The sequence below is a fragment of the Furipterus horrens genome, unplaced genomic scaffold (genome assembly GCF_987537825.1).
Source record: "Furipterus horrens unplaced genomic scaffold, mFurHor1.1.pri manual_scaffold_9, whole genome shotgun sequence".
NCBI classification, from domain to species: domain Eukaryota; kingdom Metazoa; phylum Chordata; class Mammalia; order Chiroptera; family Furipteridae; genus Furipterus; species Furipterus horrens.
This window is the reverse complement of record NW_028327179.1, coordinates 32,372,263-32,660,620: the sequence shown is the minus strand read 5'-3', so window position 1 is coordinate 32,660,620 and position 288,358 is coordinate 32,372,263. Positions and strand designations below refer to the sequence as shown.

At 38.5% G+C, this 288,358-nt stretch overlaps 2 protein-coding genes and 1 pseudogene across 6 annotated transcripts in view; all 3 read right to left on the bottom strand.

The window, feature by feature from the left end:
- FAM133B (family with sequence similarity 133 member B) overlaps positions 1–40,987 on the bottom strand; it is a 42,298-nt gene extending 1,311 nt beyond the window's left edge. Inside the window, exons 1-11 of one of the 2 annotated variants that reach the window (XM_090287234.1) lie at positions 40,880–40,987; positions 34,037–34,134; positions 32,236–32,314; positions 28,771–28,845; positions 28,620–28,652; positions 28,114–28,176; positions 27,577–27,669; positions 24,451–24,501; positions 5,590–5,682; positions 4,022–4,069; positions 1–883 (exon numbers count right to left, since the gene is read on the bottom strand). The exon at positions 1–883 is cut by the window's left edge and continues 1,311 nt beyond it. In XM_090287234.1, coding sequence (XP_090143360.1) covers positions 797–883; positions 4,022–4,069; positions 5,590–5,682; positions 24,451–24,501; positions 27,577–27,669; positions 28,114–28,176; positions 28,620–28,652; positions 28,771–28,845; positions 32,236–32,314; positions 34,037–34,134; positions 40,880–40,903 — 744 coding nt within the window. In that variant the 5' untranslated portion in view covers positions 40,904–40,987 and the 3' untranslated portion in view covers positions 1–796. Of the gene's footprint in view, positions 884–4,017; positions 4,070–5,589; positions 5,683–24,450; positions 24,502–27,576; positions 27,670–28,113; positions 28,177–28,619; positions 28,653–28,770; positions 28,846–32,235; positions 32,315–34,036; positions 34,135–40,879 lie in introns of both variants that reach the window. The other variant, XM_090287235.1, reaches the window with a different exon arrangement.
- Positions 40,988–54,552: 13,565 nt separating this feature from the next.
- CDK6 (cyclin dependent kinase 6) lies at positions 54,553–282,967 on the bottom strand. 4 transcript variants are annotated; one of them, XM_090287226.1, is made up of 8 exons: positions 282,855–282,967; positions 279,348–279,953; positions 217,616–217,751; positions 170,725–170,892; positions 125,213–125,322; positions 70,202–70,252; positions 65,627–65,762; positions 54,553–59,875 (listed from the first exon to the last, which is right to left on the bottom strand). In XM_090287226.1, the coding sequence occupies exons 2-8, from the start codon at positions 279,578–279,580 to the stop codon at positions 59,729–59,731; spliced, it is 981 nt and encodes a 326-aa protein (XP_090143352.1). In that variant the 5' UTR covers positions 279,581–279,953; positions 282,855–282,967; the 3' UTR covers positions 54,553–59,728. The 4 variants fall into 4 exon arrangements, with proteins under 4 accessions (XP_090143352.1, XP_090143353.1, XP_090143354.1 ...); XM_090287227.1 differs by lacking the exon at positions 282,855–282,967 and adding an exon at positions 280,066–280,228; XM_090287228.1 differs by lacking the exon at positions 282,855–282,967 and adding an exon at positions 280,136–280,228.
- Positions 89,522–90,100, bottom strand: LOC150001541 (rRNA-processing protein FCF1 homolog pseudogene; annotated as a pseudogene).
- Positions 282,968–288,358: the final 5,391 nt, after the last annotated feature.

Below are 288,358 nucleotides of genomic sequence, written 5' to 3'. Positions count from 1 at the left end.
TCAAAAAGTACCAGTGTCTATTTGAAATGACTCCTCTTCAAAGCCAAAGTGTAGTCAAGATTAATTCAAATGTTATAACACATTCTAATACTAAAAATCCTTCAGTATTATTATCAAAGTGGAGGTAAATTCCAGAGCTTCTAGGCTTTCTTGTGCTGCAAAAGGCTTTCTCTGGTTCACTCAAAGCAGCACATGGCAGCCCAAGGATGTTACTAACCTCAGTAAAGCGCAAGGCTGCCGTACCCAGCTCAGACCTCCCAATGAAGCATGGCTACTGTGTCCGCAAAAATAGTATGTATGAGGACAAAAGGCACACTATTCTGCTAAAGAAAATAGCAAACCACCCCCACCCCTGAAAGCTCCTTCCCCGGGTAAATAATAAAAGTATACAAGGGGAGAAAATTAAAATACATTTATCTACAGAGTAAGGATATTGAAATATCAATGCAATCCCTACTTCAAGAACGTTAACTAGAGTCATCTGGTCATTTCTGTTGATTTATCGTTAGATATGTTTAGTCAAAAATATTAACTTTATTTCCAAATAACAACCACTAGTATGACTGCAGTATATTATCTCCCAAAGTTATTAAGCTATGGAAGAGAAAAAGACAGATGTTCAGGCAGCAGGCAACTATTACAGCCCTTCCACACAGTGGCATCTGAGTGGCTACTGATCAGTCCAGGAATAATTCTAGAAACGACAATATTCATGCATTTTAGTAAATATGTCATTATTTCACAGTTGAGATCTCCTCAGACATTGCACTGGATAAGGGAATCCTGATTTTTCATGTCATGGTGAGTCAGGACTCGAACTAGCAGCCTTCTTTTTCTTTTTCTTACTGTGTTTCTTATGTTTCTTTTTCTTTTTTGTTTTTTCCTGTAAAGATAGTTTCGTGTTAGACACTCTACATGGAAATATGCAAATTAAAAACAAGCAGTTTACTACAGTACTTCTGAGCTACTGCACAGTAATTTCAAACAATCCACACAACCAAGTAAGCTACTCAAAAGATTTCTTGAAAAGTCTCAATAATCCATATTATGAGGATGAATAGTGCTTGCCAATCTTCAAAATGATAAGGAAAAGCTCTTAAAAGTCATTAGCACATTAATGTAGCTTTTAACAAATTCTGCGTAGAAAATAAATTCAACTGAATCATGGTATCAATTGCTATATTTCATTTATTTAATTTCTAAAGGTAAAATTATTGTAGTTACTGCAGAGGAATCCCTATACCACAGCAAAACAATGACTTTTGCAACGTGATAGTTTTCAGAGGACAGATATTAAATCTGCTATATTCAAGCGAACAGAAACACAAATATTATGGACTGCTTAGACTGGGAGCACTTGATTAAGTTAACTAACTGGTACAAAATATTGATGTGTAGTTGGAAAGTCTTAGTTAGCTTAGTAAGGCAAATATTTGACTGTTAAAAGAAAAATGCCACTGAAGCCTAGTAAAAGTAGTCCAATTGTCTGTCACTGGATAAAGGGAGCTAGAATTTTGCTCATCTCTGAATCTCGTGACTGTTTCAGACACAGAAGAGAAGACAGAACTCTTAGAAATAGGTACTTGGAAACGTGGTATCAAACGATATACTAGTTGTTGATATTCAGAAGAAAATAAAAGGCAAGAAAAAAGACATTTAAGGGTAGTAAAAGCAAAAGTTTCCTATCCATTCCTTTTTTTATTAGAATTTTCTATAGTTCTCCCTCCTCTCTCAAAGGTCTCTTGCATTTTGTGGCTCTACACTAACTGTCAGCATTCTTTTCATTAAAAGCCCATCTTGTATTTGGGTTTTTATTTTTTTCAAAGACTTTATTTATTTATTTTTAAAGAGAGTGGAAGGGAAAGAAAAAGAGAAGGACAGAAGCATCAAATGCGTGTCTCTCACACGCCCCCAACTGGGGACCTGGCCTGCAACCCAGGCATGTGCCCTGACTGGGAATTGAACTCGCAACCCTTTGGTTTACAGGCCAGTGCTCAATCCACTGTGCCACACCAGCCAGGGCTGGGCTTTAAAAAATGTTTTGGATCTAGATTACTTTTTCATCAAAGGACAGTTGACCATTTTCTCCTTAAAATCCTTTTCTTCTTGACTTCCATGGTAACCTCACTCCACTGCTTTTCTTCTATCACCAAGAGCTCTTCATTTCCTTTGCTGGTTCTTCCTCTGCTCAACTTTGCAGAGCCTCCTTCCCTTCTCTTGCACATACTCTCCTAGTCACATACTTTCAATGCCACTTACATACCAAATCTTTATATCCAGCCCATCACTCTGAACACAAGACTGCAAATGCCTCATTAACATCTCCACCTGGCTATCTAATAGGCATATCTAAAATTACTCTAGAAATGTTTAATTTTTCTCTCCAAGTCCTCTTACCCATCTTATTAGTAAATAGCATCACTAATTTGTCATTTTACTTTAGCCAAAGAATCTAAACTTTCTTTGGCTCTATTCTTTGCTTTAACTCTATTCTTCACATCCAGAGCACCAAGTAAGCCCCACCACTTAAGTCCAGAACACATCTCAAATTCATCATGCCAGTCCCTCTCCATGATTACCACTGCAGAACAAACACACCCCTCACCTCTATCCATTCAGCTCCTATGCCACAGCATTTTTAAAAAAGTAAAGTTGATTCAGGTCACCTCTTTGCTCAAAACCCTCAGAACAGCATCCTATATCATTCCAATTAAAACCCAAACCTTTGGTTATGGGATATGAGCTCTGTGCTTACTTCCCAACCTCACTATATACTACTTCTCTTTGTCTACTGGGTAAAAGCCAAGCTTAACTTCTTTTCAGGTCCTCAATCTCATTCCCACGCAGGTCCTTTGCCTTTCTCTCTGCTTAAGATATTTTTCCTTTGATCTTCGCATGGTTGACTCTTTCTTGTAAATAAGATTTCAGTTTTACTTCCTCAGAGAGGCTTTCCCTCCCTAAAGTGACTCTCTCACATACCACCCTCTTTTCTTGTCCTCTATTATAACAGCTCTATCAAGACCCGGAACAGTGCCTGCATACAGCTTGATAAATACAGGCTAACTAAATGCATGAAACAGTGAAGTATGAAAATACAAATCAGTATTATCCAAAATAAGTTAATCTTATATCTTAATTAATTAATCTGAGTCAAAGACCCAAGCAATCTTCACCCAAATTATTTTTTCCATTCAAAAATCTTTTAAATGTCACTTTGGACTTCAAGGCATATAAAATGTTAATTCTGAATCAAATCATACTTTACCAAGTGAACCTTCTTATTAGAGAAGGACCTTCATTTTAAGAGCCAAGGAAATTATGGGAATTACCCTGAAATCTACAAATGACATGGTTTGCATTTTAATTTTTCCTCTCCCTAAGAAAATGCCTTTAAAGGCCAAAGTCTACATATATAATGAGTGCTCCTAAGTTACTTTGCTGTTATGGTCCACATTACTTTTTGATAATCTGTATTCACTTTCTCTAGGTTGGTCTGTTTCTCATTTAAATACCACTTCCATTTTCCTTTTGCTCTTCTTTCTTCTTTCTCCTTTTCTACTTCTCAATCTTCATAGAGCTGGCTTTAGAAATGATCAAAAGAATTTATGTTGTTACATTATGGCTTATTATTCATTGCAGCTTGTGGTTAGAGAGGGTTTTTCTATTATGACCAAGTCTGGCTGATCTGGAAGTAACTACTGTTGAAGATAAGAGGGAATCACCGTACATTAATAATCGCATTTCGTATTACACCTTAAGAAAATCAAATGAAAGTTTGAGCTTACATTTCTAACAGTAAAATGCTAAAAATGGAAAGAGAATATGTTTGCTGCCAGGGTATTCTTCTTTTTTCCTGAGCCAATTAAATTTTCTCCAACCAATTAAGTGAAGCTGTCAAACAGCATAATAGATATTTATTTGGTCCTAGTAAATGCAATCATGCTTTCGTGACCCATGACTCATTTTATATTAAATAAAAACAGCTATACTGTTGTCATATAAAAATGTAAGTGATACTTGCTGTTGCTTTTTCTCTGTCTTCACTGCTTTTCTTCTTTTTTGCTCGTACCTAAAAAGTTTAAGTTTTTGTGAAGAAGACAATTATGTAGCTTGTATTTATGGAACTTCTTTTTCATTCCCTAATATACTTTCCATCTTTAAAATTTCTATGTAAGAACATTCTGACAACCCAGAAACACTTTAACTGCCTTGTTTACCTTAAACCTCTGTTACATCACAATGAGAATTAAATTTAAAAAAAAATTTAAAGAGGGGCAATTAATATTTTACATCTCTAAAGGGCTTCTCTTATATTCCCTTTCAGCACCTAAGAAAAGCAGCTAGGTACAATGGATAAAAAACATGAGCTCTGAAACAAACAAACCAAGCTGTGAATCCTACCTCTGCTATGTATTACCCTCAGTTTCATCATCTGTAACATGGCAGGGAAAGTGCCTGGAATAAAGTGGGTATTTCTCTACTCTGCGGTGTTCAACAAATAATAGCTATACATATAGTCTACTCAGTATAAACCAACTGATTGAATTCAAAGTTGTGAAAGATCACGTGTATTTAATGTTGACTACAAATGTAACATATTTTATATTAAAACAAGTGATCTAGAGAGCACTTAGGAAATTATTATTTTTCTTGTCATAACAATGACTGGAGCAGTAGCTGTGTGGCATTCACACTTAACCAGGCCAAGACAAAAGATGCTGCCATGCAATGTCCAGGACAGCCCTGACATGATATTCATACCTATTTATAATACATTAGTTAAATTTACTATATTATGAACACAAAGTGTTTGTACAGGGTTTTAAAATACTCAAGAATTTATATACTGGAACATAATTTAATAAAAATTATGATTATTTTGATTTTTTCTATTTCTGTTAAGGGCTAATAATATAAAAATGTATAATTATATATATATAAATATGTATTTATATAAAAGCTACAAATTTCTTTTTAGGGGATATTACAAAATACTACAAAATGAGAGCAACAGGCCCTATTTTAAAAACAAGAAAACCACTTCCAAGAAATACTTTAAAAATGATAACTTACAGATCTAAAACTAATTCCAAGAGAGTACAAAATCTAAGACAGAGATACCAGAGCTGAAAAGGACTGTATAGATGTTCTCATGCTTATCCTTCATTTTCTAGACAGAAAAACTGAGATCATGCCAACCTCTTCACCCCCCTACTCCCTAAATAGCAGTTGTTCCAAACAAAAATAAGGAAATGCTGGGTTTCAATACACTATACATCATACAGCATCTTTCATGTAGTCAAAATGATCATATAATAAAAAGAAAATATTAGAAGGGTAAAAATAATATAGATATCTCAGACTGCAAAGGTATGTAAGAATATGGCTAATTACCAAAATAATAGTAATATAATTATCTTATGAAAAATACAAAACTGCTGAAAAAGAACTTCTTTTTCTTCTTCATATTACATCATACTAGATAAGTAAACCAAATACTTATGAAGTAGCTCTTGTTCAATTAATATTTATTAAATCAAATAACTAAACATTTTAAAGTGAAGAAAATAGATTTGATCATATACTTACCTCCTCAATATAATCTGTTTCTGATAAGGACTCAGATGATAAAGGTTTATCTTCAGGATAAATCTTTCTCTTTTTGCCGAGTCCTTTAATGTCCTTTTTAAAAAAATACAGGGAAAAGAAATTGGAACAACTGTAACAGCATAATCAATAAAACATATTAAAAAAAAACCATGTATCGACTCAATAAGATATAGTACTATGCCATGCAAATTGTTTCCACGTTCTATCAACAATTCTTTTTTCAAAAAATTTATTTGTTTATTTTTAGAGAGAGGGGAAGGGAGAAAGAGGAAGAGAAACAACAATGTGCAGTTGCCTCTCACACGCCCCCAACCAGGGACCTGGACTGCAACTCAGGCATGTGCCCTGACTGGGAATTGAATGAGCGACCTGCCCAACCCACTGAACCACACCAGTCAGGGCTCTATTAACATTCTTAAAAATTATCGTAAAAACTATCCATTTTCATTTTAGAGATGTTTAATTTTGGTGTCATTCACCAGGATTCAGTCTTTAATTTCAATAAAGTAATGCTTTTATTAAATAACCTGAAAAGAAAGAGCAACATATCCGTTTTTGATATACTATCATCCCTATACATGATAGTTACACATGATAGAATTTTAAAGTCAAAAAGAACGATATAGAAGGTATTAAGATTTGGGTCCCTTGTATTCTAATTCTTTTGTTTCTACCCAATATTGGATCAGACAGGCCTAGTGCTGCAGAGAAGAAAAATCAAAGGGTATTATTTGCAATGACCTAAAAGGATCTGTACACAGTTATTCCTTTACTGCATTAAATGTTAGATTCATATTAAAAAATCTTCTTAAGTATTTTTCATGATGAAAAAATGCATAAATGAAGGGAGGGTCTCAGAGTGAGACTGGCAGAGTACTTAGGGACTTACATTTTAAGAAATGAAAAATGTTAGAAATTATTAAACTTCATAGTGGACATGCTGGTTATCATTTTAATATTTTCCATATACTTCTCCTGTATGTCTCAAGCAGTTTATAAAACAAACAAAAAACAGAACCACGCAATGGAAAATGCTCACCACTTAATCTTACACAGAATAAAAATGACATAATACTATACAGCAAGAACCCAATTTTGAAGATATAAACAAAATAAATCATGTAGAAAATAAAGTGATGATATGTGTTAGATTATAAATGATTAATAACTTTATTATTTTGGTAGAAATTATAAATGCTCACTGTAAGAAAATTCACCTAAATCCAACAAAGAGGGATTAAATAAACTTCAAGATTTTTGGAAACATCCTTCTACATATATATGTATTTACAATTTTACATAAATACTTGCTGTTTAGAACCCACTCTTCTTACCTAATAGTATTTTTCCACGCCACTACATTGTCATTTATGGCAGCCTTTGATATTCATTGAAAGTATATGCCACAATTTAGTTAACCCATCTCCTTCTGGAGGGCAGGCATATGGGTTGTTTGCTATTAAAAACAAAGCTGAACACCTGGCTCCGGAGATCCTTCCTTGTAAGGCACCGACAACTCCCTTGCCCACCGTGCTGTCTCCCAGATGAGCAGACTGAGACTCTGGGACTTGGGTTCCTTATTCTACATTGATTGCTGTGTGTGTGTTATATTACTCTTAGATTGTTAAGAGTGTGAGTAGGATATTAATCTATGTGCATTGAATAAAAGCCAAGTGACTAGCATAAGAAAAAAAAAGCTGAAATACACTGAAGGGTATTTAAGCGAAAAATCTTAATCTAATAATAATGACTAAGTCATATGATTTTTCTCCATCTCCCACAATTCTTTATTATTTCACTATTTTATTAGTCATACTTTACCACAAAGCCTCTTTTATTGGGCTCTTTAATCATTAATCTCAGATTATTAGATTATAGTTCATATTTACTTTTAGTATTACAAAACACATATTCTACCAATTTTCCTGTATGTGAGTTCTCCTTTCTTAATGTTGACGATCACTAAGTTTTTGGATTATGTATTCCTAGTTTTTCTTAAGTCTATACATTATATTTAAACTTTGTTCATGATTTACTTTTTTTGTGATTTTTTACTTAAAATTAGAATTATGTGGTCACAAGTTTCTGAGTTTTGAGGCCCTTTCCCACTTTAACATCATTATATTCATCTATGTCCTTCTTTAGTTATATTTTCATAATTTAAAACTTTGACTTATCTGAAACTTATTTGGCCTTGTATTTTCCAAATGGCTAGTAATTTTGTCCCAAGAAAAGCCACCTTTATGATATATTAAAGTCCACAACACTTTTTTTGAACCTGGACTGTATACTGTTCCATTGTACCCCCCCAACACACCCCCCATTCTGGTGCCATACTACATTGTTTTAATCAAAGTATTAGAAAAATGTTTTAACATCTAGTAGAGAAAGTCATACCCAGGAACATTTATTAAATTTTCATATGCACCTCTGAATAGATTTATAGTTTACTTCAAGTAAGTCCTGCTCAATTCTTTAAAATTTTCTGCCTTGGCAAGTTAGCTCAGTTTGTTACAGCAATGCCTAACATGCGAAGGTTGAGGATTTGATCCCCCATCAGGGCACATACAAGAATCAATGACTGAATGCGTAAATAAGTGAAACAACAAATCAATGTTCCTCTCTCTCTCTAAAATCAATAAAAAAAAATTAAAACTTTCTCCCTATATATTCTTTGTTACCATTATAATTGAGATATTATCTTCCATTATGTTTTCTAATTGGATATCACATTGCGCTTTCACAATAGTTTAAAATAAAAATGGGGCTAAAAGCAATGATTAATATATATGACTTAAAATTACAATCTTTCCCTTACATGATTACAAAAAACATCCTAGGCAAGATTAAAAGATGCTACAGACCAAAACAAAAGATGTTAATCATGTGTATAAAAGAGGAGTAATATCCAAAGTAAGTAATGCTTAGGAATTGGAAAGATCAAAAACAATCCAACAGAAAACTGGGCAAGGACTAAACAGGCAACTCACAATTCACACAAAATGAAATCTGAATGGCTCATAAGCAAATGAAAAGGCTCAACCATCTCTAACAGCAATTTTCAACCTTTCAATATCATGGCACAAATAAACTAATTACTAAAATTCTGCAGCACACCAAAAATACATTTTTTGCTGATCCAACAACAACAAAAACACAGGTATAATTTTGATCAATTCACACCAGACAGCTATTATTGTGTTGCCTGTTATCATTTTTAAATCTGACATTTTAAGGAAAAGAGGTCAGTGCCCTGACGAAATAATCAGGCACTGCATGTTATAAAAATTCTTGCGGTACATTAGGTGAAAATCACTGATATATACACATTAACGAAAATAAAAGCCTCCCAATGTTGACAACTATTTATATGGAACAAGAATACTGTCATGCTACTAGCAGGAATGCAAAATAATAATAAGCACTCTGATGACCAAGAGGTAAACTAGTTAAACGTTATGAATGAGGTTGGTCAAAAAGTCCATTTAGTTTTGTCTGTAAAATAAGACACATTTTTCAATTTCACTGGTAGCTTTACTGACTTGGATATTATGAGCTTGTTGGCTATCTCCCACGTGGTATAACATTGATGGTTATCAATTAAAGTCATGATTTGATCACTATCAAATTCAATTGGTCTACTGGACTGTGGAACATTGCAAAGTGAGAAATCTCCAGCAGGAAACTTCACAAACTGCTTTTAACACACTTGGTCAGGCACAGCACCTTCCCCATACACTGTACAAGTCTGTCTGCGTCTTTTCAGTTGCATTTTTACCTTTCTTGAAATAATAAGGCATACTATGCTGAAAATATTGCATATTTCCTTCCATCTTCAATATTAAAATGGCTACACAAAAATTTAATGAATTGCTTTTAAAATTCCCCCCCCAAAGTTTCTGTTGTTCTATTATTGTCCCATCTGTCCCCCCATTGCTCTCCCCTACCCCCACAGACCTTCCCTCTCTCCCACAGTCAATCTCCACCTTGTTGTCCATGTCCATGGGTCATTTACATGAGTTCTGCGACTAGACCTTTCTCCTTCCCCCCCTCCCCCAATTACCCCCACCCACAAGCCCTCTGGTCACTGGGAGTCTGTTCCTTGTTTACGTCTGTGGTTCTATTTTGCACGTTTGTTTATTTTGTTCATTAGATTCCTGTATTAGGTGAGATCACATGGTATTTTTATTTCGCTGCCTGGCTTATTTCACTAAACATAATACTCTCCAGTTCCACTCATGTTGTCGCAAAAGGTAGGAACCCCTTCTTTCTGCTGCATAGTATCCCATCATGTAAATGAACCATAGTTTTTTGATCCCCTCCTACTGATGGGCACTTAGGCTGTTTCCAGCACTTGGTTACTGTAAATAGCGCTGCTATGAAGACAGGGGTGCATAGTGTCTTCTGAATTGGTGTTTCAGGATTTCTTGGGTATAATCCCAGCAATGGAATTGCAGGATCAAAAGGCAGTTCTATTTTTAGTTTTTTGAGGAAATTCCATACTGTTTTCCACAGTGGCTCCACCAGTCTCATTCCCACCAACATTACACAAGGGTTCCCTTTTCTCCACATCCTCACCAGCACTTGATGTTTGTTGATTTGTTAATGATGGCCATTCTGACAGATGTGAGATGGTATCCCACTGTGGTTTTTATTTGCATCTAATGATGTGATATTTAGAATTCTTTCATATGTCTATGGGCCCTCTGTGTGTCCTCCTTGGAGAAGTGTCTGTTCAGTTACTTTGCCTAATTTTTAATTGGACTGTCTCTCTTATTGATGTTGAGTCAGATAAGTTCTTTATATATTTTGGAGATCAAACCCATGTCTGAGCTATCATTGGCAAATATGTTTTCCCACATGGCTGGTTGCCTTTTTATCTTGCTGATGTTTTCTTTTGCTGAGCAGAAACTCTTTATGTAGTCCCATTTATTTATTTCCTTTATTTCTCTTGCCTTAGGAGATATATCGGTAAAAATACTGCTACGTGGGATATCGGAAATTTTCCTGCCTATGTTTTCCTCTAGGACTTCTATGGTGTCATGGCTTACATTTAAGTTTTTGATCCATCTTGAGTTGATTCTTATGTATCGTGTGTAAGTTGGTGGACTAATTTCATTTTTTTTCCATGTCTCTGACCATTTCTCCCAGCACCATTTGTTGAAGAGGCTCTTTTAACTCCATTTTATGCTCCTGCCCCCTTTATCAAATACTGACCATAGAGACCTGGGTTTATTTCTGAGCTCCTTATTCTGTTCTACTGACCTATAGGTCTCTTCTTATACCAGTACCAGGCTGTTTTGGTTACACTGGCCTTGTATAGTTTGATATTAGGTATTGTGATTCCTCCTCCTGTGTTCTTCTTCCTCAAGATTGCTGTGGCTATTTGGGGTCATTTTTGGTTCCATATAAATTCTTTAAGTATTTGTTCTAGGTCTGTGAAATGTGTTGCTGGTATTTTAATAGGAATTGCATTGAATCTATAAATTGCTTTGGGTAGTATGGACATTTTAATGATGTTGATTCTTCCTAACCATGAACATGGTATATGCTTCCATTTATTTGTATCTTCCTTAATTTCTTTCTTCAGTTTTATGTAGTTTTCCGAGTACAGGTCTTTTATTTCTTTGGTTAAGTTTATTCCTAGGTACTATATGTTCTTGTTGCTACTGTAAATGGGTTTTTTCTAGCTTCCATCTCTGATATTTTATTGTTGGTATACAGAAATGCCTTCGATTTCGCAATACAGTAGTCCCTTGCTTTATCATGGGATTTAAAAAAATATTATATTTAATTATTTATCACGGATTTTTCGCTATATTGAAGGATTTTGCGGTACTGTTACGTATGTTGTTAGTTACATTGGTTTAAGAGTGTAGAATAAATGTAAGGTTCTTATTTCATGGGGTGTGTGGGTGGGTCTAGAACATAATACCTGCAATAAGTGAGGGAATACTGTATTGACTTTGTAACTGCTATTTTGCCAAATTCACTTACTATGTCAAGTAGTTCTTTTTCCTGGAATCCACAGGGTTTTCTGTGTACACTATCATGTCATCTGCAAATAATGACAGCTTTACTTTCTCTTTTCTAATTTGGATGCCTTTTATTTCTTTTTCTTGTCTGTTTGCTGTGGCTAGAACTTCCAAGACTATGTTGAATAGGAGTGGAGAGAGTGGACATCCTTGTCTTGTTCCTGATCTTAGGGGGAATGCTTTCAGTTTTTGCCCATTGAGTATCATGTTGGCTTTCTCATATATGGCCTTTATTATGTTGAGGTATGCTCCCTCTGTCCCCATTTTGTTGAGTGTTTTCATCATAAATGAGTGTTGTACTTTATCAAGTGCTTTTTCAGCATCTGTTGATAAGATCATGTGATTGTTTTCTTTTGTTTTGTTTATGTGGTGTATTACATTTATTGATTTGTGAACATTAAACTACCCTGGCATCCCTGGGATAAATCCCACTTGATCGTGGTGTATGACCTCTTTGATGTGTTGCTGGATCTAGTTTGCCAATATTTTGCTGAGGATTTTAGCATCTATGTTCATCAGCGATATCGCCCTGTAGTTTTCTTTCTTTGTTGTGTCTTGACCTGGTTTGGGAAATAGGTTGATACTGGCTTCATAGAAAGAGTTTGGGAGTCTTCTCTCTTTTTGGATTTTTTGGAATAGTTTGAGAAAGATACAAGTTAGTTCTTCCCTAAATGATTTGTAAAATTCACCTGTGAAGCCATCCGGTCCAGGGCTTTTTTATGCCAGGAGTTTTTTGATTACTGCTTCAATATCACTAGTTGTTATCAGTCTGTTCAGACTTTCTGCTGCTGCTTGATTCAGTTTTGGGAAATTGTATGTTTCCAGAAATTTGTCCATTCCATCTAGGTTGTCAAATTTCTTGCCGCATAGCTGTTTGTAGTAATTTCTTACAATCCTTTGTATTTCTGTGGTATTGGTTGTGACTTCTCTTTCTTTTCTGATTTTTTTTATTTGGGTCCTCGCTCTTTTTCTTGATGAGCCTGATTACAGGCTTGTCGATTTTGTTTATCTTTTCAAAGAATCAGTTCCTGGTTTCATTGATCTTTTGAATTGTTTGTTTAGTCTCTATGTCATTTAATTCTGCTCTGATCTTGATGATTAACTTCCTTCTACTGCTCTGGGCTTTGTTGTTGTTCCTCTAGTCCTTGTAGCTGTCAGGTTAGATTTTTTATGAGATTCTTCTGAACTTTCCTCTCAGGACTGCTTTCGCTTGTCCATAGGTTTTGGGCTATTGTGTGTTATCATTTCTTTCCAGAGACTTTGATTTCTTCCTTGACGTCATTCCTTGATGTCATTGTTAACCCATTCATTATTTAATAGCATGTTATTCATTCCCCATGAGTTTGAATGTTTTTGAGTTTTTTTCTTGAGGTTGATTTCCAGTTTCAAGCCATTGTGATCTGAGAAGATGCTTGATATAATTTCAATTTTCTTGAACTTGTTGAGCCTTGATTTATGTCCTGCTATGTGGTCTATCTTTGAAAATGTTCCATGTGCATTTGAAAAAGAATGCATATTTTGCTTCCTTGTGGTGAAAGGTTCTGTATATATCAATTAAGACCATTTGATCTAGAGTGTTGTTCAGTGCCACAATATCCCTTGATGTTTCTTTGCTTCGAAGATCTGTCCATTGTTGACAATGAAATGTTAAAGACCCCTACTATGAGTGTGTTGCTACCAATATTCTTCCTGAAGTCCTCCAAGATTTTCCTTATATATTTGGGTGCTTCTATGTTGGGTGCATATGAATTTACAAGGGTTATATTTTCTTGATGACTTGTTCCCTTAAGTATTATGAAATGTCCTTCTTTGTCTCTTTTTATGACCTTTGTTGGGAAATCTATTTTGTCTGATATATGTATTGCTAACCCCACATTTTTCATGTCTTTTTGCTTGAAATACTATTTTTCCATCCCTTCACTTTCATTGTGTGTAAATCTTTTGTTCCTGGTTGGTCTCTTGTAGACAGTATATATGTGGGTCATGTTTTCTAATCCATTCAGATACCCTATGTCTTTTGATTGGTGCATTTAATCCATTTACATTTAAGGTTATTAATGATAGGTACTTATTCATTATCATTTTTCCCTTTTGTACCTGTGTTCCTCTATGTCTCTCTGTTTCTTCATCTTATTAAAGCAGAGCCTTTAGCATTTCCTGCAATGCTTGTTTGGTAGAGATGTATTCCTTTAGTCTTATTTTGTCTGGGAAACTCCTTATTTCACCTTCGATTTTGAATGAGAGCCTTGCTGGGTAGAGTAGTCTTGGTTGTAGGCCTTCGTTTTTCAATGCCTGCAAAATTTTTTCCTTTCTCTTCTGGCTTGTTGCAGCTCCATTATATGTTACTAGCTGTTACTCTCTTGCTGCTTTTAGGGTTCTCTCTTTGTCTTTGATTTTTGCCATTTTAATTATGATGTGTCTTGGAGTGAGCCTGTTTGGGTTCATCTTCATTGGAACCCTCTGTGCTTCCTGAACTTGCATGACTTTCTCTCTCATCAAGTTAGGGAAGTTTTCTGTCATTATTTTGAAACAGGTTTTCTATCCCTTACTCCTTCTTCTTCTTCTGGTATTTATATGATAAGGGTATATTACATTTCATGTTGTCCTGCAGCTCTCTTGAAACCTCTTCATTCTTTTTGTCTTTTTTGGTTTTGTTGCACTGTCTGGGAGTTTTTTTCTATGTTGTCCTCCGGCTCACTGATCTAATCTTCTGCTTCATCTAGCTTGTTTTTTATTCCCTCTATTGTGTTCTTCAATTCAGAAATTGTATTCTTCATTTCCTCTTGGCTCTTATTATTTCTATGTCCTTTTTAATGCTGATGTAGTTTTCAGTAAGCTCCTAGTAGCTTCCCTGGAGTTCTCTGTAGTTCCCCTGGAGTTCTTTGTAGTTTTCTTTGAGCTCGCTGAGCTCACTGAGCTTGCCTATAATCATTATTTTGAATTCCATCTGTGATAGTTTGCTTACCTCTATTTCATTTAGCACTCTTTCTGGGGATTCCTTCTTTCCATTCAATGATGGATTGTTTCTTTGTCTCCCCATTTTTTGTGACTCTTCTTGTTTGTATCTGCATCGTAGATAGATCTGCTTTGCCTTCCTGCCTTCGTGTCGTGACCTTCAGTGGTAGGAGGCCTGTGGGATTCAGTCCACCTATTTTGGTAATTTTTTTTTAAATGCACGCTGATATGACAGCTGTCACAATACGGTCTAACAAAATTGTTTCAAATGAAGTTAAAGACAACTAAGAGCTACTAGAGCCATCTTATGCTAAAAACAAAAACAAACAAACAAAAAAAAAAGTGAACCTTTTAGCCCAATACATCCTAGGACTCGGAACTTACAGTCCCAGGTTTATCTCACAAAATTAACAGTAACTTTTGGCAAAGAAAAAATGGATTAAAAATAGTCACTGAAGCACTGTCTGAATTACTGAAAAATGAAAACTATCTAGATGTCCACAAACAGGAATGATGAGAAAAGAACTGTGGCAAATTAAGATAATGAAATGCTGAAGCAAAAAAACGAACAAATAAACATGAAGAATCCGGTCAAGGTGACAGCATAGGCAGACATGGCTCACCTCTTTGAACAACCACCTCAAAATTAAAACTAAAATATAGAATAACCATCAACCAGAACTGTCAATAATGAGTTGAATGAAGTCTGACAATTATAGAATGAAAGAAACCACATCCATCAAGACAGGTAAGAGGGATACAGACACAAAACAGGCAGGTCTCTGGGGAATATCCCAGGAGCAAGGAGTCCCAGCACCCGAGTCGAGTTCCAGTGCCAGGAAGATAAGTTCTCACAACTTCTGGCTGCAAAAACCAGTGGGGATTGAGTCACTGGAAGAAACTGCTGGAGCTCCAAGCAGTTCCTCTTAAAGAACTCACCTACACAGACTCACTCCCTGTGCTTCAGCACCGGGGTAGCAGCTTAAAAGGCACCAGTAGCAAAGAGGGAGAAACAAGCAAAGTGTCTGGCATCAAGGCCAGGAGAGGCCATTGTCTCTTTTCTAAACCCTCCTCTCAGAGATCTGGAAAGGTGGTGCCATATCTGAGACTCCATCAATCTAGCTAACACTGTTCGACCTGCCTTGGAGATACCCAGAATATCTGCCCCACCCAACTTATGGGCCTACCCAAGATGCTTTTCCATACAAATGGCTCAAGCTTCACAACCCCCTAAATCCAATCATAGAAACAACAGCTGGCCTCAGAGCTCCAGGCCCAGCACTAGCCACAGCCAGCTTGGGAAATGCCAAACCTAGCACAAATAACAGTTATCTCAGATCACTTTATAGCTCAGGCATGGTACTCTGGGCAAACAGGTGGCAGCTGAACTTGGCCTGCACCAGCTGGGAAACCCCAGGGCCAGCGTAACTAGTGGACAGCTACACACCATGTAGGCGCACCACCACCCTGCCCCTGCACAGCTGATCCTCTACAGGGGGTGGAGGTTGGTGGTCAATGGTCACAAACAGTCCTTGCAGCTGACCGGCCTAGGATAAATCCCTCCCATTGATCTGCCAACAGCAACCAAGGTTCAATTAAAAGAGAAGGGGGTACTCAGCCCACATGAAGAGTGCACCTTGAGCCCCCAGCTTGGTGATAGGGGAGGCTGTGCCACTGGACCCTACAGGACACCTACTATATTAGGCCATACTACCAAAACACAAAGTCAAAGCAGCTCTACTCAAAACACAGAAACAAACACAGGGAGGCTGCCAAAGTGAGGAAACAAAGAAATATGGCCCAAGTGAAAGAACAGAAAACAACCCCAGAAAGACCTAAACAAATCAGAGGTAGCCAACCTATGGGATGCAGAGTTCCAAACACTGGTGAAAATAATGCTCAGAGAAATGAATGAGTATGGCCACAAAATAAAGGAAGAAGTGAAATAAAGAAAAGTATACAGGGAACCAACAGTGACGGAAGGAAGCAAGGAATCAAATCAATGATTTGGAACAAAAGGACGAAATAAACATTCACCTGGGACAAAAAGAAGAAACAAGAATTGAAAAAAAACAAAAGATTAGAAAACTCTGGGACAAATGTAAACATGCCAACATCCAAGTCACAGGGATGCCAGAAAGAGAAGAGGAGCAAGACATTGAAAACTTATTTGAAAAAATAATGGAGAACTTCCCTAATTTCGTGAAGGAAATACACATACAAGTCCAGAAAGCACAGAGTCCCAAACAAGCTAGACTCAAAGAGGACCACACCAAGACACATCATTACTAAAATGCCAAAGGTTAAAGACAGAGAATGTTAAAAGCAGCAAAAAACCAGAGTTATCTACAGGGGAATTCCCATAAGATTGTCAGCTGATTTCTCAAAAGAAAATTTGCAGGCAAGAAGGGACTGAAAAGAAGTATTCAAAGTGATGAAAAGCAAGGATCTACAACCAAGATTACTCTACCCAGCAAAGCCATTATTTAGAATGGAAGGGTAGATAAAGTGCTTCTTAGACAAGGTAAAGGTAAAAGAGTTCATCATCAGTAAGTCATTATTATATGAAATGTTAAGACTTATTTAAGAAAAAGATTAAAACAGAATATTGAAATGACAACAAACTCAACTATCAGCAACTGACTCTAGAAAACAAAAACAAACAAGAACAGAATCATAAATACGGAGATGATTTGGAGGGTCATCAGCAAAGAGGATGAAGGGAGAGAAAGGGGGAAAACGGTGCAGGGATCAAAAAGCATAATTTGTAGGAACAAAATAGACAGGGGGATGTTAAGAAAAGTATAGGAAAGGGTGAAGTCAAAGAACTTACGTGCACAACCCACGCACATGAACTAAGAAGGGGGATTGCTCGTGGGAAGGGAGCAAAGGGAAAAAATTGGGACAACTCTAACAAGCATAATAAATAAAATATACCTAAAAAAAAACCCTGAGAGTATTAACAAGGATAAATGTCAACAGCAATATTGAGTGAAAAAAGTAAGTTTCATTAGGAAACACAATACCATTTTGAAAATAGGAAATAGTCTAGGCTATTTATAAATATATGTAACCTACGTGTATAAATGTAAAAGGAAGAATGCACAGTAATTTCAGAAATGGCTGTCTCTAAGGAAGATGTGTTTGGTACTTAAAAAATAAAATAAAAACGACTTGAAGCAAATATGACAAAATGTAAATCATTTGTTAATTCTAGCTGATATGTGTATGGATCTTTGTTTACTATATTTATTATATATATACTACTCTATACCTTATTTTGAAGTACTTCAAAATCACAATGCAATTGTTCTAGTATTTCATGTTTGTATATCACCAAGTTTTAGTTATACATACACGCACACACACATTTCTTTAATGTTCACCTGAGGATATGTTTACTGATTTTAGAGTGGAAGGGGGTGATGAGAGAGAAAAACATTGATGTGAGAGACATCAATTAGCTGTCTCCTCTATGCATCCTGATCAGGAACCGAACCCACATCCTTCTGGTGGATAGGATGATGCTTGAACAAACTGAGCCACCTGGCCAAACTCATACAAATATGTTTTTAAAATTAAATTTATTGGCTATTAGTTAATAACATTATATAAACTTCAGGTTTACAGCTGTATAATACAATATCACTATACTCCATTGTGTGCTCATCAAAGTTCAGTCTCTCTCCATCACCATATATTTGCCCCCTTTTCCCTACCCTTCCTCCACTTTCCTCTGGTAACCATCTGTTGTCTGTACCTATGCATTTGTTTGGTTGGTTTGTTGCTTTTTGTTTTATATCCCACACATGATAAATTAAAAAAAACAACAACAACATGAAAGTCACTTAATTCCTATTAAAATAATCATATGGTTTCACTTGGCCAGTTAACACTTAAAATTATACATTAGTATATTATCTTTGAATTCTTGGAATTAACACAACTTGATTGTGATGTTTTCTTTTTTAGTGTCCTAGTAAATTTTTATTTGCATATTGATGAAAAGCACTCCTAGCTATAAACCTAAGACAAGTAAAACGATAGGCCTGCAAAAAAACTTGCACAAGTATGTTCACAGCAGCATTATAAATCTTAGTCAAAAGGTAAACAGAATTCAAATGTCTACCAATAAATGAATCGATAAACAAACTGTGGTATATACATATAATGGAATGTTATTCAGCCATAAAAAGGAACAAAGAACTGATATATGAGGGGGGACCCCCAAAAACCCGGAATTATCTTCTGGACCGTGGGCCCCTTGTAGTATAAGCTTCACCTGCTAGGTGAGTGTTCTAGGAACCCATCTGTATCAGTGTACCAGCTGGCATTGTTGTGAAAGGCTGCGTTCAGCTTCAATAAATTTTTTTGGAAGACTCTTTCAATACCTTTGCCCATTTCATGATGGGCGATTTACAAGCACAACTGCCAACACTTTGATGAGTGTTCAGCAGTTTTGGACCAAAAACAGCAGGATTCCTAGGCCCCACCATCCCTATTCATCTGATCTCACCCTGAGCGACTTTTTTTTTCACTGGATGAAAGAAGTCCTCAAAGAGAAATGTTTTTCCGATGTGAAAGAGGTGAAACAAACAAAAAAAAGCCATCAAAATCGACAAGTTCACAAACCATTTGAGCAGTGGAAACAAAAACGTCTTGATAGGTGTATTGCATCAAATGGAGAGTACTTTGAAGGTGACTGAAATTTAAACATGTGAGAATAAATACATAATTTTTTATAAATTCCAGGTTTTTTAGGTCCCCGCCCCCATACACAGCACAACTTGGATGAACCTTGAAAACATTACACTAAATGTAAAAAAGGCAGGAGCATCCAAATATGTAAGGAAAATCTTGAAAGACTTCAAGAAGGATATTGACAGCAACACACTCATAGTAGGGGACTTTAACATCCCACTGTCAACAATGGACAGATCTTCAAAGCAAAGAAATACCAAGGATATTGAGGCATTGCACAACACTCTAGATCAAAGGGACTGAATTGATATATATTGAACCTTTCATCCCCAAGAAGCAAAATATACATTCTTTTCAAATGCACATGGAGCATTTTCAAAGATAGACCACATGGTAGACACAAGTCTCAACAAATCCAAGAAAACTGAAATTATATCAAGCATCTTCTCAGATTACAATGGCTTGAAACTGGAAATTAACCTCAAGGAAAAAACTCAAAACATTCAAACTCATGGGGAATGAATAACATGTTATTAAATAATGAATGGGTTAACAATGACATCAAGGAATGACGTCAAGGAAGAAATCAAAGTCTCTGGAAAGAAATGATAAGGAACAAACAATAGGGAGAGCAGTCCTGAGAGGAAAGTTGATAGCATTACAAGCCTACCTAAAAAGCACAGAAGAATCTCAAATAAAAAATCTAAGCCTATAGCTACAAGAACTAAAGGAAGAACAACAAAGAAAGCCCAGAGTGAGTCGAAGGAAGGAAATCATCAAGATCAGAGCAGAATTAAATGACATAGAGACTAAATAAGCAATTAAAAAGATCTACAAAAGTAGGAGCCGGTTTTTGAAAAGATAAACAAAGTCGACAAGCCTGTAATCAGGCTCATCAAGAAAAAGAGCGAGGACCCAAATAAAAAAAATCAGAAAAGAAAGAGAAGTCACAACCAATACCACAGAAATACAAAGGATTGTAAGAAATTACTACAAACAGCTATGCGGCAAGAAATTTGACAACCTAGATGGAATGGACAAATTTCTGGAAACATACAATTTCCCAAAACTGAATCAAGCAGCAGCAGAAAGTCTGAACAGACTGATAACAACTAGTGATATTGAAGCAGTAATCAAAAAACTCCTGGCATAAAAAAGCCCTGGACCGGATGGCTTCACAGGTGAATTTTACAAATCATTTAGGGAAGAACTAACTTGTATCTTTCTCAAACTATTCCAAAAAATCCAAAAAGAGAGAAGACTCCCAAACTCTTTCTATGAAGCCAGTATCAACCTAATTCCCAAACCAGGTCAAGACACAACAAAGAAAGAAAACTACAGGGCGATATCGCTGAAGAACATAAGATGCTAAAATCCTCAGCAAAATATTGGCAAACTAGATCCAGCAACACATCAAAGAGGTCATACACCACGATCAAGTGGGATTCATCCCAGGGATGCCAGGGTAGTTTAATGTTCGCAAATCAATAAATGTAATACACCACATAAACAAAACAAAAGAAAACAATCACATGATCTTATCAACAGATGCTGAAAAAGCACTTGATAAAGTCGTCGTCGGCAGCCGTCCGTCTCGAGAGAGACGATGGTGTAGCTTCTTAAGAGTCTATCTGCACCGCCGAGAATGGCTGTGCAGTCCGACTCGGGAGTGACACGGTATCTGTCTCCTCCCGTGTTAAATCGACATCTTGCGAAGACGCTGGAGTGTCCTCTCCAGTGAAGCTGAAGCTACAGAGCCTGGGCAGGGTGATATGGAGGGTCTGCTGTTGCCCATGCAGCAGACCCCCCCTCTCTTCGCAGCTGAAGGGTCCAAGGGAAAGACGGAGTCAATACAGCTTGGCTTCAGGTGCGCCGCAGGAGTTGCCGGTGTTGACTACAACGTCAAACCGCCTTAGGGACTCTGGCTCCGGATTTTCTGTCGGGGTTTACTCCCTTAGCCTTTCCCCTGAAGAGGTATGCTGCAAGGCAGCAGAGGTTTTTTGAAGTCAGAGTTTTCCTTCTCTGATGTGCCCTGACTGGAAGATCGAACCAGCGACACTTAGCTCGCAGGCTGACGCTCAATCCACTGAGCCAAACCAGCCAGGGACTTGATAAAGTACAACACTCAACAAAATGGAATAGAGGGAGCATACCTCAACATAATAAAGGCCATATATGAGAAAGCCAACATGATACTCAATGGGCAAAAACTGAAAGCATTCCCCCTAAGATCAGGAACAAGACAAGGATGTCCACTCTCTCCACTCCTATTCAACATAGTCTTGTAAGTTCTAGCCACAGCAAACAGACAAGAAAAAGAAATAAAAGGCATCCAAATTAGAAAAGAGAAAGTAAAGCTGTCATTATTTGCAGATGACATGATAGTGTACACATAAAACCCTACAGACTCTAGGAAAATACTACTTGACATCATACGTGAATTTGGCAAAATACAAAGTCAGTATTCAGAAATTGAAGGCATTTCTGTACACCAACAACAGAATATCAGATAGAAACTGGGAAATAAAAAAACAAAACCATTTACTATAGCAAGAAGAAAATAATATACCTAGGAATAAACTTAACCAAAGAAATAAAAGACCTGTACTCGGAAAACTACATAACACTGAAGAAAGAAATTAAGGAAGACACAAATAAATGGAAGCATATACCATGTTCATGGATGGGAAGAACCAACATCATTAAAATGTCCATACTACCCAAAGCAATTTATAGATTCAATGCAATTCCTATTAAAATACCAACAACACATTTCACAGACCTAGAACAAATACTTAAAGAATTTATATGGAACCAAAAATGACCCCAAATAGCCACAGCAATCTTGAGGAAGAAGAACACAGTAGGAGGAATCACAATACCTAATATCAAACTATACAAGGCCAGTGTAATCAAAACAGTCTGGTACTGGTATAAGAAGAGACATATAAATCAATGGAACAGAATAGACAGTCCAAAAATAAAGCCAGGCCTATGTGGTCAATTAATATTTGACAAAGGGGGAAGGAACATAAAATGGAGTGAAAAGAGCCTCTTCAATAAATGGTGCTGGGAGAACTGAAGAGGGATGTGCAAAGAAATGAAATTGGACCACCAACCTACACCACACACCAGAATAAACCCAAAATGGATCAAAGACTTAAATGTAAGCTGTGGCACCATAAAACTCCTAGAGGAAAACATAGGCGGGAAAATTTCCGATATCCCACGTAGTAATATTTTCACTGATATATCTCCTAAGGCAAAGTAAATAAAGGAAATAAACAAATGGGACTACATCAAACTAAAGAGTTTCTGCTCAGCAAAAGAAAACATCAGCAAGATGAAAAGGCAACTAGCCATGTGGGAAAACATATTTGCCAATGATACTTCAGACAAGATATTGATCTCCAAAATCTATAAAGAACTTACACGACTGAACACTAAGAAGACAGACAACCCAATTTTAAAATGGGCAAAGGACCTAACAAAAACTTCTCCAAAGAGGACATACAGAGGGTCCACAGACATATGAAAGAATGCTCAACACCACTAGCCATAGGAGAAATGCAAATAAAAACCACAATGAGATACCATTTTACACCAGTCAGAATCACCATCATCAACAAATCATGAAACAACAAGTGCTGGCGAGGATGTGGAGAAACGGGAACCCTACTGCACTGTTGGTGGGAATGCAGTCTGGTGCGGCCACTGTGGAAAGCAGAATGGAATTTCCTTAAAAAACTAAAAATGGAACTGCCTTTTGATCCCGCAATTCCACTGCTGGGACATACCCGAGGAATCCTGAAACACCAATTCAAAAGAACCTATGCAGCGCTATTTAATATCCAAGTGCTGGAACAACCCAAACGCCCATCTGTAGATGAGTGGATCAAAAAACTGAGGTACATTTACATAATGGAATACTATGCAGCAGAAAGAAAAAAGGAACTTCTACCATTTGCAACAACCTGGATGCAACTAGAGAGAATTGTGCTTAGTGAAACAAGCCAGGCAATTGAAGAAAAATACCATATGATATCACCTAATACAGGGAACTAATGAACAACACAAACAAATGAGCAAAACTGAACCAGAGGCATGTAAACAAGGAGCAGACTAACAGTGACAAGTGGGGAGGGGAGAGGGAAAAAAGAGGGTAAGAATGGGAAGGGTCTAGTCACAGAACACATATAAATACTCATGGACATGGACAACAGGGTGGGGACTGACTGTGGGAGAAGGGGTTGGTGGGGTGGAAGCAATGTGGGAGAAAGTGGGACAACTGTAACAGAAAGACAATAAAAATAAAAATAAATATATAAATGGGAAAAAGTCAGACACAAATGGTGACATACTGTAGGACTGCTTTTATACGATATATCCAGAATATGCAAATCCGAAGAGATAGAAAGCATATTAGAGGGTACCTGGGGATGGGAGGAAGGGAGAATGGGAAATGATTACTTAATAGGTTCTTTTTAAAATGATCATGAAAAAGTTTTGGAACTAAAGTGAGGTGGTTGTTGCACAACATTGTACATACATTAAATACCATCAAATCATAATTTTAAGATGGTTAATAGATTATGTGAATTTCACCTCGATTTTAAAAAATGATATAAAGAGATAGTAAAATACAGTGATACTGGTTTGTAGTTTTAATTAGTAATTGCTTCATTTTTAATAATGAGAATAAGATTTTAAAATGAGAATCAGAAACATGGGTAGAGACAAATTTGGCATTAATTAGTTAAATTAGAAGATAAAATACTTAGAGCAGCAAAAGTTATTTTTTTCAAAACTTATCTACGGTACACACAATTTGAACCAGAAGACCATGTTCTTTAATTAAAAGTGCCTCCTTTATATGACTTGAGGAAACAAAAGAAATGTTTAATTTCCATTATTCTGAATTTTTAATCTGAAATAATCCATTAAACTATAGAAATTCAAACTTTCTGCAGGAATGTTCTTTTTACCTTTTACCTTCAATAATGAATCCAATAAATAATCTTTAAATCAACACAAAATATCATAAAAGCAAATAAATAAATCTCAAGTTAAAAAAGGTAACACATTAGTTATTTCTTGAAGTGAATGAAGTAAGACAAACTAACTTAAGGCAATATAAAATTATAATTACCTTTTCTTTCTCAGTTGCATCCTTTGACTTCTTTTTCTTTTTCAAACTATCCTAAACAAATATATATATACACATATGTATCAATTTTAAATGTAAAAGATACAGTTTAATAGTATAAAGACAAAAATACCAAAAAGGTGATTTGCTCTATGACTAAAAAAGTTTAGTTTAACACCAGAATTTTAAAAATACATAAGAAATATTTTAGAGGACTTCCGGCCAAGATGGAGGCTTAGACGGACACGCTAGGTCTCCCTCTACAACTAGAGAGGAATACAACTACTTCAAAACAAAGGATAACTAGAAATTCCAGAAAATAAAACTACACGGAAGCCCAACATATGAAGTTATAAAGCAGCGGTGCCATTTGGGCAGGTAAGAGTTAAAGAGGGCAGTGCTGTTTGCGGTCGCACCTGAGACAGCGGCGGGGCGGCGAAAAATCCCGGCGGCAGTCAAGCCCCTGGCAGTGCGCGACCCCAACGCTGGGGAAAGCAGCCACCGCATCGCCTTGAACAGTGAGGCCCAGGGGGGCGGGAGGACGGATCCCGGTCTCCTAGCTGAATAACTGTGTGAATCCATCTTGGACCCCTGCCCCCAAAGAAAGCACCACAGGGCTGCGAAATAGGTCGCAGACAGGTGCCGGTCGCTGATTTGTGACGCGTACGCAGGCACTGCCCCCTATAGCCAGCCCAAGAAAACAAAACGCATCTGTCAAAATGAGGCAGACAACTATAGAAATCCCGGTGACACAACTCACCAGGCAACAGATAGAGAACCTGACAGATGAACAGATAAGAAACCTGTCAGAGGCTCAGTTCTGGGCCATTGTTATCAGGTGGCTTACAGAATTCACAAAAGAGCAGGAAAAAGATAAGAAAGAAGCGAAAAACATTCATAACGAAAGGAACAAAACCACATACGAGACAGATGGTGAGGAAAAAAAATCCAGAGTTCATTTCAACAAACTGGAATATGGAGAAGGAACAAGCAGTCAACCAATGCAGCGAGAGGAAATGGGAAGCAACAATGAGAGGATCAGAAACCTCTGGGACAGCTATAAAAGGCCCAACATAAGAATCGTTGGTTTGCCAGAGAGTGAGGAAGATGAACTAGAACTTGAAAAATTGAGTGAAAATATAATAAAGGAGAACTTCCCAGACTTGGGGAAGGGAATAGACTTGCAGGTCCAGGAAGCAAGGAGAGTTCCCAAGAGACTGGACCCAGGGAGAACCACTCCAAGACACATTATAATCAAAATGTCAAAAATTAAAGATAAAGAGAGAATCTTAAAAGCAGCAAGAGAGAAGAAAAGAATTATGTACAAAGGGGTCCCAATTAGACTATCAGCTGACTTCTCAAGGGAGACCCTACAAGCAAGAAGGGACTGGCAAGAAATATTCAAAGTAATGAAAATCCAAAACCTACAACCACGAATACTCTATCCAGCGAAATTGTCATTCAGAATAGAAGGACAGAGAAAGTGTTTCCAGGACAAAATAAAACTGAAAGAGTTCATTAGATCCAAACCACTGTTATATGAGATGTTAAAGGGACTGGTTTAAAAAACAGAAGCTAGGGAGATGAAACAGAGGCAAACTAAACAGGCAACGAGAGTGGAAAAGGAACTGTGGGTACGGGAAGCATATTGGGGGGAGGTCAACAGGGAGGGGGAGTGGGGAGAGGGAGGGAGATGATATAGGAATTGGGGATCATGGTAGGAGGGAATGGAATAGACGGAGAGAGGTTGAGAGGAACTATATGCACAACTAATGGACATAATCTAAAAGGGGGGGACAACTGGAGGGAGGGGGGCCACCGGGTGGAGGGGAGCAGAGGGAAGGGAAATTGGCACAAATGTAATATTTTAATCAATAAAACACATTAAATCTGAAAAAAAAAATAAAAAATAAAAAATAAAAAGTACATTTTATTGAAAAAAAAAAAAAGAAATATTTTATATACATATGTACTTGTAAGAAAATGAGACCTCTTAATTTATCTGACTGTATATCAAATCTATGTGCACCTAAAATGACATTTTGTGTATGATAACCACATGATTTATTTTAATGTAAGACTTTATGTAACTGCCTATTTTTGTTTGTGGTGGTTGTAAGCACTGGAGTCCCTAAGCACTGGAGTTCCAATTCCCTCTGGACTCAGACATCTACCAATCTGATTTCCCAACTCTCCCTTTTAGAAGAGAGGTGAGCATTTTTGCTTTTGTCTCCCTCAGTTCTAGCTATTAACATCCCTAAGCCCTTCACATTCATGAAGTGGGGTAACAAATACCTACTTCATAGGGTTGTTGAGAGAACTGAGTTAATATGTCAAGTGCTTAGAGCTGTGCATATAACATGTAGTAGGCATTCAATAAATGTTAGCTATCAGTATCATTACACTGGCTCTTTTCCTTTAAAAAACAATGGAAAACCCAATATTTACTGAGTACTTTCTAGACACCAGGCATTTTGTCTGAAGAAATCTCACTAGGGGAGTAGATTATCTGCTCCTGAACAAGGCAGACGCTTTGTTCTTCTGGGACCCTAGGACATTTCTTTGTTCAATTGTGGTCCATGGATACCCCTGTGTCAGAATCACTGAGGACATCTGTTAAGAATATAGACATGTTGAGCCTAATTACCTACTAAATCAGAACCTTCATTTTATTGCAACCTGCATGAATTCCTTATGAGCACTAATTTTTGAGAGTAAACTGTGTCAGACAATTCTGGGTAGTACAGAACAGACTTAGGTCTAGTAGAAAAGACAGTGGACCAGCTAGCAAAAGACAGATTCAACTTCAAATTCTAGTACTGGCTGTATAAATTTAAGATGTTTTTCTCTGATCTAAGACTTCTTTATGAAACAGAGAAAAAAAAAAAAAGCCTGCCAGACTTATCATAAAGCTGTCATGGAGATGCCGAGGTAGAGATATATGTATGAAAGTATTTAGAGAAAACTTAAATGCCACATGTAAGGAATTAAGTGTCACAAAACCACACAGTATATAAATAAGAGTATCTCGTTTTTAAACTGACAGCAATTTAAGATAGGAAAAACTAATGGAATAACCTAATCATAAGCTTTTGGTATCCAAAATGTTGCTAATTAAAAATTTTTTACCTTACTATCTGACTCAGTCTCTGACATGGAGCTTTCGGAAGATTTATGTGAACGGTTCTTCTTTTTCTTTTTCCTTTTTCCTTGTTTCTTATCCTACATAAAACATTTTTAGAAACATTCGCTTTCTGTTTCAAAAATATAACTGCTTTATTTTTATTTATATCAAATCTTTAGCAATGAACAAAAGTTAACAAAAGGACCAGCTTATAAACATGTTTCACTCAATTAATATTTAAAATGTAACATCTCACCTTTCTGGTTTATTTTTAAAAAGTGATTTGTGTCATATATAATTCCTAGCATCTAGTCAAATAACATTTTAGATTTTTCAAATCCATTTATTCTACTGATATTTTAAAATGAACAAGACAAATTCAGAAATCTAAAAATTATGTACCAATATTTAATGATCTACATATTTATTTACATCAGTGCTCAGTTATAGATAAGTAATAAAACCATGGAAGTAAACATTGTTAACTGGTATTTCATAAGGAAATTACAGGTATTTCATGAAACATGATAGCCAAACCTTACCTCATCTTCAGAATCTGAAGAACTGCTGGAAGAATCAGAGCTTGATGAAGAAGAGGAGGAATACTTGACCAAGCACAAAAAAATTAAAGTCTGTGAGATGCAGGAATTTTTTTTCTTTTACCATCTCTCAAATACTTAACAAAATTGATCTAATGTCTGAGGACCAGGTGCCAGCTTCATAAGACTTAAATATTAAAATGCCAACGGTTACATTTCCTCACTGCCCACCCCAAAAAAGGAAAAAAGAAAAAAGAAAAAAAAAGTCTCAACAAAGTAATGGTAGTCAATTTTCCCTCTCTAATAAGCAATACAGCAGTTACTAGGTTATAAGGAAATTGGTACCTGTCTTGTATATCAGAAACAGATCACACCCACCCAATAACTACCAAAGGACCTCCAGGCTCTTTGACTCACCTAGAGTTAGCATACAAGCAATATAAATTATTCTTACTCTTCTGGTAGGCTCTCAATTGTAACATTTAGAAAAGTGGAAAAGTTTTACTCACCCTACCAGATTTCTTTTTTTCTTTTTTCTTTCTCTAAAAGCAAACAAAATCTAAGTAAGCTGACATGAATTCTGAAATACATAGCAAAGAGAAGTATTATGATAACTCAAATGTGAAATAAAGGGTAACAATAAAGTAAAAATAGTACTACCTGTCTTTTTTTGGATGAGCTCTCACTTCCACATAATAATTTCTCCCTGTGTTTTTCTAGTTCTTTCTTCCAGTTCTGCAAAAACGTTATAAACACTATCAGAGGACATCTATCCCCTTCCAATATACCCCATATACGAGTACAAAACAGTCACAGTTTCTTTTCTTTCATTCTCTCACCCATCTCAGCCTCTAATTACAAAAGATATTCCAAGCGACAGAATCCTCCACTCTATCACCAAGGAAACCTCTACCAGCTCTTTACAAAGAAGTTAATAAGGGATGGGAATTCTCCACTGTATATTCTGTATGTTGAGAATAGGTATTCTCATCAAAATTACATCTAAAGTATAGAACAACTATCTTTCAGAACCATCAGAAATCTAGTTGAATGGAAATTAGAAGAAACCAGACTGGTAGAGGGGGCGCAGACACAGAACGGGCTGGTCCCACACCCATGTGTAGTGGATAAAAATTCGGGAGGGATATCTTAGGAGCGAGGAGTCCCAGCCCCTACACCAAGTCCCCCAGTCCAGGGTTCCAGTACCAGAAAGATAAGTCCCCGCAACATCTGGCTGCAAAAACCAGTGGGGATTGAGTCAATGGAAGAAACTGCTGGAGTTCCAAGCAGTTCCTTTTAAAGAAACCACACATGACTTACACAGACTCACTCCCAGAGCTTCAGGCCCAGGGTAGCAGTTTGAAAGGCACCAGTGGCATACAGGGAGGAACTGAAGTGTCTGGCATCAAGACAGGTGCTGGGGGAGTTTTCTTCCAGACAGAAAAACAGGCAGAGGCCACTGTCCCTTTTCTGAACCCTTCCCCTAAAGAACAACAGCGCCAGTAGGCAGGTGCCATATCTAAGACTCCATCATCTTGGCCCACCCTGGAGACCCCCTGTGACTCCATCCCATAAAACTTACGGGCCCAACCAAGATATGAATGGTTGGTCTTGGCTTATGCTTCCTAAATCCTATCAAACAAACAATAGCAGGCCTCAGTAGCCCTCAGCCCTATAACTCTTGCAAAATGGCCTCCAGCCTGGCACTAGAAGCAGCCAGTGTAGATTCACAGTTTGGCTTCACCTGAGAATCTCCAAGCCCAGCACAAGTAGCAGACATCTCTGATAGCTTTAGAGCTCATGCAGTGTGGTCCCAGGCAGAACACAGGTGGGGACTGACCTTGACTTTGCACCACCTGGGAAACCCAGAGCCTGTGCACCCAGTGGACAGCTACAGACCACATTGGAGCACCACCACCCTGCCACTACACAGCTGATCCTCCACGGAGGGCAGAGGTTGGTGGCTGGTGATCACAGACAGTCCTTGCCGCTGACTGGCCTTGGTAAATCACTTCCACTGACTTGCCAATAGCAATCAAGGCTCAACTACAAGGGTGCGCTCATGAGGGCGCAGCTTGAGTACCCAGCTTAGGTGATAGGGGAGGCGGTGCCACCGGACCCTACAGGACATGTACTATATTAGACCACATTACTAAGACATGGAGTCATAGCAGCTCTACCTAATACATAGAAACAAACACAGGGGGGCTACCAAAATGAAGAGACAAAGAAACATGGCCCAAATAAAAGAACAGATCAAAACTCCAGAAAAAGAGTTAAACAAAATGGAGATAAGCAATCTATCAGATGCAGAGTTCAAAACACTGGTTATAAGGATGCTCCAGGAACTGAGTGAGGGCCTCAACAGCATAAAAAGGATCCAGTCAGAAACAAAGGAAACACTATTTGAAATAAAGAATAATTTACAGGGAAACAACCATAAAGTGGATGAAGCCAAGAATCAATGAACGATTTGGAACATAAGAAACAAAAAGAGAACGCATCAGAATAATAATAAGAAAAAAGAATCCAAAAAAACGAGGATAGCATAAGCAGCATCTGGAACAACTTCAAGAAGTCCAACATTCACATCACAGGGGTGCCAGAGGAAAGAAAGAGCAAAAAATTAGAAAACTATTTGAAAAATAATGAAAGAAAACTTCTCTAATTTGGTGAAGGAAATAGACATACAAGTCCAGGGTGCACAGATAGTACCAAACAAGATGGATGTAAAGAGGCCCACTCCAAGACACATCATAATTAAAATGCCAAAGGTTAAAGATAAAGAGAGGATCTTAAAAGCAGCAAGGAAAAAGCAGAGAGTTACCTACAAAGGGGTGCCTATAAGACTCTCAGCTGATTTCTCAAAAGACACTTTGCAGGCAAGAAGGGACTGGCAACAAGTACTCAATGTGATGAAAAGCAGGGACCTATAGCCAAGATTGCTCTACCCAGCAAAGCTATCATTTAGAATCAAAGGGCAGATAAAGAGCTTCCCAGACAAGGAAAAAAGTAAAGAAGTTCATTATCTTCAAACCATTATTATATGAAACGTTAAAGTGACTTAATTAAGAAAAAGAAGATCAAAACTATGAGCATTAAGATGGCAATAAATACGTATGTATCAACAATTGAATCTAAAAAACAAACTAAGCAAACAAGAAGAACAAAGACAGAATCATGGATACAGAGAGTGCTTACATGGTTTTCAGATGGGAGAGGGGTATAGCGGAATGTGTGAAGAGGTGAGGGGATTAGGAAGTACAAACAGGTAGTTATAGAATAGCCATGGGGATGTAAAGTTCAGTATAGGGAATGGAGTAGCCAAAGAACTTAATACACATGACCCATGGACATGAACAATGGTGTGGGGATTGCCTGAGGAAGAGCTGGGTGCTGGGTGTAGGAGGGCACAGGGGAAAAACTGGGACCACTGTAATAATATAAACAATAAAATATAATTAAAAAAGAGAGTGCCTGTTTGTACTGAGGCTGAGGAATTTTTTCTTTTTAACAAAGATGGTTAGATTCTTTTTCAAATAGTTAAGTTAAATTAATCTATACTGTGGCTGACTAGTACATTTATGCCTATAATAAAAAATAAGTAAATATCACAATAGAAATCTCAGGGTAAAATGGGAACATGGGGATGGGGGAGAGAAGGTAAAGAACCTAATGTTTAGAAAACTTCCAGATGTTCTTTTTTTTAAAATAATTTATTTGCTTGTTTATTTTTTTATTTTTAGAGAGAGGAAAGGAGAAAGAGAGGGAGAGAAACATCACTGTGTGGTTGCCTCTCACTCACGCCCCCAACTGGGGACCTGATGTGCAACCTAGTCATGTGCCCTGACTAGGAATCGAACCAGCGACACTTGGCTTGCAGGCCGATGCTCTATCCACTGAGCCACCCAGATGTTTCTAATTATTGTAAGATGACTTTCCTCTATTTAAAAAAAAAATCAGGTATTTACATACAAACCTGTACTCAAAATAACAAAAACACCTATAAAATACAGAGCCCCTTTAACCTAAAGAGCTAGGCCCAAACCCTGGCTTATTAAAAAATTATTTCATCCTTCTTATAATAATTATTAGTCTATTTTTTTAAAGGTATTATTTACAAACCTCATTCATTTTTTCTTCAAATTCAGCCAATGCCTTGGAGCCTTTCTTTTTCTTTTCCAGTTGTTCTTTCACTTCTTCCCTTAAAAAGCAAAATGTAAAAAACATGTTTTCAAGCAATTCAAACTAAAGATAGATGTTTACAAACAATACAACAAAATTTCATAAACAAATTTTTAATATTCTAGTAAAAGTCCATTCTAATGTTGATACATTTCAAATCTGTGTTCACATCCTTGTAAGTCAATTATCATAAATAAAGCCTACCAGATAACACTAACCATTCTTTCTCTAAGCAGGGATATAAGAGCTAGTACAGGAAACATTTGAGCAGTTAAAATGCTATAGGCACTGTTCTAAATACATTTCCCTTTAACCTTTATCACACCTCTGTGAGAAAAAGTAGTATTATTTTACAGATAAAAGTTGTAGGTTGGGGAAAGTAAGAAATCTACCTAACGTCACAAAGCTTTAGTAACACAAGTGTATTTGACTGAACTACTACATTCTATTATTAAATCACCCATCTTATAATGTATCTCACACATGTGCAGAAGAGAACACAGCACACCTGACTGCTTATTCCTAGAAAGGCCCTGGCTGTTTCTAGGAGCTCGATTTTAGGAGACCCCTTACCATTCCCTGATAAGAGTTGTTTACTGTGCCTGTTTGTACAAACACTAGAGTTTAGGCTGGACATCTGCAATCCTCCTGCGACTCTGGAATTTTGGCACCTACTAGGCAGTGGCTGGCTAGTCCCCAGTAAAAACCCTGGACACAGACTCTATGAACTCCCCTGCTTGGCAACATCTCACATGTGTTATCACAACTCAGGCTAAGGGAGCTTAATGCTCCTGTTGACTGTACAGGAGAGGAAGCCTTGGAAGCCTGCTCCCAGTCTCCCTGAGACCTCCCGCATGCACATTTTCCCTCTGTTGATGGTGGCTGGTATCCTTTCACTGTAATAAATCTTACCCATAAGCACAACTATATGTGAGACCAGCCAATTACTTAACCTGAGAGTTTCTTGGGGACAGCTAACACATGTGTAAAACACTTACTTCAGTACATCCCCTTTAAAGATCATTCCTTCTCCCCAATTTTAAAGACAAAATGTACTTTGGGGATGACTTTATTTTCTGGTATGCTGCAACACTGAACAATAGCACTCATGAACACTGTTAAGAGGTGGATATGCTTACTTCCTATCTAAGTCAACCATAGTTGCCCTGCTCTCAGAGGCACTTAGAAGGGGTCCGAAACTCACAACTCTGAAGCTTGTCATATGTTACGTTCAGGAGTATATTTAATAAGAGTAAGGCCAGTGCTATGAGCTTTATTTATAAAAGATCAGCACCACTCAACAAGGGCAAAAAACATCAGTTTAAAGCAAAAAGCTTACAATGGGAAATTCTAACTCATTGAAAGGCCAGCAGATAAAACTAGAAACAAGGCCTAACATTAGACTTCCTAACACCTAGTTACACCTCAACAAAGGATGTGATTACTCGAACCACCATTTTTAAACAGAACACTGCAAGGTTAAGTTCATTGTTAGGGGACAGAGAAGAGATTGGTATGGAAAGGTTATCTGGTAGGGTGTTGGCTATTTTGGATGTTGGGTTCTTAAACGTTTGCTTTAACACTCATGCATGTGTTTCATACATTCAAAAAAAAGCACATATCAAATATTACTTCAAAAATGACGTATTTGGCAATTGCTTGGCAATCAATAAACGTTCCAATAGCAACTTTTTAAAAATTTATCAAAACTTTATAAATAGGTAAGTAATTTCACAAATACCAGGTAGGCCTTGGTCGATTCAGATAATCTTGGATCGTTGGCCCTGAAGACTGGACCGGACCCCTTGATCTGGCCATTGCTATTGGGTTCATATAGGCCTTGAGGAAAGAACAAAATTGTACTCCATTAAAGTACTCATTAAAAATGCAAAAGCTCACTTTCTCACCAAACAACTTTTATTAAATAAGCTCTTACTACGTATGAGTAAGCATGACCAATCTGGCTAACCAACTTTCATTACAAAAAATTAATTTAACACTCATTATGAAGATTCACAAAATGTGTTTTTACCAGAGATTTGATGAAAATAATAATGATACCTCTTTCTTACTTTAAGATGGCTTTATAGTGCCACCTAAATTGCAATAACCCTGTGAGAGTGATAACACTGCTCTCTGGCAAATGAAACTCAGTTCCAAAGAAGGTAAAGAAGATATAACTTTAAATTCACTGTTTATTCTACTGTATTTTCTATGTCAGAAAGTACTGTGCCATACAAAATATTTTATTCACAAACTGTTAACATCAAAAAATTAGGCACAGGAAGCAAAAGAAAATATAGATACATAGGACTTCTTTAAAACTGATGCACCCATCAATGGGCACTATCAAAGAAGTGAAAACACAGTCCACAGAATGGGAGAAAATATTTGCAAGTCATATACCTGATAAGGGATTAATAAATGAATAAAGAAATCTTACAACTCAGTAACAAAAGCCCAAAACGACTCGATTCAAAAACACATAAAGGACTTGAACAGACATTTCTCCAAAGAAATACAAATGTCCAGTAAGTACATGAAAAGATGGTTCAACATCACTAGTCATTAAGGAAATTACAATATGTTACCTCACACCCATTAGGATGGCTAATATCAAAAACAAAGAAAATAACAAGTGTTGTCAAGGATGTAGAGAAAAGGGAACGCTTTCAAATTGCTGGTGGGAATATAAAATGGTGCAGTTGTTGTGGAAGTTTGGTGGTTCCTCAGAAAGTTAAACACAGAATTACCATATAACCCAGCAATTTCACCTCTAAATGAAACTGAAAAAAATTGAAAGGGCTCAAACATACTTGTATACCATGTTCATGGCAGCATTATACACAATAGCCAAAAGGTAGAACCAACCCAAATGTCCATCTACAGAAGAATGGATAAATAAAATGTGGTATAATATACGAGAGTGCATACAATGGAATATTATCTAGCCTTAGAAAAGGAATGTTAATTGCTACATGCTACAACACAGATAAACCCTGGCAACATGCTAAGTGAAATAAGGCATATACAGAAGAACAAATATTGAATGATTCCACTCATATGAAGGACCTAGAATAAGCAAATCCATAGAGACAGAAAGTAAATACAGGTTACTAGGAGCTGGGGCACGGAAGTAACTGGAAGTTATTGTTTAAAAGGTACAAAGCTTCCTGCTTGGAATGATGAAAAAGTTCTGGAAATGGCCCTGGTTGGGTGGCTCAGTTGGTTGGAGCATCATTCCACACACTAAAAGGGTGTGGATCTGTTTCCCAGTCTAGGGACATGACTAGGTTGAGGGTTCAATCCTCAGTTGGGGTGGGTATGGGAGGCAACAAAGCAATGTTTTTCTCTCTCTCAAGTCAATAAACATACCCTTGGGTGAGGATTAAAAAAAAAGTTCTAGAAATGGATAGGTGTACAACACTGTGAAAGTACTTAATACTGCTGAATTATATACCTAAGAATGTTTAAAACAGTGAACTTTATATTTTAGCACAATAAAAAATTACAAAAAATTAAATTATGCTCTGTGTACTGCACTTACTCTCAGGACACATTTTTAGATGTGTTTTTCAAAGACATATTGAGACAGAATAAAGCAGGTTTGTCAATTACAGTGTTTAGCAAAAAGATGTTGTTTTATTAAAATTGACTTTGCTCTAGATATAAAATCTGTTATTAATTTAGTCTCAATCTCTTGGTCCTTATATTCAGTTTTCCAAATTTAATTCAAGTCATTAAAAATCCATAGAAACTTCTGTTTTTAAATAAAAAGAATTTTGTTTTTTGAATGACTATTTTCAGGGTTGATTTTAAGGCCTTAAACCTAATACTTAACATTCCAAAAGAAATGAGACAACGAATTTGTTGCGTTTACTTAACAAAATCTGTAAAAATGACCAACACTTTCACTTTCATAACAAATATTAGTTATATATTTCTGGATTTCTCTCTCAGAGTAAACGGTATAAAACCTCTATAAAAAACACATACTGAGAATTGTTTCCATTTGATTGGACACAGCCTGATTACTTGGGATGAAAAAAGTTAAAATCTTCAACATAATGTCCTTATAGGCAGAAATGAATGCTTCCATTGTCGGAGATGTTGGAGAGTAAGGGCTAATTGTGGATATCAAATTAACATTAAAGACAGAGGCCTATAATATTTTTGATATCAACTGTTATGCCCTTGAATATTTCATTCAACTGCCTTTGCTGAGAATTTCAGTTCATGTAGAAATATGGCAACTAACAGAGGCCGCAACAGAGGAATTGATGGCCCTGCTAATGGCACTGACAACCCAACCAGAAGCAAGTACAATATGTAAGCTAAGTTCATCGTTTTAAAACAGGAGTATTATGTCATAATATTAGCAGTACCTGATCATAAAGTATTTTAAGTTAAAAATAGTAATAAGTGTTTATTTCCAAAGAATGCAAATATACACAAGGATGTTCAAAACTAAATTACTAAATTAGGGAAAAATGAAAATACCCAACTAGCTACCAAAATGAGATTCATTAAGTATACTGAAGTACACCCCAAAATAAAATACTATGTAGCTATTAAAAAGAATGAGATATATCTATAGTAACCTGTATGGAAAGCTGTCCAAGATTTCTCAAGTGAAAAGCAAAAGCAAGTTGCCCAAAAAATAAGATACTATATTACTAAATAGCTATCAAATTCTTAAAACCTACATGCATATGCACCAAAATGTAAAGGGAGATGTCCACTTTTCATCATTTCATACACTGGATAAATTAAAAAAAAAAAAAAAATCTCATGGCCTTTACAAAAGATAAACAAATCCAAACAATGTACACACAAACACTATCATAATATTAATGTGAAAAATTCAATCACAATACTGCCACTGCAATTTAGAGCTGAATTGTCTTTAAGTAAAAATTCACCAATACTGTGATGGTAATTTTTCATTCTAATTTTAACAAATCGTAACGCAGCATTTACCATGTTTTTACAGTCTTAAAAGTACATTAGCATTTTTATGTCTTAATATCTACTGTGAAATTGATTTGCCAAGGTACATACCAACTTATCTTGCTGTTTATTTTTCAGATGGAAATAAAATAGTAGTGTATTCACATGCTAGGACTATTACTTATAAACAATTTATAGTAAAATCACATCAGATTATCATTGAGTATGCAATAAATTTAACTTTCAAGCTTCTGACCATAAACACTATCCTAGGTGTGCTTAAGTATACTTCAAATATCTCCATTATTTATCTGTTGTTTATTAAGTGCATCTTAAGTGCTGAACACTTGCAAAACACTTGATAGTTTGTCCTCATAATTTTTAAGCAACAATGCTTTTACTATGTACAACAGGAAGTTAAAAAAATACCTATCTTACAAAGGTAAAGCTTTTTACACTTACTATGCTTCAGTGTGAAAAATAATACTCCTAACATTAAGGGAGTGAGTGGTTAGGCATCAGTTAAATCGTGCAATTTCTTTAAACATCTCACTATCACTCAATCACTTTAAATATGGTCAAATGCTCACTCACATATAACTAGAATTGTCTGTGGCTTCAAACTGCTGCAGGAGTTCGGGTAACAAAACAATTTGTTTTTGAAACTCAGGATAGCAAACGGGGCTCAAAGGAATGTAAATGGGCAGGCTGAAAAGAACAATGCAGTAAAACTGCAAAGGACAAAATGTGCAGAACTACTTGTTACTTTGATTACCTATTTTTATCGAGAGTATACATCTATTTAGGTCCTTGGCTGGTTTGGCTCAGTGGATTGAGCGTCGGCCTGCGAGCTAAGTGTCGCTGGTTCGATCTTCCAGTCAGGGCACATCAGAGAAGGAAAACTCTGACTCCAAAAAACCTCCGCTGCCTTGCGGCATACCTCTTCAGGGGAAAGGCTAAGGGAGTAAACCCCGACAGAAAATCAGGAGCCGGAGTCCCTAAGGCGGTTTGACGTTGTAGTCAACACCGGCAACTCCTGCAGCGCACCTGAAGCCAAGCTGTATTGACTCCGTCTTTCCCTTGGACCCTTCAGCTGCGAAGAGAGGGGGGGTCTGCTGCATGGGCAACAGCAGACCCTCCATATCACCCTGCCCAGGCTCTGTAGCTTCAGCTTCACTGGAGAGGACACTCCAGCGTCATGACAAGATGTCGATTCAACACGGGAGGAGACAGATACCGTGTCACTCCCGAGTCGGACTGCACAGCCATTCTCGGCGGTGCAGATAGACTCTTAAGAAGCTACACCATCGTCTCTCGAGACGGACGGCTGCCGACATCTATTTAGAGATCACAAAGTAACAGAAAAAATACAGGAAGGAAGCTTTTGGAAAACAATGGGCACATAGGGTAACCATCATGAATTCATGAGCGCTTTACAAATCTCAAGAATTAAAATGTTCAATTAAAAGCAAATAAACAAACCTGTTCACGATGCTCAATACCAAAGTGAACCCTAATGAAACTATGGACTTCAGGTGACAATGGTATGTCAACGTGGGTTCATCAGTTGCAACAAATGTACCACTCTGCAGCAGGAGGTTGATGATGGGGAGGCTGTGTACACTTGGAGGGAAGGAGTACATAGGAATTCTACTTTTTGCTCAGTCCTGCTGTGAACCTAAAACTGCTCTGAAATAGACTATTAAAAAAAACAAAAACATTTCAACCTGAAATTTAATGGTTTTTTTACAAAGCAATTCTGTCATCTTTAAAACTATAATTTTATCAATGTAAGAAAAGTCAACATTTTCATTTTGTTATTTATAATCAAGAATTATGATGTACTGAACTAAGTACAGATAACCCAAACCTGGGTCCCAGTTTTAACAGTTCCATCTCCTCCTGCATGCAATGGGGAAACTGAATTTGACAATCTGTGTCTTCTGCCTCTTAATTTCATGTTTTCATTCCCACAACCTTTTTAGTGCAAACAAAATGTCACCAGAACACTCTGTGCAAAGACACCATAGCAAGTAGTAAGTAGAGCCCACAGTTATCAAAATGCTCTGGGGTAAATGAAGCTCACTTGAAAAGTTTTTCAAATGCTTTAAATCAACACTTGTCCCCAATAAAACAAAACATCTTAGGTCTCTGTATGAAACTCCACCCAAGGCCTGGTCATTTCTAAACATCCAAGGCCCAATGACGTTAAAGAGCCCAAACACTCTTAACACTTCAAGCCTAGGACTGTCCCAAGAGAACACCACTGCAACTCTGAGAATCGGGATACCCCAAAAGCTCTGACCCACAGCCAGGGAAGCAGGAGAAAGAACATTCCTTAACCTTGTAATCAATGCTCACTACAGGTGTTCCTAGACATCTCTGATTTATGAAGACTTATATAACATTAAAACAAATGTTTTGAAGATGGAAAATGTCATCATTTCATAAAAGCAAAGATCACTTGGCACTCCCCCACCCCCAAAAAATGAGCAAAGGAGATAATAGTTAAGAATAAGCCAGTTCCTTCAACGGCATTTATTTTTTCTTTGTGCTGCTCAGTGGTCAAAACTCATGGGCAAGCCCAGGAACTGAGAGCTCCACCTAAGTTTATAGCTAATCTTTTAAGTTTGTGGCCCATCCAATATGATGCATAACCTGGGTTTTCCAAACCCAACAACCGAGTAGCCATCTAGGATACCTTCTTCCATCTCCACCTGTCAAAAGTACCTTCTCTTTCGAATGCCCTCAGAACCTCAAATCTCTATCAGATATCATTTCTTACTTCATTATTTATGTATCTCCTTTATCTCATTTACTAGAATAGTAACAATTTTCATGCCAAGCACTCTCCTAGACATCCTCCTTTCTGTGGTCTCAACTAGGTTGAGGATAAACACCGATCTTTTGCAGAAGAAACTGAGGCTCAAGGAAAAGCAACTTGTCCTAAGTCACCCACCTCCCGAGGGACCAAAATTGGCATCCCAACATTTAGAGTCCAAGTTGACTCTAAAGTCAACTACTTTTACGCCATTCATTCCTTCACGGGGCCTACTCAGTGCCAGGCAGTACTGGGCGCTGCGGACACCAAACCAAATGCCTCGCTCCTGGTCTGTCTGCGCTTGATCTGTGAGCGCAGCAGGTCTCCGAGTGCGGGGGGGGGAGGGGGCGGCGCGTTGGCCACCTTCACCCCAAGCAGGTGAGCACGAGAAGGGCGGAGAGGTGGGCTGCGTGACCCCAAGGAGGGGGCGAGTCCTGGCGCCTCCACGGGCCTTAAGACTTTCGAGTAATATACTGGAGTGGACAGGTCTCTCTGAGCTCCTGCAGTTCTTTAAAAAGAAAAAAAATGTTACTGCTGACCCCATACGGCAGGGAAGGGAGCCGTACCAAAAGGTGCGGCGAGGTTGGGGGTGGTAGGAGAAATAGGGGGACAAGAAGGAGCTAAGAGTATGGGGGCCCATCAAAGGCGCCAACAGCGTGCGCGGCGCATGCGCGTTTGGAGCCGGCGTTAGGGTGGAGGGCGAGCTGGAACTCGAGGCTCCAGGTGCCCCAGGCGCGCAACCGACCCTCAGGCCCCTCGCTCTTCTAACGCGGACCCCGCGTCGCCCCATTGTTTTCCCCGCCGAGTACTCACCACTCGATTGTCCCTCTTCCCCATGATGCTGGGCTGCGCGCACGGTCAGACGCCAAAGGAGACCAGGCCAGTGGAGCGGCCGAAGCGGGACCGCACAAGTCAGTCCGTCGACTCCTCGGCCCCTCCCAGAGAGCGGCGCCGCGCGGAGTGAGCGGCCGCGTCTGGCCACAGCGCCACCTATCGCCGCGGAGGAGAGGCCAGCGTCGGCGATCACGCGCGATTCCCAGGAGTCGCACAGGGGATTTCAGTTCTTTGCCACCCACCGGGGGCAAGCGGACACTGCTCTTTTGTACAGCAGCCCTCACACTAAGAAGCTCACCTCCGTCTGGCTCTCTTCCATTTCTGATGTACTGAAATACTCATTCTTGGGGATTCAAAATTTTTTCCAACCCTTATTGTGTGCTAACAAAGCGCAAGCGCTGGGGATCAAGTGATGAGCAGGACAGACGGGGTCCTTCCCGGGGTCCATCAGGTGTTGAGGGAGAAGACAGCCAGTGCCGTAGATGTTGCTAACGAAATCGCCCTTTAAGTTCAGTTGCATTCATCCATCACCCACATATTCATTTCACACTAATTTTTGAACTTAGCGCAAGTCACTAACTAGATGACTGGAAGCTGGATCCGAGGCAGGACGCAAAGATGACTAAGACACAATCCCTGCCTTCTGAGGTCTGTATATAAACTGGTAGGGAAGATAAGCCTACACAGGGCCAACTCTACTGTGTGGCCTGTCGTATGTCAGTACAGAACTAAAACTTCAAGGGAGGTGGTGGGGGCTCCAGAGGAGTTATATTTATTAAGTAATTACAGACCTGGGTAAAGCTAGGGCCTTCTGTGCCCATCTTAGCACACTGTCATTAGAAAGTAATTGAAAATTAATATGGATATTTTCTGGACTCATGGAAAATTACAAAATGTGCCCATGCTCATTACATACAAGAAAAATTCTTAAATTCGTCTTTCCCAGTTTGTCTCCCCCTCTCCCTTTCTCAAGCTGTATTACACAACAGATGCTCCCAACTCCCATTTCCTCTTTCAAAAATTTCCCAAACTCTCTCCAATGCAGCTGTTAGTGGTTCTACTCCCCACTAAGCATTCATTCTCCTGAGTAACCCATTTTGCTTTTTACTGTGAATTAGATCTCCCCAGTTCTTCATTTCTCCTCCTCTTTCATGGCTTAAGCTGGGGAACTCTGGCCAAATACAGGCTTCTCTGTATGCATGAGAAGAAGAAGAGAATTTGTGAATAAGTATTTTTCCCTCATGGCTCAGTTAGTTTTCTTTTTAATATTCCAGGCACTTTACAAATATTATTTCCAACACTTCAACATAAGCTTGATAATACCTGTGGGAGAATATAGTGTTTTCCTCTTGAGCTCTTCACTTTTCACTTCCTTTGGCTGATAATACAGAGTACAGAGATTTTTAAAAGTAAACTAATGCTATAAGTGTACAGAGGGTTTGTATTTTCCATAGACGTCACCCCCTCTGGCAACGCACACATCCTCCCACATGGAGCATGGGTCCAGGCAAGGGCAAAGAAACAGGAAAATAACAGAGGAGCATGCAGAAATAATGAAGAATGCTAAAGCTATTGGGAGCTCATCTGAGTGGACTTCATAAGGACTGAATCAGTTCTAGCCTTCTCAAGATAGAACTCACAGTGACTCAATGAGAAGAATAAAGAAATGCTTTATATATGCTCTACACATGTGTGAACAGGACAGGACGTACACGTCCTCCCAAATGTCCTAGGCATAACCAAATGATTACATTCCATTTTTCAGATAAGAAGAACAGAGGCTAAGAGAAACCAAGTAATTTGCCCTGGTTCCCATAGCTAGAAAATGGAAAAGCGGGGAATTCACACACATGTGTGATGAACTCGAAAGCATGATTTTCTTTACAACATCACCTAGGCTTTGGAGGGGTGAGGGAGAATTGAGAAGTGGCATTACAGGTGAACTATGAAGGTGGGCAGAATCCCCACAGAGGAGCTGAGAGGGAAGGACATTCCAAACAGAGGGAACAGCTTGAGTAAAAGGAAAGGTGATGGGGTGAGATGTGGCAGCATAGACTTTGAATGTCAAGGGAAGAAGTTTTCATTTATTCTGCAGGCAAAGCTTTTTGAACAAGGGAATAACATGAGCATTGATAAGAAGCAAAGTTTAAAAAGTGACAGAAATAATAATAATTGCCTGGGGGAGGGATTTACAACTTGAAGAGCATTCAAGGGTTTTAACTCAGCTGGCATCTTTAACATTAAAGATGAACTTAGGTCTGTCTCCAAATTTAATAATATAGTTGACTGAATCTCACATAGTTTTCATTGTTGTTGTGTGGGTACTTAAAATTTTTAACAGGAGAGAGAGATACAGAAACTCAATCCACAAATCCAAGAGTCCCTAAACTGGAGATGGAAGCATAGCGCTTTCATGTTTGGACAATAGCCATTTTCATCATCCAACTACATTAACCAAGAGAACAAAAGACAGGAGACAAGTTCAATATCTATCACAAGGGAACTGGTTAAATAAAGTATGATACAACCATGCAATGACAAACTCTCCAGGCATTTAGAAAGTGATGTATGCGTTGATATGGAAAAATGGCTATTTTACATTATTAAGAGAGGATTATAAAACACTATATAGGGTATGAGAACATGTGCATTAACAATAGGATATATGGTTGAACTATAAGAAATTGTTGATATTCAACAATCTCTAACCTGTAAGAATGGCAATTTCATGTGATTCAAATTATTACATATATATGCTTGAATATGTCCATAAATTTTTCTGGAAAGTTTACATAATAAACCCTTAGTGCTGGTTACTTCATCATAGTACTAGTGGGTTCAGGGGGTTGGGCAGAGGAATTTTTATTTTTCACTGTATCATCTTCTTTTCTGACTTAGTTTATTTTGTGAAAGATTGCGCAGCTAATCAACTGCCCCTTCTCTGATTCCACACTCAACATGTATCTTCTGGATGTGATGTTGCCTACAAAGAGAGAAAAAAATGACCAGTAAACATGATTATCTTATGCTCTTGACAGATGTATGTTTCACTGTAGAAGACATAATGAGGGTTTGTTAAAAACAGAATTTGTATTATGAAAACCAAGTAGCAATTCACTTTAATAAACACCTGGTTCAGTACTATTAATGGACGAAGGCAGTGGAAGTTACCAAGTAAAATGACTCAGAAAGGAAAATTCCTGATATTCACGAGAGCTTCAACTGAATCAACGTGTAATAGTTTCCTGTAATTCTCCCCTTGTTCTGTCTCCACTCAGGGGACTCACAAGCTATAAAAGTTTTTTTGCCAATTATTTTAGGTTGGCGTTTGTTAGCATTTAAAGAATGGCTTTAATTAAAACAAAACAAAACAAACAACAACAAAAAAAAAACCCCACAGGTCCGCCGAAGTATAGTTTACATATCATAAAATTTACCAGTTTAAAATGTATAGTTTGATGCATTTTGACAAATGTATATAATCATGTAACCATCACTACACTCAAGATACAGAACATTTTCATTTTTCTTCCTTGTGTTCTAGTCCCTGGAAACTACTGATCTGTTTTTTGTCACTGTGGCTTTTATTTTTCTAGAATTTCATATAAATGGACTTAAATAGAAGGTAGCCTTTTGTGTCTGACTTCTTTCACTTACAGTGCTTTTGAGGTTCACCCCTGTTGTGTATACCAACAGTTGTTCCCTTTTATTGCTAAGTGTATTCTATTGCATTTATAAATCACAGCTTGCTTATTCATTGACATTTTGATGGATGGTTGTTTCCAGCTTTTTGCTTATTATGAATAAAACTACTATGAATATTCATGTATGTGTTCCTATGTACATGTTACAATTTCTTTCAAGTTAATTACCTAGAATATATTTACATTGAATTTTTAATACATTAAATTATAGATATATTGAATTTAATTCTAAGTATATATTTAACTCCTCACTTGTCTGCAAAGTGGCTGTATCATTTTGCATTACTGAGATCAATGGTGAGAGTTTCAGTTTCACGTATTCTCCAATACTTAGTGTTGTCAATTTTAAAATTTTAGTCGTTCTGGTAGGTGTGTAGTGCTATCTCATTGTGGTTTCGATTTGCTTTTTTCTAATGACTAATGCAATTGCATCCTTTCAGGTTCTTGTTTTCTTTTATTTATCTTTGGTGAAGTGTCATTTCAAATCTTTATCCCATTTAAAAAATGCACTGAGTATTTGTCTGAATACCAATCTTTTGCCAGAATATGTTTTGCAATCTTTTTCTCCCTATCTGTGGTTTGCCTTTTGATTGCCTTAAGAATGTCTTTCAAAGAGCCAAAATTTTAGATTTTGATGAAGTACCATTTATCAATACTTTCTTTTTTAAATTTATTCATTTTTTATTGTTGTTCTATTACAGAGCAATACTTTCTATTTGGGTCTTCTCTAAGAAATTTTTGCCTAACTTGAAGTCACAAAGATTTCCTCTTAGTTTTCTTCTTATGATGTGAGAGAAGGATCAAGGTTCATTTCTTCCCTCATTGATATCCAGTTTCTCCAGAACAATTTGTTGGAAAGATTGTCTTTTCCCCATTGAATTACTGTATTATTTTGCTAGAGCTGCCAAAACAAAGTGCCACACACTGGGTGGCCCAAGCAACAGAAATTTGTTTTCTCACAGTTTGGGAGGCTAGAAGTCCAAGATCAAGGTGTCAGCAGGACCAGGATCCCCATGAAGGCTCTAGGAAAGAATCTCTCCACGTTTCTTTTGGCTTTCTGTGGCCCCAGGCATTCTTTACTTTGTAGTTTAAAGAGCAATTTTCCAGTGACTGGATGATTTCAGTCAAACTGCTGACACATACAAACAGATGCATGCACAGTACTGCTCTTGGAAGCACTGTTTCATATAGTGAAAACTGGGAGTAGGGGGGGGAGAAACACCTACTCATAGAGAACTGGCTATGTGAATTATAGTACATTTATACAATGGCCCTCTATACAGCCATAACAGATGGTTAAATAGATTTGTATGCACCGAAATGACAAATTATCCAAAATACTATGTAAAGTAACAAACAATCCTCAAAACACAACTTACTGAATAGGGTGTACAGCCCATCTCCAAGGGTAAAATTATATTCACATATCTTGCATGTATCTGTGTAAAGCTAGGTGTTAAAACATATCAAAATGTTAGCACTGATTTTTAACTACATGGTAGAATTTCAATTAATAATTCTTTTCGTTGTAGTTTTTGTATTCTTTAAGTGCTTCATGCTGAGCATGTAATCATTTTATATTGACAATTAAATATAAATTCCTCACTGGAAACTCATTCATTCATTCAGTCAACACAAGTTGAACTTTTACTCCGCTTCAGGCATCTCTAGACCCTAGATCAGGGGTCCCAGACCTTTTTGGGACCGGGGACCGGTTTTGTGGAATACGGGGGTGGTTGGGGTGACACAGGAGGCGGAGCTCAGGTGAATCTCACCGGCTGTGGATGGCGGGGGTCGGGGGGTCGACAGGAGGCGGGGCAGAGCTCAGGTGAGCTTCACTGGCTTCCCCGCTGTGAAGGGGCGGGGAGGAGACAGGAGGCGGAGCTCAGGACAGCTCTAGCGCGTGGCCTGGTTCCTAGCAAACCGCAGACGGGTACCGGCTCGCTGACCAGGGGCTGGGGATCCCAGCCCTAGAGCATGCAATTGTATTTCTTTCTGACATACAATCTTACCCCAGAATTGTTTGGAGCTGATGCTACCATTTACTTCTCACCTGGAGATAATAAGAGTGACTTGATGAAATAAGATATAATTTGTATGGAATGTTCTAGAATGCCTGGCACTTGGAGGTTCACTGAAGGTTAATTGCCTCCCTTCTCCTGAGAGTGCCAGGTTTTTTTTGTCACTCACAGTTAAATAACGGTATCACAATTAAATCCAACGAAGATCTACTACCATCAACCATCACTGTTGAAGCAATGCCTCTTGACACTTCTATCAGATGCTCTTTGAGAGTTGAGGCCAATAGTAGGTGCTCAGTGAAGATGAGTAAATTGACTCTCCTTAGCAGCTTCCTGAGTATGCTATCAGGACAGATGTCATTTTCCAACGAGGAATCCCGGAGACCACAGGAGGTACAGTGTTCAGAACAATGGGCTCTATTCCAAGTGCTGATGTCTCCTCTTGGCTGATGGAGTGCTTCTCAAAATTTTCCACAGGAGAGTAAATTGTATCAAGGGTCATCTGGTACTATAGTTCCATGCAGTTACTAAAGTCATAAAATGTCTTTGAAGTCAGCTATATTATTTAAAAAATTTGAATTTTGCATTCTATTCCACATCTCTTTATGTATTTTAAAAATAGCATCTTTCTTTAATAAGAAACATTTTTCTCTTTTAAGTAAAATTGACGCTTGAGGAAGGTACCTTGTTTATTTATCTAGCTTTGTATTCCCCCTGTATACCCAAAGTTTCTGGGAACCTCAGTTTGAAAAGTGCAGGCTCTGCTATTTTTCTTCTTATCTACACTTAAATCTATATTTACCTACACAGTTCTCTGGCTTATTTAATTATTTAAACTTAAGATTTCATTTACTTTTAGAAAGAGGAGAAGGCAGGGAGAAAGCAAGGGAGAAACAAGCGATGACACTGGCCACAACCCAGGCATTTGCCCTGACTGGGAGTTGAACCTGTGACCTTTTGGTTTGCAGGAGGATGCCCAACCCACTGAACCACATCAGTCAGGGCTCTGACTTAGCTTTTCACTATTTTGAAGTTACAGTGCAGAGCAGGGGCCCTAAGCTGCTGTGCTGATAAGAGAGGAGGAGGCAGCTGTAGTAAGATTTTCGTTGCAATCAACAGAAATTTACTTGAGCTACATAAGTTGAAAAAAACAAAGAACAAAAGACAAAAAACAAGCTGGAAGCAGACTTCATTGTAAGGACATGGGGAGTTTCAGAGCCCAGGCAACAGGAACCAGAAGGTTGCCTGGATCCAATCTCTGCGCATTTCCTTCACTCCACAGATTGGCTCCCCATGATCCTCTGTACACGAGGAGAAATGTGGCCACCTTTAGACCAGAATTTACAAGTAGTAGTTCCAGATGTGTAAGAGGTTGATATAGTTTCTTGGTACCACATCCTGTAGAATGCTCTGGTTGCTCCATCTGCTGTGCATAGGACTGTGGCGTGTGCAGAACAAATATGGCCTCCCGGGGCCCATCCCCCGTGAGGAGTTCTTCCCTAGAGAACAACGAAGGGTAAATTGGGCTGACATGGCAAAGGGTTAAAATCAGCAGCAGAGATAGTTAATGGAATGAGGTTCTATGTAAGTAGAGCAGAGATAACTGGAGATAACTAACTGGAAGATCTTTTTGTATACTGCTTGGAAAAAAATGGTCCAGTCAAATCTGGTTGCAGATGCCTATGGCTTGTAAATATGTATAACTATGACTGACTTCTTAATAAATAACAAACTTTAAATTTCATAATAAAGATCAAATTCTTGCCCTGGCTAGGTAGTTCAGTTGGTTAGTGTCCTCCCAATATGCCAAGGTTGTGGGTTTGATCCCTTGCCAGCAAGCATGCAAGAATCAACCAATAAATGAACAAGTTAGTGGAACAACAAGTGGATATCTCTCTTTCATCTTTCTCTTTAAAAAAGTCAATAATAAAAAAGAACAAAATATTGACTCCATGCATTGTCTCTCCTGGATATTTCCTGTAGTTTTTACATTTTAGATACAACTTAGGGCCTGTTAAAAATAATTGAGGCAAGTCTTAATGAGAGAATTCCCAGGGACTTCTGGAGGACTAATTAAAAAATATCTGATATTGTACACAAAGAGAGGAACATATGTATCAGACAGCAACTATGGCCCCCACTTTTTGTTTGTTGTACAGTATCTCAGGAATTGTTGGGTCTGTCACTCTGCATCTAGTATATAAGTGGCCAAACAAAAACGGGCCAACATTAACAGAAATGATCTCGGTCTTAAAATCCTTCAGTGGTTCCAAACTTGTTTATGTGGCATATTGAACCTCTTGTGACATCCCTTCATGAATCCTTCAATCCCTCCCCCCATCTCCTTGATTAATTATTTTCAAACATTAAGTCATGGCCTGAAATCAGTTTGGTGGGTTGCCACCAGTATTTTCAGAGTGGAGGATAATGATATAGAAAAGAGAACATGTGTGGGACACATAGATCATTTTGTGAAATGTAAGTTTCTGATCTATGTACCTGTGTCCACATCTGTATATGTACCAGATCACGCTGTTAAGATTTTTTTCCCTATAGGTTATGACCTAGATGTCTGAAAGCTACTGCTCCAGGTGCAGCCTCTTAAATCCTCTTGCCCGATCTTTTAGAACTGCATGCCTCTGCACACACAATGCATTTTTCCTTGTATAACTGGCAAACATTGACTTCTGCTTTTGAGCATCACTTCTGATGGGAACTCCTTGCTCATTTCCGGGTTACACGAACTTTTTTTCACACACTCAGTCTGTAAGCTTCAAAAAGGACTGCCTATGCCTTACCTGTTTTGGGGTCTTCAGTGTTTAGTAGTCAACTCAGAAAAGCCTGTTAAATATGTTACTGAAGCTCTAAACTCAATGAGCTGCTGTTTGCTTTTTAGAAACATCTGAAACCTGAAAAGGAGTCTCTTAAAAGTTTAAAACATATTCTTCTAAAACTTATTTTATTATATGTTGCTTTACTCACAGCAATTATATTCATTTAACATTACAGTAAAAAGAAAAATAGCTAGGATAGTAATTAATCTCCAAGAAAGTAGTAAGTGCTGTTTTTATTGTTTTTATTTGCTACCAATATTCTTATTGTATGAGATACAAAAAGACAAATATACAAACCATTATTTCTTTTTGCTTCGGTTTAGCTTGTGTATATGTGAAGACAATAACTGGACAGTGACATTTTAACACCAATTCTTAAAAAACAATAAATTTCCATTATATGACAATAAATACCTAAATTTGCATTCTAGCACCCAGTAAGACATCCAGTTTCCAAAGGATTATTGATGTTACCCTCTGAATTTTCTGACATGTTACCTCTGTCACTGCAGCGGTCACTATTGGCAGCTCCCTTTTTCCAAGTACATCTTAGAGTAACGGCAGCCTCTGACCTCAGAAACCTGGGGTCATAAAGCATCCTTTACTTGAGCTCCTTTTAAAAACAGATTGCTAGTGATGGGGCATTTAATGTATGTTTTTGTCGTCATTGGCTTACATATTTCATACTACACAAACACCTACTTTATTTTCTTTTTCGGGTGGGAAGAGTATAGATTAACTGACCTTTATTTTCATCTACCTATAGGGGAGGAAGCAAGATCATTCAGCTCAGGGTGCTATGAAGAGTATAACTATACAGATATGCTTTTTTTTTCCTTCTTTGCCTCGGGAGGGTTTTCTGTACGGAATGGAGGGAGGGTGACTAGAGAGAGATATCCTCTCCATTCTGCTCTTGTCTACACCTGAGGCCATTTTTCTTTGAGGGCTAAATGATCCGGATACATAGGCAGATTCCCTGCTTTGAGAGAGCTGTGCTGCACCCCCACTTTGGGAGAGCACAGGGTTTGTTTATGCACCTGTGAGGAAGGATACCCAGGTGAACCTGCCAAGCCAGTGTGGTAACTCAGTCTTGTGTACAGAGGAGAGCAAAAGTCATATCTTACATCAAACCATCTGCCAACATTCTTGTAAGACTGTTCCAGGCAGTAAATTTTCACACTGCTTCTTTGACCTGTTGAACCCAAAGCACCAAAACAGAGCATCTGGAGCAATATGAGCAAACGGAATGAGAGTAATTTTGCACCTTTAAGGAACATGCACCCTTTATAAATCTGTACCCTGATATTAAAATAGCGGAATGAGTTTCAAGTATGAAGAAATACAGTAAAAGTATAGCCTGTAAATAGATAGAAAACAGCAGCCTGAAATGTGGTTTGCATTCTTGGTTAGTTTTTCTCTTTGTACCACAACCCAAACTGAATGCTCTGTAGAATGACTTGGTTTAAAAATCAAGCTATATACAAAGATGCTAGAGGGCATTTATGATTGGTGTTGTAAGCACACTGTGCCTAGCACCAGGAACCTTCTCTCGATGACTGTGGCCAGCCCAAGGTCAAGTATAGATGGTGGCCAAGCCTGAGCACACTTGTGAGGCCAAAAGACCCTCTCATCATGTCCCTGATGCCCAAAGAGCAGCAGAGGATGGACAGCACCACATGGACTGGCCCAGATGGGGGCAGGGAGCACCTCAGAGGGAGGGAGGCAGAGATGCGGGGGATGGGCGAGTATTGGTTATCCTGGGCTGGTTCACACAGTCTAGATTAGTATCTGATGTGCACATGCACAACCTCTGCATCTCCAGAACTGTGACTTCAAATACAGAAACCAACAAACCAAATGTCTAAGTCCAGATATTTCCCCGACTTTTACAACATTTTCTATTATAAATCAAAAAAGAAAAGCTCACTTGGTGTGACATCCTTGCTGAAACCTGGAAGAAAGCTTTAACTAGGCCCTACAGGAATGCAGAAGCACCAATACATTTTATACACCTCAGAAAGGATAATCCTACAAGACCCTCTAATTCTAATCTGCACTCTACGGGAACCAATATTGTGCTTTTCTTAACACATACTGCTCTTCTAGACCAAACACTTGCCATTTAACCTTCAGATCAAAACCTAAAATACCAGAAATACAACAAACTTTTGATGTTGTTGGAAACTGCTAGTTGTTAAAATTCCACTGTTGACTATTGTACACGCAGTCCTTCTTTTTATTCCCAGACTGGATTGCTTCTGTACAAAACCAAGTTGCGCAAAGCACAGAGATTTGGACTTCTCCATCTAACACGTTCTGGAAGCTTCAAGGCACAAGCTGACAGTTCTGCTTCTGCAGAAAACTCTTACACTACTCTCCTTTTAACAGTACTACCTGTTCCCACTACCGCACACACACCACCTATGAGGGCTCTAGATTGCATGAGGGAAGCTTCTTCTCAAGGCCAGACAAGGGCACTGCCCAGGCATCTACTGTCTCTGCCTCCATGTACTCTGGTGGCCATCTGGCAGAGTAACTAAATTAAGGCAGTATCTGATGCTTTTCTATCTGTAGTTTTTATTTCGCTCTATTTTCACACTATATTATATGCATATTTGACAAAAGAACTACAAAGTCCTTTGCTTTAATTCCTTTACATAATGATAATTAAAACACCTAGACACAAAAATCCTATATCTATAGACTTAAGTTCTACTATCATATTAAAATGCATGCAGCTTATTTGGGGGTTTAGTCTAATTTTTATTTCCTTAACTCTGTCAAGACTGTGTTAATGAATGTTAAATGCATTATCCTATGCAGTCTGCCTCAGTTGCACTTTCACAGGACTAGTGTGACACAGAAATAAATAATACAAATGAATAATAGAAATAATTTATGTAAATGTAGAAAAACTTGAAATAGATATTCCCCACCTTGTTAAGTGCTGATCCTAGGGGTAGTTGATGCTATTCATTCTATGTACTAATGTATTACTATTCAAAATAAATGAATGCAAAGTAAATGAGGAACTATAATAGTTGTGTATAAATTGTTGCAAACACAGGACCAAAATGAGAAGATATATAATGTATTTGGGAAGGTTCAAGAAATGTATTATTGCTGGAATCTATTTTCATTATTCAGAGACTTCAAGGTCAAATACAGAGTTGCTGGTGAGCACAGAACTATTGCTAGCTAATACACATATTGCATTTCATAAAACTTAAAATTAGAAACTTTCAAGTGAGGGTATTAAGGGTATCTTCAAGGCTGTAACCTAAGCACATGAACAGGTTTTGGCTAGAAACCACAGAGTTAGAAATTAAATAACTATGTGGCTCTATACTTGCTGATTAGTGCTACCGTCATAGTACTTGGTAGTAATATGTAGTTATGTGCGCCTTAAAAAAAAAAAAAACAAAAACCTACATTTGACAATCCAAACTCCTAAAATAGAGAAGGCTTGATTATTTGCTTAATGAAAAAATTCACAAAAAAATTCTTTTAGACAGGAAAATCCTCTACTACACAAGATAATTTGCTTACATACATTTAATTACTTGACAAAGAAAAATTAGGAACAAAAGAGTTATTAGGAGCTTTTGCCAACTGAGGATGAAGCAGGAAATAAACAAATTTTCAAAACATAACTTTTCCAGGCATATCTTCTGCCATCACATATGTAGAATGATAGAAAATAAAAAAATAAAAAAAATCTTTCCTGTAATTATACATATCTTAAAACAAACAAACAAACAAACAAAAAAAAACAACTGAGCTTAGAGCTTGAGAGATGCGTGATAGCTTCAAAGAGCAGCATCTCTTAATTACCTGAACTTTCGAATTGTGTTGTACTTATTTACGCACAGAAGACACCTGTTTGCTTCTAAGGACATTTTACGTCCTGAGATTGCTGAACAGATACATCTGAGACAGCAGCAGGGCACGTGGACCTCGGAGCTTCCCGCCGGGTCCAAACACATTTCAGCACTAACAGGTGAGCGGCGGGCGGGTCCCAGCCAGCCCCGCCCACTGACACTCTACTGCCAAAGGGGCGGGGCGGGGCGAGGGCGAGGGCGAGGGCGGTGCAGCGCACCCAGAAGGTTTTCGGGCAGCAGTGAAGTTTTGAATAGGAGAAAATGGAATTCAAAGACTGGCCCAACTGATAACAAACTCGTGGTTTGAATTCAGCCTTAAACTGGAACCTACTTCAGTGGGATTTTAAGCAGAGGGACGAGGATGATTTCTACAGGTTTTTGAGAGCCCCTAGTTTGCATGGTATTTTGTGATCCAGTATGAATTACTGAGCCTTGCTTGCTGGTACGCTTTAGAAAATTTAAGCAGGCACCGCTGAGTTTGTCACTCATTGAGAATAAACTGCCTTTTGTTATGCTGTGCTAAGGAAACTGAAAAATACCGTAAAATTTCCTTCTTCCTAAATTTTAGTGACACTGCTGAGGAAAGTGATGTCTTAAATTAACTAAAATCTGGGGGTTAATGGGTCTCTGAGCAGACCTGTGAATGAAAACATAAGTACATGGATACCTATATCTACAACAAAGTTTACAAGAACATCACGAATGGAGAAATTAAAGACTGGTGTAGATATACTTCTGAATTATGCTCCTATGTTTATAGACAAAAATGTTTAAAATTATAATTTGTGATTTTACACTTCCGATTATACAAATATAAAAATTACCAGGTCTTTTAGTATTTCAGGGCTGTGTTTCAGCACAGCCAATTCTTTGGGAAAAATAGTTTTGCTATTTAATAATGGCCGTGTTACATATTTTGTTCATCTAAACTTTTAGGATTAAAAATGTCATCAATGTTGAAAGGCCACCGTGGTTCGGAATGTAGGGATGTGAAAACAGCAGGCAGGGGTTTGGTACTTGGGTGGGGGGCACTGGAGTTTTATACCCCTAACAAAACTGAGTGTTGCCTTTTTAGTAATAAACCTGTCTATCTTTGAAACGTCTGAACCTAGAACAGCGAAGTACTTAGGAACCTCAAAAAATGTTTCTTAAATAAATCAATGCCTAGGCTTTCTCTACATACTGAAATAATCACAATGAGTGTATTAACTGTCTTCAAGAACGATTTAATTGCAGACAGTCCTTCAGAATCTAGCTAACAACTGAAATATCTCAAGTTACAGAATAGTATGAAGACTATTAACCATCCTAAAAAAAACAAGTGCTAGGCAAGAGTTAAGTATGTGCAGAGGAAAAAAGTCAGAAAGAAGTGTTCATAAATACCTCTTTAGCAAGCCACCCCCATGAAAGAGCCACCTTGTGGAATATACTGGAATAAAACCAGAAAGTTCATTTCGGACAGTGTGAATTTTAAAAGTCTTTCGCACCTCTTTTTCCTACTTCATTAGCTTCCAATTGTTGTAATAGAATTTAAATAGATACTTGAAAAAAGTTTATTTTCAGGTGACTTGTTTTCCTCTTGAAGGACAGAGCACCAGTATCAAGGAAACAAGTATGTTGATGGAAGTCCATTCATTTATCTAAATTAATTCCCTGGGCCTGCTGAGAAATAGAAATCATTTTGAAGAGCCCATTTGTACTTCATTAAAGAAAAAAAGGCCAAACCACTAATTGAGGAGATAGATTTAAAATCAGAACTCTCCTTATTTTGTTGTTTACAAAGGTCAGAAAATAGAAAAGGCCAAAATAATATTTTTGTTTTATTTTCTGAAAAAGTACTGTTAGAAATGCTTGAGATATAGGTATGTAACAAAACTAGATTGAAAGCTGCATTGATAAGTTATTTTCTCATGCTTTTGAGGGAAACACCATTACTAACTGAGGACTTCCACAGTTTGACAGGTTTTTGGTGGCCTCAAGTAGCTTCTCCACTGTGGAGAAGTAATATGTAGCTGTCTTCCTAATCATATATCGGAATGCACTGAAAGCACATGCACATGATAAATGGTTTGGATTTCACAATTTTTCAAAAAACCTGGTTGCAGAGGAAACACACACTTTTATAAAATTTACTTTAAAAAAAGCGAACATTTAAAAACTTGCATAACAAGTGTAGCTTCACATGGCTACTTCTTTCTGTGGAGTGAGAAAGGAAGGTTCAGTTTGCTCAGCTCAAATTTTGAAGTGGTAACTGCTTGTAATAGCTTCTCCATAAAAATTTATTTTTGAACATATCAAGTTCATAGTTGTCAGATGACTTCAATAAATTCTTATGTTTGTTAGTAAAATATATATTCTTCAAGATATATTTAACTTTGAAATATCCGTCTTTGAATAACTTCATTTCCTCTAGAATTTCCTCTATTGATTGCCTGCTGTTTTATGATTTTCAGATTTAGAAATCATATAACATCTTCATTTTTATCAGATGTATTATTTTTATGTGTCACAATGTGAAACATACATTCTTTTGAATTCTGTCAATATTTAAGATTTATAGTATTTCGATATTTTCTTCCCAAAGTAAATATTCCATAGTCTCTATACTAACACAATTAAGTAATTATAAGGGCTTCTTAACTTTTAACATTATACTTTCTTAGATCCAAGTATGCAACAAAAGCCTGCTTTTGGAAAATGTGGGATACTCTTATGTGTTTATCATAAAAAATAGTCAAGTTTGTCATTTAAATAAAAGAAGAAATTCTTTGGAGAGAAGAATTTTAATGTTTATGATATTAGGAAGCTTACATGATTTATTTTCAGGATGGAATGAGAATTGCCATTACTGACATTTTCAGACACTACTTTTAGGAGAATCAGCTATAGTTAGTTAAAAGCTCAATTTAAATACATAATCTAAGATCCAAAATGTTTGGTACAATTTAAGTTTTTTCTCATCATTATGGATAGTACCATACCTATGAGTCAAACTATAGTTTCTCTATTAAAAGGCATACATTTTAAGATATTAACATCCTATACATTCTGAAATTTTCACTTTTACTTAAACTAAAATGCCAAGATTCTATTCTTAGGTGAATATTTTGAACTATTTTTAGTAAGTCACCTGGGGCTAAATGAAAAGTCTGCCATTCACAGTGTGTGTTTCCTGAGAAAAAATAATGAGAATACAGGGAGCTGAAATGGCCAGGAGCTTTCTTCCAAAACAGGTTCTTTGCTCCTTGAGTTCACATCCACGTCAAAAGAGGGATTACAGTGGGTAGCTCCAACGCTCTGGATTCGGACAAGCTCTTAAGAGTTTATTTTTAAGGTTGTAAGGTTAGGTCTTTATTACCCTTTGCCACGCAAGAGCTACAATGCCTACATGGGCAGGTTTCTCCTTTACTTTTTTTAAATGTAGGTTTTTACAACTTCACCCTGCACAATGGTTCCCACAATGCCTGGGCTTCCAGGAAGGAATATCATATAGAAACTATCATGCACATTCTGGGACCAGTCCTACAAAGAAATTGAAATGTGATTTCCAATCTGTCACTGTATTTTTACTGCTATAAGCTGCTTCAGTGTAAGTCTGGGGCAGTCTGACCTTTTCAGCTAACCACTGCCTAGCTATTGGCAAAGATGTTTGAAAACATGTATCACAGAAGAATAAGCTGTGTCCAGTAAGTTTGCATTCTGCTATATGCTTCAAAGAGCCCTAATAGCAAGTGTGCTTGTGTGGGATCTGGATTTCAGAAGCGGTGAGCCTGATGTAAATGACAAAACAAGAGAGGAATCACTCAAGTGTCACAAGCTACAACCATGGAAGAGCTGGGGACAGACTCTTGGCAAGTTCAGAGAGGCTGAGATGCCCACTTGTTCTGCCTCCCAGGGGATAATTTGCCAAGTGTCTAATACCAAAATGTTTGTGCTTTAAGTTTTCTTTATAAACACTACTAAAAAATGAACCCAAAGCATATACTAGAAATAAAAGTTGAGCTCTTATTTGTTTAAAATTCTAAAGAATGCTGAAAAAAATTCCAGTTTAGAAACAGTTGCATTTTTCTCGAGCAAGCTTAGGAAAACTTTTGCAAAAGCAAAAACTCAAGTTAGGCTCACTCTAACCATGGATACTAATTGAAAAGCTCATGATAAATCAGTGCAGTGTTTTAAAATTAAATTTCTAGGGGTCAGCAACAATGTCTTTGTATTTTGCTCCCAATCAAAGGAAAGACAGAACTCACGTCTCTAGGGCAGACTGCAAGTATACCTTGCCCTAAATGCTCTGGATTCATTATATCTCAAGCATTTACAGTGATGACAAAACATAATGTTGTCACAATAAAGAAAGTGTAAAAGATTCTTATGGCCCGTCTTCTTATTGGTATTTTGCTTTACAAGATTTTTCCTGCTCTTCAAGTTACTGAATTAGAACAATGTTAAACAATATATGTACTAAAAAATGAAGGGTTCCTAATCCAAAAAGCTCTCAAGGAGAAAACTCTCCCTAATTTTTCTCTTGTTCAAGATAGTCGTATACAATATTAAGCTGTGAAGAATTCAGTAAGGTTTGTCTATGCATAAACATCAGCTAGAACATTTTCTTCTGAGTGAAGCAATGTCCATTCTTTGAAAACCCTAACCCTAAACACCATCTATCGCATGAACTCAAAATATGAGTCAAAAGACAAAAGTAGCTAAAATTCCCTAAATGTACTAAATCTCTGTGTTTTCTGGTAATTAGAGGCACTAATGACACATAAGGCAGAGATGGTATGGGATATAAAGTACTAGAGAGAACATGGCAAGAGAAAAAGTAAAGCTGTTCACAATGCCCAAGTCAGGCTGGCTCTGCAAGGAGCAGGAGTGTGCGTGAGGCACTGGACACGAGCATAGCCTGGGGGATGGAGAAGAGATTGTTTGATAGAGTAATTATGTACTCCTAAAAAGTAGTTAAAGATATTCCCTCAGACACTACACTGACAATATATTCAATAAAAGCTTAAAAGCACAAGTTAACAGTTTAAAGCAATCTATGTGCTGGTGATAGAGAAGAACCAGTCTTCTATATTCATTGCCTAAGTAATGACAGTGAATGCCAGGCAGGAACATCGCAGAAGAGCAAGAACACGGGATCCTGTTAGGATTGAGGAACTGGAGTTTTAAGCCATAATCTGAAGCTATTTACGAAAGGTTCCCTGAAGGAGACAAAGGAAGAAAGAAAGAGCATGCAAAGAGCTTAAGCAATCTGTTAGTAGCTACGTAATGATAGTAATACATATTAGAGGCACCGGGGGATCGACAAGACAGATACTTGGCAAACAAGGCAGTGCATTGTAGAAAAAGTACAGTGTAACAGGTGGGGAAAACTTAAATGGCATTCCTATCTCTAGTCGGAGAACTGCTCTCCAAACCAAACCAGGAAACAGTTTCTGACAAATTGCTAAAACAAAAAACAACACAACAACAACAAAAGGAAAATACATTTCAAACCAGGAAATAAAGGCTTTCTCTATTTTTTTTTTTTTGGACAATTTTATCTACTTGAGGTATACTCCCTAAGTCTATAGCAAGGAAGAAAGAGCTTATAGGATATTTTTTTCAAAAGAAACAATAAGGTATAAGATACAGGTTAAAATTTACTTAGTTGAGTAAATTCCGCTTTTTGAAGAGTAAATAGGATGTGTGCTTTAAAAAGTAGGTCTCTTAAAAGATACTACAATTTTTTTTCTCTTTGCTGTGTGTATAATACTTCATCTAGACAGTGAAACTTTTACTAACAAATTTACTGCTTTTGGCCAAGAAATTCTGAGGACATGGGATCAACTTTCTAATTTGAGAAGCCAATTCTGGTGAATTAGCTTCAGTCAACAGATGTCTGTTATTTATGGGTCACTGTGAGTCTCTAAAATTCAATTATTCTTGCTGTTTACAGAAAGTAACACTTTTAAGAGATCAAGAATCACACACACACTCACTCGCACATGCTCACTCAAAAGTACCAAATCAGGCTCTGGCAGCTGCAGAGAGAAGACGTCATAACTCAGCTGTGCCTGGATTGCTCACTTTACATTGGCAGCATTCAAGATTAGAAAAATGAAATGGCAGCACAATTGATCAGCAGCTTCTCTTCTGGAAAATTTCCAGGTTTTTGAAACACACAAACACACAAACAAACAAATGAACATAAAGCTGCAATCGCTCTTGCATTGATTTCAAACAGTAAACAGGTGGTTTCCATGGAGAAGCAGAGCCCGTCCAGAAGACGGCAGCTGGCAGGTCTCCAGCCAGTGATCTTCAGCAGCTCTGCAAGGCTTACTCAGGGGGACCCATCAGCCACCAACGGTGTTCTCCAGGTGAACAGCTCAAGGCAGTGGCTGGGAACTCAGGCTGTATTCATCTCCGAGCTGTTCTGGCTGGGCGGCAGGTGGGAATCCAGGTTCTCCTTGCGCCTCTCCAGGTCGTGGAAGTATGGGTGAGACAAGGCACCGTAGGCAGATATTCTTTTGGCTGGATTAAATGTCAAGCACTTCTGTGATAAAGAAAAAAAAAAAGCACTGATTGATATAAAACATGTCCATTTATAAAATGTGCTCATACAGTCAAGAACAACATCTTCACTGCCATGAATTACATGTGTCTATAATGAGAATGAGTATCTATTTCAAGGGACATTAAAGAAACTGTAGACAGTACTAATCTTACGTATGTCTTTTATGTATAAAATGCCCCTCAGGAAAAGGCGACCCCTTTTGGGTTGCCTGTGGACTGTTACTGCAACCCACCCCAGGTCCTTTAAAACAGGGGTCCCCAACATCCGGGCTGCAGACTGGTACTAGTCTGGGCCTGTTAGGAACCGGGCTGCAGAGGAAGAGGTGAGCTTGAATGTAATGTGCTTGAACCATCCCGAAACCATCCCCCCATCCCCAGTCTGTGGAAAAATTGTCTTCCATGAAACTGATCCCTGGTGCCAAAGAGGTTGGGGACCGCTGCTTTAAAAGATATTATTATTATTATCATTATTGTAGTATGCATATAACCTTATTTAGGTAGTGATTTTTCTAATGCTAGCAAACTTAGCTACAGTCAGAGACTGCACCCTAACTTTTAACTCTTGGCCCCAAGGTTTGTCAATGAGCAGGGAATGGCAGGGTGCTGACTGAATGACTCTCCAAAACAAAACAGCAAACAGTTTCTGATAAATTCTTAAAATCAAAACCAAGCAGGATAACCACAAAAAACAAATACATTTCAAGCCAGGAAACAAGACTTTCTCTATCAAGGAAGGGGCAAGTAAGGGCTACAACCTAGATCCTAATGAGCCAATCTAGTTGCAAGCCATGGACCCTGCCCCAGGGCCGCACCACCAGAGGAGGGATGCCTTCCTTCTAATTCACATCCAGGTGCCAAATGGGCTAGCAGTGTTCCTATAGAGAATCCATTAGCTTCAATTCAAGTCATTCAACTCTATTCCAAGCTGTCAACTCAAGTGCAGGTACAAGGTGGAAGGACGAAAAGGTGAACCTGTGGAGCAGCAAACTGTCCATTCATAATCAATTAGAAAGCTTCCTTAATCTCAGCTCCATTTCCAATCCAAACCCAGGTAATCTTGTTCTTCAAATCCCCCTCTTCTCCGTCCTCCAACACCTCCGGAGTGCCTAGCAGGTGGCAAGCATTAATTAACGAGGTGTAACACCCATCCATTGTCCCAGGAGTTGACTAGTAGCAGAAAAGTTATACCAGCTTTTCCTTCGTGAGATACAGGGTCTACTGAAACATCTATGAATGAGTCTTTTATGTAATCTAAGGATTTAACATTAGCATGACTATGCAGACCACTTCCCTTTAATCTGGGATTCTGCTCTTAAGGAGCTCTGCTGAATGCTATTGACCTAGAAAAAACATGTCCAAATAGAAAACTCTACATTGAATTTCAGGAGAACTTTTTTTTCTTCTATTTTTTTTAAAACAATTTTATTTATTATTTATTTGTTTGTTTATTTTTTTTAGAGAGAAGGGAAAGGAGAAAGAGAGGGAGAGAAACATCACTGTGTGGTTGCCTCTCACACCACCACCCCCCAACTGGGGACCTGACGTGCATCCTAGTAATGTGCCCTGACTGGGAATCGAACCAACGACACTTGGTTCGCAGGCCGACGCTCAATCCATTGAGCCACAGCAGCCAGGGCTCAGGAGAACTTTTTGGTCCCTTGAAATCTTATATATTCCTGAGCTCCCCTTCAGTCCATGGACACTAGCCTCCTCACAGTGCCTTCTGAAATCAAAGAGCAAAGGACGAGCAGAGGAAGGAGATTGTTCGTTGAATGGTTCCACTGTCTCTAAGAGCAATAAACATCTTGAGAAAAGCTTTACAAGGAGGGTGGAATTCCCAAAGGACAGGAAAGCAGGGGCAAAATTCTTGAGCCTGAGTTCTCTCTTCTCAGAGTCTAAGAAGGAGAAAATTAGGTAGTGGCATTAGGAAAGGAAGCAGCCAATTTAATCCCCAGAACATAGGAAAGAAAAATAAAAAAGTTGTGGGAATATGTTCAAGATACAGACACATTTCCCTAGAGGATTATCTGGAAGAAAGCCCTGTCTCCACAACTATACTGATAGCTTAAACCTGGACAGAAGGTAGAGAGGAGAGATCCTTAGCCAAACGTGGGTGTGTGTGAGAATCTCAAGTTGGAAGTCTTAATATATTACGTCCTATAGAAATATCGTTAGAAAAGGTGGCTAAGTTCTATTTTTACTCTACTCCAATAGAGAAACTAGTTGGCTTGAGAATTAAAAAATCTTGTGTAATAATTGTTTCTGCAAGGAAATTTCATTTGTTTCCCCAAATTACTGACATAAAATGGCTTTTGGAACTACAGCTTACTCAAGACTTAAATACTACAGTGGATCTGAATAGTATTCAGCATATATTCCCTTTCTTCTCTTTGCTCCCTCCATGGTGGGAATATTCTCTCCTCTAAAGTTGGCCTTGGCCACTTAACTTGCTTTGACCAGTGGACTGTAGACAGAAGTAGCAGGCTAGCTCTTCCAAGCCTAGGCCTTCATGGCAGCATGTGTTCTGCTTGCCCTTCTGGGAGCATCCTCATTCTACCATGAAAAAAACATGCTCAAGGGAGTGAGGCCTCTCTGGCCTGGGCCCCAAGATAAGACCCATGGCAAAGACCTGTACTTGACCTGGGGGCTAGGGGAGAACTATCTCTGCCAGTCTGCAGACCCATGTATAAGAAAAAAAAACCTTACTGTTACATGCTAGTGAGATGTTTTTCTGGTTATTTGTTATGCAGCAAAAACAGACTAAATACAAGGAACAACAAAAAAAGTACCTTAGGCTCTGAAAGCAGTTAGATAGCAGGAACTCTAAAACCTTTTTATTTCCCCAGCAAGAGCATCATATTTATTATTCAGCCTCCCAAATTAATTATGACCAAGAGGATAAAACTCACAAAGATGTGTAGGTTTAAATTGTTAAAAATAATTCTTCCCCTGAACTGTTTTATTACTTACAGAGTATGTAAGAGCATTTATAAATGTGGACGTATATATATCAATACATATATGAAGAAGACATTATACAGTCAACTTTTCTTTTTTCAGATAAAAATGAAGTTAACTCTTTTTTTTTAAAAAGGTTTCTTTTTTTTATAATTTATTTGTTTGTTTACTTATTTTATTATTTTAGAGAGAGGGGAAAGGAGAAAGAGAGGGAGAGAAACATCACTGTGTGGTTGCCTCTCACTCACGCCCCCAACTGGGAACCTGACGTGCAACCTAGTCATGTGCCCTGACTGGGAATCGAACCAGCGACACTTGACTCGCAGGCCGACGCTCAATCCACTGAGCCACAGCAGCCAGGGCGAAGAGTTAACTCTTAATGTGTGAAATTTTCAACTGTTAATTGTTTCTTAAGTGACACAAACTTCCTAAAACAGTCTTCTCTCTTCTTCCTTAGTAAATAATTTTCAGTAGAGACAACAGGTACTATTGGGGGCCCAGCTGTCTCTCTTGCACCAAACGGCCCATCCTCTTCTGCTTTACAGTTCTAGCTTGTGTCCCTCCAGCAGCTTCAGAGGGTTCTGGGCTGTGAGGTTCCAGGCTGTCCTCTCTCTGAATGCCTGTGGATATTATGCTTTATGCTTACACTTCTCATAGCGCCGATGTCACGGGCTCTGCTTCTTATTCCTCAACTTGATTCTTTCTTCTCTCTCTGGGCTGTTTCTTTGCTCTTTTTTCTTCTTTGACTGTCTCCTGCTACTTTTCCAGTCTAGCACTAGTGTGTTATCTGACTCTGAAAGCCACCACTGCTAGTGTGGCCACCCTAACTGAGCATGGGACACTGTCTGTTATCTTTATATTTTAAGTTCTTCTTGGGGATTCCCACTGATGTTTGAACTAGGAGATATTTTGGGTGGTCTCTGGACAATCTGGTAGGTGAAGGAGTTAAATACTTTATTGCTAAAGTTCATCACTGTGACTGTCTGTCCAGAATCCTTTTCTAAGAGGAACATTTCACTCAAAGTTCCTGCTGAAAAGGAAGCCTATGGTGTCTGTAATTTATGTCACATGATCCCGCCCCCTTCCCAGCACAGCTGACTGGACCAGTAGCTTGGCAAAACAGTAATGTGTGCCAGCTGGATTCTTCCTTTTAGGGATCGGATGTAGGAAATACCAACGGGGCAAAAGTTAGCAGTGGGGATTGGAGCTGAAAGAATCCATGAGTTAGTTGAAGTTTTGACAGTCAAGGGACCAGTTAGAGTTAAGGGAAGCAGACAGTACAACTGAAAAGCGACGAGGTGAAGAAAAGGCACTCAGGGCAGAGTTGCTAAGAGCAGGTGATGCACAGGCCAGATAGAGCATTTATACTCTGAAAGGCTTTCCATTTCCAGGCCACAGGAAACATACCATTAAACTCCCTTTTCTTTTCTTTTTTTTTTTTCATTTAAATTTTCATTTACTGACTTTGAGAGAGAGAGGAGAGAGAGAGGGAGAGATTCATTTTGATGTTCTACTTTATTTATGCATTTGTATCAGGACAATGCTGTAACCAACTGAGGTCCTGGGCCAGGGCTCAAACTCCCTTTCCTTAAGGTAATGCAAGTACAGGTCTGTTATTTGAAACCGAGAAAAAAATTTCCTAAATAGCAGGTGAGCCAGCATGTGTTCTATATTGTGAGCCTTTGTCTAGGTAAATATTCTCACTTCTAATTAATTTATTTCAAAGGATGTAGGCCTTAGTGAGTATCTTAGAAAGAAACAGTTGGGAGGAAATACAGCTGTCCTTATCCATAACTTGGCAGTGGAGGGAACCGTTGTGTAAGCATCAGAAAATGAGCCACCATCAGGTGAAGATGGGGTTTAGTTCCATTGGGCCCTGACAGGTGTGGCTCAGTTGGTTGGGTGTTCTGCAAAGCAAAAGGTAGCTGGTTCGATTCCCGGTCAGGGCACATGCCTAGGTTGTGTGCTCAGTCCCAGTCTTGGTGTGTGCAAGAGGCAACCAACTGACGTTTCGCTCTAGCATCAAGATTTCTCTCCCTCCCTTTCTTTTTCCTTTCCCCCTTTCTGAAAATAAATAAAATATTTATCAGTTTTATTGGAAAAATCCACAGCTCTACTAACATGCCAATCACTGGCTATGTTCACAGAGAGCTGAGGAATAACATTTCTATCAAGATCTATAGACTCTTAGGTCTATATTTGAAATTCAGGATACAATGACAGAATGGGAGCACTGATTCCTCCCAGTCTAGGAGCACTTTCTTGGCCAGATATCAAAGGTTGTTTCAGTGGTAAATGATATACTCATTCCTCACTGGGTTCCGAACACCAAGGGTAGTATAGTATGTACACTCTCCTACCTGGTGTTGTGGCAGCTGAGTGCAGGGAATTATGTAAAAGGCCAAATTCTACGATTTGAGTCTCAAACCGGAACCCAAAGTCCTTATTTTCAGTGGGGTATTTCATATGTGCATGACACATTCAATACTTATTAGAAACATATGTCTGTGTGAATGGAGAGGTCTTCAAAAGCTACATTCAAATGAATGTTCAAAGTTAAAGAATCAAAAAGTATGTGTATCAGCCTCTCTTTCGATAGGAACTGAAGACATTCCAGAATCAAAAGTCACCAGCTGCTACTGGTGCGGAAATAAGAGCTGCAGAGGGATTGTGGCCTGGGCCTCGTGAGGCTGTGGTCCCTACCACCCACAATGGACAGGGCAAGTCTCTCATCAGCACAGTACAGATCAACTCTGCATCACCTAGAACTTACCAGAAGTAGGTCTTTGCCTTGTTCATCAATATCTGTTACAAAATTCTCAATAGGTTGAGGAGATTTTGAGTGAAAAGCCTGCCTGGGTAGGGCAACATCTCTAGGCCAGTCCTCTTCTCCTGGGAGTCCAATTACGCTGCAAAAGAACCACACGTGAACATAAGCATTAGCTCCTATGCAGAAGCTATTTTCCCACCAAATTTTAGATGACGGTGAGGTCTAAGGTGCAGGCATGGGGAATGCAGATCCCCAGGAGCCCCTCACTTGTATGACTGGCAGAATTCTCATTTCTGTCTGTCCGGCTGCAATATAGTGATCACGGGGTAGAGGGTAATCTCATAGGAGAATCGCACAATTCACTGGGAAGAGATGAGAGATTACTCTGGAAGTAGATAGTAAATGTAAGAGATAATGAAGAAAGGAAAATTATTTTATTACCAATAAGTCCAGACATACTGACAAAGTAGAACGTATATATTCCAAGTAGACACACAGGGGCGTGTAATAGTTTACTTTATGCCTATGAGTGCTTTTTGTGTTCTGATCAAATACTTCAGTATTGACATGCTCTTATGGTGCTCCTATACCATGATTTATTAAGACATAAATTTGGTATACTCTAGGTTAAAGAATAATTCCCCAAATAGAAATTATATCCATTAGGATCAGACAAAAAAAGAAAAGAAAAAAAAAAAGAGGCTAAAGGTATGTTAGTACTGTGTTATGCAAACACTATAATTTAATATCAAACTTAATTTATATCTTTTTATTGTAGAACTACTTTAGGGTATTCCAAAGTGAGCAAATTAATAAAAATCATTCTGGAATCAGAAATGTGGATAGAGCATCAAAAAATATAAAAACAGCACAGGCTTTGGAAATAGGCAGCGCTGAGTTTAAATTCTGCACCTGCCACTTAAGGGTAGGTAAGGAGAAATTACTTAACTTCTTTGAGCTTCACTGTCTTTTTTATACAACAATGGAAATAATTTACAGTTGTTATGATGATCAGCAATAATTTATATAAAGTATGCAGCACAGTGCCTGGCGCACAGGACTTGTCAATATTAATACATTACCCATTATTATTATCCTAGGAGGAAAATAATATTATTAATCTAAAGTGTGTAGGTAGTGCATTACTACCACACTAGAATATGAACTGCTTGAGTTCTATTAATGTATAACTTAAGGTTCTTTAGAAATATTAATAGGTCAATGGCCTTACACAGCATAATATAAATTATGTAGATATTATTTATAGCTTATGTACAGGTGCTAAGTAGGTTTGAACTAAGGAAATCAGGGGATTCAAGAAATTATGTCTCACATAGACTAATCCTGAACTAAAATTATAGTTTAGTGAACAGAGTTTATGGCTATTCAAATACTGACCAAACCATTTAAAGTACAGTAGTAATTTGGGTCTTCTTTGCCTGCACTTGCTGTGACTGAGGCCCAAATCTCCTGACTGGGTTTCCAGCTTTCAGGAAGATGTAGTGGTAAATGTAACAGGATCTCTAAGGGCTTTGTTCCCATTCCCTTACTTGAACAGAGCCCAGGTTCTAGACCTCACCTGGAAAGAGCATACTCCCATGTCATAACTGCACCCACCTGTGGGTGTCTGGGGAAAGACAATCCTACCTCTGTAGGATGTGTTGGGAGAGCCATGTTATTGAGGCAGATAAAGACAAACTCAGGAACATATTAATAAGGACAAATGAATGGAAATGGCAACTTGACCAATATGTAAATTTGTTAAACAGCAAGACCTAGATAGAATAAGAGTAAAAAAAAGGAAAAATCCTCACTATGAATTATTAAAGAAGATAAATGTGTATGTGTCTGAATAGAATGAGACTAGCAGAGGAAAAAAGAATGCTTATTAATAAACTTTAACATTTTTCTTTCATTCCTTTTATTAGTTTTTAGCCGTTTTTACTATCAATGTATTTGCATATCATCATCAGTTACCTAGAAATTGGTTACAGTGACTCTTAGTAATCATTTAGAATCTTCTTATTTGCTGCTTTCAATATAATTATATTGAGTTAAATCTGGCAATACAGGCAGCTGAATGCCAAAAGCTCTGTGAAAAACAGTGTCTCTGTATCAATACGTGTGTGAGGTGTATAATTATATACATGTTTCAATATAATATAATAAATATAATATAATATTTCTATTCTATTCTATTCTATTCTTATATAAATAACTTAAAAGTGTTTGTAAATCTATCACCGCCCCTGTTACCCATAACAACCTCCTGCGACATGCAAGTAAGGTCTTATGATTTGTTTTATAGATGGGGAAACTGAGTTAGAGGAATGAAATGAGCTGCGAAAGTCACACACAGCAAGTTCAGCCACAGAGCCTGGAGTGAACCCAGTTCTCCTTATTCCAAATCCAATATTTTATTTCTATTTAACTATGACTCTGCTCCTAAATATGCTCTAAAATGCCACAGGCTAAAAGCATTCAGTTTCACTTTCAAAGTCCTTTCTGTTCTTTGAAAGTATAAATCTTCCTAAACACAAACATTTTTTTCTTTTCCTAAAGAGAATGTGAATATAACTTTCTTTTAAAAAGTTCACTTTAATACAGCATGGACTTTTATGGCCCATATGTGAGTGTGGTGAAATTCTGATAGGTCCATTAAAAAGTGCTTGCATCAAATTTCAGTATTTGGACAGCTGAATGTAAGCCTCAAAAGCTGACATTTGTACTGGAAAGAATGACAGAACACAAAACCTATAAATGGCAATGATGGTGGGCACCGAAATCATTTTTCAAGTTCTGTAGAAGTGACACTAGGGTGCAGCATTGTCCCTTTTCTCTACACAAAGTAATTGCACTCAGAGGAAACAGACATAATTTCAATGAAACAGTGCCAGAAACCAAGAAGTAAAATCTAAAGGCACAAAAGACGCAGAACTTTGTGGCTTCTTTCTGCTGGCAACCTAGGCTCTTGGGCCTTTGCCAAAGGTGGACATGGCTTTCGCTTGGCAGTAGGTCAAACATTCTCATCAGAAGTTCCTTCTGGTTCATCTCACAGGCTTCATATACTCAGGGGCACCAACAATGTTCACAAGATTGTAGGTGCCAGGGCTGGAGGTGGACCAGATGCCCAGGTGGTGTCAGTGGGGAAAAGCAGGTGAAGGACTTCAACGCTGGGCAAGCAGAGGGTCACTGGTGTATGTCCGACTTTCCCAGTTCACTCTCCACAGTAATGGGGAAGAGTAGATGGGAGTTCATCACTGAACTGGACATCCAGAAGCAAGTTCTGTCCCAAATCCACCCATCTTACAGAGTGGTCAGTGGAAGCAGCAGTTGTAGCAGTTGCCCTGGACCCCAATATCTCCCAGACAGGAAAATGGGCAAATGTTTTTCAGACCTTAAAGCCACCCGGCTCTGATTCAACTGAGGCACTGGTACTAACAGATGTCTATTGGAGCTGCTTCCAGTCACCAAAAAACAAAGTCAGGTTCCAGTTGTATTCCAACTGTTTTTAAGCAGTCACACTTGAGCAGATAGGGTTAAAATAGAATTCAGATTGCAAATATCATAAAAATCACTGGGATTCCTATAAAATGGTCACAGACCCATGATCAGGGCTATTTCTGGTTCCACAGCTCCTAGCTTCTTCCTACTCCACCCCAATTCTGATGGGACTTGGCAAATTTACAAATCCCAAAAGGAAGCCATATTGCCTGCTTTGTGAGAAGAAAAGCCCCCTTTTACATTCTAGAAACATGAAAGCGTACATACCCTCACATGCACACATGCAGACATGAATGGAACTCTGCAAATCATCAAGAAGCTAAGTAACAGACAACTGGAACCAAAGAATTTGAGCACAGAAAGGAACTTAGAGAATTTAAGCCCTAAGTTTCATTTCTCAGGTAAAGAAGTTGAGGAACAAAATGGTTAAACAATTAATAACGAATTATAACAATAGCTAACATTTTAAAAGCATTTACTATGTACCAGACACGATGTAAACTCTTTTTAGGGTATGTTAAATGACTTACTCAAAATTGCATAGTTCTTTAGCCATGGACATAGAATCTAGAATTCTCATGTCCTGTTTCAGTGCTCCAAAGAACAATGGATTATGTAGCATAGCATTCTTCGTCCAGGAAAACAATGCAAAACCAACCTGGATGAGTGAAGGATACTCAATGGGGACAGAAGCCCAGTGGGCAAGGATGGGTTACCAGGCCATGGAGTGTGGCACCTCCGATGGTGGATGCATCTGAAATGACCCCAGGCAGACAACACATCCGAACTCAAAAACAGGAGCTCAGCCAAGCAAACGAACAAGGAGGAGCAGCACAAAGACCCACATGAAGAACATACAAGCAGAGCGGTGAGGCCACATGTCATGATGGGCTCTGTGTAAAACAGCATCTCTGCCATGTCCCCACTCACCACACAAATAGAAACATTGTCTGCAGCAGCAGCTTGGGGTAGGAAAGATAAGAGATAAACGTATTATGTGAACGTCAGAGGAAAGTCACTGTCAATGTTTTAATGCTACAGAAACTGATGTAAAATTACAGGAAAATTACTTACTCCAAGATTTTCCCTAGTTGGTCCACATCTGAACTTCCACGAAAAAGAGGCCTAAAAGAATAAAGATACATATTAAACAACGAGTATTTTCAGGTTACATTTCAATCATATTTGTCATTACCATTGTTTAACAGGAAGCAAAATATTCTTTATGTATGTGGAAGAGAAGTAAGGAATAGAGACATCGTCCCTTTTTCTTTAAAAAAAAAAGTTTAAGAAATATGTTTACTGATTTGAGAGAGAGAGAGAGAGAAAGAGAGAGAACGATTCCCTCCCATACATACCGGGGATTGAACCCACAACATTTTGATGTACAGGATGATGCTCCAACCAACTGAGCTACACTAGGCAGGATTGAAAGCTTTTCTTAAATGTCACTCATGGTAAGGATCTCTCACGAATATCTGGTGGCACCTGATGCCTGTGTTTTATAATCATGGCTATCTTATTCATGGTCATTGTAAAAGTAGTGCCACCGTTCACATACAGGTTCTGGCTTCAAAGTTCTACTTTACTTTGTTACAGGTGGAACACATCACTGCCCTAGTCTCAAACCAGGGGAATGCAGTATTCTTGGAAACTGTTTTTGGTCAGACTCCCAAATCCCCCTTTCCTTACCACTAGGCAATCATAGTACCTCCTCATGAGTCTCTTCTTCCACTTGTCCTGAATGCTGCAGTGAGTTACCTCTGAGTCTATTTTTCTGATTATACCACTTCCCTTTCTTCCTATATTATAGTAGGTAAGCATTACAAGTTCCAAATCCTAACTCTGGACTTCAGAGGCAATTGTAAACACACAGCCCCCATTTAGGATTTAACTGGCAATTAAATCAGCTCATTCTTCTGGCATCCACCCCCTCCCCCCACCCGCCCCGAGTAAATCAATACCCCTTGAGAGCAGGGACTTCTCTAGGTTTGCCTCTAACCTTTAGCCTGGTGTGTTACCTGAACAGGTGCTGGGTTAATAAATATTGTATTTGATTTTATATACACGTACGGTACACATGCAAATGTTCCCTAACTCCTTGCTCAAGGAATGACAAGTATTTTTCAACAATAATATGTTTAAAATATTTGTAGCCTATAAACAGAGATCTAATTTTATAAATATTATATTTTAATTTATAAATCTTTAAACTTGACGCCTTAAATATTTCCTATGCACAGTAAATAAACTCGCTATATATAAAGAATCCTGCAAAGTCAAAGCATTGCAGCATTAGAAGACACCTTCAAATTCTTCAACCATACTTTCTACTTATTATTATTAGTAAAATAGTTATTTTCAAATGCAGTGGAAAATAATTTATTTGTGGCAGTTATAGGCTGAATTGTGCCCCCACCATTCATGAGTTGAAGCTCATACCCTAGTATCTCAGAATGCGACTGTATTTAAAGATAGGGCCTTTAAAGAATTAAAATGAGGCTGTTAGGGTGGACTCTAATCCACTCTCGTCTCCTCCTAAGAAGAGGAAATTTGGACGCACAAGGAGACACCAGGAGCATGTGTGCACACAAAGAAATAACCACGCGAAGACAAAGCAGGAAAGAAAGCAAACCTGCTGACACCTTGATCTTGAACTTCCAGCCTCTAAAGTTATGAGAAAATATACTTCTGTTGTTGAAGCTACCTGGCCTGCAGTGGTTTGTCATGGCAGCCCTTAGTAAACTCATATAGGCAACAAGCACATCCCTAAGGTAGCCACGTTCATAAAGAATTACGAAACTGGGTTCCACAAGACATTCAGACATGTTTTAAAGATATCAAGGTGAGAAGATGAAGTTTTAGAAAAGCCACACAATGGAATCTTGACAGCCATTATTTAGAGAGCACTAATGTATGTGGGGCATAGTGCCACCTGCTTGCCAAACATTGTCTCATTTAGTTCTCACACTAACTCCAGGAGCATGGTGGTATTATTATCATCCTTATTTCCAGGTGAGGAAACAGAGGTTTCAAGACTTCTCCTAGGGACAACTAACAAATTGCAGCCTTAAATTTCAAACCAGGTCTGCCTAGCCCCAAAGTCTGAAGATTCACAACTATATTGTAGTACTTTTATTTTGATTACTAATGTCCTCTGCATTACATACAGTCAAGGCAGCTAAGCCTTGGGGTGAAATAGTACAGGGGTGCATGAGAAGCACTTTATAGAGAACTTGGTGTCTCACAAGCTGGTGCCTGTGGGATTCTGTACTCAGACTGTTTGCATGTGTCCACGTGTCTTTAAATTCTTGCTCTATTTTAACAAGGAACAAACAAAGCAATTCACCAGATTGACTGAAGCTTTATCCTCTCTATAAACTTGCTGACTGACGACTCTCCTAGATTTTAAAATTCTTCCCCGAGCCCAATCGTCTACACTTCCCTGTTTTGCTCCCATCTTAACTGATACACCATTTTTCATTCTTTCCAAATCACAGAACCTGGGTTGCATAAAAACAATTCTCTTTCTTTTCATACTCCTCTGTTTCCTTAATAGTTAAAAGTATGAAATTACAAAACTAAGTATAACCAGTGTTAGGAGGTTTGGGAACAAACACAAATGACCCCTCTACATGAAGCATATATTTCAAATGGCTGGAGGGATGGCTGTGTGTGCCAGGTCAGCAAGCGCAGAGAGAACGGGGAGCATCAGTTTAACGTGATGAGCTGGTGGAGCGGCTATGTCAGTAGGCCAAACCCCTCCACTCTTCCTGAAGACTGGAATCCACAGAGACATGGGTGAAAAGACCTTTGCGCATCATGAGCAGTTTAAGATAAATGTTGGCCATGGCTATTGGGAAGCAAACGGGGCAGAGGAACTTTAATGGATGTCATTCCCAGGTAAAGGCCTAAGACAGTCTCTGTCCTGGGTGGGCACTGACACCTAGCCCGAAGCTCCACAGTGGCAGTGGTTCATACTCTTACTGTTTTGATTTTCAGCTCCCTTTTGGTTTTTGTCCCTTGGCAATATTTCTAACTTATTTTGCTGGTTCCATTAGGCATGTAAGCACGTGCGATCCATTTTCTTTTACATTTGCTGGACGCTTTAGCAGAGGACTTTCAACTCACGGAGTCCTCCCTACAGCAAGAGCCAGACAGAGGTGTTTGCCCATCAGTTTGGCCTCCTTTGATAGAGTGCAGCAAGTAAAGGTCTGAGTCATAGTCATTCTTCTATGAATATTGCTAAGGGACAAAACCTGCTTTGGGAATATAAGAAACTTGGAGTAACAATTCAGTGAACAGACCAGAATGACTGCCACCTTAGGAAGGCCTGCAGTGCGACTCTGGGATCTACTAACTCGGCTTTGTAGTAGTCGTGGATTGGTTTGAATTAATACAAAATCACTAAACTCTGTATGCAATTAACTCCTAAAAAATGGATCTTTGCATGTAAATACATAGTCACAAGACAATGGAAATGGGGCATATAAAGAAGGGAAGAGGCCCAATTGGAATCAGTACTCTCAGCTGACCAAGAGGTTGGACTCAGATATGATCAAACTCTAAGAACCATCTATTGACTTTCCGGCTGAAAATTCTGAATATTTTGTATGAGCTAGTTTTATGACAGAGGATCAGGAGCATGGAAAAGTATAATGGGCTCAGTGGAAGAATAACACCTTTCAACACGATGGACTCTTCGGTGTGCTCTGGTGGAGTACAAAGATGTAAGAATAAGACTGCTCCAGGGAACTTGTGTGGCAGAATGTGTTTTGAAATAAGGCTCTATGGAAAAAAAGCTATGGCCGTAACACATCTCTGAGCTGTGTGCACCATGTAATGGAGAAACACACAGGACTGTACTTTCATTGAGATTATTTTGAATATTTCTTCCTTCCTCAGATAAGCTGAGTTCAATATCCTTTAATTCATATAATTTATGGTATATCTCAGGTGGACAAATATAAACATGATCTTTGATTATATTCTTTGGGTTAGTGGTGAGGGACAGTTTAATTCTCCTGCCTTGAGTAATTTTATAATTGTACAAATGATTCAGCTAAAACTCAGACATGCATGACTCGGCCTTGGCTGGTTCTTTATTACCATGACATAGAGCTGAGCTGGAAGGAAGTAGAGGGTTGAAGGAGCAAAGTAGGGGGAATAAAAGATACTTAAAGACAGAGGGAGAGAGATGGCTAGATACAGAGACAGGCTGAGGAGGTCCAAAATAACTTTGAATTGTTTCTTTCCACTGCCTAAAAATGTAGCCCTCCTGGAAATCTTTAGAGAGGCCCCGCGTGAAGACGGAAGACGAGAGAGGAATGCTCAATTATATACCACGAGACACAGGCTCATAAAAGTTAAAAGCTGTGCATTTTTTCCAAACCATTGCAGGGAGAGAATCCACTAAACTATCCCATCTTGTCTGTTTTTAGACATAAGCCCTGTCACAGGTGACATGCTTACTAATTCTTTTTAATTAATTATTTAAAGATAAAATTAGCAATAGAGATATTCTACCAAGAGTAGTAAATCTGAACCCTATTTTTATAGTTTTAAAAATACTTCTTCCTTATATAGACACTTTTTTTGGGGGGGGGAGAGGGATTAAATTAATAAAATGAAAAGATTGCACCTACCAAAAACATTCCCAAATAAAGTCTGTGCAATTGCTTTGACTGGAGAAACACATTAAAAAATCTTCTTATTATACAGAATAATACTTAGTCAGTAATGTTTGTGCTTTGCACTATATCAAAAACTACAATTACTTACTGTAGATGACCTCCTACCGGTTTAGCCAAGTGCTTTGGTAACGGTACGCAAACATTATTTTCTTAAGACCTTTGCTGAATCTAAATTACATTTCTTTTCTCTTCACCTTGCTTATGATCATCCTTTCTCTTTTTCTTTAAAATACTTTATTTATTTATTCTCAGAGAGAGTAGAAGGGAGGGAGAAGGAGAGGGAGAGAAACACCAATATGAGAAAAAAGTTGCCTGTCGCCCGTGCCCTGACCAGAGACAAAACCTGCAACCCAGGCATGCGCGCTGACTAGGAATCAAACTGTCGACCTTTTGCCTTGGAGGACGACGCCAAACTAACCGAGCCACACATTTCTTTTCTTTTCTTTTTTTTTTAATTATTTGTTTGTTTGTTTATTTATTTTTAGAGAGAGGGGAAAGCAGAGAGAGAGAGAAACATCACTATGTGGTTGCCTCTCACTTGTGCACCCAACTGGGGACCTGACGTGCAACCTAGTCATGTGCCCTGACTGGGAATTGAACCAGCGACACTTGGCTCACAGGCCAACACTCAATCCACTGAGCCACAGCAGCCAGGGTTGCCACACATTTCTTTAGAAGATTTTGTCCACACTCACTTCTTGAGACTATTGCATTCTATTGCATAAACCCTTTTTCTGTCTTTCCTGGCCTTCGGCCTTTTTCTATTTGGAATTCTCAGATGAACTACAAAGGAGCCTACTGGAAGGCTTCTGCCATGCTACTCTTTGAAAGCACTTTATCTGACAAGATAAACAATATCTGGGGAAAATTATCTGCAATTGAACATTGCCATGAGTTTTTGTGAAAGAGAATTTTAGGTTATTTCCAAATATTTCCTTCAAATATCTTCTTTCACCAGTATACTTGGTAATTGTTAATGCTGACAAGATACATTCTTTATGAAAGAAATACATTTTTCATTTGTATGTATTTTTTTCTAAAAGGAGATTATTGCAAAACATAATGGCAAAATTGCATTAATTTCAAACCACAGCCAAGTTGATTCTCTTCTTGTATCACCTTAGGTATAGCCATGCCAAGACAAGTATGGTTCTTGGGGGTTTTTAGCAAGGATTTTCCCCAAGGCATTTTTGAATTTGTGAGAATTTAAGCCTTAATGTTTTCTCTGCCTCTAACATGTTGATTTATCAGGGTATTTGTTGACTTGGGAAAGGACATAGACTTTGGTGAAGGACTGTCCTGTGTGTGAATCCCCTACCAGATGTTTCTCCCTGAATGAGATTAGGAAAGTCACATAGCCTCTCTGAACCTTATCTGCCCCATCTGCAAATGTCCAGTTTATAGTAGACCTACATAAGTGGCAACCACATACCCATACACTTTCTCATACTCATACATGGTAGATACATGGTAGACATCTTCCTGGCCATTGTTATACACAGATGATAATGAAGTAATTTCACATGGTTAACAAGAAAGGAAGGGGACATTAGTTACCATGTGGTGGGTGTACAAGTCACATTTAATCCTAATAGTCCTTCCTCTGAAGTCATTATATATTCTCTACACCTGTTACAACTCTTTTTATCATGAATAAAATAAATAATAAATGTCAAATTTTCCAATAAGGATTAATTAATTTTGAATTGGCTATCTAATTTCTTCTTCTGTATGTAGTTTTAGTTAAAAATTCTTCTCTCAGTGAAGAGAATTTTCTTGGGTTAAATTTCAGATTACATGCCTTTTTAAACAAACAACTAAAAGAACATAAATATCATTCACAATCTCAATGAAGAGTGGAAAACAACATTAAGAAATAAGGTATGTTTTCTAGCAGAGGAGAAATGAACACTGATGTGTCTGTTATAGAAAGGAAATAATTCATGCAGAATGGAAGATGAAAGATTTCGTTTAGTTAACAATACTTTCATTGTACTAAAAGGAGGAGGAAGTCATGGATCACCCTACAGAACACCTTGGTAACACGCATTTCACCTGCATCTATGCTCTAGCTGTTAGCTTTCTTGACTAGAAGAGGAATTTTCCATGTTCATAAAACAATTTTTAAAAATATCACCCAGAGAATGTCTACTATTTTATACTTGTTCCCACATTCAGTTTTAGAGCTGTTATCTGTTAAGTTAAAAATGTCTATCACCTTACAATTACCACCTACTCAAATAACAAGATTAAGCAGAAAATCAATTAACTAATTTTTTTTTTTTTTGTAAACACTAAGTGAGTGAGCTCTCATTAAGCACAAAGGGCTGCATTAGGTGCTGGGGAATAACCCCTCACCAAAAACAAATATTAAATAATACATGACCTTACTATATAATATACATATATTTAAATTATATTCTACATTTTAATACAAATATATTAAAATAAAATTTATAAATACCTACAAATAAATATACATATATAGAATACTACCTACTACCATAATAATCCTTGCCCCCGTGGGAAACAAGATATACAAACATAGGACCATGAAATAAAGAGAATTTCATCTCATTTTGCTGGTGGGAGACAAAAGCCCAGTGCAATCATTTAATTATTACTAGGATGTTGGGAGGTGGTTTGATTAACTTTTGTTTTAAACAGGTGAGAAGTAAAGTAACTTATCCAAAGAAACACAGCTCAGTAAGTAGCTAAGCTGGTATGACTCCAATAAGCAGCAAACAGCAATATTTTAGAAAGATTAATATGGCAGAGCTTTACTGACTCAACCGGAGGGGATAAAGATGGAGCCAGGGAGGCCAAGGGGGAGAGGTCAGTGGACGAGTAAGATGACAAGAACCCAAAGTAGGCAGACAAGAAAATGGGGAAGGACGCAAAGACATTAAAGGAAGGTGATCTGAACTTGGTGAAAGGCTCAACATGACATGGGAGAAGAAGCATGACTTTATGTTTGTATTATTAGTAAAGCCAGGCAAAATGAGAAAGGCGGGGAGAGGGTGGTGGCGGGTGAAGAAGACTGGAAAATAATTAACTTAGTTTTAAACCTGTTTTCTTCTGTAGTAACAAATTATGTGTAAAGTGATACCTATGAAATTTTAGAATGAAAAACATGCAAAAACGGCAGTTAATCATACGTAAGAATATTGAAAATATGTCCACACAAAATCCTGTACATGAGTGTACACAGCAGAAGCATTCATAACACCCAAAGAGTGGAAAAGGCCCAAACGTCCACCAACTAATGAAGCGATAACCAGAATGGAGCAGAGCTACGCAATGTGGTGTCTGTCACTCAGTCATAAATAGGAATGAAGCACTGATAAATGCTGTAAATGGATGACCCTTAAAGACGTTTCACTAAATAAAAGAAGCCAGTCACAATAGAGCATGTGTTTATGGTATGATTCCATTTATAAGTGTAGGAGAGGCAAATCTATGGAGTCAGAAAGTAGATTAGTGGTTGCCTAGGATGGCGGTATTGGACTGCTGATGGGCATGAGGTTTCTTTTTGGGCTGGGGAGATGGTTGCAAAACTCTGGGGATACACTAAATGAAAAAGCATTGGATTGTACAATTTACACTGGTGAATCGTGTGGTATGCAAATTATATGTTAATAAAGCTATTTAAAAATAGTAGTTAAGAAACTATATTTCCAAGCAAACATGAGATTCAGAAGGACAGTAAAAAACTGCTAAGAAAACTGCTTTAGATCTAAACATGTGAAAGGCTTAAGTACATGTACATAGTTTGAAGTATAGTGACAAACATTTATTTTACCATATATTCAATGAGGTACCCATGTGAAGACATGTTCTGAAAGTTCCGAATAACTTATTAATATGACCTGAATTTCCCCAAACACCTGATTCATCAGGTCAGCTTGAAATAACAAGTCAAAATGGTCTATGTATAAAGAGGGCATTCTTATAAAGCTACTGTTTTATGCTTTCCTCTGGATGATGAGATTATGGGGAATTTGTTTTCTGCATTTTTCTATTACTCTGTCCTTAGCATTTTATGAGTACTAATTACTTTGAAAATCAGAAGAAAACAGATCCCAACATGGCTACTTGCCATACATTGCATGTATGTAACCTGTTCACCTCACCTCTTCTCTACTGTGCTAACCCACTTCTACTATACGTTTACCGGTTGGTCTCTATGGACAGACTGCAAGCTCTCTGAGGACATACCCAACCCCTACTTGCTTCTGTAGTCAGGGCACATAATTTACTGCCCACTCTGCCTATAACTGGCACTCATTTAATACATAATAAATCTCTTGTCCTCCTACCAAGAAGACTTTCCTTTCTTTCCATCAACTTCAATCCTTGCTGTCTCAAGATATGCCTGCTTGGTTCATTTCAGTGTCATTCAAGTGTGAGCATGTGTATTTGCACAGATATGTACATAGAGCAGATGTATACACACTTAGAGCCAAACTGGATTTGATTTATATTGTTGTATCCATTTATGCTTTCACTGGTCTGTGGCACTAGACAATATGTGCCTGCAGATAATGGGTATTTAAAAACCGGGGCTAGCTGACAATTAGACCCCTAAATCTAAGATCTTGTCAAAATCATTAAAGAAGCAACAAGAAGTATGTAGGATGGGAATTTTGCCCTTGGGTGCTGACTTCACGCAGGTATGCAGGACAGGGATGGGCTCCTTGGAAGACAAAGAAAGACAAGTGTGGAGAAAAAGTGTAGCAAAGGCAAATCAGAGAGGAGGGATTAAATAGGGCAGGGAGGGGAAAGAGGCTCTTAGGGAAATGTGTCCAGAAAGGAAGAGGGGCTGGTGGGGAAGAGCATGGTGAAAAAATGTAAAAGCCCAAGTAATACAAGGGAAGGACTGGGGCAAAAAGAAGAATCTGAGATGAAGTTCTCTCGGTGAGACAGACCCCAAGAGGGAAATTCCTCACTCCTCTCCCAGGGAAAGGCAGTGTTCTGCCCAGTTAAGACCAGATGAACAGAAGTTAGAGAGTGTGCAGCCATGTCTGTCCATAACAGGGGACTCTGAGTCTGGTAATTTCCTTTAAAATAAATAGCTGAATTAACTTTTCCTTGTTACCAGATGTAACTAATTTATTTCTCCACAGAGGGCTCATATTTACTGGATTATGAGTAATGAGAGAGAGGGCGGGGGAAAGTGAGGGAAAGAGAGAGAGACACCCCACTGTTTTCCAGTTCAAGATGGAGAATTAAAATTAAACCAGAACTCACCAAACCACTTGAGATTTCTGAAACACTGCAGAACTTACACATTAATATATTAAGTGACTTAATTCCATCTATGACTAAAGAAGTGAGATTATTAAGATTTATAAAGATATCACTTCAACAATTATTATCTCCTATTGGCCAGAAATAAACATTTTTCTTAAATATTAATACTTAAAGAACTGCCTTTTCTTCCAGTGCCATCTCCTGTCTTAGTTAGCTTGAAGTGCCCTAACGAAACACCGCAGACTGGGTGACTAAAACAACAGAAGTCTATTTCCCACAGCTCTGGAGGCTGAGAAGGGGGCTCTCCTCTGGCCCGCAGACCTGCTTGCTGTGTACTCACCTGGCTGGAAGAGCAAGCTCTCTGGTGGGCCTTAATCCCATGTTGTGGGACCCACCTTCATGACCTTATCTAACCCTAAGTATGTCCCAAAGCTCCCATCTCCAACTAGTATGAAATTGGAGTTAGGGCTTCAACATCTGAATTTTTGGGAGGTGCACAAACATTCAGTCCATATCACTTCCTTCCTCGTGTTACTAAATACAGTACCTTTCATACCTTTAAAATTAGAAACCTAGGCTGGCACAATCTTGTCCAACAGGAATAATAACCATGATTTGTCTCATTCTGCGTCTGGGATCCACACATTCATTATATATACTTTCTGGTAAGTTTTCTTGCCAAATTACTCATTCATTACTCCCCGCAGCGCCTCCTTTATCTCTTGCTCTCTGATCACACTGCTTAGGGAACAAGTTCTTAGGGCAGGAAAGAAATGATCGTGTACAGCTAGTTACAGAGGCAGATTAAGGTCGGTTGAGGCCTCAGGCACAGAAGAAAATATTGGGCCCCCTAAAAAAAGAGAGAGACAGGGAAAATAAAAATACATGTTAACCATATTTTATGGAGCGTAGTAATGAAACCAAACTTGGTGTCATTAGAAAAAAGTATAAAGTTGGGGTTTTGCGGGGCCCTTCAGAAGTCGTGGGCCCAGGGCGTGTGCCTGGTGCGCCCACCATTAAATCTGCCTCTGCCTAAGCACTTTCTAAAGTCTGCGTTCCTAAATACGCTATTACATTTTCATTCTCATACGCTATTACATTTTCATTCTCATTCTGACCCTAAAGTCAGACCATTGGCAAGTACTTAGTAACTTTGCATTTGAAAGAAAGTTTTGAAAACAGGAAAAGAAATCTGAGTCAAACTAAAGAAGCAATCTTGCACGGATAAAGCATTTATATCAGTATTACTAATTACTAGGAAAGTAGAGCCACAGTCCAGGGTCTGTGACCACCATGGAATCACCTATCTCACCACGGGCAATAAGCTTCTAGAACTGTCAGACATCTCAGGCTGAATGCCCAGGGGAATGCTGTGTTCTGTCTCTTCAAACAACCACAGAGCTTGGATGACAACAGCCTTCTCCCTTATGGAAATTCCAGTTGTAATACTCACTGTATTTTAAGTTGGGCTTGGTATTGAAAAACTTTAATGACAAAAGGTTGGAAGAGCATTTGGGGCTAGCATGATGGTGGTGTGTGAAGGCAACAGATAATCAGTTTACCAGGGATGCCTGGCAGATCAGTGCCATAGATTAATTAGTCAGGCTTTAATTATTAACTGGGCTCAGGGCTTATCAACTACCTTCACTCTAGAGAAGAAATGTGAACTAAAGACATCACTTAGCCAAACAAGAACCTCACCATACACCATAAAAAAATCATCCTGTCTCACAGCTCCTAGCCTTTCTTCATACTGTGCCTTTAACAGGGAGGTGGTCCATGAGTGAGAAACTTAGAACTCATGTTCCTCAATACCTGGCCATTTGGGGGTAGGGCACCCAGGAATAAGGTGACTGACCAATCCAGTCTGCCCAGGGTGGTTCCAGACACTGCAAATCCTGTACCTTGGGAAGCCTCTGTCCCAGGCAAACTGGGATTGCTGGTCACTCTATCCAGGATACCCAGAACAAGAGGTTATAGAAAAGAAAAAAAAATCATAAAAAATAATCTTTGTTATTTCAAAGGACTGTTTTGAAAAATCGGATGAGCACCTCTCAAAACATTAAGAACAAAAGGTGGTCCAGACAGACAGGTTTCGTTCTCTTTTTTTCCCTAATAACTCACTGCTACTGTGTAATATAAGGGATTAGACCATTGGTGGTGCCCTCCTCATACCATAATTCAAGATGTTATTTATTACTCTCTTTTAGGATAAGACCTTGTAAAACTATCCATCTTGCCCAGGGAAAGAGCACTGCCTATGACTTGGTGCACACAGTTCAAGTAACAGCCTGAGGGATGTGCATGATCATAAGGGGTGGCCACCTACCTATATATCCAGAATGGGGTGGAGTTATCTACATATCTAGAATGACAAGGAGATTCATTTGTCCAATCTGATTGATAGGCAGTAAGTAATAGGCTGCGAGCTAGGATGAGAACGATTCTGAAGTGCTATCTAGGTATAGTAGGAAAATGCTGAGATTAATTAGCAGCATATATCACAGAAAACAAACTAGCTACATGAATCAAGGTGATCCAAGTGACTGAAGTTTTCTCTCTCTGATAGACTTACACCAAAAGCAATACACAAAAATTAAAAGTTAGAAAATGTAAAAGCCTATTTAATGGCAACAGACTCCTAAGAGCTAATACATTATACAGGAACAACAACGTGGCATTCAAAGCCACTTCTTTTAATCTAGGAGCCCATTAGTCTTGTCTTTTGACACAATATTTGTGCCAAAGGGAGTCTTATGGGCTCTACTGTGGGTGTGTCTCTGAGTATATAATTATGATCACCTCTATGCTCATATGGCATTTGCTTTCTTGCAAACACTCCAATATTGACAAGAGCCATATGTCAGCAAAATGACATAATCCAAGGCTGAAGGTTTTAATGTTGATATGGGGGGAAAATAATCACTAGAAATTTTCTGAAATAGAACTGTCTGTTGGTTGGAGTGGCTTATTTTTAAAAAAGCAGCTCTGCTCAAAAAGGGAGCCAAAGCTTCACTCATAAAGAATTAAAAAGGATCCAAAAATATCCTCAAATTGGATTCAATCATTGGTTAAAAATACTCCAAACAGTAGAAGACTGATTATCTCATTTTTTCCTTTAAAAAACAATCTGCTTAGCCCTGGCCAGGGTGGCTCAGTTGGTTGGAGCATCATCTCATGGACCAAAAGGTTGTGGGTTCAATTCCTGGTCACGACACATACTCAGGTTGCGGGTTCAAACCCTGATCAGGGCAGCCAATCAATGTCTCTGTCTCTCTCTCCCTATCTCTCTCTGTGTCGGCAATGAAAAAAATGTCTTTGGATGAGGATTAAAAAGATAATAATAAAAACAATCTTCTTAGCATATAAATATGGGTGCTGGCCCCTGAATATCAGTGATGTTATCTACTTATGACTCTAGTATTGAGATTAGTGCAGTGATCAATCAACCAAAGTTACCATTTTTTTCTTAGGATAAAATTTTACTTATCTAAGAGCCAGTTGAATTTTTTAAACAGGCTTATTTATTACATTTATATTTTTAGCCATTGGTGGCTATTCTGAAAAATAAATTATTTTGCTGATTATTAAATATATATGCACATAGAAAAAATTCAAAATAGAGAAAAGTAAATAGCATACAGAAGAAATCACACAACATCAATTCTTTTCTCTCTTTTATATATGAATGGGTAAGAAGATATATCTAAAGATGTCTTTCAAACTAAGGATGGCATCATATCCCAGAGCAGAATCTGAATCCTAGCCATATAGTCCTTGGCTGAACAAGAACAAGAAACAAGAAAGTGGTTAGCAGTCACGACAAAGCTGAGACTGAATATGACTCAAGCCTCTATAAGGAATCAAGGGCATAGAGGGGTAAGCAAAAGTAGGTTTACAGTTATGTGTAAGTGAAACAGAGTTTATTATTACTTATTAATTACTGTATTATTTTCCACATAACTGTAAACCTACTTTTGCCCCACCCTGTATTTTAAATTATTTGCACACACACATTTCCATTTACCCTCTGAGAGAGTTTTTATACCTTATGACAAGGAGCAATAGTAACTTTTTCCTTATTTCCCTTTCTGAATGGTAAAGACAACTGCATGAATATAATATTCCTATCCAGCACATTTTGGGTGAAATCCAATAATGTGTGATAACTCAACAATTTAGCACAGGAAGCAAAGCCCACAACATTCCTTAGAAATTTCACAGACTATCTAGACAGAACAGACCCAACTGAATAGGATTTTTTTCAGCGATGTTTGAAGAATGTAGTTTTTCATGGTGGACACATTGGGTTTGTGACAGATGCAAATTCAGATATGAAAAAAAAACACAATTAAGTGATTCAGACTTGCAGTTTATCTCTGCCAGGGTCAAACAAAGGAAAGTTGGTGTTTGACAACTGTGGATGACTCATCAGAGGAAGTTCTTACCATATGGATATGCTTGTTGAAATAAAGCTGGTTAACAAAGCCGGCCTTTTTTTCTCCCTGTGGGCCAATGAGGGTTTCATTTTAGGAAATGGAAGTGTCAATGTGGACAAACTGTCCTGAAGTATTTATAGCTTAATGTGTACTTTCCCTAAACTGTCTTTGAACAAAGAATGTGAATGGAAAATAAGATCTGCATTTATTTCACTCTCTTGTGCCCTCTGAACTGTGTTCTCCTTCTAAACCCATTCAGCACTGTGATGTATACATAATGTGATAGGAAAGTGGTAATACTACACTGGGGTAGTTTCCAATTAATTTTAAGAGCTTTTTATTCATTAAGGATATTACACTTTTGTTATATTCATTGCAAACATTTTCCCCAAGATTACTACCTGCTTTTAAAATTTGCAGTATTTTTATTTTTTGATGAACAAGTTTTCAATTTTTATATAGTCAAATACATTAATATTTTTCTTTGTGACTTTTTAATGCTTTGAAAGTCTATCTCCATTCTTGGGCCATCAGTATGTTCCATAATTTCTTTAGCCCTTTATGGTTTCATTTTTAATATTTAACTTTTAGGCCATTTGTTATTTTCTCTGTTGTAAGAAATAGAGAAAAACATATCAAATTGCTATTTTTTTTTCCTCCAAGTTGACCTGTTACCCTATCTCATTTGTGGAAAAAGCCATTCTGTCCTCCAGGATTTGTGATTTACTATAAAGTACATCACTTCCTAAGCTGAGGTCTTTTTATGGGCTCTCTATTCTGTTTCATTAATGTCTGTCATTTCTTCTGCTGGAACCAATTTGTTTTTATTCTTGTAGCTTCATAATGCATTTTAGTGCTTGGTGGTGGGAGTTTCCCTTCATAACATTCACTCACTCATTCATTTTAGAGAGATAGGAAGAGGGGGAGAGAGAGATTGAGAGACAGAGAGAGAGAGAGAAAGACAGAGACAGGCAGACAGAAACATCGCTTTGTTGTTCCACTTATTTATGCATTCATTGGTTGCTTCTCATATGTGCCCTGACTGGGAATCAAAACTGCAACCTTGTTGTATCAGGAGGATGCTCTAACCAACTGAGCTAGCTGGCCAGAGCAACTTCAAAAAAAAAAAAAAAAAAAAAAAAAAAAAATTCCTGGCACTTTTCACCAATTTAACTCTTCCCAAATGCATTTTAGAAAATTCTACTGTGATTCTGATTGGAGTTGCATAAACCTATAAATTAATTTGCGAAGATCTTATTTCAATATTCGATTTCTCATTCAGGAAAATGTAATATCTTTCAAATATTCTCTACATCTATGTAAGTCTTTTATATCTCTGAATAAAGCTTTATAGTTTTCTTAATAGTATAGATCTCACACATTTGTTTATGTTACTCTACGCTTTATATTTTTACTGGGAATGAGGTGGATCTGCTACCAATTGGAGAAGCTGTCACTCTTGCTATGGTCATAATCCTGACTGTTTTCTTAAATCATGGGCTATCCTAGATTTGAAAAGTAAAAGCAGAAGAAAAAAAGGGACATAGGGGAATGGTTTATACTCACAGTGTGAGGCCTGTGAACCTCCCAGAAAAACATGTACCAAAAGCACCAGGGTTAGTAAAAAAGAAATAATGCTAATAATAGTGCTAATAAGTACTTAGAATGATGACTCATTGCATTGGATCATCCTTGGGAAACTACCTGCTAAGCAGAATTTAGCTGTTAAGGTGTTATTTTTGGTACAAGATCTATTGCTACTTCCTCTTAGGAAAAAAAATGATTAAACTCTAGCTTCCTAAAAAACACATGAAAATGGTCATCCTGGCAGGCCAACCCATCAGGTAACAATGCTATTTCTAGAACAGGAGATGGCCGTGTCCCCTGAAGATACTTCTTTATAACAAGACAGAAGCACTTAGCCACGTGTAATGGAAAGAAGACAGGAGACCCAGCTCCTAATGACAGCTCTGTAACTGATTAACAAATTACTGGCTGCAGGCAGGCAGGCCTTATAGCCTCTGCTCGTCTGTTAAAGGACAGATACTACAGCTGCTGTCCCACAGATGTGCTTCAAATATAATGAACTATGTGGATGAAGCAGAACTGCTAGAACTGCTGAGAAGTAAAATTAGTTGCTCAGTAAATGTAATGTCGTCAATCAATAGCAAATATAATGAACTTGCACTCATTCCAAAGTAATTCATTCTTTGCTTAATGCTGTATTACCTTCTCTCCCTCCCTGCTTCCCTTGATTTCTTTTCCTTGGAAGTTAAGCTAATTGGAGCATCCCTCTCCCCATTCTACTGAACTTGAATATGGTCTTTTACTTATATTGATGAAGAAACTGAGATCCTGAGAGATTAAATGACTTGCTCAAAGCCTGATATGTATTTTGTTTATTCACTCACTCCATCAGAGAATATTTCCTGTGTCTATGCTGTTCTGGATGTCAGGAATATTGTAGTAAATGAAATACACTTCTTTCTAAATACATTAATAAATTGTTGTTAGAATGTATATTTCCCCGATTCTTGGTGTGTATGAACTCTATTATTCTCATGCTTATTTACTATTGGTAATAATTCCATGAATTTCTACTTCTCAGTTTCCAATACAGCCAGATACTTTTACTTAATGAAATGGGATAAGAACTATAGATAAGACATATTTTTCTAATCCTTACAAACAACCCTGAAACACAGGCATTAATTACTCTCCTCATTTTACAGATGAGGAAGCTGGGGCTTAGGAGAGTTGTGAAACTTAAACAGACACAGTTATGTATGTGGTAAGTGTAGGACCTGGAATCAATATTGTTAATCATGATTTCTTATTGATACTATTTTATATACTATATATATTTATGCATGCAATCTGCCATGAATTTAAATGTGACCTCTCATATATTTAAGTGTAAACTACCACAGCAAATTGAAAAATGCATGTTACAAAATAAACATTAAAGTCAATCTTTGGCCTCAGTACAAAGTACCTAATTTATTTATGAAACAAATGAATTTATGAGGAGGAGGCTGTGGGCATATGATTCTGCCTACCATCTGTTCGTATTACACATGCTCTAGAGAGGCACAATTCTATCTGCCATGTGTTCGGCTTTACACAGAGAAGAGAAGGACATCAAGGGCAAAAGGTTTTGTCAGTCATACCAGCAAAACATCCGGTAAAAAAAATGTACAGTAATAATTACATTTGGTAAAAAATATATTAAAAAGACCTGAAATACATATTAAATATGTTTATATAATACAAAATATTACTATATAAAAATATATATCAAAAAGACTAGAAAAAAGGATACGAAGAAAATGGTAAGATATGTGTTATTTATCTATAGGTTATAGGTAATTTTCATCCTCCCTTTTTTTGCTTTTCTAAAGTTTTCTAAATCAAACTTTCTAAAATTTTGCTAACATATGGCTTTTAATATGAAAAGTGCAATAAAATTTGTTAAAAATGAAAATAAAAATCCAGTTATATGTTGCCATCTCTTATTAATTTGTGGTATTAGAAAAAGATAAATATGGACACAGCATTAAAAAAAAAGCTTTGTGTGGTATTTCTTATATACTTAACACACTATTAACTGGAACTGTATACAAAAGCTATCCCATATCACCGGCTTTTTTTTTTCATAGTTGAATATAAAAATGAAACAATTTACAAAATATTTTTACAAAATCCTATATTATTCTCAGTCTTAAGACTATGTGGCTGCAGGGGGCTGTTAGGTTATATGAGGTTTCACATACTTAGCTAAATTGAAGATTTAAATGTCAACTGAACAGTGTACTCAAAAATGGCTTCTGGACTCAGAAAATACAAAATACCCTAGCCATATTTTATTTACTTTTTAATTGTGTATTTATTGATTTTTACAGAGAGAGAGAGAGAGAGAGAGACGTATTTGTTATTCCACTTATCAAAGCATGCATTGGTTGCTTCTTGTATGTGCCCTGACCAGAGACTGAACCTGTGCCCTTGGCTTATTGGGACTACTCTGGTCATGTTTTAGATATTAATTAAATAACTGTTTACTTTCTAATAAAAAGGATAATTACTTCCTGACCATCTATACCTCAGATCATCACTAGCCAGCTTGGTATTGTAAATGAGGGACACATTTTCCTTGAAAATGAAATTTAGATTCTTTTAACCTAGAAAAGAACTTCTGACCACTTTTGGCTAGATTATAAATCTGAAAGAAAGTTTAAGGGAATATGTAAGAAACCTTACCATTAAAGTCATTATTTTTATGAAATTATGTAGATAAAAAACCAGTGTAACCAAAAAATGTTGAGTAGGTAACTTTTCTTCAACATCTTCAGCTATTATGATAACAGATGCAATTTACCAAACATCTCTTACAGGATAGGGGCTACTTTATTCTACATGAATCATCTCATGTAATTCTAACAACACTCTGCTAAGTAAGTATCATTTTCTTCATTTTAAAAGCAGGAACTGAGGCATAGAGAGGTTAAGGTCAAATGTCAAATTGTAACTAATATATACTGAAGGTGATGGGTGATAATCCTATTTTGGAAAAGTAGACAAAAAGGGGTTCAAATAAATTAAAAAATTTGAATGTTTGTACTATGTTCATCTCAGTTAATTAATTAAATCCCTTTAGAGCTTACAAAGCATTATGAGTGAAAGTATTTAATATATTTCAAGTAATATATTGATATAATTTGGAAATAACACAACTGTATGCTTCGCTGATAAAATGCACTTTCAGATTTTTGTAGCTTAAGCACATAACTTATATGTACTTTATTTATTCTGTGAGCAGATGTAACAAATATTAAAATGATACAAAATATTTTCAAAACGACACCAAAAAGTGAGTGTATTTAACCACACTCAGCTTATAACAGAGCAAACGGCTGAGTGGAGCAATAATAACTCATTCTGTAGCATGTTTAATAAACTGGCAACAGAGAAAGTTGGTTGAAGGAAAGCAGAGGAACTCTGTCTTTTAAGTATTAGAACCAAGGGTCTCCATAATCATCTGGCATCTGCACAATGTTGTACCTATGGTTAGAAATGTACTCCATGGATCTTCCTAATTCTTCTTTTAAGGTCCCCGTCAACTGTGGCCACAATGCAACACTTGTGTTGAGTTACTCTCTGTACTAAGCAGCCAGTCATCTGCATAGGTTCTTTTGAGTGCGCATGGTAATCATTCAAATCTTGGCTCCTTGGCGATCCTTAGAGCCTCTCATACTTCTGCCCCAGTTTCCCACTTTCAGCCATTTCACAGTCAGTTACACGAGGGATATGCTTGGCATATAGACAGCCCATCACTGACTGCACTAAGTCCAGTTTAGTCTTAATGGAAAACTTGATAAAGTTGGTACCAACCAGGATGTGGTAAAGTTGGCCCAGCTGTGTATTATACGGAAGAATATGCAGGAAGGGCATCGGGAGACATCTGTTTTCTTGAGTGCGCTGGGATCTTTCTGTTTAGGTTTTGATCTGTCCTTTTCTTTAATCCTCTTATCTCTGAGACTAAGCATTCGCTCCATGGTTCCATACTTCCTCGTTCTCTTTTGCTTCCCCATGTTCATGTTGCAGTCGTGTTTCTTTCAGAATTATTACAGATGTGGCACTTTTGCCAACTTATATGTATTTTAGATTACTTTGGTTAAGCATACTAAGTCTGAAGACATTTAAATTTAAATTTGATATGGTGACTGAACTGTTCTTTATTAATTTACCAAAAAAAAAAAAATAGTATATCGTTGGTGTTATTTTATTAGCATCATACTATTTAAAAAAAAAGATTTATTTCAAAAGATAATCCTGGCAGCTGAAGTAGGAAGGACTTGAGGGGAGGGAAGAGTCTGCAGGCTGAGCCTGGAGCAGCTGAGCAACACAGCCATGCCAATCCCATGGCCCATCACAGAACAACATTTCACTGTCTCATATTTAACTGATCCACTCATTTGAGGCTGAGCTTTCCTGGTACCTTTCCCCACTTATTTGGGAGTTCTGCCAATGCCCAGATCGAAGGACGCTTCAGAGCAAATGTGGGGTTTGTCTCACTGAGTCCTGCTTTGTAAGGCCCTGACAGGCAGCAGGACAACACACCCTGTGTGGACCTCCAGGCTGGGCACGGACCCCAGTCCTGCTCTGCCATTGATCAGTAGTGACCCGTGAGGGCTTTGATAACTGAGACTCAGTTTCTTTAGTCTATTCCTTGCATGCCCCAAGGAATATGATCTACACACTAAATTATAATAAAAGTGTCCACAGAGTAAATACGTTTTCTCCGCCAGTGCTTGAAAATGTCTTATGACCCCTATACCTAATCAGCTATTGAAAACCAATGATATGCAGAAAACAATTAACTTTTGCTTTTTAACCCAGAACCTTGTATCTCACACAATCTAAGATGCTACCACAATCAACTGCAATTTACATACTAATTCTAGAAATAATCTAAGATGAAATAAAGTATATCTTAGAAACACTGAAATATGGCAGAATACCTGTAAAAATAGCTCCTTTCTTATTGGGAGATGGTGAAATGCTTCAGGTGTACTGTGCTCAGACTCTCCTAGATGTTACTCTGGAGCTTATATCTTTTTTCCTTTATAGATACATTTAATTTTTCAGTTCACTGAATATAGATTAACTTCAAGTTTTCTTTCTTTGCAGGTATAAAACAAATACCTTGGAGCTTTGGTGAACACACATGGAGAGCTGCCAGTCTCAAGTTCTTGAGATAAAGACAGCAAATTGGACTTCCAGCCAAGATGGAGGTGTAGGTTAACATGGCTCACCTCCTTGCACAACCACAGCAAAAGTTACAACTAGACTACAAAACAAACATCACCCAGAATCATCAGAAAATCAAGCTACATGGCAGTCCAACAATCAAGGAATTAAAGAAGCCACATTCATCCAGAATGGTAGGAGGAGGGAGGGGACACGTGCAGAATGGGTGGTCCTACAACTATGTGTGGTGGATAAAAATTGGGAGGGACACCTCGGGAGCAAGGGATCCCAGCCCCACACCAGAACCCCCAGCCCAGGGTTCCAGCACCAGGAAGATAAGTCCCCATAACTTCTAGCTATGAAAACCAGTGAGGGTTGGGGCAGTGGAAGAAACTGTGAGATTCTCAGGGGTCTCCTCTTAAGGGCCTGCAACGGACTTAGGAGTTACACAGACTCACTCTCTCTGGGCTTTAGCACTGGGGCAGCAGCTGGAAGAGCACCAGTGGCATATGGGGAGAAACTGAAGTGTCTGGCATCAGGGTGAGTGCTAGAGTCCTCTTGGAGAAAATTCCAAAGGCTAGGAAGAGGCATTGTTCCCTTTCTGAGACTTCTCCCACAGAGTGCCACAGAGTGGTGACACCATATCTGAGACTTCATCAATCTGGTTCACATTGGTTGCCCTGCCCTGGGAATTAGTAACCCAAGGCTTTTCCCCATTCAACTTACCAGTGTGCTTCTCTACAATAGGCCACACTACTAAGACAGGGACTCAAAGCAGCTCTACTTAATATATAGAAACAAACACAGGCAGGCTGCCAAAATGAGGAGACAAAGAAATATGGCCCAAATCAAAGGACAGAACAAAACCCCAGAAAGAGAACTAAACAAAATGGAGATGAACAATCTATCAGATGCAGAGTTCAAAACAATGGTTATTAGGATGCTCAAGGAATTCACTGGGTACTTCAACAGCATAAAAAAGACCCAGGCAGAAATGAAGTTTACCCCTGAGTGAAACAAAGAAAAATTTATAGGGAACCAACAGCAGAGTGGATGAAGCCAAGAATCAAACCAATGATTTGGAACATAAGGAAGCAAGAAACAACCAATCAGAACAACCAGAAAAAAAGAATCCAAAAAAAAAAAAAAATGAGGATAGGCTATGGAGCCTCTGGGACAACTTCAAACGTACCAACATTTGAATCATAGGGGTGCCAGAAGGAGAAAATAATGAAAGAAAACTTCCCTAATTTGGTGAAGGAAATAAACATACAAACCCAGGAAGCACAGAGTTCCAAACAAGATGGACACAAAGAGGACCACACCAAGACACATCATAATTAAAATGCCAAAGGTTAAAGGTAAAGAGAGAATCTTAAAAGCAGCAAGAAAAAGCAGAGAGTTACAAAGGAGTTCCCATAAGACTGTCAGCTGACTTCTGAAAAGAAATGTTGTGGGCTAGAAGGGACAGGAAAGTATTCAAAGTGATGAAAAGCAAGGACCTACAACCAAGATTACTCTATCCAGCAAAGCTAACATTTAGAATGGAAGGGCAGATAATGTGCTTCCCAGACAAGGTAAAGCTAAGGGAGTTCATCATCACCAAGCCATTATTATATGAAATGTTAAAGGGACTTACTTAAGAAAAAGAAGATCAAAACTATGAACCTTAAAATGGCAATAAGTTCACCACTCTCCACAACTGAATCTAAAAAGTAAACTAAGCAAGCAAACAGAACAGATAGAGAATTATAGATATGGAAAACATTTCAAGGCTTGTTAGTTGGGAGGGTGAAGGGAGAGAATGAGTGAAGAGGTGCAGGGATGAAGTACAAATTGGTAGGTACAGAATAGACAGGGGGTTGTTAAGAATAGTATAGGAAACAGAGAAGCCAAAAAACTTACATGTATGACTCACAGATATGAACTAAGTGGGGGATTGCCAGAGGGAATGGGTGGTACCAGGTAAAGGGGGAAAAGTTGGGACAACTATAATAGCATAAGCAATAAACTATATTTAAAAAAAGACATTGAGAACACTATTGAAGAACTACCTTTCACAAAGATTTCAAGCTAAAACAAAACAAACAAAACAACAACAACAACAAAAAACACTCAGCAAATCGGACACCTTGATTGCTAAGCACACCTCAGTTATAATACGCACTTCTTGATAACTGATGAACGGTGGCAACATTATTAAACATTTGTTCTGGAAAATTCAGTAAAGAGGATTATGGGGTAAACTCTTTTGACATAATCTTGTGACTGGACCTCCAGCTTCCTTTGTGTAAGTAATGGTCTGAGAAGCATGCTAGGAAACTGAAACAAAACAAAACAAAACAAAACACAAAATACCAAAAGAACAAAAAACAAAAAACAAAAAAAACCCAACCAAATTCAGCTTCAGTTCAACTCCAGTCATTTTCTTCACCCAAGAAAAGCTTTCTTGCTCAGCAGTATTACTGGAGAGCTCAGGTTTGGTACTTAACGCCTTCCTGTTCTCACTGGAAAATTGGAGTCAATGGCTGAGGCACCACCACACCAGCCTCATCTCTAACGATCACATCAGACTGTGCAGGCTGCACCGCCTTGTACAATTTCCTTCATCTCCCCCTCCCTTTCTGCAATTTTTTTTGTTGTCCCGTTGTTATGGGTAGTGACAGTTTCTGGTTTCTTTCGTTTATCAACGGTTTCCTTTACCACAGCCTCTATTCCTCCCGCTGGAAGCCTGGCACGATTGGAAGTTGGAAGAAAAACCACAACTGAATAGCCTGGCACTTACTTTAACAGTCATTTCCAACCACAGATTAATACTATTACTGGATTTGACTAACGGCTCTCAATCAGCCCAACTGTCATCACTTGAGAACATATGAGGCAGTGAAAGCCAAAGGGGAAAATATAAGCAAATCCAAATCATGGTATAATTTTCTCATTTCTCATCTTTTGAGTGCAAAGGTACCTCATTGAATCCCCTCTTCTTGGTTTTCCTTAATAATCTTATAACGTACAGATCAGGAGATAATATCCCCCTGCTTCAACTGGCTGCAGGCTTAAATCAGCCGGTATGGGTTGCCCTGGGCACCAGTCAGTGTTAAGAGGGCAAACTGCTCAGCTGCCCATGGAGCATGTATGTGTCCTGTATCTTGCCCTGTCCCCCTTTGGAAACTGCCTTGGGTGCTGGTGTTGAAGCATGCTAAGATGCAGCACCAACGTCCAAATGAAGGAGGCCCTCTTGGAGGTTCTGTGTTGATGACAGTGGTGCTCAGTGTCAGCCTATTTCAATCAGGAACCAGGTTTTCCTCTTCATCATTTATGTTGATGTAGCAGACTCCAGGCCTAGGGCAAGTGATAGGGTTTTCACTCAGTATCAACAGATACTGAAGAGTACGATATATGATACGATATATGACTGGCTCAACTAAAACTAGATTCTATCCCAATTTGGAGCTTTCTGCATTGATAAAACGTTCCATTTTATAAGACTGAGGCTTTTGGAAAACTGGTGGTGATCGCCATATTTTGGTCTTGACAGAAGCTAACCTACACACAGAGAAAAGAGGACTTGAATGACTATTATTTTTCTGATTGACGACGGTGGGGTCCTTCTCTGGGTGTTTTACAGACATTAATCTCAATCTTCCTCCTTAAAACTGTAGTGAAAGGCATTTGTTTAATACATCACTGGTGGGAAAATACAGTAGAAAAATCTTTCTGGAGGGCAATTTAGTTCTATCAAAGGCCTTAGGGTTTTGAATGTTCTTTACCTCATTATTCCACTTTCAGGAACTAGTCCTAAGGAAATAGTTGTGGGAATGAAGAAATTTGTTACAGGAATATGCATCACAATCTTGCTTTAAAAATCCTTGCAAATTTCATTCATTCAATAAATATTTACTATGCCTATTACATGCTGGAAAATATTTAAGTACAAATAAATAAGAGCATGATATACCTTTTATATGAGAAAAGCAGGTTACGAAAAAGCATGAGCTCATTTTTATATGAGCTTATGGTTTATTTCCCTTTCTTCTTTTTTCTTTCCTTTAAAAAAATATAGTTATTCTGAGAGTATATAAATCTCCTGATCTGTACCAAATATTCACACGAAGTTTTAGCACCCATTGATGATATTTTAACATTATCCTTCAGCTTATATTTATTATTGGCATTCTACTGTAAGAAAGAGCTTTCTCTTCTCTCCTATTTATCTGTTTAAATCAGTATGGACTCATGGGTTTTTATTTTATCAAATAGATTATAATTATTTACTATAATTATGTATTTTGATACTCTGATTGTCTCAGATTTGTCCAGTGGCCTCTTCAAACTGCATTCGGTGCCCTTTTGATATGTTCCCATTATTATATATTTAAAACATTTTCTTATTTGCTCTAGGCTTATACTCTTTACTCATATTTAAAAAATGTTCTACAATAATCATGTATTACTTTTGTTAAGTGAAAGAACAATATATACTATTTTATTTTTAAAAATTTTATTTATTTAGTTTTAGAGAGATGGGAAGGGAGGGAGAAAGAGAAGGAGAGAAATATCAATTAGTTATCTCTCGTATGTACCCTGTCGGGGAACGGAACCCACAACCCAGGCATGTGCCCTGACTGGGACTCGAACCAACAACCTTTTGCTTTGCAGGATGATGCCCAATGTACTGAGCCACACTGGTCAGGGCTATATACTATTTTCAAGTGAGTCTTCTATAAAGTGTAAGATTTATTAATAAATTATAAAATGTAAAAAATCCAGATTGCTGACCCTGCTTGGTTCATAAATATTAAGACAAGTGGAGCTCCTCTTTGGGTTCCAACTGAGAGGAGAGAGGGGAGCATTTGCCTTACAAATCTGTATGAAAGGCAGTTATGTCCTGTAAGATCATTAAATGCACAAGTCATTGCTCTCTTCTTGATTGAAACCAGTGAGCCAACCACACAACCCCAGATATGAAAGGGAACAGTTAAAGTTCTGTTCAATTAATGTCTCATAGCCAAATACCTCCTGTTTTCCCCTCAGAAAACTGCATAGGAGAACGGTGAGACGAAATCATTCTCATCTGTGATGAGTTTCTTCCTGCTGACTGTTTGGAGTTTCCCTATGAGCTGGTATGAGGCACTTCTTCCTGTGGCTCAGAGCAAGACTCTGAGAGTCAACACACAGTGGGGACTGTACTCCTGATTCTGTGAGGAAAACACAGCAGGAGCCCTTAATTTGTCAGAGTCAGTAGACCCCTTGCCCCATAGTGCCCTGCCTGGTTTCTCTAATCTTATTAGATGACTTCACTGAAATTCACTGTACACTCTGCCTCTGGCCAGACTCGAGGATCAGTTCTAGCCTTTGTGGCGACTGTGGTGGGGTGGAGGGGAAGAGACATGAAGAGCCCTGTGACGATTAGTCATTACTTAAGTATTGAGTCATTTGGCCATACCGCCCAGTTGACTGTGACCTAAGTTCATAATTTGTGCTCTAGGCATAAGGTTCTGCCTAGAATCCCAGTACTCTGGGTCCTAGGCTTTTTGCCTCTGAATTCTCCTCATGTCTGCTATTACCACTGACGAAAAGCCTCCCCTAATCCTGTTCTAGGAAAATGATGCCCCAAGGCACTTTAACAATATGAGCAATAACAGTGGCTAAGTTTTACTAAGCCTGTGCAATGCAAATACAAAGCTTGGTGCTTTACATAGGCTGTTTTATTCGACTCAGATGAACACAAGGTGGGAGAGTTATATTCTCATTTTACAGTTCAGCAAACTGAAGTTGAGAGATGGTTAATAATACATCACCATTACCCAGCTAAGCAGTGAGGGAGCCAGAACTAGATGTCTCAGAGGCAGTTCTTGCAACCACTTCACTATATATGTCTTTCAGTTATGACTATAGAACTGTTAATGAACTTGACACTCTGACTGAACAAAAATTCCAGTTTTTTAAAAGAAAAATTAATGAATGGAAACCACCCTGGTAAGCTGGTGTTGAGAACAAGCAATGTTCTTTAGCTGAGTCTAAGAAAAGAAAGCTGATCCCAAGGAATTGCAAGTCTACCAGAACACAGAACAAGTTTGCTAGCTAGCACCTCAGTAGTTCACCCATTACTTCAGTGCACTTGGGGGTCTGTGATTTCTTCACTGTGCAGACTGCAGGGGATGCAGAAATGATAGGACTGATGAGGTCCCTGACCTTGTAGGGCTTACAGTTTTGGTGGAGAAAAAGAACAATTGCCAAATACGTGTGAGTGCTATACAGAAAATAAGATGCTCTGATGAATAATAATAGTGGAGCGGTCAGTAAAAGCCTCTCTAAGGAGGTAACATTTAAACTAAAGGAAGACACAGAGTTGGCAGAGCTGATGAGATCTATCAGTTCCTTTTCATCTTCGATAATAGCTGGAATTTGAGTCCTTTTTTTTTTTTTTTTAACCCTCATCTGAGGACATGCTTATTGATTTTAGTGAGAGAGGGAAGGAAGGGAGAGAAAGAAGGAAGAAACATCAATGAGAGAGAGAAACATCCATTGGTTGCCTCTCAGATGAGTTCCGACTGGGAACTGAACCTGCAACCTAGGTATGTGCCCTGACTGGGAATTAAACCGGTGACTTTTTGGTTTACAAGACGATGTTCCAACTGAGTCAACCAGTCAGGGCTGAATTTGAGTATTTTTCAAGGGTGCTTTACAACTTGGGTTCTGTTAAGCAGATCAACCACTACTTTACAATCCATGTGCCTTATCACTAACGCTTTCTCCACCCAGTTCAACATCAAGTATGACATGAAAGTGATTTTACTATTCAATCTAGGACTGACCTAATTAAAAACAAAACAAAACAAAACAAAACAGAAAATCATTTCAGAATTAGGGATAAGAGGAAAATGCTCTTTGTGTTCTGTAGAGGTCATCCAAGTGTACTATTCGTTTTTTTCTCCCGCAGGACAGCCCTATCAGCTTTAGTGAAGATGATGAAAGAAAAGAAATGGGCCAAGAGGGAGAGCAAAACTAGCTATTCACACGGGCCCTCAGAGGGAAAGTGAAAGGCAAAAGCAATGAACTGGGTCCAAATTTTTTTTTCTACGAATGCTGTCTGTTTAGTGGTCAGATGTGGCACTCAATAGCAAAAGGCACTCTGAACCAGCACTGGTGAGTCCTGACACACTTTCTTTATATTTCTGAAAATGATAATTTATTTACCTCACAAGTAGAGGTTTTGGAGTCTGCTGAAATCAACAGCACAGATGACCTATGGGCTTTCTTTACTGGGTTCTAACTGCAAGTTCTCTCAATGGCGAGCTCCCTAAGAACATGTGGGGTTGGGACTGGCGACCATTTATGGCTAAGAAGAGAATATTTTTGATGTGTAGAGAATTGAAATCATGATTATTTCCTTGTCTCTAAAGACTGTAATAAAATGGTAATGTACTCTCTTCATGGAGCAATTTGATGTTCTGAGACCCTCTAACACCCTGGCTTCCAGCAGTCTATTTTTTTCCATCGTATTTCCTCTAACTACTGAATAATTAAACTTAATGACTAATCTCATCTCACAGGAAAAAGGCTTGTGAAATCTGCTCCTAATGCATATAATAAGTGCAGAAGGACACATTAAGTAATGTGTACAGTCTGAGAAGGCCAAAAATCCTTTCCCAAGGCCCAGTCCACCCCGAAAAGGGAATCAAGCCAGTACTCTAACGAGCGAAGCAACCATTTTATTGTTCCACAAACCCTCTGGGCCCAGAGGTTTCTTCTTTGCACACAGAAGTGACAAGGAACAGCATGCTCTCCTGCTCTCCTTTGTCTGCCAGTGGAACTCCACACCAACTGACCGAAGCTGTCACCACCCAGGGCTCCCAATGTGGGCCTCCAGATTGTGCAGCCACAGGGTCAGATATGTGGCCTGATGCTGGGCTGTTACAGTGCTGCGTATCCAAAGAGGCCAGCAGCCAGGCAGAGCCCTCTCTGTAATAGCTTGGCCACCTGTCTGTGAGGGAAGACAAATCCCATTTCATGACTTTTGGCATGGTAAGCAGATTGTCCAACCCCGTATCCAGAGCATTTGAGTGGTAGAAGGAAAAGAGAAAAGTGCTGACCCCGAGTGTGGATGTAAAAGTGGATTTCTTTAGGGATGAACCTTCCGGTTAATTTGGTTGGATTCTTTGGTGTCTTTACCCAGCATTCATCAGTCAGAAGCTGTTTCTCAGGCTTTTAAGATAATTCTCTTAATGAAGTAATGCCATGCCAAAGCAATGGCATCACAGGGCTTTGCCCTTTCCTGCTTTTTAAAGGCCATCGAAACCATCATTCCCTAACATACTCATACAGGAAAAAAGATGAGGCTTATCTTGTTTTTAAGCTATTGTGTTACGAGCATTTCAACAGCACAAGAAAGATAAGTACATGCTTGCAAAATGAGGTCTGACCCAAGGCTCACTTGATAGTCAGTTTGTATCTTGCTGAGTGCACATGATAATAAGATTTCAGACTCCTTAGAAATCGTGGTTCAGTCCAGAAGTGTGCTTATACAACACAGGGAGAGCTCCTGATGACTGTGCAGTGAAGCCACCGTCACAAACAGGATTTCCTAGAGCAGTCTTAGGGCAAGGAAGCTCCGTTCTAACTTTGGCTCTGCCATCTGGGCAGCACTGCTGCTCCTCCCCTACTGTAAACAGGCAGCTGGAGGGGACCGGGGAACATTCCTTCCTATTGTTTCTCAGGCCTCTCACTTCCCTTTCATCTCTGGTAATAGCTGGAATTTATGGGAACATTGGATGAACTGCCGAGTCTTTTCTTCAGGGTTTATTTACTTTGTGGATACTCCTTAGAAGGGCTCCATCTTTTGGCCTCCCTCGTCCCAGCCATAATTGTCCAAAAGTGTGGCGCCATCACTCTATACTTAAACTGAATGGAAAAAAGTCATAGAGACTTGTGTGCAGCTCTTAATAGTCCAACAGAGATTGGGCAAAAAAGACTATTTCCCAATATATACCTTCCACTCCAGCCAGGTATTTCTGTGGCTTGTCTAATAAAGTTCTTGTTAAAGATCCAATCAAATATCTCCAAAATCCAGCTCAGCACTAACTTCATGATTTTCTGTTATTCTAGTCCAGTTTGGAGTAATACTGAATTTTTCTAATCTCTTGTGGTATTTAATTCTGTACATATAGCTTAGCACTTCCATATACACAGTGTAATGCTGCTCGCTATTTATTACCTGCTAACATACCATGTCCAGTTTTCTTCTTTGCTCATGTCAGTTATAACCTCCTGAGGTCCTGGCCACAGACCTTGGTGAGAAGTGAGAAGTGGTCTTTCAATTCTTTGCTATCTTGCCCAGTACCCAGAGTAATCTTAACCAACTGGTAGGCTTTTCAAAGAATACTTGAAAAACCATATGAGTTCAGTAAGTTTTGTTTCCTATGATGCAAGTGTGTTGAATATATATGTAAGTATAAACATTGAGTAATCTAAAGGAATAATGCTAGGATCAGTAGCTATTTAATATATTTATATCATTTAGATTAGTAAAATGATGTAACATCTCTAAATATAAAATTAAGTGCTTTTTGAGAATATATATATAAAAAAACTCAATGAAGAAAAACTTCTGAGATTGTGTCAATAGGCAGAAATATAGCAAAACTGTTTCGAGGAAGGCAAGGGCTAAGTAATGCATTTGGCCCACTTTATGCCCAAAGCTACTCAGGGTGATAGGCTCTGAGATACAGGCTGTAATGTGTTCATTCATTCATTACTTATTTACTCAGTGCCCCCTTATGCTATGCTCTGTTAGATATTAGGTATACAGTGGTGAGCAAAATAGAGATGGTCCATAGCTTCAGGAGTAATGGGACAAAAAGGTTTTAAAATAGAAAATACTATTGCAATAACTATGTAATTGCAAACTGTGGTTAAGTGCCATGAAGGAAAAGAACAAGGTGCTATTGCAGTGAATACCATGGGCTTCTGATTTTATTTTGTATTTCTTCTTTCAGGAAATACATTTAGGATGATATTTGAAGGATGAGATGGAGCAGCCAGGAAGTGAATTGGGGGGCGGGTGGGGAATGTTTCAGGCAGAGGACTCCAGGAATCACTGTGGGAAGTCTCTTGAAAGCACTGATGTAATTGCTGTGTCTGTAGGGCAAAGCCAATATACTTATGAATCCCAATAGAAAGGCCATAGGAAATTCCTTTGCTCATTCAACAAATATTTATTGAATGCAAACTATGTGCCAGATATGGTTCCATGCCCTTGGGATATCCAAGTGAACAAAGCAAATGCCTCTGCCTCTGTAAAGTTTTATGTTCTGTGACAAGACATAAAAAGTATTAAATTATCGTCGTCGGCAGCCGTCCGTCTCGAGAGACGATGGTGTAGCTTCTTAAGAGTCTTATCTGCACCGCCGAGAATGGCTGTGCAGTCCGACTCGGGAGTGACACGGTATCTGTCTCCTCCCGTGTTGAATCGACATCTTGCTATGACGCTGGAGTGTCCTCTCCAGTGAAGCTGAAGCTACAGAGCCTGGGCAGGGTGATATGGAGGGTCTGCTGTTGCCCATGCAGCAGACCCCCCCTCTCTTCACAGCTGAAGGATCCAAGGGAAAGACGGAGTCAATACAGCTTGGCTTCAGGTGCGCCGCAGGAGTTGCCGGTGTTGACAACAACGTCAAACCGCCTTAGGGACTCCGGCTCCGGATTTTCTGTCGGGGTTTACTCCCTTAGCCTTTCCCCTGAAGAGGTATGCCGCAAGGCAGCGGAGGTTTTTTGGAGTCAGAGTTTTCCTTCTCTGATGTGCCCTGACTGGAAGATCGAACCAGCGACACTTAGCTCGCAGGCCGACGCTCAATCCACTGAGCCAAACCAGCCAGGGTCAACTATTAAATTATACTCATCTAAATATTACAGATCTGGCCACAGACCTTTCTGTGTATATGATGAAGTTGGAGGAAGTAGTAGTGTGTAAAGGATGCAGGGACAGCTGATATAATTCTGCATGGGTACCTCGGGTTTTTGCACCTGTAGTGACTAGAGGCACTGATGGCTTTTAACTGGACTCGATTTTTGAGTGAACAGCTTTGCATGATAGAGACAGTGTCTCCCTCTAGAGACCCAGCATGTTTGCTTACTCTTCAACATCATATTGTCACCTGCTGGGGCAAAGATGAGGCCGACATACTGCTCATTATACAAGAGTCAGGTTCCCCAAGCTTGGGATTTTTTTTCTGTAACACACCTGTTGTGTGCAGAGGGGTCCCTTGGCCCTGTTCTCATTTCCCTGTTGGAACTGGGGATCTGGGAACTGGAGCACACGCTGACACTCTAGCTACTACTACTGCCGTGAGTCATAAATGATCTTTTGTCTCTAACCCAGGAGTCTTGTGTCTTCTCTCTGCATCTGTGAAACTCTGGTAGGCTAATTTGTTAGCTTGCAAGTAGGGTAAAATCTCAGATCCCTCACAGTTCTTGGAATCAGTCAACTGACATATGGAAGGATGGAAACTTTTTAGTTCAGAAAGACAAAACCCAAGACAGGGATAAGGCTGAAGTCTATAAAATCAATAATACAAAAGTTGGCTGTGTTCACCAATGTTGAATATCACATCAAGGGGACAATCCCTAACATTTAGGAGAGGTAAATTTAGGGGAAGAAAAAGGAATTTTTTCATATGGAGGATACTAATCTTATCCATCTCAATAAATGGTGCTGTGAACAGAAATTGTTTTTAGAAAGGTTTCACTGAATTTGTGGATGACAGACCTAGAATGCCCAATTCAATATGTATTTAATGAATGACTCAGTCTTTGCCAAGTTGGAGGATCATGTCCTCTACAACATGATGCTCAGTATCTCTGTCACAGGACAGTTGGGAAAGGTCATTAATCTGACCAGGGCAATTTTTAATCTATAAAATAAGTATTGGACTCTTCATTACTTTATCTAAGTCTAGTTTGTACACACATACATAGACACATGTATCTGGAACCTGTAACTAAAATTTCCTTTAGAACAAATAATTCAGAAAAATCTTTATTCATAAATGTGAAATAATCTTGGTAAAGTATGTTCATATTTTAGGGCAGTTTTCCCCCAAATTGGATGTGCAGAACACTTACAGAAAATTTTAATAGGCATATCTCAAAAATAAATGCCTGTGGTTAAATATGTTTGAAGGGAGTTATGCACTATATATCCTTGGAATTTCAAAATTAACATTAATAATAAGAGCTCTGATAAGTACTGAGTAAGGAAACCTTTGTTTGAGCCAGCATTTCCTGAATTATTTTAGTGTTATCCTACCATGTTAGAGCATGCTTATTATCTCATCTTATGAAACATTCTTCCATAAAATAGCAAATAGAGAAATGTTCTTTTAAGGTGGTACCATATACATCTGCATATAGATGGTAAAGTATATACTGGTATAATTGCAACTTATCTATAAAGACTCACTAATTTGAAGTGAAAAATAACAGTAGACAGGGACAGAAAGAATTTTCTGGCTTGCCTAGCTGGTAAAAGATGGGCTGGTCATCTCTACTTGGGGGATCCTTGGCATCATTTCCTGGGTCAAGAAAGTCAGAAAGCCCCAATTGCAGGATTATTTCTATTTTTCTAGGAAAGTTGAACAATCTTAACTAACATTTATTGCTGCCAATTGATGAGCTAGGTGCTATTTTGAGCGCTTAACATTAAATTCTCACAATAAACTAGGAAAGGGGTACTCATTATTTGTCTTTTACAGAGAAGGAAACTGAGGCACAGGAAGGTTAAATAACTAGTCTAAGGCTACAAGCCAGTAACTGAAAAAAGCTGGGATTTAAACCTAGGCAGTCTGGTTCCAAAGTGTCAATCCTCATTCTCTACTACCTTTGGAATTAACAGCATATACTAGCAAACTTCCATGTTATCAGTGTTATTTATATCACAATCTAACTTACTGTAGCTTCAAATGGTGTTGATATCTCATGTAAGTAGCCTCCAGAACTTAGGGGCATAAAATAAAACCCAGAACTTGTGCTAACATAGCTTGAAAAGTTGTCAAAGCTTTACAGTTGTACCAAAAGACATAAAATAGAAATGGGACAGCATGTACCCATTGTCAAAACAATCTCCCCTTTGCATAGTTTCTTCTTTGCACCACTTTGTTACAGTACACAACATGGACCTTTAAGTAAACAAAGAAGAAACTACGACCATACGCACCCTCTTTTAATCACAGCACTGCACGAGGCCACTTAATTAAAATGGTTCATCTCCAAAATACTTTTCTTACAAAAAGATGACATACATGTACAGACATATTTGTGTCCCCCCCCTCCCCCCAAACTCACTCCTTTGTAAATTCATACCGAGTGCAGGATGCCACTGGGCCCTTCAGGCCTTTGGAACTGGTGCTCCTCACAGTACAGACCCTCTCAGCCGGAGGGCACTTCAACAGCCATTCTGAATTGTGTTCTGCAGTGTTTACTGTTAATTCCTCTGTGTATTGTTGGTTTTTATTTTTTCTGTCATGTTGCTATTATTTGATATGTTGGGGTGTTAATTTTATATTGTTGTTGTAACAAATCACCATACATTCAGGGGCTCAAAACAACACCCAGGAGTCATCTCACAGTTCTGTGGATCAGAAGCCTAGGTATTGCTTGGCTCAGCTGCTTCTCTGTTTAGAGTCTTACAGCTGGAATCAAGGTGTTGGTAGGGCTGCAATTTATTCTGGAGGTTCTGGGGATAAAGAAGTTGCCATCTTACTCATATTGTTGGCCAACCATGTGGTTGTCATAATGAGGTCCCTATTTTTTTTTGCTGGCTATAAACTGGGAGCTACCCTTAGCTTCTAGAGGACTCTTCAGTTCTTAAGGTGGCCCCTGCATTTTGGAGGCAGCAAGAGAAGGCTGAATCCTTCCTACATGCAGGATCTCTCTGACTTCCCCACCTGTCCCATCTCTTCTGCCTCTAGCCTGAGAAAGTTCTCTTTTAAGGGGCTCATGTGATTAGATGAGGCCCAATCAGATAATCCAGCCTAATCTCCCTATTTTAAGGTTCATAACCTTAATTACACCTGCAAAATCCCTTTTGCCATTATAATGAAACCAATACATAGGGATTTGGGTGCAGACATATTCAGGGTCCATTCTAGGTACAACATTTGGTGAACATTTTCTGTGTCAAGATGGCTAACAGTGGTTAATAATAATGCTAATACTAACCCTGCCTCAAACAAGAACACAAATAAATAAATAAAATAAAAAGAATAAACATAACAAAGAAAGAGTTTCATAGCTTGATGTTAAGTTTCAAGTTTACCCTGTTTCTAGAAGTGTTTAGGTCCAGGAAATTTTGTAAAGATCAGCAGCCAGTTAAGGACTGGTGGAAGGTCTTTGCAATAAAAAGCATAATGAATTGCCCTAGGATCAGCAATTGTTCAAATTAGCTGGAAGAAATGACTGTCAGAAGCATAGGATGACTTCGTGGGACTTAAAAGGAATTAATGCACATATATATATTCTAGGACTGCATCTCTATAGCCTGAGATAATATTAAATTTTTTTTCCAACATGGAAGGGCAGGAGCAGAATTCGTGGTATGTCAGCTTATAACCCTTTACGTAAATCCCAAGGAGGCCTTGGAGATCTTGGGAGAGAGGCAGTGGCATCTAGGGAACTGAGGTTACCTCGGGCAGTTACTTTCTTACCAATGGGTATGGAAGTATGTCAACATTCAAACAATGGGTAAAGGGTGCAGTAGTCTGAGCAACACTGAGACATCCACTAGCAGGAACAATGAGAGTTAGCAGTCACTTCTAGGGAGGAATACTATGGTGCTCATATGTTCATAGTTCAGTAGTCATAAACTGTATCGATACATTGTTATTTATTAAGCAAGTCCACTAATGTTAAACATTTTAATCTCACTTTTGGTATTAATATAACCTTTAAAAAGAGAAATCCACTTCTGGTCACAATCGAGGCGTAGGTAGACAAGCTTTACCTCATTGCACAACCATAGAAAGAATTACAAACAGATCTCAAAACTAGTAACACCCAGAACCATTATAAAATTGCGCTGCATGGAAGTCTGACAACCAAGGATTTAAAGAAGACAGATTCATCCAGATGGGTAGGAGGGGCAGAGTTGCGGAGACGGATGGAGAGGCTGCGGTGGCAGCAGTGTTGGCAGCGGATGGATGGGAGGTATATGTTGGGAGGCAGCGATCCTAGCCCCAGGCCAGACTGCATAGCCCAAGGGTCTAGCACCAGGAAAATAGACCCCCGTTACCTCTGGATGTAAAAACCAGTAGGAGTTGGGGTGGTGGAAGAAATGGCTGGACTTTCATCACCTAAAGGGCCAGCATGGTCTTAGTCTTAGAATGTACAAAAACCCACCCACCCAGGATTTACCAGCAGGGCAGCAGCTGGAAGGGTGCCAGTTGTATATAGAAAGGGGGTGAAGTGACTGGAAAGGGGGCTAGCACCAGGCGAACCACCAGAAGTCAGGTGATGGCACTGTCCCAAGCCCCTGCCACACAGCCACAAAGCAGTGAAGTTGGTTGCCCCACCCTGGATATTGCCTAGGGCTCTGCCCCACACTATTTTCAGGTGCCTTTTCTACAATAGGCCACACTAATAAGATACAGAGTAAAAGCAGCTCTCCCTAATACACAGAAACAAACACAGGGAGGCTGCTAATTTAAGGAGACAAAGAAATATGGCCCAAATGAAAGAACAGAACAAAATCCCAGAAAAAGAACTAAGTGAAATAGAGATACGCAACCTAGCAGATGTAGGGTTCAAAACACTGGTCATCAGGATGCTCAGGGAAATCCTTGAGTACAGCAAAAAAGTAAAGGAAGAAATGAAGGTTAAACTAAGTGAAATAAAAAATAATCCACAGGAAACCAACAGAGAAGGGAAGGAAGCCAGGATTCAAACCAATGATTTGGAACATAAGGAAGAGATAAACATTCAACCAGAACAAAATGAAGAAACAAGAATTTAAAAAATTGAGGAGAGGCTTAGGAACCTCTGGAACATCTCCAAACATGCCAACATCAAAATCATAGGGATGCCAGAGGAGAAGAGGAAGAGCAAAAAATTGAAAATGTAGTTGAAAAAAATAATGGAAGAAAACTTCCCTAATCTGGTGATGGAAATAGACATACAAGTCCAGGAAGCACAGAGAGTCCCAAATGAGTTGGACCAAAAGAGGGCCACACCAAGACACATCATAATTAAAATGACAAAGAGAGAATCTTAAAAGCAGCAAGAGAAAATCAGAGTGTTACCTACAAGGCGTTCCCATAAGACTGTCAGCTGCTTTCTCAAAAGAAACTTTACAGGCAAGAAGGGACTTATTTAAGAAAAAGAAAATGGTGTGGGGATTAAGAAGCGTAATTGGCAGGAACAAAGTAGACAGGGGGAAGTTAAGAAGAGCATAGGAAATGGAGAAACCAAAGAACTTATATACATGACCCCTGGACATGAACTAAGGGATGGGGGATTGCTGGAAGGAAGGGGGGTACCAGGTAGAGCGGAGTAAGAAAGAAAAAATTGGGACAGCTATAATAGCATAATCAATAAAATATACTTAAAAAGAAAAGCGAGAAATTCAGTGTTAAAGAAATATGGGAAAGCACCAGAATGATCATATCTGAGAGAACAAATCAGCCCCCTGAAAGTTTAACCAAATCTGCTCTTTGCGTCACTTCCGCAGTTCTCCTGCCTGTCAGTTCTGCTCTTTGTGCCTCCTAAGGACTGTGATGTGGCCGCTCCATTTTATGCCTTTATAATGGTTTCTTATCCCAGTCCATTTAATCTTTTCCATTTCATCTTTACTTTTTCACTTTGACTTACTCTTCTCTTCCTAAGGTCTTTAGAGACCATTTCTTTCTAGCCCTAAGTGGGCTAAAATGAAGCACTATTTTTGTCATATTTAATTAAACTTTAATGGTACACTCTGCCTGAAGCTCTTTCAGGGGGATTTCTAAAGTCCAATTACAGGGCTATTCTCATAATAAGGACTATTAATTCATAATGAAATTATTTGCTTTAAGCTTCATCCAGATGCTGTTATGAAAACAAAACTAACCCAACTGCATTCCTATAGGGTCATTAGTATAGCCAGTACAAACAGGTGATGTCTGAAGTCACAGCTCTCTTTGGAATTTTGTGAGAAGTAGGGTGTTGGATATGTAGACAATCCCTCAGAGAATTCTACCAGTCCTTCCATACTATGGCCTACCACTCTTGATGTGCTAACTTTGATCTCCTTCTCAACAGGTTCAATTATGTCTAACTGGTATTTAACAAACAAACAAAATAATAACTGAATGCTTGCATATCTGAACCTTTCGGTTGCCTTCACACATTTAGGACAACTCACCTGAGAACAAAGTTCTTGGGTCATTGTATTTTGCTCCCAAAGCTACAGATATTTCTCCATTTTCATCTGACTTTAGTTAAATAAAAGAGAAGTCTGACGCCAGCCTGATTTTCCTTCCTTTTTGTATAGGTTTCAAATAAATTTATTTGGTCTATACAGTATAGGCTTTTTCTTTCTCCATGCAATTCAAACATGTGTTAGCATGTGCTCTGTGGCAGTCTTTGCAGTGGATTCCATGGGTTGCATCCCCAAAGTCTTCACCTTGTAATAGAGCCTGGTGTCCTTCAGATCACCACCTATCTGATCAACAAATTCTACTTCTCTGGTCTCACTCCCCGCTTCAACTGTAGGCATATGTCAATAAGCAGTCCTAAGGATGAATTCAGCACTCCCATTTGGACCCTGAGTACAGAGGAATGTATTCTTTGTCTAAGTGAGTGTTCTTGTCTGAGAACCCTTTGCCCTGGGGAAAGACCGTCTTTGAAGATGCCGAGATACAGAAAATGGAATCTTAGAGAAAGAGTTGCAGCGTCCGAATTCAGCCAAACCTGAAGCTCACCTATCTCTGGAATCACTCTTCATGTGAGCCAACAAATCGTTCTTTAGTCAATCCAAATTAAGTTTACTCTACCCACTACCCTGAACATCCCAAACACCAGTGTCTTTTTTTCAAAGATTTTTCTCCAAATATTGTGAGACCTTTTAATTCACATACTCAAGTCTTACCTCAGTTTAGGAACCTGTTTCTTTAATTATATTTTTGATTACTGCATTTTAAGACCATCAGTTGATTAGGCCAGATTTGTATTCTCTATCCTTCATAGTTGTCATTTTCTCACCATTTTATTCTTTCCCTTAGCATTCTGTGAGAACTCGATAGTGTGTTTTACATCAATGATTTCATTTCATACAGCATTAATTCTACTTTTTCCTCCCTCCTTTCTGATTTTATTTGTGCCACTATACTTGATTTCTTTATAATTCCACATCCCATTCATCTCCCTTTCCATCTCACTTGCTGTTTTTCCATTTCAGGATGTTCAATTCTTGTTGCCTTCTGTTTCTGTTTTAGAGAGTATGTCCTTTCCGCATTCTTTTGTGTTAGTCTACTGTTTTAAAAAATTTTTCTTCTGACTTTGCTAGTTAATCATTTTCAGAGTTTGTATCTTTTTTCAGGTTTCTGGAAAATGTTACTTGCCTTGTTGAGTCTTTGTTTTTTTTTCCCTCAAAAGTTACAATCTTCTTTTAATTTGCTTTCTCATTCTTCCAAGAGGGACAATCTACCTAGACAATTTGTAGTCAACACAATGCAGACATTACTTTGAACTAATTTTGTAATCACTTAATGATCTCTGAGTAGCTCTTAGATCAACTTTAATATCTAGCCATGTTTTAGCTAATATTGCTCTCATGTCTCTGTCTCTACCTTTTAGGTACCCCATTCTTCTCACCTCCCAAAGTCCTGATCCCTCTTTGCACACGTTTTTATGGAATTTGTACTTCTACCTGAGAGAGAAAGAGATAGAATTCTGATGGCAGAGGGGAATCAACAACACGGTGGAGACAGTGGTAAGAAAAGTGTTGGGAACAGCTGCCCAATTTTTGCATTGAAATCCATCTTGTGTTTCTGAAACAAGGGAATGAGGGAGGGGAAAGGTCTATTTAACTATTGCCAGGTGTACATAACAAACCTGAGTTACCAAAAGGATTTTAAATCTAATTCTGGCAAAAGGGGAATCCAAATAGTTTTGACATTTTTTATCAGGGCTCTATACCACTTAACTGAGAGCCTTTGAAATTAACTTTATTGCATGCATTGTGATACCTGGAGAATTCAATATGACTCTGACCAGCAAAAAAGACATAGCAATTGGCTTCCAAATTACTTCTGAATATATATTAGAATGTCAAATTATGATCAATTAAATGACTGGGCAACACAGTGCAAACACATTTGGCAGGCTTCTGATGCCTGACTTCCAAAGTTTTGCATCTTCTCCCAGGTTTTGGACCGAGAATGTCCAGCTAACTCTAACTATGTCAGTGATAGAAGAGGAGCTGGAATTATCCAATTCAGCTCATAGTAAAATCCAGTTTCCATCGGAAACTTGTCATTTGAATATTTCAATTTGCAGTATTTCGATATGCAAGTAAATACAGCCTACATGTCTGTAGTTGCCTGTCATACCTTTCTTTCTCATATTAAGACTTTGCAAAATGTTTGTAAGAAAACAAAAATAAAATTAAGAAATATGTTGACCATATTCCGGGCTTTATACAAGTGCCTGAGTGTGCATGCTCTCACACACACCCTCGGCAGCCAGCAACCCTTAGGCCCATCTCTAAGTGGATTCTAATACCTGTACATTTAACATAGCACCAGCAACACTGGGGCAGGAAGTCAGAAACCCAATGCTACCATGTATTATCAGGAAAGGTATATGTAAAAGGTCATGTAGAATGCTCTGTATTTCCCATGGTTAAACTGGCAGGAATGACAGAGGCAGAGTGGAGAGAAAGGATAAGAGGGACAACAAAGAACAGGAGAAGTTTGGAGGAAGGGAAGCAAAGTATAGGAGGTCAAGGGAGGGAAAGAAAGAAAACCGGGGAAATATCTTTTATTTTTATTTAAAAAAATGTCCAGTTTTTCTCAGTTTAGCTAAGTACTAGGGTTTATCACATACCAGCTCCTCCAGCCACCATGGGAGGCCAGATGGGAGGCAGAAACTCAGTGCAAAATAATGGATCGTGGGTATCAGACAGACACAGACCGCCCCACAGCAGCAGGGCACATGGAGTTACCAACAGATTGTCATGACTGCCTATCATTTTAGGACAAGATCAAGGAGAATCTTGTCACATTTTACCATTTGTTATAATTTAGTGCCTTAGGACCATTCTTTGGAAAATTATTTAGGTCTACAATAAAAGCTCATAAATTTACATTTACCTGAAATATCTTGCACTGCTCATTATATTTATTGTCTCATTGAGTAAATTTGCACAAATGTTGTAAAGCAACACATGTAACATCATGCTTTGAGGGCACTACCATGGCCAGGCTCAACTCACGTCTGAGGTCCCAGCTCTTGCTATAATTATTTTATATGGGCCTGATAGTTTTTCTTTTCTAGGGCTGGGAAGCACTTCTTGTCATGAGACGCAGGAGACAATGATTAGAAGTTTGCCACCAACGAACGACAAGACTGGTAGAAATGGCTTTCACTGTATAAAATATCTACTCTCTCTGTCAGTGTTTTGTAATAAAAAATGGTGGCTTCTTGCCTCAAACTCAATATTTTTTATTCAAATCAATGGTTGACAAATGGGACCAGAAAGACCTGAGACCTTAATGTAGAATTGAGATGATTAATCTGATTCTTTTCCTATTTAGAGAAATGTAAGGGGTTCCAGAGTTAGTCCAATGAATAGATCCAGAAGGGAAAATGCATGAGGTTTCGGGACGAAGAAGACTTAGAAGGAAGAAAGGGCCCATGCCCCATGTCCAGCCTGGAAGGAGGATTGGAACTAGACGGACATTATTCTCCAGGCCTTGGCATTCTGGGACTCTGCAGACTGATCTTCATGCTGTCCATGCACTGGAAAAAAACAGTCTGAAAAACTGCTTGGAACTTTATCTTAAGATAATTTTTTTTAACGGACAAAATGAGGTTGATTCTGTCCTTATTGCTACACAACTGATAAAAAAAAACAAAAAAGAAAAACCCACAGTAAGTTTTACAGTTGAAAGATGCTTCAAATCAAGCTTAACAACAGCTTTTATAAAATTACCATATTCATTTATATTTTCCTCTTGATATTATTTTTAAATAGGGGTTATGGGGTAGCCAAGGCTTACATAAGAGTCCTTCTCTTGTTTTACTCTTGACAATCTTTCTTAATCTTTGAGAATCTCAATCCTATCTCCTGCTTTAAGCTAAAAACAAAGTTTACTTGAAGCTTTTTGGAGGGCAATTTGGTTTAGCTAAGCAGAATTTTAAGTATGTGTGTTATCTGACCCTGTAATTTTGCTTCTGGAATTCACCATACAGAAATACTTGGACATACAGAAATACTTGGACAAATGTTCCACAAATAAGCACAAGAATTTTACTGTGACATTGATTGTAATAAGTCCACAAACAACCTCTAAATGTCCATCAACAGAAAACTAAATTATGAAATAAATGAACAATTATTTAGCAGTTTAAAAATAAATTAGAATGCTATGAACTGACATAATACATATAAAATATGATAAAATAAAGTGACTAAGACAATGTACAGAAGAGTATGGTGTAGCATGTAAACCCATCTCTGTGTGAGAAATTTACAGCTGTGTGCGTGCGCATATGTATACATGTATTTATAAAAACACACACTTGAATTTGCATTAAAAAGTTCTGGAAGTATATGGAGGGGGTAATTTTTGGGAAGTAGATTTTGGATGGGAGTAAAAACAATATTCACTTTTTATATTCCTGTACCATTTGACATTTTTGCAACCAGACTATTTTACTTTGTGGTAAAAAAAAAGAAAGAAAAGAAACAAACTGCCTGGCGGGGAGGCTAAGTTGGCTGGAGAGTCATCCTATACACCAAAAGGTTGGGGTTTCAGTGCCTGGTCTGGGCACATACCCAGGCTGCGGGTTCCATCCCCAGGCGGGGTGCATACGGAAGGCAACCAATTGATGGTGTTTCTCTTTTTTTCTCTCTCTTTCCCTTCCTCTCTCTCTATAATTAATAAGTATATTCTTGGGTGAGGATTTAAAAATAAAAAGTCAACTGGCATCTAGATCTCTTAACTTGTTCCTTCCTTCAGCAATTCTTGTTTCTGAAAGTGGCACATGGAGTGATCACAGACACTGGGAGGCTCCCAGGAGCAAGCATTTTTTAAAGAGGACAGACTGGGGGAGATCTGCCAGTGATGATAATAAACACACTTTCAGGTTGGCATCCAAAAGCTACTAAATCAGGGGATAAAGGTCAAGCACCTGATTCACCCTCAGCTCTCTTGGTTTTACATACTAGTACCACACCTGAACTAGAAAAGACGAAAACACAGGAGACAGAAAATTGAGAAATCAATGAGCCTACGGCAGAAAGGCACTGACTCATTTTCTCTCCCTGTCCCAATAAATGGCAAGTTGCGTGTTTCTTTGTTGATGGTGCTGATGTGTGCTGTCCAGCACACTGCATGTGGCTACTGAGCACTTGGAATATGGCTACTGTGAACCGAGATGGGCTGTGAGGATCAAACTCAAACTGAACTTTGAAGAGTTAGTACAGAAAAATGTAAAATATTTCACTCATTCATATTTTTATACTCACTGCATATTGAAATAATAATATTTTGGATATACTGTGTTAAATAAAATGCACTATTAAAACTGATTTTACTTTTTTTTTAAACCTTTTTATATGGCTACTAGAAAATTTAAAGTTACATGTCCAATATTTTCTATTGGACAGAGCTGGTTTATACCTTTATATATATCCCACATGGGATAGCTATATACTTAAACGTTTTTAAAAAGGATTAGCAGGGTGGAGAGGGAGTCATGTGCATGCACATGCACGCACAGTCACGCCAATTGTTGTATTGCTGTCCTCTATCTTTTAAAAACAATTTTATTGAATTTACTGGGGTAACGTAACATTGGTTAATAAAGTTATACAGGTTTCAGGTGTCCAATGCTATAACACATCATCTGTATACTGTACTATGTGTTTACCAGCCCAAGTCAAGGCTCATTCCGTCTCCATTTATCTCTCCTCTTCACCCACTTCTACCTTCCTCACCCCCTTCCCTGCTGGTAATCACCATACTATCGCCTGCATCTATGAGTTTTCTTTTGTAATCCCTTTACCTTTCCCACCCAGCACCTCACTCCCCCTCCCCTCTGAGAGCTGTCAGTCTGTTCTCTGTTTCTATTTTGTTCGTTTTAGTTTTGTTCATTAGACTTCACACGAGTAAGATCATGTGGTATTTGTCTTTCTCTGACTGGCTTATTTCACTTAGCTTAATGTTTCTCCAGGTCCATCCATGCTGTTATAAAATGTGAGATTTCCTTCTTTTTTATGGCCCAGTCATATTCCATTGTGTAAATGTACCATAGTCATTTTGTCCACTCATCTACTGATGGCTGCCCTCTATCTTTATGCCTAATGCCCCAGTTTTCCTTGTTACAGCTCAGTGTAACTTCTTAGGTCATACAACTCTGAGTTCCAGCTCTGCCAATGACCAGATGTAGGATCCTGGGAACAAGTTACTTGGGGTGGTGGTGTTTAAACTGAACAATGTATGTCAAGTGCTCAGGACTATACACAAGGTTATGTAATAAATTCTATCAACAAGTGTTAGCTGTGCTAGACATGGTAAGAGCTCCAGAAATGACTGAGAAGCAAAGAATACCATGTTAGCGTGAATCTTGGACATTATTCACTCCCATGTTTTAAAAGCTGTTTAAATCCTCGGTATATTAAAGATGAAATCAAGCTGCCAGAAATAAAGCTAAGTGAAGAGCATGAAGGGCTGGGAACTCCTGCCCTACACAGAGCAGGGAATCTGAGGGCTCTATGAAGCAGTCGAACACCTTGGGTGTGGTATCCTATCCTCTCCAGAGGTTGCTGGCTTGCCTTCTGTCCCACAGCTGGCCAAGGTAGGGCTGGGACACAGACTTAGGTGTCTGGTTCTTGAGAAAGAACACTGCCCTGTATCACGTCATGACTGCAGCAGCAGTGGACAAACCTGCACGCCTGGGAAGCCTGTGGCTGAGGCAAGTGCTGCGAGACACGTACGGAATGCCGGGGAGCCACTGAGGATGGAAGAGGGGGAGTGATACAGGCCTCCCTCTGAAGATGAGGTTTATAGGTTTAGGTGTGGAAGATGAAAGAGGGCAGGAGGGCATCCAGGATATAAGTGCATGGGTTCCAAGGAGGAAAACACTGAGGCATAATTTGGGGCTGAAAGGTAGGTCACGTTCACCAAGATCTTGGAGAGAAATATATGCTAAGGCAAGAAGAAAGCTGGGGCTTCTTGAGAAGGTCTTGAGGGCCAAGGGTCCTACATTAGTTTTCACAAGTTTTTGAAAACAAGTGACAATAGGAAGATTAATTGATCTTAAGTCCACGCATGGACAGGAAAGAGAACAAGAGGCTGTTAAGTTACTGCTCTAGTCTGGGTGACTGTAAAGAAAGCCCAAACTGTGGTGATGGAAGTCGGGACCTAAAGGAGCAAGATTTGAGAGTCCCTGTGGAGACAGAATCCATAGGAGTTGATATATGAGAAGGATGAGGAGGATTCCAAGGTGACTTCAAGGACCCAGCCAGGTCACTGGGGATGTGGGTTCCATGAACAGGAAAAGAGAAGGCATCAGGAAGAGCTGGTTTCAGCTCTGGTGAAGGGAAGGTGTCCGCAAGATTGGCTGTGAGATTGGAAGGAAGTCAGTCCACCAAGGAACTGAAATGGGCGTCTGGAACCCATCGGAGGGTTATCTGCATCTTATCTAGACAGAACTCTTTGGGAACATCTAGGTTTGGGAGAAGCGAGATGAAGAAAAGCTGGTAAAGGAATAGAGGCAGAGGCACTGTGGAATGAGTGGCCACAAGACTCAAATGCTGGAGACATCACGTGAAATGAGAAGGGGGAGATGGGCCCTATCAACCTGCAGGGCAGCAGCTTGAGTGCTAGGAGTTCTGTGTAGTTTGATAAACCTCCTTCTCCTCACTTATGGCTGTGCTACTCTGCATACTTAACCCCTTCAGACCTCAGTTTTCTTACCTGTAAAATGGGGGACAACAGTACCCTATAAAGTTGTTCTGAGATTTAAGTGAAACTGTATATTTTAAAGCACTGAATAGAGTGCTTAGCTCATAGCAAGTGCCCAATACATATTATACATTATTTGTGTCATTGGAAGGATTTAAGGAATGAACCAGTAGTGAAGAAGTGGAGGCCACATGTAGAGACACTATTCTTTCAAGCAGTTTAGCCATAAAGGAAGGAGAAAGACTGAGAGCACAGAAGGATGAGTGAGGTCTTTTCCGGGATGAAGAGATAAGAGCTACTACTCTACACAGAGATTCTGAAGAGGCAAATCAGGGGGAGATGGATGGGGGAGAGTCTAGAAGCAGGGCAGGATCCAGAACGCAGGTTGAGGGATTTGCCTGGGAAGGAGGAAGAAGGCATTCTTCTCCGAAACAGGAGAGAGGGAAGAAAGAGGGTGAAGATAAACAGTGATCTTTGAGTTGAACGGAATGTAGAGGAGCTCACTTTGGATAGCCTCGCTCATTCCAATTAACTGGAGAAAAGGCTAAATGTTGATTTGGGAGTGTGGGAATAGACTAGGGGTCAAGGACTGTGAGGATGGACGGGGAGGAAATCGTAGCATGGACCGGGTCCGGGACTGAGGGAAGGAGCCAGAGGGGAGGAGATGTGCCCACCAAGGGCCCAGATAGCAATGCTGAACAACCATGTGCGCTCTAGTTGCCCTTATTTCTGTCTGCAAGCACAGATTTCTTTTTTTAATGGTGGAGCATTTGGATGATAATGCTGTCCAAGATGCAGTGCCCCTGAGAAGTGAGCAGAGGTCATGAGTTCATCAGGTCATTGAATGCTTAAGCAGCAATTGGGGGACAGGGAGAGTTCAAACTGACTCAATCAGGACCCTCAAATTGCTGTCTCCTCCTACGTGCAAAGCACTTCCATCAGTAACATTTCTTCTAACCCTATAGTAGTTCTATACTTAAAAAAAAAATCACTGGGACAGGTGATAAATGAAGACTGGGGAGAGGGAGTATGGGAGGATGGCACAAAGAGCCTTTGGCAGAATGATGCCCCCAAGCAGCAGATGGCTTAGATGGGTTAGAATATCTCAATTCTCTTCTCAGGGGATGCAGCATTGAGGGAAAAATGCCTGGTTTTGGTTACCTTGAAGAAGGACACTGTGAGGAAAGTTCAGGGAAGGAGGACAAACTGTGCCAGAGAACAAGGATTCCAAGAGGCAGAGTAGAAGAGATTAAACTGAGAGCCAGAGAAGGGAGAAGAGGTTGCTCAGAGTCTAAGACCTTGGGAAGTAGTCATGGACCAGTAATTGTCAGTAGAAGGGAAGCAATGACTTGGGAAGTGGGAGGGAAGGACACAACGGAAGAATGGCAGGGAGAGGACTAAAAGATAAAATGCAGTTTACGGAAAAGACCACGCAAAAGGCAGACCCAGGGTGCCAGCCTGGAGAGGCACTGGGCTGGGAGCTGGAGGGTGCACCACTGGGGAAAAGCCTGGCCTGATGGTGGCTTCTCAGAATGAAAACGAATATATTGTTCAAATTCATGTTCAAGTAAGACACACATTAAGAGTAAGAGAAATCCTTGTTGATTACATGAAAAGGTATTTATTTGTTCTTACTAAGAACTATCCTGTATGCATTATTGAACCAAGATCAGTTCATTTCCTGGGTACCCTCTCTTTGGTATGTTCTTACTCCAGAAAACGGTTCTTTGGAGTTTTTCCCATTTGTTTGGGGGTGGGGGTGGGGAGAGAACAATATCCAAGAAGAGACAGGAAGCCTCGAGGCCCAGCTCAGTGCCCTGGTTTCCACACATTCGTTCTGACCTAGCCTGAGGTGATGAGTTTCTTCTCCCAGGACAGGCTCTTTCTGGCCCCTTGGTGCTCAGGTTGGCTGGTTAAGGACCCCATTTACTTTGTTCATGTCATTAAGAAGAGCACTCAGACATGGGGAAACAGCAGCACAGCAACCGATGGGAAAATTGGCAAGGCACTCAGTGACATTTTAAAGACATTTGCTCACAGACCATCAACCACAAAGGATAATTTTACTGTCAGTTTCTCAATTACTGGGTGTTTAATTCATAGAAACCAATGACGACAAGCCTAGACAGGCCACCATACATGGGGTGACATAGCCATGAAGCCTTGTTTGTTTCCTTCTCACAGTGACTGTATTTATTATATTCTTTCTGGTGGCATTTGGCATTTCTTAGCTCGGGACCAGCAGAGCTGGCAACTCAGAACTTCTAAGAATTACTATCTGTTCACCACAATCTCTGCATTCAAAGAATTAGTATCATGTTTTATTTTTTAAATGTGCATTTTCTTTTTATGACTTTGCTGTAACCTGGAAAACCCCATAGCTTTCAAACCACAAACAACAATTCTGACCAGGATCGCAAGGTAACTGATAGATACCTGCAGAGTTAACAACTGCAAATTTAATTTGCCATGAAGTTAAAAAAATCAATATATTTTACCCATCTGTTCATCTGTCCATTCCAGCCCAGCCCAGCCCAGCCTATCTCATCCCATCCCATCCCATCCCTCGAGCTGGCTAGCTGTCTACTGACCAAATTCATAGCAATGTTTTTTAGTATTAAAATATAACTCAATGTGGAGTAAAGTTGGATTACTCACGGACAAAGAATTAAAGGAGAAAGATAAAAATCCAGCTCTTCTCTATTTTGTAGAATGATACTGTGGGTCGGTGTGGGCAATTATTAAATCCAGATAATAGTGACAGATGGTATTTAAATTCTCTGGCTCTTTGTCAACCATCTGTCTTAAGGCTCTTTTGAGTTTGTATTTCCTAGGTATTCGATTTTAGAATAGAAGGCATTCATCCCTTGATATATCACAGAGAATTGGTCAATCTTTGCAATATAGGAGAGACTAGAAATCAAAGCTATTAAACGTATGGTTTACTTCTTGACCTCTGTAAAACATCTTTGCTACTACTACAGTGTAATAACATAGAAACATCCCAGAAGAAAAAATATGGCCTAGTAGGTAAAACAACAGCAAGGACAGAAACATGGCAGAGTGAAAAATATCAAAGGTCAGAGTCAGGCAGACTGGGTTCAAAAGTGGTTCAGACATTTAAGAGCTGTGTGCCCAGGAACATGCTGTTGATTCTCCTGAGGGAAGGCTCTAGTCTGTCATCTGGAAACTGGGTAGTAGTCCTCAGGGGTTGGGTCTTATGAGATAATGCAAGGGAAGGACCTGGCCCATGGTCGGTCACATGAAAGACTGATGTTAACTCCCTCAACTTCTTTATTTATTCCTAGGTTATGGAGAATGGTGAGCATTGCTAAAGTATAAGTGCTTATTCCTCAGAGATTTTATATAAAAACTAGGATGTGCCCTTGAAGGAAAGTTAATCCTGACTTACAGCCTTCCATTGAGAAGTCTTTTTCCTCTCTGGTCTTCTCACTATACCCATTTCATAAAATCTACACTTCTTCACAGCTCTTATCCCAGCTCTGCTTAATTAAATAGTCGTGTATGCAGCGCCTCTCTTCCCCACTAGAATTTAAGTTAATCCTCTAGAGAAGGGCCTTGCTTATAGTAGCTACTCAGTAAGGTATTTGTAAACTAAATGAAAAACACCTGTTACAGGGTTTCCAACATGTGACATGTACCATTGGGGATATGAAATGATTTCAGGGTTTGAACATGGATTAAATTTCCTAATAATTTTAATGGTTATATATACTATATATATTTTAGTGTGTATTAGATAAATAACTGGCTCATCAAATCTGTGATTTTAGGTATTTTTGCTTAGATGAGGCCAAATAAAAAATTAAATTGATTTAGGGTAATAAAAAATTAAGTATAGTTGTCATAAGAATATGGCAATAACCTGAAGGTGTTAAAAGGATGAAAAAATTAGGGACATCTGCTTTCAGAATCTATGGGTAAACATTGAACCAAGGGTCAAGTTGGAACCAGGTCAGGCTAATAGATGGACCCCAGGACACATCTGGCATAAGGAAGAAGCACGCACATTCAGATATCTAGGCGTCATCATAGGAAATGCCAATGTGAACTGAGCAGGAACAAGGGTCAGATCCCATGGCCATATTCAGGGTCACAGCCAAATTGGCAGGAACTATTTAGGAGACAAGGCATCCGCCCCAGGAAGGGTGTGTGGTAGGCCCTGATTCATTATCCTTCAGCTTTAAAGGCACACAGGTCTGGATTCTGATATTGCTTCCCACTAAAGCCAATTATTTCTCAGGTTGCTACCTCTGTGCAAGGCTCCAAGAGAGAAGGCACTTTCTGCTGTGCACATGTGAAGAGTCAATGTGTCTCCACTCAATATCTCAATTTCCCAGCAAACTGAACCAGACTGTTGCTGCTATCATCAAAGTAGTCTTCCTCTGAGCCTCCAACACTGAGTCCTCATTCCCAGACCCAATGCTGGGGTGAAGAGACAATCCTATCATTTTGAATTGGAACATACAATGAATTTTCCCATAGGAAAAAAATGCAATAAATAGAAAATAGGTATTTTTTAAATATGCTTTATTGATTATGCTGTTACAGTCATCCCAATTTCTTTTCCCTTTGTTCTCCTCCACCCAGTGACCTCCCTCCCTTCAGTTCTCATCCCCCTTAGTCCATGCCCATTGGTTGTGCATATAGCTCTTCTCAACATCTTCCTGTCTACTCCACTCCCTCCTACTATGCTTCTTAATTCCTGCATCATCTCCCTTCCTGTCTCCCCTTCCCCCTCCCTGTTGACCTCCCCCAAAATGTTCCCTATACCTATAATTCTTTTCCCACTCTCATTGCCTTCTTAGTTTGCCCTTGTTTTGGTTCCCTAGCTTCTGTTGTTGGTTGTTGTGATACAGTTTTCACTTTAATGTTCATAGTTTTGATCTTCTTTCTCCTAAACAAGTCCCTTTAACATTTCATATAACAATGGTTTGGATTTGATTAACTCCTTCAGTTTTACTTTGTCCTGGAAGCACTTTCTCTGCCCTTCTATTCTGAATGACAGCTTTGCTGGATAGAGTAATCGTGGTTGTAGGTTTTTGCTTTTCATTACTTTAAATATTTCTTGCCAGTCCCTTCTGGCCTGCAGAGTTTCTTTTGAAAAATCAGCTGATAGTCTTATTGGGACCCCTTTGTACGTAATTCTCTTCTTCTCTCTTGCTGCCTTTAAGATTCTCTCTTTATCCTTAATTTTTGATATTTTGATTATAGTGTGTCTTGGTGTGGTTCTTCCGGAGTCCAGCTTTTTTAAAACTCTGTGCTTTCTGGACCTGTAAGTCTATTTCCTTCCCCAAGTTAGGGGAGTTCTGCTTCATTATTTTTTCACATAATTTTTCAATTTCTAGTTCTTCTTCACCTTCTGGCAACCCTATGATTTGGATGTTGGCCCACTTATAGCTGTCCCATAGGTTTCTGAGCTTCTCCTCATTTTCCTCACTTCTCATTTTCTCTTTCTGCACTGGTTGATTGTTTGTTCCTTCCCTATGTTCCGATTTGTTGATTTGATCCCTGTTTTTCTTTCCCTCACCACTTGTTCCATATGTGTTTTCGTTCATTTCAGCATGACTAGCCTTCATTCCTTCCCTGTCTTGTTTAAGAACTGCTGTCAGGTCTGTAAGCATTCACATAACCAAAGTTCTGAACTGTGCATCAGAAAGATTCCCTATCTGCTGATCTGTTAGATCGATATTTGCTGCCTGGTCAGTGACTGGGATTTCTACCATGATCCCTGCCATCTTGACAGTTTTGTGTTTACCTTTGCTTCCTGGGTGGGGCTGTCACACCTCCTACGTTATTGGGGGTGGAGCCCCGTGCACTTGTCACTACTGGGCGACTTTTCTTACCATGCTGTGGCGTTTTGTGTGTGGGGGCGCAGGTCCAAGATGGATTCTTGCCGTTTACTCTCTGCTGAGAGACTGGGAGCTTATTCCTCCGTCCCCACCCTCTCCAGCCTTCACAGTCCAAGGCAATGGGGGTCTGCCTTCCCCGGCATTGGAATCACAAGCTGATGGGTCTCGTCTGCAGCCAGGGGTGCTCCCCAGGTGTTTCTCGCCCCTTTTTAAATACAGGTGTCAGTGCTTAATGCTGTCCCGCTGTCATTGCTGCAGCTGCCACCGCCAGCACAGCTTGACCTCTCTGCCCCGGCTTCGTCCCTCGTACCCATCCAGATGAGCACCACTTCTTTATAACTTCATATGTTGGACTTCCATGTAGCTTTATTTTCTGGAACTTCTGGTTATTTCTGGTTTTGTGGTAGATGTATTCCTTCTTAGTTGTGGAGGGAGATGGAGCTTGTCAGTCTAGGCCTCCATCTTGGCCGGAAGTTGAAAATGGGTTTTGATGAATTAGTACAAATTATGTTTCATGTATGGTCCAGGTTCTATAGGAGTCTGTAAGCTAGACTGGGGACCAGATTACCAATCATGCTACCACTTCATTGGGAAATGTTTTAATACTATAAAATAAAAATTTGGGTTGCAATTTTTCCATAGGGGTGACTACCTATTACAAATACAGCAAATTCCTCACTAGTGAATGTTTAACACTATATGAGTATATCTTAAATTTTATCTTTCTTTTCACATCTTTCAGAAAAATATTGGTTTCATTATCAATATGGGTGGTGTAACCAATCACACTCCTACCCCAGTAAAAGTAGGCCTCAATCTTTACAGTTGAGGACACTGTAGACATGTAAATGTAATTCCAATAGACATTTCTCTAATCAACTCCCAGCTACACCAAGTTATTCCTGGGACTGCCTGGAATGACAGTCCTTGCTCCCACCCTGAAATATTGACAGTAAATTATTCCTTGTTCTCTCCATAAGCCTTTAACCCAGTGTTTTCCACACTTGTCTGATGCAAGGAATTAGATGAAGTACTTTTAAAAACAACAAGGCCTGACATCACCTCAGCCAGTAATGAAACAGAAGTTCAAGGGGGAGTCTGAGAGCTGAGCATTTAAAGAATGCCCGCCCCTGGCAATCCTGTCATCCAACACAGTGGTTCTTACCATGGAGGGTGAACGAGGATCCTCGGGAAGACTCGCTAAAGCCCTAGCCCAAGAGCTTCTAATCCAGTCAGTCTGGGGTGGGGCCTGAGACTTTGTGTTTCCAACAAGGTCTCCAGTGATGCCGATGCTGCTTGTTCAAGGACCACACTTCCAAAACCACTTACTGGCACACCTCAGAGGTATTCTGGGTTCAATTCCAGACCACTTCAATAAACCAAGTATCGCAGTAAAGCGAGTTATAATCTTTCCGCTGGTGGGAGGGTCTTACCTTTGATTTGTAAACAAAAAGCAACACCTGCAAAATGCCATAAAAGGAGGTATGCCTATACTTAGCTTGTTTGGCAAACATTGCAGCTGAACTCAACACTACCTTTTTCTTCCCTCCTTCGGAGAAAAACAACATTGGATTAGAGCGCACATGAGTTGCACTAGAATCATAACTCTAATACTTTTTTTTTTAGCTGCTTGACATTAGACAAATAAATTTACCACAACACCTCACTTATCTCTTATTGTGAAAAGCCAAAAGGTAACATAAGGGAAGAGGTCTGGTCCTGTACTTGGCACACAGTAGGCCTGCATTAAACATCTGCGTACTTTGACATCCTTGCCATGATCCCCTCTTGTGAGCTACAGAAAAATCTGCTGAGTTCTAGAAATAGGTCTCAAAATTTATTATATGCACAAAACTTCATTTGGTACAAAAACAAAAAACAAAAAACACCAAACAATGGCTGACCACTTCTCCTTGTGAGTGACCATGTAGCTTTGTTTTGAACATAACATGTCCAATGGGAATACATTCAGCTTCCCAACTCACATTTTCCCATGGAAATAAAAATAGAAAACAGGGATTAGATTAAAATTAGGTTCCCTGTTTAATTTTGACCAGGCTGAATTTAGTACCCAGGTATGGATTATTTTCCTGGCAGATCTTCGATTGTATTGTTTGGCCTTTTCTTTGACCTGAAAAATCAAACAAATGAATCGGAGACTCTCAGAGTCAGTAGACTCCTGGAGGTCACCTACCCCACTCCCCTCACCCAGCAGCTCTACAAATGCTGCTGAAAACCCCCCAACGTGCGGTGGTCCAGTCTCTTCTTGGAACCCAATGCAAATGCACTATTTCCATGAACCCCAACCTCTTCTTCAGATAACTGTGTAATCATTAGGTTTTTCCATCTTCTGGGCAAAAATCTTTATTTCTGTAATTTTAATATCTTTGGCCCTAGTTCTGCTCACTCTACTGCCCAAATATGCCTAATCTCTCCCCACATGACAGCATTTGAAGTACTCTGAAATAGCACTGACTTCTTCATTGACTGTTCCTTTTCAGTCTAAACATTCTGTGTTTTTCCACTATTCTCACCACCAAAATTTCCATATACTTTATAGCTCTGGTCCTCCTCCTGTGGCTAAAGTTCACCTTGAGGATATTTCCTCCCTAAAAAGCACCACAACATGCTTCATGTTCACTGTGTCCTATTATCACAACAAAACCAAAATAAATTGTGAGAATAGTGGAGTATTCCTTTTCAAACAGAGTTCCTAACAGCTGGAAGTTACAGTCAGACAAAGCAACACTGTAAAGACTGAGAAGGTGGTTTCAGGGTGGGCCTTGACGTGGTCGCCTGAGCAGGTGGATCTGGACAATGTGACCCTCCTTGAAGCAGACATGCTATGCTGCCAGTTAAAATTACCCAAGACCGAGAAAGTTTCTTTCCAAGGAAGAGAGAGTGAAAAAAAGGTATTTCTTACTTTCTACGAAACATTTCTGCAAATATGCAGCCAACACTCCAGAGATCCACAGGGGTGGCGTAGCTGGACTGAAGCAAGACTTCCGGAGCTCTGTACCACAGTGTGACGACCTGCAACAGCAAATGGATATGAGTGTTACTGAGGGAGAAGGCTGTCTGCTAAGCACCTCATCTCAGGCGCTGTAATGCCAAGATTTGGTTCAGAAAGGTCATAGAAGGGCACTGAGGTAGAAGCAATAGGTACCTAGGACTCATCGCTAACAGGCCAGGAAATGACATCACCACCCCCTGGGTTCCTACCTCAGACTGCCTGTGTGTCTTATGAGGAGGGTAAAATAGCTGAGTTTCAGAGAGCAAAGACTTAAAAAATAAAGGCTTAAAATGACTCCTGTTTTTCTTAAGGGGCTTACAAAAATGTATTGGCAATGACTGCAGCTCAATTCCCAGGGGAGCATTGTTGGGAAATTAGATGATTCCAGTGACTCTGAAGTCTAAAGAGAGCACTAAGGACCAGTCAAAACTACTCGTATCATGAGACTGTGGGGAATTAAAATAAAGCCTCCTTCAATGCTGATCTTTTCAGAAAATGAATTAAAAAAAGAAGAACTTAAGGGACATGTGTAACCCGATTTGTTTATACTGTGTGCAAAAAAATCATTCAGAGGAAGAAATTCCAAAATGGGAAGAACCGTACTTACTATAGAACATTATATAATAACAGACAAAACACAACTGTAATTATTTCTGCCAGGTACAGAGGTGAGGAAAGCATATCATTAAGGCTTCAGATTTATAAGAGCACATAAGGGTTCAAGTGCTTCTTTTTTGGAGGGTGGAGTTTGGGCAGATATTTTATGGATGCCTGAAATGAAAGTGTATTCTTTATTGTCAGATAAGGAATTTAATACATAAAGCTATTACATAAGCTTTTTATATTATTCATATGATTCCTTTTATCCTCACATATTGTTTTGTCTACTTGTATTTTTGTTTATGTCTAAATTTCCTGATATTCTGCTTTATCTATTTCGATGGTAGAGGGCTTGGCACATGAAGATTGAAGTAAGTCTCCCAAACTGGCTGCCATCTGTCTCCTTCTCTCCTCGTATGCACGTGCTGCTCCTCCCTTCAGGGGATGAGGTCTAATTCACTTTCCAGTGAAGCTGAGCTGGCCTTAGATGACGGAAGTGACATCTGAGACTACCAAAGTGAGGCCACAAGAATTCCGGTAGCCTGAATCTTTCTGAATACTTCCTCTTGGAACCCAGCTGCCATGTAGTCACAAGCCCACAAAGATGTTCCAGCTGACACCTTCAACTGAGCTCTCAACTAAAAGCCATGTGAGTGGGTGACCTTGATATACAAGTCCAAATGACCCTTCAGGTGACTGTGGCCCCTGCCAACATACTTGGAGCAGAAGAACAACCCAGCTGAGTCCAGTTCAACCCACAGAATTGTGAGTGATAATAAAATGGTTGTTGTTTTAAGTTTTAGGGTGATAATATAGAATTATATAACAAGATTCTTAACCGGTTCATCCTCTTCATTTCATTTAGCATGTTTTACTTTGAATTCATACAAGACATCAAGTTTTGTTTAAGGAATAGTTGGTTGATATCTAATGGAGAGATGGTGGTGATGTAATAAAAGTTAAAAGAGAAAACAAACCCATGATACCAAATCAATGTTACTCAGGTTATCAGTTGGCTCCAACATATCTTCCCAGCACCATCTCTCACAGTGCTTCATATTCCTTACAGCCACGTCCCCTCTGAGACCCACCACTGGCTCCTAACCCTGAGTGCACATTGGAATCACCCGTGGGGCTTTTAGGAAAACATAGGTGTCTGGGCCTTATCTCACAATCACTGAATTAGGTTGGGGCCCTGGAGTTTTTCTTTTCTTAAAAAGAAACAAAAATCAGAACTCAGGTAACCCTAACCCTTGGCTAAGTTTGAGCACCATTCATTATACACACATGTCCTCCAGCTCTTGCCCCCATCCTTTCGTTGACACTGTTCTTCTCAGCTGGAAAGCTCTTCTTTCTCCTCTCCACATGTGGCAATTCTACTGAGCCTACAAAGCCCCGCTCTGATACCATTACTTCCCTGAGCGCACTGTCACCTGAGAATCACACCTTGTAACATAGTTCATAAAAAATATGGTTTGTTCTGGAGGATATGGATCCAATTTTAATCCACTGTTATGTCTGCAAAGGCCCATCACAATACCGTACACATTAAAATTGGGGTTTAACAAATACCAAATTAAGGCAATCATTCCTAAAAGATAAGTGGGCAAAATTAAATTACCAGTCATTCCCCCAAAACAAGGTACTTACTACTTCTGCTGAGTAGAGTGTTCAATTCTGAGTGCTAGTCTGCTTCATTAATGTTTTTAGCTGGAGGAACATATTTCTCTACTTCTCTGATATACTGTAAACAAAAGTGCAGGTGCAAACTGTCTCCATATAGTTCCACTTAAGTGGTTTATAGACATACACAAACACTGTGAGGTCACACCCTTATCTTCTCATCTCAACTTGAAATAAAGTCTAGCATCATATGAGATGAAAAATTTAATCTGGATACAGCATCATTTCAGGTTGTCTTAAAGAGGCAGTGATTTCTGATTGATTACCCAACCCAAATCACTTTACTAGAACTATCTTCATTTTCAGTACTTTAATCAGTGATACTTATTACAATCATCAAATAAATGTTTAGACAGATTAAGATAGGAAAAATATTCATATGTTTAAGAAGTTCCCTTCCACTCTTTTAAAAATTTTGTTAGCATTCAAAATGGATAATGAATCCAATGTTTAAAAAATGTTTATTAATAATGACAGTATGTCACTCATCTATTTTATTAATAACATATTAATTACATTACCAGAGTTCCTAATATTGTACCATCCTTGACTTCTTAGAATAAATCATTCCTAATTATGGCTTACTATTCTTTTAATAGACTGTTGGATTCTATTTGCTAATTTTTTTAGAATATTTACATATTCTTAAGTGAGAATGATCTATAGTTACCTTTTTGTTAATTTTTCATGGTTTGGTATTAGAGATATGCAAGCTTTCTATCCTTTTCTATATTCTGAAATATTAGAAACAACGTAAGAATAACCAGTCCTTTAAAGGGACTTACTTGTAAAACCATCTGGGTCTGGATCCTTCTTAGCAATGTGTCTTTAACAATCTTATGACTGTCTTCTTGCCAATTAGTCTATACAGGTTTCAACCTCTTTATGAGTCAATTCTGCTAATGGTAACAAATTTTCCTATGAAAATTCTTAATTTAGATTTAAAAATGTATTGGTTTAATTCTGTACATGGTTATTTCATAGTTATTTTAATATCGCCTGTTTCCTTGGAGTTTTGAGAAAATCTGAGTTTCTCTTTCTTAATGTTGTATATTTTTGTTTTTGCTTTGTATCAATCAGGTTTGTCAGTTTAGCTATATATATACTTTATTTAAAAAACTGAAATGAAGTTTTATTTCCATTTTGGGAGGATTGTTGTTTTATTTTATAATTTGTTGACTCCTATTTATCTCGTTTTTGTGAATCTTTAAGTTTTCCTAATTTTTGTTAATCTTTGAATAATATGTAATTTAAAAACTTTAAAAATCTTTAAATAATATGTAATTTTCTCTTAAAACAAGAGTAAACTAATTTGAAGAATAGATTATTTAGTAAAGTGTTTTACAATTTCTATGTGGTCATAAAATTTCCACAAAATTCTTTATTATTTATGGTTATCCTCTAGCTTCTGGATTTCTAATTTTATTCATCATGCACAGAGAATGTAACCTGTGTATAGTTCCCACTTGGTAGAATTTATTATTGTTTTCTTCATAACTATGCACATACTTGGTTTCTGTTCTGTAGGATATAAGGGGAGTATTCTCTTTTAAGTTCTTTATTAACAAGATTTTTATCTCAGACATATCCTTATATTTTTTGGTATTTTATTTGCCAAACCCTAAAAGAGAATCTGAGTTTTTGTTTTCCTTCTCCCAGAATCTCCTTGTGTTTCTTAGGGTTTCTGCCTTATACACATTGGCCTATGTTTTTGGTAAATAAAAGTTATAACAAGAAAAATATTATTATAAAGAAAATTTAGGCAATGGCAGACCTAAAATATAAAATAAATACATAAATCCTAGTAAGTCAGCTACAAAATATAATGGGAAAAAGATCTCATCCACAATAGTAACAAAAAATCTAAAACACTGGAGAATTAAAAAAAGGGCTTTTTATATAAATAAAATGATATATTATTGTTAAAGAACATAAAAAACAGTTAAAATAGGAAGACAGACCATGACTAAGATGGGGAAAAGATGTATTATAAAGATAATAGTCACTTCTATATTAACACAAAAAATTTAAGACAGTTCAATGCTTTTGTTGAGGAATGTAATTTTGAAAATAAGGTACCCCTGGCTGAATAAATGCTTAATAGTTTTAAGGGCATTTGCTCTGTTACCAAAATATTTTCTAAGGTACAGCAAATAAAAGGGTGGCTAACATTAAAAAAAAAAAAAAAGTAAATTCCAGAAGAGACTGACATATTAGTAAAGTTTAAAGTTCTTATAGGTGGCTGCATTTCCTCTTAGTAAGAGAGAAAATGTACTTCAGTAGGTGAAAGCAAGATAACTGGCCATTCATTTGGAAGAAAATAAGTTTGATCCCTACTTTATACATCTATATAAACCTATAAGAAGAAACTGTACATAAGATGACAGGCCTAAGAGCAGGCTAGAAAAATGTGTTGGGAGGAAACAGAAGAGGACCATGGCTATGGATGCCTATTTCAGCATGATGGAACATCCAGAAGCCTGAGGTGACAACATTAATAGATCCAGCTATTTGAAACTGAAACGCTCTTCAGGAAACACTCTAAATAAAGGCCAAAGATTAAATGACAAACTGGTAGAAAACATCTAAAACAAATGATGTCAATAAAATAATATAACAGAAAAACAGATGAAAATATGAAAGATAATTTACATGAAGAAAAAAAGCTATCAAATATATTCAATCTCATTAAAAGGAAGAAAGAAAGGAAGGAAGGAAGGAAGCCATGACAATAAAGTACCTGACTGGCAGAAACAAACAGAATGACACTATTCAGGAATAGCCATGGTATGGGAAAACTTTTAAATTGTGAATTGGCACAAATTTTTAGAGGACGAGCTATTATAAAATGTATAAAATCAATAGTTTCCATTGTCCTGGACCCAGTGTTCCACCTGTGAAAATTTATCCTACAGAAATATTCATACTAGTGCACAAAGAGGTATTCACAGGGTGTTTACTTCCACAATAATTTCCCACAGGGGATTATTATTCAGGCATCAATAAAGGTGAGCGAGTTTTTCATCCTGCTCATTCTTGCTCACCCTCAAAGATGTCCGTAACATACTGTTAAGTGAATAAATAAGTTTTGTAACTGTGTGAGATACATTCTAATTTTTATCACCAGGTCATGTGTGGGTGTACGTATCATAATCACACATGTATACAAAACCGTCTGCCAGGGCACACAGACACCACGCGTTAAATGGACAGTGGGCACAAAAACCTGAAAGTGCATGAGGTAGAAAGTTGCAAGACCAGTCAGTTGCTGTCAGTACTCACATTATATAGCTGAGAAAAAGGAATTTCAGAGAGGTTGAGTAATATGGCCAGTCACAGAGCCGAGACATGAAGGCGCTGGGGTTCTCACCAGGGCTGTCTGACTTTAACCCTGTGCTCCTCCCTCAGCATCCAGCATGGCACCTTTGTTCGGTGCTCCAAGTGTCCACAAATGAACAGGCAGACGTATAGGTTGTTATTAAATTTACTTTTAAGTAATAAATTAATGAATTTTTTTAGAGAAAGAGAGAGGGGAAGAGAGGGAGAAAGGGAGGGAGAGAAACATCAATGTGTGGTTTCCTCTCACATGCCCCCAACTGGGGACCTGGCCCGCAACCCTGGCATGCGCCCTGACTGGGAATCCAACCAGAAACCCTTTGGTTCACAGACCAGCCCTCAATCCATGGAGCCACACCAGCCAGGGCTACTTTGAAATACCTAACGTGAACTTTTAGGAGCTTGCAGATCTTAAAAACTTCAGCTACCCTTTGGGGATCACAAGATTTCCTTTAAAAAAGGGTTTAAAAAAATGGTTTCTATTACTCCAAAATTTAGTTCTGGTCCACATCAGTGCTCTGTTTGATATGACATCTATTCATCAAATTCTCATAATTTCAATGAAAGCTAAGATTTAAAAATCTCTTTGGTATTCTCAAGATGGTTGCTTGGTGTCTGTGTATGTAAACCACTGTCATAAAGAGAGGACGTAGATTCATTAATTAGGTTTATGTTTACACTATTAGAATTATCAGTATTTGTCTAATGAGGCAACTTTCTGGTTTAATCTTTGTGGAATTCAACATGCTTAAATACCAAATCAAAGTATGAATTGTTCAAGACTTACATTTCTGGTTAATTCTCTAAGAAGATAACCCCAACAATGCCCTAGGCCTACATTTATATAAGAAATTACTACCTTCTGCAATAGATATAAATCTAACAGTTTCCCCAGCTTTAATTTGCTAATTTATGTGGCCGCTCTATATTTTTTGACCCAGCCCCCTTTAATCCTCACTTTAAGGCACTGTAATTTAAAGCATCTCAAATGATGACCATTTCTGTAATTTCATGGGATTTAAAATATGTAAGTTTCAAGTTTTTGGAATAAATTGCAACAATTTTCCTTGACAGTAAAATGTAAAATGTTTGTTAGGAATTATTATACTTCTGTGCCTCTAAAAACTTCTGATAAAGACTGCCTAAGTTAAAACCAGTTTGAGTCACACATATGAAAACATATTAATTTTTGTTTGAAAGTTTTATAAAAAATGAGCAAAATCAATAAAAACATTTCAAGATTTTAGTGCATGAAATAAGGAAGTTCTCAACAATGTACTTAGCTTCTGCCTAAAAGTTCTCTACATTTTATAATTCTAAATATCCTTAAAAATAAAAATATAAGGGTAAATTTAAAAACACATTGAGGGAAAAAATGATTGCAATGTATAAAAGATCAACACTTAGAAATCTATGACAAAGGTGACTTCTAATGATAACAATGCAGTTATCTACTAAGCCAAGATAACAATAGGAACTAGGGACAGACTGGTGGTTGGAGCCAGCTGGAACCAAAGCAAATACAATGTTTATTACAATCATTACACGTATTAGCAGCCTCTAGAGGTGCTGAATGGATTTGGCAACCAGAGGGGGAGCGGAAGACTGGGTGGGTGGGGGGTGGCATTCAAGGATATTTACACAAGTGGATGTATCTGTTTAAAGTGCTTTGATCTCTGTTCACAATTTTTTTGAACCAAATCAATAACAGTATAAGATAAAGTAGAGCCAAGGCCAACTCTGACTCAAAATACATGTCAGAGGAAACCACTCCTCTTTAATATTAAATTTAACAGTTTTTAAAAAAAATTCATGTACCCTTTTAACCAAGAAGCTGAAAAACTTTGTAGATGTTTTCTGAATCTTCCTTATTATATGGCTACCTGCTTGAAGAGCAGAGAAGCATGTTATGAACACTGTGCTGGATATCTTCCTTTTGCTTCTCCAAATGGTCTCTGCCCTGGGGGGCGGGTCTGTGTCTATCATAGGCTTCCAGCTTCTTACTGGGTTTGGCCAATGGGAAGACTAGGCAGGAGTTCAGAGACGGGGAGAAGGGTGAAGCAGAGTCTTTAACACCTTGATTTCCTCCCAGCTGCCTGATCCGGTAACTGCTCCCCTTCTTCCCTTCAAGCCTAGGAATGGTAACAGCCTGGCTGCAACTAGGGCTAAAGTCACAGCACCATGTCCTGCACTTCTTCTAAACCCACTTCTTTGTAAACCTTGTCTCTGTGAACAAACCTCCCTTGAATTATCTTACTTTGAGTGTGCCACTGATCTCCTGTTGGGATACTAACTAATACATTCAGTTTGTAGAGGAAAGTTGTGTGAGTGGCAACTTCTCTAAGCCACTGTCAGTCTCTTCATCTGTAAGGGGACGTTTAGACGGGATGGTCTATAAGGTGACCTCTGTTAACATCCTAAGAATCCCTAAATGAGGTGGCAATGGCAATAAAGATTTAAAAAATTAAATGTATATACTGTACCTACCCAAGAACTCTCTCTTTGGACATCCTTGCCTGTCCTTTGGTTTAGTAATTATTCATGGAGTGTACAATGTGAGGATATTCTTCTGCTGGGGCCCCGGTCAACAAGTCTCAGATACAAACTTAAATAATGATTTCTGAGGAATATGGATGCAATCCTTGGAAGAGCTGAAAATCTTTATATTGCCAAAGTGAAGGCTTTCTATGGTGTGCTGGAACCAATCCTCGGTGGATACCAAGGGATGACTGTAATTATATATCTTTAAAAAAGGATCTGGACCCGCAATGGCACAGGGAAAATGAGCTCAAATGGGTATTCCCTCCAAGTATGGATGAACGGGAGCTTTGGGGAAGAGTCACGCAGTAGACAGGGCTTGTGTGCTGTGAGGGGATGATAACGACCCACTGAGGGATGAATGGAAGCGGAGTTCAGAGATCCAGGCTTCTAACCTTCAATGATACCAGTGGCACGACCACCTCTTCCTGAGCCTTCAACCTCTCTGTCATGTGGTTAGTTTCTAAGCAGATCTACCTAAAAAAGGATTTAACTCCAGACACCAAATCAAGCCTTTAAAGGTCCATATGAGCTTCAATTCAATTCATCATGTGAGTGCCCCAGCATGAGAGGTACCCTGTTAGTCCTGGAAAGGGTGGTTGCTAATTAAAAAAGAAGGCAAATGAGCTGGCTGAAGGACAACTGGGGGCAGAGGTGAGGGTGGGGTGTCTGTGTAGTGATTTAAGTGAAGAATGCTAGAGTCCCAAGCTAGTGTTCCTCCTACTTTCCCAGTAACTCCCTGGAGGTCTGTTCTCTCACCAGTCCCTTAAATTCTCTTCTCTAAGGCTAGACCCTCAGGTGGTTACTTTTCTCAAGTGATGCACAATCCCTGGGAAGCGTGATATGTGGATGCCACCCGAGTACATACTCTGCAGAGCATCTGACCCACATTTCCAGCTGTCTCCTGCACATCCCCACTTAGTACTCCCATAGGTACTTCAACTTCAGAATGGGTCAATTGTCTTTCCTCTGATGCTTACTTCTCTTAGATTCTCTCTCTGAAAGGAAAATCACCACCTACCCAGGCTCCCCATGCACCTCCATTATCAATGAAGTTGCCAGATCCTGACAATTTCATGGGAACCCTGTCCTCTCCTGATGGTCACAATAGCTTCATCTGGGGTCTTTTCCCACCAGTCTTTCTCCTTCCTCTCTATTGCACTTGAAGCTGTGCTCACCACACTCCTGTTTAAAATCCTTCATCCATTCTCCGGAGCTTTTAATATCAAGTTCAAGTTCAATATACTGACGATGCCCTCATGATATGGCTCCCTCCTTTTATTACCTGTTCTTCCTTCCCATGAAAGCTTTCCTCTACCTGCTCAGAGGCTTTATCGCTGTTCAACTATGTGTGTTGTCACGCCTCATGGCTTCCCACATGCTGAGCCCTTTCTCTGGAATGTCCTCTCACAACACCATTCTTAATTCTTGTGAACCTCGCCCTGCCTAGTCCTCCCCAATTACACATAATCACAGCACTTACACACTGTGTACTTACTGCCTACTAGACCCCAAGCCAGTCCTTTGAGGACAGAGACCACTCCTAAGTGGACTTTTCATCCCCAGCACCTCCCAGAGTGCTGTGTACAGCAGGCATAAAATAAATATATGTTCTGATAAATCTATGGGTAGCCAGCAGATAGCAGAATGGGTGGTGACAGGGCTGGGATGGATAAGCCAGGTCAGGATGCAAGGGTTTCTAGTAGAGTATAAATTTACAGCCCATCATGTCCTCAGACACCAACCATTCTGAGAGTCTGCCAACATTATCTTTAGTGAGCAGATGCCTTTTTATTTTATTATTTAAAAAATATTTTATTCATTTATTTTTAGAGAGAGTGGAAGGGAGAAAGAAAGGGAGAGAAATATCAATCAGCTGCCTCCCGTATGCACCCCGATTAGGGACCGGACCCACAACCCAGGTATGTGCCTCGAGAGAGATTGAACTGGTGACCTTTAAGCTTTATGGGACGATGCCCAACAAACTCAGCCACACCGGTCAGGGCAACAGATGACTTTTTAATAAAGTGTGATGACCATTTTATTTTTGTAACATGAAGTTTTAAAACGCCTGAAGGGCCCGTGTTTTCCTTCAGGCTGTATTGTTTAAATTTCATCTTGAACTCATGAAACTTAAAATAGTTACCACTTGCTAAATGACTATTATGTTTCAAGTAACAAATTCATTCTCTTTTTAGAAGTACAGTATAGTTTTGATTTTGACAATAAACAACCACACACTTGATCTCTCTCTGCCTTCACCATAGAAACCAAGCAAATATTTGTAGACATTCCTTCAGCCTTCGCAGATAAGTAGAAATGAAAATTATTTTGAATACAGGATATGGCAGGCTGTGGAGTTCATCGTTTCCTTTAAAAGTTGTTTTAACCCTTAAGAAATTCTATATGCTTTGGGAGGCCACAGAATCACTCAGGTTTGTAAGAGAATTTAAAACAAGCTTTTTATTATGAAAATAGTCAAACGTCCCTAAAGTCTGTACTTCTTTCTCCTTGGTTACCATGTTCACTTTTTACATATGCTGCATGTAAACCTGCCAAAGGAGCACTTGCAAGATACATGGTTAGTGCAAGGGATGAGTGAAATGGAAGCATGTTTTTAAAATCTAAGTTCAGGCTCAAACATTCTCCAACATCCTAAAATCCTGTGGAAAATGCACAGTCTGGGGACCCTGACTACTCCTACCTACCACTTTATAACACTATTCCAAAGTAAAAGAAAAATTCACATCATTGGACAAAAGAAACAGTCAGTTTTGAAGACTCAGTGCAACTGTCTAGATGTCAGACATCAATCTGGATTTTCCTATATGATTTCAAAGTTACTAAAAACAGGAGGTCTGATATAAAAAGTATCCTAGCTCTTTATTTTCTCCTTTCCTTTTATAAATTTGATTCTTTTATTTTAATTCTTCCTTTTATTTTTTTCTTCTTTTAAAAATGTCCCCATGTTTCTTTGCTAAAATGCTTTTCTATTCTTACAGATTTTTAAATATCTGTACATTCTATATGAGTGAAGGGGAAGGAAAGGATTACTAGAGGGAAAATAGTTCCATTAATTAAATAATAATTATAAAAAATATAAATTCATTTTTTCTTGATGAGCCACAATGCTTCTCTTAAAATTGTCTCAGTTTCTAAGAAGAACCACACTACTACCACGGAGCTGGCAGAGTATTTCTAAGTATATCCGCTATTAGGAGAGATACAAGGGTGAACAGAAAAACCAGCGGAAGGCTTCTCACCTAGGCTCAGGAGCTCCTGCACATGGGCTCAGGTCAGTGTGGTTGCTTCATGCAAACGCTACTTGAAAGGAAAAGTAACACTGACATTTAGGTAAAACTTTGCTTTTACCTCAGAACTGATTCAAAGAAAAACTACTTTTCCACTTATAAGCAGTTCAAAGAACGCTGCTGCTTTCTAGAAATCTGTGGCAGGTAGCTTCTTTCATCCTTGAAACTGCTAGGGCTTTAAAAAATGGTCTAAGAAGTGATTGCAATGATATGGAAGAAAACACCTAGGTCACACAAAATATTTAAAATATTTTTTAGTAATTGAGGGGTAGTCTTAAGTAGCTATTATAGATGCTTAATATAAAGTGGACCCTGATATATGGCAAAAATAGAAGCAGGACAGAGTGATGCCATCTGTGAAAGCCTTCCAGAACATTCTGAGAGTGGGAGTGTCTCCTTGCATTACATAGTACACTTCCCTTATAGCCCCATGCTCATGTGTGGAATCTGCTTCCATCCTACCACCCCTACAAAACCAAGTAGCAGGGGCTGGGTCTTGATAACTTTTGGGTATCCAGAGCCTGGCACACTGTCTGGCACACACCAGGCATTCAATAACTATTTGTTATATGTAGGACCAAGAAGTTATTGCAAACTTGCTCCCAAACCACAACACCAAAACCAAACCAGGGAGGAAAGAATCCAAACCAGGGAGGAAAGAATCCATCTGCCTTTGGATTACTCTGAATGCACAAAAGGTGTTCCAGATTCATAAATATGGCAAACAAAGTCAAATTTATACATCATACCTTGGAGAAAATTTCTTGTAACGAGCAAGTAAGTTTTTGCTACCTGTTGGCACCTACTATAGGCAGGTAAGTAGGTAGATAGATTGTTTAAGGCATTCATTTATTTGTTTATATTGAAGTATACGCAGATCTTAAGATGTCATGCATTTGTACATATGCAGGAACCTGTGTAACTACCGAGATGTAGGATATTTACACCACCACAGAAGGCCTTCTTGTGCCCTTCCTAGTCAGTGTCATTCCTGCACCCCCACTCTGACTTTTATCACCATGGGTTAATGCTGTGGGGTCTTGAACTTCCTATAAAAGGAAATGGGCAGTTTTTTTATCTGGCTTCTTCTGCTCAACCTAATAATTAAATTGTCCAGGTGGTTGTGCCTATCAGTCACTTGTTGCCTTTCATTGTGGGTTAGTGTTTCACTGTGTCAACAAGCCAGAATTTATTTAGCTTTTTTTCCTTTTTTTTCCTGTTGAGGGATGTTTCTAGTTCTTGGCTATGGTGAATAAACATTCTTCTGTGAACATCTCTGTGTATGTCTCTTGTTGGACATGGTATTCATCTTCATATATATATATATATTGAGCGAGAGAGATGGAGGGAGGGAGAGAGACAGACAGACACACACACACACGGAAGACATGTTTAGTAGATGCAACAAAATAGCTTTTTCCAAGTGGCTGAACAATTTCATACTCCCACTAGGATTTCATGAGTTGCCAGTTTCTCTCTATCTTTGCTACCACTTGATATCTCAACTTTCAAGTTAGTGTAGAGTGGTACCGCCTGCACTTCTGACTAACAAATTTATAAGAATATATGGTTCTAAAAATGATAATATAGTTTGTATTTATTAAAGCACTAACTAAACTCTCTGTAAAGATAGAATAAATAAAGTAGTGCCTCTCTATGTCATGATTCACTTATCGCGGCCTCACTGTATCATGGGATTTTAAAAAATATTATATTTAATTATTTGTCACAGATTTTTCGCTATATTGTGGGATTTTACGGTACTGTATATGTATGTTGTTAAAGTTACATAGGTTTAAGAGTGTAGAATATGTTTAAGGACATAAGTAGTGTTTATAAAAGTGTGGAAAAGGTTAGTAAGGGAGTGGGAAAGGTTAATAAGGGACTGGGAATGGTTTCTAAGTGTGTGGGAAGGGTTTATAAAGCCTTAAAATATATATAAATACTAAAATAAATGTAAAGTTCCTACTTCACGGATTTTCACCTATCATGGGGGGTCTAGAACATAATACCCACGATAAGGGAGGGAATACTGTAATGATACTTATCACATCAGAGAAGGAAAACTCTGACTCCAAAAAACCTCCGCTGCCTTGCGGCATACCTCTTCAGGGGAAAGGCTAAGGGAGTAAACCCCGACAGAAAATCCGGAGCCGGAGTCCCTAAGGCGGTTTGACGTTGTAGTCAACACCGGCAACTCCTGCGGCGCACCTGAAGCCAAGCTGTATCGACTCCGTCTTTCCCTTGGACCCTTCAGCTGCGAAGAGAGGGGGGGTCTGCTGCATGGGCAACAGCAGACCCTCCATATCACCCTGCCCAGGCTCTGTAGCTTCAGCTTCTCTGGAGAGGACACTCCAGAGTCATCATAAGATGTCGATTCAACACGGGAGGAGACAGATACCGTGTCACTCCCGAGTTGGACTGCACAGCCATTCTCGGCGGTGCAGATAGACTCTTAAGAAGCTACACCATCGTCTCTCGAGACGGACGGCTGCCGACGATACTTATCATATGTGCATACATGGGTGACTCAGTAGTTTAAGACAATTTAAAAAATGTTAGGCTTCTCTTCTCACTTTTACCCCTGCTGTATCTGACTCAGAAAATTCCCAGGTCTTTGAAGCATTCTGTTTGTTCTTCTTCTGGAGGTGTACAAACCATATATTTACACACAGTTCTTCAACAATTTGGGCATTAAATAGGGAAACTAAACTGAAAAATATTTTGAAATGTTTGTGCCAAGATTCAAAGTTAAACTATTAACAATGTAAAAGTCTCAGAAGTTGTTGGACGATGGTTTTTACTAGCTTTCCTCTATGAAAATAATTCTGAAACATCATTAGAAATCAAAGTACAAAACCAAACCTGTCGGTATAGTCCTTGAGTTTAATTAAGGGGCAAACCCAAATGCTGCCCCTTTTCCTTCTGAACATATCATTTAGTCACATTCCCAGGAATGAAATTTAAACATGGGAGCCATGGCAACTATTTTGGGGGTGGGCTTCAGGACAATCATCAGTGCACATGTGGCAGTGTCTTCCCCTGTTTAGAAACTTTGAAAACATGCAGAAATTATTTTGTTCAGTTAGTGGATGAATGTTTGCAGAGTGCTGCTTGGTGCTTGGCACTCAGTGCTAGAGAATGAAGCAGTTCCTACCTTCACAGGGCTTCCAGTATCGCTAACTGAAAAAGTATCTTGGAGAAGATGTGGAAGGAACCCATTTGGCTATACTGTTAAATCTTGGTCACATTTTTAACCCCATTTACCACACTAAAAGCTCTGAGAAGTTCTATAGTTTATAAAGAAACCTAGTCAATCCAACCTTTGCCAAGTATTGTCCATGGAATGGTATTTTCCTCCTCACATAACACCTACTATCGTGGAATTAGGGTTCCTTGAAAAATGCTTTGAAAAGCAATAGTATATAACATTGCACAGGTTAGGAGCATAAATAATCCAAAATAAATTTTGAAATGTATGCATGCATACAACTTAACATCTTAACTAGTGTCATCCTGAAAAGTAAGAGCTAATATAACTGGCTTCAAGCAGGCAAAATCTGGTTTTGCATTGAAAAGAAAAGTACAAAATGAAAATTAAAGTTGCAAAAGTACCCTTCATGCCTTTGGTATAACCATTATAACACTGACAACCACTATGCAGATAGATGGTGGAGAAGTCATTTTTGAATTTTAATTTATTGTTTTCTACTTAGAAGTCTTAATGTCTTTATTGACTATCCTATTTCTGTTACTACAGATATGCTCACATTTGGAAAGTGACTGTTCTGAATAAATACTTTACTTATTTCAATGACTTCTTTATGGTAAAAGTAGAATGCAGAAAAAGTTCTGGTTATTTAAACTTTCTGGCTGTTTAACAATACATCATTTGGGGAGAAGTTTATTGTAGTGTAACGTTGAAGTTCACCAGTATTTTTTGGGCAAGCTAACATGATAGAGATTGAGACTCTAAAGACAGATACTAGACAATGCCTGTTCTAGAGGAGTTTGGAGTCTAGTGAGGCAACTATAAAAAGAAATAACGGTAATACAGTGTGGTTGGAATTATAATAAGGCACGGAGAAAGTGCTATGAAAACACAGATGACTTCAGTAAAGAGAATAGGTGATTTATTTCTCCTGTAATAAAGTACACACAATCTGTATACAGTAAAAATATGACTCCAATCAAGAAATTGATATTTATTAAGCACCTATTTTATACTATAAATCTGCATGCCAGACTTTCTTAAATGTCACATTACTACCAGTCTCATAGAATTTCATATTGTTCTCAAAAGGAATGTAAAATATCTCAGATTCTTGGGTGATTTTATATCCCGAATTAGAGGGAGCCAAGCTAAAGTTAATCTTACATTTTGGAAAAAGTCTAAGGCAAAGATCATATGCAAGCAATCCCCGGGATTTGTAATCAGAAATACAGCAGGTCCTCAAATAACGTCATTTCCTTACAATGTTGATGAGGAAAAAAATAAAGATTCCTGGCTGGGGCCACTGTCTGTGTGCATGTGCAGGGTGTCTCTGGGTGCTCCAGTTTCCTCCCACAGATGTGTATGTGAGGTGAACTGGTGGTGTCTACACTGTCCCAGTCTGAGTGTGGGTGCGTAGGTGTGCATGGCCTGTCCGGAGTGGGTTTCTGCCTGGCATCCTGAGCTGCTGGCACAGGCTCTGGCCACCCATGACCTTGAACTTGAATAAGTGGATTGGAACATAATTATCTTACTTGTTTCAATTTATCTTTCTTAAATGTATGCATAGCTCACATTTATTTCAATATTTTATATTAGAAGTATTTTGAGTCATTGTTTAGAAGTTTGGTGATGTTTTTGTGACCAGAAATATGCCATAGGAACTTAACTCTTGTTTCTGCCACTTAGTCTATGGTAAAATTAGTTTTGTTATGCGCAGTTTACAAGCTTCAATTCCTAGCTTTCCAGAACCTATCAACGATGTTAAGTGAGGACGTAACGTCTACTCACCACATGCTTCATTTCACAGAGCCAGCAGAGGGGGTAAACCTCTTTAAAAAAGGAAAAGCCTCTGTATATATGGAACAATGTTAGACTTCAGATGTAAAGAAAGCCTTTGATATAAAAGAAAAGCTGGGTGCAGAGACACATATTTCGAATACAGGGAAGTAATTTAACTACTTTTTAAAATTCCTGAAAATCTGTATTAACACAAGAGAGTAACAAGCAATCACTGAATACACCGAGCGATGTCATCTTATTGTCCCTATGGGCCAGGACTGAAAGCATGAACTCTTCCATTTGAAAACCATGGCAATCAGAAATTTCCACAAAATACATCCTACACCAAAAACTAACTAATTGGCATTAATAGGAAGGAACTTCAATAGTACATTTGCTGAAGAACAACAGCTACTGTCAGCTGAGTGCCAGTTTCACTTCAAAGATAAGTCCATATACACCAATCACAGTATATGTCTGTCTCAATTTCTAAGACTAAGAAGCTGCTACCTGTGAAGAGAATGGAAGCTTCTTTATTGGAATTCTCCAATCCTTTGTGGATGTTATAATAAATTCATTTTATAACAAAGCTACATTTTTTATGTAGTCCCATTTATTTACTTTTTTTTTGTTTCCCTTGTCTGGGGAGATATGGCCATGAGCAATATCCAAGATTTTACTGCCTATGTTTTCTTCTAGGACTTTTATGGTTTTGGGTCAAAATTTGAGTCTTTAATCCATTTTAATTTATTCTTGTGTGTGATATAAGAAGGTGGTCTAGTTTCATTTTTCTGCACGTATCTGTCCCAATTTTCCCAACACCACTTACTGAATAAACTATCTTTAGACCATTGTATGTATTTATTTCTTCTGTTGAATAATATGGTAAGTGAAATAAGCCAGTCAGAGAAAGACTAATACCATATGATGTCACGCGTATGTGGAATCTAATGAACAAACTGAACTAACAAGCAAAGTAGAGACAGACACACTCATAGACAGAGAGCAGGCTGACAGCTATGGGGGAGGGGGGGAGATTAGAGGGTGGAGGGATTGAGTAAAAAGGAAAAAGGACTCATGGACATGGACAGCAATGTGGCGATTGCAGAGGAGGGTATAAGAAGGTTAAATGGTAATGGACAAATACAATAAAAAAATTTAAAAAATAATGAATAAATTCTACATGCAGGTCTACATCCAGGTCAGGAATGTTGTTCACAGAAACTTCACATTTAAAGACATGGAACTATGATCAGATAAAGGCATAGGTAGACACACTTTGCCTCCTTCTACAATCATAAGAAGGATTACGTGTACCTCAAAACAAAAAACCAGAACTACCAGAAAATCGAACTTCACGCAAGTCCAATAAGCAGAGATATAAAGAAATAATACTCATCCAAACAGGCAGGAGGGGCGGAGACGGGGAGCCAGGGCGGAGAGGGCACAGTGTGGTGGCGGTGGCGGTGGCAGCAAGGCAGTGGTTGTGGCTGGCCAGAGGAAATAGTCACACATTATAAAAGCTGGGAGTAACACCTGGGGAGCGATCTCAGCTTCAGGCCAGACCTCACAGATCATGGTTTCAGCGCTGGGTAAAATAAAGCCTCATTGCTTCTGGCTGTGAAAGCCAGTGGGGGTTGGGGTGGCAGAAAAAATTGCCAGTCTCAAGAGAGTCCATTTAGAGGGTCCCATGGTCCAGAATGTCTGCAAACCCACCCACTCAGGGAACTATCTCTAGCACAACAGCTAGAAGGGCACCAATTGCATACAGGAAACACGTGAGGTGAATGGAAAAGGGGCAAGTGCTGAGCAACTGGCATTGTTCCCTCTCAGACCCCTCTCCCTCACACAGTGCCACAACGTGGTAAAACGGGTCACCCTGTACTGACGAATACCTAAGGCTCTGCTCCTTACAATGTAACAAGAGCGATGGCTCTACCTAAGACTCAGAGGCAAACACAGAAAGCTGTCAAGTTGAGGAGACAGAGAAGTATGGCCCAAAAGAGAGAACAGATCAAGGCTCCAGTGGGAGAACTAAGTGATGAGGATATAGCTAATCTAACAGATGAAGAGTTCAAAACACTGGCGATAATGACGCTCACAGAAACTGAGTACAGCAAATGAATAATGGAAAAAGTGAAGGCTATACAGTACTAAGTGAAATGAAGAAAAATCCACACAAAACCAATGGTGAAGGGAAAGAAGCTGGTGTTCAAATCAACGATTTGGAACCTAAGGAAGAAATAAACAGTCAACCAGACAAAATGAAGAAACAAGTATTGAAAAAAAGTGACGAGAGGCTTAGGAACCGTTGGGACATCTTTAAACGTACAAACATCTGAATCATAGAGGTGCCAGAAGGAGAAGAGAAAGATCAAGAAAGCAAAAAGTTATTTGAAACAATAATGAAAGAAAACTTCCCTAATTTGGTGAAGGAAATAGACATATAAGTCCAGGAAGCACAGAGAGTCCCAAAGAAGTTGGACCCAAAGAGGACCATACTAAGACACATCATAATTAAAATGCCAAAGGTTAAAGATAAAGAGAGAATCTTAAAAGCAGTAAGAGAAAAGCAGAGAGTTACCTACAAAGGAGTTCCCATAAGACTGTCAGCTGATTTCTCAAAAGAAACTTTGCAGGCAAGAAGTATTCGAAGTGATGAAAAGCAACGACCTATAACCTAGATTACTCTATCCAGCAAAGCTATCATTTAGAATGGAAGAGCAGATAAAGTGTTTCCCAGACAAGGTAAAGCTAAAGGAATTCATCATCACCAAGCCATTATTATATGAAATGTTAAAGGGACACATTTACAAAAAAGATCAAAAATATGAACAGTAAAATGACAACAAACTCACAACTACCAACAAATGAATCTAAAAAAACAAAAACAAACTAAGCAAGCAACTAGAACACAAATAGAATCATAGGGTATGGAGATCTAATGGAGGGTTATCAGTGAGGATGGGGGAGGAGAGAATGGGGGAAAAAGTGAAGGGATCAAGAAGCATACCTGGAAGGTACAAAATAGACAGGGGTACATTAAAAATAGTAAAGGAAATAGAGAAGCCAAAGAACTTGTATGCATGACCCATGGACATGAACTAAGGGAGGGCAAGGATTGCTGTAGGGAAGAGAGGTACCAGGCAGAAGTGGGCAAAAGGGATAAAAGATTGGGACAACTGTAATAGCATAATCAATAAAATATACGAAAAAAAAGAAAAGGAAAATTTAAAGGGCACTAATTAGTACCCAACAGAATCTGTGATTCTATAAAAGCAAAACTGGAATTCCAAAAGACTATGAAGAATCTTAAAAAGTCATTTAGCCTTGACTGCTGTGGCTCAGTAGGTTAAGCATTGTCCTGCAAATCAAAAGGTCGCTGGTCCCCAGTTGGGGCGTGTGCGAGAGGCAATGGATCACGTCTCTCTCTCACATCGATATCTCCCTCAGTCCCTTTCTCCCTGACTCCCCCTCTCTCTAAAAATAAATAAATAAAATATTTTAAAAAAAGTCATTTAGACAGAGAGACAAAAGGCAAAGCCACATATCTCTTATCAAGTGCAGTTACAGGCTAGACAGCAGTCCTGTCTGCAGGTCTGTGCTAAGGGGTAGGGACTGTTGTCGCTCTCATATTCTTTTCATAATCATAGGTATCATTATTCAAACAGGAACGCAGAGTGACTCATTGTACTTTCTGTAGGCAAGCATCCAAATTTATTACGAAATATGCTCATAATAGCAATTTCAGAAGAAAAGGGTAAGATTTTATATGTCTGCCCAAGAAATATAGTCCCTTCTAAAAAAAAAAAAAAAAAAAGACCATAGCAAAGAGGAATGATATGAGTTATAATCTTTCTTCCCCCAGCTAATGTAACACATGGAGCTATCAAACTGAATTCTCTGTTTATGTCTTTTGAAATCTTTGAAGAGAAAAATTATTATATCACATGACTGAAATTACATGAAATCATTGATGTATGGAATGATATTAATCCCTGTACAATATATTGAAAAATTCAGGAGGGAGAAGTTAAGGGTATATGTAATATCTCTGAAAATTCCATTCTGTTTTCCTGCAACAGAATCAATGAAGGTTATTATGATAAGTTACATGGGTGAGTTACAGACCTTTGAAAAAGCAGGTATAAATGGCAACATAAATACATGAATCATCTTGGTTTATTTTAAACATTATCAAACACCTATGATCCTAGGACTAAGACAACTTTATTTAAATGAAAGAAAATCTCATTAACTTCTTTGTTGGTGATAAAAGAACTGTGAGTTTTAAAAAAGAAAAACAAGAAACAATGCTCAAGGTAATAAGTGCTTTCATGTTACCAGTTCTCCTATCCGAGGGCACTGGATGGAGCTAAAGGACAAAGAGATAAGGGCAATATTGCTGGTTACTAACAAATGGCAGATAAAAGAGCTCTTCTGGGTTCTGATTAAATGACAGCATTCTACACATTCTTTTGACTTGAGAAAGTCAGACTAAGAGCAGCAGCTAAGTTACATGTGAAGCAGCGCTAAATAAGCGTGTCTGCATGCTTTCACATTCCAGCAGGACAGGATTCCTCCCCTTTCATTGAACAGGAAACATGTTCTCTGTGCTCACAGCAATAATGCGCCTTTGCTTCAGCTTCCATAAAAAAGCATAAATGTATACGCTGAAAGCACAGAGAAGTTTTGTGCAGTGGGACGTGGTGGCCGGGAGCCAATGTTTACAATCCCCTGGGTGGGAAAGGCAGGGTGAAAGGCTCAGGACGGCAGGCTTTGAGTCTTTGCTGTTGCCGCCAGTGACCTTCGCCTCTGTTTTCAAAGCAGCTCTCAGGTTAACCCCTTGGATTCTGTGAGTACTGGTGCTGCACAAAGGAAATACCTTTCCTTGAAGGACACCTCTCTCATGCACATCGGTTTCCGATTTCAGTAGGAGCAGCTCAGAAACACTGGATTAAGAAGCATGTATTCAATCTCCTATCAGACCCACAGGCACGTCAGGGGAATTGAATCTGGATTTCGATGTGTGCTGTGTTCTACAAAGTGAAAGTTTCCAGCTTCGGGCAATGGACTCAAGCTTACAAACCAGGGATTGTGAAACATGAGCATATTTGGTCTCCAGGGGAGAAGGAAGCATCCAATTTATGCAGAAATGCTCTTTTCCCAGCTAGCCAATGAGAGGCGCGGCTACTTGAGCGGGGCTTCCTATAGGGATCTCCGGACTGGAAGAATGGTGCTTAAAATTAAAGACAGGCTAAATTGCTAACAGCCCAACTTAAAAAGCAGCTGAAGAGGAAAAGCCAATTGTAGAAACGAAAAGGGAATTTTCCTGTTTTAAGTTAAAGGTGGCCACATTCAGCTTATTATTATAGTTGGTATTCTTCTGGTGAGGAGAATTAATAATCTTTTATTCCTAATTAATAATCTTTAAAGATCCCATAAAAAACTAACCACACATGCATATGTTTTATTAGTCTTTACTCAATGATTCAAAAGATGTATTCAACAGAAATATTATTTAAGGTCTCAAAATGTTTTCAGGACATAAGATTTACTTTGAGAAAAACTGGTCTAATGTCAAGGACTCGTGTTTGGGAAATGCTTTGGTCTATGAGAAATTTTGTGGCTTTAAAAATATTTGGGACCTACACATTGATCATCATTAATAAGAACAAAGATCACATTGAATTCCTAGGGTGTTGAAATGAATCGTGTAATTCTAATATTCAGTATGTATGAACTCTTTACAGATGCTTAAGGTTAAGGGTTAAGACTTCTGGAGATGAAAATGAAGAACAAACACTAGAAAATGTAATTAATATGTATAAGTCATTAAAATAAATCATATAAAAATCATTCAATCAAATATGAGACAGTATTGGTCTTTGTCCTATCAGGTAGTTTGTCTATATCATCATCAAGTATGAATATCCTGTAGCTAGAAGTCCATCTCTAGAGAGTGATGATATTGGAGAATACGGTTTTTCAGTTTTTCTCAACTAATAACTGGGTTTTTAAAAAAGTATATTTTATTATGTTGTTACAGTAATTCCAATTTTTTCCCCTTTGCTCCCCTCTTCCCAGTATCCCCCTTCCCTCTGCAATCCCACCCCTCTTAGTTCATGTCCCTAGGTTGTGCATATAAGTTCTTTGGCTTCACCCATTTCTATATTATTCTTAACTTCCCCCTGTCTATTTTGTACCAACCGATTATGCTTCTTAATCCCTGCACCATTTCCCCATGTCTCCCCCTTTCCCCTCCCAGCTGATAACCCTCCAAATGATCTCCGTACCTATGATTCTGTTCCTATTCTAGTTTGCTTAGTTGGATTTTGTTTTTATTTTTTAGATTCAGTTGTTGACAGTTGTGAGTTTGTTGTCATTTTAGTGTTCATAGTTTTGATCTTTTTTTTCTTTTCTTAAATAAGTCCCTTTAACATTTCATATAATAATGGCTTGGTGATAATGAACTCTTTTAGCTTTACCTTGTCTGGGTAACATTTTATCTGCCCTTCCATTCTAAATGACAGCTTTGCTGGATAGAGTAATCTTGGTTGTAGGTCCTTGCTTTTCATCACTTTGAATACTTCTTTTCAGTCCCTTCTTGCCTGCAAAGTTTCTTTTGAGAAATCAGATGACAGTCTTATGGGAACTCCTTTGTAGGTAACTCTCTGCTTTTCTCTTGCTGCTTTTAAGATTCTCTCTTTATCTTTAACCTTTGGCATTTTAATTATGATGTGTCTTGGTGTGGTCCTCTTTGGGTCTAGCTTCTTTGGGACTCTGTGCTTCCTGGACTTGTATGTCTCTTTCCTTCACGAAATTTGGCAAGTTTTCCTTCATTATTTTTTTCACATAAGGTTTCAATTTCTTGCTCTTCCTTTTCTTCTTCTGGCACCCCTATGATTCGGGTGTTGGCACGTTTAAAGTTGTCCCAGAGGTTATTAGGCCTCTCCTCATTTTTTTCAATTCTTGTTTCCTCATTCCATACTGGCTGACTGTTTTTTTCTTCCTTATGTTCCAAATCATTGATTTGAATCCGGGTTTCCTTCCCCTCACCATTGGTTTCTGTGGATTTTCCTTTGTTTCACTTAGCATAGCCTTCACTTCTTCCCTAATGCGTCTGCCATACTCAAGCATATCTGTCAAGCCTATGAGCATCTTTGTCACCAGTGTTCTGAATTCTGCGTCTGTTAGGTTGGCTATCTCCTCGTCGCTTAGTTCTCCCACTGGAACCTTGATCTGTTCCCCTTTTTGGGCCATACTTCTCTACCTCCTTATCTTGACAGGCTCCTGTGTTTGTTTGCTCCTGTGTCTTAGGTAGAGCTGTCACATCTGTTATGTTCTAAGGGGCAGAGCCTTAGGTATTCGTCAGTACAGGGTGATCTGTTTCACCACGTTGTGGCGCTGTGTGTGGGGGAGGGGTCTGAGAGGGAACAATGCCAGTTGCTCAGCACTCGTCCCTTTTCCAGGCACTTCTCCCACTTCTGTATGGGACTGGTGCCTCTCTAACTGTTGCCCTGGCTATTGTTCCCAGAGTGGGTGGGCCTGTGGACATCATAGGACCATGGGGGCCCTTTAAACGAGTGGACTCTGCTGAAAGACTGGCAGTTTCTTCCTCCACCCCAACCCCCACTGGTTTGCACAGTCAGAAGCAATGAGGCTTGATTTCCCCCAGTGCTGGGACCCTGAACTGCGCCGTCTGGTCAGGATCTGGGAACACTGCCCACATGTACTCCCCACTTTTTAAAACGTGTGATTGCACTTTCCTTCAGCCTGCAGCTGCTGCCACTGGTGCCACCACCACACCGTGTCCTCTCCACCCTGGCTTCACGCTTCCTACCTGTCTGGATGACTATTTCCTTTTTTTACATCTTTGTTTGTTGTACTTCCATGCAGCCTGACTTTCTGGAACTTCTGGTTGTCTCTAGTTTTGAGGTAGTTGTATTCCTTCTTAGTTGTGCAGAGAGACCCAGCGTGTCTGTCTAGGCCTCCATCTTGGCCGGAAGTCTAATAACTGGGTTTTAATAAGTGCTTCTGAATCTCAAAGAATGTTTAAGAGTAACCAAAACCAGTCCCAGCTTTCACTGCAGACCAAACAACCTGTTTCTTGTTATCTATTGTAGAAGTCAATGCTGATGAAGCAAATCTCTTCAACTCTAATGCAGACACCGACCAGAAAAAATGTTTTGAGAAACTAAAAGAAAGCCCAGAGCTTTTCAACGCAGAAGATGCAATAACAGCAGCTGAAGTTCAGTATGGGTTTTCCATATACCTGGTACCTCACTAAGGACTTAACGAATTTTATGTCATTCAAGTCTTGTACTAGCTTGGGAGGTAGGCATTTTTTTACCCATATTCTAAGAGACGGATGTTCAGAATATGTTAATAACTACAGTAAGGTTCCACAGCTAGCCATGTGTCAGAGCTAGAGTCCAAACCCAGTGTAACCCAGAGACTGCAGGTGTAAACCACTGGGTCTGAGAGCCACACATGCAGATAGATCACTAGCACTGCAAAAGAATCCCCTGGAAAACATATTTCACAGCTCTAAAGGTTTGGTACACATTATAATTATTATTACTGGGGACTCAAAGGCTTATCAATCTTTCAAGAAGGGAGCTGTATGCAGTTGGAGATTTTTCATTTTATTACTGAATTAAAACAGTAACATATGACTTCTAACTGAGGTCATGAAATAGCAATACTTTGTTTCTGCAATAGATTTACTAATATTTATATTACTTTTGCATTTTAAATGGAATCTAAAAGTAGCAAAGGGGCTTATCTCTATCACAGATTTTCATGTTTTACAAACTGGTTGGAGAAAATTTCACTTGTAGGCTACAAGATCTAGTCACTCCTAGCCTGGTCATCCCATTCCTATCCCAGGTTTTTAAGATATTGTTTCTTATTTGTCTCCATAAATGAATAGTCTTAAAAAAACCTGTTGTGAAATCAATGAAAATAATTGTTGCCATCTTTTACACAGTAATGACATGTCACTTAAAAGAAGTTTTCAGCTTCAACTGTTTTTGAAACAGCTTCTAAATAACTGAGAACATAACAGCTATCTGTGAACTTTAATTATTGCAATATAATTTATTAGGAACCACCAATCACAACTTAGCTTCTCCACACACAGTATAAAGTTAAAACTGTACAAATGAAGCCAAAATATGCACAGCTAAAAGGAATGTTACAGGGGGGCCTCTCTTAGTGAACAAAGCAAGCTCAGTTTGGCTCTCTTTCCCTCGCGCTACCACATCCGCACATCGTTAGTTGGAAAATTCCTGATATATGCTGTAATTTTTTTGTGCTTTTCTTCCCCCCAGTACACTTGGGGCTTTAATGTCCAGATGCCATTTTCCCCCTTATCTGTCCCTGCTTGGTGCTCTGCCAGCTATGGCCAACAATTAATACAGCCAAAGAAAAAATACAGTACACTCCCTGGCAACTGGTACAGCCTCGCAGGAAATACCAAATAAAAACTTGATTATGTATTGTTTAACCATTTTGTTTGCCTGTAGGCCACCCCGTCGTCGGTGTAATTCAGACGAGCAGGCTTCCTCTGGACAGTCTGTGCACTGCATCATTGTCCCGGGTCCGCCACGCACAATCCCCAGCTTTAGCCTGTGGCCCTCTAAATGAAAGGAGCAGAGCGGTGGCAGCTTTCCAACTTGCATCTCTTTTAATTAGTCAACTTGTGGTCCAATGTTATAATAGATAAGTAACCTCTTAATATTCATGTAATTAATTAATTTTTTCTCACTCAGTTATAAACCTTTGCATGGGGAAAAAAGAAAGCTTTTTCCTATATGGGTCTGGTTTATGAAATAAGCATGTTACTATTACAAAGAACATTGGAGGCCATGTTTCAATGATGCCCCATCAGGCCAGTTCCAGAAACCACAGGATACCCACACTTATATTTGAAGCATATTATCTTTTGCATGTAAAATAGTAACTGAAATCTTTCTTATGTATAAATTCGATACATGCAAGATGAATAATTTTGCCAACTCAACTGGGCTGGGAAGCTTCCTTGCCATTTTCACTGATAAACTACTTTCCATCAGAAGATGGAAAACTGACCCTCATTTAGGATCCCTTGCAAAGTGAGGCTGATGCGAAAAGTGGCCAGTAGTCCTCAAAGCACTAGGACGTCTGTTTGCTCTAGATCTTGATGTAGGCAATAATTAAACAGCTGTTGCTATTAGCTATTAGCACATAACCCTTAAAAAAAATAAGTTACTTCAATGTCCATTGGGTACAGGAATAACTTTTGAAGCTCAATATTTAAGTTCTTTCAACTATTTTAAGCTTCTTATTTAAACCAAATTATCCTCAAGGTGGTAATGACATTTTTATTTGTTAGGTCCTCATGGACAAAATACCTGGTGGGTGAAATACAGATACGTCTGTACTGCTCCCACATACTCCTCATATCACGTCTCATGCAGTTTATGAGACACTGACATCACTTCAATGACTCATTCATCCAGACATCTACTAATGTGCCTACCATGTGACAAGCACTGGATCCTAGTTATTAAGATGATACAAAGACGACTGAAGACATGGTATCTGCACTCAAAAGCTCACATTTGAGCAGGGAAGGCAGATATAACTACAAATTCTGTAAGCTTTTGTGCCAGGAAGAGATGTGTAATCAAAGAGCCTGGGTTCAAATCCTGACTCCCGGCTATGGGCTGTATCACCTTGGTGGAATATATTAGCATCTCCGTGGCTTTATTTCCTCATCTGCAAAATGGGGAATCACAGTACCTACTTCATAGGACAATTGAGAATTACATGATGTAAGGTCCATATAGCCCTTGGAAGGTTCCTGGCTCTAGACACACTTTGGCTATCAGCAAATGTTACAAATACATCAACTCCACAAGGGGAGGGCAGGGTAGGGTGTGGAACAGGGATACACAGTGCTAGAGTGTTCACAGAGGAGGTATAAAGGCATGACTGGCAGAGGGGAGAGCTTGAGCAGGACAGCTGAGAAACATCAAGCTTCATGGACCAGGTGACAAAGGATCTCGAGTGTCAGGTGATGGAGCCCAGACTTGATCCCAAGGGAAAGGGGAGGCACTGAAGAGTTGTATGCAGGGGTTGCAGGTCAGATTTGCATTTTAGAATGAATATTCTGGTAACTGTGGAGGATGAAACGAGATGATCTCTGAGGCAGGAAGAACACTGGAAGGAGGACCTACTGTCCTACAGCAGTGAGGAGAGGAGATGGAGGAGGAATAATTTAAAATGAGGCAGAAGGAGAGAAAAATCTAGGACAAGTCCCAGGTTTCTGGCCTTGGTGACGGTGGATGGTGGGGTCATTGACCTGAACGGGGAATGACAGGCAGGTGTGTGCTGCTTGCAATGATGTCCAGTGGGATATGTAGCTCTGGGGCTCAAGCCAGTGGACTGAGTTAGACAGAAGATGAACTCTCCTCCTTCAGGATGATCCCTGGGAAGTAGAGGAGGCTGCTGAGGGCGAGAGCACACACAGGACAGGGGGAAGACTGATGGGGCAGTCCACAAAGAGGGGGGAGACAGGGAGGAAAAACAGCAGGGAGCTATGGCGTCACAGAAGCCAAGAAATAAAGGAGAGACATATACATGTACCAGAAGAGGCTAAGCAAGAGAAGAAGGCTTCAGAACATCTATGGCAGTAACAGGATGGGAGCAGAAGGCTACCTGCACAAAACCGCAGGGTTAACAGCATCCAGAGTGAAGGCCACTCCAGTGCCACCTGACATGAGGGAAAGTGCGATGGGGTGGAGGTGCGAAGTGAAGCCTTAACTGCATTTAAAACAGCTGAGTTCTGCAATTAGAAAAAGACCACATGAACCTATTGCTGAGGCCTCTCCCATGGCCTTGGTGTGTGTGGGGGCTGCAAGTGAGGGGCTCTGACGCTTTAAGCCCATTAGACACAATAAATCCACTTCTGCTCATAAACAACCGCAGCTGAACTTAATTTCATAATGAGTAATGACATTTTTTTTAAATTCTATTTTTATACTGCATAATAATTAATGATACTACTTCTCAATTCACACACGTATCACAAATCTCGGGATGGGCAGAAACACATTTCACATGACTTCATTAATCATTACAATATCACTTACAGTTAAGCAACTCAAGCACAAAGTAAGTATTCTCAATACTCTGGGTAGAAATGGCACATTTTTATGACATGAAGGTGTCATGAAAAGAGTATATGGTATGTGTCTGTGTTGTGTGTATGCAAATTACTGATACTTTCATATCTCATTTATCTGGGAAGATGAATAGAGACCTAGACATAACAAAGTTGCCCAGTTGAGGTTTCTCTCTTCAAGCTCTGAAAGAGCATTACTTCAACCATTTCAATTTTTCTTGCTTGTGTACTCCTAGCAATCGTCTTTTTGTCCCGCTGCTACACTGCCTGTTTATCAGCCTAACTCCTCTGCTAGTTTCTGCTTCTAATATGGACTAGGTCGCTCACTTAACGCCCTTAGTTGGCTTCCTATTACACTTAAAAATGAATTCAACACTTTCGCCAGGCACCCCTCAAGCAGGACTGCAGACCACCTCCCTTATCCTAGCCCTCTCTCCCTAAAATACTCCTGGTCTGTTACACTTTATCCCCAGTGCTTCCTGGAGGTACCTCTACTTGAAATTATATTACACATTAATTTGTTTAATTACTTATCATGCACCTTTCCCACAACAGTGAGGGGAGATTTTTCTTCTGTTTCATCAACTTCTACACTCCCAATTCAGTGCCTGGCCAGCAGAAATCATATAGCAAAACTTTAAGACATCATGTTAAATGAGAGCATGAGTCTAAATAAGAGCGCACGGAGGAAAGTGACAGGCTTTAATGATGTTGAGAGCCCTGCTCGCTCCTCTGGTCTCTTAGATGCTTTTTAACTCCATTCTCTTGATTCCTTACCTTTCTTTGCCCCCATTATTCTAAGTTTTGTGTTTTTCATTTCCTTACTTTAAAAAAATGTTAGTTTTATCACATAGATATGCCTAAATAATACAATATTTAGTGTTATTTGTTTCTGGAGCTTATAAATATTTCATATACTCTTTAACTTTCTTCAGTTTGTTTTTTTTCACTCAATATTGTTTCTAAGATTCATCCACTGTATTGCCTATAGTTACAGTTCATTCATTTCATTGCTGTGTGGTTAACTCTGTTGTATGAATATTCCAACGTTGATTTAATCATTCTTTTGTTTGTGAACATTTGGGTTGTTCTCGTATTTTGCTATTACAGACAATGTTGCTGTGAATAATCCTGAATGTAACTCTTGGTGCACATATGCAAAATTCTCTAAGGGATGTAACTAGGCATGGAGTTGCAGGGTTTCATGGTGTGAGCATGTTAAACTACATAGTTCATGTCAAGCTACTTTCCAAAGCAGTGCACCATTTTATGCTCCAAGCACAGACCAAAGTTTTATGTGTTTCTTGGAAAAAAAAAAAAGCACAGAATTGGTATTTGATAAATATAAAAAAAATGCAATCTAACATTCTCCATCTTTTAATGGATACTATTTTGTATATTTATATTTAATGTTTTTATGACTTGTTTGGACATATTTACCAATTTATGTACTCTCTATTCTTCCTTTCATCTCAGACATTCCTTTTTATTTTCTTTCTCTTGGAAGTATGTCCTTTAGAAGTTTCTTTAGTGAAAAGCTGGTGGGAGTTTATGCTCTTGGTTTGTGTTTATCTGAAAATGTCTATCTCATGAGAATATTCTGTACATAGACCTCTACATGTACACATTAATAGTAATAAAATATCTGGAATAATAGTGGCACGTCCACTATAATGTCTTGTAGGCACAAAAGAAGAAAAGCAAAACAACTAGTAATTCACCAAGCATCACCCCCATCCTAGGTTTCTGGTCCACACGAATGATGCTAGGCATGCTTAACAATCACAAGCCATCATTCCTGATCTGGGCAACACTATAAAAAAAGGAAGTCACATTAAACTGAAGTAGAGAATGAAAGGCTTCATGTAAAGGCTGAACGGGATGGCTTAAAACGTGCTTGGGAGTTCAGAGCAGGAAGTGCCTGAAGAGAGCTGGATCCTAGTTAGGTCATGCTGCAGAGCTCCTGACTTACCTTTCCACATAACACTGCTTATGTGGCCAAACCACACCTTTACCTTGAGTCTAAGTGAAGCCAAAGTATGTCTTCTTCAGAGACAGTATCCTGGTTTAATGTGAATCCTGAACTGGGCAAGAGGTTGATAAAAGCAATACTAAGACAATTGTTCTTAAAAACTACATGAGAGAGTAAGCAAATGCATGAAATGCCACACACAAATTCCCTGAATGGCAGACTGAACATGCCACTGAGTTATTAGTTTAGGTAGCAGCTCTTTTTGTGAACAGGGGGCATTCCGGCATGGCTTTGAAAAACAAAACAAGACAGTGCAGGTTACACAAGGGCTGGGCTGAAAGCCGCAGGAATTTCTTTCAACTAATTTTTTTGAAAGGTTAGTAGCTGGAAGGGTTATGTGACACATCTTAAGCAGACTATGGGAAAAAAGTGTATGTTATTTGCGACATTAATTCCTAATCCATGTTTCAATGAGTCACTCATTGACCAGGGAAGAATCTAACCTATTTGGGAAATGAAACTTTCTGAATATTAACTACTGAGCACGTACCCCAAAGAGAAAGTGTTAACTGGAATACAAAAATGGTTTAGTCTAGAAATAAGATTAAAAGACCCATTTTGACTACAGTGAGGAAAGGAATTCACTTTCATAATTTAGTAATCTTTACATTTCAGTCACCTGCCATCCCCTTTACAGAGATTAAATGCAGAACATGTCCAGTCTGAAATTATTTTTTCTTTTTTCCTTCTACAGTGTGACCTGCAGGTAGTAGAGATAAAAAGTATAATTGTGAAGGTTTGTGTCGTGGGGTCAAAACTCAGTTTCTCTCCTCCCACCCTTAACTACTTGCCTGGCAAGTGAAAGTAAGCAGGGAGCAAGGACTGAAACAGACGGCACGGGATTTCTGGGGCTCTGAGACCTCTCACCCTGAGGGACCGAGCCTGAATGCCAGGCAGTTTGTACGGTCTCTACAGTTCCCTCACAGGAGCATGCTCACCCACTCTCGGTCTCTTAGTGAAAACCGCAACTTTTGGAATCTGCATATTCAATTTCCTGTATTCAAAGACCCGGTATGTGTATCCTCTTGGAAAGAATTTTCCAAACTTTGGCACTGTTTCAAAAATGATAGTAGGAAGATTTCTTCAACATAATCGTTTCAGGAATACTAGACACATTTTCCTTTTTGAGAAACCCTTAAATAATAATGAAAAAGGAGAGGGTGGTCCCCCTGAGATATTAGTCACCTAAATTCTAATATGAGTGGTCCTTAGTTAACTAGTTAGTAGTAGGAAAATGGTTTAATTGGTTCTACTGATTTCTGTACCTGTCTTCATGTTCAGGTACAAAGATGAATATTACTGCTATGTAATTCAATTATAGGACTTTATCAAGTCATTACTCTTTTCACATATTAATTCCCACAACAATTCTATAAGGTATGTATGGTTATTTTTTCCATTTTAACAAATAAGAAACCCAGAACACAGACTAAAGGATTTATATAAGGTCACACAGCTTGTTGAATAACAAGATAAACTTCAAAGAAAAGGTCTGGGTCCAGAATGTGTCCTCTTAACCAACGTGCTGTGCTGCAGTGTCTCCTGAATGAAGGTTATCGGGAAAAATATCTCTTTGCCTTTAGTTGAAAATGATAGAAGAGAAAAAAGAATATTCCAGGAACACTTGAATCAATTCAAGACTTCAAAAACAATGTTGCCAAGAAGGAAGACAGAACCAAGGGAAGAAATTTTAAAACAGAATCAATGGAGTCACTGTTTAAAGAAAATAAAGAATATATTCTCTTGGCAGGGTGTGAACTATTTATTCACCAATACCTGAGGAGATATATAGAAAACACACACACACACACACACACACACACACACACACACTAAACAAACACAGTATTAGAAAGAACATCAGTCATATACTGGTTTAAATTCTGATATATTCCCAAACGCTTTCAACTGAACAACATCTGGCCTCAAGAATGTGACAAGTGTTCTTTTAAGAGAAATGGCCATTATCTAGTGCATGACATTTGGGGCTGGGGGAACAAATGGTGGTGCCAGTGAAATGTTTATTTCTTTAAAATAAATCCTCCAACTCAACAGACTCTTATTGGTATTATATCTAGTACTTAATTTCTATACTTTTTATCCCTTAGAAGCAGTGAGGAAAGGAAGGTGAAGGTGAATAGACCCAGGAAGAGCACAATCTAACAAAGGGTGGAAAACATATTCTACACATTTACTTACTTACATCTTTCTTTCAAACTCCACTTTGACTTTCTGACTTTGAAAATTGAAAAACAAATCCATGATGCCATTAAAATAATGAATGGACAGGCTGAACCAAGAAAATGGAGAATAGAGATAAGAGACCACACAAATTTGCCTGTAATGAGTCTATTTTCCTTTCATAATGGACATAAACATCTTAAAAGTACATCATCATTACCAATTACTATTTTTAGTGAGCATAATATATGTGATGCTTAGTTTCTTCTCTCAAGGTGCTTGTTGTCTAATGAAAAGAGTAAATTATGGTGTTTTGTGGCTGTTGACATTACATAACCCTCATTAGGGTTTAGTCATATAATGACCACATGTAAGGTATATAATTTGCCAACTTGAGCAAAAGCTGGATTATGCGGGGTGGAAAAGGAGAAACAGAAAGACAGGTGGCTAATTAGACAGAACACAACCATGTTACTGGACTTTTAGTCCCAATAAGCTGAAGCATCTACCATGTAAGTCCTGATCAAAAGACTTATCTTTAGAAAAAAACTGTCTACGAATGAAAAAATGTCTTTTTTAATATGACAGATGCATCTTAATTAGAATCGAGTAAATATTAAAACTTTAGAAAATTACTGATTCACACAAGTACTAGTGAGATGTCTTATGCAGACTCTACATTATACTATATTCCATTTTAAATGGAAATGTTCATTATATTTAAGAAATTACTATAAGATTTCTGGTCAAGTTGGCATTGTAGGCACAGATGGCTGGCCTCTTTGCACAAACACATCAAAATCAAAACTAAAATGTAGAACAACCATCACTCAGAACCATCAGAAATCGAGTTGAATGGAAGTCTGACAACTATGGACTTAAAGAAACCACATCCATCCAGACTGGTAGGAGGGGCGCAGACGCAGAACGGGCTGGTCCCGCACCCAGGTGTGGTGGATATAAATTCGGGAGGGTTATCTCGGGAGTGAGGAGTCTCATCCCCACACCAGGGCCCCCAGCCCAGGGTTCCAGTGCCAGGAAAGTAAGTCCCCATAACTTCTGGCTACAAAGACCAGCAGGGATTGAGTCGATGGAAGAAACTGCTGAAGCCCTGAGCAGTTCCTCTTAAAGAGCTCACACACGGACTCACCTACTCAGACTCACTCCCTCTGAGCTCCAGCACTGGGGTAGCAGCTTGAAAGGCATCAGCGGCATAAAGGTGGGCACTAAAGTGTCTGGCATCAAGGTAAACAGAGGTCATTGTCCATTTTCTAAACCATGCCCCTACAGAACTGGCAAGCTGGTGCCATATCTGAAACTCCATCAATCTGGCTAACATTATTTGAATTGCCTTGGAGATCTCAAGACTCTGTTACACCCAATTTACAGGCCCAACCCAAGCTACTTTTCCATATGAATGGCTGGTCTTGGCCATGCTTCACAACTTCCTAAATCCTCTCAAACAAGCAACAGCTGGCCTCAGTGAGCCTCAGGCTGGGCACTAGCTGTAGCCAGCTTAGATTCACAGCGTGGCTTTGACTAGAAATCTCCAAGCCAGCACAGTAGCAGCCATTTCAGATTGCTTTATAGCTCAGGCAGGGTGCCCCAGGCAAACCACAGGTGGGGGCTGACCTTGCCCTGCACCACCCAGGAAACCCCAGGGCCAGAGCACCCAGTGAACAGCTACAGACCATGTCGGAGCACCACCACCCTGCCCCTGAACAGCTGATCCTCCATGGAGGGTGGAGGTTAGTGGTCAGTGGTCACAGCCAATCCTTGCACTTGACTGGCCTGGGTAAATCCTTCCCATGGATCTTCCAATAGCAACCAAGGTTCAACTACAAGAGGAGTGTGTACTCAGCCCATTCAGAACATGCGCCTCAAGTACCCAGCTTGGGTGAGAGTGGCAGTTGTGTCACTGGACCCTACAGGACACCTACTACATTAGGCCACACTACCAAAACACAGAGTCAAAGCAGCTCTACCTAATACATAGAAACAAACACAGGGAGGCTGGCAAAATGAAGAGACAAAGAAATATGTCCCAAACGAAAGAACAGATCTACAGAAAAAGAGCTAAATGAAATGGAGATAAGCAATCTATCAGATGCAAAGTTCAAAATGCTCATCATAAGGATGCTCAAGGAATTTAGTAAGGACTTCAACAGCATAAAAAAGATCCAGTCAGAAATGAAGGATACATTAATATAAATAAAGAACAATTTACAGGGAAACAACGATAGAGTGGTTGAAGCCATGACCCATGGACATAAACAAAGGTGGGGGGAGTGTTATGGGGGGAGGGTGGCAAAGGGGGTAAATCAGGACAACTGTAATAGCATAATCAATAAAATATAATAAAAAATAAATTACTATATATTTATACAACTGGCAATAAAAACAGCAGTAGTTACATCAATAGTGACTACTATGTCCTGAGCATGGGTCTACATTATTAAAAATAACAATGTAATACAAAGAGATTGATGACCACAGACACTTATTGGAATGAAGGAATATTATATATATCAGACTGTGGCGTGGATATGTTTTCCCTACTTTTCTCTGGATTTACATTTAACTATCTCCAGTTTCTTTCCCCTCCCTTTCCTGCCTTCATTCAGCCCCTTATTATATATTATATGATAGCTACTGTATTAGAGGTAAATCAGGTACACAGAAGAGGAAGTGCCGAACTTTATCCTAGAGAGGCCCACTTCAGGGAGGAAGTGGCATTTGCACTGAGTTTTGAAGCACAGTAGGCCTTTGTTAGGCTGAGAAGGGGAGAGGCAATGTATGCGGCAAGAAGACCATCTAATGGCATGGAGGCACAAAGTCTCATGACATGCCGTTTCAAACAGTGGAAGCAGGCCTGGAGTGGCAAGATCACAAGGGTGTGTGGGTGGGCTTAGGGTGGGTGGGAAAGGAAAAGGGGAGAGAAAGTTAAGAACAGACTGTTGCATTCCAGAGCTCAGAATATACAGACCTGTGGGCAATGGACAATTTTCACTCCTATGGCTCCCAAAGCCTGCTGGTTTCCCACGGTTGGTTCAAACTATGTAGCCCCTCCCATGGCTCCTTCCTATAAGCCAGTCTTGACTTTCCAGGAAAAAGAAAATCTGCTTTTCTGATGAACTGTACTCCAAATCTTTCACTCACGCTGGAAGAGGGGGATTTTATAGTCAAGCAAAGAAATCCTCATGAATCTCTGTGAAGACCACCATTTTTGGAATTCATATTCTTGATAGCGACTATCCCCATTCTTGAGAGAGTTTTAGTTGTGATTTTTCAAATCTGTTTTTTTTAAACTAGTAAAAGCTAGTTTTCTGGAACTAGGTTACAGACAGACTTTGGCCCATTTAACAAGGTCAGACTGTTTATTCTTGACAGAATTCTTTCCCACTGTAAAAAGGTACTTTTAAATGCCACATTCCAAGAGCAGTGCCAGTAAGCCACTGAAGCATATTTTCCCACAAGAACTGATACCATGTGCAGTCCCCACCTCACTGAAATCACCCAGTTACATAAGGTGCAGATAGCAGTCAATGTCACTGTGAAATCTATTAACTGAAGTATGCCAGCAAGTATTCAGAAAGCTTCCATACATTTCAAAACAGTATAAAACATTAAAAACTCATTAACCAAAATAAAAGCAGGGAAAAAGAAAGACAGGGATAGCTTTAGAAATACAAAAAGAGAATTTAGACAGTGGAAGAATAGAAATTTTGTAACTTTGTATTAGTACCCAAACCTAGAAGTAGTAAGATTTTTCTCCCTTATTTTAGCGTTTTTATGGTTGAGTTGTTAAATTTACAGCCCCTCTTTTAGATTCTGCCAGCCTTCAAAAGAAATATATGAGCAGTGCAAAAGGAAATTCCCCTTTCCCCTTCTTTCTTTTGGATGTTTCCCTGAGACTTGAAGGTAGCATATTCCCCCACAGCCAACTGTAAAGTTTAATATGCAAATTTATGAGGGATTTAAAAATAATCAGTATCCTTACAGATCCTGGGTCCAACAATGTCACTCACCCTGTTTCAATCCCCAAAGAAAAGGAAAACAGAATATAGGAGCAAGAAGAGGAATAGTTTGGCAGCCCAAAGAGAATTATTTAGAAACAAACTTGGAATATTAAAAGTAAAATATGAAAGAAAATCCAGTATTACAAAGCAATCATAAAAAGTTTGAAGTTAGATTAACAAAGGCATATGTGCCTAATCTTCTCAAGGACTAAAATGGACTAAATAAAATGACGAAAAGAAATTACAATGCAGACATTTTCAACCCTTTCCTGTGACACTATGATTCCTTCCCGAAGGTCTTAATTTTTAAAAGCACAACATACAGAAAATGTTAAGTGCACAAGTTAGGGAGGTGTAGGAAGGTTTGTGACCTTGGATAAGGAGGATGAAGCACAATAACTATCTGAAGGTTAGGAGTGGCAGTCCAGGCAGACATTTGAAGTGTAAATGTTACTCCCTCAAAGCTCAAGTTACTATCAGAGAGTGACGCAGGTAATTGGGAAGATTAGCTAAAAGTTGCGTCTAAAACAAATAAAAAAAAACTTTAGATGCTTATAATTGATGATGCAATGGGCCCAGTAGCAACATGGAAAATGCCGAGTTGGAAATTTATTCATTGATTCATTTATGAAAGCAGGGAGTTGGGAAAGCACTTAAGTTCAAAGAGTAGTGAGAGATTTGATGGTGTGAGATTATAAGGAATATGCGTTTATGTATATGGGGATGGTCTCTGGGTGGGGGTGATAACGGAAGCACAGAGGGGTAGAGTGGGGCTACACTACAAACAAATTCTGCATGCCTAGTTACAGAGTTTGAAATTCATTCTTTAGGCACCAGAGAATCATGAGGATTCATTTCATTCATTCAACCATGTATATCTGTCAAGTGCCTACCATGTGCCAGGAAGGCACTGTGGGAAACACTATAGTATAAGATTTGGATTGAGTGCTAAAAATGGATATGGCCAATGTAGCATGCCCAATGTAACAGAATTTCAATAACATATTTTGATTTAGGAACTTACACTATGAGACTATCAAAGCCCAAGCAAAATGGAGATACTGCCACCGTCTTTTTTACAATGAAATAAGGAGTGATATCTGCAAAACCGAGCTCACACAGTCACAGAATTACAGAGAACATCAAAATCCAAGTTATAGAAACATTGTTTTATATTCAATTCCAAGGACTGTGTCTCATACTCCTGTGAATGAATGAATATAACACAATATTTGAGTGAAGCAAATTTAGAAGATATGAAATTATCTCATTAAATACAGATTGTCAGACCAGCTCCTGACAACCATGGAAGGCATATTTCTCATAAGTATGCTAAATGAAAGATGAAACTATTCCTCCCGCCCCCAAATCCTCTCTAAAGCATTTGGCGTTGTGAACCTTAAAACAGTACTTGGTCTTTACACTCAAACCTCGCCTCAGCCTTCTGACATTTCAATGGCATCATACAAGGTGACTATATAAGGCGTTATTAAAACCAGGCGACCACCAGACCCTGTCTATACCACACCTTGGTAAACACATGCCGGCCGAACAGATATAGGGAAGAAGCAAAGAACATCCTGTCCCCTCTGAGTAAAGCGTCTTCCAGGCAGTAGCATTACAGTGAAACCCTTTTCATCCAGAAACTCTAATTTGCAACAGTGACTACTTATGAAGGAGCTAGAATTAGGTGAGTCAAACGAATGACTATCTTTTATAAACAAGGAAAGCAGTCATTTGATTAACTTCACAAGTATACTTGGTGCTATTAAATACCCACACGCATGCACTCACACCCACAGGAGCTCTCTGTACAGTATGGCACACATTATCTTTCTACACAGGAGACATTCTCGCAGTAGTCATCAATGTTTGCTTTCACTGCGCGGGCAGGGTTAACCTATCAGACGGTAACTCAAAATGTGTTTTATTGCCACTGAGAATGCGTAACGGAGGATCTGGATGGGTTTCCATGTTTGTTTTGGCTCTGGCATTTTCCACGTACCCAGCCTTGGGAATCTTGAAGAAAACGTGTCCTGTTCCCAGCTCTGTGCACTGCCCCATTGTGTTCCACTTCCCTCACTGGCGAAAGTGAAAACGAAACTGGCACAAACACCCCATTGTTAACTATGAAATATGTACTGGCAACTGGAAGTTTTCACAAAACAGACCTGGTTGTGTCATGGCAAGATGTTGAGCAGAGAGAGAGGGAGTTACAGGAGCCTTTCCGGCTTCAGAGGTGTGTCCTGCCCTTTCCCTGAGGTGCTGAGGCGACAGGGCTTTGGGTTTTTTCCATTATACTCATGTAATGCTCTTGGTTTGATTTACTCAGCATGCACTGGCAGCGTCTGCAGGCTTCTGTGGGAGCAACTCGGCTGCCCAAGCCGAGGCACAAACCCTGCCAGGTCTCCATAGTAAATACAACACGCACGAAGAGGAAACAAGCATAAACAATTTATTTTCTCCTGTAAAAGATGACATTGTTCTCCGATCTCTGGTCCTGTTTCACTTTGTCAACTTGGTGGTGCCAACTGGGTCCCGTACAATGAGTGATTCCAAACACAGACACAGAAAATAAGCATGGATTATATGATGCACACATTCCTGAGGCCTGTGTCCAGGTGGGTTCTGAGAGAAGGATGCCGTGGACCTCTTTGAGCATCTCACATCCTGGCACCGGCGAGCAGGGAGGGCTTCCTTGACTCCCAGCCAATGAGGGTTCCTGAGTCACATGGCCCCAGAGAATGGTGCCCTGTTATAAAGTCACCTCCGTTTCTAACCAGACATTTCTTTGTGTGACTATCTGGTTAAGGTCTGTCTCCCCATTTTGATTGTAAGTTCTATGACGGCACAGACCTCATCCATTTCTGTTCAGCATCATCTCTCAGGTTCCCTGACACATGGAAAGGGATTGATACTTATTTGCTGACTGAACACCACCATTCCATTTCATTAATTTCCTCCCTGAGGCTTATCCAAGTTTCTGAATCTGAAAAGTTTGGTGTTTACAAATGCGACCAACCCTGGAGTTAAGTAGGAAACGACTTATTGCTAGAGACATAAAAAGAAAATGTAAGCAATTCAATTTTTGTAATACTTGTGGAATTAAATAAGTGACAACTTTGGGAATCTTATCAGTTCCGTATAAGAAAAATCTCCAAATGAAATTTTGTACTTTGTAGAGCTAATACAAATCTTCCCATGTTTACTATTTCTTTGTTGTCTTTTGGTGATTTCTAGAGTGGAAGATGTTTTTGGAACATATATATCTTTTAATAGGGAAGACGATATGCAAAAAAAGATCTTTGAAGAAGGGAAATGTAATTCACTGAGAATTTTATTAAGTAACAAAGAAGATCTGAGAACATTCTCACTCTTCCATTATTGAACCAAGTAGAATTTTTCTCCAAACCATGTGTATTAGGCACAAGCATTTGGAGGAAAAATGTTAATTCTACCTTTTGTCTAATGATTATATAAAAAGCCCTCCAAATATACTGGAAAGTCACTGTAATAATATTCACTGCAGAGCACAAATTAGTTTAAGGCAGGCCAATCCTGGACTTCATCCCAGGATGTTAAGTTACTGAGGCACTAAAAGGAACGAGTTCATTTTAAGGTGTAGACCTCTATCCACAGAGCTTTATGGTAACTGTCCTGGGGAGTGAGTGGCTTTCAATGTCTGGGTATTGGCAGTCACATCTGCATGGAGAAATGTCAACAACAGCATTACTCTGGATGGCCAAGTTGTCTCATGTAGTGTGTGCTGTCGTGATCAGGCACTCAGGGGATTTTAAGAGAGCCAACACAGGAGTGAATGAAGAAAACTTGGTTTTTCCTAAGCAATGATTTAGAAGACATTCAGCTGAGCACAGGATAGCGGAAGAAGTTGCATTCTGAGGTCTACATAAATAATTAGTTAACCAGGAGGCACAGATTCATGCCTCAGTGTTTGCCTTTGTGTCAAAATGTGGCATGATCTCATTGTTTTTTTAAATTAGGATTTCAGCAAGACTTACAATATACATTTTAAATGGACTGTTGAACATTTGTGGAATCTCTGGACACCCTTTGTATAGAACCAGAGTTGCCAGGAGCATAGTTTGATATACTGTGAAGTACTGGAGCCCATGGTGGGGAGAAAACAAAAGGAGAGCGGGTGATGGGTTCTCCAAGCCATCTGCAATCCATTTGGTGAATTCAGACTTAACCTGGTCACACACTGCCTGTTGGTAGTCTCAGTTTCCCTACTTGCACAATAAGGTGGCTCATAAGGAGTTCCCAAAACGCCAAATCCAATGGCAATAGCATCTCCCTGCATGCTTATGGTTCAGTTTAGGAAAAAAGTAATAAAGAATTTGCATCATAAACAGAGAAGACTACTTTCTCCCTGAGCTGCTTGTGCTTAGCACTTCATCATCTGCATCATCATGGGGTGGCTGGTGAAGTCCCATGATCTGCCCTGAGACTCTCCCGGTCAGTATGACCAAAACTTCTGGCTGAGTGGCTGGTCTCTATTTCCCTTTTGTCTTGACAATTATTGCACCATACACCACACTGACAAGGCAAGAACTTAGACATGTTTGACCTTAGGATGACTCTAAATACAATTTTAGCTAATTTCAAAATGTGTTTTATATCCTTGAAGCATTTCTGCCACTCAGATTATATAATCACACGAGTCATGAATTTTATGTATTAGTTATGTGCAATGGAAAGGACCTCCCTGCAACCTTTTCTCTTTGGTTTTCCACAAAGGTAATATTTCAGTGCAGGCCACAAAAGTTGATTTTCATGGTTTCCGAGAAACGCTTCTGATATAAATAACCCATGCTAAGTCGAACGGTCCCCGCTTCCCTTCACATTCCCAGCTCCTTGTATGGCCTCAGATGCTCACAGACATTCCAGTGCTTGGGCCCACATTCTGCCCCTCTATCTACAAACTGCGGAGGTGAACACACAGGTGGCACAATCTGCTGTTAAGCAGAAGAACTTGAGAATTGCTTGCGAATTCCAATGCCCTCAGTGTTGTAGGATGGGGATAGAGTGTCACAGGCTCTAGGTGGCATATCTCCTTGGCATCCTGGTTTCCTGCCCCATGAAGGCAGGCATGGCTGGAGGAGGGTCAGGGTAGCCTTCTCTAGAGACCCAGGTCAGGGGGCCTTCTTGTCAAGTCTAAGGTATACATTGTAGCTATCTACATCTTTTAAAAAATAGGTATAAACAACCCTTACTCTGTACGGGCTACATGTGAATGTCTGACTGTATGCTGAGCAGCAAGAACACAATACCCCCAAACGACACATGAGTGTCATGCTGGAGGTGGCCCAGTAATGTCAGGCATCTAAAGGGCACTTAACCTCCTTTATCAGATGGAGACAACCTAAAATGACAACTATAGTCCACACTTACAGTGATTCTCCTAAATCAATATCTACTCAAAAGGCCAACTCCTTCCAGGAGCTTACAGCCTGATAAATTAACCCCCCCCCCCCCCCCACGTAATTACAAACAAGACAGAAAGCAGTATTATGAAAGCCATTAATTAGATGTTACTCTGAAATTACTGAAGGAGAAAGGAGGGATTAAGTTCTGCAGTGGGTACCAGAAGGGAATATTTGAGGCAGGGTTAGGAAGATACGTAATATATTAGCATTTCTCATGGCTGTAAGATGTCAGTTTTGAAACAGTTAACTTGCAATTCCTTTAACATTCCACAGATTAAGTTGATTCCCAGTTCCTGTATGACATAACCCATGAAAAAATGTGTATTTTCAGGAAGTGGAAAAATAAATACCAGTTTGGTCTGGAAAATTGTGATTCCAAGTGTTTATATGTCACCATGTGTACGTGAACCAATGTATCACTATACTAAATAAACTATTTTTCTTTAAATAAAAGATATATAAAACAATGGGAAAAAACTTAAAAGCCATACTCTATAGGAATCATTCCCTTTATTATTACCATTAAATTCCAACCATCACTTTTAAGTCAAGTCTGCATTTGTTCCAGTGTCTTTTCCAGTTGCTAACATTTTTTACTTTTTGTCACCATAAGTAATACAGGATAAGCAGGACAAACTAGATACTGAAAAACCAGGTATTTATGATCGCCTTTCCCCTTTTCTCTGTGAGCTAATTTCCCTGCATTTTCCTGTCTGAACCTATCAACTTTCAGCAAGAATGGAATGTTAATTGATGTTACGCACAAGCGGGGCTATCATTCCTCAAATTGAATAAGAAAACACGAAACAAAACAAAACAAAACAAAAAACCCACTGGGTTTCCGGTTATTTTTTTTCTTTTAATTTATGGTTTTCAGTGTCCGTTTAGGTGGATCAAAATAAAATATCTGTCTCTGACGGCTCACCCTTCCCTCAATTAATGTACCCGAGGAGGCCAGTTCCTTCCATCTGCTCCTCTGATGACAGTCCAGATCCTGAAGCCCATTCAAGCGTCTCCCCAGGGTCCTGAAACAACATGCGCAGCTACTTCCTAGGGAAGCCTGCAGCCTACCTCACCCTTCCCACTGGGAAGCACACAGCCCCGGCCCCTTCTGGTGTGGTTACATAAGAACACGAGGGCTTGCTTGACCCAGCCCAAAGCTGAGGCGTATCTTTGAAACAGCATCTGTGCCTTGTCTTCTCAACAACGATGGTGCATGCCGGACAAAGCGGAAACAAGTACAATTTATCTTTCAACTATGGGGACACAGTCCAAGGAATCCCCTGTAAAAATTCTGATGCCCTAGGTGAAGTATGTCGTGTTGGGAAAGGACGTCATTTCACATGTCCAGGTTGTAGTATCTGTATTTCGGGGGTGGGGAAGCAGAATACTTTTAGAAATTGAATGGTTTTCTAAGGCAAGTTATCTCTCTTGGAGTATCTCCAATTCCCCTCCCAATTTTCTACTTCTCAGTCGAGGCATTACTGGAATGTGGGAAAACAATTTTTGCCGTGCAGACTACTAGCCTCCTTGCAGCCACGTCCACCCTCCCTGTCATGGTGAGAACCAGAGACACCATCATACATTTGTCAACAACACTCTACATCCTGGGTAGTGCTGCCCCTGGCTGAGAACCCCTTCAAGGCAAAAGATAGACTATATGTGTCCTATGTGGTATTTTACATCCCATGGCTGTTTTTATAACTAGCAATCTGTACTTATTAATCCCTTCTCCTTTTTCACCAATCCCCCCAATCTTCCTCCCATAGGTATGGTCTCAGGTGGGTACTGACTTATCAGGGTGATCATTTAGTAATTACATAAATGTCTAATTAGTATGTCATATACCCAAAACTAATATAATGTTACTGTATATCAGCTGTAATGGAAAAATTTTAAAACAGAAATCAATGAAAATAAAACATAAAAATGATGGATTATATGGTAAAAATGACATACATATTTACCCAAGAGGATTCTCTTTCTTAAGGCTTCCTTGTATTCTTTGAGGGCCATTTCTATAGCCATCATAGAATCAAAGGGATTCTCCACATCAACCTTGTGCCCCAGGTCAGGAGCATAGCAAAGGAATATTCCTTGGCTTTTTTTTTTTTTTTTTAATCTATGCATGAATTCACTGTATGTAAAGAGGGTCTTTCAAAGAGAAGAGTTATCAGTGCCTACTTCCAGGCTCCCTTTCTTATCTCTTAGGTGCAGAATTTCATAGAAAATCATATCAGAAACAATGAACTAGGAGAAATAAAAGCTAACCAAAGTCAATGGCTATTATGGTTTTGGGGCTGAGTGAGACTTGGAGCAGGACATTATAACTGTCATTCTTTGCCAAAACAGAGCCCTTTCTCTTTGGGCCTGGATGAAGCCTTTGCCTGGCAGGGTGGCGCTACTTACTTATGGGCCATCCAAGTTCACTGTAAATTTAATTTTCTCTTCACAGCTGACACCACAGCTTTGGAAGAGTACTTTCACACACCTGTGCAGACACCCTGGCTTTTCCTCAAACCAGGATGCTACAGACTAGTCACAGTTCCTGGTGCTTTTTTCCTTGACCTTGAGCTATGCTTCCCCTGATATCATATATGTAGCTCAAAATATTGTTATAGCAAAAACATTTGGACACTTGTAACTGATTCCCTCCTTTTTTTTTTTTTAAATTCTATTTATTGATTTGAGAGAGAGAAAGAGAGAGAGAGAGAGAGAGAAATGACGATTTGTCATTCCACTTATTTATGCATTCACTGGTTGATTCTTGTATGTGTACCGATTGGGATCAAACCCACAATCCTGGTATAATGGGACGACACTCCAATCACTTAGCTGCCTGGCCAGAGAGGATCTGACTCCCTTCCAGTGGCTAAGATGCAACAGGCTATTTCTGCAATGGGTCTTGTCCACAACAAGCCCAGCCCGGATGTGTCTGTAGCTGCAAGCAAAACGCTTTCCTCCCGCCCACTGCTATATAAAAAGGTGGAGACGTTTTGTTCACCAGCTGACCACCGGCAGTAATAACATTAGGGGCATGGAATGGGGGCAGTTTTTCATTCAAAAGAGGAAAAACAAGTTGAATGAAAGAACAGCACTTTCTCACTCACCACTGAGGTAAGAGCCATCTGAAAACTGTAGATGCGGGCAAGGCCGAAGTCAGCCAGTTTTATTTGTCCACTGCTGGTCACCAGAATGTTCTGTGGTTTTAGGTCACGATGCACTACTCGGTGAGAATGAAGAAAGTCCAGACCTCGGAGAAGCTGAAACATCATGTCCTAAATAAGACAACAACAAAAAGTCAATGAACAGTCAAAACAGAGATTTAACACATCAAATCCCAGCACTTAAGGGAGTGCTCGGCACACAGAATATCTGCTGAATGAATGAATTTGTCTCCCTTTGTACCTCTCCACTCTCCCATTCTCAGGATCCCTACAAAATTTTTTACTCTAGTCCTGTATTTTATTAATGAAAAGACAACTTAAAAATAGTTTCACATGGCACAGGACATATTCTGGAAGAATATACACCAAACTGGTGTCCGTGATTAGTGGTGGGAGAGGAAGTGGGAGGTGGTGAGAGAAGGTATTTTTTACTTCCTATGCTTCTATGTGGTTTAGTATATGACCTCAAAAATTAAAATCCAGTGAATTATAGTATTAATAATAATTATTCTGTAGCACCAAATATTAAGCAGACACTGTGTCAAGCACTGTTCTAAGTACCTTCTGTTTAGTAACTCAATCCAGACCACAACATTAAGGTAAATAATATCATCACCCTATTTTACAGGTCAAGATACACAGCAGGTATATATAATAAGCCCAAAGTGACACCACTAGCAAGAGACGGTCTTCATTCAAACAGAATCCAAAAAAACTGGATGAATATTTCCAATGCACTCCTTTATTAGACCAATGATTGAGTAACTATGTAAAACCGGGTAAGTCATCTAATCTCATCAAGCCTCAGTTTTCCCATCTGTAAAATGGCAAAGTACCAAAACCCATTTTGTAGGATTACTGTTTGTAAAGCATTAATCACAGTAGTAAGCAGTCAACAGATGGTAGATGTTATTGCCACACTTATTAACCAGCAGGGGGGCATTTAGGAAATAAAGCAACATCATCGCATCTCTTTCTAATTTTAGAACTGATAAAATTAAGATACAAAATTTAAAGCTCAAAAATAGTGTCTGACAGTAGGAAATTAAAATTTAACCATAAAATGATCCTCTGAAATCTGGGGGTAGTTAAGACTGATCTACTCCTCAAAATACTGTGAGAATGGTGTGTACAGGGAGGAGAAAATTATCTTGTTCACATGAGGATTAGAAAAATGATCAGGCAGCATCATGGGCTTTACAGCTGGGGGCGGGCTGTGAGGATGCACTTGTTCAGCAGCTGGACCACTGACCCCTTCACGGAGGACAGCATATTTGGTTACTGGTTTAATGAACCATTTCTTCCTTCAGAGATAGGAGTTCTATCTTGTTTAAAACCCAGCTTGTTTAAAACCAAAGTCTTAGCTTTTCCACTTATATACTGGAGAAAATAGTGCTTCCTTTTCATAATATTCAGTATTATGAGATTTAAATGAAGTAATGTATGCAAAAGAGTCATGCAGTTTCTGGAACATGATTATCATTCAAGTGTCTTATTTCCTGGGGGAGACAGGGTCACAAACAACTACAAGAAGAAGTGGCCAGTGCCACAAGGTCAATGAACAAAGTGCTAGGGGAGGGTATGCAATGACTGAGGTGAACTGGAATCCTTTTTGGTATCTACCTAAGTGGATGCAGTAGCCTTCCCTTATCCACGGTTTCACTCTCTGTGGTTTCAGGTATCCACAGTCAACTGAGATCCAAAAATATTAAATGGAAAATTCCAGAAATAAGCAGTTCAAAAGTTTTAGATGTTCTTCTGAGTAATGTTCTGATTCGTCCCACCTATAGTGTGAATCATCCTTTTGTCCAGTGTATCCACTACCTGGTTGTTAGTCACTTAGTAGCCCTCTCAGCCGTTAGACTGGTTATCAGATGTTATGTGTGTGTGTGTGTGTGTGTGTGTGTGTGTGTGTGTGAGAGAGAGAGGGGCGGGAAGGAGAGAAATAGGAGGGAAGGAATAAAAGAGGGAGTGGGGAGAGAGCGAGTGAGCACGTTCACATAACTTTTTGTTAAAATTTTATGTACTGATTTTCTTTTAGAGAGAGAAAAAAACATTGAGTTGTTGTTCCACTTACTGATACATTATTAGTTGGTTCTTGTATGTGCCCTGACAGGGATTGAACCCACAACCCTGGCGTATCAGGATGATGACCTAACAAACTGAGTTACCTGGCCAGGGCCCATATAGCTTTTATTACAGTATACTGTTATCATTGTCCTACTTTATTATTAGTTATTGTTGTTGATCTCTTATTTTATCATAGGTATATAAGTATAGGACAAACAGTATATACAGGGTTTGGTACTACAGTGGTTTCAGGCATCCTCTGCGAGTCTTGGAACACATACCCTATCCTGTGGATAAGGGGGGACTACTATCTTCTGAACTGGCAGAGGTTACCTTCTAAATGTCCAAAGGTGGAAACTTTGGAGACTACTGTACTGTCGATGACAGCCAATCCTTTAAGACTTAAGAACCACTATAGGTCAAACAACAATGAATAAATATGAGTGTGAAAATGAATGCAAAATATTAAGGAAAGTATTCTTCTGCTCTGGCAAGTCAGTCTTCATTGGAAACATGCATACCCTTGTAAGCGCTAAATTTTATTTAGCATGACTAACCTAAAGTAATGTCATGCTGGCTCATCATTTTAGCTCCTTGTACACTAAGTACCAACCAGTTAAAATGGTACAAAGAATAAATCTGCTTGGTTCATATTTCAGTATTCAAACAATGAGCAGCAAATTAACAGAATAAAAGTTTGAAAATTTGAAGTAATTAATAATAAAGCTCATCTAACTTTATAAAAAGCCTGAATTACACAGTAAAAAAAAGTGCAATATTTTTATTTGTGCATTTATTTACATGACACATACTATATTTTTCTTAATTACAAAACTGATGCATGCTTAATGAAGAAAATTATAAAAATTTTAAAAAATTCCACAGGAAGGACAAAAATCAACTCAAAATCCTATCCCTCAGAGAACAGAGAAACCATAACTGTCAAATAATTTTTGCATGTCTTATCTGTTTCAAAAATTACATGTACTGCTGTATTTGTAGGTATAAACATAATGTATATTTATATTATAATATAATTATAATCATAATATAATTTATATAAAAATTATATATTTGTTCCATAGCATACTAAATATACTTATAAAAATGGTTATTATTCTGTACATATTATTTTGTGGTTCTTTTAAAAACATTTAATAATTCATTGTATTTTGCCACCACAACAAAACTTCTACAAAAACTTTTTTTATACAATATGATTTTTAATGGCTGCATGGTTTTCCTCCCTGCGATATGTCATAATCATTATTTGATTTTACCTGTGTCATTTGGAACTTATGCTTAGAGTTTAGTTCTCCTTTGTTTAAAGGTGAGAGTGGGTGAAAATGACTTAACATCATATCTGAGCTTGGGTCAAGCAGTACAAATCCACATAAATGCATTAACATTGATTCCATGTAAATGATGTCTATTAATGTAGGAAAAGTTAGTGCTACGTAAGAATTACCATTCTCCAGGCTTTGTTGGGCTACTTTATATTTTCTTTTTCTTTTGCTCAGCAAACTGGGTTTCCTTTTAAACCTATAATATCTAGCCACAATTTTAGAGTTTTAACTAGTGTGCTCTGAATTAATGATTTTTTAAAAATCTTGCTGAAAATCTCATTACCTTCAGTAATTCAATTGTGAGGTAGGTTGATGAACATAATGGACCAGTAATAAATATGATCTGAGGGCATCCCTCAACTTTAATCATCATTCATTGGAACACCTAATCTCAGAGGGGAAATATACTCAACTATCTCAGGAACTCTGGTCACAATTAAGAATGGTCCCAGTTTTTGAGGATGATATGAATAAGTAAGTTGTAACACCACACAGGGTACAAAAAACACAAGGTATGAAACAATATAATAAAGACATGATTCTGCTCTGACCAGCGTGGCTCAGTTGGTTGGGCATTGACCTGGCAAAGTGAAAGGTGACCAGTTTGATTTCAGTTCAGAGCACCTTCCTGGGTTGCGAGTTTGGTCCCTGGTTGGGGGCGTGTGCAAGAGGCATTGCGGTTTCTCTCCCTCCCTTCTCCTCTCTCTAAAAATAAATAAATAAAATCTTAAAATAAGATATGACTCTAATTCTTGAGAATATGAATGAATAAGTTGTAACACTACACTTATTACTTCTGTATCATAAGAAGTGCTCTGAACAAAGACATTTCAAAGAATTCTCCACTTACGTTTATCATCTGTTATTAGCTCCTCAATATTACAATATTAATTAATTTAGATCATAGACAAATATTTCACAATAATTTTAGCGATGCAATGCAATAAAAGTACTGCCAATTACGGCTATTTAAGTCAAACACAGGTAAATCCTTTTTATGTTATAATGCACAGTCCTGAAATAAAATGTTTGAACACCTAGCCATCCTTACGATAAACAGTCACTTGGGGCCTCACTCTGCATCTTTCTGAAACAGAGGACGTGAAAGCATGTTTCAACAGGACATCATCATGGATTGAAGTCTGACTTTTAGTGACTGTAGGTGGGGTTTGTCCTTGGAAACTTCCTTAGAAAGACTCTAGACTTCAGTCTGAAAACCAGAAATCTTTAAGGCTGTGTAATTGTTTATTTTAGGTGTTCTAGAACTCTAATCTTCTTTTTCTTTAAAAACCAAAAAAGCAAAATGAACACCTTTCTAATGTGAAAAAGTTTTATTATCGGGTATTTCTCCAACTGCAAAATAGTATAAATAGGTCCAAAAGATACTACAAACACCCAATTCATTCCATACAGTAATTCACAGAATTGACAGGTTTCAACAGACAATTTTGGATTTTTGGATATATCTACCTAATTGAAGTGATATATTTACATTGTCAAAGTTTTAGCAACAAAAAAATGTACAACAATAGTTTACCTATTAAAAATTTAAAATAAGACATAAACAACTTGTAAACAATTATTTTTCTTCCTTCTTATAATGTGTAAACCAGTCTTTTCAAATTTGTTATCCAAGTTTTGACACAATTATCTTCACCGTGATTTGTTGTTTCCTATGAAGAGTATCAGAGGAGTCTACAGTCTAAAACAGGTCACACATAAAGGTTTTTTACACTGAACTGATAGCATGTTGATTTATGGTAGGGGTTATGATTAAAGGGATAGAAGTAAAAGAGCACCTGAGCCTACACATAAGGGTGATGATACAAGTCACATAAAAAGTAGAGGACTACTGACAATAATGAGGGCTAGCCCCAGGATTTTTTATACGTTTGCTGATAACTAATATATGGATCATTTTTTTTTTGGTTGCAATCAAATATACATAACATAAAATTTACCATCTTAATCATTTTACGTGCATAGGTTAGTATTAAGTATCTTCACACTGTTGTATACCCAATCTCTAGAATGTTTCCATCTCGCAGAGCTAAAATTCATACCCATTAAGTGTCTCCCCATTTCTCGCAACCTGCCCAGATCCTGGCAAGCACCTTCCTGCTTTTAGTTGTTATGTATGTGACTACTCTAGATACCTCATGTAAGTGCAATCATACTGTATTTGTGTATTTTTGTGCCTTGCTTACTACACTTAGCATAATGTCCTCAAGGTTCATCCATGCGGTAGCATATGTCAGAACTTCCTTCTTTTTTAAGGAATATTTTATTGTATGTATACACCATGTTTTGCTTATCCATTCATCTGTTGATGGACACCTGTGTTACTTCCACCTTCTGGCTATTATAAATAATGCTGCTATGAACATGGGTGTACAAGTATGTCTTTGTGACCCTGCTTTCAATTCTTTTGGATATATATACCCACAAGTGGAATGGGCTGCATCTAGTCCCAGGATTTTTTAAAATCACAGTTCTCTTGTGAAATGTGGTATATTATTACAAAAGCAATGAAGTCATGAATAACGAAGCCATGATTAGGTCCTGGACAGTCAGTGGGGCGGGTGCTTACAGTCACTCTTTCCCCTTGTGGGCTCAGGGAGAATCTGCCATAAGGTCACAGCAGCAAGCTGACTGCATGGCACACACCTTTTACTCTTGGTCAAAACCTGACAAGAGCTCCACTGATCAATTCACCAGTGATAACAATGGTATGCAAAAATGGCTATATAAGTAGGTTTCCCTCCTTCTTTCTCACTTTGGTCTTCAGGAGAACCCAAACACGGCTTCATCCAAAATTACTAAGGGCAACACAAATTCTGATGAAGTGAAAGGAGGGTTATAGCAGGTTCTTAAAACCTCCGATCACTTGGAAAGTTGTAATTTTTGGTGAATTCAAAGCAAGCAATAAATAGAAGGGCCTGGAGACACCTGTGAAGTTTGTTTCAAAGAACAGTCAAGCTGTACCACAGAATAAGTTACTTCAGCACAGTGCATGTGTGGGGGTGTTGGGAGGAGCGGAGGAGGCAGGGGAAGAAGGTAACTGAACAAGGTGTCACATCACATTGCTTTGGGGCTCTTCTGCAGAAACAAATGCAAGGCCTCTAACTGCAAGCGCTGACTTTCTATTTTCACTGCTCCTAGGCAACTAGATAAAAGCATAATAAATGTGGCTTTGTATATAGATTTTGTTAATAAATTATGCATTCTGAAGAGAGAATGACAAGAATTCATTCCTGGAAGTTATGATAATGCTGAGTAAGTAAATAATCAGTCTCAACTAACTTGAAATAAGAAAAATTGATTTTCACCAATCCTGAAAATGTTGGTGTTTGAGGAACAATGTAATGACTAAATGGACACTCTGAAAGAAGAAATCATTACCTCACCATGATGGCTATTACTCACAGTGGAAAGTCATTAGGAACTGAAACTACAAATATGTAATGTTAAGTATAACTTCTTCAGAGCAGAATATAATAATCAGCACTGCATAAATAAGAAAACACAAAGTATAAGTTGCCTAGGTTGTTGACTAATGACCCATATAGTTTCTGTTCTAGACACATTGTTTTGTAATCCCTTTAAAAGCATTTAGTAATGTGAGGACTGTCCAGAAAAAGTCCAGCCACTGTTAATATAATGAGAATGGTTTGTGTGACATCTATGTAACCTGGCAGCCAAGGAGAATGGACTGGAATCTGCATGTGTGAACAAGGACAACTTCACTGTACTAGTCAGTGAGGGTGGCAGATGCCATGAGTGAGCACTGTACTGTGTGGCCATCACATTCAAAATGACTGAGCAAGTAGAGCAATGAATCTGCATCCAATTTTGCGTTAAGCTTTACCATTCCTCCACGGAAGCTATTCTCATGATTCAGAAGGCCGCATTTATGGGCAATTGGTGATTGGCAGGTCACTCATGTGTCACGCTTCATGCAGAGTTTCTTAGTGAAACATCAAATCATCCAGGTGACTCAGCCCTCCTACAGCTCAGATTTGGTGCCCTGCAACTCTGGCTTTTCCCAAAACTAAAATCACCTTTGAAAGGGAAGAGATTCAGGAAAATACAACGGGGCAGCTGATGGCAGTTGGGAGAACTGTCTGAGGTCCCAAGGGGTCTACTTTGAAGGGACTGAAGCATCATTGTATTATGTACACTGTTTCTTGTATCTTCTTCAATAAATGTCTCTTTTTTTCATATTACATGGCTGGAGACTTTGTGGATAGACCTTTGTATACTCTGGATATTTCCCCATTTGGACACATTCTTTATAATTTTAAAAAAACCATTACACTTTATAATGGCTGCATTTGGATGAAATATCTTCTTATCTTTCCCCATTTTCCCTCTCAATTCCTTCTTCTGAGAACGTTCCCCTTACCACATACTTCCCTCCTCTTCAAATGAGGTAATGTATTAGAGAAGGTGGTTTTACACAGAGTGGAACGTATTATCATTTTCCTACTATAAATAGACATTGTTGGTTGTCAGCCATGAAGGACTGGTCCAAGCCAATCACACTTCCATTTGCTAGTAATTGATGTAGGGATGGACATGAGACCCAGTCCTGGCCAGTATGATATATGGGCAAGTCTGCTATAGTTCTGTACATAGAGTTTCCTTTTACAAGAGGATCACAAAATAAAACTCTCCATCTTGGAACATAAAGGGAGATAGCATCTGCACACATAAAATGCCAGAGTGTAATAGATAAAAAGTCTGGATATTTGATGACATCAGTGAATAGCTGATTCCACTTTGGGGCTGTCCACCTCTGGCCTTATAGTTATATCAACAATAGTGTCCTTATTTGAAGCTGTTTTGTTGTTCATTGAGAGTTCTGTAACTTGCAGTTGAAATTTATTCTAACAAATCTAACTTAACTAAAATTATATTAGGTAAAGCCTGTTAAAGCCACTACCTTTCATTTATAGCCCTCATTATTCCCTTCCCCTAACGGGGAATGTACCAACATTGCTTTCTTGTTGCCTATTATCCCTTCCAGGTAGTTAGTTACCTTTTTCTCTTTCAGACTTGTATACCTCCTTCCATTAACGTTCACAATATCCCCTTCTTCATCGCTATCATTTGTTGTCAATCCTTCAAAGTCCTCAGGGATGGTGGCTTACCCCTTCCAGCCCACCCTCAAATCTTCCTGAACGACTTCAATGTCCCCAGAATGCCCTAGCTACACCTTAGCTTCAGAGAACTTTGACCTCTTTAACCCCATTCCATTTTTCGCCATCTACTCCCATGGCTAAAATCAGGAATGTGTTATTATTCACCACTGATCTATCTTTTAATTTAAAAAGTTTTGAAAGTCACTTTACATTCATTTGAATATGAAAATACCACTTAAATTTACATTAGCTTCTTAAATAGCACAATTAATTAAATTTGGAGAGCAACTTATTTACACAACATTCACCAGCTCTGGCAATCCCCTCACCTCTTGTTGCCCAGTCATTCTACCTTATCCCCACGGCTCCCTTTCTTGGCTGTTATACCTGTGTTGCAGAGAGCTGTTATAGGGGAAAAAAGAATCACATACACGTCCATTATCAATATCAAGTGAGTCTCCAATCCTGACTACCTTAGCAACACCAGGTAATTCTACAGGTCCCTAGTCAACTCTCTTGCTGTCCTTTAGGCCATTGTAAATTTCTGCTCGTGTCCCTTTCTTATCATCTCCCTTCCTTCTCTTAGCACACTAGTGTGCACTCCACTTCAGAGAGAAACAGACCATCAGGGGAAAGCTATCAACTCCCTGTGCTCACCTATACACTTATAATAGCTGGCACCTACCCCTCTCTCTGTCTCTTGGCAGGAAAGGATAGGCAGTGTTCTTCCTCCAACACTGTGGATCACATTCACTCCACTTTTTCAGCCAACCTCGCTCTCCTAAGCACTCCCGTTGTGTACTGTATCTGGGATTTGGTCCCTCTCTATTGGTTTCTTGAGCAATAAACAACCCAAGCAACCCCCTTCCTTTCTCAGACAATGGTTTTCACACAGCAGTGCACATTTTCTCATTCCTCATGCACATTACATCACTGCACTAGATGGAGATGCAGCAGCTCCTACAAGATCACCAATGACCACTTGCTTGACTCAACCAATGGGATATTCTACTCCTAACTTAACCTTGCTGGGGCATTTCACACTGGATCCCTTCCTCTTCTTCATCATTTGCTAATGAAAAGATCTGCAATTCTGTCAAATTTTTAAAAATCATAATAGAAAGAAAAGGAAGGAAATAAATACCACCCACAATTCTTCCATTCAGAGGTAACCACACTGAACATACTACGTTGTTGGCAGCTGTCCGTCTCGAGAGACGATGGTGTAGCTTCTCAAGAGTCTATCTGCACTGCCGAGAATGGCTGTGCAGTCCGACTCGGGAGTGACACGGTATCTGTCTCCTCCCGTGTTGAATCGACATCTTGAGATGACGCTGGAGTGTCCTCTCCAGTGAAGCTGAAGCTACAGAGCCTGGGCAGGGTGATATGGAGGGTCTGCTGTTGCCCATGCAGCAGACCCCCCCTCTCTTCGCAGCTGAAGGGTCCAAGGGAAAGACGGAGTCAATACAGCTTGGCTTCAGGTGCGCCGCAGGAGTTGCCGGTGTTGACTACAATGTCAAACCGCCTTAGGGACTCCGGCTCCGGATTTTCTGTCGGGGTTTACTCCCTTAGCCTTTCCCCTGAAGAGGTATGCCGCAAGGCAGCGGAGGTTTTTTGGAGTCAGAGTTTTCCTTCTCTGATGTGCCCTGACTGGAAGATCGAACCAGCGACACTTAGCTCGCAGGCCGACGCTCAATCCACTGAGCCAAACCAGCCAGGGCTCATCACTGAACATACTATATATATAGAAATATATACCCTCATACAGATATTTTCTGTTTTATAAATGGTAGTGTAAATGATTTTATAATTGCTTTTTTCATATTATAATATATACTGAATCATTTGCATGTCAATAAATTCAGATCTTTTGCTCAATTTTTAATGGATGTGTTCTATTATTATTTATATTATTTATATACTACCTTTAGCCAAAGGTTTTATGCATTTATTAAATGGTTTTTTAGAGAAAATATTTTTATCATATAAACAATGATATATTTTCTAAAGCCTCATGTGAAAATTTCAAATATAAATAAGGTGTAAAAATTAATACATGCAACCTAGATACTTGTATTAGTGTTAAAGAAATAATTCTAATACTCTGAGATTCTAGGCTGAGAATAGAATACTAAGTCTGACAACAGAGAAGACACAATCAAATGTATGTTTAAGCAAGATATTTCAAAAGAAATGTTAGTTAATTGCTCACTTTTAAAATCATGTTCTATTTGAATTTGTTTCTGGACTTAGACTTGTTCAGCTCTCTCTCCTTTACTACTCAAATATTTCAAATATGCTTTAATATATGATAGGACAAGTTTCCTCTTTCCATTCTTTACAAAACATTCATGGATATTCTTACATGTTATTATTCTAAACTGATTTTAAGTTCATTTTATTGAGTTCCTATATCCTCCCCAGAATCCCTTTAGTATTTTCACTGATTTTTAAGATTAATTTGGGGAGAACTGATACTTCTACAGTACTCAATCCTTCCTTTTCACAACACGGTGTCTTCCTTTTTAATCAAGTCTTCTGGGTGTCTCAGTAAAGTTTTGTCATTTTTTCCCATACAATTCATACACCTCTGAAGCCCCCACATTACTGGGTCTGGTCCTCATCTTTCCTGACCAGTATTCCCTACAGTTTCCCCACTGATCTCATTCCTCAAATCCATTCTTAATACTCTGGCTAGACTGATCTTTTTAACATGTAAACCTGATCCTATCAGATCATTCTCAGCCTGACAGCCCTCAGACAAAGCCCACCTCGCTCTCTGGCCTTGCCTCCTGGAACTCCTGTGAACTTCTAACATCTTTCCTCACTCACTTCCCTGTGGCCTCATCTTCTGAGAGTGGGGTCTGCTTTATCACTCTTCCTCTGGATATACTAGACTCTTAGCACACTGTATAAAAAGGGGTCAATAAATACTTAATGACTTTTCATAGTGAAGTGAGTACCAAACTAAATTGGAAAATGACCATGAAATCTATAAAAGCTGTTAATTAAAAATAACTCATTGACTCCTCCCAAGGAGAAATATTTCAGCGGGTGATAAAACTCCAGAAGAATCAGAAAAAGTAGGTTTGAAGTAGAGAATAAGGGCCAAAGAGGCATGATATACATCAGTATTCCTACCTATTAGCCTTCAAAACATCTTCATGTGTGGGTTTAAACTTTGGTTCATTATTTCAAAAATATAACACAGTATTCCCTCACTTATAGTGGGTATTACGTTCTAGACCCCCCCGCAATATGTGAAAATCCGCGAAGTAGAAACCTTACATTTTAGTATTTATATATATTTTAAGGCTTTATAAACCCTTTCCACACACTTATAAACCATTTCCAGTCCCTTATTAACCTTTCCCACTCCCTTACTAACCTTTTCCACACTTTTATAAACACTACTTATGTTCTTAAACATATTCTACACTCTTAAACCTACGTAACTGTAACAACTTACATACACAGTACTGCAAAATCTCACAATATAGCGAAAAATCCGCAATAAATAATTAAATATAATACTTTTAAAAATCCTGTGATACAGTGAGGCCACAATAAGTGAACCATGATATAAGAGAGGGACTACTGTATTTCTATGTCTATAATGAACACTGAAGTATGGAGTGAAAACAGAAGCGACAGCTCTACCTGGGATGTGGAGGCAAACAAACACAAGAGCCTGTCAGAATGAGGAGGCAGAGAAGTATAGCCCATAAGGGGGAACAGATCAAGGTTCCAGTGGGAAAATCAAGTGATGAGGAGATAGCCAACCTAACAGATGAGGAGACAGACAACCTAACAGATGCAGAATTCAAAAGACTGGTGATAAAGATGCTCACAGGCTTGACAGATATGCTTGAGTACAGCAAGTGCATAAGAGAAGAGGTGAAGGCTATGCTAAGTGAAACAAAGGAAAATCCACATAAAGCCAATGGTGAAGGGAAGGAAACGGGGTTCAAATCAATGATTTGGAACAAAACAAAGAAAAAAACAGTCAACCAGTGCAGAATGAGAAAGCAAGAATTGAAAAAAATGAGGAAAACTTCCCAAATTTTGTGAAGGAGACGGACAGACAGGTCCGGGAAGCATGGAGGGTCTCGGGTGAGCTAGACCCAGAGGGGACCACACCAGGATGCATCATGACTGAAATGCCAAAGGTGAAAGATAAAGAGAGAGTCCTGGGGACTTCAAGAGAGAAGCGGAGATTTGCCTACAGTGGGGTGTCTATATGACTATCAGCTGATTCCTCAGAGGACACTTTGCAGGCAGGAAGGGACTGGCAAGCAGTATTCAATCTGATGAAAGGCAACCTGCAACCAGGATTACTCTATCCAGCAAAGATATCACTTAGAATGGAAGGGCAGATGAAGTGCTTCCCAGACATGGTAAAGCTAAAGGAGTTCATCATCACCAAGCCATTATTCTATGAAATGTCAAAGGGACTTACTTAAAAAAAAGATCAAAACTATGAACATTAAAATGACAACAAACTCACAACTATCAACTGAATCTAAAAAATAAAAGCGAAATCCAACTAAGCAAACCAGAATAGGAACAAAATCAGAGGTATGGGGATCATTTGGAGGGTTATCGGCTGGGAGGGGGGAGGGGGACACATGGGGAAATGGTGCAGGGACTGAGAAACATAATTGGTTAGTACAAAATAGACAGGGAAGTTAAGAATAGTATAGGAAAGGGTGAAGCCAAAGAACTTATATGCATGACCCATGGACATGAACTAACGGGGCTGGGATTGCTGGAGGGAAGGGAGATACTTAGTGGAGGGGAGCAAAGGGGAAAAAAAACTGTAACTACTGTAACAACATAATCAATAAAATATACTGAAAAAAAAAAGATGTCTCTTTCCCACCCCATTCAGAACTTTTAGCAGCTTGCCCATCAAAAGACATGAATTTTTGCATGTTGTTCCACAGGTAGGGTTACTGTATTCCTATAAGCAAGTCATTCAGGCTCTTTCATCCCCAAGCATTTTATGCATCAAATCACTTTGCTGGAGTCATTAGTTGGATACAGAATTGGACCACTAGCTAAATCTCCTAAATAATACTTAATTTCATATTGTCACATTAGTGTTTCTGAAAGTGTGGTCTCTTAATCCAGTACTATTGACTAAGCTCTATTTCACCTTAACCATTAGCCAACTAACTAACCAGGTTCCAACTTTTTTGAACCTCAGTTTTTTATTTGTAAAGATCAAAACAAATCCTGCCCTGCCTCCATCATAAGACTACAAGGAAAATAGATATTTATTTCATAATATATATTTGATTTTTTAACTGTCAAGTGCTTAGGAATCTAGACTAGAAATTCCCTGAAGAACAGGGATGTGGTACATTTTATAATCTCCACAGAATCCAACAAAGCACCCTACACAGACATATCTGTTGATTTTATATGATTTGAGAAATCACGCCATAGTTTGTAGAAGGGCTTTAAGATGATGTATGATGACTTCTGTTCTTGGCTCTGTGCACAGGAGTTATATGGAACATCCTCATTAATGAAACTGATTCCTGAGTTGTTAGTGAAAAAATTCCACAATCCTTGACTGTGGTTTATTGGTTATTCACTAAGAATTTATTGAATGTTTGCCAAATAGAGACACAAAAAAATGCAGAAGAAATTCCTCTTAGAAATGTATATAACTTAAGTGAACCACCTGCATGTGAGATGTAAACTTCCATTTTTGAGAGCAGTATGATTTAAAAGAAAGCAAAAACTTAGAGCTAAAAGCACTGGATCTGAATTTCTGCTTACTAACCACATAATCTAAAGCAGGTCACTTGCAACCTTTGTGGGCCTTTATTTTCACATATATTAAAATAGAAATAACCTCGAAAAGGAGATATTTAATAATTATTATATATTTTAATAATATGAGATATTAAGTAGGACATTAAATATTTAATGAAGAACTCTGAAGCCCCTACTATGTGTAAGGCATTGTGCCAGTGATGTTACACACCAGCACCTGAAGGCAGGGTCTCAGGGATCTCTGATTTTCATGGGGACAGAAGAAACCAATATGCACCTACACACTTCAAGTCAGTATCTGGCAAGGCCCACCAACGGCACAGAATAATGGCGTACGGGCACATGGCACTGAGTAAGCATGGAGGAGGAAGCAGCATCCCAGCCGGTCTTGCAGTTGGGCTACTATTAGGTTTGGTTGGGTAAGTATCTGCCTGGAAGACTCCACTACTCAGAGGCTTAGAGGAGAGCAAGTGCTTAGGTATTTGGAGACCAGGAATGGCTCCTGGAGAAGGTACACTGCTAAATGGGACCACACTGCAAAGAGCTTTACTGCTGGGCTGGTGTAAGGAGCTTATAGTGCTTTATCTTGTAGTCTATGGGAAACCAGTGAAAATGTATAAATGAATGGCATTCTATTATCGATACTTTAGCATATAGAATGGATGGGAGGTACTGTCAGGAGGCTATTATTCTACTTTGGACATAAGACAGTAAGGGTCTGAACTACAGATGTTAGAAAGGGAAAGCAAGGGGAAAGGCAATTTGAGAGACAAATGTAGTATGCTAATGTTTATTTTCACAGGTCAACTTTAATGGGACATCTTTTGGTGTGTGGGGACGACATTCTACCCACTGAGAACCCAGCCAGGGCTATTAATGGGACATCTTTTGAGGGCTCTATTGCATCTTCAGGTTATACACTGGGTGACTTTAGGCCTATCATTTACCCTCCCATCCCTTAGCATATAGCTTTAGTTTCCTCATCTGTAAAAAATGGGTTGGGCAACATTCTCTTGCAGGGTGGTTATGAGGCCTAAAAACAATGTGTGAACCTCCCAGTTTGGTAACAGGTTTGGAACTGGTGCCACTAAATCAAGAAGAGGACCCACCATAGCAATGGTTTCTAGCAACACTCCAGTAAGTTCAGATCTATTTAGTTTCCTCCAGTTAGTGCACGGATAGCCTCCAATCTTCCCAAACAATCATTATTAAGGCTAACAAATGCAATTGTGAGCATATTAGAGGATACAATCTTTTCCTAATTTTGAAAGACTTCAGATTGCTAGGTACAGAAGGTAAAGGTTTTATATATAAAAGGGCCTTAGAAATCATCTGTTACTATTCATTGAATGTATTATGTCACTTTTTGAAAATGACCCAACTTTCTAAGGTGGCTTAAAGTTACTTTTTACCTATTCTTGAACTGATTTCTCTATGGGGCCTCCAACTATTGAGGTTCCCTCAAACTTTCCCGTGGGTACTTTCAAGGGATAATAACAGTGTACTATAAGAAATGCAATATAACTTTTTACTTAATCATCATATAAATTCAGAAGCTACTGCAGTGTAGAAAAAAATTATTAATAAGTTTTCTTAAATAATTAATGTTGGTTCCTTTCCCAGCTTAACAAATAAGAACTAGAATTTGTGATATTATTTACTCATGTTATCCATTAATGCTGAATTGTGTGCATTCCAATACAGAGAGGGGGAGAAAACCAGATGAAGACTCTGAAAAGAACACTTAGCTTCATTTGGTCAAAAAATGGTCTTTACAAGGGTTTTTATTATAGGTCATAAAACACTGCTTACCACACTGTACCTCTTCCTTAAAGAAGAAAAGAAATCCTTGCAGTGGTGAGAAGCTGAAAACAACAGAGAGAGTATTCGTGCCTCCTTCCCATAAACACATCTGTGACTATTATCTGTTTTGGGTTCAGCTGCATGCACAGCTGTTTATTGGGGCCTTAGAAGAGGCAGCATTTCAACATTTTTTCTTTCGTGTTGTTGCAAGGACTGGATTTTTAAGCTGAAGCCTGTTAGGAGAGAGGGAGAGAGCAAATGTATCTCCGGGGGCGGGGGGATGGGGGGAGAGGACCATATGCTCCTCACTAATAACTTCTTCAGTCTACAGGAAGAGGCTCTGGGTGGTCTTATCTAGTCAGGAAAAGCATGGAGGCCAAGAGAAAAGGGGATCCTTTAGGCTAAGTGGAACTGAAGAGCTATTCACCAGAGCAAAAATGAGAAATAGGTTAAGAATCTATTGACGATTTTACAAAGAAGAATTCAGCAAGGCAGTGTTAAAATTGGCATTCTGTAGGAATTGTTCAGCCTTGGTGGGGTAGCTCAGTTGGTTAAGAGCATTATCCTGATATGACAAGGTGGTGGGTTCATTCACTAGTCAGGGCACAAACAAGAATCAACCAATGAATGCATAAATAAGTGGAACAACAAATTGATGTTTCTCCCCCCCCCCCCCGCCCCCCGCCTCTTTAAAGTCAATCAGTGAAGAAAAAATTACAATAGGAATTGTCCAGGGAAAGATGGGCAACACAATGGCTAGGATACTCTTTCTTAAGGGTATCCAGTCACTCTTTGGACTGGCTGTTGTCTTAAACTTGTCCCTCTTGCCTTCAAACCTTTTCTTGGCTCACCTAAAACTCCCAGTCAGCTTTTTGGATCATTTTCATTCCAGGAACTATAAAATCATCCTCCATTTCGCCTTAGACTGATACCTGCCCAGCCCTACTCTTACAATTGCCACTGCTGAGGGAAAAACCACCACACACAGTCGCCGATTTCATCTGGGCTTTCCAGTATGACTTTCTGCGGGGTCTCTGGTAAGCTCCTTTCTCTGCTGTCCACAAACATTCACCATTTGTTTGTGTTCCCAGTCATGTGTTGCATAAACATCTTCAATCCTAAATTCTGCCATCACCTCCTCACCTCATTCATTCATAGCTCCAACCATGACTTAGTCACCATCTGAGGCATCCCAAGTCACAGTGGCAGCTGCGACTGCTCTCTAGAGTTTCAGACCTGCAGACTTCAATGCTTCCTGCTCATGTTTTCTAGAATACTCCATAGCAACTGCAATCTCGGTATGTCCCAAAATAACAACAGTTTCTTCACCCTCATCAAAACCTGTTCCTCAACCTGTATTTCTTACTTTACATAATGGTACCACCATGCACACAAATGATGGTTCCAGAAATCTGACATCTCCACAGTCCTTGTCAAATCACTAGCATCTCTTCCCTGGGAGACTGCAACGGTGTTCCAATACAGTTAGCTCTGGTCTTTAGATTTAAGCATCTTTCATATTTTCCCCACAGTGTTGGCTAAATAATCTTCCTAAAATGTAAATCTGAATCATACAGAAGTCCCTTCCTATTCACTACAAGACAAAGGTAGAACTGAGCTGGTTACCTAAGGCACTTAAATGACTGATTACCTAATAGGTCTGGTTTTATTTGTGGCTCTTTCTATGCTCTGAAGGTGACATGTTCTATTATATCTTTGTCCCTTTGCAATGCTGTTCCCCATGGCTAGAATGTTCCCTCCACTGCAGGACTCCCAATATACACATCTTGTCTATCTGGCTCTTTTCAATTTGTCTTCCATGATTTAGTTTAAGTAGACCTTGGCCAAGTCCCAGGCAATTCTCATAGCCATAGGCTAAGCTAGGTGCTCCCGCTCCGTATCTAACAGCACTCTTAGTAATAGTTCTGCCACATAACTTATCTGAATGTATTAACTATGATGTCTCTCTCACCAGATTAGAGCCCCTTAACCCTGAAGAAGAAACTGGAAGTGGGGATGGGTGAGAAAACTAAAGGAGCATCCTAGACATTTTATAGACACTATTCTTTCCCCAGGCACTTCACATACATGATTTCATTTCTCACAGCAACCCCTGGAGTAAATTCATATTTATTCATTCTGAATGTGTGTCATGGCCAACTCTGCGGGAGGCGGTGGTTTCATGGAGCTGACAATGTGGGGAGGCCAATCCTGCGAGGTCAAGCAAGGTGCCTGCCATGCAAAGCAGCGTCACCTGACCAGGTGCTTCGGGCTCGTGCCTCTGGCTTCAGTAAATAAGTACAAAGAAAATGGACAATGTTTTAAAAAATATGCTATGACCTAGCAATTTCACTCCTTGGAATTCATCCTACAAACCAACAGCACAAGTTCATGTCAATACAAAGAGGTCCATGCTATTTTGTTTGGAAGTGTAAAACAACAAACGAACAAAAAAGAAAACACCTAAAATGTCTACCAATAGATGAACAGTTAAATTGTGATGTGTCTAGAATGTAATATCAGGCAGTCATTAGGAAGAACTTGAGTAGTTCTAATATGTAATCAAGATGAATCAACAGCAAAAGGATAAGCCTTAGAGGAAATACATAAAGCTTGATAAAAGAAAAGTGTGGGTATTTACATACAGGGGTGGGGAGAAGTAGGTTTAGAACTGTAAGTATGTGAAACAGTCAAGAAAGCTATTGTAATAATCATAGCCTGCATATGAACAACTGTAAATGTACTTACGCCCACCCCTGTATGTGTGAATATGTCTGCATCAGGGTGGCCAGATAAAATATAGCACACTCAGTTAAATTTTAATTTCAGATAAATAAAAAATAAAAATATTTTTTCATACAAGTGTGTCCCACATATTGCATTGCACATATTTAAATTAAAAAAAGTATTTGTTGTGTCCCTGAAATTCAAAAGAACTGAGTGTCTATTTTATCTGCTAAATCTGGCAGCCCTATCTGAATACATATAAAAATGTTTGGAAGGAGATTAGCTACAGTTTCTTAATAGTCTTACTAATAACTGATATCAAACTCTTTTTTTTTTAGCTTGGCCCAATTTGATGGGAAAAATATTTCACTATTGTTTTACTTTTTATTCTCTAATTACACAGAAGTTTGGGTGGCTTTTAATATTTATTAACCAGCTATTTTTCCATATGCTCACAACTCATCCAGTATCAATCTTGCAGGATTGTATTTCGTAGAGTCCATCACTTTTCCTGTCTAAAAAAAAAGAAAAAAAAAAACCTTTTTCATTTCCAGTATTTTGGCACTTCTAGATTCCACAAATCCTCAAAGGTTACCTGGGACACAGCTGTTGCAGCCAAAAGTTCTTGCAATGCTCTCGGATAAAATTTCCCATTCCAGGACAAATTCAACAAGACTAAAATAAATAATCATCTTCTTCTCCAAACTAACAATTGCTTTCTCCTTACCTATTTCTGCTTGTTCCTTACTCAGGACAAAGAGTAACCAAGTCCTGTCAAGTCTTTCTTCACGGTATCTCATTTCTTTCCGCTGGATCGCCATTGCTACCCTTCTAGCACAGACCCTGATTTGTTCATTTCCAAACCACTGGAGCAACTTCTTTGACTGAGCTCCTGCTGTAATCTTTCCTGAATGAGCACATCAACACCAGGTTAATCAGCGTAAAACACTACAATGATAATAACCGTCAGCCACCCACCCAAAGCCTGTTGTTGTTTCCCAGTGCTTACATGAAGTCCATTTCTCTCCTGTTTAACTAACTTATTGTCCTCATCCCTCTGATGTGCCCAGATAAATGCTGTCTTTCCCCAAGTGGAAACTGACAACTCTTGAGCAAGACTTGCGAATCCTGGCTTCTTCTGGCTTGTGTCGTCGGCGTCGGCAGCCGTCCGTCTCCAGAGACGATGGTGTAGCTTCTTAAGAGTCTCTGCACCGCCGAGAATGGCTGTGCAGTCCGACTCGGGAGTGACATGGTATCTGTCTCCTCCCTTGTTGAATCGACATCTTGTGATGACGCTTGTGTCACTCATGTTTTAGAGGAACATCTTAAAGGTACTATACAATTGCCACTTTCTCCATGAAGTCAGTTCTGATTTTTCCCTCCTCTGAATTTCTGTAATGCTCTCAGTTTAACACTTACATGGCCTTTGTCATATACTGTCTTATGTGGTAGCTATTTCTTTATCTTTTAGTTTCCCTTTCTAGATTTTAAAACATATAGATTTTAACTCTAAATAAATATTAAATATATAGATTTTAAAATATATTATGTTTACATAATATGTTCAAGTGATTTAGTCTAGCGTCCTGAACATTCTGCTGTACAAGGATTTATAGAATAAATTAGATACAAAACTTGAAAATATTTCTTTGCTAGGTGGGCTTTCTTGTTCCCGTCTAAAGCATGCTGATAAAAGTTGATGCTTTTGAAGTACATCTAATATTAGAATATTTTAAAACTTAGCATTTCAACTTGATCAGCTGCCACCAGGAAAGTATGACTAAAAATCAAGGGAAAATACACAGATGTTAAATATATTATATTATTCTCAGGACTTCCACTTTTTAGGTTTTCCAGTACACAATGGAAAATTCTTAAAATCAGTCACCTAACTTATGATGGCATACTGTGTGTTCTATACTAAGAAATTTCAGAGATAAGTTTATAGGATTTGACTTTCCTGAGAAACTGAAGATTTTTATAGTAATTCAGGAGGTAACTGTGATAGCATCACAAAAAGAGATGGAAGGAAATGCAAAAAGGCATTTTACAGTCAGCAAAGGCCCACACAGAAAGAAGAGAGGCCTTTAAGAATACCAAACACATCAATTGACTTTAGTGGGTTATTAAGGCCACAATGCATTATCTATTACTTGGCATCTTGTAGACAATTTTGATAAGCCATCACCAGTCAGACATTAGTGTAGTACTGTGACCAGTCCGTGTCCCTACATTTGAAAAGTACATGAGAGTAACTAGAAAGTACACAGAAGAACAGTCATCATCCTCTAAATCTTTAGAATGCCAACTGTTTAGGAAATACTTTATACATTTTAGCTCACCTAATTTACACATTTTTATCCTTATTTTTCATATAAAGAAACCAAGGCTCAGATAAGTTAAGTGACTTGTTCGGGTCACATGGCTAGTAACCAGGTGTCTGGTTGCCATGAACCTTCTTTCTACACATCAAATAAATAAAATGAAATAAGCAGACAGTGTCTCCTGGGCCTGAAGACCTTCCAGCAGTACTAGTGCTTCCCCAAATCTAGTTGGGGTGTTCCTTCTGGATGTTCTACAGAAGGCAAATATATAACTACCCACCTTCCCCTCCCTCACATCCCCACCCACACCTGTGGAATTCATGAAGTTTAATGCAAAGTGTGCAAGGTGATTTTGTAACTTAATGTCAACTGAGAAAATAAATTATATGCCAGTGTCCACAATCAGACCTCAAATTCTTCAGGGCAGACATGCTAAATTCTTATGCCTTTAATCACATGTGCATTTTTGATCCCAAGCCACTACTGCACCTTCTTTCCATATATCACAGGGAATGTCTGACAGCTTTGCAGCACTTGCCCTGTGTGTCTTGTAAGAGTTTGAAGGCTTTCAAAAATAAAAAAAATAAAATTTACTTATTTTAGCCATCCTTAGTCCTGTGATAGCATTTTGTTTCTCATATAGAAGACACAAAATAATGTTTATTGTGTTGAACAAAAGCCATGTATCTAGTTACCATATATTCTTCTTTGACAAATATTCAACTAACTGTGACAGAAGTTATCAGAGCAAGAGAAAAGGAATAAGAACTTTGATGGTGCATGAACATTACTTAAATGAAATAGGAAGACAGAAATCATTATAATTCAACTCTTCATGGAGAAAAAATAACACACTTGAAATCAGGCTCTAATTGAAGAGAATAAAACGTTAAGAATTAAAGTTACAGCAAAGAAAGCAATATGCATCCAAGGGTTAGCTCAGTAAAAGTGAGGGCAAAGTTCAAACATTATTTTTAGAGGAATGTGCAAGTAACTCATTCAGACCAATAACAACATACTTTAAGTATAAGTCAATAGTATAGGAAATCTTTCTAAATAAATGAGAACAAAACCACATTTCTATGACTTTCCGAAAATCTACTGGACTAGAATAATACAACAGGAACTAGAGAGTTTCAGCACTAGTCCTAACTGCATGATTTTGGGCAACTGACCCAACTTCTTTGGGGTTTACTTTATTAAATGTAATGTGGAAAGGCTGGACCATATAGATTTCAAAGTATTTTCCAATTTGAAAAATTTTATAATTTCATTGAATTATTTATAAGTGATGCCTTCAAGCTTTTAAAAATGCCCTCCTTAATAGGTTAAAATAATCCTTCCAGTTTTGTTTACATTTTTAATTTGCTGATAGTATACAATATAAACCTTGTCAACTTTCATGATTTCAAGTTGAGTTTGCACCACACCAACATATTTAGGAAATTATAAGAATGAGTAAAATGAAAATGGGATAGATGTGCAAGACATGATGAATAAAGAATAATACTGAGTCACAATGATAACACTGTATTGCAACAAGCCATTTCTGAAGAAAAGTAAAACAAAGAAGTGGATTTCTGTCACATTGTGGAAAGTAAGCCTTTTTCAACATCACAGTCATCTTTTGGGACTTCATGTAACAAGAACACTCACTTTGCAAGTCTGTCCTGTTATATTTGCAACGTGAATTTCAGTCGCATTCTACCATGTTTTTACAAGCCCTGCTTAGCTTTAACGCAGCTCTCACAATATAAAAATGTACCTGGCATAAATGAGGTTTTAAAAGAAGGATTTAATGATATTTAATGATAGAGTCTATAATGGCTTATTAAAACTATCCCTAGGTTTTGAGGCAGAGTGTGGATTACCAGCTGAAGAGCTATAAGGTATATTTTCTACAGGGATGTCATATTTGACAGTAAAAATTACAGCCTGGGACACCTTCTTATTTTTTACAAAGGGAGCAGAAACAGATTCTAATATCTACAAAGCACTAAATAAAGAAATTCCAGGAGTGGTTTCTGAACTGCATGGAGAAACAATGTAATACAATACTTCCTTAAAAATACTAAAATTCTATTTTCAGTGGTCTCTCACAATCTTCATTTGTTCTAAAATGCAACCATGAAATACTAAGCCACACAAGAAAAACTGCTAAGAAGTTTTAAGGTGATGATAAATCTATTTCAGATGCCAGATTACTACTGATACTTCCAGGAGAATGGGATGCTTGTCTAGAACTAAGTTGGGCTCCTATTCACAATGGCACTGAAGTTCGTGTGCTATTCTCCCAAAATTTAAAAAACGAAAAGGGCAGGATCTTTTCATTAGAGAGCAGAGAATTTAACTAGAAATTATCCCAATGTGGGCTCTTTTCTTGATGACAACAATATGGCAACAGCAGCCATAAATGGGCAACAACTCAAAGATCTGCGAGGAAACAGAGCACTAGTGATCACACAGGCAGTTCTGTAAACTTTTTGTAGGAGTGTCATGTTAAAAAACAGGCTGCATCCTTGAAAACACACTATGTGCTCCTCAATGGTTTAAAAGTAAATCTGTAGAAATCAGGTTATATTCCCCTTAACTCTGAATTTTAGAAAATTTTAAACAAAAGCACAATGTACGTGACAACTAGCCAATATCTAAAGAAAAACTTTTATTTCTGAATCCTAGCACTGACACCATGGGATTTAATCATAATAAAATTAAATGGATCGGTCTTCATTCTGTTTCTAAATTTATTTTATACACTCAGAGGCTTATAACGATTAAAATTATAAAAATAAATTGCCTTAATGGCCCAGCAGGCATGGAAATGCTAAAGCATTTATGTAAATAGGACTTACTCATTAAATAGCACTGACAAAGATACATAAATTATATTTAATCCTATGGAGACTTAGATGAAAACAGTCTAATGGATTGTGATTGTGCAAGAGTCACAAATCTAGCTCTTGGCTTTTTACTTGTGTGAACTTGGGCAAGTCATTCATTAAGCTGGTTATTGCTAGCTGCCTCCATCTGTAAAATGAGGAGAGGGCTACTTCCCAACTGCATGCCAATGTCCCAGGTCAGCTTTGAAGTTTTCCCCCAGAATTTAATCTTAAAAAGATTAATGCCAAACCCAATCAAGATATAAAGGTATAGAAAATGTTCATTTTCCTTAAACTTGCATACTAGACAACGTTTTCCAGTGACATCGCAGGAGTTGAACTATTCAACTGTTCATGAAAATAGTCATGCCTATTGATTCACTAGGCTTGTGTCTACATGAGAGAGGACTCTGAGGGTAAACAGGGGATAAGTTCTGGGGAAAAGAATGCAGTGAGTCATTAGGACAAGAAGTGAAAGAAAATGCTATATCAAATCCTATTGAAACTTTGGGACTTAAAATGAGAAACTACCTTTTCCCACGAGAACTCAGCAATTATAATTTTAATGAATGCTAGGAAAGATTTTCAAGTTCTTAGCTGACATGTTTAAACACAAGTGTTTCCAATGAAATATGCCATTTTATAAAATATAGTCACTATTAATTAATGCCAAAACCAAGAGAATTTTTATGGAGTTACATATTATGGACACATGACTACCAAAGCAGTTCATCACGATTGATGTTATGATTCTGAATACCACAAGAGTGAGTAATGTTTCAGTGCTGTCCCATGAAGTCCAAGCCAATGTTTTTTGTCCAATTGGCTCATCATTGTTCACTAAATTGGTATTTTTCTCTGCTATCCTGTTTCCTATCATCTGCTATTCCTCCGGAGCCTACACAATTGTCAGGTATGTGCTTCAACTGGAGCCTGATGCTGCAGGACAGATTCAAAATCAGGCCTAAGGAACAATTCTGAGAAAACAATGGTATTTAAATATGAACAAATATAATTTAGTTTCTATGTTTTCATTTTTAATGAAATAAGAATCTACTTTATGATGGTTACATCCACTTTTGAACACCAAACTGACATTTACTTATTAAATTATATGCTTCAATATTTGCCTAAGCTCAAACAGAAGTCAATTACCAATTATCCCCTAGAATCAGAGCTCAGTAACATGAGTAATAGAAAAAACCATACACAAGTCTACCCATCTATTAGGTAAGATGAGATCCCACAGTTAGGGATTGAGCACATATTTATGTGGACTCACATTTATGTATACTTTACTGATTCTTCTTTGTGATCTAATATTTAAAAGATTATCAATATCTAAAGAGGTAAAGTGAATCTTTAACTTTATTTTTATTGTTCACGCTAATACAGATGTCCCCATATTCCCCCCTTCCCTTACCCACCTCTGCCCAACCCTCACTTCCCCTTCCGTCTGGCCATCACCACACTGCTGTCTGTGTCTCTGAGTCATGCATATATGTTCTGTGGCTGGTCCCTTCACCTTCTTTCATCCACTCCCCCCCGCCCTCGCCACGCCCCCCCAGCAGTTGCCAGTCTGTTCCATGTATCCAGGCCTCTGTTCCTATTTTGTCCATTAGATCTGAAAAACGTTTATGTATTACTGGATATACTTATAATTTGGACAAGACAATCTTTTAAAGTTGGCACCTCTTGCTCTAATAAGGGCCAACTAAAACTGGCACATCCAACTTATAGCCTGACATCATGGCTGAAGTTGACTATGTCCCTTACTGAAGAAAGTCACCTCCACCCCAGATTGGTGGTTCCTTCCTAGTCCCTTCCGTCAACAGGGCAGGGGGACCCCTTTGTTGCCACTGTACTAAGTCAGCCCGTGGAATGATATAAAGAGTTCACCTGGGAAGGGAAGAGCCGAGTTCTGCTTCTGCTTCACTGTTGAGATCTTAGATCTAACCTTCCTGAGCCTCTGATTCCTAATCTATAAGATGATGGTCTCAGACTAGATAACCATTATAGGATAGCAACAGGTCTAACATTCATCCCTGACATCATCTTTTGGTGATCATGCCAGAAAGGAAGAGATGAAAGCTATATAATACAACACAGTGTTACTTCTACTCAATTATCATAATGGTTGGTCCTAGTCCTCACTTAAAGTTATTTTAATTGGTGCCAGCATTTTCCTCTGTAACATTAAGTAAGAACTCAGTGAAATCCAACTATGATTATTCCTTCCAATGTTTTGTTCTTGGTGCAATCATATAGGTATCATCATTTTCAGAACACCTGTCTGATAAAGAAATGCTCATGACCCAAGCAAAATGGCATCTTTTCAGAAGCGAAAGTTCCAAGTTCATCAATATGAACCCAATAGCCGTTGGGGTCAAAACATTGTAATATACCATTCTCTTTTTCTCTCAACAGTTTTAATGATGAGTTCAGACAAATAAGTTCCAATAAACATAATTTCACACGAGACTGTCTCATTCATCCATCCCCTCTGTGCTGGCAACCAGATTTTCACTAGACAACTCTACCCTAAAACAAAGTATGTGCTTACAAAGGTTAGTGAGGACTCTTATTTGGATGACAACAGCTTAATCATTTCAATCTTTACAAAATAAAACAACAGTTTGGGGAGGCCTCTACTTTATTCTGAGTTTCTTTTCTCATCTTGGATGGCCCTCCTCCTCTAAAACTGGTTCTCATTTCCCAAAGCACTTGTTTGTGCTCTAAAATCCACCCCAGCTCTGGGTGAAGCCGGCCTGACAAAAGTCAGTCAGCAAGATCAATCTCTTTGGAAATGGAAGCCGTCTGGAGCTCACCAATTTTAATGACTTCAGTTTGAACTGAAGAGGAGTTTATTGCCTCTCTAGTCCCCTTCCCCGTGGCAGTAAATTACCAACGATTAAAGAGCCAGCTTCCCCTCGCCCCCTGTTGCCCCTGCCACCCCTCTTTGCTCCCAGCAAAAGCAGGAAAAAGAAAAAAAAAAGCTCCCTAAAGCACAAAACCCGCCACCAAGGCAGCAGGCACTGCGGTAATTTCCCAAGGCATTATGATTGATAATGATCAGCAGAGCGTGGGATAATAGCTCCCCTTAATTTACCGGTCCCTTTGAAGGGTTAAAATATGGCAGATGTTGATAGCTGACACTCCTTGCTAACAGGAAAGACACATTGCTGTGGGGCCCACTTCTAGGCTTTCCCTTCCCCGCAGCTGTCTGTGTAGAGCTAATTGTATCCACTTGTTTAACCTCGGGGAACGTCTGGAGGGGACCCAGTGCCACAAGGGTACCTTTTTTTTTTAACGGTCATTTCCTCTCTGGTGTAACTTGCATGACAGTATGTGACAAGCAGAAATTAATGGGGACACTGCTGTGCCAATTCCTCCTGAATTGCTGACACTGGCTACAGGCTGCCTGCTTGCCACCCAGCCAAGACCTCACATGAAACATGGCGAGGGGCCCACAGCTCTATTCACCAGCAAGCCAGCTGGTCAGTGATGAGAGGATCCGAAACAATGTGGGGCGCACAAACCAGGAAGAAAATGCTTTACACACTGCAGCAAACCAAGGAGGTAGCATTTGCTGGGAGTTAATATGCTGGTTTATTTTCCCGAGTGGCAAACTGCAGGACTCCAACCTCCGAAGTACTTGAGATACAGGAAGTATTCCTCTTCCAAGGCCTTCTAAGGTGTCAGTTAGGATAGCAACATCAAGCAAAAAAAGGAAAACCACATGAGATTCATCTCCAAGGAATCTGTTCTAGCAAGCAGCTTCCAGGAAGGCCTAGGAACCAACAGGGTATCTCTTGCCTCTAGCTAACCACCATAGTGCTGCCCAGTTTAAAAATTCTATGCATGGGGTTCTCTTTCACTCTTTCTCCCACATACAAGCACACACACAAAAGAATCTCAAGTTCAAGCCTGTTAATTGCCTGCAACGTTTTGCAAGACTGGGGAATCTGCCCCAACCTTAGCAAGATCCACTTTCTCCTCTTGATATAACCAGGAATCAAACTCTGCTGGTAGATGCTTAAAATGGTGGCTCTGTTAAAAACGAGGCCTTGCTGATTTCAGCTCAGACGAACAAATGAAGGTACTTAATTAAAAAAGAGAGAAGAAGGCACAGCATTAGATCCCCTAACCACGATCCTGTGTACAACACAAAAGTCAAGTTTAAGGAAAGAAAATGGAAAGTCGTAGTGGGAAAATCACACTGGTAAGCGTTTTATAAAAATCTGTGAAGCTCTAAGGGCATTTCCAAATGACATACACAAAAAAGGCTCCTCAATTTTGTGTCTGGACATGGCATAAGATAAAATTTCGATGGCTCTGAAACAGAAGACAGTCTCATAAAAACAACAGCCTATTCAATTCACTGTTTCTTCCCTCCAAAGTTTTAAAGTGTGCTAGTTGATGTGAAAATGTAGCCAGTTTCTGAGAACATGAGAAATACTTATAGCAACCTGGGAATTCAGCAAATGAACAATGTGAAGGTTTTGGTCAAAGTTAGAAAGTCCGCTTGTTTTGTTTTTTTGGGGGGGGGGGTTGTGGATAACAGGGGAAAAGAACGCAATGACCTGCAGGGTTACCAGGTTGATCCTGGGGAGAAAGAGGACATGCGTTTCCACTTCCAAGAGGGCTTTCAAAGCCAACTTTAGTGTGGTGGCCTCAAAATGGTCATTCTTTGGCCATAAAGAGCTAGTTACAGGGACAGTCTGTCTTTCCACCAACAAATGGAATTAAAGAAATACTCCAACTCACTCTGGCAAAAAGCACAAGATTAGAGAGAATAAAATGGTATGCATGTCCTCTTCCACCAGATAAAGACTCTGGCAATAATTTTAGTGGACGGGCTGTTGTTTTTGTAAATATAATCTGTGACAGAGACCTACTGAATTTAGGAAAGGTCTAAAATGTTCCTGACTCAGAACTGGAATTTAGGCCTGGAAAAGACACAAAACAAGCAGTCATGGAAGTGGAAACGCTAATTTATTAAACATATATCCCAAATATACTACTGGGATAGTATGTAAGGCAACCTGAGCCTCTTTTTAATGTTCAATGACAACAGTTTTTAAGGATCCCTGCTTTCTGATCACAAGGTAATATTTTAATGAAAATTGAAATACTCCAAATCTATAGGGTGCTAAGAACATACTATGTGAGTATTACGTCCTTTTTGCCAAGACAATCATGGAAACATCCATAAACAGAAATCCCATTCAACTTCAGACATTCCCACTTTTGTGACAACTACATGGTGTGAATTGGAATCTCTCAAAACTGATTCTTCAAATATCACCAAAGACGTGTGCATGTGCAACCCTGAGCTTGATGTGTGATGCCTACAGCTTCCCCAGCAGCTCTGCAGCCCACCGCCAGGGACTCCGGCAGGAGGTGGGCTACGGGGCTGCTTCGTATGTCATTTCTCATTAGTTAAAATTACTTGCTTTTATGAATTTAGCTCTGGCTTACGTTTCTGAGCTCCCAAGTTTTTCCAGACTATAAATATCCAATTTAACAATGCCAGAAGGAGCAAAAGACTTCTTCTGCACATGGAACTTCATTTCATAGGTACATTTTAGAAATGCACATTTTTTAGGTTAAATAGGGGATACCCGTCCTTAATAAAATAGCCTCTCTCAGCTCTCATGTCACAGTGAAGTGGTCAAAAGCTGCGCGGCTTGTCAAAGGCTATCCAACAGCATACATGTTCGATTTGAGAGTTAGGGAACTGAGCCGTCTTTTCAAAGGCAATCCATCAAGCAGCTGGATTTAACATATGTACAGGCTTCCCAGCCCTGCCTGATGCTTCCTCGGGCCTCTTATCAGAATGAGAAGAATAGAGATCTCTGTTAGAGCTTTCCTGTGGCAAGCAAAAGACAAGGCAATGATTTTCCAGTCCATTTCCCCTGGCAACATGCTCATCAATCACCAGAGGCTAGGACTTTGTTATTCTGACTGGAGGAAAGAAAGCTCAGTGGTTTCTGTCTGAGTGAAACGGGACTCTCTCCCACCCAATGTTGCCTCCACCTTTGACAGCTTTGGGTGCATAGGCTGAGTTGGAACACAGCTACTTATCCAGCATATAGATGGTTCAGTATGGAATAAAAGCTTTGTTGAATGTGTTTGGTGACGCCAATTTTCTAAATCCAACACGGAGACTACCAAAAAGCTGCAGGTACTTAACTTGCTGTAAACAGTGTTACCCTCAACAGTTTTCATTTACTATCACCCATACTATTTTCATCTTCCTGCGTTCGGAGGGCCACAATGGGAAGGGTCAACAAACTTTAAAGGAAGACAGGAAAAAAGCTCAAAAAGTAATAAACATACATTCAAATTTTCTTTGTTTGGCATCGCTCCTCCACCCTTTCCCCTCCTTTAATTATGAAGAAATGTAAGCCTCCTTTAGGTGGAGAGAGGAGTTATTTGCGTCATTGTAAGGGCAAGTGCATGTTATAAAGATCGCTATTAGCATTTCAAGTCTCAAGTTAAATACTCGTATTTTATTACTTCAGGAAAAACTGGTAAGACATCTGACAGTCCTTCATTAAACTAATTCTGCATGCACAATCTCTTATCTATTTGTGGGCAATCTTCCTGTACAGGCCAACACAGGTTAGAAAAGTCCCTTTTTTAGCAGATGCAGAGTAATGCATATGTCTAAAAAGCCTCTGATGAACTCTACTACATATTGTTATAAACTCATTTTTAACAAGAGGACTGAGAGTTGATTTCAAGTAAAAAATATTGAAAAGCTAAAGATTATTAAAGAAACCCACACCAGAGCCTGCCATTGTAGTAAAAATAGGCTCATAACTTTACTTTATTCTATATGCAGACATGAATTTAAAAGTACACTACTCACCAGCACTTGCTTACATTTATAATCTCATGAAATTTCTCCACAGCCCAGTGATACTAAATGGCCAAATGCCAATAAGATTAGAGATAATAACAATGTTATCAGTCAGTTTTATTAGAAAACCTGTCATATTTTTTCTAGTTTTTCAACATTTGCCATTTTATCAATATCAGCATCAATAAAAATGCTCTATATGTTTTAAATATATATACATTATTTTTACAAAATATGTCCTACTGTGTTGCCTAACAGCAAAGGGGATGTTGCTGATTGTACATTGGGCTATAAAGACAATATGTATGTAGATGTAAGAACTTCAGCTTCTCTGCAATAGAAGGCGTTCTCCGTAAAAATGAATGTAAAACAATCTTGTCAGATTATTAAAATATTAGGTTAAATCTTATGAAAACACCATTTTTGTAGGCCAAAAGCAGTTGACTACTGGCAATCCATATGGCTTAATGTGGTAATAGTACATGCTCATTTTAGACTACATATATAAACAATCCATAATACCTCAACAGAGACAGACACTACTTATATTTTAGTGTATTTCCTTTTTGTTTTCTATACATGTATTTGAAATGTATTTCAAAATTGGGGTCATATTGTATACACAGGTTGGATATCATTCTACCAATTATTCTTCAAAAATGAGTTTCTTTTGAAAAATCATTCTGTTAAGTGAATTTTCATAATTTGTTTAATCATCTCCTATCATGGTACATTTTGATTTTTTAATGTAAAATTCTCTGGTTATTGGTGAAGTTGAATATTTGCCCCCCTCTATGTACCAACCATTGTGTATACATGCATTTCTTTGTGAATTTGTCTATATTCCTTCTCCATATGTTAACTGGGTAATTTTCTTTTTCTTATTGGTTTTTAAGAGCTTTTCATATGTTAAGGATATTAAACCTCTGGCACAATTTTTGCAAATATGTGCCTTTTAGTTTTATTTATAATATTTTAAGTTTAAAATTTTATAGTATAATCTATGAATGATTTCATGATAACATCTATAGGTTTTTTGTTTTGCTTAGAAAATTCTTGTCTACTCCCAAATCTAATATTTGTTTATATATTCACTAAAAGATAAGTAGTGGCCCCACTCATAAACACATACTTTTTGAAATTATAAAGTGTGTGGAACATACAAGAGGGCACTTGCTTGGTATCCAAAGCTGAAAGCGCTGTCTTCAGCCTCCTAACAGCACTAAATGTTACTAAATCAGGCCTGTTTCTAGCAAAATTTACAAGCAAACTCAGCTGTCCCTTTTCTAAGGAAAATTTCCTGCTGTACAAAGGGTTACCTCTGAACAGTATCTCCATTATTTCACCCATGACTCCATTCCTAATTTTCTGTTTTCTGGCAGCTGCTCTCTAACTTACAAATAATGTGTGTCTTTGTTTAGAGTTCCTTAAAAAAACTGTATATTCTAACTGTGGAAGAAAGCTCAATTTATTTTACTTTGAAACCTGAGAAATCAATAACATGAACCATATGTTAATTATGGAACTTGGTGATAAATAAAGTAAGAAGTCCTGTGAAACTTCGGTGGTGAACGTGATGGCGAAGTTGAAACAGACAAGGAAAGAAGGCCTTTCTCTTGGTCTGTGATGCTTTCATAAATCTCTTTGCTTGGGAGGATACCCAAATGCAGCTCTTTTCTTAATCCAGTCTAATGTAACTTACATTTAACTTTCTTCCCAGTTCCTAAGTGTTTTTATCAAGATCTTACAGTGATGATGAGATACATAGCAAGGGCTGTTAGGATAGTAGCAACATTTAGAACAGATGATGTCAAAGACAAAACTTATCATGGACATGGACAACGGGGAGGGATATGATTGCGGGAGAGGGGGTGGGTTGGGTGGGGGAGAGAAATTAGGGGAAAAGGGGACAACTGTAATTGAAAAACCAAAATAGAAAAAAAAAAAAAGACAAAATTTAACCACTATTTTTGTTCTTGCATGTCATTTATTTGCATTCATATAGTTTTGCACTGGAGACATAAATCAACCCATCTTTAATACCTGGTTTAAATATTAAAGAATTTCAGGATTATACTAAATTGCTATGATTAGAGTAATAAGCATAATGAGGAAACAAGATTAGTAATGTAATGTTTCTGATATTTACACTCAACATAATCACCTGCTTTTAAAAAAGCTACTTTTGGGGTTTTATTTCAGGTACATAAAACTCTTTTTTTCCTGGGAGCCATTCAATCAATTCTCTTGTTATCATCCACCTATTTTTCCCTCTTTGTGGACCCCACCCCTCTGACCCAGAATATATTTTCACAGAAGGAGGGGCAGAAGGAAGCAGGGCCCTAACCTACAGCATTCACACTCTCTTACTCTCAACCAGTACTTGGGGTCTTCAGCCATGGTTGAGAATGAATTTCTGAAATCCAGATCTGAATATTAGAATGTTATATATTTGTGGTATTAAAATGTCGACAGGAGCAATTCAAGGGTTCATTCCATGCCAACTGTATCCTCAGAACACTTTCAATTGAGGATTACCAATTGCAGATCAATCAATATCTGATTGCTGAATGTAGACTTAATTAACTTCCAGGGCTGAAGTTCCTAAAACATAATTAATAGTGAAGCCTCCTAGGCCCTGTGGTCTCCAATTCCTGCTATGTTCTATTTTAGCTTTCCAATCTAAATGTGGTGTGACTATACTAGAACAGAATGATAAATATTTCCTTGGTTTTGTCCAAGAAAGGAAAAATGAACAAGTATGGTCAAGGACAACAGAGAGCAATGGTAAATGTAAAAATCAACAAAGCTACTAGTTTATATTTATTAAAGGCTTAGAACTACAACTGGAAGAAATCTGAGCAATCAAAGCTTCTAGTACACGAACCTCAAAGGGAGTTCCATGAACACTATCTTTGGCCACATTGGGGTCAATGCTAAAGACTATGACTATCATCCACTTAAGGTTCACATGGTTTTGGTTCCTCATCTATAAAACAGGGTTAGGAATTCTGAGCAGTTACACTTGCAAGTCTGGTAATGGATTACTAATTTAAGATCACGGAGAACTATGAAAACATAAGTGAAATGGAACAAAAAGCATCTTTCAAAGGTTAAATCATGAACACTTAAAAAAATGAATAAATTTGAGTGGCATAAGAATTTCTAGTTGGAATCCTCATATTCCTAAGTGACTTCTCTTCATATTAATGAATTAGCATTTTCCAATATAACATATTAAGGATTAAAACTTCAGTGCTTTTAAACAAGTATCACCTGTGGGCAACTATAGTTAAAATGCCACACCTGACTTCACTTGGTCTTAGGTTAAAGCCTTCTGAGTGGCTGAGGTTACCTATGCACAGGCAAACAAATATTCCACAGGTTTGAGTCGTCTCAGAATGTAAGGCAGATGGCTCTTCATTTCCCAGTCATGTCACATGAACTTACTAGAAACTCCCTTTGGAGATTATGTTTGGGACTGGGGAATGGGTTCGGGCAGGGCTATTGTGTTCAATGAGCACCCTTAGGTGGGGGTTTATGTAGCTGATTCACTGACCACACTTGGGAGAAACAGAGCATTGTGTTTACCTAACTTCATTCACCTTTTATTAGATGGTAAGTCATTTTTGAAAAATTTGTTAGGTTTAGTCTATTTTCCAGACATCCAAATTAAGCTTACCGTTGTGTGGTAGGAGCCAGAGATTTTAGAGGTTAGTTTCATACTTTATTATTTCTAATATTTGAGGAATTCTCATTTACTCCCTTAAGACTTCAAGTTCCATGGTGTCCAGATTCTTGGTAACAAGGCTGTGATTTACATTTATGAGACCAAATTCAGGTTAAACACTCCTTGTTTGCTTTTCCTTTGGAGTCAATCTTTTAGGAGTGTTTTGCTCTTTGAGAGTGATAAGGAAGAGGAAAAGGAGAATGATAGTAATTGCAAGAATTTTTCATATGCTGGAGATATCTGATTCTCATGAATGCCATAATGGGGTTGCCAAGCCTTCATTATCAACTGTTTGTGAAAGCGATTATTCAGTTAACAAATATTTACTAGAACTATGATGATTTTATCTGCAATAAAAGAACTGATTAATACTTCCACATTTTTTAGGAATGAGGAATAAGATACTAAGTTGGCCAAAAAATTCGGTTAGTTTTTTCCATAAAATAAAAGACATTTTTAATTTTCACCAATAACTGATTGATTTGGACATTTTAGTATGTGGGCTATATCTCACATGTAGTATAACGTTGATTTTCTCAACTAATGTCTCGATTTGATGGCTATCAACTTCAACTGGTCTACCTAACCATGGTGCATCACCCAGCAAGAAAGCTCTAGTACGAAACTTCACAAACCACTTTTGACACATTCTATCAGTCACAGCACCTTCTCCATAATACTGCACAAATCTTTTTTTTTTTTTTTTTTGCATTTCAGTTACATTTTTACCTATCTTGAAATGATAAAGCATAATATGCTGAAAATGTTGCTTATGTACTTCCATCTTCAATATTAAAATGGCTACACAAAAATTCACCAATTTTGATTTTTTTAAAAATGCATGCTGATATGATAGCTGTCACAATACAATCTAACATAACTGTTTTGAATGAAGTTAAAGATAACTAAGTGCTATTAGAGCCATCTTATGGAAAAACCCAAATAAACATTTTGTCCAACCTAATAGTATCTTAGATAACTGATAGATATCTTCTCTACATGCCATTATCTAATTTAAAATTAGTTGACCCGGCTGGGTAGATCAGTTGGTTAGTGTCTTCCTGATATGTCGAGCTTGTGGGTTTGATCCTTGGCCAGGGCACATATAAGAATCAACCAATTAATGCATAAATAAATAGAACAACAAATTGATGTTTCTCTCTCTTTCTCTCTCCACACCCCCCCAAAAAGGAATCAATAAATAAAAATTTTAGTGATTGCAATTTGTTAGCAATTGCTCTAGCAGAATGGTGCCTTCTTAACTTCCAAACCTCACAATATACGTACATGGGTATCTAAAATTTCTGGATAAGAATGATAAAAACCCAAATAAATAAATATAGAAAAGTATTTTCAATTAGATTTTTTAAAGTTTCTTAACTCTTTGAAACTGTTACTTCTCATAGTGGTGACTGGGAAGAACTTTGCATACAATGGTGAATTACTGGAATCTTTTCTTTAAGTTTTTAAAAATATGTAACTAACCAAATTATCATTTAGATATACACTCCTGAGAGATGAGAATGGGGTCTAAGATTCATAGCATCAACCAGCCTCTCACTGGACTTGGTTTCCCATCCTTAGTATAAAACATATGTAACATAGTCCAATGTTGAAAGAGAATAATTTCTAGAATTCTGTTAAGTCTGTGCTGTATTAAAGGAGGTAATGCTTTTAGTTCTAGTGAAGATCAGCTGCTGGTTTCAGACTTTATATAAACTAAACCAACAAAGCAAATTCTTAATTACAGTCTGGATAATCCCACAAGGCTCCTGCCCACCATAAAAACTAGTGTGAGAGAGTCGAGTGGATGTGCTGAGATACGACATGCCCTCAACTTATTTTTCTATTGTGTGTGCACATAAAATGTATCCTTGAAAAAGCAGTTTACTCACTTGTATAACGGGAATATTAATGCCTACATTTCAGACTTCATCAGAGGGTTAACGGTAAGACCTAGTACAGTTACCAACACTTGTTTACAGGGTTCCTTATATTCCAAACTATGCTAGTACTGGGGATACATAATAAACAAGAGGTCTGACTTCAAAGCTTTGATCTTCCAGTAAGGAAAGATAAAAAAACACACACAAAAAATAAATGAGATAATGTCATTTCAGTCTTGTGAAGAAGATAAAACAGGACAAGACAGTGTAATGTGGTAAATCATCACTAAATGTAGAGCTTTAGCTGAGACGGTCAGAGAAGAAATCATGAAAATATGACATGAGCTGGGGCTAGAATGATAAGAGATAGACATCCTACTTGTGGGGCTTGGGAGAGGGAGGCATGGAACATTCCAAACAGAATGTACAGGAAGTACACACTGAGCTGAAAGCATGTCGGAAGAAGAAAAAGGCAGGTGTGGCTGAAGAACAGTGAACCAGGAGAAGGGTGGAGGCAGATCAGAGTTTGGAGGGGGTAGGAAGAAAGAGCCCCAGATCATGTAGGACTTATGATTTTATTCTATAGGTCATAGGCAAGCCTGGAGAAAAGTTTCCAGTTGGGAAGCAACACTTTTATTTATGTTTTAATAAGGTCATTATATAGAGGGTGATTACTATAAAGGGACAGAAGTGGAAGCAGCACGTTGAATTAGGAAGTTGGTTTGATGGGTTGGATACAGCTTTAGCAATGAAGATATTGAGAAGTACATTGGGGATGTCTTTGGAGGATAAAACCAAAAGTACCTGCTAATACATTGGGTGAATACAGTTAAGGAAAGCAATAAACCATAAATGATGCCTTGGTTTGGGGCCCAAACCATGGAGCAAATGGGGAAAGCTTGAGTTAGGGACATAATTCTTGGGCAATGTTTTGATGAAGAGATATCAAATGCTTAGTTGACTATAATGCATTTAGACTGTGGGGAGAGGTCAGGCGGGAGAATAAATGATATATGAAGATTTTGGCCTAAATGACATCTGCCAGAAAGTATAGATAGGGAAGAGAAGAGGGCTGAGGAGGAAGCCTTGAATGTTCCAACATTTAGAGGAAGAGTCAAAAGGGAGACTGTAACCAGGAAGTTTAAGCACGTGCTAAACTTAGATGAGAAATATCCCTTTTCTGTGCAGAGCATTACTCTGCTATCTGTCACCATGATGATACAGGCTGGGTATCTACTACTATAACTTTTTAATGGGCTACAAACAGATTCAATGCCTAAGGTGAAAAAGCATTTTCTAAAGAGATTCCAACTTAGCTTGATCGAAGTGTCCTTTGCTTATTTTATAGTTAGCCATTATTTATTTTAGTGAGTCAGTCTAGCAGTACCTTTAGAAAGACACTAGCATTTATTTTCTAACTCGTATTTCCTTTTAGGAAAAAAAACCAAACCACTAACTAACTGTTATAGTTAGTTATTACATACTTTTAGATAAATGTATTTGCATAATTATCTCCTCTTTCTCCTGATATGAATTCAAGCTACTACAACGGCCTGAGAAATTGTTTAAGGATTTCTTTCTGGGAGAAACCTCAAAATCTGTATCATCTAGAAAATGTTCTCCCTGAAGAAACTTCTTGATTTATTGTAAGTTACACTGTTGTAGCTCACTCTTCCTACATCTTGCCCTAAATTTGGGGTAAATTCAGCGTTGACCCACTTCCGATCATCTCTCCTACTAGAATCAATGGCCATTGCTGGTGCTACTATAATCATCTCTCCTACTGGAGTCAAGGATGGCTGCTGGTACTACTATGATTTAACCCTCTAGCGACTCTCAGACTGGCCGCTTCACTTTTGCTTAGCAATCTATCTCTGTTCCTCTTTTTAAAAATCCTCCCTAATTCTCTGTGTGGGGGTGGGGGTGGGGTAGGACATACACAGGTAAGGGTGTGCATGAGGGTCTGGTTTGTGTGGAGAAAACATTTCCTTTGAGTTAAAAGACTATTTGAAGCTAACTTTCCACAGAGAAATGCTAGATTACATTCCTGATAAAAGTTCAGATGCCTGTTTTTAAAAAACAGAATGCCTCTAAACACAATACTTAATATACTATGAATAATGTGCTTTTTATAAGGCATAATAGAGGTCTAGAATATGCATAAATCAATTGAGTAAAACATTACAATAATCAATCTTATAAAATGCCGAGTTGATATGGAAGGGGAGTGAACCTAAAATGAAAGACTCCTAGGACTCAGGATGGAGAGTGGCTGAGCTAAACAGAGCCTAGGAAAGTGCTGTGTGTGTGTGTGAGAGAGAGAGAGAGAGAGAGAGAGAGAGAGAGAGAGAGAGAGAGAGGTAGTGGTGAAGGTGGTGGAGGAGGAGGCAGTAAAGAGAAACGGTATGGGTATGAGGAACATAGGATCTTGAGTACCAATGAAAAATAAACTGTCTGGCTCTCGCTGGTGTGGCTCAGTTGGTTAGAGTGTCATCCCGTAACAGAAAGGTTGCAGGCTCGATTCCTGGTCAAGGCACATATCTATATTGTAGGTTTGATCCTTGGTCTGGGTGCATGTGGGAGGCAATGCTTCTCTCTTGTATTGATTTGTCTCTCCCTTCCTCTTTCTCTATAAACAATGAAAGAAAACAGCCTTGGGTGAGGATTAAAATAAAATAAAATAAATAAAACTGGGAAACTGTACTGGCCCACTAGAGCCTACTGTACTATAAGAGTGAACTATGGGAGTTCAAATTGCTATAAGTTGAGGCCCATCTTAAGAGTAAAAGACTGACCTATGAGGTCTTTTGCACAAGAACTGTTATTACAACATCCCACTTTGCTTATTAAAATTAACTTTATTAAACAGTCTTCTTAGGCATTGTTCACACTTGTAGTTTCTTTTCAAATTATTTCATATTTCTATGAAAAGCAGTTTGCATTAAATTTCCGGAGAGATGTGTGCGCATGTGTTTTAAAAAACATGGTCTCTTCAATTACTCCAGTCATGATATTAGATTGAAAAGAATTTCCTTCCAGGATCCTTATCATTATTGTGGAGTGTTTGTTCTTTGAATTTCTTGCCTTGTTTTTAAGATCACCTTATTATGCAACATCTGCTCTGAATTTCAAATGTGATAAACAGTATGAGTGTTGGTGGCAGATGGCTAATGACCAGCAGCGACAGGGCATTCAAGCTGGCCTTGTTTTCTGAGAAGCGATATTTTCATGTTAATTTGCTCTGTGTCCTGCAAAGATGAGACAAATCACCTGCTCATAATTCAGGCAAAGTGGAGACCACCAGGAGCAGAGAGGGGCCATGGCTTGATTCGCTTAGGGTGAGAGGAGAGAAGGCTCTGGGAGACTTTCCTCATCTGCAGTACAGGGGACCAGTCAGTCACTTTGCATGATGTCAGCTTGAAAAAGATGAATCAGCCCCAGGCATCCCATATTGACATCAGAGCCACTGTTTACTGCAAGCAGACATTTTTCATGAAAACAGATATTTCCCAGAGGCAGAAAACAGGTGCTATTAAGAGTGTGTGTCAGCCTCTGAAGTCTGGGTTTTGTAAAATAAACCTAATAGTACATTTTATCTCTTAAACTATTACAACCAACAGAAATCTCTTAGAAATATTCAACTGAAGATAAAATGAAATGTAATTCACAGAGAAAATGACCCACACAAACACATAAACCTTAAGCTTTTTAGCCTTCTCAAGCCCTATAGACTTCATTTGTCAAAGATGCATAAATAAAATATAATTTCTATTCTAAGACTGAGTCATCCAAAGAGGCCATATGGTCTTGATCTAAAAGAACCCTGCCCTGTTTTGCAGAGGTAGCTGATCTATCATGTAACCCTTCAGGGTCTTCAAATTCCTATTTGTGAAATTATATTGCCAATTTCATCAAACATGTTATATTCACAGAATGTCCAAAGAATATTAAGTTCTTAAAGAGTTTATAAGATAGTGAATAAACCAGGTCATATAGTAGGAAAGATAATGTGTTACATAAAGGGAAGCCTGAGTATTGAAATGATAGTTCAGTGAAGAGGGCACTACATCTGGAAAACAAGTAACGCATTAGGATTTTACACATGAGTTTCTTCCCATATATATTCTGCCACATAGTAGTTCTTTTTGGGTAGCCATCACAAATGACTAAGGAAAAAGGTGAGGGAATTTATTTACAGTTCTTGTTCTTTCTGACCCTTTCTCATAGGATGACAGACAAAGGCATGAAAAGTAAAAAAATAATCTGAAAGACCCCTTTGTCCTCATAAAGTCCCCCAAAATGGAAGGTGCTAATAAGCAAAGATACTGATAATTTTCATGAACCTTAAAAGAAAAAATTAAGGTGTCAATTTCTGCCTCCTAAGTTTAATTAAACATGAAAGTCCAAGAAGACATCAAATCTCCAATGGTCAAATAAAAATTAAAGAGCGACAGCAATAGATTCCTCCATAATTAACTAAATAAAAAAATAACTTCTGAATTAGAAGGAGGAAAGCAAGATATGGCAGTGATAAGCCTGTGAGGCACAAGTTGGTGTTTGTTGACTTCACATACAGCAGGCATGATGCTCCTTTATACAAAGGTCACCGTCAATGTGAATGGATATAGCTTGGGGCATCAGGAAAAGAGACTAAAGAATGTGATGAAAACCTCAAGATGAAATATGAATAAGATGTATATATGTGCTTATTATTTTTTTAGAATAAGATGTATTTTAAAATGTTGGGAAGAACTGCCTATGATTTTATTTTATTCTCAGGAGCCTCTCATGACATTTTTAGTTAAGGACTATACCCTTACATTACTTTATCAAAGTCTGACATGAGCACTATGCAATAATTACAAGATTTCCCCAATGAGTTCAGCCAACTATTAAACTTCACAAATAACACTTAAGAGTAATTTTCTGCCTTAAAAAAACAAAAATAGGCAAGGGAAACAAAAGAAAAATTAAATGGGATTACAGCAAACAAAAAAGTTTTTGCATAGCAAAGGAAACCATAAACAAAATAAAGACAACCCATGGAATGGGAGAACATATTCGCCGATACATCTGATGAATGGTTAATATCAAAAAATCTATAAAGAACTTACACAACTCAACAGCAAATAAAATCCTAAACAATCCATTAAAAACAAAGGACCTGAATAAACACTTCCCCAAGGAGGAGATACAGATGGCCAATAGAAATGAAAAAATGCTCAATGTCACTAATCGTCAGAGAAATACAAGTTGAAATCACAATGAGATATCACACCTGTCAGAATGGCTATCATCAATAAATCAACAAACAAGTGCTGGCAAGGATGTGGAAAAAAGGGAACCCTAGTGCACTGTTGGTGGGCATGCAGACTGGTGCAGCCACTGTGGAAAGCAGTATGGAGACACTTGAAAAATTAAAAATGGATCTGCCTTTTGACCCAGTGATCTCACTTCTGAGAATATATCCAAAGGAACCCAAACACTAATGTGAAAGAACATAAGCACGCCTATGTTCATGGCAGCATTATTTACAGTCGCCAAGATATGGAAGCAGCCCAAGTGCCCATCAGTAGATGAGTGGATAAAACAACTATGGGGCATTTACACAAGGGAATACTACTTGGCCATAAAAAAGAAGAAAATTTTACCCTTTGCAACAGCATGAATGGATCTAGAAAGCATTATGCTAAGTGAAATAAGCCGGTAACAGAAAAACAAATACCACATGATTTCAATTGTATGTGGAATCTAATAAACAAAATAAACTTACAAGCAAAGTAGAGACAGACTCATAGATAGAGCAGATGACAGCTTTGGGGGGTTGTTAGGGGTGGAGGGGTCGAGCAAAAAGGAAAAAGGACCCATTGACATGGTCAACATAGTGATTGAAGCAGGGAGGATGTATAAGGGGGTTAAATAGTAATGGAAAAAATACAATAAAGAATTTATAAAACCAAAACATATTTAAGTGAACTTGAAAAATTATTATATGATATGCATACACTGGGAAAATAAGCTAATCATGGACTCTTTTCTAATAAACAGGTTGATGAAAATGGTACTGAACACAAAGATTTTATCCCTATAATATCTAGTCAGATACCATGGAGCATTCCAATTCCAGTTTTACCCAACTACTGCCCACCTAATGTGATTTATGTCCTGGGATAATAGGTAACAGTGCCCCAGAAAACACGGTAGGAGACGTGGTTAAGGAAAATTTCCTCAGCCTAAACGATTTGATAGGAGGTCTTTTCTAGATTTTGTTTTATATCTAGTTCATGTTCAAATATTTTAATTTTTATAATTATTTTGCAACATGACATGTTCTGATGTATGCCAGACAATGTCAATATTATTATTATTATTATTATTATTGTTTAAAGAACATTTTAGAAACTATTTTGGTACCATAATGCAAAAAATCAGTTATAGATTGTGCTTATTGATAAATAAGTTTTTTAACTTGAAAATACACCCTGAAATATATAAATAACCATAAAAAACACGTCCCATATACTTCTGTGTGCACTTTAGCTCTTCCCTTATGCTCTAAGGTCCTTGAGCATAGGTTGATGAGTAATTCAGTTTTGTGCCCCTGGAGTGCCTAGCACAGAACTTTCCCTGTAATATTCAATTAATATTTGTACAAGTATATTCAGAAAAATACTCTTATTGCAACAAAGCATTCTATATAAAAAATCCAACCTGTGTTTCCAATAGGTTGTTCATAATAACAATATTCTCTTAAAAGTTATTGAGACGTCTCACAAATGAGCCTATACAATAAAATATTTCCATTTTCTGGTTATGTGCTTAAAATAGTCAAGTAACCAGAACCTCAACTAGCCAGAACTTCCTGTTGCGTTGGCCAAAAAATCCTTATGGTTTTTTTCTGTAAAATAAAAGATACATTTTTCATTTACACCAAGAATTTGATTGCTTTGGATATTCTGAGTATGTCGACTATCTCCAGCGTGATATAATGTTGATTGTTCTCAATTAATGTCTCAATTTGATCGTTACCGACTTCAATTGGTCTACCCGACTGTGGAACAACATCCAGTGAGAAATCTGCAACACGAAACTTCGCAAATCACTTTTGACATGTTCCATCAGTCACAGCATCTTCTCCATACACTGAACAAAACTTTTTTTGTATTTCAGATGTGTTTTTACCTTCCTTGAAATATCATTATAAAGCATAAAATACTGAAAATGTTGCATATTTTCTTCCATCCTCAATATTAAAATGGCTACACAAAAATTCTCCACTTTTTTTTTAAATGCACACTGATATAACAGCTGTTATAATACAATCTAACAAAATTGTTTCAAATGATGTTAAAGACTACTAAGCGATAACAGAGCCCTCTTACGAAACAAATGAAATGAAATGAACTTTTTCGCCAACCCAATACTTAGCAGATGTTTATCCTGCATTCCAACTGTTAAAAAGTCAATTACAGAAAAAAAAGATATGAGCGTTTACTAAAAATAAATTGTATCAATTATATATTCAGCTTAAAACTATCCATTTGATGGTATTCTAGTGAGTTTAAATGATTATTCATATTTTCAATAATAACCTTAAAGGCTCACAAATGCTCCAATTACAAAAAAAAAAAAAAAATCCTATATGTAATAAGAAAGAAATGTATATTAGCATAGTTTAGAAAATTTAAAAAAATTAAGGCTGAAGACAAAATAGATATTGTGGTTGGCCTTTAGGTTAACAAAAAATGTTTAATTAGCCACTAAGATACAAATTAATTTTCTGAAATATTTTAGATGACGATAGCTTCATTTCACTATGAAAAAATCAATATGCCATTAACCCCAAATCTTTAATGACCATAGCCTTTCTCCCTACCTCCACCCCTACCAGTTAAAATGGTCCCTGTAGGATCAGTGGGGGTGCTGTCCTGATGGTGAAAAAATTTAACAGCCTCTGGGAAAATCTCTGGTTCAACACAGAATGAAATGACATTCTTCTTCCCTGAAGGTAGATGAAAAACTCAGAAATACTTTTAACAAATCACCTTGTCAAAAGCTTCTGGTGACAAGCACCATCTCCGCCTGCCCTCGCCCGCCACCCCAAAACAACCCTAGTGTGGCCACTCCTCTCCTCTCCTCTCCTTTACCTCACTTTGGTGAGCACCTTTCTGCCTGTTCCTCATTTTATCCTGCTTACCTCTCTTTCCCTCGAGAATTACCCCACCCCCAGCTCACTGCATTTCTAGTCCTGCCAGATGAAGCCTTAGTTTAGCTTACCAATCACTTTAACCAGATACTTTTGCAAACAACTCTGAAACTCAGCAGCCTCTAACATCCTAGGATAATTTAGTGTGATGCTCAAAAGATCTAAGTAGGTGGCAATGTAAGGTATAAATACATGGCTACTTTCTCTTGCTGCTTAAAAAAAAATTACCTCCCCAAAATAAGAATTTTGAACTTAGAAATATATCAGAAGAAGCTGATGATTATTTTGTCAATCTGTGCTTAAGTTGTTGGTTGGCAATGTATCTTATTTACTGACTACCTAGGTGTAGTAATCAGTGATTTTCAATTGGTATGCTGCAAGAATTTTTAAAACATACAATACCTGACTATTTAGTCAGGAGCACTGACCTCTTTTCCCTTAGACGGTCAAATAAAAAAAAAAAATGACAACAGTCAACACAACAATAACCATCCAGTGTAAATGAATCAAAATTACACCATGTTTTTGGTCAGGTTGGCAAAAATATAATAAACTTTTTTGGCGTGCTGCAGAATTTTTAGTAATTAGTTTATGTGTGCCACGAGATAAAAAGGTTGAAAATACTGATATAAATCACTGTGTTGGGATAATCAGAAGAATATAAAGATGAATGAATAGGTAAGAAAGATATAGACATAAATAATCACAATTAAAAGTAGAAAAGTTGATAAAAGAAGGATAGATATATAGAACAAGGGCTGTAAGTTGATCAAATGATATCTGGGTTGGGCCTTGAAAATTTTAAGCAGTGATTATTGGTGGGGCGAGCAAAGAAATGGCAATGAGGAGAACCACAGAGGCAGAAATTATGAGCCACATTAAGAGAATGGGGATTAGGCCAAGGAGGCCAGAAAAAGGGTATGTGAAGAGGGACTATGCTGTGCCCTGTATGCATAACATGGGGTTTTGGACAAACCCAAAAAGAATAGAATAAAGACACTGGAATAGAATTTGAGAGAAAATTGGGGTGCCAAGATAGAAGAGGACCAAGAACAGGTAGTTAGAAATACTTACATTTAAAGAGACCTAATGTGCTTGAAACTGCTTAGAAAGAAATGAGACTATTACTGAGCACAATATTCTTTTATGAAAGGCAGATGGGAGAAAATAAATTCTGTATTAGTCTAAAACCAAAGGAATAAATCAAGTTCTAAATTTCAGTACCTGGGAATATCACTAGTTATCACTGAAAGACATTTCTAACTGTCTAGAAGATAAACTATATTCATCCATTTATTCCTATAAAAATGATTCATTTCTAAACAATGAATGATAAGGCAAAGAGTCTCTTTAATTAAGTCACCTAATTCACAGAAAGAAAGGGGCTTCAGGAAGCCCTGCACATGATGTACACAGATCTAAAATATCTACTGGGAAGTTCAATTAAGCAGAACAAAAACAGACCAACAAAACTTGTTAAGTAGCTTTTCTCCATTTGAATTTCTAGTCAGTACATTGCACTTAGCTGGCTGGTCTCTAAAAAGTCTGAAGTCATTTTTAAATCCCTAGAGTATGGAATGGTACAGGGCACTTGGCTTCCTATAAATATTTTATTAATGAGAAAAAATGGAGAAAGCAAGGTCTAACACCAGTATTTCAGATTTATACAGCATGAGTATGTCCTGGAGCCAGTACATAAGTATACTATTCCATGTGCTCTAAATGATGTTTCAGAATATATTTCTTGGAGTCCATGAACCATCAGAAAAAGATTGAGCTATAGTTACTACACTATAGCTTCCAAGATTAGAGCTAGATAATGTACAAATAGATGTTTTTCAATAAGTGTATTAGAACCAAAGTATTTCCCAGTGAGCCCTAAAATTAATGAACTAGAATATATTCCATTCATAAACACCCCATTTAGCTATATTGGATATATTTATCTATATGTTGTGTTCCAAAAGCCCTTATTGTGGCAATTTTCATAAGGAAAGAATGCCATTGCTTAATAGGCTATAATAGTGTGACTATTTGTCCAGAGAGAAAGATGATTCTTGGTACCTTTATGGTTTCAGTGGGCACTCCAGGCTCTGGAACTTTATCCAAATAAGTGGTCAAGTCTTGATCAACATGTTCAAACACTAATGTTAGTTTAGTTTCTCTGTCTGTTCGTGACACTGTGCACACATCAAATAACCTAAAAGAAAAAAGAAAGAGATGTTAAGTAGGTGGTAATAAGCAAAGAAGTAACCTATATATCTTACACATATCCCTCAATTTGATCAAATAGGAATAAAAGAAGGCCAGTATTGATCATTCCCTGTGATAATATGTAAGAATACCCAATGGGACCTGACACTTGAATGTCAATATGAAAGTTTGGGAGAGAAGCACTTGGCTAAGTGGTGACAAAATGCATAGCAGCAAAGAGAATGCAAGGAGACCTGCTTGGTGTATTTCCTTTAGTTATAAGACCTTAGGCAGAACTTGCTGATGGATATAGTTTCAAAAACTGCAGCCTAGGAAAAACATGGTTCTTCTTAGCTAACAATTTGAGAATTACTGAAAAGACTGATTGAGCCTTCTTTGGAGATGCTGGACTCTGCAAGGAAGTTTTTCCTGGAATTTAAGGGGTTAGCAATCATGCCTGTGAAAAGAAGTATCATGGAATATGGAGAAATTTAATTTATTTCTAAGAAAGCCTTCTCATCCTAATGAATAAAATAATTTCCCTAGAAAAGGCATAAGTTTTTAAAATTCCAAATACCATCCTAATCAAAACTGTGAATTTCAAACTTTTTATTTTCAGGGATGGGAGAAGAAACTGCATTGGTAAACTGTGTCACCCTGAAATGATAAAGACAGACTAACAAATTTTATAATCAAGTTTGGATGCGTGAATTTAATTTCTTTCATAAAATCTTACAACTAATTCAAAATTTAAGTTTCAAAAACAAAGTTTTCAGTAGCAAAGCAATTTTCAAGTCAAAGGACAAATTTTCTTTTAATTTCAACCATACGTAGCACACTATCTGGTACATGAGATGTTCACCAAATGTTTGAAGAACTAAACATACCACCCACAAACAAGCTGTAAGTAAATTTCTTGATAAGACTATAATAGAAACAGTAAGGCTAAGAAATACTATTCATATTATTTTCTTTCATTTTAAAAATTTAATAAACCTCTTTAGATAGACTAACTATAAATGTGCACATAACCCAATTGCTACAATGCAGGGTTGCCTCTCAGTTACCCACTTTGCATACTACCTGTGTAAAATTTTTTTTTTTTTAAATTTTTTTATTTTGGTTTTTCAATTACAGTTGTCCCCTTTTCCCCCAATTTCTCTCCCCCACCCTACCTGTGTAAAATTTTTAATGTCTAGCTGGTTCACTATACAACCTACTGAATTTCTAGGCTACATAGACCCCACAACATTTGGTACTTCTCTGTGAATCTAAATGAAACTTTAAAAGAAACTAAAGAACACTATAAGTTAAATGTAGTGGGGTGAACAATAGTACCACCAACTATACACACTTCAGAGACAGATTTTAATTATGAGCAGTTTGGGGGCAGTTCTATAACTCCATTAAAACTAATTAAGATCACTTGAATTTCATGCTCATGTTTATCTACTTCCAAATACTGTGCTTAAATTTTAATATGCTACTTCTAAAGTTACTTTTTTCTAAATTCTAACGTCTTCCAATGTCATTAATGTGACTTCTGGAATATTATTCTGATAAAGTAAAAATTTCTAATTAGTAAATTTATTAAGGATAGTACCATGAGTCATCTGAATGCCATACTATAAAAAATAATGCTACTAAGCATGGTTCTGACTCCTTGGACGTTTATCAAAACAACTCTTTAAATGTGGCAATTTGAGGTAACTACCATTTATTCATAGGTTCCTGTGAACCATCTTCTTCCCATTACACCCACACACTGTGACAGCTTCACTTTTTGCTTCCTTTAGAAGAGTTCCACAATCACCAAGCTTCTTCCTACCTGTTGCTTCTACTTTTGTAATAAAATAAAACAGCAATGAACAAAACAAAACAAAACAAAACAAAACAAAAAAATCAAGAACAAACATGGGAACTACACTATTGCAGCTGTGCTTCTTAAATGTTACTTTAAACATGTTTTCCACTGTAATTATACACATTAAAATTCATTCATTCATTATAATTCATTTCCTAAAAGCAAACATAGTGTTTGTTTATCACTGCCTGAAGTCAGGAATGATTTTAGTAACTCCAGTTCTTATCGTACTTAAGAATTTTTAATATACAAGACCTTTTAGTAACTTCCAAAAGGGACATAACTGGAGAATGAAGTGATCGGAGAACACTGCTGAGCCAGTCGCCGGCTCTCCAGCCGTTGCTGTTACCTAACCGCCATGGCAGCGTGCTGTGTTGCTTCATCTCATGAAACCGTTTTCAGACACTTTGTATGACACAATTCGAGCATAGCATCTAACCCACCCAAGTTATTTTCCTCAAAGTTGTAACACTTTTTTCAAAATATTAAGACTCACCATTTTGAGAAAAGGCCCTTATTTTGTTTTATTTATTTCTTAGATTTTATTTTTCATTTACAGTTTACATTCAATATTAGTCTGTATTAGTTTCAGGATAGTGGTTAGACAATCATGTACTTTACAAAATGTTTCCCCAATATTTCAAGTACCCACCTGGCACTATACATAGTTATTACAATATTATTGACTGTATTTCCTATGCTGCAATTTATATCCCTGTAATTATTCTGTAACTGCCAATTTGAAAAGCCCTAATTTTAATTGGCATTTTTTTTTTTTAGATTTTATTTATTTTTAGAGAGAGGGGAAGAGAGGGAGAAAGAGAGGAAGAGAAACACTGATGTGAGAGAGAAACATCAATCGGTTGCTTCTCCCACCTGCCCCAACTGAGGACCGGCCCACAACCCAGGCATGTGCCCTGACTGGGAATTGAACTGGTGACTTCTCACTTTGTGGGACAATGTGCAACCAACTGAGCCACACCGGCCAGGGCTAATTGGCAATTTTTTAAATGTGGAATTTTAAAAATAGTTGTATCACAGCACACAGCATAGAACATTCTTATATACATTTTAATGTATATAATTATATAAGTGTAGTCTAAGCTACAATAAGAATGGTCTGAGGTAGTAGTAGCTCATGCTGGTTCAAGGAAATAATCCTTTTCTTTAAGGTGCCATTATTAATTTCATTTGGGAAATGGAGCATATTACTTTCTCTCCCAAAATTCACAAGTGACATCAAGGGGAGTAAGAGTCCTAGGAGGACCTGCAGGATATCCCTTTTGGTTCTAATGCTGGGTATCAAAATCCTATATACCCAGTACTCCACAGAAGACATTTTGGGAAATATTGCTTACACTAAAATAAGAAATTTCGTTTGACTTAACTGTTTAGTAAACATTATTAGAATAAAAATTAAGTTAGTCATAGTGGGTAGGAAATGCATTTTAAATCAATGTTTATAAATATTAATCTTAAGAACTTTAGAACATAATATATATGATGCTTTTTCATTTATAATGACTCCCTCTGGACTTAACCCAAATCAAATAACAGTCACTTTGATGGACAATAAAGGGAAGATTGATGCAAATCTCACCTAAAGTAACTGAGTTAAACAAGAACTAAAATCCATGATATTTGGCAAGAGGTTAACAATCTGTAGCATATTTATATAAATCAATGAGGAATGTGGCCAGGCTGCCTCGAACCCCTACACTTGCAAAACACAAGAGCCAGACAGGTCTGAACATTTGAACATAAACACTAGAAAATAACTTCAACTGTATGATTCCTGTATTGACCAACACCTCAAGACTTTTTAAACTTTTTCTGCTATTCCATAAACTTAAAAAAACGCCATTTCAATGACTGCATGACTGCAGTTCCATAAGAGAAATGTAATCACTCTGTGTTGAATATGAACAATATTTCCGATTACTTTTAGAGGAAATGAAAACAACAATTTGATATTTATCCATTAGAACTTAGCTTAATGTGACCCAAGTGAATGTTCAAAAAGTAGAAGTGAAAAGGGGTTCTCAGCACTTATTGAGTCTATGAATCCAGTTTAGCTGTGAAAACACAATCTGAAAGAGGCAGATAGGTTATCATTTCACAATTAAGTCAGCCAAGCCCCTTACTCTCCCATAAAGTAATCCTCTCCCTCTCTCTATTGTCCTGACCCCCAGCTGCAGGGCAGAGAGCAAGTACTGTGGTCCAGCACAGCACTCAGCTTTCCAGCTGTCCCAGTGATGTAATTATCTCATAACAAAACATCTCTGTGAATTAACTCTGCATCCTACCCATTGTAATTCTTAATGACTGCTTCCTGTTCATGTTCTCTATTTAACTTGCTATTCTGGATCTATTGCATAGGCAAGTTGTCTTTATCTAATGGATGGGATTACATCCAATGGGTTTGGGATTTCCGAAGATTATAATTTACAAAGGTCTTCCAAACAACATGCGTTGGAAACACAAGCCCTGCCTTTCAATTGTGGTTATAATAAAGGGAAATCTGTGTTATTTGCTGTGATTAAACTCTGACCTGTCACAGGAAGTTCTACGAGGATTTTTTTCCCGTCACTTTTTTCCCATACTACTAAATGTTTGGACATCAAATAGTAAGATGTCTGGCACAGCTGACTAAGGGCGCTAAACAAAATTTTATTTGAACTACAGCCCGCCTTTGGAATCGAGAAGCATGCTTTTAAATCTCTAATCTCTTTCTTTATAGTCCATGAAGCACATACTGTGTATATAGCTTGCATGCACCAAATTTACATTCACACATTCCACTAGCCCTACACTACTGGAAACTGGCCAGGGTGGTCTCATTCTGCTCATTAAATAGGGACTGGGGGTACATTTAGTCTCAACCGACAATGCATGGTGTCACTCGAGAAATATTTGCCACCAACAATAATAAACATGCTGCCAGAAGGAAATCATTTCAGTGGCATCCATAAAACATTTACCAATACCTATCATGTACAGGCACTGTGTTTAGTTTTAGAGATTCCAATGGGTCTAAAGACAGGTATTGTCTTTTAAGAGCTTCACTATCTAGTTGTGGGAGAGAAGACTTATACGTAGAACTACAAGTAATGATATACAGGTATGTATTAATTCCAAATAAATTTTATAAACAGTATATGAAACTTTATATATCACATCAGCGTAAATTCATTCTGCATCCTATTACACTGGGTTGGCCAAAAAGTCTCTATGGATTATTCCGTAAAATAAAAGACACTTTTTTCATTTTCACCAATAACTTGATTGATTTGGATATTTTGAGTATGTTGGCTATCTCCCATGTGGCACAATGTTGATTGTTCTCAATGAATGTTTCAATTTGATTGCTATCAACTTCAACTGGTCTACCCGACCGTGGAGCATCGTCTGGCAAGAAATCTCTAGCATGAAACTTCACAAACCACTTTTGACACATTCGGTCAGTTACAGCACCTTCTCCATACCCTGCACAAATCTTATTTTGTGTTTCAGTTGCGTTTTTTTCTTTCTTGAAATAAAGCACAGTATGGCAAAAATGTTGCTTCTTTTCTTCCATCCTCAATATTAAAATGGCTACATATAAAATTCACAAATTTTGATAAGCTTTTAAAAAAACGCATGCTCATATGACAGCTGTCACAATACAATTTAACAAAATTGTCTTGAATTAAGTTAAAGACAACTGAGTGCTACTAGAGCCATCTTACGGAAAAAAACAAACAAACTTTTCCGCCAACCCAATAGTATACATATGTGTTGTCTGCCCTTCTACATCCATTACCTCTTCAGGAAACCATACTTTCATTTTTGGTTGAAAAATTACTCTACCCCATACCCAGGCAACATATTACTGGGGGCATGGGTGCAGGATGGCAGGTAACCTACCCTGGACAAACAAGAGTAATGATGATTGACTCAGGACGGACTGGACCATGAGGTTCTGTCCAGTAATTGTACTAAAACTTCTGGGAGACTAGAGCTCTCTTTATTTTGAGATTAACAAACTTGCAACATACAAGCCTAGAGCTGCTGATGGCCATTTTTGCCATCACTTTAGTGAGCCTACGATGGTGAACGCAGCCAACATGGAACAGAGCCAGAGCAGAGAGGTGACAGGCAAGAGATTAGGATGACATCGTTTAAGCACCTGGACCCCCTTGTGCCCAACCTACCCCAGGATTTATTCGTCATGTGAGCCAGTAACGTCACTCTCGCGCTTATTAACCAGTTTGAGTTGGGTTTCTATTCCTTACAACAAGTAGTCCTAAGGCATCTGTCAATATTTTGAAATGATTAAATGACTTTGAAACACCAATACCTGACTTGAAACACATTTAATGTATTAGACAAGATGAATTAAGCTCAAGCACAGGGCAGCAGTGGTTTCCTCCACGTAACTATACCAGTCCTCTGACTTACTGGAGGACTATTCACTTTAATAGCAGCAGAGCAGACTAATTAATCTTTCCCATGAAGCCCTGAGGCTTCTTTCCAGGACTCCTATTTGAGGTTCCTGGTTTGACCACACAGACATTTTATGGAGAAAAAGTAGAGAAAGGAAGAGGACAACCAGACAAGCTCATTGCAAACATGAATATGGAACCTAGAATAGGAAAGGACTCAGTGGTAAGAGGAAATGAGGAGGCAAGGACAAGTACTTTAAAATATTACAGAGATACAGAATTTAATTACATTAAAGGTGGAGTCCAATGCTCAGACATATATTCTCCTGAAACCCTCAACTAAACAACCTCTCTCCTGCTGGCTGTTGCTCAAAAGTGGAAAGGCACAGAATGCCATGTCAGCAGTAAGGCTACAGCAGGGAAACCCTTTTGTTACTTATTCCACTTACAGCTACCATAACCTGACAAGGGAATAAAAAGTCAACACCTTTTACTTACTAAATCATTTTATCCTTTACAGCCTTAAAGAGAGTGTTAGAAGAAAGTTTCATAGTTCATTTTCTTCCTGTTCATCTTTCAAGTTTCTACTAATCTAGTTTTAGCTTCTATCTACATACACCTGGCAATGTGGATCTATGAGTTAATATCTTTGCATTCATTAACCAAAAAATGTTTTACAAATTAAATGGGAATCCCCCAAACTGGGCAAGTTTACAGGATGTGACTTGAACTACAGTAAATATTTAAAATTGAGCAAACGCTAAAACTTGCGTATGCAGAAACACACTGCTACTGATCAGCACAAAACTGGTGTCCTGTTAGCTAGGCCTCAAATAAAGTATTTGGGATGTCTTAATGGGCTGCCTGTATACTGCTCTGCTCATACTCAAGGTGAATTCCTGAAATGGACATTAAATAACAGAAATCAAACTTCTTTTATAGTCCTACAGCAAGCATTAGAGTCACTCATATTATTGAACATGATTATTTGAACTGCTAATGCACTTTATGTGAATGAAAGGCAGAGAGAAGAATAAGCAACATCACTTTGTTATGCTAACTATACACTATTACAGAAAGAAGAAAACAGAACAAAATCAAATGAGGATATCATGAAAATATATTATTTTCTTTCATAGGGAAGGGAATGGTAGCAGGAGTAAAATATTCAATAAGTGAATTCTGAGTCACTGTGTAGATGACTATATCCCTGAAGTCAAGAGAAGGAAAACAGTGATGAGTTGATCCTTTCCCCGAGTTCACTTTCAATATAAAATAGTTTTGTAAATTAAAAAAATATAACATAAAGTCAATCTGACAAAAAGAAACATGGTACTTGAAACAATTAGGCATGTTTTTATGTCTTGATTAGATAAAACACAATTCACTATCTCCAGTTACAGCCAAGAGTGAGAAAGCACTTGCACCTGATGAGGACTCTACCTAGACATGACTACCTTAGTTCTAGCCTTTTCCTTACACAACAGTGAACTTCAATTAGCCGCATCACAAACGCAGATAAGTTGGTCAAAATAAGAGCCTGACTGGAATGAATGAATTAAAGAGAACAAAGACCCTGTGACATCTGGTGTGAGGAAGGAGTTGGGGGTCCCCATGTCCTAAAACTGGCAGATAAGAGATGACAGATTAGCAAACAAGATAGCCATGAACTAAAAGTGCCTCTCATAACTTTGCTTATTCTTTTTTAATTCTCCACAGCACCCAACACAGTGTCTAACACACACACTAGGTAGTCAATAAATGTTTATGAAATGAATGAAATTTTTCCAAATTATAAGTCTGGGAAAAGTCAGGAGCAAAGTAAAAGAGAGGACCTCTAGGTCATTACAAGTGTGGAACTCTGACGAAGCCAAATCTTGTAACATGTTAAATGAGGAATCACACATTAATATATCGCATTTATTAACTAACGCTTGTTAGCTGGCTCCTTAACTACTAGCTACTTACTTCTCCATATTTTGACATTTTACATTCTCACAACAACTCTATGGGATGTTACTCATTTTACAGATGAAGAAACAGATGTATATAAACCAATGTTCATTGTGCAGCATCATTCATAATCACCAAAAAGTAGAAATGACCTAAATGTCCACAACTGATGAAGATATAGCAGAATGTGGCATATCTGTATAATGGAATACTAGTTGGTAATTAAAAGGAATGAAGTACAGATATATGCCATGACATGAACAAACCTTGAAAAATTACGCTAAGTAAAAGGAACTCGTCACAAAAGGCCATTTATGGCTTGACTGTTTTTACACAGAATGTCCAGAATCGGCAGATCCACAGTCAGTGACTGCCTAGGACTGGAAGTGGTGGGGAAGGAAAGGAGGGGGAGGAATGGAGTATGACTGCTATGGCTACTGGGTTCTTTGCAGGGTGATAAAATGTTCTAAAATTAGATCATGGTGATGGTTACACAACTCAGTGAATATACTAAAGACCACTGAACTGTATACTTACACAGGTGAATCTGATGTTATGTAAAGTCTATCTCAATAAAGCAGTTTAAAAACAAAAAGAGGAAAGAAATAGCCAGAGAGAGGTTTAGTGCTTTGCCTAAGGCACAAGGACAGCAAGTGGTGGAGATGTGAAGTCAGGCCATCTGGTTCCGCAGGCTGAAGTCCTAACCCCTGTGCACGTAGCACAGCACTTGGAACAGAGAGCTCTCTGTGGCAAATGAGACACACTGCTAACAGACACTGTGGGAATGCCAATTCCCAAATGTCATGGGAAGTCTGGATAGACCAGCATATGCTTTACATGCTGCACTGAAAAACAAAACAAAACAGGTGTTCAGAAAATTCACAGGAACAATAAAATAAAGCTGAAGACTTTTGATCTAGACCTGCTTATATTCTTCCCTTGACTAGGTAGAAAAGTGACATACTTCAGTTCACCCAGAGCTTTAAAAAAAAAAAATTCTGATCTCAAAAATATGTTAGGGCCCGGGCCAGGTAGGTCAGTTTGTTTGAGTGTCATCCCGATATGCCAAGGTTGCAGGTTTGATCCCCAGTCAGGACTCATACAAGAAGCATGCAATGAAATAATAAATAGGTGGAACAACAAATTGATGTTTCTCACTCTCCCTCTCCTTGCCTCCCTCCCCACATCTCTAAAATCAATCAATAAAAAATGTGTGTTAAATGGTATTTTTGAAAGCAAAATGAACAGCTCTGGCTTGAGTCAAGAGTACCGGAGTGTTCTGGAGAATTTTCAACATTCAATTCCGTCTCCATTTTGACCTGTTCTCCAGCTCCGGGCCTCTGTTGAGGGAAAACGATGTATCAGTCAAAACCAGGCAACCGTCTGATGAAGACTGTCTGCTGGGTCATAAAATAAAACCAAGCAAGTTTAACCTATGCCACAAGCCAGAAATCTTTCATTTTGGCATCCTGACTAGGGAAGTAAATTTATCCCCAGCACTAATTCACTAAGGTCCTTATGCTTAGGTGCTTATCTAATTAAGCGACCACTGAAATTGGTTCCTCTTAAGAAAACATATATGAACAAAAACATATAAGAAAATGTTAAACTGTAGTAATAACTTAAAGAAACATAAATGGAAACATCTGGGATATACTATTTAAGCCCCTCAAATTGTATAACAAAAATTTTTATACGATATCACAGCACAGTATTTGTGAGGGGTTGTGAAAATGGGCCCATATCACTGTGGGAGTATAAACTGGTTAAAGAAAAAACTTCCTGGCAAAAAATATTATATATACACACACACACAAACACACACACACACACACTCCATGTGGTTCTCAAAGGAATGATATATATACTGGTTATTTCTAGGTAATGAGATTATGGAATTGTGTTTTCTTTGTGTTTTGCTATTTGTTTATCTGAACTTTCTAAAATAAGAATTTATTTTTAATAAGAAAAAGAAACACCATGTTAAAAACAAGCATTATAAAAACTTATTTTCTCACTTGTTCTCTTTCTTTTATTACTAATATACTTTTTGTCAATCTGCTTCTCTGAGTTATTGAGAAAATCCTGATCAACAATCCTGAAAAGGTGGTTTTTAAAATTAAACATGTTAACAACTTAAGTGCTTAATTTTGTATTAGGAGAAAAAAATAATAAGCATGCATTCCTGTCTCATTAAAGGAACGTGATTTTAATCCTCCCCCAATATAGGTTAGCTCCGTAAAATAGAATGTAAAAATAAAATTATTTTTATTATATCAGGTCAAAAGTAATAGAATTATTATGAAACACACAAGAGAAACAATGACAGCTCACAAAAATCTTCAAACTACTCTAATTTCTAATGGTTATCATACAAGCTCCCCCAAAATCCTGCATGGTATAATTATGGAATTGTATAAATATGGAGAAAGCTTTAGAGATTATTTGGTTCTGTACAACTTTAAAAGATGAGGAAACACAGGTTCAGAAGTACACAATGGCAAAGCTAAATAAAAAATAAGACACATAGATCTCATGACTAAAAATTTGGTGCCCTTTCTAATACAATAAGGGATAAGCAACCAAAACAACCAAAGCATATTTTTTAAAAAATTCATTATAAAAATTAACATCTAACACCTCACAGTTTAAAATAATATTTATTCTTCTCCGACGAGGACATACAGAAGGTCCAGAGACACAGGAAAAAATGCTCAACATCATTAGCCATCAGGGAGATGCAAGTAAAAACCACAATGAGATACCACCTTACACCTGTCAGAATGGCCATCATCAACAAGTCAACAAAAAACAAGTGCTGGCGAGGATGTGGAGAAACGGGAACCCTACTGCACTGTTGGTGGGAATGCAGACTGGTGCAGCCACTATGGAGAACAGTATGGAATTACCTCAAAAGATTAAAAATGGAACTGCCTTTTGAACCAGCGACTCCACTACTAGGATTATATCCAAAGAATCTTGAAACACCAATTCAAAAGAACTTATGCACCCCTGTGTTCATTGCAGCACTGTTTACAATAGCTAAGTGCTGGAAACAGCCTAAGTGCCCATCTGTAGATGAGTGGATCAAAAAACTGTGGTACATTTACACAATGGAATACTATGTAGCAGAAAGAGAGAAGGAACTCCTGCCACTTGCAACAACATGGATGGAACTAGAGAGAATTATGCTTAGTGAAATAAGCCAGGCAAAGAAAGAAAAATACCATATGATATCACCTAACACAGGAAACTAAAGAGCAACACAAACAAAAGAACTAAATAGAACAAAGAGCAGAATAGCAGTCAATGGGGGGGGGGGGGGAGGGAGAGAAGGGGGATAAGTAAGGGAGGAGTTTAGTCAAGGAACGTGTATAAATGACTCATGGACATGGACAACAGGGAGGGATATGATTGTGGGCTCGGGTGGGCTCGGGTGGGGGAGCAATAGGGGAAAAATGGGACAACTGTAACTGAAAAACCAAAAATAAAAAAATATATAAAAATAAATAAATAAATAAAATAATATTTATTCCAGCAAAATTTCCAGGAACTGTTGTGTTAAGAACACCATCAGAAGCTATTAAAAGAGAAGAAAACAGAACACAGTTGGAAGTTAAAAGAACTGGTATCTCTCAACTCTAAACTCAAGGATTTGAAATTTAGTTGTTTTGTTCATATGTAAAAATGTGTAAATAGTAATTTATGATTTTTAGTATGTCTACACATCAATTTTATTTTAGAGTTTGATCTTTGAGAAATATTTCAGATAACAAGGTAAACATTTCATGGTGTTAAGAGTGATTAAAAACTAAAGCAAATAACAATTTGTAAATGCAGTTGCAACTATAACTCCTCCAGGGCATAATTTTTCTTTTGCAAAAAAATCATAGGACAACTCATACTGGGGATCTGTTCTTCAACTAGGTATTTCACAAAAATGAATATTTTAGATACCTTCGTCTTACCCATCTTAAGCCCCGAAACCATTTTTAAAAATTGAAGTTTTTCAAACAAAAACAAACTCATAGTTATAAACAGAGGGGTAGTTCCCAGAGGGGAAAGAGAGTAGAGGGAGAATGAAGGACGTAAAGAGGGTCAAATATGGGCAGATAGAAGGAAACTAGACTTCGGGAGGCAAGTTTGCAGTAAAGTACACAGATGTCAAATTATAATCTTGTGCACCTGAAAATTATATAATTATTAACCAATGAAATTGCAGTATGCATCAAACATTTTCTTGATGTTTTAAGCATAATATACTGATTGTGTTCAATTGTTGGATGATCAATGTTCATTATTATTATCATTAAATTATAATAGTTTAACTCAGCATTGTTACTGTGATCTTTTACTTGAGCATTTTTTAGACACATGAACATAAGGCAAGGAGATCAACATTGAGACATAAATACGTAAATCAAACTGTCAAAAAGCAAAAATCTCAAAAGCAGCAAGAGATAAGCAAGTCATCACTTACAAAGGAAACTAGAAGATTAACAGCTGACTTCTCATCAGAAACCAGAGGGCAAAAGGCAGTGGGGTGACAATTTAAAGAGCTGAACAGAAAAACTGTTAGCCAAGAATTCTATGTCCAGAAAAGCAATCCAAAGCTTAGGGCGTTTGTTGTCTGTACATCTGGCTAAAAGCAGAAATGTTAAGTGGAATCCTATAGTTTGAAATAAAAGGACACTAGACAGTAACTCAAAGCCATATGAAGAAATAAAAAACACTAGCAAAGTTAACTTTATCAGTAAATAGAAAAGCTAATATTACTCTATTTGGTCTGGAAATCTTTTTCCTGATATGATTAAAAAGACAAATGTATATGGCAGTAATAAATCTATGTTAATGGCCACACAATGTATAAAGATGTAATCTGTGACAATAACAACATGAATGGGGGGACACATCTGTACAGGAAAAAAAAGTTTTATATACTACAAAAACTAAGTATTATTTTGCACTAGATTGGTTATAAGTTTAAGATGTTAATTGTCTTCTCCAGTGCCTGAGAAATTCATGTCCTGAGAAATATTTTCTTGACTCTCTTCTCTAATCTATCATCTATGAGCTTAGAGTGAGCCTGGGACTGTACCAGGGACTGTACATATGCAAACTCATTGAATTCTTTCAATATCCCTATTAAATGATGCTATTGTTCTCATTTTACAGATGAAGAAGCTGAGATTCTGAGGGTAATTTGTCCAGAGTGACAGAGCTCATAAGACGCAGAACCAGGATTTCAATTAGAAACCTTCACAGACTTCTGTCTCCTCCATCTGCACCTTCTCCATTTAGAATCTCACGGCCCTGTTCTCTTATCATCCAATACTCTTATCTCCCTCTTACCACCACCAACATAACATACCGAACAACAAATAATCTTTATCTCCTTCATAGCCATGGCTTCAGACAGGACCAAAAGGTGGTGAATTCCTAATCTGTCTCTCCAAACAGTTCTCTCTCCACACCCAGTTACCTCTTGGACAAGTACAACCAATATTCTGAACACCTCAATTTCAAATGTCTAGAACACAGTTCATCTCCTTGGTGAATCACACCACCATCCAACCATTTTTCTAAGTCCAGAAACCTTCAAGCAATCCCAGATTCTTCCACTTCCCCATACCTCCAACGAATCACTAATCCATCACCAAAATGCTTCTCCTTCCACTTCCACTTCCTGAGTTCAGGTACTCACCACTCTTTCCTAGATTTTGACAGAGAGCCTTTACCCTGTCTCCCTGTCTCATGGATACTCCCTGTTTTCATCCCTCACTCAGGTCAGTGAACCTTCTAGAGTGTACATCTGATTAAAACACTGAACAAATACATTTAGCCAACAAATTATTAAATATTTGCTATTCCCTTGTATTGTACTTTGTGCTAAAAATAGAAAGATCAAAGGATAAAATATATTGTCTTAGGTTGCTCAGAGTGTAGTTGGAAAATGGACATAAAAAGATGAGTATCAACTAATCTGGAAATGCTGAAGTAGATATATACAGTTTTAACCCAAAATTGTAGGAAAAGGTTTGTAGAGGAAGTGACAACTGAACTGTCGTAGACCATCATGAATTACCCAAGCAAGTGGCAGAGAAAGGACACTCAAAACCAAGAGAAAGTGTGAACAAGGGACAGCAAGGCATCATACTGGAGAGAAACCTTGCATGCTATCAGGAACTTTTATCCTGTGGGAAATGGGCACCTACTTTTAATTTTTATATAGCTCACTCTGATTGGCATGGATAAGAGGGGAATAGTGGCAAGAAGACCAGTAAGGAGGCTGTTACTGCAGGAAAATAAAGAGGGCCTGTCCGACGGAATTGGCAGCAAGGACAGAGAGGAGAGTGCAGATTCCAGAAATATTTAGGAGGTTGAATTGGCAGGACTTGCTAAGCATCTGAATGTGGCGGGGGTGGAGGGATGAGGAAGGAGGAGAAGCCAAGGATGACTCATAGGCTTTGACTTTGGGGACTTGGTGCCACCCCATGAGATACAGCAGTGTTCCCAGATCTTTAGTTTGCAGAGACTTGTAAAATTTCCAACCAATGTAGGGCTCTGACAAAACATTGCCAACTAAAGATGTAAACACACCCTATCATCTACTATCAAGTATCATTTTATAAAGAAAGCACATTTTAACACCCAAACTGTAAACAGATTTAGCCTTCTGAAAAATTCACCACAGGCCCTTATTTTTCTAACTTCATCATAGATAATGGAAAACTGGTACCAGGCCTCAGACCAACACGGGGAAGCCCTGAAATGGAGATATATAAGAAGTTGATTCAGCTATAAGATAATGAGTTGAAGACAGAATACACAGTCCCCACACTCACCAACTCTCTAGCCCCATAGGGTTACCTATCCTATATACATTAAGGGTTGTAAAAGTTCAAGAGTTATGGAAGCCCCAAAGAGGATGCATTCAAATGTGCGTAGAGCGGAAGTTGCTGGGGAGATCAGTCTCAAAGGATGATCTGGAGTTTGCCAGGTAAATAAAGGAAGTTTAGTACAGTCCAGGTATAAGAAACAGCATGTCCAATGGTATGCAGCTATGCAGGAAATTCATATTTAGGGAACTGTGGAGAGTTTGGCATGACTTAGTGATTATCTTGGAAAATGGCATGAGAAGAGCTGGAAAAGTACACAGAAATGAAACTGAGAAGAGTTTGGTCATCCAGGCTAAGAAGCCTGGAAATTATCTTATGGGCACTGGGGAAGAACCAAAGGACTTTACAGTGAGCAACACTGTGGCCAGTTTTAACACTTGAAAATATTGCTCTGACTGAAGACTAGAAACTGGACTCTAAAGGGATAAAATCAAGGGTGAGGAAAATGGGTAAGAACTGTCTGCAAAAGCCCAGGTAAGAAATACAGATAGATTAGAAAAACAGAAGCAGCAGAGAAAGACCAATACAACCAACAAATATTTCCTAAATGCTCACATCCTTCAGGAGACATTAAGGCCAATGAGTCAAGATCCCTGCTCTCTTAGAGCTTCTTTTCTGTTTTTGTTAAACAAACAAGAGAATCATATTTTACACAATGTTTTGAAATTTAGAAAATTTAACAATGCAGTCTGGCTGGCCTGGCTCAGTTGGTTGGGCGTTGTCCCGCAGAGTGAAGGGTTGCCAGTTCAATTTCCAGTCAGGGCACATGCCTAGGTTGTGGGTTTGATCCCAGGTTGGGGAAGCATGTGGGAGAGGCATCCAGTCCATGTTTCTCTCTCACATCAATGTTTCTCTCCCTCCCTTCCCCTCCTTCTAAAAATAAATAAATACAATCTTTAAAAAATTTTAACAGTGCATCAAATGCTGTCACAAGCCTTTCTCTCTCTTTGTGTGTATGCGTGTATATATATAACTATTTTTAAATTTCACTAAATTATGTTATATATGTAATATATGTAATTCATTACACTATTTCTCTATTCTTGTAACACTGGCTCACCACTTTATAATAAATTCCTGTAATTGGTATTGCAGAAATCAAAAGATATACACTTTTTCTTATTAAAAATATATGCAATTGAAAAAATTTCTTGATCCAAATGGTCTTAAAGATGATTGTATCAATTTATATTTCCATAGTGATAACCAGAAGGTGGAATCCATAGGATATGGTGACCAACCAGGATATAGAAGCTGAAGAATGAGAAGGTTAGAATGATTTTCAAGTTATGGTTTAGGCAACAAGGTAGATAATGGTACTATTTCCAAACAGTAGAATAATAGAGGAAAAGAAGATCTGAGAAGTAATGAATGAGTTCACTCCAGAAGAGATGAACTGGAGATGTCTGTGACCTTCAGGTGGTAATAATGTCTAGTGAACAACTGTAAGCTCATACTTGGAGTTTGGACACAGGTTAAGTACTAGTTTGGGAAGGTATCAGAATACAAATAGGACAGAATCTTGGGGGCTCTAACACGAGACAAAAATAGTATCCTCAGTTGTTTGGGCATTCATCCCACAAAGTGAAACCTCACCGGTTCAATTCCCAGTTAAGGCACATGCCTGGGTTGCAGGTTTGGTCAGCAGTCAAGGCAACCCCTTGATGTTTCTCCCACATGTTGATGTTTCTGTCCATCTCTTTTTCCCTCCCTTCCATTCTCTTTAAGACTAAATTAGTAAAATCATTAAAAAAAAAAAAAAAAAAAGGGATCCCTAAATGAATCAGAGAGGTGGGCAAGAAAATAGCTTAAGAAAATGATGTCACAAAAAGTACAAGGGAATTAAGAAAACAATTCCTTTTATAATAGCATCAAAAACAACCAAATATAGGACAAAGCAGCAATACAAAAAACTAACATTTATTGAGTGCTTACTGTGTCCCAGGCATGGTGCTAAGAATTTCATCTGTGTTTATGTATTTCAAACTGTTAACTTTATAAGGTAGGTATCATCTCCTTTACAAATGAAAAGAACTAAGGCGTTGAAGATGAGTAGACTCCCCAGCATCAGAAAGTGTGTAAATGAAGAAGCCAACCTTTGAGCTCAGATAATCAGGCATGAGAACCCTCACTCTTAACTACTGTGTTCTCCATTCCATGGCTTACTAGGTTCCTCCCGATCTTGACCATAATTACTACTCCATTTCTCTTTGTTTAACTAGTTTCTATCCATCCCGAAATATTTGCAGTTCTGGAAATGTGCTTAAGTTTTTGTGCTACCCCTTGACACAAACTGCTACCTGTGCCGGGAATGCTCTCCTTTTCTCTATCTGGGGGCCTCCTCTTCTTATCCAAGGCTGCTCAGGGTGAAAACCATCTGTGATCCTCACTTACTTCCCTTCTATCCTCCCACTTGTAGAATCAAGACTCTTATGTGTCATCACAGCATACCCAATTCATTGGAAGTACTCAAGCCATAATCATTGAATGAATAATAAATAAATAAAAATATTCAATTGTCCAGTAAGAGAGTACATTATATTTCAACAATTAGCTCGGCCAAGTCTGATAAATTAAGTGGGGGAGTAAAATTCTTTTTGGGTCAAAAAAGAGGTGTGATAATAAAGTAAAGATGTTGATTTTGGGGTTTGGCTCATAAACAGTTCTGAAGACAATTCCGAAAGAGTCAGAAAATGTTTTGCTCAATTAGAGTAGAGTTAGGAAAACTGGACTCCCTCCCTGTGGGACACAATTTATTTGTTCATATAAATATGTTCTAGTATGATGTTTTTCACTTTTTTCTTTGTCTCACTGTTTTCAAGACACATGGTATAATAAGGCAATTGTACTTTTATTAAAGATATTCCATTTCCTAAACAGCAAGCCACTAAATAAGCTAACCCCATTTTTCCCTTTCATGCTGTCTTTCTTTAGTAAGCGTCTTGACATGTTAAAGAAATATTTTGTTATCAGAGGGTGATTTTGCTTATTTCCAAAGAGGGAAGCAATTTGCTACTCTTTAATTTAAACCTACCCTTAAATCCAAGGAATGTCTGGCTCATGGTAGGAAAAACAAGGTCCAGAATCTATTAGCTTGTGATGCACAGCTTTCAAAGCAACTTACATTCAGTATACATTTGAGCTCATTTAACTGTTAGAGCAAAGCCTCAATCTTGCATGCATCTTGCCAGTAGAAAAGTATACTTAGCTCAAAACTAAGTCACAAAATGTTTTAACATGACATGTTTCACTCTTCCAACATTTTAAGAATATTCCAAGGAATTACAAAAAGAAAGTTTCTTGAAAGAAAAGGCCTCATACCCTAAAACACATCCTAGATCAGCCCTGGCCCAATGTGGATTTGGGCATCAAAACAGAAGAGAACTAATTTGTGCCACAGCACACATTCAACCTCACTGTTTCTTCCAAGTCTCTATCTTGACATATAAATAAGCCCATTTATAGATCTTGTCCAGTTCTCTAAGTACAACTACCTATATACAGTTTTTCTTAGATCAGAAGTTTATATGAAGGTATAAATGAAGGTTAGATCTAAGCATTAACCTAATAAGCATATCTCTGCTAACATCAGTCACTAGTGTTTCTTAGCTGTTAATGGGATTTCACTCTACATAAAGCCATCTTCTTATTACCTGACATGAGTTACTTGAATATAAGATTTCTAGGCAGAATACCCACTGGAGCAATGATATGAAATACAGAACAAAGGTAACATCACCAGCAGCTGAAATTAATTCGAAAAATAAATGCTATCCTAAAAAAATCAATTTTGTTAGGTAATGAACAATAGTTTTGAAAAATGTAACTCTAGGAATGAACATATTTATACAAATTTAAAAGACATGTAGATATTTGATCACTGTCCTCCTTGCTTATATTTCTATGTTAGCATTAAAACCAAAAAGCAAAATTAGCTACATATTATCCTTTAACAGGGTAAGTAGCTCAATGAGTTCACAGTTTTTGACTTGTTTTGAGATATTAAACCCAATAGTTTAGTCTCTTTTTAATCTTTTTAATCATCCTCATAGAATAACTTGAGAGAAAATTATATTTTACAAATTGCTAAATGTATATTGTTTAGTTATTGTAAACATAGTTTTTTACCTTCTTTGATATTTCACTTCCCTTTATTTTTAGATACACAGAGTATTTCCCCTTTAGATTTACAATAGTAGTTTCTTAAAGGAAAAAGTGAGTTGGTAAGAGACATTTTCCCCCTTAAAAATATACACGTTATTTTTTAGAATTCAAAAAAGTCATCCATAAAAAATTAAAAACCTCAAAGTATATAATTTATAGCTTAGTACTTATTAATGATAGAAGTAAATAAAATAATAGAGAACTCTAAAATACTTTACTTAATACCAATGAAACCTCAAATACCACTGTCAGATGGGATGCCAAAAAGTTATCTCTAGGAGCTTAGTTTTAGGGAACTTATTTCAGTGAACAGACACAAGGGTATCTGTAAGTAGGACATGAGACAGAAAGCATGTTAGCCCCTGAACTGAGCTGAAGAGGAAAAACTCTAAGACTGAAGTAAGGAGACCAAATGTAGGTGGTTACGGAACAGCCACCAGCAGAAAAGGCCTGAGACTATGACCACCCAAATCTGAGAGAGGAGGCTGTGATGACTACTCACACATAAAATCAAAAAGCCTGTATTTTATCTATATCAAAGTGATGTCTGGAAAGATAGTTTGGCAGTGTAACCTGGCCCTGGAGGAGGGGACAGAGTTTGTGTGACAAACAGAACTTCCTTCTGTACGGTCAAGATGGGAGCATCAGGCACAGGGCTTGAGGCCATCAGACAGTAAGATCATCAGACGACGCCCTTCACGGATTCCACACTCACTGGGCAATGGTCCCACAATAATCTGGCTTTCCCACAGATAAGCACGCAAGGAAGGCAATGCCTTAGTTGGCAAATCCCAGTTCACTTGAAAAGTACAGCTTTTATTGGAAAAGAGTAAATGAACATTTTGGTTCAAACCTTGGTTTCTTGTGAGGTTGGCATGAGCCCACCATCCCTGGACTCTCAATTCCTCTAGGTATACTAATAAAATCGGGCTTCCAGCCTTTAATGCCAGGCGGATCCTGGAACATGGCAACCACACCGCAGAACTGGCTCCCAGTGTGTGGGCAGCCGGCCATCATTCTGCCTGCCTCCTGAAAAGGCAACAGCAGTTACCTTGACCTTGAGACATACCTTTTCTCCACACTGTAACAGAATGTTTCTGCATCTTGATTTTTAATTCATGCAATTTTTAAACTGTAAGAATAAAAGCAACATCTCAGGACATATTTACCCAGGTTTGCTAGAAGAACTTCTAAAGAAACCATCTCTGGGCAGCACAGATGAGCCCTTTTGAAAAGGCTTATTGGTAGGCTTAGTTTATACAGTACTGAATTGTTTTCATTATGAATTGCCTCATGGGTGGGAAATGCTGGAGGGTGAGGAGATGATAATATAAAATCCTGGCTAAGGCCTTGTCAAACACCTCTTCCTTACCCTCCACTGACAATCAGCCAATTAATCAACAGTGGGTTCTCGGATATCTTCAATGTGCTAACACTGGGCACATGGCAGTGAGCAAGACTGTCCCCTCAGGAAGTTACTGGAACCAGGGTCTTGGGGAGCCACTACAGCTGATTAGTCTACTTCCACCTCGGGCGTGCTGGGGTAGAAATATATTGAAAATGACTCACCCTGAGTAAGATTAGACTTTTCAAGTGAATATTTTGTCAACACTGTTACAGAGAATTTTGTTCCTGGCTTTAGCTATTCAAAACACAAATTTGTCCTATTCATCTGATGTATGACTAAACAAAAGCATTCATTAATAAAAAGAGAGAAAACGTAGTGCCAAAATCTTTGTATATTTTAGTGCACAATACATTTATCTTTTTCCAGGCAAGTGGCATGCAACTTGTTTCTAATTCAAAGAAAGATAATGGAAAAAACTGTTTATAGCAGAACAATTTTCAATAATTCATAGCTTGATGATCTAATGAAATTACTTTAAAATGTCAAATGTCAAAATGCTCTATCAAATCTCTTTTGCATTTCAACTCTAAGTTAACATTTTGATGAAAAATGAATTCAACAAATAGTAACTGTGTTTTATGGACAGCTTGCCTAAGTTTTATTAAACCCAGTTAAGCATAATAATTTTGACAGAATGGTTGCATAATAGTTCTTTTTATAAATGTCACGTGAACAATTTTTAAGTGTCTACACATAAGTACATTAATCCATATGTATATCTACAGCTTTTAAATAATTAACAAAGAGCAAAAAACAAGGAAGTTACTTTAAGGTAAACTCCCTACACAACAAAGATAAAACCATTTACTATAGGCATACTAGGGCTTGGGACATGCTGAGTGCTCAATTATATATTAGTTGTGAGATGAGGGTAATAACGATGACTTATTCTTAAGAATTTAAGTTTTAATTTCATTTATGAGAGGTATTATTGAAAGCATAAGGCTACTCTACCGGCTCTTTCATGTACACCGACAAACATATGCCTATTTCCTTTCTGTAACAACAACAAAAATATTACCAGGCTTATTTCAATCTGGTTGTCATTCTACCAATAACATTGCATTCCCCCAACTTACTTAATGATAGTCTACTCTGCGTTACACTTTATCACTCTTTTGCTATCTGTTAACTGGCTTCTCCCTCTCTCTTCCAGCAAAATCTGTCTCTCAAATGGATAGTGATCACTTCCCATTACTAAATGCAGCCTGCCTTCTCTTCAACCTCTTGGCAGCGCCTGAGATACCTGAGTGAAATGCTTCCTTTTTCTTAAAACTCTCCCTTCCCATGGCTTCTCTGAATTTTCTTCTATTCCTTCCTTCACTTCTCTGGTCTCTGCATTCTGCACTGTCTTTTTTTCCTCCTTCAATCCTTAAGGCCGGTAATTCAAGTTTCCATTTTCAGTCTTATTTTCCCCTCAACGTATGGGGGTTCTTGCTCATTAGGGTCCCGTTTGCCAGTGACCCTGAAGATCTACTTCAGATGGCAACTGTGCGTGAGGCATGACCGGAACCACCTGTGCTGTGAAGGCTGAAGGCTGGTCTGCGTGAACAAGGCACTTTGCTGGTGACACAAGCTTAGTCATGTGCTCGGTTTTCACACGGGGCACTTGTGGGTTGCTCCTGTGGGACACCTGATGCACAGTAATGGTATTCCAAATGTGGGACTCAGGCTTTCTGGACTCCTCTCTGGAGCTCTTGATTTCCTGTACTTCAACTACAACTCAGTGTTGGTTATTTTCCCGAGAGCACATATAACTTAACACGTTCAAAACAGAACTCATTGATATCCCAGCAAACCTGTTCCTTCTCCTGTGAATGCTGTTTCTAATAGTGGCACCACCCTCCTCTCACTCCAGCTTCAAAATGCAATTCATCTTGTTAACTCTCTAACCCTGTGCACCCACAGACCCAGCCCATTGCCCAGACTGGCCAGTTCTGACACTCAATCATCTCTCAGATTCAACTTCTCCTCTCCTTTCAAGAGAACTACCCCCCACCAACTGAGGCCATCGTTTTTTCTCTCCCCAGGAAATGGTCCATCTCCTAACTAGTGTGCTAGTCTCTAGATGCTGTATCAACATGGTTTAGTAGCCTCTGTGTTATTCTGACCCCACCGTTTGAGCATATCTCTTCTACCCGCTTCCCCTCGTGCTCTGGTCTACTTGGCACCTCCAGCTCTGCTGTCATATTATTCATCTCCACTTCTGAGACTCTGCTCTGATCGTTCACCTCTGCTGCGGAGCCTAAGGTTCCTGCTCCATCAGTTAAATAATTTCTTCTCCTAAAGAATTGTATCTGTGCCTCTGAATGCTCCTTACAGTTTATTTTTTGTATTATAGTAGTTTGCATATGTCCTCCCTCTCCTCCCATTAAGTTACAAGCTCACTTATAACCCTACTTAAAGCAAAGCCTGAGCAATATACACTTTGATTCCCCACTGTGCATACTGCCTGAAGGAGGTGCCCTGCATTGAACAGGTGTTCAGTTAACCTCTTATAAATGGAAAGGCATCTAAGGCACTATTTCATGTACATATCCCATGTCATCTACTGATTCCCTGGAAGCAAAATACACTCTGGGAGCGAGATCCAAACTATAGCTGGATGTCCTTAAGCACCTTCGGGTCCATCCTAAAAGCATCCTCAGTTCAGGCATTCCCATTAGCCAAGTTCTAGAATAGGCCCCGGGAAAATCAGAATATGTCAGAACTAACCTCCCAGTCTCTTCAGAACAGAGACACCACAAAGCAAGCTTCGTTTCTTGGGATACTATAATATACCCAATGTATCTGAACCGCCAACTTTAGGAATAGAAAAAGGAGAAAATTATCAAAGTTTCATTTAGTTTTCCACCCAGAAAACAGGAAAGCATCATTTCATTCAGAGCCCAATAACATACTAAATGGTAAACTGAAAACCTTATGAAGCTTCCACATTTCTTAGATCTGGAAGCAGCTAGCTTAACATAAATTGTGTGAAAAATGCAGTGTTATTAGTACTATTAAAATATTTCCTTTATACTTAAGTATACACATATAAAAGAGGAAAAACATTTCAAAATTAGTTAACAATGCTATTTTAAAATCAGTTTTAAATTTCACTTGACTCTTTATTTTGTTTGGAGGTGGGCAACAACTTCTACTTATCACAGGAATTCCTTTCCTTTAAACACTGGAAGAAAGTCTTTGCAGAAAGGGGTATTTCTGAAGTTTCGAAGAAATGAACGGGAATAATTAATGTCTTCAAAGTTTCTCTCATAAAAGACTTTGCAACTTTGCACAAACAATCTCTTTTTTATTATTTGAAACTAAAATTACAGAAACAGAGAGTTTTAAAGCTAGAGGTCATCAGCCTTAATGCTACTTTTTGAAAATGAGAAAATTGCCCTGGCTGGTGTGGCTCAGTGGATTGAATGCCAGCCTGAAAACCCAAGGGTTGCCAGTTCAATTCCCAGTAAGGGCACATGCCTGGCTCTGGGTCAAGGCCCCAGTTGGGGGCATGCGAGAGACAACCACACATCCATGTTTCTCTTCTTTTCTTTCTCCCTCCCTTCCCCTCTCTCTAAAAATAAAGAAAGAACATGAGAAAATTGAGGCAGGAAATGGTTAAGATGACCTGCCCAGTTCTCCCTGTGAATGGCCTTCTCCATTATACTATTCTGCCACTGAATGCAGCAAAAGTACCTCCTAACATTAATATCAGAAAGGAAAGCATAGTATTCTCGTATCTTAAAAATGATCAAGTATTCTTCAAGGAAGCTTTAAAAAATATTTGGAAAAAGAGAAGAATGTGTGCTTCAGTATTCTAAAATAACTATCAATCCTTTTGGAGAAATTTCAGCTGATTAAAAATGTGTCATAATATTCCAATACATCCTTCTAGGTTAGCAAATGTTTCTCATTTCCTAAAATCATGGGATATGCACATTCAGCCTTGAGAGCATTCACTCTACTTATCATCCTCTCCTCCCAAAGGCGCAAAGACATACAGTGCCGGTTTATTACACAAGCACTATCACATGTTTTTTTAACTGTCAGACTATTCTGGTTATGTACATAGCTACAGTTCCCACTTCTTAGGAGTTTATAACGTATGATCATTTTCTCCGTATTAAAAATGCACTACTTTTTGCATGTTCTCATTCATTTAGGTGGTGAGGAATCTTGACAGTGGTATGCACACAATGCTAATAGCTTGGGGTTTCTCAGCCATGGCAATGTTCACATTTGAGGCCAGTGAACTTTGTTGCTGGGGACTGTCCTGTGCATTTACGGTGTTTAGTAGTATCCTTAGACTACTCACTAGAAACCAGTATAAACACATTGTCAACCAAAAAATATCTGCAGACATTGCCAAAGGTCCCCTCAGGGCAAATTCGTCCTCGGCTGAGAACTCCTGCTTTTGAGGGAGGACAGTTCACTCTGCTTATGTTCTGACACAAGTTTAAAAACATGCCTTTCCCATGTAACCCCAATGTTAGGATGATCAGTAGTAATTAATTTTTCAAGTTTTCTTACATACTGTAATCGTTACTATATTTGTGCAATCATTTCAATGCAATTTTTAAAGAAACAGAATATCTCACATGATCGACTAAACAACGAGCATTTATTAAGCACTTGTAATATGGTCAGCAGTATGCTAACCACCAAGGGAAAAAGTCATGGGCTCTACCCACAGGATACTCTCATTAAAGTTGAGGAAAGAAGACGTGCACACGTGAAATAACCACAGGCACAAGCTAGAGCACAGAGCTAAGCCAGGTGAAACAAACCTCTCCAGGGAGAAATGGTCAATGGTAGCACTTAAGTTTCCAGAAATGCTATCAGGAAGCTGAGGATATCTGAGCTTAACCTTTGAAGATGAGCGCATATCAAATAGGTAATGGCAAGAGAAGGTGAGTTATACAAGGGAGCCCCAATGAGCAAGGCTTGCTGCAAAAAGCAATCAGGCTCCATTGAGAACCAAGTAGGCAGAGTTCATTCAGAGGATGGTGGAGCGTCAACATGTAAGACAGATGCAGATTATGGAGGGCTCTGAAAGACAGGAAAATCTGGACTTGATGTGGTAGACATTCAAGGTCATTTTCAGTACATAGTGATAGGGCACGAGGGCATGATATGAACTAGAAGATGGTTAACACAAAAGAGGGGAGAAGCCTGAGAGCTCTATATTGATGGAACTCTGGAATAGTTAACAATGAAAATGAAGAGGAAAAATGGACACTAGGAACATTGTGAAGGGAAAACTATTTGGACTAGGTCAATATCAGACCATTCCAAGTAGAAATAAAAAGAATCTTCAAGGTTCAAGGCTGGATGGCCAAAAACATGAGTTAAGTTTCAACCTACCTATGGCACCTGCCATGTCATAGATTTCCGTCTTAGCCACCTCCATTAATATTAAGAGTTCTTCTCCACTGTTTTATTTAATCACCTCATACGAATTGGCATTTTATAAGTGGAGGCATTAGGAGGATAACCATAAAACATGGCCCACCAACCATTGCGATACACACAATAAAGAGCAGAGATGAGGCAACATGTAAGTTGTCTGGAATTACCCCATACTCTCTTTACTTGACTGTAAGTGTATCCTCTTGTAAGGACAGGTCACTGAGCCATTACATTTCCTTAGTCCTTTTATTAAAAAAAAAATCCTGATTCCCTAGTAGGATCCAAACACAACTAATTCAAAAATTCAATTTAAAAAACATCCAAAAAGTCAACCACCATTTACCTCTCCATATCCATCATGGATCCTAGTTCTGATACACCAAAGAGATCCTGAATTTTCCAGTTGCCTCTAGCTCCATCCATCACAGTGATCTCATCTTGTTCCGAATTAACAATTAAGGAAAAAGGTCCTCTCTCCCCTGGGTTTTCCTTCTCAACCATTGATGGGAAGGGAAGCTGTTAACACTGGAAATGCTGATGAATGGTAGGCTTATTAATGCTACATGGTGTTGGGCCTGTGTGTTTCCCCCAATTTATGCCACAGACTTATTTTTTCCTCCTACAAATTGATATCAACTAGTGACTTTTTTCTAATGTGCGGCATCTGAACCTTGGCATTACTGACATTTGTAGGGCATTTAACAGCATCCGTGACCTCTACTTATTAGATGTCAGTAGCAACACCCCTCCCCAGCTGTGACAAATAAAATGTGTCCAGAGATTGCCAAAACCTCACACAGAGTCAGTTATACGAAGACCATGATGGCTCATGGAAATGAAGGTTATGACAGAAGCCTGGGTATGAAGACACACAGAAAGCAGCAAGGGCAGACCCTCAGAAGCCACCTCCTGGTATAAGACAGACCACAGCACTCCCTATAGACTCCTGGAGTCTTGAACCCCTGTTCTGGTAGCCCAAATGTATAAAGGTTCTCATGAGGGCCTTGTTCCTTACAACAAAATCCCTTTTTCCTATGCTAGCCTCAGTGGGTCTCTATTACTTCTAATCCTAACACTAAGCCTACTGGTTATGGCATGAATTATCCCCTGGTTTTCATCTTCTGGTCATAAAATGTCATTTAAAAATCCATCTTTTTGAGTAGGGGGGTGGTTATTACTTAATAAGTACAGTTTCCATTTCTTAAAAAAATTCATTTTTTGAGGGGCAGGGAGAGAAACATCAATTTGTTGTTTCACTCTTTTATGCATTCACTGATTGTTTCTTGTATGTGCCCCGACCAGGGATCAAACCCGCAACCAACCAACCACCTTAGCTTTTCGAATGGTGCTCCAACCGAGCTACCCTGCTGGGACCTACAGCTTTCATTTTTGATGATAAAAAAGTTCTTGAAATGGATAGTGGTGATGGTAGTGCAACACTATGACTATATTTAATGCCACTGAATTGTACTTTTGAGAATTATTAAAGTAGTAAATTTGATGTTATGCATATTTTACCACTAAAAAGAAGTAAAAAATAAATTATCTTCTTGAAAAAGTATGACTGAAATACCCTGTCTATAGAAACTTCTAATCCCCAATATTAAGTAAAACTAGATAGTTGAGGATGTTCCCCATATAGGATATAATATAAAAGTATGTTCCAAACACCCTCAAATTCAGCAATGTATTTTCAGAGTGTATCTAGGACTGTTTAAAATGTCTCTTTAAAAAAGTAAACAATTGTAGACTCTGAAGTGGCTGTTTTTCAGTGATTCCTCACTATAACTACTCCTTCATTTTTATCGCTACTCTACCACTTTATTACCGTCTTTAAAAACAAATTCAATTAAATGCAAAATGGATATGTACATGATGAAAAACCTGGAGAGGAGGGTTGGGAAATGTGAGGGAGAAATGAAAAACACAATGTCCTAAATTGATTACCACTTTTTTTTTTTTTAATTTTTTTATTTTGGTTTTTCAATTACAGTTGTCCCCTTTTCCCCCAATTTCTCTCCCCCACCCAGATTACCACTTATTTATATGTTTAAAGAAGTCAGTTCACGTTTTAACATAACAGGACAGAGTTTCCCTATAATCTTGCACACCTGAAACTAATATAATATTGCATGCCAACTATAATTAAAAAATAAATTTAAAAAGGAGTTCCTCTGTAACCAGATAATGGGCACAGGATATACTCATGTATAATAAAGCCAACAATAAAAAAACCAACACGAATTTTACAGCCATGGAACAGACCAAAAGATCTTGTTTGCTTGTCAAGTGTAACAAATTCTTTCATCCATATTTTTCAACCAAAAGCTGGATGAATGTAAGATAGATTTACCTTACATTTCACACAAGAGACATAATATGAAGAGAACAAACAAATGTATGTTTGTTTGGGTTTTGGGCACAGGTCAACAATGTAAGATAAAGTATACTGAAATTGCAGCTTTTACCAATTTTAGAGCCAAACTCCAAATTCATTTTAATTTTAATTACTCCTTTGCACTTTGAGATGTGTTTTTTACTTATCTTTTCTCCTTTAATTTCATTTTCTTTCTATCTAGTATACAGATACTCTCTCAGAACCAGAAGTTTTCTGCCCTACTACTTTTGATCTTTTAATGATATTTCAAAACTAGGAAATAATTTATTTAATTTAATCTCTTCTAACTGTTTGGTCATTTCTATTCTATTTGTCTAAATGCTTTCATAATTTTATTCTTCCTATATATTTTTTTCTTTTTCACTATTTTATTCTTCATCTAAACTTCTGCTTGTCCTTCACTATTACTATCAAACCTCTCAGCCTTTCCTTCTATAATCTGTAAACTCAAAAGAGTGAAATTTGGTATCTAACCACAACATAATACAATCCTGTTTCTTCAATAGACATGACATAAAGGCCTTCTCTCATGAACAGCCAAATCACTTAAAGAAATGAACATTTTATTAACTATAATTCTATAATAGCAAGCAGAGTCAGTGTTCATCATAACTGGTTATAAGGATTACGGTAAAAAGTGAATCCTGAAAGATTTTCTCAATCAACAAAGTATTAAATTATGAGTTTTAGTGTTAAATGTATTTCGTCATATTCTAATTCTTTGAAAATGGACTTAATACACAGAAGAGATGACAACTTTCTATTAATTATTTTAACTGAACTACTCAATTCCTCAATTATGAAAGTTAACAAAAAGACTTCCCTATAAGTGTCGAAAATGTTTAATTAGAAATCTCATTTGGTATTTTCCTTTTTTAGTGATAATCCAGTAGAATTTCCTGCTGTAGTTCAATTTGCAGAATGCTCACTAAGTCAGGAGATACAACAATACAAAAGGAATCAAATTGTCAGTTATTGTATTGTAGGTAGCACTCAGGCTCGGAGTCTTGAGCATATGCTACAACTCCTCAGATTTCTATCATAGCATCTCAGAGAACACAAAAGAAAAAAAAAAGGTTTTGTTTGCTTTCACCTGTATTAATGATTATTTTTTGCTCTATATGTAGAGCTGGCCAGGAGGTTTACTAGAAATGCTCACAAACATGCCTGAAACAAATGGTTCACACATTAAGCACCTTCTAGAGAGTAAACGCTATTTAAAGTAATTTACTATTGATTGGACAGATGTTCCGCTTGGCAAAAAGTGGTCTTGAAAATTCTATCTATCTTCTCTCATTATTTGCTTTTTATTTTAATAATCAATGGAGTGAAATTCCATGTTCTATTTTCCAATAGTCTGAACCTTCTTGAAAATTTTATGCTTTGGAATGAAGTTCTTCACGTAATTTCTCAAGTATTTTGACATTGGGTAGTAGTAATATGAACATCCCAAACCTAATCCATTTTCAGTTGGTAGGATAGTCAAATAAGCAAAACAATGTTTCTAAATGAAAGACATTCAAAGGAATACATATTACTGCATATTTTCAATATGATTGTGTAACAAGATGCCACTTCAAAGCTAACTTTTTGTTTGGATTATATGTACAAAAAGGTCAGGGCTATATTTTATGTTGGAATTTTTACTTTTGCTTATTTAGAAGCACTTAAAGGCTCAGAAATTCTTACTATTTAGAAATATCTGTAAAAACAAAAACACATAAACATTTAATAATAAATATATTTGATTTAAACACAACAGTATTCTTGCTGTATTAGCTTCTTTCTTCACTGTAAACTACTTGTCCTCCATAATAAAAATATATTTCTAAAGAAACCTGATGTTTGGATAATCTATAAAGTGGCTTTTAAACTGTCTAATAGACTTCAAAACAAATTGGCTGTCAACATTGATAAACTCTCAAACATGTTCTGTAATTAACGTTAAAGGAGCCCAGGAAAACAGTTAAAAGGGCTTCAAGATTTTCTAAAAATTTCAAGGTTTTCTGAAACAGTTTATCTTCAGATGTCTTAATATTAATAATTGTAGAATCTAACAATTTTGGCTAGTTCTAAATAAAACTAGTTAGTAAAACACTCTGCTTTTACCCACAAAGAGGCCATATTCTGGACTGTACAGAAAGTGATGAGGGTCTGTCCACTGAACAGATTCATGACTTCCCTCCCGGACTCAGCCTCTCTGGTCACTAAGTCTTTCCTAAAATTAAATAGCAAATACACTGCAACTCTAGTTTGCACTTCATTTCCTTCCACTCCTGCCCATTATTAGATTGCACAGAAACAATACAAAGACCAAATAAATTATAACAGGACTGCTTTAAATAGAGAGGTATGGGTATACTTCTCTATTTATTTATAGTTCAAGGCCAAACCTACTTCCTTAGATTGTGAAAATCTTAAGAACAAAAACATGCTCAACATCACTAATCATCAGAGAGATGCAAATTAAAACCTCAGTAAGATATCACCTCACACTGTCAGAATGGCCATCATCAATAAATCAACAAACAACAAGTGTTGGTGAGGATGTAGAGAAAGGGGAATCCTCATGCACTTTTGGTGGGAATGCAGACTGGTGCAGCCACTGTGGAAAACATGTGGAGGTTCATCAGAAATTAAAAATGGAACTGCCTTATGACCCAGCAGTTCCACTTCTGGGAATATATCCCAAGAAACTCAAAACACTGATTGGAAAGAATATATGCACCTCTATGTTCAGTGCAGCATTATTTACAATAACCAAGATCTGGAAGCAGCCCAGATCAATAAGTAAAAAAGCTGTGGTACATTTATACAATGGAGTACTACTGGGCAATAAAAAAAGGAAATCTTACCCTTTGCGACAGCATGGATAAACCTGCAGAACATTATGCTATGTGAAATAAGCCAGTCAGAGAAAGACAAGTACCATATGATTTCACTCATATGTGGAATCTAATAACAAAGTAAACTAACAAACAAAATAGAAACAGACTCACGGAGAACAGACAGGCATTTGTCAGAGAGGAGGGGTTAGGGGGTTTGGTGGAAAAGGTGAAGGATTAAGGAAAAAGAAAGACCTCAAAAACAGAGACAACAGTATGGCGATTACCAGAGGGAAAGGAGGGTGAGGAGAGGTAGAAGTAGGCAAAGGAGGGATAAATGATGGTGGAAGGAGACCTGACTTGGAGTGGTGAACACACAATACAATATACAGATGAAGTATTACAGAATTGTACACCTGAAACCCATATAATTTTATTAAGCAATGTTGCCCTCTAAATTCAATTAAAAAAAAATAACTTTCAAGAAAAAAAGAAAAATAAGAACAAAAAGTATCTAAATCCAAGGCAGAGTCTAATGGTTTATACTTAATACCATTAATTAATTAAAAACCAAAATGAAGGACTGATTTCTGATTTCAAATTTTTGATGAGGAGGAAACCCAAGGTTCCCTGAAACCTTCAGTCTGGCCCAAGGTTATTCGATATTATTAGCCTGAGCAAGGCTGCAAAGAGAAATCAGGAAGTGCTGAGTCATCGTGAGCCCAGTGACACTGCTGTCAGCATTTCTGGTGCCAGATTCAGAGGTGAGGGTACTTCCTTTGACCTGTCACCCTTCCTTCCTTTTCTCACTGGTCTAGGGTAGGTGATGGCAAGCTGACTGCCACCAAATTGAGGAGCAACATGAATAACACAAAACACTATGTAACAGTCCCCATTTTATGTGCATTTAGCTGCACATATGGCTAATGCAACAAACCATTAAAAAACAAAATTAAATTAAAACACATACATATATGGAATTTAATATGTCAGAATTAAGAGACTGATTATATCTCTAGTTTCTGGCAACAGAATAATCAGCATCCCTTTTTCAGTATTTAGATTATGTGCATGTAATCTGAAAAAAGGATTTACCCAACCAGTCATTTTCAAGTGAGCTTTGCATAACTAAAACTCTTGTAATACTAGACAGAAAACTCTAAAACAGGGGAGATAACACCAGCAATCAGGTGACCTTTAACAGGTCATTTATATTCTGTGTCAGTTTCTTTACCTACAAAATAGGATAAGAGTCTCCCTCCAGCCACAACTCCTGCAGTGAGAGTAACTATATTACCAGCACTTAAGAAGCATGCTTCTGTCATGCAAAAAGGTATGACACTTTATCTATAAACAAAACCAAACCTCTGTCTTAGACTAGTTTTATGTATTTCATCAGAAATGCCAATAATTTCATTGAACTTAAATGTTTATGTTGTCACCCAGGTTAGAGTTCATACAAGACCATAAACCTGGGAACCCTAACAGTGGTAAATGGACAGTATTCAACAGCATGGGGCTATATAAACATAAACTTTTATAAAACACAATTACATATGAGAAATATCACGGTAATACTTGATCGAGGAAAAAGAAAGTTTGAAGTGACACAAAAAATCAGTACTTGGTATTTTCCTGCAGAATTCCCACAGGTCTCCAAACACCTTACTCAAATAAAACCAACTTTTCCTCAATCACCAGCAATTAATTTTTTTCTTCTCTTTAAACTTTTATTGTTTTTCATTCATATTTAGCCCCCTTAAATCCTCTCCCCCCTAGCAATCACCACACTTGTCCATGTCGAGTCCTTTTTCCTTGATCCCTCCACCCCTCTAACCTCCCCCAACTATAGCTGTCATCTTGCTTTCTGTCTGTGCGTCTGTCTCTATTTCACCAGCAATTAATTTTTAAAATCCTATTAATGTTATAATTGTGGAAACTGAACAAAACAAAAACATCAAGTATTATTTTTTTCAATATTTTATGGCATTGTAGTAAATTATTCAGTTGTATAATGAACAACCCTGGCTGGTTTGGCTCAGTGGATTGAGCGTTGGCCTGCGAGCTAAGTGTCGCTGGTTCGATCTTCCAGTCAGGGCACATCAGAGAAGGAAAACTCTGACTCCAAAAAACCTCCGCTGCCTTGCGGCATACCTCTTCAGGGGAAAGGCTAAGGGAGTAAACCCCGACAGAAAATCCGGAGCCGGAGTCCCTAAGGCGGTTTGACGTTGTAGTCAACACTGGCAACTCCTGCGGCGCACCTGAAGCCAAGCTGTATTGACTCGGTCTTTCCCTTGGACCCTTCAGCTGCGAAGAGAGGGGGGGTCTGCTGCATGGGCAACAGCAGACCCTCCATATCACCCTGCCCAGGCTCTGTAGCTTCAGCTTCACTGGAGAGGACACTCCAGCGTCATCGCAAGATGTCGATTCAACACGGGAGGAGACAGATACCGTGTCACTCCCGAGTCGGACTGCACAGCCATTCTCGGCGGTGCAGATAGACTCTTAAGAAGCTACACCATCGTCTCTCGAGACGGACGGCTGCCGACGACGATGATAATGAACAAATTAGCACTGTGAACTAGCCAGGGATTCAACAACATTTACCAAGTTGTATCAAACTGGAAGCCTTGAGTTCTCAGATCCAGAGCCTTTGGGCAATCGTCTTTGTAGTCCCTTTACCATCTTTGTACACTTAGATGACATAGATGTGACTGAAAAGATTTATGTTCTTCCTATGTGTATAAAAATAAAACAGGAAGATTAAGTCTTCTCCCTTGACTCTCAAAAGGACAGTCTAGGGTGACTTCAAGCGCATTGGCTTATGATTAAATGTGGAAATGATTCCAGCACTTGAAGATGGCAGGAGATGGAAAAGAATTCAAGATGACAGTGTAATTCTATCCAACAGCCAACATTTACTGATCGGTTCCCGTGTCCACAGTGCCCATCTCTTGCAATTGCCTAGGAATACTACACAGACCTGATAGATTCCTGCTGGACTTAATTATTTCGTTCAAGAGAATAAAAGATGCACGTTACATCAGAATTTGAATGGGACTTGATAGAGTTCAGCCACCCATTCCATCATCACTCTCCTTCAAACCATTCCAAGTGGTTGAGTGGTTGTACCAAGAACGAGAGAGAGGCAGTGAGGTAACTAAATATTTTCCAAGTGTCAAGCACTTAACAGGAACATAAACTCAGAAACACCATTTAACGTGTCCTAATTTTAAAAGAAGAAACTGAAGCTTAGAGGTAAGAAGCATAATATGGCTAAGTCATACTGTCACATAGTAGAATGAGCATGTGAACCCACATATGACCTCCACTCTTAGGTTGGCAATAATATTCAAGGATCAATATATAATCATATGGTTTTATTGTGTGACCTCAAAGTTTTTATTTAAAATTTCATGATCAAATGAATATTTGAGATGCCAGGGTAGTATCTTTCCCAAAACACCGTATATTAAATTGCTGAACTCTGGTTCATGAGTTTTTTTCATGGGTTACCCCGCTCAATCATTTTCAATAACATATGTATAAAATTGATGCCATTCACAATCAGCAGAATATATTTTCAACTCTCACACTAACTGAGCGACTAAAATTTCTCTCTCAGAAGTGAGACAAATGCCCCCAGTAAAGGGCTTACTGGCTTTTCTGACGGGGAGCAATTTTCTTCTATGCAAGCTACAACTCAATTCCCAACCTTGGTCTATCAATCCATGGTCTAAAAACTTTTTAAGCCATTTCCAACAGTAGCCAAGAAAGCACAGACAATTCATAGTCATTTATGATTTGCGGTTTATTTCTATATAAAAATGGGTTAATTTTTCAGAACCTCAAAGCCCTTCAAATCATGTTAGGCTAGCAATCTACCCCTGCTCATTAGGTTTACCGGTATTATTAAGAAAATAACTGAAAAGATGATGGAGGTGAAAATCAGAGTTGTAGAAAATTTGCAAGGGAAAGGGAAAGAAAAAGAGAATCAATCCTATATAACACTACTTGTCTCAAAAAAAAAAAAAAAAAAAATGCACCAAAGCTTTCTCCATTCAAGCTGTTGGTTTTGTTCCCTGTCTGCTCCCCCACATATCTAAGTGCAGCGAGTACATTCCCAACTCCTACTGCCAAGTTAAAATGAAAACGTTCTCAGTTTAGAAATGATTGAGGTGGTTTTCTTTAATCAAATTAGAGCAGCCAAATGTTCCTTTCAAAGGTAACTGTCTACTCTGCAGCTGTATGCAAACTACCACATCAAATGTGAGGGAAAAATAGCGATAGAATTGTGTCCTTACAGTACAGTGCTGGCTGCAGAGATGGAGAAACAAAAGCATCAGTACAGCTAAGAATTAAATTCACAGTGAGCTTCCAGAAATATGCTGACTTCACAAACTGGGCACAATGTACTGAAACTTCCAGTATATAATTAGCTACTTTGGGGAGGGGGGAACGTGGGGGTAAATTTCCCCTTGAAACAGCTAAGAAGCAATAGATACCTTGATGAGTCTCAATGAGAAACATTAAATGACTGGCTGAGACTTCACACACACACCAATCTCACAGACCTTGCTTTTTTACTTCCTGTCTCCATCAAAAACATACCAAATTGAGTAATCTTGAATATCCAACAAACTTCAATTAAGCTTGCAATGATTCATTTACATGCAGAATTTATTCTTTTAAATCATCATACATGGGAAATTCCTGCAAAAAATTAATACTGGGCTTATACCGTCAGTTTGTCTCTCCTGAGAAAAATCAATTGGTTAACATTCCCAATATGTCAAATTAGTTACTGCATGTTATGGGTTTGTACCAGCTGTTGGCTTTAGGGATGGCATAGTAAAAGTATGAAAAACCGGAATAACAATGAATAAATAGGGGAGAGGTCTATCTCACATGATCCCATATTTTTCCAGAGCAGCTGGTGCTTAGCTTTCTTGCTCCTAGTGAAAATTTCAGACTATTTCTTTGGGTCACAGTCCCTTTGACATACCCAAATTTAAAGGCTGCTGCATTAAAACAAAAACAAAAACCTCCTGCAGGTTATAAGCAATTCTGAGGCGACTACCTTTAGCTCCACCCTTCTACTTCTGCTCAGGAAAGCAAATTGACTGAAAAAATAATGACATTTTAAATTATTCAAAAGTTTATTTTAAGAAGTACATCAGATGGACTTCCATTTCAAAATGGCAGACTCAATCACAAACATTTGCCCCTCATCTTTCTCAGAAATTGAAGTAAAAACAAAATAAACCAATAAGTACAGAAGGTTATCACCAAAAAAAGAGAGTGAGTTTAGTGATTTTTCTGGATGATTAAAAATAAATAGAACACCAATTTACACCGTACACCAGAATAAACTCAAGATGGATAAAAACTTAAATGTAAGCCATGACACCATAAAAGCCCTAGAGGAAAACACAGGCAGTGAAATTTCAGATATCCCACGTAGCAATATTTTTGCCGATATATCTCCCAGGACAAGTGAAATAAAGGAAAGAATAAACAAATGGGACTACATCAAACTAAAAAGTTTCTGCTCAGCAAAAGAAAACATCAGCAAGATGAAAAGGGAACCAATCATGTGGGAAAACGTATTTGCCAATGATACCTCAGACAAGGGTTTGACTGAAATATATAAAGAACACATACAACTCAATACCAAGAAGACAGAGAATACAATTAAAAAATGGACAAAGGACCTGAACAGACACTTCTCCAAGGAGGATATTCAGAGGGCCCACAGGCATATGAAAGAATGCTCAGCATCACTAGCCATCAGAAAGGTGCAAATTAAAACCACAGTGAGATACACCTCACACCTGTCAGAATGGTCATCATCAACAAATCAGCAAACAAGTGCTGGTGAGGATGTGGAGAAAAGGGAACCCTAGTGCACTGTTGGTGGGCATGCAGACTGGTGCAGCCACTGTGGATAACAGTATGGAATTTCCTCAAAAACCTAAAAATAGAACTGCCTTTTGATCCTGCAATTCCACTAGTAGGGTTATTCCTGAAGAATCCTGAAATACCAGTTCAGAAGAACCTATGCACCCTATGTTCATAGCAGCACTATTTACAATAGCCAAATACTAGAAACAGCCTAAGTACCCATCAGTGGATGAGTGGATCAAAAACTGTGGTACATTTACACGATGGAGTACTCTGCAGCAGAAAGAAAGAAGGAACTCCTACCTTTTGCAACAACAGGGATGGAACTGGAGAGTATTACGCTTAGTGAAATAAGCCAGGTGGCGAAAGACAAATACCATATGATCTCACCTAATACAGGAGGCTAATGAACAAAACAAACAAATGAGTAAAATAGAACCAGAGGCACGGAAACAAGGAACGGACTGACAGTGACCAGAGGAGGGGGCAGGATGGGGAGAAAGGTGGGGGTAAGAAGGGGAAGGGTCTAGTCAATGAAATAATGTAAATAACCCATAAACATGGACAACAGGGTGGGGACTGACTGTGGGAGAGGGCAGGGGATAGCAATGGGGCAAAGATGGGAAAACTGTAATAGAACAACAATTAAAAAAAAAAGAAAAAAAGAAAACTGGTTAATACCCTAGAGGGAAATAAAACTGCTATGGTCTGGGAAAAAAAAAAAGAAAATAAATAGAAGCAAGTTGACGGAGGAAATTGACAGAGAAAGTCATCAAAGTGACAGTGGTCTCCGAAGTGGAGAACATATAATCCAGGAGATATATTAAGAAAATACCTTTTATTTATATGCATTTTTAAATCTTTTCATTTCAAAATCGTTATTTTTGTGCATTTTAACATATATAACTGTAAGTATATTATCACTTTTATGTTAGGGAATATCAGTGGCATGCTCAGATATTTTTGTTGGAAGGGAGGCCACTGCCCTAGAACAAGCTATCGAGAAGAAACTGGAGGAAGCAGGAACTGGACTGAGTGAGCAGGTGCAAAGGAGAAAAGGAGAGGAAAGAAGCCCAAGCAGGGGAGTCAACTGAAGGTCAGCACCAGGTAACTGCACCAGTTAGCAACTCTACTGCCATCCCCATACCCAGGACCTTGGGATAACACCTTTCTTATGACAGCATTTGGGGGTTCCTCTACATCCTGAAAATAAATTTTACCATTCATGTTGCAGGGTGGAAGAAGGCCATCCCCGAAAGTCCCCACAGCCAGTGGTTTTGGGGATAGGAGAAGGGGACAGTGCAGCTTTTAAGGTACTTTGCGTATCTTTGGCAGGTAGTTAGTTTATTAGTTATGCAAATAGTATGGCCAATCCTCTGTGCCAAGGAGATGGGAGGGGCTTTGACTACAGAATGGTGGCAAAAAAAGCTTACAGGGCCGGCGTGAGAGTCTGTGAGTGGCCAGGACTGGTCACCACACTAACTGTGTCACAGGCCACAATCGGGGGATTAAAAATAAGGCGGCAGTCATTTTGTGCAAAGAGCCATGCGGTTTTGAAACGAAAGGAGAGAGCCAGGCAGAATGAAATGGGGCAGCCACTTGGTGTGCCGGGCCACATGGTTTGAAAAGACTTCAGAGGGAACACACCAGCCTGCCATGACGTCTGGTGTGTAGAAAGAGAGCCATGATGTGGCAGCTAGGCAGCTTTGTAGGAGAGCTGGTCCACCATGGGAGAGGGCCATGTGACCTGGGCTAGTAAGAAAGCAGGCATGCTGCTGCTTTGATCGTGCCTGCTCCAGCTGACCTGGAAGCCACCAAGGATTCTGCCTTACAGACCTGGACTCTCCCTGGGCTCTTAGAACTCAGGACATGCGGAGAGGACTTTTTTAGGACTTGTGCCTTTCCGGGACTTCACCGTGACCCACTGCAACATGCACATGCTTTCCTGGACTATTATATGGAGGCTGATGACATCATAACCCAAATCCAGAAGGAGAGAGCTGACAGATAAGGGACGGCGCATGTTTTTGGCTTACAGCTTGTTGGGGAGCAAGGGAAGTGCTGGGTCTCATGGGAGAACAGAGCTCTGTGCAGGAATGCTCACAGCTCTCCCCAGGTTGCAATATTGTAAATAAAGACCTGTTTTCCTCAACACTAGTTGTTGGGTCTTACACCAAGGCGCCAGGTGAACAAACCCCCTTTTGCTCGGTAACATTCACTCAACCTACCTGCTATAAACAACTAGGAACCGGACAAATATGTGAAACAACTGTTTACAGATATTGGACTATAGATAGTAGAGGACTGGGATCCCTGAGAGAAAGGAAACAAATTGCTTGGACTTTCTGCTTGGAGGCAATTTCCAGACCATGGGTGCAGGGCGAAGGAACTCCCTGTGAGGTCTGTAGTTTCTCTGAGTTGAGCATGTACAGTTGAGAAGACAAGGAAACTGGGGTGATTAAAATTTGTGAGACACAGTACTGAAGAAAAAAAGCTACCCAGAAAAAGTGCTTCAGAAATCACATGGGGTCTACTGAGTTCTTGCCTGAGGAAATGCACAAGGGTAGGCAAAAGAATGCTTCTAAGAACAATTAACAGGAACTGAATGACTCCTAGATCTCACAGTGGGCAAGAAATCTGTCTAGTTCCCAGCAGCCAAAGAAGAGAGAACACAGAAAATTAGTGAACCTAAACTACTCCTAAAGTAAAGCCTACACACTACACTCTCCTCATAATAAACAAACAAACAAACAAATAAATAAATGCTTTGGAAGAATCAAAGTGACCACAAGTAACTTCACTGCCCACGAAAACATAGTCCAACATCTTTAAAGACATAGAAAAGACCCAGCAGTCAACAATATAATATACAAAATGTTTGGCATCCAATAAAAAAGTATTAGACATGCAAACATACACAAAAATGTAGCCTATAACCAGGAGACAAGTCAATCAATAGAAACAGACCCAGAAATAACAAGATTATGGAATAGCAGACAAAGATATTAGACCAACTATTATTAATACTAGGATATGCTCAAAGACGTAAACGAAGACATGAACATAATAAAGGGAAAATGAGAAATATTAAAGAATCAAATTAAACATGTACCAAGATAGATTATATGGACCAACAAAGTCTAATGAAATTTTAAAAGGATTAAAATAGAGTGGTTCTCAGATCACAACAGAATTTAATTAGAAAGTTAGTTTAAAAAGCCTGTACATTTTTTGAAATTTATTATTTTATTTTGTATTTTATTGTTTATGCTATTATAGTTGTCTCACCTTTCCCCCCTTCATCGTCCTCCACCCAGTGTGCCCCCCACTCACATAATCAGTCCCTTCACCATTCTCATGTTCATGGGTCCTTCATATATGTTCTTTGACTAATCCCTTCAGCTTCTTTCAACCAGTCCCCACTTCTCCTCTCCCCTCTTACAGCCGTTAAGTCTGTCCCATGATCCATGCCTCTGTTTCTATTTCCCTCATTAGTTTATTTTGTTCATTAGTTTCCTCTTCTAAGTGAGATCATATGGTATTTGTCTTTCACCAACTGGCTTATTTCACTTAGCATGATGGCCCCCATTTCTATCCATACCATCGCAAAAGGTAGGAATTCCTTCTTTCTTTCTGCTGCACAATATTCCATTGTGTAGATGTACTGCACTTTTTTCTCATTTACTTATTTTATTGTTGTTCAATTACAGTTGTCCCAATTCCCCCCATACTACTCTCCCCTGCCCCACCTACCCCCAGCCCTGCTCCAACAGTCTATCCCCACCCTGTTGTTCATACCCATGGGTGCTTTATATTTGCTCCTTGACTAGACCCTTGTACTACGGCACTTTTTTTTTTTTTTTTAATCCACTCATCCACTGATGGGCACTTAGGCTACTTCCAGCACTTAGCTATTGCAAACAGTGCTGCTATGAACATGCGGGTAGATACATTCTTTTGAATTGGTGTTTCAGGATTCTTAGGGTATATTCCAGTAGAATTGCTCGGTCAAAAAGCAGTTCTGTTTTTAGTTTTTTCAGGAAATTCCATACTGTTTCCTATAGTAGCTGTACCAGTCTGCATTCTCACCAGCAGTGCACTAGGGTTCCCTTTTCTCCACATCTTTGCCAGCACTTGTTGTTTGTTGATTTATTAATGATAGCCATTTTGGCAGGGGTGAGGTGGTACCTCATTGGGGTTTTAATTTGCATCTCTCTGAAGGCTAATGACATTGAGCATTTTTTCATATGTCTATGGGTCGTCTGTATGTCCTCTTTGAATAAGTGTCTATTTAGGTTCTTTGTCCATTTTTTAATTGGATTGTTTGTCTTCCTAGTGTTGAATCATATGAGTTCTTTTTTTTAAAGTATATTTTATTGATTGTTGTTACAGTAGTTCCAATTTCTTTCCCTTTTGCTCCCCTCTGCCCAGTACCCCCCTTTCCTCCAGCAATCCCACCCCCCTTAGTTCATGTCCATGGGTCATGCATATAAGTTCTTTGGCTTCACCCTTTCCTATACTATTCTTAACTTCCCCGTCTATTTTGTACTAACCGATTATGTTTCTTAGTCCCTGCACCATTTCCCCATTTCTCCCCCTCCCCCCTCCCAGCTGATAACCCTCCAAATGATCCCCGTACCTCTGATTCTGTTCCTATTCCGGTTTGCTTAGTTGGATTTTGCTTTTATTTTTTAGACTCAGTTGTTGATAGTTGTGAGTTTGTTGTCATTTTAGTGTTCATAGTTTTGATCTTCTTTTTCTTAAGTTAGTCCCTTTGACATTTCATATAATAATGGCTTGGTGATGATGAACTCCTTTAGCTTCACCTTGTCTGGGAAGCACTTAATCTGCCCTTCCATTCTAAGTGATATCTTTGCTGGAGAGAGTAATCCTGGTTGCAGGTTGCCTTTCATCAGATTGAATACTGCTTGCCAGTCTCTTCCTTCCTGGAAAGTGTCCTCTGAGAAAGGAGCTGATAGTCCTATAGTCACCTCCCTGTAGGGAATTCTCTGCTTCTCTCTTGCTGTCCCCGGGACTCTCTCTTTATCTTTCACCTTTGGCATCTCAATGATGACGCATCCTGTTGTGGTCCCCTCTGGGTCCAGCTCGCCTGAGACCCTCCGTGCTTCCCGGACCTGTATGTCCATCTCCTTTGCAAAATTTGGGAAGTTTTCCTCATTTTTTTCAATTCTTGCTTCCTCATTCTGCACTGGTTGACTGTTTTTATCTTCCCTATGTTCCAAATCATTGGCTTGAACCCCAGTTCCCTTCCCTTAACCATTGGTTTTGTGTGGATTTTTCTTTGTTTCACTTAGCATAGCCTTCACTTCTTCTTACGCATTTGCCGTACTCAAGCATATTTGTCAAGCATGTGAGCATCTTTATCACCGGTGTTTTGAATTCTGCATCTCTTAGGTTGTCTGTCTCCTCGTCTGTTAGGTTGTCTATCTCCTCATCTGTCAGGTTGGCTATCTCCTCGTTGCTTAGTTCTCCCACTGGAACCTTGATCCATTTCGCCTTTTGGGCCATACTTCTCTGTCTCCTCATTCTGACAGGCTCCTGTGTTTGTCTGCCTCCGCATCTCAGGTAGAGCTGTTGCTCCTGTTATGTTGTAAGGAGAGAAGCCTTAGGGATTCATCAGTACAGGGCGATCTGTTTCACCACATTGTGGTGCTGTATGTGGGGGAAGGGTCTGAGACGGAACAATGCCACCAGCCCATCACTCACCCCTTTTCCAGGCACCTCTCCCACTTCTGCACCAGACTGGCGCCCCTCTAGCTGCTGCCCTGGCCATCTTTCCCAGAGTGGGTGGGTCTGCGGATGTTCTAGGACCGTGGGGGCCCTTTAAACAAGCGGACCCGGCTGAGACTGGCAGTTTCTGCCTCCACCCCAACCCCCAGTGGTTTGCACAGTCAGAAGCAATGAGGCTTCATTTTCCCCGGTGCTGGGACTGTGGGTTTCGAGGTCCGGTGAGTAGCTGGGAACGCTCCCCAGGTGTCCCTCCTTTTTAAAATGTGTGACTGTGCTTTCTGCTGGCCCACAGCTGCTGCCACTGGCGCCGCCACCACACCGCATCCTCTCTGCCCCGGTTCCGCCCCTCCTACCTGTCTGGATGAGTATTTCTTCTTTATATCTCTGTTTGCTGGACTTCCATGCAGTCTGATTTTCTAGAACTTCTGGTTACTTCTACTTTTGAGGTAGTTGTAGCCCTTCTTAGTTGTGGAGGGAGATGCAGCATGACTGTCTACGCCTCCATCTTGGCTGGAAGTCTAATATGAGTTCTTTACATAATTTGGAGATTAAACCTTTGTCCCATGTATCATTGTCAATATGTTCTCTCATACAGTGGGTTACCTTCTCATTTTGATGATGGTTTCTTTAGCTGTGCAGATTTTTAATCTAATGTAGTCCCATTTGTTTATTTTTATCCTTTATTTCCCTTGCCCTGAGAGATATATTGGCAATAATATTGCTATGTGAGATATCTGAAATTTTACTGCCTGTGTTTTCCTCTAAGATTTTTATGGTATCATGACTTATATTTGTCTTTTATACATTTTGAGTTTATTCTGGTGTATGGTGTAAGATGGTAGTCGAGTTTCTTTTTTTTTTCTTTTTACATGTCCCTGTCCAGTTTTACCATTTGTTGAAGAGATTATCTTTACTCTATTGTATGCTCTTGTCTCCCTTGTCAAATATTAATTGACCATAAAGATATGAGTCTATTTCTGGGATCTCTATTCTGTTCCATTGATCTATGTGTCTGTTCTTATGCTAGTACCAGACTGTTTTGATTACAGTGGCCTTGTAAATATCAGGTATTGCGATTTCTCCAACTTTGTTCTTCTTTCTGAAGATTGCTGAGGCTATTCAATATCTTTTTTGGTTCCACATAAATTTTTGGAATATTTGTTCTAGATCTGTGAAATATGCCACTGGTATCCTAATAGGAATTGTGCTGAATCTATAGATTGCTTTGGGGAGTATGGACATTTTAATGATGTTAATTCTTCCAATCCATGACCACGGTATATGCTTTCATTTATTTGTATCTTCCTTAATTTCTTTCTTCAGTGTCCTATTTTTCTTAGTATAGGTCTTTTATCTTCTTGGCTAAATTTATTCTTAGGTACATTTTTTTTTTTGTTACAATAGTACATGGGATGGTTTTCTTAGTTTCTCTTTCTGATAGTTCATTATTGGTGTATAAAAATGCCATCTATTTCAGAATACTGACTTTGTATCCTGCTACTTCGCCAAATTCATTTATTAGGCTGAGTAGCTTTTTGGTGGAGCCTATAGGGTTTTCTATGTAGAATACCATGTTGTCTGCAAATAATGAGTTTTACTTCCTCTTTTCCAGTTTGGATGCCTTTTATTTCTTCTTGTCTGATCACTGTGGCTAGGACTTGCAGTACTATGTTGAATAAGAGTGGTGAAAGCAGACACCTGTCTTGTTTCTGATCTTAACACAAAATGCTTTTAGTTTTTTCCCATTGAGTGTGATGTTGGCAGTAGGTTTTTTGTATATGGCCTTTCTTATGTTGAGGCATGCTCCCTCTAGTCTCACTTTGGTGAGTGTTTTTATCATAAATGCTGCTGGAATTTATGAAATGCTTTTTCTGCATCTGTTGATATGATCATGTGATTTTTGTCTTTCATTTTATGTAATGTATCAAGTTTATTGATTTGTAGATATTGTACTATCCTTGCATTCCTTGAATAAATCCCACTTGATCATATTGCTGGACCCAGTTTGCTAATACTTGAGGATTTTAGTATCTTTGTTCATTCAGAGTATTGGCCTGTAGTTATCTTTCTTTCTTGTGTTTTTACCTGGTTTTGGAATTAGAGTAATATGAGCCTTGTAAAAAGAGCTTGGAAATCTTTCCTCTTCTTGAATTTTTTGGAATAGTTTGAGAAGGACAGTTATTAGTTTTTCTTTGAATGATTGGTAAAATTCACCTCTGAAGGTATCTGGTCCAGGGCTTTTGTGTGTCATGAGTTTTTTGATTACTGCTTTGATTTCACTAGGTATTAATGCTCTATTCAGGTTTTCTGCTTCTTCCTGATTCAGTTTTGGAAGATTGTATGTTTCTAGAAATTTATCCATTTTGCCCAGGTTGTCCAAATTCTTGGCATATATAGTTGTTCATACTAATTTTTATAATACTTTGTATTTCCATGGTATCTGTTGTTACTTCTCCTCTTTCATTTCTGATTTATTTGGGTCCTCTCTCTTTCTCTTGATGAGTCTGGTTAAAGGTTTGTCAATTTTATTATTTCAAAGAATCATATCCTGGATTCACTGATCCTTTAAATTTCTTTTTAGTCTCTATGTCATTTATTTCTGTTCTGATCTTGATGATTTCCTTCCTTCTACTCACTCTGGGCTTTGTTTGTTGTTGTTCCTCCAGTTCTTTTAGGTGTAGGGTTAGGTTGCGTATTTGGCATTTTTCTATCTTCTTTAGGTAGGCCTGTATTGCTATGAACTTCTCCCTCAGGACTGCCTTTGCTGTGTCCCATAGGTTTTGGGTTGTTGTGTGTTCATTTTGATTTCTTTCCAGGTAATTTTTAATTTTTTTCCCTTGGTCTCATTGTCAACCCATTCATTATTTAATAATATGTTATTTAGCCTGCATGTGTTTGAGTGCTCTTCAGTTTTTCTATTGAGGCTGATTTCTAGTTTCAAGCCATTTTGATCTGAGAAAATGCTTGATATGACTTAAATTTTCTTTAATTTGTTAAGACTTATTTTGTGTCCTACCATGTTGGTCTCTGTTTGAGAATGTTTCTTGTGCATTTGAGAAAAATGTATATTGTGCCTTTTGGGGATGAAATATTCTGTAAATATCAATTAAATCCATTTGATCTAGTGTGTCATTTAATGACGCTATATCATTGCTCATTTTTCAGTCTGGATAATTAGTCCACTGTTGACAGTGGGGTGCTAAAATCACCTACAATGACTGTGTTGCTGTTGATCTCTTTCTTAAAGTCCTCCAAGATTTTCCTTATGTATTTAGGTGCTCCTATATTGGGTGCACATGTTTACAAGGGTTATATCCTCTTGTTGAACTAACCTCTTAAGTATTATATAGTGACTTTTTTTGTCTCTTGTTATGGTCTTTGTTGTGAAGTCTATTTTGTCATATAGAAGTATGGCTTCCCTGGCTTTCCTTTCACCTCCATTTGCATGCAATATTTTTTCCATCCCTTCACTTTCAGGTTGTGTAGATGTTTTGTTCTGTGTTTAGGTCTCTTGGAGACAGCGTATATGTGGGCTATGTTTTCTTATCCATTTAGCTACCCTGTGTCTTTTGATTAGAGCATTTAATCTGTTTACATTTAAGGTTATTATTCATTGGCATTCTTCCCTTTGTTCCTGTGTTCCTTTCTTTCTCTCTTTCTTCTTCTTCTTAAAACAGTCCCTTTAGCATCTCTTTGATGCTGATTTGGTGAAAATGTACTCCTTTAGCCGCCCCCCTCCTTTTTTTTTGGTCTGGGAAGCTCTTTATTTCATGTTTGGGTATTTAAAAATACAAATGTAAATAACTCTTGGGTCAAAGAAGAAATCACCAAAGTAAGTTTAAAATGTTTTGATTCCAATGAAAATGGAATTATATATATATAAAATATGTGGCAAGTAAATAAAGCAACGTAAATGCTTATATTAGAAGAGAAGAAAATTTGACAACGAATGAGTTAAGTTTCCAGTTTAAGAATCGCAAAGTAAGTAGCAAAAGAAAATAAAAATAAAAGTAAATATCAATGGAATAGACAATAGACAAATGATAGAGGAAATGAATGAAACCAAAAACTGGTTTACCATCAGTAAAATTGAGGAAACTGTTACCAATATTGTCAGGAAAAACAAAGGCGGAACATACAAATTACCAATATCAGGAATGAAATGACACATTACTTCAGATCACAGACATTAAATAAAATGAGGGAATAAAGATAAAGAATTTATACTAATAAACTAAAAAACTTAGAAGAAATACACAAATTCTTTGAAAAACACAAATTACGAAGAATGATTCAATCTACATAGCTCCATGTCTTAAGGAAATAGAATTTGTGGTTTAAAACCTTCCTGTAAAGAAAATATTAAGCCCAGATTATCACATTGGTGAATTCCATTAATGCATAAAAAGGAAATAATACTAATGCTACATGGAATAGGTCAGAAAATCTTTCAGGAGGTAAAAACACCTATCAACTCATTTTATGAGGTAAACATTACCTCAAAACCAAAACCTGAGACATTATGAAGAAAAGAAAATTACAGAACCATATACTTCATAAACATAAAGTGTAAAAATTACTAGCAAAACTTCAGCAGGCAAAATTGCAAAAATAATTTTGAAAAAGAACCAAGTTGGAAAACTAAGACTACCTGAATTCAAGCTGCACTGTAATAGTAATCAAAATATCATGGCATTGGCAAAAGGACAGATATATAAATCAACGGAACGGAACAGCAAGTACAGAAATAGACCCAAATTTATATAGTCAATTGATTTTTGGCAAAGGTGTCAAGGAAATTCAAAACAAAAAAACCATAGTCTTTTCAACAAATGCGGCTAGAACAGCTGGATATCCATAGAGGAAGAAAGTAAATCTTGATTCTTACCTCAAGCCACCCACAGAGATTTAACTTGAATGTATCATGGATTTGACATAAAAGCAAAAACTATAAAATTCTAGAATAGTGATTTTCAACCAGTGTACCACAAGAATTTTTAAAACATACAATAACTGACTGTTTAGTCAGGGGCACTGACCTCTTTCCCCTCAGACTGTCAAAAAAAAAAAAAATGACAACAGCCAACACAGTAGTTGTCTGGTGTGAATGAATTGAAATTATATATATATATATATATATATATATATATATATATATATATATATTTTTAGTCAGACTGGCAAAAAATATAATGTATCTTTTGTTTTGCTGCAGAATTTTAGTAATTAGTTTATGTGTGCCAAGAGATGAAAAAACGTTGAAAATTGCTATTCTGAAATAAAACATATACTGTAAAAGAATCTATGTGCCATTCAAGTAAGCAAAAATTTCTTAGGATACAAAAAAAAAAAAAAAAAAAAAAGCTCAAACCATCAAAGAAAAAAAAATAAATCAGGTTTTAGTAAAATTAAAATCTTCTCTTTGAGAGGCACGGAAGAACATAAAAGGGCAGTATTTGTAATACCTATACCTGACAAAAGACTGTTCCAAGTATTTTTAATAGGATAACTCAGCTTTTAAATACTTGCTTCCCCAATGAAGTAAGAGAATGGCCAATAAGCAAATGAAAAGATGTTCAACATTAGTCATTAGTTAAATGCAAACTAAAACCACAATGTGATATCAGTTCACAGCTCAAATACAATGGTTAAAATAAAGAAGCTAACAATACCGGAAGTGTTGAGTAGGATGCATATCAAATAACACCTCACTACATTGCTGGTGGAAATGTAAAATGGTACGACCAGTTTGGAAATGATTGGCAGTTTCTTTAAAAATTAAACACACATTTGCCATACTAGCCAACGAACCACTTCTAGGTATTTACACAAATGAAATAAAGCAAATGTCACATCAACACAAAGACTTGTACATGAATGTTCATAGCAGTTTAATGCAATAATAACCCCAAAGTGAAAGCAACACAAATAACATCAACAGGTGAATAGATAAACACATTGTGGCAAATCCATATAATGGGAAAGAATAAACTACTGTAACAGTCAATAACATGAGTGAATCTCAAATATATTATCTGTGAAAGCCAGATACACATGAAACTCTAGAAAAGAAAATATAATCTATAATGACAGAAAGAAGATCAGTGGCTGCCAGAATTCTAGGTTAAAGGGAGGATATTGACTTCAAAGGAGCCTGAGGAAACTTTTGGGGTAAGTGTTTCAGTTCTTGATAGTGATAGTACTTATATGGGTGTATAAATTCATCAGACTCATAAAAAATTATTAAAGTGGATGTCTTTTACTGTATATAAATTATATCTCAATAAACTTGATTTTTTTTAAAAAGCAAAGGATATCTAAACATCACCAGGCATTTAAGGAATCCAACAATAAGAAAAACAAAATAGTTAAAAACTATACACTGACTGAAACAGAAATAATATGTAGAACTTCCTAAAAATTCAGAGCAATTCAAGGATATAGTACACCTATATAATCAAGATAGGATGCTTTAAAAAAAAAGAGAGAGAGAGAAGAACAACAAAAAGATGCTTTGAGGTTAAGATAACTGTCAAAAAAGTAAATTTAATAATGTTTGGAAAGTAATATACAATATTTTTTTAATATATAGGATAAAACAAAACCAAAGAAAATAGTTAGAAAATAGAGGAAAAGGAAGTAAGACACAGAGGTCCAATCTATAAGACTGAACTTTTAAGACTCAGAGGTCCCTACTGAAAGATGGAATATCTGACTACCAGGAGAACCTCAGAAAGAAGAGAACAAATAGAGAGGAAGAAGCAATTTATAAAAACAAATATGCACAAAGATCCCACAGAATGCCTCAGCAAATTGAATTTTAAAACGAATCACATCTAGACCTCTATTTCTGAAGAACACATCTTAGCTTCTTCCAGACAAAAAGGTCATGAAAAATTAATTAGAAAATCATATTGGCAGATGATTTCAGTAACATACTTAATACCAAGATAATGGCTTAAAATTTTTTAATGTGGTAAATTTTTTCATCTTAGACTTCTAAAAACAGTCAAACCGTAACCTAATACGTAGGACAATAAAGATGTTTCCAAGTAAGTGAGGGTTCAGAAAGTTTTTCTTATACACAATTTCTTAGGAAGTTACTCACAAATGTACACTAGCAAAACAAGGGTGTGAACCACTGAAGAATAGCCACGATGCAGGAATGAGTGGCTCCAACCCAGAGAAGCAGTCAAGGTCCCAGGAAGACACCTGATCATTAGGTCCAGTAAATAAACCATCCAGAATAGACAAAAACTTCAAAGAAACTTCAGGAAATGGGACGAGTCAGTAGAAATACATGGCCTGATGAAGGGTTTGGGGAAAAAAAGTTTAGGCTGTGATAAAGGCAAACAGTGGAAAAAAATACAAAGGCAATTATAGACTCCAGGAAAAACAAAACTACAAGAAAACCATGGTCTGATTGAGAAGTATGTAAAATAGGGTATAATTTTTAAAAAGAGATGCAGAATAAGAAAACAGAATCCAGATGTCTGTATTTAAGAAAGAAGGGCCTCCTATGGCCTCACAGCATTGTAACATTGGACCTGCAGTTGTGGTTGTAGAACAGAGGCAAATGCTTAACAACTTTAGCAAAGTAGCTGATAGAAGTTATTATATTCAAGAGTGTACAGAGGTGGAAGGCAGACTAGGGGGCAAAAACATTCTTCTCCTACTACATGAAAAATCAAGAGATATGCCAAAAGTGAAAGAACAAAAATATAACATTTAAATATAAAACTGTATTTATATTAAATTTAAATTATATTAAAGAAAAATGTCCCTATTGAACAGAAGTTGAAGGAGATCAATAGAGAGTAGAATAACTGAGCTAAATCCCCATCCTTCAGAGTAGGAAGTCAATATATATTATCTGAGGTTTAAATATCAAGAAATAGAGCATAGAATATTATCTGGACTTATGGAGGCAACTACCAAAAGCACCAAAAACAAAGTTAAAAGATGTTGTATCTAAGCATTAGGAATAGGAATAGTAGGGGCAGGATCCTTGTTTTTTGTTTTTGTTTTTTAATTATAAACCCCTCTGTACTAATCACTAAATGCTAATGTCATGATTATAAAAATAAAAAACAGTGTATGTCCCCTCCCCGTGAATCTTTGAACTCACTTGTAACCAATGGACAATGGCTGAAGTAACTGCCAGCTCCTGGGGACACTGACTGGCTTCTGGAGCCATGAGCCAGTTCAACTACTTCGAAGCCTTGATGCTGAGAGAAAGCCCCAGCCACAGAGACAGGCAAGGTATAGGTACTTTGGTCCATAGCCCCAGCTCAGGTCCCAGCCTTTCTCAACTAGCCCGCAAGAAACACCAGACTTCATAGCCAATCAAACCCTCCGCTGCTATGTCATTTCCAGTTGAAGCCTCAGACATCATGGAGCAGAGATGCACCATTCTCACTGTGCTTTGTCTGAATTCTCCATCCAATGAACCCTTGAGCATAAAAAAAAATGGTTGTCGTAAGCCCCTAAATTTTGGAATAATTTACTACACAGCAATATTAACCAGAACAAGTACTTTCACAGAAAAATATAATTACTTTAAATTAAAAAAATGCAAACAAGTACCCTGGTAGTCTAGTAACTCCTTACAATATACCTAACAATTGATTGGGACACCATACATTTCTATTCTATTCTGTTCTATTCTATTCTATTCTACCCCTCCCTTTTTTCCTTCCTTCTTTTCCCCTTTTCTGTCTTTCCTTCCTTCTTTATTATTCTTTATAACTGGTCATGACTAAGTAATATCAGACCCCTTAGATGATCACAATCAACCAATTTAAGCAGAGAATGAAGATGCTTGAAATGGTAGCACCAAATAGCAGTACTGGGGAAAGGTTCATGAGGGGACTGGCCACCTGGGCCTCATGACTCGTAAGGACAACTGCAGCTGTTTATGCAAGGGTTTTAAGTTATGAATGATTTATTCTAGGACTTCTTCATTTAGTATTTTCCAACCGTGGCTGACCACGGATAACTGAAACCACTGAAAGTGAAACTGCGGATAAGGGGCGGGGGGGAACACTACTGTATTTCACTGCAGATTAGTGCCCCTGAACTGCTTCCTTTCTGTGGACAGGAGTTCTTAGTGACTTCAACACAGAGTACAGGGAATAAAATTTCAAAAGTCTATGGGAGGATAGAGACTTTTAATTAGCAACATAGACTTCTGTGTCCATGTCAGTTTCCTCCACAAAATTATGAACTACTTGAGATAAATTCCTGTTGTTAATAATACCTTATATTTTATAATATTTGATCTTTATATATATAACTTCATTTGATCATAGTGACTCTCTAAGGTCAAAAGAGTAGCAATAATTCCTATTTTATTATAGGGAAACCGCAGTTACGAGACATAAAAGATTTACACTAGGTCACTCAGCTAAAAGGTGGAGGAGTCAGGATAGAATCAAAGTATCCTGATTCCTTTTCAAACACATACAAGGAACTTCCGCAGCTTCAACAATGATCAGCTTGTTTCATCTATATGCCATTTTGAAATAAACTCCAGACCTAATGCCTTTGGGGTGGGGGGTAAAATTTCAAGATATAGGTACTTTCTGTGATCATTGTCAGTCACATTTAATAAAATGTTGAATACATCAGGTAATCCATAAATATTTGTTGAATATCACAGATCTCAAATGTGCTTTCAGACATTGTTACCCAATTCTGACTAAAAACAAAAATCAATTCTGAATTTCTATATGGCACATACTCATTCATTCATTCATTCATTCACAGATATTTATTGTGGGCTACAAGATGGAAGTCACCATGTTAAGTGTTTGGGGTCAAGAAACAAGAAAACTCCCAGACTCAAAAAAAGAAAGAAAAAAATCCAAAGGAATTCACCACCAAACCAGTATTACAAGAAATATTAAAGGGACTTCCTTAAGAAAAAAAAGAAATAAAATACATATTAATACTAAAATGGCAATAACTACATACCTATCAATAATTACTTTACATGTAAACCAATGCTCCAGTCAAAAGGTACAAGGTTGCCAAACGGGTAAAAAAAATAAGACCTATATATACATCTACAAGAGACCCCCTTTGGATCAAAAGGCACACACAGACTGAAACTAAAGGGATGGAAAAAGATACTCATGCAAATGAAAAAAAAAAAAAAAAGCTGGTGTAGCAATACTTATAGCTGATAAAACAGACTTTAAAACAAAGGCTAAAAGAAGACACAAAGAAGGACCCAGAAATTCCACCTTCTGGGTTTTTATTCAAAGAAATCCAAAACACTAATTCAAAAAGACATATGCATCTTTATGTTCATTGTGACATTATTTACAGTAGCCAAGATACAGAAGCAACCAAAGTGTCCATCAAAAGATGAGTGAGTAAGGAAGTGGTGCATATGCACAATAAAATATGAGTCAGCCATAAAAAAGAATGAAACCTTGCCATTTGCAACAACATGGATGGACCTAGAGGGCATTATGCTAAGTGAAATAAGTCAGACAGAGAAAGACAAATATCATATGGTTTCACTTATATGCGGAATCTAAAAACACAAAGTAAACAAACACACAAAGGAGAAACAAACACATAGGTACAAAGAACATTTTGATGGTTGCCAGATAGGAGGGAGATTGGGGAGGGTGAAAAAGGCAAAGGAATTATTAAGATGTGCAAACTGTCAGAAATAAAAAGTCATGGGGATGTAAAGTACAGCACAGGGAATACAGTCAATAATATTGTAATAACTAAGTGTGGTATCAGATGGGTTATATTGTAATAACTGTGTATGGTATCAGATGGGCTGTAATAACTATGTATGGTATGAAATGGGTGCTAGACTTATTGGGGTAATCACTTCATAAATTATAAAAATGTCTGATCACTATGTTGTACAACTGAAACTACTATAATATTGTATATCAACTGTAATTGAAAAATAAACATTTTTTAAAAACACACAAAAAAGTCCCTTCCTTTAGGGACCTTGCATTCAACTATTCTGGGTGCACACTGTATGCATATACATGTACATGCATGTACACACACACACACACACCTATTACATGTGTTTTGAGAAACTAGAATTAGTTCAGGCTGGAAGAATACTTCTGAACTAAACCTACCAGTTTGTCAAGGTGGAATCCAAATTCTCTGTGCACAAACTAAGAAAAGAAGTAGAAGACAAAGTTTTAGTGGAATTCAGCATCTTGACATCTTTTTAGAAATTATTAGGAAAGTTTTACTTAACTCTGCTCCTCCTAAGAGTTTTTCCAGTATAGAAAGCCAACAATACTAAATTAGTGGGGAAAAAAAAAAGTAAAAGAATTAAACAATCGATTCAAATGTATTCCTTATATTCTTACATTAAAAAGTGTTCAAGTTATTTTCAACTTTTACTGAATGTGTGCACATTTCCTAATGTTAATGTCTTCTTTATAGTATGAACTAAGTCCAAGACTGTACAGTTAATTAACTATGGGGATGTCTTAAATTTAAAACTCTAATATAAACTATGTATATTGGAGTAAAACAAAAATAAAACTTTCTCTTTGCAGTATTCTTTATTTTTACCAGGAACCAAATAAGTATAATGCAATATACTGATCCATTTTCCCTCTTTATTTGACACTCCTCATAGTAACATTCGTGTGATGGAAATAATCCATATGGTTCCTGCCTTAATAACTAGACATCCTTTCCATTATTCATTTGTTCTTTATTTCCACCGATGTAGAATGTAAACGGCCATGACCACAAGACACTCCCTCCCTTGAGGGCTTACAATTGGGGTGTGGAAGGGTAAAGGAACAGAAGAGGGTGGTTAGCAGGGAGATTAACATTTTATCTTATATAACAGACATAATAATATAAAGGGGCAGACATATACTAAGTGCCATAAAGGAGTTCCAAGTTGTCAGTATTCAAAGGAATCAGTTTTATCCAAATGGAGGTATTAAGAAGAATACCACTAAAAACAAAACAAACAAACAAACAAACAAAAAGGTGGTATTAAGAGCCTGGCCCTGAAGGATGGGTAGCATTTCAACAGGTGGAAACAGTGGTACAGGGAGGGGCACTGCACGCGTATTTTGAGATCAGCCCCAATTAAAGTCACAGAGGTGGATGGCAAAGAGCACATTCAGGGGAAATAGACTGCTGGTAGGATACATGTAGCAAATGCACACAAAGAACACAAGGAAATCCAATCAAAGTATAAGTCAATGTGAAAGACAAAAAATGGATAGTCTAAGGAAAAGTTTAAAACATCAGTATTTGAAGGCTCTTACGAAATACTCTTGGCGTGTAAATGTTTTACATACAGTTTAATGCACAGTAATCTCCCCATGTTTAGACTGAGATACTTGATAATGTTGTCAGCAGCTCCAGAAGGAGGAAAAGTTCTAATTGGAGGTGTTTAACTTATTTCACTTAGTTCATTCAGGAAACATACACTGGGCAACTAATAGTTATGAACACTGTGCTATTTATGGATACAAAAGATACAATGCTTGTCCTCATGTCAGGAAACATAAAATCATTAAACTGAAAATATTTTTTATGTCCCAAGGGAGTGTTTTCGGATATGCAATGACCATTAGTTATCCTGTCCTGCTAACACTGGATATAAACCTGTGTTTGAACCTTCGCGATCCTCATTTTGTATCGACAATGTATATAAATGTGGAATAAAACAGCTGACTAAAAATGAGTCAATTATTTTACGCCTTTACAAAACAATTCCTATATAGACCAAGAGGGGTTGGACTATGTTAAATCTGGGACCCCTTACAATTCCAAAATTCTTATACTGTGATTTTAATTCTATTGAATTGAAGTCCTTTATGAAGGCCAGATAACTGAGAACAAATAATTAAAATGGCAAAACCAGTAGTTGCCCAAATTTAGGTAAACTACTAAACATTTAATAATTATCCTATCCCAAATGGACTTCCAGGGTACTACTGCACACTCAAGAGATTCCTGTCACATGCCTTAAGGTGCCTTTACTTCACTTCTCAGTGAAGAGAAGCTACATGTGCAGCTGGAAGAAACAAAATCAAGTGTGGCAACCAACTGGCAATATTCAAAACAACTGCCCAGTCTTATAAAACTCCTCCCTGCTGGCCCCAGCAGACTTAGCATCTATAGATCACCACTCAAATGGTGACCTTTATGTAGGCATGCTTGCTACCAACCACCGGAGCCCATTTTCAGTACTGCCTCCTGGCCCTTCGACAAAGCCAACACTACACACACTACCTTCTCCTGTTACCAATCCTCCTATATCCAGATTTCATCTCTGCTATGTTCTGCCACACCAGGAAGCTCGCGATTAATTTCCTTCCTAAGAAGACAGAAAAGCTCATCTGAATGTCATGAGAAATGGCAATAGTGCAAATAGTTTTTCCAGAAGCATGAGTAATATTATTTGTTTATATGTCTGGAGTTTGTTATGCTGCCTAATTTTCAAGTATTATGGTGTTTATTTCATTAAAAGAGTAGTAGATGCCAGAGCCACATTATGCAATAGTTCACTCTTCAAATAAGTACCAAGCATTTAGATTTTTCCTATTTTTCTTTGTCTAAAATGAACTCAGTATTATTACTTAATTATTTAACTACATTATTTACTTGTATTATTATTTAACTAAAGCCATTGAAATGATCATAGTTATTACCCAAATACTTTAAAAGCAGAATTTAATGGGTCATCATTATACTTTTTGCAGATATACTTCAGTAGGGCATACTGCAAAAAATCAGGAATTTCCTGGACTGTTATGTCATTTATTCCTGGCAAACCATCACCTTTGTCTAATAGAGTTCATTTTTTTCCAAACAATAAATGCAGTCACTTGATTTAACTTCTTCCACTACACAATTAAAAAGAATTTTTAAAAATTGCTACTCAGCTTTTAGAACAAGTGAATAACTTCAAAATGGCATGATAGACAAGGTGCTTTAACTCTGGGCTTTACTTCCCTATAACATAGAAGTGCTGAAAGACTTCCAGTGTCTTTCAACCCTAATATCCATGAGTTTGCAATGACATAGTACAAGTACTGGATGTCTCATTCTTAAAAAACATTCCTAGGGAATCATTAATAGTGAGGCATATTTTTTTTTAAAGTAATTTACTGTTAACAAGGAGTCTGTTTTCATAGATATTCATTTACCCATGTCTTAAATATAGAAGAATACACCACTAGATATTCAAGTTTATACAAGTTACCCCCTATTATGCCATTTTCTTCTTGATAGAGAAATTCTAATAACTGCATGGTGATAATAGTTATGTAAAAAGAATACAAGTGCAATGTCAACAATTTAGCATTACCAAGTTCTTCTGCAGGAACAAGGCATTGGCAGAACATCATTGTGAAAACTTTTCAAGGAACTCTTAGCGAATGAGGGACCAAACACGTCTTTTGCATACTGAAACTTAAAAAAGAGAATTAAACTCCTGCTTTCCTTTTCACTGAAACAAGCCCTAAAAATGTGTTATTCATTCACAAAATAACACTTTTATTCAGAAGGATTCCCAGAGGACTCAGCTTTATGCTGCATCAAATAATATGTCATGTTTCTTCTACCCTGTTAATGATTAGGTTTTTCTAGAGAACATCACATTTTTAATTCTCTTTTTATGATATATATTATTGAGATCTTTAATAAGGTAAAGTTGGAAAACTCTCCTTGAATAATAATCATTGAGTTGTGTGGATTTTCCTGTTGGCTTTATTTTTTATTTATTTTAACAAGAGAAAATAACCAAATTTAACACATACATGCGTATGGGAACTCTGTATACATGAGAGAGTCAGAGACCCATGTGCAGAAGAGCTTCCTCTGTTGGCTTTTTTAAAAAGCAGTGATTAAATATTCTAATAAAAATAATTGAACAAATTTAGACGTCATAAGTTTATTCACTGACAAGCCATGAGTTTTAAGTTTCTAGAACCAGTACTTGATTTTGAATTACTTTTACTGCTACACTGACAAATCTGATCCTTCAGGACAACACTGGTAGCACTTACCAGGATCTTTGTAATGACACAGTGCTATTATGGATCAGGGTTGTGGTGATCATCTTATTCCTTCAAAGATGGAGGAATTACGCAAGGAGAGGAGCGAGGTGTGATTTACCCAAGTATCTTTCCCAGCACAGTAGGTTCTTCCTAAATCCTTGATGAATAAATAGAGCTCAAATGTTCATCATCTATATCAATTATGTGTCCAATGTCTTCTTATACAGATGTATTGGTATGTCCCTAAGGTGAAATTTAATCTTCAGAAAAGCAATGATTCTGATTAGGGTTTTGGTTATCTTAGCTGTTCAATCAGCAAGCTCCTGGTAACTAAATTATCACAAATATTCATTACTCTATAAAACTGTTTAGGTTTAGCAAGCAAGCCAATAGGAAATAAAGTGAATTTTTAAAAAGAAAAAAAGAACTTCTCATCCCATTACAAGGTAAGTTCTAAAAGTGTAGGCTTTTTCCGACTTGTTCACTGCTGTATCTCCAGCTTCTAGCAGTATCTGGCACATAGTAAGACCTCAATAAATATTTGGTGAATGAATATATTGCTGATAAAACACTATTTAGCTCAGAATATAAAACAGAATTCATTTGTAGAGTGCAGAAGCTCCGAAATAGGTTCATACTTAAGTCTGATTCTGGCAAAGGCTCTAGGATTTGGGATTACCAACTATAAAGAGTAAATGTTTATCCTAGACACTGATCAAGCCGGGGATACATTAAGTACAGGGAAGTAAGAATGTCAAGTTATCATCCCTGCGCATGTAGGCCATGCCAATGCCAGCAATTAACAAATCAGCTTTTTCTGCAAATCCATCCAAATCAAACCTTAAACTTTTGAGAAAAATAAAAAAACTAATACATTTATTATGCTTCTTCAAGCTTAGAGGCTTAACTATCTGTGGGAAGGGCCTATAATTATGATCAATTACTTATGACTTGGCACTTATAAAGGCATCTGCCCTTTTAAGAAACTTTTAACGATCAGGCAATAATCCTGTGGGGCAAGAATAAATCACAAGTTTGGGGGCTCAACTTTGAAAGAAAAGAATTGTTGTCACCTGCCCTTGATTTCCTGACCCTGCCTGAGCAAATAAGAGCAACCTCTAAAGTCTAGAATTCCCAGTCTAACCAAGCAAGTCATGGGGACCAACGATAGCCCCAAGGCAGAAGCGGAAGAGAAGAAAAGGGAAGGAAACAAACTGGGAGATCTGCAGCTTGTGAGAATGACATCATTAACAATTTTCTTCAGTGTCACTGAATTTCACTGCATATGACTGATGGGCTTTTCTGACAAACTACAGGCTCATTATATTCAAGTACCTTCTTGGTTCCAGAGTCTATAATGTCGGGGTTTGAGTATGATTTGTTCGTTCTATCGTATAGGTCAGGCGAAGTGATGCCTTACTAGGAAGTTGCTCTGAGACAAGGGCCCCACTAATCTGCCTGAACACAAATGATATGTGGATATTTGAAACACTTAAATTGACAAAGTGCTCTTATATACACTCAGTTTCTCCTCACAACCTGTAAGAGATGTCATCATCAACACTTAACATGTAAAGATAATTTTAGAAAATGACCCGTGTCTTAACTCGTAAGTATAGCTTCCTGAAAGTTCTCAGTACAGAATCCAAGTCATGGGTCAGTTAGAAATCTCTTAAGACACACCAATCTCAGGAGAATAAATCAAGAGAATGAAATACATTAGCCAAAGTCGACTAAGACAATGGCAAAAACAATTTTCCTTTGTTATAAGAGTAGACTGTTTTGTATAATAAAAGATGGTGTAAACAGGGTTGTCTCTACAACACTGCTATATTGGAAGGCTAGCATCTCATTTATATACATTATCATCCCTGATTGGACACTCTCCATAGGTGACAGACAAAATAAAAAAAGAATTTTGGTCCTAAAATTCTAGTGGTGGAATTCATCCTTTGGGAAACACCTAGGTATTCCTCTAGGATGATAACTATATTACAGGGGACAAAGATGTACCGTCCCCTTTCCTTCGAATATCACAAAGACTCCCCAAAAGGGTTTTTGTTTTTCAATAAAGGAAACACACACAAAAAGTAATCTATTGATTTTATGTGATGCCATCATCCTAAAACACTATTCTCCCAGTCTCATATTTTGTTCCTCTCTCTTTTAGTGGTTAAAGTTGAGGTATAATGGGGGCCCTTACCTTTATATCCATTTATCACTTTATATATTTATGATTCTTTGCTGCCTTCTAGCCTGAGTCTGTGTCGAGAACAAAGCGCCACACAAATCACCCTGCCTGGGATAAGAGGAGACAAGCTAAAACCTCCTAGGAAGATTCTGTAGACACTTTGGCTCCCTGAGTCTGTAGAGGGCTTGGTATTTCAAAGGTCAGTCTTGGGTCTCTCCACTTTGATGACTAATGTTAAATTGTTTGACTTGTTACAAAAATATTTAGCTGTGTTTATTTACATATTTTCATCCACAGGGCACACAGTAGGCATGTATTTGTTGAACAAAATCCCTAGATGGAGAAGACAGGAACAAGACCCCAAAACCATTTTCCAACACTTTATTCTAAGAGTTGAGAAAGGTAAAAAAATCACACCCTAATTTGTAGAAGTTTCTGTGCATTCCTTTCTGACTTAAAACTATGCATCTGTTTAGAAAATAAAAGGCAAACACACCACACAATGTCAACCACACAATGGGGAAATTCCAGGATCACTAAGAAAACACCATTATCCTAAGTCACACACACTTTACCACTGGTTACCACACAGGAGAGGTTTAAGAACTGCTGTCTCCCAATCCACTTGCACAACCCTCCAGAAAGGGCGAAGACAGAGTTTAGAATACAGAATCTAAAGATTCCATGTCGTGAACTCATTTCTACCCCTTTGGAGAAGTAATCCAAAGACTGTGATGGCCCAGAGACATAAAATAATTCAGACAGAGTTAACATTTTTGGAATATTTTAAATGACACTTGGAAAATGGGCACCAGCACTTTAGTCCTTAGACCATCAGGAATCCTGCTTATCATTATGCAACTTTAATAAAGAGAAACTGTGGGTGTGACTAGCATAAATATTAAGTTTCTGCATTGTTTTAACCTTATGTATACTAGGCTCCACCAGTAAAGGTCTCTTCCTTCTAATTGTCACAGCATCCTGCTACCCGTCACTTATCCTTAGTCTCTCAAAAATTCCCCAAGGACCAGAGTACTACTGGGGGTGGGGAACCGCTGGCAGGTCGTGTGTTAAGTTGGTTTGTTTTGTGCCTAAAAGGCACCCAATTTCCCGGACCCCCATCAGGGCCCACAGGGAGGGAAGCCTGCGCAGGTCACGTTTTCTGATTTGTCTTTCTGCTCGTTGTCTGGCAAGGTCACCGGCTCAGTCTCGCGGCTCCGTCGACAAAACTTGCTCTCACTCTGTAAGGTCAACAGGTCGAGCCGTGCCTCCCTAGCTGCTCTCCCCTCCAGCACTTTCCTGGGCCAGTGGTTGCTCCACCCCGCGTCCCCCCCCACCCCCAAGCCCTTCCCCAGCTCGCGCCCCCCGGCGGTGGAGGCACCTCTCGCTGGCTCACCTGACCACGTTGGGGTGCTCGAAGGTCTCCAGGTGCCTCAGCACCGCCACCTCGCGGATGGTGGAAAGCGGCATGCCCTCCTCGCCTGTCTGCACCCGCACGCGCTTCAGCGCCACGAACCGGCCTCCGTTCTTCAGGTCCCGGGCCTTGAACACCTTCCCATAGGCGCCCTCCCCGATCTCCGCCACGCACTCGTACTGCTGGTCGGCGCGGCTCAGGCCGTCCTTCTCCATAGCGCCCGAATGCCGCCCGGCGCGGCGCTGCTGGAGCGGGCTGGGGGCGCGCTCGGCTCCTTAGCGGCCGCTGCTCACCTCTTCCGGGACTGCCCGGCTTGCTCCCTCGCGCCCCGGGGATGGGTCTAGCTTTCCCTCACCCTTGGCGAGTAACGCGCTCCGGTGCTGGGATTTTCGCGGCCGCCGGGACTGGATGGAGCGACCTCACTGCGGGCGGGCGCAACCCTGGTGCTGCCTCTAAACTCCGCCTGCCGAGTTGCAGTGGATCTAGCCGATCCCTCCTCTTCCCTCCCCGAAGCGCAGTCCTCTGCACAGACACCAAGGCGATTACATATTCTCTGCCAGAGCGTGTCTTAGTCCACAATCATTCCACCTAAAAGAGGAGTTGGGGGGACAAGAAGAAAGTGCAATCAGGCACCCCAAGCGCCTTCCCTGGGGTTCCTGTTGACTCCCCTCCTCCTCCTCCAAGAATCCCCAGTCGCTACCCTCCGTGCGCTCCAGCCCTCTCCCAGGCAGATTAATCCTTCCTGGTTCCTCCGAGAAAAGTGAAGTTACTTTTCTTTCCCTGTAGAGTTGGAGCCGTCTTCGTGCTGAGAGGTTGCAGGGGCCCCTCGGGGATGAGCTCGCGGCGCGGCGCGGGACGCAGTGGAACGGGAGGGGGCGTGCCGAGCAGCCCAGAGTGTGCCGGGAGCGTGGGGGAGGGGAGGCGCCGGGCACGTCAATGTCACGGCTTAATATTTATCCCTATATCATTGTATTGCGCTGCTACCCTCCCTGCCTCTCCGAGCCCGGACGCACAGGGAGAGGGGCTCCCTGGGTGCTGTGGGGCGTTCAGGGGTCGCGCACAAACTGCTGTGAAGGGACTGTGAGTCCACCGTGTAGGGCGGCTGAGTGTGGGTGGGGGCTCCCAGGACCCTGTAACCTGATGCTTGGGAGTGTGCGAGAAGGGGTGGTCAGACATCTGCTCGGAAATTGCTTCCTTTCTTTCTACTTTCAGTTTTTCTACGAGGAGACATTTAAAAACGACTTGCATCACAAATGGTCTTTTGGGGGGTAAAGCAATCTGGGTTGGAAGCGGCATTCTTCCTCCGACTTGGAGGACCTCCCTGGTGGAAATCCATGAGGTCGGGAGAACTGGGGTTCCCGCTACTCGGCGGTGGGTGAACAGTGGGGCCTTGGGTAGGGGAGTCGCTCACGGGACCCTAAGGGTGGGAGAATGGGTGTTCACATTTTAACTTGTCTCTTTAAAGAATAACGTCAGGAACAAGGTAACAACTGTGATTCGCCTAGAAATTTACAGCCGATTGCAACCTGAGTAAAACTCAATCTCCCCAAGAAAACGGGTCGGGTGGAGGGGAGTAAATACTGAGCCTCCGGGGGTGAGAGACAAGAGGCTCTACTCTCCGGCCGGGACTCGAGAATCTTTCCCTACAGCCAGGATCATCTACGATGTAGGGTAGCAAACTTGGGTTTCCATTCCCCTTTCGACTTAGGGCCTGGTGCCTTCTATAGCCAGCCGTCCCCCGCAGCCCTCCGCACAACAAAGTGCGGGGTGGGGAGAGGTCACGTTCCCTTCCCATTCATTTGCAATCCTGTATCCAGGGAACCTCCATCCCACAGGCACCGAGGCCTCGGTGGGATGTTCGCCATGCCTACCGCGTGTCCGGAATGCCGGGGCACCTCGGAACTACCTGCCCCGCACCGCTGGCCAGCTCGCCTCCTTCCAGAAATTAAAGAAACAAATGGCGCGACCCCCACGGTGTGCGGGCAGAAAGAACCACAGCGAAGATGGAGCCCCTCACAATCACTCCATTCAAAACTCTCTTGAAAGAGGAAAAGCGAATCCTGGGGGAGCCGAGGAACAAGCCCCCAGAGCCTGCCCGGGGGTCTGATCTAGGCCGAGGGCCACACAGGTAGTGGAGGAGCCGCCGCCAGCAGCGCAGCCCTCCCTCTCGCGTCCCCCCTCTCTCCGCCCCTCAGCCGAGGCTAGGCAGCGGAGGAAGCTTCGCGGACGTCCCACCCCCGCAGGGAACTGCGCCCGCTGCCCCCGCCCGGCCCCGCACCACCCGCCCCGGGTCTCCCCTCCACCCTCGCTCCCGGACCACCGACTCCGGCGGAGAGAACCGGGAGCTGCAGTGCCTTTCCCCCCCTCTCCTCCACTTTTTTTTTGGTTGTTGTTGTTGCTTTCCCACGCTGGCTGAATGTGACTTGACCCCATTTCAAAAAGTTTGACATACTGCTTCAACATTTCCGCATTCCTCTGTGACTACAAAGGCTGCAGCCGCCTCCTTCTGCTTTCTGTCTCTGCTCTCTGTCTTCACACTCAATGAAATCCTTCATGTGCCTCTCTCGAAGCCTGCCCAACACCGCAAGGGTCGCCACCAGCGCAGCGACCAGAGGCCGCACCGGGGACCGCAGCTCCCGCATGTGCGCACACACAGACGCGCCCACGTGCACCCAGTTCTGCGCGCTGCGGGGCCGCAGCTGCCCCTTGCGGGCGAGCATTTCAACTCTGATACTTGAAATGATAAAAGTAAAGTGGGAAGCTAAAGCAACCGCGAGTCCTCGCGGGGCTCCAAGCCTGGACACAGGCAGCCTGTGTACATTCTTACAAGTGTGCATAACACGCCCACCGGGGTTGCCAACACGAAGCCTGCGTTAACTTTCAGCTCGCGGTGAGAAGGTTGGAGCCCACACTCACACCTCAGAGCGCTGGAAAGGGAGCTCTCGTGGGAAACCAATATAGGTCACGGAAGCACATTCTCACTCAGAGTACCCCGAAAAGCAGTGCCTTTTCAACCCTAAGTGAGGATGATTGTGTGATTGACTGAGTGAAGTTTAAATTCCATTTGAAGAAACTGGATGAGGAGTGTTTGCGTGGGTGTGCTGGCGCACAGCTATGTGGGAACAGGCACGGAGTCTCAGTGTTGGGGGTGTCCCCAGTGTGAGATGTCCTCCTCCAGCCAGATTAGGAGAGACTCCTTTAGCTCCCCCAAACTGACCCGTGTAACTACCTCACCTCGGTTCGTAAGGGGTTAACCAAAGTGGATTCCCAGGATGTACCCCCACCCCACCCCAATCCACCCCAACAGTCACCCACACCCACCCCACCCACCCACCCACTCAAATACACACACACACACACACACACACACACACACACACACACACACACACACACACCCTCGCTTCCAACCCTAGCCAAGCCCCCAAACCTCCCCCGGGAAGACCCTCCAACTCCGCCGCCCACCCACTCGAACGCACAGATCCTCACCTGAGGGATCTGGCCGCATCCGGCCTTCCTAGGGGGCTGCGTGTGTCAGTCTGACCTCCGCACGTGTCCACGGCGGCGCAGAGCAGGTAACCCTGCTCGGAGGAAGGAGTCACCAGCACTCTCTCCCGCTAAGGGGTGGGCACAGCGGCGGAGGGCGGAGGGACGCTGAGGGAGCCGCCCGCGCTGCTCGCTGGGGGCGGACCGGGGCCCCAGGGCTCCAGCCGGGGCTCGGGGCCCGAGCCGGGGAGGCAGCAGGGGCGGGGGCGGAGGCCCGGGAGGCCAACGCTGCCGGAGACCCACCGGGCGGCAGGGTTGGGGGCCAGCAGTGCAGTAGCAAGCAAGTGTGCAAATTAAAGCCTTCCGGAGAAAGAGGAGGCGGCCGGGATCCGGCTGTGCTCTGAGCCTCCCAGCTCCCCAGCTCTGGGCTCCAAGTTGGGGGCGAGGAGGAGAGTCGGGGGAGTTAAATGAAAATTTCCGGCTTTCACTGCAAGTAGAGTAGGGGAATCTTACAACTAAAATAAGAAACGTGAGAGGGAAAGGGATCTGTTGTCGGGAATCCGCGGAGTTTCCAAACTCAGGGTCGCCCAAAGATGGGGTTTTGACAGAGTGAGGCGGAGGTATCAGCAGTTTGAGATGTAGAAGGATGGGAAAATCAGAAAAACAACCAACAATAATTATGAGGGGCCAGTGGGGATGGTAAATACCCACACTTTCCAAGAAACTGAAAAATCAGACCGAAAAATAACTCTTCTCTATTAAAAAAAAAAAAAAGTTTGGCAGGACGCCTTGCAGAAAAAAGAACAAAAACTAATCTCTTCAAGCACTTTTCACTTTTAGCATGAGCTACATTTGTTTGTTTTCCTTCGCTTCCTTTCGGCCTCACAAAGCCCTATCTTTTCCTTTTGGAGAGAGGATATGATTAGGAAATTGTCAGACACTCCTGTGATTAACGATCTACTTGAAGGGACCGGCCGTTTCACAGTTATTAAGTGGTTAGCAAATGCTGAGGGTTCACTAAGGTATTTCTGAGGAGCTAAAAAAGACTAAAATTCAATCTAAAGAACAGTACCGCAAGATACCAGCCGCGCGCGCTCGAGCGCGTACACACACACACACGCGCGCGCGCGCACACACACACACACACACACACAAAGAGAATGTGATTCAGTGGGTGCTCAGTTTTAATGCCTTATTGGAATTCTGAAATTTGAAACCTTGAAAGAATGTATACTTTACCTGCTGAGAAAACCTGAATACAATTATTTCAGGTGAAAATGAGATTTTGGAGGGGGAAAGAAATAGTCTTCAATACTTTCTACCATGGAGTAAAACAAAAATTAAAATAACTGGTTTTTCTTGGAAAGAATTTGGTATTGTTCAAAATCTGTATCTGTAGAATAATTGAAACCTTAAAAACATCTTAAAGCAAAGCTTAAAAATTATTTATTTCAATGCTCCGTGAAAAAACTAAACCCCAGCAAATTAATGTTTGAATTAGAAATATAACCTCTATAAATCGTTTGACTTTTTGAATTAAACCATGTTGCTAATTTCACACTAGATCTAAATTTTACCTTTGTGAAATTATACTACAGTGTGAAATAACAGGTTAGGTAAACAAAAACTTGCATTTCTAAAAGCAGATATTTTGCAATGCATTATAATAATTTTTCTTAAATAAGAAAGTGAATAATTGTGTTTCTTTATGCTTAAGAAAATTCATAAAATACATTTTGTGTTTAGAAGTTTATCTCCTAAAATAAAATCCAATTTCTGAACAAAATTTGTATTTGTAAAGATATCTATACTCTCATATACCTTCTAGATTTAAGAAAGTTGTTGAATTTTATTTTTATACAAAATATTGGATCACTACGAATCACTAATCAGACTTTAAGCCAGAGACATAAATAGGAATCCTCCATTTTGATCATTGTTCCCACTTATCAATGCTTTTAAAAACAAGATTTTCTTGTTGGTAATCAACATGTATATGTTATTCAGAAATAATTGTTAATAGATAATCATAGGAACCAGCAAGTTAATGTAAGAATTTAAGTAAATAATTTGTTTTAAAAATATTAAGCTGTAAATATTTTTAAATTAACAGAAAAATGTCTTTTCTACACTGCATTGTATTTTTAATTACTGAATTTGATAACAACTATAGGTGGATTAGAAATTCCATAATTTAAGTTACTAGATTACTTGGCCAATATAAAAACAATGAAAATTTATTTAATTACATATTAATTCTGAGTGTTAACTCTATGTTATCTGCTTTCTCTGATATGGTTAATTTACCATTGTTCACTTTCCCTGGTTATGGTTCATATTAACATCTGGTTGCTTAAAGCTTCAGACCAGGAAGTTTTACAATGGATTTTATAAAATTACCAAATACCAGGTTGTTTTTGTTTATGGATAACTTCCTCTGTGGATAACAGGTTATCATAACAAAATTTGTGCAAAGTTTATAAACTGTGAACCAAATTCCGACTCTTCTGTTTAGGAATCTTCGATAAATGAAAACATGGCACTCAAGAATTTATTTGTACCAATATTTTCACACTGAATATTACTCTGAAATTGCAAATCATTTTACAAGTTTTTAAAAATTAGAACTCATGAATCTATCTCCAAAATGATGCTGTAGCTTACACTGAAAGTTTTCGTAGTGTCACAGAAGTGATATATTCCATGTGTGACTATTTCATATCAAATATCTATAAATTTTTGTTTTCACTAAAATAAAAATAAATGTTAAATTCTGGTCTATAATTTATAACCTTACATAAGAAATGAGTGATTTATTTAAGATTAGGAATTATAAATATATATCTAATTCTAAATGACCTCTGAATTATATTAGCTATTTGAAATTACAAAATACATTTTCCAGGAATTCAGAAATGAGGTTTTGCTATAATATACTGAACAATAATTTTAATTGGAGGTCCATATAAATGTATACTTTTTGTCTGTAAATCTCTCCTATTTGTTGATTTAATAAAACAAAATCTTCTCTGGTTTAATAACTGAAATCAGTTACACTTATTTTAAACTTGATTTATATGTGTATGTAAATGTTATGTTTCTTGAGTAATAACCATAAAAAAACTATAATTTGAACAGAAATGGCATAATAAAATGAAGTTTATTTTAATGCATTTTCTCCTCCGCTCCCCAGACATTTTCAAGGTGTTTTGGGTTTTCCCTTAAAATATAATATTGAGAATTTGCTAAATATCCTAGGAAAAAATCACTTGTACTACCAACTTTTTCAATTGTAAAGTTATGAGCTTTAATGATTTTCTTTTAAGTTCAATCTTCTCAATAAATTACTTCCCATCAATTTGGAAATGACCTGGCTTTTTCTTTTTGTTTTTGCATGGGATCTAGTGTATTGCATTTGAGCAGCTGAAACTTGAAGAAATTTTGGTATTTTCCATGAGGAAAAAATGTATATGGAGTAGTAGCTTATAAATTTAAGTAAAAGAGAAAAAAAAAAAGACATTGTCTATTGGAACATTCCATTTCCATGGATTCTACTGCTCTATAAATATTCTTGGGTAACATGTCAGTACTATGTTCATATTTCTATAATTGTCATCATCTTTTCTATATTTTTCCCTTTTGATAGAGACTCATATCTTCTTTTTCTTTTTTTATTTTTTTTTGTGTGTGTATACCTGTATGTTCTTGGCATATTTTTGTTACACATTTGAACCGTGTTAAGATCCTTTCATCAACTATATTAGAATTCTGAGTAATCAGAAAAATACTATGGTATACACTTGTAAACGTTGGCAATAATCACATGGAAATACCTACATTTCCTTTCCAGTTATAGTGTCTTGTAATTTTCACTGACTTTTAACATTTCTTTTTTAGATAATAAATACTTGCATCTCAACTGCACAGATGGCCTAACAATTGTGTTGCCATAGCTGCTTCTGGTTGAGCTAAAAGGTGTGTATATGTTTTAGATAGACCATTCAGACAAAGCAGTAAAGAGGTAGGACACAGTGGGGGTTGATGATGATAAAGTGGAATCTGGGAGGTAGGAGGAAGGATAAAGAAAGGCACCTGGGAAGAACTTCTATGAATGGCCTGGCAGCTGGTACAAGTGAAAAAAGCACATGTTGAGGTCCTGGGGCCAAGAGATGTTTCTCAGTGATCTAGGTATGGCATATACAGGCAACCTGATTCTTTCAGAATAAATAGTATTCTGTGCTTATCCTATTGTGCAATAAAACCTGTCTTACTGAATGAGATTGTATAATGTATGTGTTCATATACATGTAACTTTTATGTTTTCTCATTATGGCTTTTCCCTGAAAATAACATATAATGATATTCTTTGCAGAATTCTTTGAATGCCTATAAAAAAGCGTATGATAACATAGCTCTGTGGATCAAACATTTTACCACAAATTGAAGAGAGGGTCTAATTTTTAAACTACTATAAATTTGTTCAAAGTTGCTCATAACTTCTTACACCCAATACCTAGCATAGTAGCTGGCAAGTATTTTATGTCCAATAAAGGTTTCTTGATGGGAAAATCAGCTTTATATCTTTTAGTCTGTCTTCTTTGGGACTATTTCTTTCAATTTCCTTAAGGGAAATATAGTAGAATAACTTTTTAATATAATCCCAGCAAAGCTGACAGATCAGTGTGCTGATTTCAGGACCTTAGAAACATGTCGTATTTACCTGCAGTTCCTTTCCTTTCACCGTATTCTCTAAATTCTATCATCCTTCCAAGGCCCAGCTCCTCTTTAAAACCTAGAGAATTCCCTCAGCTGAATGACATCCCTCTTTTCTCTAACTCCTTGAGGACATCTGCTTTTTACCTTCCTAAAATTGATGCTCTGCTATGTACCAGCCTAAGCTCCCAAGAGTGTCTACCATGCCTTGTTCCCTTTGGCAACACTCCAGCACCTGACTGTGCCATCTGGCCATAGTAGGTGGTTAGTCAATGCAGCAGGTTCTTGTCCCTCTCCAGGAGTGCGACTGAGTCAAGCAGGCACCAAACAGACTGGAATAGTGTGACATAGCTAGAATAATATTTGAAAAGTTGAGAATGATGTTCCACTTTGCTTAAACAGGAAAAAAAAAGATCATCCTGCTACTTTGCATGGATTTATGTTTTCTCTTGGGTTGCAGATATTAGCTATTAAAATATTTTTTGTCTAAAAGAAAATGTGTTCAGATGAAGTTGTGAATTTGTCAGAAAGACAAATTCTTAAATTTTACCTGAAAGAAAATGTGTTTGGATAATTTTCTCCATTTCCTACCACTGAAAATATTAGTTAAACAATTTGTCTTTAAAAAGAGCAAATAGTAAATTCTGAGGTAAATTAGATACTATACAGCCCAGAGCATGAAAAGATTGATAAGTTTATTTGTCAATATCTTAATATGTGAGTTTATCCTAAAAGACAGCATCCTTGATTTCTAAGTCAGGAAACTTATGTTTTGTTCCTACTTCTCTCAGTAA

What these genes read in the sequence shown, in the direction of transcription:
- CDK6 (XM_090287226.1), bottom strand. Translation starts at nt 279,580, where the DNA reads ATGGAGAAGGACGGCCTGAGCCGCGCCGACCAGCAGTACGAGTGCGTG. An exon ending in GAGCACCCCAACGTGGTCAG is followed by an intron (nt 217,752 to 279,347) that starts GTGAGCCAGCGA and finishes TTTTTCTTTTAG; the next exon opens with GTTATTTGATGTGTGCACAG. An exon ending in AAGGCAAAGACCTACTTCTG is followed by an intron (nt 59,876 to 65,626) that starts GTAAGTTCTAGG and finishes TCTTTATCACAG; the next exon opens with AAGTGCTTGACATTTAATCC.